A 287586-nucleotide genomic window follows, 5' to 3' on the forward strand; every position below is an offset into this window, starting at 1 on the left:
CCAGCCCCCACAGGCACCCGGCTGGGCTCAGAGAGGTCCTTCCAGGGAACCTTGGACCCTAGGAGGACGTAACACTCTTGAGGCTACCTTCATTCACTGTTGTCACTAATACTTCAACATATTGAAATAAATAACAAGAAGTTCTCAGCTCCATCAGGAAACAAGTTTAATAAAGAGTATGATGCACCATTATGCCTCTCTTTGTTCTGAATGTCAGACCTAACCTTGAATATGTACATCAGTATGACAAGAGCAAAACATGTAAAAATCTGAAGGCACAGCGATGACCATCTGTCCCCAAATTGTACATGTGTTTTACAGAAAATTTCTCCTGGTCTAACTCTTTCTGACAGCAAAAATCAAATGATACTCTACTTTTCAACAGCTGCTCAATCTCAAGGCTGGGCAGCCATTTTTTAAACTGTCAACAGCCACACTGTCACCTTTATAGCATGGGAACTCTGAGCACTCAAGACCAAGGCGAGGTTGATGCAAATGTACGGTGCACTCCGCAGGCCCATTATATCTGTGAAACTTTGGTGCCCGCATTCAACCAAAGCTCCTCCCAATGGAACCCAACATTCCCCACTCTGCAAGACCTACCTGTCTTAAACGTCATAGCTTCTTCATTCTTTGCCTTCCTTTCTCACAATACAAAAATGATACCTACCATGTGCATATCACCTTATAGATTCCAGTGTACATTTACATCCATACTCTAACTTTACCCCCACATCAACACTGTGGAGTGTATATTATTATTATTATTATTATTTTTTTTTTGGTGATGAAGCTTGTCCCTTAGCTAACATCTGTGCCAGTCTTCCTCCATTTTGTACATGGGATGCCACCACAGCATGGCTAGAGAAGCGGTTTGTAGGTCCATGCCCAGGGTCCAAAATATGCGGATCCCAGGCGGCCAAAGCAGAGTGCACAAACAATCACTACGCCACCAGGCTGGCCCCAAGAATGAGTGTTATTGTCCACATGTTTTGAAAGTGGTAACCAAAATTCTGAAAATATAAGGGACTTGTGCAAGGCTCCCAGCTGGGCCATGGTGAGTCCACAGCCGGGACTCAGCCTTCCCCTCCCTGCTGCCTGACTCCATCACTTGGCTCTCACTGCTCTTCAGCTCCCCAGTCAATACATCTGCAGGTAAACTCTTGATGCTGCCAACGTGCTTTTCCTCATCCTAACTACATATTAATACTGTCCCGTTTGTGAACATGCAATGCCTTTATTTCAGATTCAGACACAAAACATAATTCTGCACTCCTTCTTCCTTCCTCCTTTGTGCCCTCGATTCACACCTTGACTATGGTTCTTATTACATTGTTTTGCAGTTACTCGCTTGTGCATCACTCTCCTCCTAAGGGCTCCTCCAGGACAGGGGCTGTGTCTTACTCAACTCCTTTACCCCAGATTTTAGTACAGTGCTTAATATGGAAGTTTTCAATACATGTGTCCTTTTTGAGATGTCGAATGAATGACAATCATGCCCAAAGACAAGAGGGAGAATCCCTAGGAGTCCAGATCCACATCCTCACCCCCTGGCCCATTTGCACTGTCACAGCCACACAGACCTCTCCAGAGCTCACCAGACGGAGGTGCACTGCACAGTTACAACTCACTTCAGAATCTAACATCCCAGAGACCCCTTAGAACTGTTACTCCAAGAGTCTTTGGGGAAACTGAACTCAGAGAAGTGAAGAGTAGATATGGATAGAAACACAGAAATGGAGGAACGAGGAGCTGTCAAGAGGGCAGAGGAGGATGGTGGGATGTCAGGAGGAGCATCAACTACATCTCAAGTCCTTACCTTGATGTGGCACGTCCTGAGAAGTCTCTGTGCTGGGTGATCAGACTCTGAGGCCCCTGTAAGGAGAGCAACAGCTGAGTCAAGAAAAGGCTTATGTTTCCATCTGGAATTGTCTTCTATATAAGAAAAATCCCAAGCTCCCTGAAAAGTGGCCCAGCTCTGTAGTTGGTTTTATCTGCATAAAGCCTTGTTCCAAATCCCTCTTCCTGTTGGAGCCTCTTTCCTAGACACACACACACACACACACACACACACACACCATCTCCTGGGACCAATGACATAACCTGAAGCTTTCTCAGCTGTCTGTACAAATCAGTTAAATTCAACTAATATGTTAAGGCCTCCTATGTGTCCAGAAATGTTTGGGGCATACAAACCTGAATAAACATGATTCCTGCCTGTATGACCTCTCGGTCAAGGAGATCAGATGAACCCATAGAGAAGTTAGGGAAGCTGTAACGAGTAATATAGATGCTGTGAGATTAAGGGAAGATCAGAACCCCTAGTGGAATGGTGTGAGTTAAGCTGCTCCTGGGAGGATGGCATTAGGGCCACTTTGGGGGTGACTACTTAGGTCCCTGTGCAGAACCCCGTCACATCATGATTTCCACTCCAGGGAAGAACTCAGAAAGAACTAGTATGCTCTCCCAAGGGCAGTAAAAGTCAACTGGAAGCCAAAAAGAAAAGACTGTAGGTTTAGTTTCCTTCCCATTTTGGAACTGGGGAAGGTGCTGGTCCACTAAGCATGCCATGGAATGATGCTAACTCACTTGGTAACTGTGAGGACTCAAGATATTAAGTGAAAGCATGAATATAAAATGATCAGAACAGCACCTAGATGAAATTACCCTGTGGCACCTTTTTTCTTCTTACCAGCGCCATCTTACACTCTTTAATATTTACTTTCAAACTTGATCCCCAGTGCCACCCCCTCCTCCCAGTCTTGGTATCAAATCTAAATACAGGAAAATCATGGAAGGGGCTAGCACTTTTGAGAATAGGGGCACTCAGGACAAGTCAGGGAGTGGAGAAGACTTCCACACTGCTTAACAGGGGGCAAATAAGTGAGGATATGGGAAGCAGTGTTGCCAAAGTATTTGGAGATCAGAGCATGTGGGGCCGTGAATGCCAAGCTAAGGAATTTCGATTGGATGGTGCCTGCAGGTGGACCAGAAAAAGCTTCTGAGGAGTGAATTGATCTAATCAGGTCTCTGCTGGCTTTCCTGAGACCTGTGTCCTCACCTCGGGAAGTCACTACCCTACAGAGAAAATGGTATTAATTCTATTCCTAAAAGATGGAGAAAGTCTTTGCCATCTCTGGTCTACACTCCATCTGGGTTCCCAGAACTCAGTCTTTGTGCAGATATCTCTTGAGGACTTCAATGCCATATACTCATCTAGACATCAAACACTGATAGGTGAGCACGGATGTGACTGTCTCAGCCCTTGGTGTGGGGATTAACAGGCCTGTCTGCACAGAGCCTTCAGCCTAACAGCATTCAGATCCCCAGATGGCTCAGGCCAAGCAAATATTGTACATCGGCTCGCATTTATGACACATAATTCTCCATCTTCCTTGAAAGCCCCCCAAAGAGAATGTGTTGCATCTGCAGTAACATGCAGTCATTTTCATAACAAATTTATAGTATTGACCAAACCATGGGGATGGGTTACCAGTGAGCCATTGCATATTCCTTTGTAGCCCAAATGGTAACATGTATTAGCTAGTTGGGGGCCATGAGTAACCCAACTTGTCAGGTAAGAGCATTGCAGCAAAAGCAAGGAAATCCTAATCATTAGAGGCAAGAAGGAATAATGGTGTGGCCAGTCTTGCTCTTGAAAGAGAAAGGAAGTACAGTTGATATTACCTAGCAAATTATGTTCACATTCTCCTCCAGCCTGAAATCTCTGGATTGGAAGGTTCAGGTGGAACTGGGGCAGAAACTGTTCAGTCAGTAGAAGTAAGGCTTTGTTCTTCTGGTGTTTGGGTTATCAGAGACTACAGAGTGTTTCCATGGCAAAATAAATAATCTGATCGTTACAGGGAACATATTTTTTTAAGCCATAAAAATTGGACATATGGTTTGACAAGTATGAGTGTACTTTGGAAAATATAAGAAAAAAAGGCATTTAAAATTGCTGCTGTTCCTGAAAAATCTTTGGCATGCGGTCACCTTCACACAGTGCCCTTACTGAAGAGGGACACAGTACGTAAAAGGCAGGATAAACCAATTAACACAAATGACTAATTGCAGCTCCAGCTACTCTATGGTCCATGTATAGGAAGAATTCATCAGCACCGCTCAGCTGAGCCTCTTTTTGACTCTCAGCAGCTAAGCTGGTCACTCAGAGGTCTTGGCATCCTGCAAGTAAGGGAGCCTTCATCTCTGCATGTCAGGAAGTAACGAGACTCTGGTCAGTGCAGCCCTTGGGAGCAGACTCAGAGGCTAATCAAGTTGAAGGGAGAATTACACACTGTCCTCCCAAAGCGCCTACCCTGAGGGATTTAGCCATCTCTGTTTGAACAACTCAGACCAGGATAAAGAAACAGCTTCTCTTACTGCCTAAGAATTGCTTTAGTCTCATCTGCAAAATGCATAGTTGGTCTTGCTCGCAACAATACACATATATACGCACCTCCATCATAATCACTCTCTCTCTCTCACACACACACACCAACAAACACACACACACATACACACAGGGGATGTAAGAGGAGGCTCCATTTGGTTGTAGCTCCTGGGAGGGATGCAAAATGGAGCCAAATTTGCATAGTATGCCAGACAAGCCCTCCAGCCCCTGAAACTTCACACCTGTCCCCTGCCAGTACCCAAAGTGCCATCTGCTTCTCCGGGAAAGCCAGACACAAGGCCCCCTCTTTATGCCTTTGGTAGATGATGATAAAACCTGGCACGAGGAACCTTAATTGCTCAAAAATAACTCTGTGCTACGTAACATACAGTTACATGAAGACCCAAAGAAAAAACCCTGGCAGTCTTTTTAGAAAAGCTCAAGATAATGGTTGGGGCATGCAAAAGGGAAACTATTTAAGGACCCAACCTAGTCCCAAATTATTTGCATTGCCAAGAACTCTGCAAATGAGGAGTGCTGTGTGGGGTCGAAATTCCCACGAAAAGGGGATATGAGGCATCCAGGGGGGATCATATTTTTTCATCTATTCCACTCTGAATTTGAGATGCTCTCCTAAAGATTTTTCTACCATCTCACATAAATAATTTTACTCATTAATGCCACTTTTAAAATAGAGGACTATCTCCAGTCATGAGAGCAGAGCAGAGGGACCGTCCCTCTCCCTGGCCTGTACAGCTGTGCCTGAGCAAAGAGCAGCCACCTAAAATTAGGGAGACTGAAGAGAAGGCGGATGGATGGTTTTCAGCATGGTTTAGGCACAGGACTGTCTTGAGGCAAGAGGGCACAAGTTTGTCAACCGTGGCACTGTTGACATTTTGGGCTGGATAATTCTTTGTTGTGGGGGCTCTTCTGTGCATTGTAGGGTGTTTGGTAGCATCGTTGGCCTCAACCCACTAGATGACAATAGTACCCCCTCCCCCAGTGAGACAACCTAAAACGTCTCCAGACGTTATCAAATGACCCCTGGGGAGCAAAATCAGCCCTTTTGAGAACGACTGGACTAAAGGGTCTCTTGGGGCCTCATCAAAGCTACCTATTGGGGCATGTGGTGGTAGAGAGGGTTCTGAGAACATAGCAGTTATGACAGAGAGTGTTTGTGAGTCTGCCATTAGATTGTAGTTTTGTAAAGACAGGAACCATTTCCATCTGAGCACTGCTCTCTCCAGCCCATGGCCTGGTACCTGGCACAAGTGTTAAAGGAATGACTCACTGACCGAATGAATGACAGGGTGCATCCCAGTCTCCTTTCCCCATCCGTGTTCCCTGTGCCAAGAGCTGTGTCTTTGTGTTGGCGATGGGGGCAAGGGGAGATATCTTCAGAAAACTAATAAAATAAATGACTAAATAAATGGAACCTCTTGTCTAAAGAACATAGAGATAAGATAAATCATTTTGAGTCCTGGGAAAATTATCTCCACCATCCCTGCCCCGGTTTCTCCATTCAGCCAGAAAACACTTTAATTTATCTTGTGAAATTTTTCATCCGCTAGACGAACATTAAGTATTTCTTTCCTCTTCTTTTTTTTTTTTTTTTTTTTAATATTCTTCTCTCTACAAAGGTGGGTTGGCTCTCAACTCATTGGAATAAAAGCTCCATTAGCCTCAGTGCACATAAGGCTTGTGAGGTTGGCCTGGATTCAGAGCCGACAGGAGGATAAAGAAACCTGACACTCATTCTTCACGTAATTAGAGTTGGTAAAATAAACTGTGTGCATTTCATTAAGGGGATGGATCCATCAGGCCCAGGACAGGGCGGGAATCCCATGCTCACAGTACCAGCCTTTTGTCTCAAATTAACCCCCAGCTGATAAAAAAGCTTCCTGCGGAGTCCCTGGGGAACATTCCTGTACCCCACCTCCTGTCCCTTCACGTCTTTTAGTCGCTGAGCCCATGCAGTTTCTCAGCTAGCTCAAACCCAGCAAACACTACATGCGGTTGTCCTCTTACACAAGGCACATGTTCTCTGACTCCCCCTAAAGTTCCTGCATAGCATGCTTCCTTCCCTCAGTAACATGATGTTGTTTGCACGCATGATTCCAGGAACCACCCTTGGTTAGAGGGCATTGCTTTTCCATGCTTGTCGGTAGCCAAGATGGAGCTGCACTGAGAAATCCACACTTTTGACCTGCCTGGTGAATCAGATCGTTGTTTCGGAATGAACAGAATAATCTGTGACAATGAAATAAATTCTTTTTGAAAAGTAAACAGCCCCTTCCCAAATTCAAATTCTTAGCTGTGTTAGTACCCTCATCTAAAAATCTGAGCCAACCAAACTCAACCCAGCTTTGGAAAAACCAAGGTCTTTGGGGGCCAGCCCGGGGGCATAGTGGTTAGGTTCATGCACTCCGCCATCAGCGGGCTGGGGTTCGCAGGACTGGATCCTGGGCACGGACCTAGCGTTGTTCATCAAGCCACACTGTGGCAGCAGCCCACATAAAATAGAGGAAGATTGGCAGAGATATTAGCTCAGGGACAATCTTCCTCAAGCAAAAAGGGGGAGGTCAGCAACAGATGTTAGCTCAGGGCCAATCTTCCTCACACACACACAAAATAAACCACAGTCTTTGAAACTTCATTCTGCATTCTTGGATTACCAACTGGAAGCTGCACTCATAGCTCTGTGTTGTCTCCTGCTCTGTCATCACTCTCTGTCCTGCCCTTTCTTTAGCTAACTTAAAATCAGTACCAATTTCCTCTAATGGTCCTCTCACCTCTCCTTTCCTAGGAGATGCTCCTATTTTTTTGCTCATTTGATCTATAAGACGGAGAGGAAGGCAGGTGGGGAAATAAGGGAGGCTTAGATAACAGGCACACCAGCTCTCCACAGACCATGGAAGAATATCTGAAGCAAGAGGCAAGAAAGGAAGCAGAAGAATAGTACAGGAAGAAAAGACAGTCTTCGAAACAGGCTGAGGAAGAGGTTACAGAAGCAGGAGTTGCTTTGTCTGGAGACCCCAGAGAACAGCCTGGCAATTTCCGTTTATTGAGTACATGCAAGGCTCTGATGCTGGTAATGCACCGTTGGGCCCAATCATGGCAGAGCCAAGGGAAACAGCCAAGGCTACAATATGAGCTAGTGAGCCCTGAAGACAAGAGCTGTGAAACATGGCTGTCACCATTTATGGTAGTCTTCAAGTTTAGGAGAGGCATTTGCTTATCCAGGAAAAACAATGCTGAGCTAGCCTGCATGGGTTCTTAGAAGCGTTTCTAACTCTAGAAAACTATGAAAGTCTGGGGGCTATACCCAGGGAAAAATAGAGCCCCAGAACCAACTTAGGATGGGGGCAGGTGGTGCCGGCAAGAGTCTGGATCTGTCCAGTGGCTCAGCTCTTCCACTCAGCCTGGGTCTCCTCTGGCTTAAACATGTTCTGAGTGGCTGGTATTTCCCCATAATACTGCTGGAAATATTATGTGATGTTTTCTCTTTCATTGTCTCATTGACAGTAGCGTGTGTGTATTTCTGTGCACACATGTGTTTCCTTGGCATTTGCCCCATGGGAGGGTTCCCAGAGATATTTCCATGAGTATAGAAGCTTCAGCAGAGGCAAGGAGGACACAGAAATGGGTTTGGGGGTTGAGAGGGGGTCTGTTCATGCCTGTGCAGCCGCCTTCTCCATGAACTCAGCTATCTGGCATCCATGACATCTCTCCCTTTAAGCTCACTGGAGAGTTTAGGGCAGCTCCTCTTCCCCACTGTTCTTTGCACATCGCCCCCTCTCCTCGCCCCCTTCTATTCCCTGCTCCCCTTCTCCCCTCTGGTTTCTTCAGTTTCAATGAGTTTATTGGCATGACGAATGTTGCCAAAGCCAATAGCACTGAGTCTCAGTGTCTGGGGATGGATTTCACAGTGGGAAGGGGATGACCGGGGCCTCGGACCACATTCCCCCTGTGGGTTTCTGCCTCAGTCTGAGGTGGTGGCAGGCTGCCAGGAACCTTGTTCACTTGGGTATCCAGTCTCGGCTGAACGCACCAGCCTTGTCTCCAGACAGAGAGAAAGTTCTTATTATGGCAGAGGTCATGTCTGGAGCCTCAGGTCTGGGGGCTGGGGGGGCGGGCTTCAAGCTTATGTTTTCAAGGAGCACTTTAATAAACAAATCGCACACTGTCCTGTACAAACTGCACTGTTAAAACTCCAGCCTCCCGCTGACACTGCAAGTTCGTAGACTGGGACCAGGATGACAAAGACAGACAGCTCTCAGCCCAGGCCTTCACAGGAGATTAGAAAGGGTCCTTGACAGTCTTCCAAACAAGCGAGAATCTTACCTTTCTCTGCACCCACCCTGCAACCCACACACAAGAAGGACAATTTGGAAAATCTGAGATAGGCAAGAGAAAATGGATATTGTTACAGCTAGACCCTCAAACATTCATCTCAAATGAATTCTAGCTAAGGAAGTCTCCTTCCTAATGAACAAGGCTTATGAGGCTTATCAAGCTCCTGTTTTCTCTCCTTCTCTCTCTCTCTCTTTCTCTCTCTTTCTCATTTTCGCAAACACACACACACACATACACACCTTGTCAGCACAGCAGACTTTCCCCTCCAGGGTGCCTCAGCTGATGGAAATTTCTATTTGCAATGAAAATCAACTTTGGAAAACGTCACAGCAAGGGACTTTTTTCCTGGCTGCCCCAAGATTGATCTGGTCCATAGGATGCCCCAGATCATTGCATTCGGTAATTTCATTCTGCTTATGATCTATTTCTTATACGATCAATATGATAAATGCGACGGAGAGCAAAGTGGGTTATGGCCTGACGCTGGTGAAGTGAGGAGGAGAGGGGAGCGCTGGGTTGCCGCGCTGTGTGTCTCATGAAGCAGAAAAGCAATTCACTCAGACTAAAGGCTACAGACAAGGCGGTATATTCTCTGTGATAAATGCAAATGATGTGACTACATTTCCCCAAGCACAAGTTGGGGGGTGAGGGTGGGGGAATGTCCCGCTGTCTGGGATCAGAGCATTCCCTCAGGAACCCACAGGAAATCTGCACAAGGCAAGCATATTGGGGGATGGGGGTGGGAGTAGGGGTGCTGGGAGGGAAGAATTAGAGTTTGCTTGACTAGTCAGTGCTGATGGCAAGACGCCTCTTTCTGACCTGGCCATGCCTCTGAGCATTGCCGTTTTTAAAGCATAAACAACAGAATCAGGCATCCAGTGAGCAGAGACCACAGGGAAATATCGGACAGTGCACTGATCCATGGGAACCCCATCATCTTCTCTGAGCATGAGAGTTCCCTTGGCCACAGGTCTTGTTAGGTAACAATCAGTTTCACTGCCTGCATTGTTATTTTGTGCCAGGGTCTTCTGTTTTCCCACATGAGCTGACGTAGCTAGGTGTCTCTGGGCAAGCCATTGAATTCTCTGCATCCGAGTTTTATCATCCGTTAAAGGGACCAATTATATTCTGCTGCTGCGGAAGAGTATCTTTATGAGGATGGAATGAAATAATGTAAATAAATTCTAATATATATCATGTGCTCGAAGTGTGAGGTATCAGCTATAGCAGGCACAAAAAGGAGAAGGAAAGGTCACTGCCCTCAGAAAGCTTAGAGATTCATAGGGAAGATGGGTCAACTGCATGAAAAGGAGAAGCAAGACAAGTTCATACAGAAGAAAGAGCCTTGGGCCAGGAGGTGCAAACCCTGAGCTGTAAGCAGGGCTCTACCACTCCCTCATTGAGTGATTGTACAAGTTCCTTCTCCACTAGGGGGCCTCAGTTTCCCCAAAGGAACATGAGACAGTTGAGTAATCTGCAAGACCACTCCAGGTTCTGACTTATTATGATGCTATAACAAATTGAGGCTTAATGAGGATACAGATGCTAAAGAATGATCTGAGCTCCAGAAGGAAATGAAATAGAGCCAGACTGTAGAATGGGGGAAGGGCAAGCTTTGGCAAAATGGAATGGCAGAGACATTCCAAATGTGAAAAGCAACCTCACTAAGTTCCCTAAGAGGGAGTGAGCAAGTCCCAATCAAGCATGTTCAAAGACTTCAGGTGGCTAGGACGTAGAGAAGAAGAGTAAGGAGAAAGGTGAAGAGCCATGGAAGATGCTTTTGTCTTCTCAGCCCTGCCTGGGATGAGGGAGATGGGGAGGAAGGAATGGACAGTGCTGTCAGGGTGGATGAGTTCTTTACACTGCAGTCCAGAGGAGCCTGACCTGCTAGCCTCTCACTCTCCCATCTGTATCAAAAGGACCATAGCCTTAGGGATCTTTCTCCAGAGGAGTACTCTGTCATCACAACACTGCTGTTTTTGTGTCCTTTCTGAAAAATTACATTTAAAGTTGCTCAGCCCTGCTAGTGTTTGATTCCTCACAGACAATTTGCCCCTCCTGCTACAGAAGGCCTGAGGCTGGCTGGGGGAGGTAGGTGAGGGCGGGAGTGTTATGGGTGGGACTGTCATGGTAAGACGGATTCCAGCAGCTCTTTGCATTGGTGATCCACTGCCCTCTCACACCTTCTTCTGCATGGAAGTCTTGTCTCTGGAGAGGGGCAGATGGAAGGCCCCGTCTGTTTTCTCATCTAGATGGCAGAGGTTGTGATGAGATCTTCATTGGGAATGTTGATTAAGTGGCCTCTGCTCCAAGAGCAGAGCTGTGTCACAGCCCTTGACGGTCAAGTCAATTCACCTGGACATTTTCCATTTGCAAGGGGAATTGTGTTCTAGCATGTACTGTGTGTAACAAAGGTTTATCTTAGATTTCATCCAAGATGACCGTTCATTTGTTCCTTTGGTATACTTTTACCCCTGGGAAAAGGAGCTCTAGAGCACTAAAGCATTGCATCCCTTCTCAGTGACTGAGGTGGCCAAGGCCTGCCCAGGGTCAGACAGATGGTAATTAGAAGACCTACAGGTCTACACCGGGGTAGGAGATCCGTGACTTTTTGGAGTGGGGGGAGCCTGCATCAGAAGAGGGCCATGTTCAGCTGTTGAGTTACGTGCAGCCGTTTGCAAATTAGGAGAAGACATAAAACTTCAAAAAATGGGAACTACTTATTTTAGTCAAAGCTTTCTCATTTCATCTCTATCCAAACATCTCAGCAAGTGTGAAGTTCAGCAGGGGGTGCAGAGTGGTGTCAAGGGTCAAAGGGCAAGGCCTACCCTCTTTCACCTTCATGAATTGAGTTGTCTAGACAGCATCAGCTTCCTTATCAGTGACTGAGGATCATTAGCAAAGCAAAAAAATTTTATGGGCTTGCACTCCGAAAAGGGAGAATATTGTTTTCCCTATCCTCCTCCCTTCTGAGTTCATTTTCTATTGACTTTACTTAAGCTTCATTGGGTTCTTGGCCTTGAAGAGATTTCTGACTTACTCTTTGCCAGCAGCCCGGGCTGCTCCTCTTTTGTTGGTAATGAGTTCAATTCACATGAAAAGCCAGGGCTTGCTTCTGAGGCATTTAGCAAGTCCCAGGCAACACTTCTGCCACTGCCACTTGCCTGAAAATTCCTCTCAAGCCCCCGGACAACTTAGACTCCACTCTTTCCACAATGCTCCAGAATGAGTCAAATACCAAAAGTCAATGGGAATTTTCCAGTGGGAAGACTTCCAAAATCACCAAAGACTTGAATTACCTTTCCATAATTGGGAGAGTCCACCAATAGCAGAGAAATGATCTTTCTTTTTCCCCTGGCTTGCCAATCGAAACACTGTCTGCTCCCAATCCAAGGCATGTCGTGAGGCCTATTCCCAGAGAGCTCAACCCTAGTAATTAGAAGCAGCCCTGCCTTGCCTTTGGTCTGGGTATTTTCATCATTGGATGGTTTGAGCCAAGACATACGTTTTGCCAAGGAAAACTTTCCTTTGAAACTTCCATCTTATCCAAATAAAGAGCTGGAATTGATTCTTGGCAGCTCCAAAGATACTTATGAGTTATGAAAAATGGTACATATGTGTCAGCCAGTCTATGAAATTGTCCTCAATTTGAAAAAAAGCAGGTTTGCACATGAACCCATCTTTCCTTCCTGTACATTGATAAAGCCAATGCACCTGTAACAACTTCGGAGTCCTCCTATGTTGCCCTTTGAAGCCAGTTCCTGTCCAGTTCCCCTGATTGTGAGCCCCAAACCCTTCTACTGGAAGAGGTGTGTGAGGCAAAAGAGAAAGGGACTTTACAATGAAAGGGAAGACCTGGGATATAGAGAAATTTAGTTGCATTCTTCAAGGGGAGACATTCGAATTCCAGCTCTTGGCAAGATTACACTTTGGGGAAGGTTTGGTCCACAGTGAAGGAATTGCAGTGTTGGAAAAGAGAGCAATTCCAGGCACTGTCTATCTCCTTGGAGAGTGGAGTGGGTCTTCATGAAAGGAACCATGTTTATGCCCAGCAGCTGATGAAATGTTTTGCAAATACTCAAACCAACGATCTGACCTGGAGAGGGTATGCCATCCCCAGACAGCCTTCCACAGAGCAGGGGCCTGGTAAGGGAGAGAAAGGCCCTGTATGAGGAATTCCAGGCTCTCTGAATTCCATGCCTCATCCTAGATTACTCATTTCTCTCCTAGTTGCCTTCGTAGCTCCTGGAGGTGAAGTATTGCCACATCTCACTCTCAGGACATTCACTTCAGTGGGGAAGAATACTACTTAGAATCACAGAATCTCGTAATTACGCATGACCTGAAAGTCCACGTGGCCAGACCGCCCATCTCAAGCTAGAATGCCTGCACAACAGAGTACACCCCCAATGACAAGAGCGTCCCTGCCCATAGCACAGCATGAGATGTGGGACCACACAGCACCACATCATCCCAAGTGGTAACCAGATGCTAAGGCAGATGAACCGACTTTGCCAGTTTAGGGTATGACTGGTGGTTAAGATCATGGGTTTAGACTGCCTGGAGCATGCTCCCTGAGTTCAAACCCTGGCTCTACCATTTACTCCAAGGTGACCTTCGGCAACCTTCCTGACCTGTGTCTATGCCTCAGTTCCTCATCTATAGAACAGGAATAATGATAAAAACCTACCTCATTTGGTATTTGTGAGATTAAAATGAGCTCATGTGAGTTAAGCACCTAGAATATTGCTATCCCACCAAATCAACCAACAGAGATCATTTTTTAAAACTTTTCATTATAAAAATTTTATATATGTATAAAAGCAGAAATATCAGTAAAGGAGCCCGCATATATCAAAATAGCATAATGAATGCTTCACTAGCTTCAACAATGATCAGTACATGGTCATTCTTCCTTTATCTTCATTCCATCCACTTAACTCCCACCCCTGATTATTCTGAAGCCAATGATATTTAATCTTTAAATATTTTAGTATTTAGTATCCCAAAAATATAAAAATAATTCTATAATACCAAATATCAACCACTGTCTTATACCTGCTTCTCTCTTTCTCTCTGACATTTTCTCCCTCTCTGTTGGAAATGATATGAATAAAGGTCCACACATTGCAATTGGCTGATATGTTTCTTAAGTATCTTTTAATTTGTAGGTTCTCTCTTCAACTCTTCTTTTTCACTACTTTTCCCCTTGCAACTTTTTAGTCATGACATTAGAGAGTTTGTCGTGTAATGTTTCTGACAGTCTGGATTATGCTGATAGCATATCATTTAATATGTTCCTCTGTCCCTCTGCATTTCCTGTAAATTGATCTAACTGCAGGCTTGATTGATTCAAGTTCAATAATCCAACAAGACTACTTCATGTGTCGTGGTATCTATTTCTATCAGGAGGTTCACAATGTCTGCTTGGTTCTTTTGTTGTGATGATAGCAGCATCAATGATTGCTATCTAGATTTATTAACTCATGGTCAGGTTGCCAAATAAAATACAGGATGTCCAGTTACAATTGAATTTCAGATAAACAACAAATGATTGTTTAGTGTAAGGATATCCCAAATATGTTTATACTAAGCAATTATTCTTCTATCTGAAATTTATATTTAACTGGGGGTTCTATGTTTTTAGTTACTAAATCTGGCAACCCTAGTTAGGGGCTGCAAAATGGTGAAATCCTAGTTCTATAATTCTTTCTTCATTTGTTAGCTATAATACTTTTATGAAGAGAAACTTCTCCTCATCTATTTGATAGCCCTGAAATACAGATTATACATGAGAAGCAGGATCAACACTTGCTTTTTCCTTCTATTTGTCAATTTAAAAATAATGAGAGCTCCTTCAATGATCAGTATAGGTATCATTATGAACTCATGGATGTGAATATATTTGTTGTGAATTTCAATCCTGTGCAGTTATTATCCTTTCTGGTGCTTAAACCATCCCATCTCTAGTCAACGAGACTCTATTCTAGTAGGCTCCTGAGTCCTTTTGACATGACACTAGAAATGTTTGATAATTACTTTGCTTTCTGGTATGACAAGATTTTCCAGGCTTGTCTTCTATATCTCCTGCCTTGGATCTGGAATCAGACATTTCTTCAAGAAATCCTGTTGCCTTTTAAGAGAAAATGGTATTTAGAAAACATAATCGGGGAGTTAGAGGTGTTCTGTGCTACTGAATTCATTATTTTTAGGTCTTTTTGATAGAGCCAGTAAACATGTACTTTTTAAAGATAATGTACATCTTGAATTAATAATGATACTTTCAATACAAATGCAGAACCACAGGTTTTTCTTCACCTCATCTATCTCACATTTCTTTTCTCCCATAATAAAAATCCCTGTTCTCAATGATGTTCATTGAATTACTTGTATACAACACACACACATAAAACAGTATATGTATAACATGCAACTTCACATATATTACAAATTCGGGATAACAACATCAACACTACCACTAACGATACAATTGCTAAAAATACCTTGATGTTTTGTTTCATTTTGTAGTTTGGTTTGTTCTTAGGGCATATCCCACTAGGGATATAAAAAATAGATACTTTTTTTTTTTGAGGAAGATTAGCCCTGAGCTAACTACTGCCAATCGTCCTCTTTTCGCTGAGGAAGACTGGCCCTGAGCTAACATCCATGCCCATCTTCCTTTATATGTGAGACGCCTACCACAGCATGGCTTTTGCCAAGTGGTGCCAGCCCCTAAACTTATTTTTTTAAGTCACTTGAAATATTTTCTTGATCTGGTTATGCTTCAACTGGATATACATTTGAGTTGTCTTTTTTCTTCTTTCATTTTATTTTCTAAAGTTTTAGGAACTGTTTTTTTGTATTTTGTTTTAAAATTATGTAAAAATATTTACATAGTTCCAAAGACAAATCTATAAAACATGGTATAGGGCTGGCCCGGTGGCACAGCAGTTAAGTTCGAATGTTCTGCTTCGGCAGCCCAGATTTCGCTGGTTGAGATCCCAGGTGCGGACATGGCACCACTTGGCGAGCCATGCTGTGGTAGGCGTCCCACATATAAAGTAGAGGAAGATGGGCACGGATGTTAACTCAGGGCCAGTCTTCCTCAGCAAAAAGTGGAAGATTGGCAGTGGATGTTAGCTCAGGGCTAATCTTCCTCAAAAAAAAAAAAAACAAAAAAAAAAACCATTGTATATTCAAAGAAGTCTAGTGCCTATCCTGGTCTCCTCCACTCTATTCCCTCTCTCCTTCTGAAGGTAAAGATGTTATTTTTATGATTTATCCTTCATTAGTTTATCCTTCTATAATTACTTTAATCTAAGCAAGTTCAAAGATACATCTATGCCCTCCTCATCCTTCAAGGCTCAGCTCTAATATTACTCTTCTGAGGCCTCACCAAGAGGAATGGAGTACTCATCAAAGGATTACAGCCAGAAGTATATCTTGCCTGACAATATACTGGTTTAGTCATGCTAATTGTTCACAAGTTGCCTCCATTCTGATTTTTCACTTCTCTATTCTAATTGGTTTTACCTAATTACAGTCCATTGCATTCACATCTGCCTCCCTTGGTAGCAAAAGTTGCTGGAATTTTCTAGAAAACCAAGGCCAGACCAACCCTTACCTATTTTTTATATTCCATACAGTCACAGCATCAACGAAAATTTGTTGACCTGAATGTATAAAGCAGTGCCTCTTATCCCTGGATAAGCATTCAAATTACCCATACAGCTTTATCAGCTTTTTTCAAAGTACAGGTTGCCAAGTTCTGCCCAAGAGCCACTGAATCAGAATCTCCAAACACAATCAACAAGAATCTGAACTAACCAAAAAACCATGATTCTAGTATACAAACAGTTGGAGAGCCATTGACCAATAGCCACTCGGGGAAAATGCCTCTATGGAGCACACGCAAGCCCTTGTGGTAGATGCTTCTTAATAGATTCTCCCTCCGCTGTCTGAGATGGTGCAAGTCTGTGTCAGCAAAGCCAAAAGGAAAACTTAGCTAGTTATTTCATTTACACTAATGATTTTCTTCAGAGAAAACTTGAAGAACTGTGGAGGGTGGGTTTATGCCCTCTAAAGAGAATTTGTTGCATATAAAGGTTAATTATTTTTTAAGGTCACACAGTTTGTCAACACCTAGGATGAAGCTGGCTTTGTGATCTTCTGGCCTAGAGCTCTGTCATCATTAGCTAAACAGTCTCTTCCCTTTACCAATCCTAGGATTGCCCGAGGGCAGAGATGATACAAATCTTCTCATCCCTCCAGGGGCCCTTCCATCCCCAGGCAGGATTTGAGAGCCAGAAGGGCTTGTAGGCATTTAATCCAATCGCTAAAGTGAGAAAACTGAGGCCTGGGTCAGGAGGGCAGTTCAAGGCAGGCTTGGACTAGAATCCAAGTCTTCTGCTTCCTGGTTGATGAGGCATTTTACTTCCCTCGCTGCATCAACAGTCTCACCCATTCTTGTACCACCACAGCTCATAGCCGATACATCGATGACTTGTGGTGTGATTGAAGCTAAATTAGAGTTGTTGACATCTAATCTCAGCCAAAGGGCCTAATATCACATTTCTGCAACTGTGTGGAAGACAAGAATCAGACTCTACTCCACTTGTCTAAGCTTTAGTTTTGTGACAAAAGCCCTGGCCAGACCTGTGTCCAGAAAGTTACACCCAATGTGAGCTAAGAGGAAGAGGGGGAAGTGGACTGAGAAAGGATTATCTCCTCCTCTTACAATAACACTAAAAGAGCTCTCTCATTTGATTTTTCTTGATCATCTAGCAGTGAAAAGAGGCAGTGGGTGAGTGGGATGTCCAGGGGCAGGGGGCCTCCAGAAGTAGCGGCACAGTTGGCTTCCTCCAAGTCTGCCTTTTCACTTCTGTCCCTGGGGCTCTTAGGCCAGAGATAGTCTAATTGGTGTCCTGGTAGAAAGAGATGGCAGCTGAGCTCTATAGAAACAAGGCTTAGGTTTTCCTTCCATTGTGCCCGTCCACATAATCCTCACCATTCCCAGTCCCCCGCCTGCAGTTTAAACCAAAGGCAAAAACTGGAGGTGGTCCACTTGGTACATCTGGCTATTTTGGAAAGTTCCAGGGAGGGAGTCAACATGGTAATCAAATGCATCAATTAAACCCAACAGACCCTTTTCAATCACAGGCAGCATGTGCACACACATGCACACACACGCCACACACACACACACAAAATACAATCAGCAGTTTCAATGTACTCTCCAGGGCTCACTCTGGCCTCTGCAGCTCCCACAGTGTGAGGCAAGGCAAAGAATCTATTCAGGCCACAAGGTTGAGGTGATGGGGGATGAAGGAAACCAGAGGGGGTGGGCAAGCATGCTGGTGAACTTGAATGTGTGCCAGACAAGGGGGCTAAAGGGCTTTGAAAGCAAGAGTCCTTTAGGGATGCTAATCATGAGTATTTTATTGTGATGATTCTGGGTCTCTTTCTCTCACTGGGATGCACACAAACTGTGATGTGGGATGGGAGCCTCCCAGCTGCTCCCTCTATTGCCATTGGAAAAGAGGTAGTAGAGAAAAGCCTTCTGCCCAAGGCTTTTGGAGAAATCATTGCTTCGGCTGGATTAGGTTCAAAAGGGAAATTTAGGCTAGAATTTAAGAATTTTCCAAGCTAAAAGTACTGTAAGTCTATAACAGGTACCAAGAGTATTAATAATATATTCTAGACCTCTTAAAAATTATAAGCGGGTAAATCTCTCATCATTGGATGGATACAAAGAGATGTAGAATGACCACTTACTGAGATGATGTAGGAGACATTTTTATGGAGGGTGTAGCGGGGTTGAATTGTGTCCCCCTCAAAAATATGGCCAAGTCCTAACCACTAGTACCTCTGAAGGTGACCTTATTTGGAAATAGGGTCTTTGTAGATGTAATGAAATTAAAATGAGGTCATACTGGTTGAGGGTGGGTCCAATCCAATGACTAGTGTCCTTCCAAGGAGGCCATGTGAACACACACACATACACACCCCGAGGGAAGATGGCTCTGTGAAGACAGAAGCAGAAATTGGAGGGATGCAGCTATAAACCAAGGGATGCCAAGGATTGTGGACAACAACCAGAAGCTGGACGAGGCAAGGAAGGATTCTTCCCCGGAACCTTCAGAGGGAGCTGGGCCCTGCTGAAGCCTTGATTTCCGACTTCTAACCTCTACCACTGTGAGACAATAAGCTGTCATTTTAACTCACCCAGTCAGTGGTCCTTTGTTATGGCAGCCTTAGAAAACTAATACAGGATAAGACTCAATGCCTGGAGGGTCTCTTCCAACTGCATGAGGCTACAGCCCTACATTTGTGGGAGTTTCTTTGTTGGGAGTTTATACAGAAACATCTCACTGGCCTAATTTTCACACAGTCCTATCATGAGAGAAGGAAGCAGAAGAGGCTGTAAATAAGTGGGTAAACATGAAAGCCATCATAGGCCCTGTAGAGAGAGCCTCAACTGGATTCTCTTTCCCTCAAGACAGGGTCTGATTTTGTCATCCTAGGAGATGCTCTCACACATGCGCTCCGTTCTTCCTTCTCCTCGTGAAAAACCACTGCATACTTTGTGCTCGCTCTAGGGGACAGGAACCAGACCCCAGTCCCTAGGGCTGTTGAGTGGGATTCCTGACTCAGGAGTGCCATTCAATCCCAAACAATTAAGATAATCCAATCAACATCGCAGACAGCACACACTAATGCCATTAGAGGCAAAATCTCTCAGGGTAGTGGCGGGCAGAGGGGAGGGGAAACAAAGCAGAGTGGGCTCAGGCTCACGGTCACTGTGTTCTCCTAGACCGAGTTAGCTGAGACAGATGGTTCTGAAGCAACGCCAGGGTTCTTAGAGGCAAACGACACCAGTGTCCTCCTCTAGGGAAACCATGGCCAAAAATAAAGAGGGCACATGCTCAAAGGATAAGGAACCATCCAGAGACTTTAGGAGAGCCCATGCATCTCCATGAACAGCCCACGGAGCTAGACTCTGTAGACGTTGTTTTGGTCTCAGCTTCTCCGTTTATCAGCTGCGTCCCCTTGGGCAAAGCACTCAGTCCCTCAAACCTCAGTCTCCACATTTGAAAACAGGGACAATTGACTGACTTCCTATATTTCTCTGTTGTTCCACAGACCAAAATGTATCAGGATTCAATGCTTCTCACTTTACAGAGGAGGAAAATGATGCTCCCTGACTTCCCCAAGGCCACACCACCAGTGAATGACAAACAGAGGCTGGCACAGAGTAACTGCCCCTGTAAGTAGCAGTTTTTCTGCTTCTAATGTACCTGAAAACTTTGCCAATGGTAACTCGCTACACATATCATTACATTAATTATTAATATCGACTGTTAAATATTATTACACTAAGAGAAGTGAGCATTAGTTTGACCTTGGAGCTCATCAACAGCACAGAGGTGATTCACAGGTCTCGGGATGAGGTGGACGTAGAGATTGCAAAGCAATTTGGCACCTTCTTCTGTCAAAGGGTCTTTTCCGAGCTCATCGGTCAACAGGGAAGAGAGGAAAGTACTTTGTTTAAACAAAGCTGGAGGTGTTGGTGGCTGTCCCTGCTGGTGGAACGGGCAACAATGAAACAGAAAGCATTTCTAATGTCACAAAAGAGGACACATTTTGCCTCCTGACATTCCCCGTGTCATCATGCTACTGTATGACAAAGACCCAGATCGGGGAAGCAGAGCTGGACGGCTTCTGGTGTCAGCCTTAGAGAGGAACATAGATCAGGGGTATCTACATCCACAGGAGACCCCAGTATCAGAACCAAGACCTTCCAAAGTCTGGCCCTATGATGTTTAGCCACTTTGACATCCCGAGACCAGGAGAAAAGTCGGGGTGAAATGGTTACCAGAGATTGATAAACAACTTTCAGCTCCAATGTAAGGGACAAGAAAAACACAAGGCAGGGTCCCTGCCGGTAAGGAATTGGCAATCTGAGGAGAAAAATGAAGTGCAGAAGTCAGGCACACTGATGAGTAGTGGGAGAGGCCTGAGGGGTGCAGTAGGAATGCAGCGTAGCAGAACGGAAGGGACCCTGGATTTGTAATTAAGACACCTGAGTTCCAGTATCTTCTCTGCCACTTACTAGACTTGTGATCTACACATCGCTTAACCTCTCTGAACATCCTTACCTTTACCATCTCTGAAATGGGTAAAAAATGGCAGGTAGCATTAGTGAAAGTTATTCAGTAAACATTTATTAAGTGACTTCTCTATGCCAAGCTTACAATGGGTAGGAAGAAGTTTACAAATTCTTAAACACTGTCTGAGCATAAACTGCCCTTCACAAAAGTTGGAAAAGACATTGTAAAAGAGATGAGTCTTGAGAAGGTCCTAAAGATGGTTCAGGCGTTGGATGCCTGTGGGAAGTGAGGAAGGAGATGATACATTCCAGACGGCAGGAATAACATGAGCAGAAGTTCAGGGGATCAAATGAGCTTGGCGATTTCAAGGGACTGAGAGGGAACTAGTGTGGCTTGGGTGGTGGGTGGGTAGGGGTTGTTAGAAGTAAGATTGAACCCCGAGGATGGGACAAGATGATGAGAAACCTTGGAAGATGGCCTTTCAGCCCTCTGATATTATGGTTATGGGGTGTTATTTTTATTCAAGGGAGGAAAAAAGAAAAGAAATGCATGCTGCTCACCCAAATATCAGGACATTCTGTTCCTCTGTGATTGTGCTTCGTGAAAATGCTCTCCAGCAAAAAAGAAAAAGAATGATTAAGGGAAAGAAATAACTAGAGCCACATTCATTTCAGCTCCAGTGAAAGCACAGCGGGAGGAAGTAGCTGTGTTTGCCAAACTCCAGAAAGAGACACAATTGATAGGGGGTGGGGAGGGGGAGACGAGGCGGGGAGGGGGAGATGAGGAGGAGGGCTCCAGGGTTTTATTCTCCCAAGAAGATATTGTAAATAATGGCAAGGTATAGTGCACGGAAGGAGAAATTACTCTGACAGGGCCCTTTTAGGGACGAAAATGGAACTAAATACACGTTCCATTATTCCTGATCTTTCGTTCAACTCCCCATTTACATGGGGGCTCCCTGGAGCTGATGTTTCCCCTTTGCTGTCATAAGTAGTCATTGACTGGAGCCGATCATTTCAAAATAATGGGCTGCAATTCTTCCATTGTCATGATTAACACAGGGTAATAATTATTAGCCACTCCAAAAACTGCAGAGGAGAGGTAACCGCTGCCAGGCTGCCCAGCTTTTCCGAAGCCAGGAAAGTTCCTCTTCGTTCCACCAGGGGGGGTGATGTCCCCAAGAGACCACAGAAGGCTTTCCATTCTCCAGCTTCTCCAGGAAGCCAGGAGCTGGGGCTCCCATATCCTGGGCAGTAGCCAGAGTTGGGATTTGCTGTCATCCCAGGACCTTGCGGAACAATGCAAAATAGGGATTCCACAGGAGAGGAGGCTGAAGAGCCAGGTGGGTGGGGAAAGAAGAGAGAAGGTAAATCTACCATACTCCATCATCCCATACTCTTGGCCTTTGAAACATCAGGAAATATCATCAGCTGAATGGATCGAAGGGGCTGGAACCACCCATGACGCAGAAAGTTTCATCACAGCAGAGCCGTGAACAAGAGTGTATCAAAGGCAGGCAGAGAGAGAAATCATCCAACTCGAGACAATTCAAAGGCAAAATTCCATTTCTCGGCTCTGCCCTGTATTGCACTCCCTTGTCGATTTTTTAGGCACTGAGCTTTCTTAGCCATGACGAGAAGGCTTTTTTGTAGCCAATGTCCTTCCTCCGTTCTCCAAGGAGAGAGTTAGAGTGATGACGGCATGGCAGGGCTAGGAGAGAGGGGAGCATAGAGCCTAATTCTTGCTTTTTACAGATAGGGAACCAGAATCAAAGAGGGAAGGGGACTTGTGCCAGGCCAGGGAAGAGCAGAGGCAGGATTAGAACACAAGCCTCCTGACACCCGAGTGGGAGTTTTCCTACCTGCTTTTTTTTTTAAAGATTTGCCCTGAGCTAATATCTGTTGCCAATCTTCCTCTGTTTTTTCCTTTTTTGTTCCTCCCCAAAGCCCCAGTGCATGGTTGTATATCCTAGTCGTAAGTTGTTCTAGTTCCTCCATGTGAGCCACCACCACAGCCTGGCAACTGACAGGCAAGTGGTGTGGATCCCAGGAATGGGACCCCAGCTGCCCAGGCGGTAAGTGCTCAACTCTAACCACTAGGCAACCAGGGCTGGCTCTCGAACCTCTGTTTTCTGATGGAAATAGTAGTCTTTTCATTCGAATGTTGGTTCTGAGTCAATAGAAGCCATTCCAGAAAAATGGTGCTGTGAGAAAGAGAGAGAAAGAGGAGGATAAAAAGGGACAATTACTCTTGTTGATCTTTCCTTCCCACCTCACCACAACCCAGAGCATCCAACAAGTGAGTATTTTGCAAAAGGAACAATTATGAACTAAATATTAAACTGATGACAAGGGGAAATCTAGACCATCTTTCTAGGAATTCAAAACTCAGAATACAGAAAACAATGTTAAAGTGTTTTTTTTCCATTAGCTATTAATTGTTTCATGATGTGGGTGATGATGCGGCCGATTCCTGCCTGCCAAGAGCTTGTGCCATTTCTGGATTTTTCTTCTTAGACTTTAGTAGTTCACACCTTGCTCTAAATTTGCAACACTGAAGCAGGCACTGGGGTTTGCACCTGGATGTCAGGGTATTTGACTTACTGAAGCGATGTGTTTATTTATTTTCGCATGGGGCCATGGACTTTATCCTCTGCCAGCCTCCTCTCAGGGCAAGGCTCCACCCTCCTCCCCTCCCCCGAGCCCCCTGCAGGGGCCTGGACCAGCCCCCACTTGTCTGGCTTGAGGCCTCACAGACTGCCCCAGCCGCTGCTCTGCACTGCCTCACAGCAGACCGGAGACAGGCCACCAGGGCCGGGTCTAGCTTTTCCAACCAGCCCCTGTTCATCACTCTCATCACACACAGGCACCGGTCCCAGGGAGGGCCTGGCACTGTGTTAGGTACGCCAGATATCAGTCAGGAAAGAGAAGTCGGAGGCCGGGGGCAGACAGAGGGAGAGCTTAATGTTCTGTCCCTGAAGAGCTTGCCGTCAGAGGCAGGAAGAAATTCTTCTGCTATCATTCTTGTCTTCCTCTCTCCCCTAATTAAGAGGAGATGTAAGTTCAATTCTGTTGGGGTTTGCAGGGCACAGATGCAATCACGGAGAAGGCAGACAGTGGTGTGTTGCTCACTCTGCTCCCTGTGGGTTCCCACAGAGACCGACTGGCATGCTTTCAGTAAGGGGTGGGGGCGGCACACGCTGTGCCCAATTATCCCATTATTTTGATAGGCAGGCGTGGCCACATATGTGGCGTTGTGGGGGGCAGAGGTGACATAAGCTAGTGGACATTTGCATGTATTGGCAACTTCTTTCCTCTGGGCCAACTCTCATTGTTAAACATGCACACCCTGCAAAATAGGGGAGAATTGAGCTCATTAGTATAATTGTTTATAATAATCATGATAACAATTGCAACATGCGCTCCTTTGTAAGAGAAAATGACACTCCTGACCCTCAGTAGAACTGAAGCCCAGAGATGCTTTGCTGGACTTGCGCTGAGTCCGTGGGAGCCCTCCTGCTGCAGGGGCTCTGGGTCGCTGGCTGGTGGCTAAGAAGAGGGATGAAATGCAAGGCCTCCCATTTCCTGGCATTTGAAGTATGGACTCTCACACATTCATCACTTTCTCCTCATCAGAAAATGACAAAACGAGAGAAAATGGATGTCAGATAAACCTGAGTGAAAATTTTAGCCACACCACCTATTACCTGCATAACCTTGGGATCAATCACTTGACTTTCTGATGATCATCAGTTTCTGCATCTGTGAAATGGGGTGATAACACTTTACCTGGTAAGATTAGACACATGGGGATGAGGCGTCATATAGGTAAACAGCCAAGCACTGCAACTAAAACAGGATGGACACCCAATACATTTTATCACTTACCATTAGATAATGATAATTATAAGCAACTGAAGGGAAGTTATCATTTTGTCTAATGAAGAAACCTGGACAAAATGATCACTTCCAATTGGTTCTGAGAGTTTCTGATTTAAGGGATAAATTGTACTGGCTCTGTCCAGTCTTACTCACTCCCACCCCAGAAGGCCCTGGGTGTGCCTGCCTGGGAGACACGGAATCCTCAGAAAGCCCAGCTCCAACTGATGCTCTGAGAGCAAATGTCATCCCAACCAGGCTGGGCCATCAAAGCCAAGCAGGTTGGTACAGGGCTTCCTGGCAGGTGAGGGCTGCTGAGCAGAGAAGGACCCCCGACAAAGTGCATCTTCATAGTACCTCTCAGGCAATGAGGGCCAGTGCCATTCTAATTGCTGTAGAGTTGGGGGCGGGGCGTCTGAGGCACCTCAGCTACTCCCCCTCTTCTCTGCCTGCTTGGGAGGGTGTGGGTGCCTACGTGGACTGCCTAGCCATGAGGGCCAACTCCAGCATGGGTGTGCTTTTTGATTCCATATGAGAAAGTAACTAGACAGAATCTCTTTGGTCTGTAGCATTTTCCAACGGAGCCATGGGAGAAAAGGAGGGACCTCGAAGTGATGGAGAGATGACGCAGGCACTCCATAAGCAACGGGGTATTTCCCGAGCCCAGCTGTTTGCCCTTGAAAACTGAACAAGAGAACGAACCGCAGAACTGTAGTTACCACATTGAGAAGTAGGTTTGACTCTGGAAGGAACTTCTAGAGTTTAAGACAACATCCCCGTGTACTTGTACAACACTTTCTGATTCACAGTCAGTATCCTGTTTGATTCTTGTGAAGCCGAGTATGCAGGGCCATGGATATTATTTCACTTCACAGATGAGGAAACTGAGGCACTGAGAGGCTTAGCTGGAGATTTCATGACCAAATATGTAGTGTCTCCATTTTTGGAGTCTCTTAAAAAAATAAGGGAGGAAGGCCCTTTCTCAGACCTTCAGTGCCAGACACAGAGCAGCAGCAGAAGCCAGGAGCCTGAGCTGACCCCTGCCCACCCCGTCCATGCCTGAAGCCCAGTGGTCCACGCTCGCTCCCTGTCCTCTGTAGCCTTCTTACCTTGCACATGCAGGATTCTTGCAAATTGTTCCAAGGACCTGTTTCAGGAGGTTTAAGGCTGCAGTTTGCTGGGCCTCACAGAGAATATTCTTCTCCCAGAGCAACATTCTAGATGGAAGGACAGAGGCAGGGTTAGGGTTAGGGAAAGAGGGCAAGGTACACAGAGACTTCAGCTCCACTTGTAGGAGGGTTAGCAAGAAAGGATTGAAATCCGCCCTTGTTTGATGTGGCTCCTCAACAGGCCTGCTACTGTTTGAAACACATAGGAGAATGGGATTTGGGAAGGGATGGGAGGGGAGGACAGCAGAGGGTGATGTCTTCATGAATGGTGCTGGGAATCCTGGAGCAGGTGCCCTGGTGCTGTGTCCTGGTCCCCTGTCCCCACTGCCCAGCCAGAGGCTGGCCACTCTGGCATCTCAGCAGCCTCCCCTTTCATTCATGGGACTTGGCCTGCACACTCCAGCCTGGCCATCAGACCAATCTCTTTGCTCTCAATGAGGTGGGGGGTAGAGAAGGTTGCCTGACAGACACTGCTGGGTGAAGGTGAGGCACAGCATGGGAGACAGAAGGCCCCACCCACAAGGGGAACATGTCCCTGCCTTGCGATGTGGAAGTCAGGGTCAGGGCAAGAGAAAGATGACACGCATCTTAGAGCAGAGATAGATCGAGCTGGTGGTGGCATCAGTGGTCTCAGTTTTGGGAACCACAGGCGAGGCTGGTAACAGACTTATACCACCCAAGGATCCCTCACTGCTGACACTGACATGCAGGAGCCCACTCGCCTCCCGACCACAGGTCCAGGCACACAGCCTCCCAAACCCAGCCCCCATCCCACTCAAGGCTCCCTAAATATATGCGTGCGCACACTTGCAGGCAGCATTCCCATGCTAACCACTGACGGCTTGCCAGCCTCCACCTCTGAAAGGAGCAGACCATGCTGAAAGGCTGCCAAAGTGTGGCTGGCTTCCAGCACCAAAAATACCTCCTGTGATCCGAGGGGCTACCGTACTGGCATCTATTTGTGGGGCTGGAACTGCTGCCGTGACAGAGAGAAGACTTCCCCTGGGGATCGGCCGGTTGCCCATTTGGGCCTATTCTCGCAAAGTCTAAGGCTCGCTTTCAAGGGCCTGAGGAGGCCAGCTCAGCTAGACTTGCCCCCACCAGAGAAATACTCATTTCTCCCAGGCAAAATTCAGTTCATTCTAGAATGCTGCTGTCCTGTTCTTTCCCACTTCTCTTATCCTCTTCTCTAAGTCATTCATCCAGTGACAAGCAAAAAAGAGGCCTGGGGCCCAGGAGAGCAATGCAGCAGCCACAGGCAACTTTGTAAGGATGAGGTTCCAGGAGTAGCATGATCGGTGGAGGTGGGTAGGTTGGGGTAGAGAGGAACTCTGTTGAGCTTGCTAGGATTTTCCAAAAATGAGGATTTGGCATAAGAAAAACACATCCCCATCCATCCATCCATCCATCCATTCATTTGATAAGTATTTATTAAATGCCCACTACTTGCCCAGAACTGTGCTGGGCTGCAGCCATCCCTCCTGATGGAAATGAGGATGGAATGCAAGGCACTGGCTAAGGCTTGATGAGTCCCCAGGGGCCGCGGGTTTGACATCAGCTGGACAGGATGAGAAAGAAGACATCAAAGTTCAGATAGATACCAGAAAACTCGAGTCCCTGAAAGACAGACAGGTCCGAGGGTATGGAACCTATTGAATTATTGGTATGATTTCTTAAAAAATATGTGTGGAAGAAATAATCATGTACTGTATACAATTCCATTAAAGAGAGAAATCTAATAAATTTGCTCCTAATAAATAATATTTGTGGAATGAATGAATACCCAGTGATCAAAGGGATATGGTTATTTGTGATTATTAAAGACCAAAGGCTCATGTATATTGCCATTGCCTCAGATGATGTTATATCTAAATACAAACCGTGAACCTGAGCTCTTTTTTTTATTCCCAAGAGACATTTTTATAACTGTGTACTTAACTGATAAGATCCATATTTGTTCTAGCCTCTTAGGACTGAAAATATGAACAAATCTCTCCATTTTAATGATACTATTAATTCTTTTACCATTTTTACAAGTATCTATTTTAATTCCCTCAACTGTCTGAAGATTGAAGGTAGAAATTTCAGTCTTACAGATGGACAAACTGAGGCCCAGTGGTATCAAGGGGACTTCATCCAGGGTACCTTCCAGCAGACCAGGTTAGCGTTCTGTCCATTCTTATGGTGAGTGTGGGTACTCCTAGAACCTCACAGGACTCAGATCTCAGACCACGCTCAGTGGCAACATGGAAATTGGGTAACATTGTGTCATGCTGTCTGTCTTCTCTCTCTCCTCCTCCCTGTCTCTTCCTCTCCCTTTATTTGGGAAAGGCAGGGGAGGCTGGGAGTGAAGGGTAGCTGAACGGAGAAGTCTGTTTCATTTTATCCTTCCTCATTCTTCATTCTAGGATTTATTTCTGGACCACAGGTGGGAGACTGGTATTAGAAAATTATTTAAATTGCATTATAATCTTCCCAAGACGTGATTAAATTGAGGCAGGGAGAAGAGATGTGACCTCTCCCAGGGTCACACAGCTCTTGATTTAGAACCAGAAGGTCCTAATTTTCAGCTTCCAGCTTTATCAGCTAGATATTTCCAACCCTAACGCTGGCTGTCTTAGGTGTAGCTGGCCAGACCCATGCTCCATGTATCAAACAAATGGGAGAAATTTGTTACAAAATCTTCAACATCTTCTTCAAATCATCTTCCTTAATAAATTGTGGTTTAGATTCTGTCTACCCAGAGATAAGAGGGAAGACTAGGCTGTCTGGATGGGGAGACAAGATCTATTTATGAAGAGAAATAAATAATAATATAGGGTAACGTATGATAATTCCCTGGAGGGGTGCCAACAATAAATGCTAAACAAGTTCAGAGAAAAGAACAGGTTCGGATCACGGAAGACAGCTTAGATAGATTCTTTGTGGCTTCACAGGACCCTAGGGATAACCAGGGAAAGTCACAGGCAGACAAATTTCAGCTAATTACCATGAAGAATGAACTCTTGAAGAATTAGCTAACTTCTGTAGGTAAAGCAAAGCCTAGATTTTTCCCTTTCTGGAGTGAATGGACGATTGTGCAAGACGACCCGTGAGTCTAATTTTTTTTTTTTAAAGGATCCAACCGCACTGAGAATTTCGTGCGACTCCCTGTAGGGTTTCGGGAGTTAATTTTTTTCTATTTATATCACTGAGGACTGTGGCCACCAGAGGGCAGTAGAGGGAGCTTATCGGAATACTTCGACGTGCTGAGTAAACTCGCGGGTGCTCGAATCGCGAGCTTGGACTACGCAGACCCCGCGAACTCGCTGGGGTCTAGTCTGCAGGCCCCTTTCGAAAAGCCGCGCCCAGATGCTGCGGAGATGCTGAAACTCTATATGGCACGGAATCAACGGTCGTAAAAGCACCCAGGCATTGCCGTCCGGAATCCAGAAACCTCTCACCTTAGGTTATTAAAATAAGTTATCTTACCGCCACCTCTCTGATTCCCCTGCCGGGCTGCCTCCCTGGATCCGGACATAGAAAGCTCCCGTCTGGTCCCCCTCGCTTGCCAGGTGCCCAGGATCCCTAATAGAGCTAGAAGCTTGAGATTCAGAGCAAAGCTTCGCTTTGTATTATAAAAATAACAACAACTTCAAACCTCATTTGACAGCTTGCTGGCTTTTTGACATTCACAAGCAGAGGAAATTTGCTCCCACAAATTTCGAGACCCCCTTCTCAACCTCATCAGGCAAGGGTGGTTCCTCCCCACTCACCCCTCACTCAAATGAAAGATGAAGAGGGCAGCGTGCAGGATGTGCGTGGTGACAGGTGATGCTAAGGGAGAGGAAGCCCACGTCCCCACTGCCCTCACCCACCCCTCCTGCGTCCTGAGCTCCCCGCACCGGGGCTCGCGAGGCCTCGACCCGAATCCCTAGGCCTTGGCAGGATTTTCGTTACCCCCTTGGCCACTTAAGGTGGCCGGTGGGTCCGGGCAGAGCTGAGTGCAGGGCGGGTAGCGGGGCGGCCTCCAGATGCCAAACCTGATTCTCCTTTGTTGACAGCTCGCGGAGGAGGAAGTCTGGGCGGGCGGGGGCGGGGGCGGGGGCCGGGGGCCTGCTGCGGCGGGCGGTGCCAGCGGCGGGCGCGGCCCCGGCCCGGGCGGGCGCGGCCGGCAGGGAGGGGGTTAACGCGCGCGGCCTCTATGATAATGAGCTGCATGGTAATATAGGGAGGCCGGCGCTGAGGGCTCCGCCGCCGCCGCCGCCGCCGCCACCGCGGGAGCCGGAGCTGCCGGGCGGAGCGGCGTCCGCGCCAGACTGGAGCGGGAGGGCGGCTGAGCGCAGTTGCTGGGAATTTTTCAGCCGGAAGGGCGAGCGATCCAGAGAGAGACCCCGCGAGCTGGGGAGCGGTGGGGAGCGCGAGCGGCGGAGCCAGCGAGGCAACCCTCGAATTAGATCTAGAAAGCCAGGTTCCCGGAGGAAATGGGACTGAACGAACCGGGGAGCAAGAAGGGAAGGAAGCGCCGGGATTGCTGATGTCAGAGGAGCCCGGAAAGTCGCGCTGGAAAAATCTGAAGACAGCCGGGGCTCTGCTGCTTCCCAAGGAGAGACACCGCCAGCCACCCCCACACGCCCCCTCGGCGCCTCCGGGTTCCCCCCGCGAGCGGGCGACAGCGCCTGGCGGGGCTGCTGCGGGGCGACGGAGGACGGAGGGGCGCGCGGACCGGAGACCGAGGGGCCACTTCAGGAATACAGATAAGTGGCTGGTGGCTTGACGTGGATTTTAATGAATTTGGACTCCATGTGGATTTGGTCGTCCCCGTGATTGCGAGCTGCGGGCAGTGAGAGGGACGGCGCGCCGCCCTCGGCAGCCAGGGGCCGAGGCGGACAGACTGGGCACGGAAGGACAGACAGACGTCGCCGAGCTGGGTAAGTCGGCGGCGCCCCCTGCCCACCCCCCAATCGCGCTCACACCCCACGGCGGCTCCTCCCGCGTCCGCCTCTTTGGGGTCCCGGCCCCATGCACCGGGGCTTGGCTGCGGCGGCCGAGTCCCCGCGCGGGTCCGGCCACTTTCGCGGGCCGGAACGCGGCGCGCGCGCGTGTGCGGGCGGACTCCCAGCCGCCGCCTCCCGCCCTGGGCTTCCCGGCCGGCACCGGCTTCCCAGCCACCAGCCTCCCGCCGGCGGCGGTGGCGGCGGTGGCGGCGGCGCTCCGCGGCGCGCCTCCACCGCGCACCTGCCGGCGCTCTGCGGCTTTGGGGAGCATAGGGGCGGCGGGCTGTCCCGACAGCTGGAGCCCAAAGCGGGCCTTGGTGTCACGAGCAAGAGAGCCCAAGGCCACTGCCGCCAGCGCTCGGTTTGGGGGCGTTCACTCGGGTGCTGGAGTCCCTGGCGGCCGCAGGCTGTTCCTTCGGATCAGGGGACTTGGGAATCGAAGGGGAAAGCATCATTTGCGCGGGTTCCATGAGGCTCAAGGAGGAATTCCAAGGCACAGAAAGGGGATAAGTGTACTCCATGCCCTCCTATGTGCTCCCTCGTGATGAAGCACCGATCAGTACCATCCCCTGGTTTGAGCTGCACGAGAGGGTTGTGGGCTGAAGTAGGAGCTTGCCCAGGGTCCCGGAGGCTCCATATGAACCATTTGAGAATATTTCCCTCCAATGTGCTCTTTCTTGCCACCCCCCCCCCCCAGCCACAAGTGATGTAGGGATCTTAGAAAATTCTGGTTCTTTTTATCCACGCCACAGGTAGTGAATGTAAATGTTAATCATGGTGTGGGGACAAGGAGAGAGTCACCAAAAACTGCCATTTCAGGTCTCTGACAAATGTCCACCTGTTTGGCATGACCCCTGCTCTCAGAGAAGCTACCTACTCAAACTCAGCTCTGAGTGAATGGAGATAATTAGGGAGAGGGGGAGCTGGGTAAAAGACTTGGGGTTCTGGGTCAGTTCAGAGTCTAGAAATGAGAGTCCCATTGGGTGGGCAATGGAAATCTGATCAGGTCTCCTGTTGGAATCTAAGATCCTAGGGTAACAGTGGCATTTCAGTAGTCGGTATGCAAGGGATATAACGACAGGATGAGTTTGAGGGAGCAGGGCTGCGAGTTATTAGCTCCAGGCAATGGCTTGGGGGTCCAGCAGCTTGGAGGAACCCACAGAAATTTTGGGACACTCTCATCCCCTTCCTTGTATTCACAAGCATAGTGGACAAGGTTTATGAGCGGCAGACTCAGATGAGTATCAGAGCTGGGCTGGACGTTTGGGGAGCAGGACTCAGGTTCAGCTCTCCCACTCCTACACAATAGCAGGCTCCTGTCTTGCTGGGCTTCTTTCCCAGACCTTGAAACTTCACTCTTCCCACTGGGCAGCCTTTAGATTCTGGGGCCTTCAACAGAGTGACAGAGCCTGGGCAAGAGATAGCTCTGGCGGGAAGAATTCAGCTATTCCTAATTGAAATGCACAACTTTTGTGCAATCACCCCAGAAAGCTCCTGGAGTTGCTAGCAGCCCTCTCGCCTCTGACCTCCTGGCAAGAAGAGAGAAGAATTCATTAACTTCCCCCTCACCTCACATAGCACCATTAGAATTAATTACCTGTGATCTCTCCTCCTTGGCCTGGGGGGTGGGGAGGTGGGGTGAGGAGAGAGGGTGGGGAACCAAGGAGACTGAGAGAGCAATCTGTCAAGATACCCTAGCGAGGTGGTTTTTCTTTTCCCTTCTTCCACCTGGCATCTCCGCCTTTCATCGCGACCCGTCCACATACCAGAACTTGCCCTCGCTGCCAGCATTACCCGAAAGAGCTGTTCCCCTCCGTCCCCCGGCCAACCCTCTTCAGGGACCAGCTGATAAAGGGAGGGCAATGCAGACTGCCCTCCCTGCTCCCTCACTGTCCTCAGCAAATTGCATTAGGATGGGGCAAATTGGCTCGCAAAGCAGTTAAATGGAAATGACATTTGGAGCGATGTGCAGTGGAGATGCCGCTGAGGAACAGCAGGATCCAAAGTGGTAAAGTGTCAGAGGGTCTCCTCTGCCCGGGGACCACGAGCCTGGCCAGGGGATCCCACCTGGCCCTTCTCTTTGACAGGACATAAGGATGAGGGTACCTCGCAGCCTAGAGCAGGGCAGGGGGCCCAGGTGGCCTTTCAGCTCAAGTCTAAATGAAGAATAAATGGTGGTGTCGCATGTCTATCCCCCAAAAGAAACCATGTCATTACAAGGTTGGTGACCCCCTTTCGGAGCTGGCCTGAATACCCACCCCCATCCCCAAAGTGCCAGGGAACATGCACCCTCCAGCCCCCTTGACCATCAAAAGCTGCAGGTGTGGATGCAAAAGTTCACCATCTGTTATTCTAGAGTCTGTGCTTAAAATGAGGTTAAAAAGAGGCGCTCAAAGAACAGCTACTTCTCTCCTAGGCCCCTTTCCCGGTGACAAATACTTCTGATGAGTTCGCTAATCTTTATTTCATGGGCATGTTACAAGAAAGCACACGGGTGGGAGGGAAAACCAGTGACACAGTTAAATATACAAGGCAGCAGCTGGCAGCAGCCTAAACTCGCCAGTTCAGGTACTATGAAATATTTATGGTGCTGGAGTCGTCACGGTTTGGGGGTGTTATAATCTCTATCTTGCCTCCTTTTCTATGGCAGCCTCCCCAAGATATGGGGTTTGGCGTGTGGGGAGGCGATTCCTGTCTCCAACAGCAACACTCCCCCCACCCCCCAGCTGTCTCCCTACATTGTCACACAGCTGTCTCCACACACACAGACTGGGGCCCAATATACTTCTGTCCATCAGGGCAAATGGAGAGGCAAGGAGATCCAAGCCAAGCCCCCCACCCCCACCCCCACCCCCATTCTGACCATAAAGAGACTGGAGCATTGTGTTACAGTCTGTTAACTGCAAATAATTCAGGACCGTCCACAGGGAAACTAGTAGAAGCAGGCTTTGCAGTGCTGTTGCTTTACAGCTCATGTGCACACCCCCTGGCCCCCATCACTACCACCCTCCCCCAGGGGCAGTCTGCTATCAATTCATTATATGTGAATATTCTGTTTTTCCCCTTCACATGTGCTCAGTTCAAACAATGATGGATGGAACTGATTCCCTTATGGGAAACAGTTTTTTCACTTAGTTACAAAGATTTCATGCCTGATTAGAGTAAATGAGGGGTGGGTGTGCGTCCGCTTCTTCTTTGGTCATTTCTAAAGGTGAGCCCCATGGAGACAGAGAGAGGCAGTTCCTCCTGGGGTCAAACAGCTGGTCCCAAGGGCCGGGGAAGGATGGATGGTAAGAACAGGACACCCCCTTTCTCCTCGGCTTAGTCCTCAGGCTCCCGGGGGCCCCATTCCCTGGCATTGGGGCATATGGAACCTCTTTATCTAGCTCCACACTCTTCCATCTGGAATTTGAGGACGGCAATAGAGGCAAGAAAGTTCTTTGTTGGGGAGTAGGGTCCCTACTGGGTAAGAGTGTACCGAGAGGAGGAAGGGAGGGTGAGAGCTGGAAGGAAGGGCTTAGGCCTGAGCAGTGAAAAGTTCCCCGCTCCGGCGGTTGGTTAACCATTAATGCCCTGCCCTGCCCTGGCCCTGTCTCCCTCCTGAGTGGAAGGATATCTCTCAGAAATCCGGAGAATCAGCAGGAGTTCTCCCCTGTCCCCCTCTCGCCCCAGCAGAGGATTTGCTCTGTCTCCTCTCCAGGCTCAGTCCTGGTCCCCACTCACCTTTTCTCTCCCCCTTCCCACCCCCTGCCAGCTGTTCCTTCACCCGGGCATTGCTGGTTGGTTGTTTGCATGGCGGGATGCATGGCAGAGGCGGGAAGGAGGCTGGATGGTGGGGAGCATTGACTGAGGGGAGTGAGCTGCTGTCACCCTGGACTCCAAAGCCAGAGCCCCAAGCACAGGTTATAGGCTGCTTCAGACATTGATGTTAACTCATGAGGCCCAAGTGTGCTTGGAGGACGGGGTTGGGGAGGGAGTTTTTGCCAAAGTTCCGTTCCTGGAGGAGCGCTTGGTTGTCCTCGCATCTCTCACTGGGGTCTGGCTTTGGGTCTCTGTTTTGGCCCGCTGAGATGAGGCCATTTGATCCAAGGCCTTGTCAAAACATTTCCAGCTCATCACACCTGGTGCCCTGCACTTCAGAAAAAATCAGCAGATGGACCAGAGATACAGTCCAAGATGCAGGAGCGAAGGCACACGTGGGCAGATCCGAGTCAAGATGTAGAAACAGTCACACATAAAGGGAGAGAGGCAGGCAGACGGAAAAGGAAGATAAAGACAGAGAGACTGACAGTGTGCACGGAGCAGAAGGAGCCCAGAGCCAAGATGGCAAAGAGGGGGAAAGAAGGTCCACGCAGAGGGGGTTCTCCTCATCCCTCCTAGGCAGGGGCAGGCTCCCCAGGACTGAACTGGGAAGCTGAAGTAGCAGGTTATCTCCACTAGAGGGGACTCTTGAAAACCAGGCTTGGCCCTCAACCGTGGCTTTTGTGCTCTTTTTTTTTAGAAGAAAAAAATAGATGAGATATATTAGAAACTCTCAGCTGTCACTACCCAGAGACCACAACTGGTTGGGTCCTTTTCCCAGTGGGACCTCTGGGCCCCTGTCTGGTTGCAGGGGGAGTGGGAAAGACGTCTGCAGCATTAAGCAGAGGTGCGCTGGGTTGTGAGCAGCTCAGCGAAGGCCTGTCCGGACAGGATGCGTCTGGGGGTGGGAGGAGGTGGGGGGACGCATTCTCCAGTTGGCAGGCAGTCCAGTAGGCTGGCTGGCCCTTTATCAGCAATACAAGTTTTTGGCCCATCCCTAAGGCGCCTTCACGCCCTCCCCTTCTTCCAGCTCCCTCAATGTGGATTTTCAAAACACTCTCAGGTGGAGACAAAACTGCTCCTGAGGAGACTTTTTTAAACAGACCTTTCAGGAACTGAATGCACGTCAGCGTTGTTATCACTGGTTCCATCTTTGTCTTCATTTTCTCTGTGGTAGCCTTTCTCTGAATGATAATTCCTCCTTTCATTTTAGCAGAGGACAATCTGGAGCGAGCGCAGAGTCCAGAGGCTTTTCTCATCTGAGGAGATAATAACTGTCTAAAAGGGATACAGAAGAAGATTGGAAGTTTTGGGAAGGGCAGGGGGCCAGAAAGTAGCATCTCTTCAGATCTGAGACCATCCTCTGATATTTAATCTGGGCTCCCCTTTGGCTCAGATGTACCTGGGCTCGAGCAAAGAGGGAAGGGAGGAGAGAGAAAAGAAAAAAGAAAAACAAGATGAATGTGTCATGTTATGGAAGTTTAATCCTGCTTTTCCTGGGCTAGAATTACTTTCAGAACGAGAGATAAAAGGCAGTGGAGCTGCCCTTGGAAAGTTCAACCCGTCTTTGAGAAGGAAGAGGGGGAGGGGTCCTGGGGCTCAGAGTGAATAGGCGGTGGATGAACCTCTCTCCTCTGTGCCCCCCAACACACATGTTCTCTATGAAGCTTGGAGAGGGAGGACAGCGGCTTCTGACAGAGGCCTCTCCGCTGCTTCTCTGCACTGTCTGGGGAATTCAACTCCCAAGCTTTTTCTTTTTTGTATTTAAACAGCCTCCCTTCCCACCCGAGTTTCTTGTTTGGGTATGAAAGGATAGACGAAAGAGGGGTGAGGAACAGCTGAACACGCCCTTCAACTGTGATCTTCACGTCTCAATTGTTACACCACACTTCTTGTCCTTGCACCGAACCAAATAGGAAGACCCTGAAAGCAGGAATTGGAATCCATTTAAGTTGAAACAAATAGAAATCGATCACTTATGTAGTGCTAAGAATGTTGTAGCTCCTAGTATAGAGATGAAAAAGCAGGAGATCCTCCCTTTGAGAAACTTACCGAATCCTGGGGGCCGGGAGAGTTACATCAGCCAAGTACACTCCAAGAACTTGAGTGTAAGCAGAATGGAGTTTACAGTGTACTGGGGGTTCAGAGGAAGTGAAGGCACAGGAGCTTCTGGAAGCTTTTGCTCTAGTCAGTGGAAAATGTAGATTTCCAGGAGAGAGACTCAGGTGACTGAGAAGGTCACAGTAGCCTGTCAAGTTTGACTAACACTGGCACATTCCTCAACCTCTCAGAACTACCCCCAACCGTTTTTTTCCTCATTCTCCTCTGGATTTTAAACTAACACTGGAGTGGTTTTCTATTTTCAACATCCTAGAGCAGGATCGCCACGTTGCACACTCCCGAGGGGCTCCTGCGTTGTATTCTATGTAAATTGCATCCCTTTCCGGTCCCCTAGAGCTGGCAGCGTGGAAGCCAGTGTGGCTCATCCGGAAAAGTTATTCCTCATCTGTATTCACGTCTAAGTATGCAGAACCCTGCTGTTAATGCACCCACTCTTATCTGAATGGATTCATTAAGTGGATCAGACTGGAAAGAAAAGAATTCGTATTTTACCCCTACACCTGTGCTGAGCAGGAGAGCCTGCTCCACCAGCCGTCTCTGCCATGTTGGCTACGTAGAGAAGGAACCACTCTCTTTTAAAGTTTCTGTCCAGAAGGAAGGCAGAGGAGGATTAAGGGAGGGAGGTTAGAAGGAGGCAGATTTCGCTTCAACTTAAAAACTGTCTCTAATCCTTTAATGAAAGGTACTGCTCTCCTTGTACTTTGAAGTGTTCAAATGGAGTCTGGTGGGGGGACCCCTGTACTGGGATTGAGAGAGCTAAGGGCATGCTTGAGCTTTAAGAGGACTTGGAAACTTTTTTTTTTTTGAGGAAGATTAGCCCTGAGCTAATGTCTGCCACCAATCCTCCTCTTTTTTGCTGAGGAAGACTGGCCCTGAGCTAACATCTGTGACCATCTTCCTCTACTTTATATGTGGGATGCCTGCCACAGCATGGCTTGCCGAGTGGTGTCATGTCCAAACCTGGCATCCGAACTGGCAAACCCCGGGCCACTGAAGCAGAACGTGGGAACTTAACTACTGCTCCACCGGGCCGGCCCCAGAAACGCTTGAAAGTCTATGCTTTCAAGAAATATGTGGGGAGATATATATATAGATATATTTCTGAAGAGAGTTTATGACCTTCCCCCCCTCCATGTAAAGAACCACTAGACTCTAGTCTCCAAGGCCTTTTCCTACCCTCAGTTTCTGCTTTCTGTTCTGGTTGCAGAATGGGGGCTTCTGATGAGGAACTGTAACCCCAGCGCCTCCCCCACATCCTGTGGTGGCAGACCACACTCTCAGAGTAAACAAGGGAAATCCAGGGACAAGACGGGCTCAGAATATCAGGGAACCCAGGTGTTGTCATTGCTCTGCACCTATAGACAAGTCGTTGAATCTCTCTGAGCAGGAGGCAGGCCACAGGGCTCCTCTCTTTAAGGGAGAGAGGGTGGAAGGTTCAGGAGGAGAGGAAGGGATGGGGACAAAAGCCCTGCCTGCCCTGTCAAGGCAGGAGGACCAGCGGGCAGACAGAAGCGGCACAAGGGATGTTGCCGCTTTGAAGTGGTTTCCTGCTTCGTGAAAGCGAAAGCCCTCGGCTGGGCTGGGTAAATATTACGTTGCCCTCTGACCTCCCACCTCCCCTGACTGCTCCCCAGCTTCCCATTTTTTTCTCCGGAGCAACAAAGGTACCTGAGGGAGAAGAGTCTATTTTCTGAACTTTAGGATCCTCTGGCCAAAGCCAGACAGGAAGACCAGGCTCCTTCCGTGTCCCCAGAGAGGAGAACCCTCTTCTGGGTCAGCAAGCTCTACCCGGTCCTCAGTCCCCGCTCCACATTGGTGAGTGGTGGTGTTTTCCAGGAGAGAGGCAGTCAGGATTTCACAGTCCCCTGACAAGACTGGCCCCCACCCTCACCCCAGCTACCTAGACCTTCCTGACGCCTCCCTTGAGTGTGGAATGAAACCCACACCCCCCGGGGTTTCTGCTAGGCAAACACCCGCCTGAGGTTTCTCCGGAAATTAACAAAATTCAAGTCTATTGCCCTACTCGGAGTGACCCCCAGGGTGTGAAGCCTTCTTGGCTTTCTGGGCCCGAGGACCCAGCTGTGAGAGACTTAGAGAAAATGATCTGAACTTCATGTGGAGCTGGGAAGCCACACCTGGCACCTTCGTGTGGGAGGTTCGGGTCCTACTGAGAGGGGTCAGAACAGATGGTCAGGAAGAGCCTGGTGTCAGAATAGGGTCCTAATACACAGGAACAATGAGCAGCTCTTCCCTCTCCCTAAAAGATTTCTCACCTGCTGGCCAGTGTCATCCTCCGTTTGCTCCCAGGTCACAGCAGGGAGACGAGAGGAGCCAGAAGACACTCTGGGAGAGCTGGCTCCTCCCCCTTACCTGGCACCTCAGTTTCTCCGTCTATACAGTGGGGTTGAATGCTTCTCATGACTCCCTAAGCGCCCTTATTTGTCTTTGTTTCTGGAGCCAGGCATGGGAAGACAGTGTGAGGGAATTCGGGAAAATGACAGTTGTTGCAAACGTGCAAAACTGTTCTAAAATTTAGAGCAGGAATAAAGGCGAGCTAGGGATGTTTTTCTTCTCTGTCTCTCTCTCTCTCTCTGAATTGTTTGGAATTTTCTGAGAAAAATAAGATTTTATTTAAAGAAAATCTGTGAGCTAAAGATTTTTATATATAAAAATAGATAAAAGCCTGAAGACTCAGTGGAGACTTGGAAGCTGAGAGGAAAGCCGTGGTGATCTGGAATCGGAGCTGCATGCATGGCTCATGGTTAGCATTTAACCAGTGGGGCTGGAATTTGAATTCTGAACTTGCTACCCTTGGGGTTTTGATGCCTAAAGAAGAGTAGAGATGAGCGGTACTGTCCTAGAACTGGTGAGGTGGCATTTTTCTGGGAGGTAAGCTCCGCATGGCAGGGGGAAGGGGCAGATGTCATGGGCTTCTGGGTGCATGCTTGCAATAAGCCTAGCCTCTCTCCTGTGGAGAGCTCCTCGGAGCATGGGTGTGAATGGGGCCAACAAAGCAGGAAGAGCATCAGCAGGAACTGGATCCCTGAACCCAAGCAGGACTGGAGCTCAGGGAGTGGACCTTTGGCCAGTGCTCATCATTAGTCAGAACGCTGATCATTAGTCAGAACATAGCAGGAAGTCTGGGGAGACACATCAGCTGTCTTCTGCGAGCCCCTGAAGCTCCCCGACAGCCCTCCCAGCTGAAGCACAAGGGGCCCTGTCCCTTGTTGGAAGTGCAGAGCGTGGGAAGGTATCTCTGAGAGGAGAGAGCCCTGTGCACTCAACAGGACTGTCCTAGAGCCAGCTGTGGAAATGGAGTGTGACAAGCTACCTCGATTTTCTTTTCTAAGTTATTAAGGAAGCCGTTTGAATTACAAAAGAAGTAGGCATTAGACGGAGAATAGTTGGGAAATGTTTCTGAGTGTTTGATAGCAGCTTTTACCCAGGTCCACACCGGGTCCAGACTGGACGAGTGGATTGCCCTGAGTCACACAGCCAGTGGCCATTCGAGGGTCTCCGTTTGAGAGGAGGTTTGTGTGTCCCAGCCTAGCCCAGCACACTCTCTTGATCTGCCCACTTAGCCACCTTCTCTTTCCAGTCTCTTGTTCTCCGACTGGACAGGTGGTGCCCAGCGACCTCCCCACCCTCCCACCCCCTCTCTCTTGGGTTTGAGCAGGCAGGCACCTCACAGTGAGGCGCAGTATTCCCCAAGAACTGACCTCTCCCCCTCTCTGCCACTCTGCTGGTCCTTAGGACACACCGACTGCCTCTCCATGGCGCTGGGCGGTGTGGTGTAGAAAGGCCCCCCTCTGTTAAATAGCTCCAACCAGCTTTCTTCCATCCACAGCAGGCCTTGCTATTTGCACAGTCAATGGTTCTGGCAAGGCCAAGCCGCCCCTCCCTCCCCAAGAGGCACAGTGGGCACTGTTTGTGTTTCCGTCTCTATAGACTCAGCATTCACAACTTGAAGAGGGTGAGACAATGACCCAAGCAGCTGCCTGCAGACTGTGCGCCTGGGAGGCTGCCGTGGAGCAAGAGACAGGGAGTGTCCGGCCAGACAGGGTTTGTGCACCATGCACCTGGGAGCTTTCTCAGACCGACATAGAGAGGACTAGAGGCAGAACTGGGATCTCGAGGATCTCGTCCAGACCACCTGATTGGCTTCTGCTGCATGCCCCCAAGCTTCCTTGGCCAAGCTTCCCGCTAGCTGTGTAGTCCCTGGGGGCCGGGAGGACAAAGTAGGGCCCTGGCTCCTGAGGAAGCAGCCATTTCTGGCCTGAGGACAGGAAGAAGCAGGACACTTGTCCAGGTAGAGAAAAGCAGGCAGTTTCACCAGCACCTGCCCAGGTAGAAGAAAGGTACATTACTTGCAAGGAGATTGAAATTGGCACAAATAGTTTAATTTGATTGATCAAACATTTATTGAATATCTACTGTGTGCCAAGTATTATGGGAGGGAGGCAAGTCTCTCTCCTGGCTCTTGAGGAGCTTATAGCATTCTAAGGGAAAAAGGGAACGCACACAGATAATGGTCATACAAGTTCAATAGAAGTATTGCAGGAGGACAGACGAGAGAGACATCCAACCCTAGAAGGAGCTATTTAGAGAGGGACTGAGCTCTATGTCATTTGGGGAATTCAGGCAGAGGTTGGAAGATGATGACCAGGTCTCAAGAAGGGATTCCTCTGTGAAGCAGAAAGGTGTAATAGGTGATGGCTGAGACCCCCACCCGTGTCCAGATCCGCTGACCTTGAGTCTTCCTGTTTGCTGCTCAGTAAATTCAATAGAGGAAAAGACCACGTTGAGAAGCGTGAGTGTCAGGTCCGTGAGAAGGACCCACAGCTGCTCGCCTTAATTCCTTAGTAAATAGAGCTGGTTCTCACACCTTCACCCCCACAATCCACCCCCCCCCCCAGAGTAGGGTGCCAGGAAGGCTAGGCTGGGATAAGCCCTGGTCTCCCCCGGAGCCAGAATTCTCCTAATCATGTTAAAATGAGCACTCCCTCTACAAGCCGGGGCAGACTCCTCTGAACTAGACTTGGTCAGCTCTCTGCCTGCACAGCTCTAACTTCTAATCATTGTCATAAACAGGACGGAAGCAGCTGCTCACTCCAGTCTATTATCAGCTTGGTTGGAGACAGAGAAATTTAAATGACAGTAAGATGCTTAGCAAAGAAACGAAAGTCGGTGTTAAAAATAAAGAAAACAAGACAGCTTGTTTCATCGAAATAGAAGGGTTATTAAACAGCCCTGAATTAATCAGTGATCTGCCAGGGTTGAGAAGTAAAGAGCAGCAGGGTCTGGTGGAGAGCTGGGTGGAGGTGGGTGGGGAGAGACATCAGGTGGCAGGTAGGAGCTGCCTGCGCCCTCCTCTCGGGCTGGCCTCAGGGGCTGTGAAAATGTCCTGGTCTTCAGATGGGGAGTCGGCAGCTAATTTTCTGCCCCACAGATAATGGCAGGTTGGGTGGGGAGGGGTGTTGGCACCCCACCGTCTCTCCCCATAAAGTCCTGCTTCTGGACTCTTTCCATCTGCCACCACCTGCGCCAGCCCCTGGGGCTGCCGCCAGTCCTCAGCCCCTCCTCAGCCCTGCTTCCCACCAGCCAGGGCTGGGCAGGAGCCAAATGGCATTTGGTGGAGGGCCAGAAGCTCCCAGCCAGGCCTCTCCCTCTTTCACAGGGGGTGCCCAAGAACCCAGCTCTGCGATGACCCTCATTCCGGAAGAGAACTAACAGTATGCCACGAGTATGGCAGAGTCTCCCCTGCCTGGAGGCAGAGGATGATCTCTGGAGGGAGTGATGTCTCGGAGATGTCACTTAGTGGCACCTACAACTCCAGGCAGCAGAGCAGCAGGGTGACATGTTTACCTCCGAGAACCCCAAGTTCAAGTCCTACCTCCACCTCTGGTACCTTTGCTGAACTATTTCACTTCAAATATGCCTAAGTCTTCTCACCTGTGAAATGCTGGTGCTGATGCTGCCCTGTCCCTCACAGGCCTGCATGAGGGGGTGCATTAATGGATAACGTACGTGAAATTCTCAGTGAACTGTAAAATCACTGCACAAATGCTAGTGTATGTTACAGTGGGATCCCTTGGGGCCTCAGAACCGACCATCAGAAGAAAGGCCATCCAGAGGGCATGGACTGGGTCTGGGACAAAAGTGGACTTGCTCCCACTGTGGCAGGGGTGTGGGAGGGAAGGCCATGGCTGAGCACATCTGTGTGCACATGTGCACCCATCCGGGTGTGCAACATGTTGGATCTTGAATCAATCACTCCAGGAGCATTTTCTTTGCTCTTTGACCTCAGCATTCTTTCTCCTCACCCCTCCCTCCCTCCTGCTTCCCTCCTGGCTGTTTACCCTTTTCCAGGCTCCTCTCTCACACCCCATTCATCATCAGGGGCCAGATTCTCACTCAGGGAGTTCTTTTCATCTCCTGCCCCAGGTCCCCCCACGCTGCACCCGCCTGCCATTCCCCCCTGCTTTCCCTCTAGCACATTCTTCTCCCTGTGTCAGCTTCTCTGATAATTTTCCCTTCACTTTCCCTCACAGTGGGGCTGGGGTCCTAGACTCCCGGAGCTGATAAGGCTGCGAGGGCCTCAAAAGTCTCTTCTCTCTTGCCCACTCATCGAGGGGCTGATGCCACTCCAGGTGTTTGGGGTCCCTCAGGCTGAGTACATGTGCATCTCGGCACAGACAAGCCCCTTCGTTGCACAGACTTCTGCCCAACCGCCCGCAGTCTCCCCAGGTCCCTTTTATCCAGCTCCACAGCACTTCCCCTGCTCAGTCTGTGTGAGTATGAACGTGCCTGTTAGTTAAGAGAGGCTGCCTGACAGCTCGGGATCTTTTCTGCAAGAGCTCAGAGTCTCAGACAAAGAGAGAAAAATAATAGAGACTGAAGGTGGGAAGGTACAGGGTGGGGACACAGCCTGCTTAAGAAGCTTCCTCATAAAAAGGAGTTACAGCTGTTTATTCGAAGGCTGGCTGTCGGTTCAGAAAAGCCCTGGACAGGAGGAGAGGCAGGGGAAAATAAGAAAGGGGAATTTCACCCGACATCTGGCCAGAGTCGGTATGGGAAGAGCCCCAAGAATGTGGAGCTCCAGCCGCAGGAACTGTCTTCAGCGTCGTCTCGTCCTCCTCCAATGGGCCAGCTTTCCTCTTTCCTCCCTCTCTCCTGCCAAGCGTGCCTGAATGAATCACCAAGAGCAGCAGAAGTGGCCCTTAAATTACCCTCAAGGCCATGAGAGGAGGTGGGCGATCATCTGGACAGCCTGGGGCCAAGGAGTGTGGGGAGAATGGCTAGCGGGGCCCAGCAGCACCCAGTTCCTTCCGAGAGGCCTGGGTCTTGGGATCTGGGAGCTGGATCACCACGTTCCACTGCAGGAGAATCACCCCTCACTTGGCTGAAACAGTGTTCTTACCGTCATACAGGGAAGCTGTCACTGCAAAGGAGATGATGCCCTTGTCCAGTGTGTCTCCAAAAACAGAAACAAGAGTAATTGGTGTTTATTCAAAGCTGTAGAGTTTACAAAACACTTTCACATCCATTAACTCATTGATTCTCACCACAGCCCTGTGAGGTATCCTTTTATGGCTGAGGGAACTGAGGCTCTGAAAGGTTAAATAACATGTTCAAGGTCACTGAACTAGGAAGTGGAAGAGCAGGACTGAGCCCGGGTCTGTCTCCAAAGCCCATAGTCTTTTCTCTGCACCTGCTGCCTGGCAACACACACCATAGCGAGTTTGACCTCCTTATGGAAGAGCCTGTTCTGAAACCTTCCTAAGGGAATCTCACCCCACCCCACTCTGCTCTTGATCACTTTATGTTGCCAATTGGCCGTTTATTATTAAATGCTTTTTATGTGATCTATGATATTATACGATTTGTGGCTTTGGAGTTCTCTTGCCAAGACTTTTCCTGCACAAGCTGTCTGCATTGTGCATTCTTCAAAGGCAGAGCTAGTATCTTCTCATTCTTCTCCATCCTTCTCCCCATCTCATCCACCAACCCAATAGCATTTGCTCTTTGCCCGGTGGGTTCAAGATGAACAACAGCCATGATTCTTCCCATTTTACTCCTTTCTTCAGTACCTCCAAAAGATCACTTATGACAAATCATTGAGCCAAGTGTGTTAGTTTCAACCATGTCTTAGGGCAGACTAGTAGATGAGAAAAGCAAATGAGCATCCCCACCTCCTCTCTGCCTTGCTCCCCATCATTCAGCCTGAGGCCAGTATCATCATGCTAGCCCTGCACAGGATGCTGCAGAGCACGAGGTATTGTTGCTGCCCTCAAAGCGTCTCTAATTCAATGGGAAGATAGGACATAGTCCACACAGAAAAAGAGAGCCACACTGCAATGCAGTGTGTGCTAAAAACAGCAGTTTTTAATAGACTTTGGAGAGACAGGGTTGGGGGTGGGGAGGTCCTAGAGGCTTCATAAGGCTTTGAAGGATGGACAGGGTTTGAACAGAAAGAAGACAGGGGAGAGAGGTGTTTCAGGGAGGGGGACCACAGAAGTGAAACTGCGCAAGGTGTTCTGGGGACTCAACAAATGAACCAGTTTGTTGGGAGTGGAGTCACTCTGGGAGAGGTGGGAAGGGAGGCTGGGGAGAGACAGAAGGGTCAGCTTGAGGAGGACTTGAACTTGTGTGCCTAGCAGTCCATCCTTGAGTGTATCTGGACAGTAGGAGGTGTTCTGTAGGTGGACGTCACATTCTGGCCATGTGCCTGGCAAAGTTAGACAAGGAGTCTGAAGCACAAGAAGTGAAGCAGTACAAGGCACCCCTGGCAGGATATCTGTGGCTGAATTTTAGCTGCCAGTGGCTTTCGCCGGCATCCGTCTCAGCGGATGGTTTCTGTGACTGTCTTACGTGCTCCCTTTTCAGGGAAGCAGCACCAGACTTGCTGGTCAAGAGGCCCATTCTTCTGAACTTTGGGGAACCCTGACTTCTGGAAATGCTCCTTGATCTGGCCTGAATGGTCGCTGTCCCAGATGCAACGATGAAGTCCTAGAACACTTAGTGGCAGGCCATGGGAGCCATTGAGGACAGAAAGGCGGAGGGGTCTGCAAGAGGAACAGGGCGTGCTCTCACCTGGGGACTCCTCGGGGCCATTAAAATTTTTCTTCAAGAGGCGAAAGATGGGAACAGTTTCCGGGGAAAGTAAGTGGGTTCTTAGGGCCAGTCCGCTGCTTGAGAGCTCAAATGAATGCCTAGTGTTTTGTTTGGATTTTTTTCTTCCCCTCGTTTTTTTCCTCCCTTTCTCTCCCACTGCTGTGAATTGGGAGCTGTGTCATTGTTCTTTGAAAACATTACGGTTAATGGTAGCATAATATGCCTTTATGTGGAGTAACTGTAATTTATTTAACTATTTAATTGGACCCTTTCTACCCTGTGGCCTGCTGTCCTGCCCCGTTTCTACCTCAAATTTGTCCCTGGCTCTTCTGTGTACAGTAAGGATAGGATGTGAAGGCAGGAGATACATCTCCGGGCTCCTTGCAAAGGTCATTTGGAATTTCTCTGAAAGGTAACTGCGAGTAGCACACCACTTGCCACAAACCCCCGTGGACTCCCCCTTGTAACAGATAACTACAGCCCACACCACCCCCACCCCCAGCCCTGCTCCATTATCAAAATGAGATGAGAGCCTCAAGTTTTGACCTTTAAAATAAAGTACTTCCCAGGTCTTACTTAACATGAGAGTGAGTCTTCCACAGACCAGTGATAAGAGACTTTGGTTGAAAAATAAATTTTCAATATCTAGGAATGTGGAATACTGGGGAAAGCATGGGCATCAGGAAGTTCTGCTTCCTAGCAGAATGATACCAGTCCAGTTCTTCAACCTTCCTGAGATTCCATTTTCTCATCTGTGAAATGGGGAGAATAATACCCATCTTGCAAGATAATCACAAAATTATCCATTGCATATGCCAAGAATTGAGCACAGTGTGCCGCGTAGCAGGTGGTTAATAAATAATAGTAATAGCTGCTCCTCTTTATTATTTGTGTTACAGGCAACAAATGGCAGTTGCTTTTGTTATGCTATTTATGGCCCTTAGGGTATGAGGTCTCCTAACATGACTCGGTTTAGCAAAGCCATATCCCCACTTTTATTCCCTTGCCTGCCTTTGGAAGGAGCCTGAGAATTCCTCTTCCTGTCCTTTAATCCCGTAATGCTTACCAGAACAGCAATGCCACTGCTAGGGTGGTGTGAGTAGGGTCCAGCTTAGAGTCAGGGGAGAAGTGAGGTGACCTTTATGAGCCTCCCATAGTGCAGAGGGCAGGCGCACTCCCAGGGCCTCCTGCTCCAGAAATTCTTTCTGTCCCAGGGGTGAGGTGGCCGTGGCAAGGCAGTGCCTCTCCCTAGCCGACCCCCAGAGGGGGTTGAAGAGGGCAGAGCCCACAGAAGAGAAGGGGAGGGGCGGCCGGGAAGGCAGCTGCTTGAAATTGATTGCTCTTGTAGTTTAGTTTATACCGTGGGCTCTCTCAGCGCTGCCCGGGTGGCGACCTTTAGATAATAAAGGGAATTCTGGGAGATTTCTGACAGGCCCATGACATATGGGGCAGGTCTGCAGGGTCAGGCGGTGTATCTCCCTGCTCCCGGCCTCAGGGTAATGAATCTTGTTTTGACTTTGCAAAGCCAGCCCAGCCAGTGCCCCAGAAAGGAGCTGCGCCCCCTCCCCTCCTCAACCCCTCAAATGAGTGCACGTCTTTGGATCCCTTCATAATTCAGGGAGACAACTCCAAACTTTTATAGCCTGTGAGAGGAGAGGACAAACACTGGATGTTTTGCTAAGGCCCTGGGAGAGCTGGTGTGGTTTCCAGGGCTCGATCAGAGCCCACTGGGAGACCTGGGAAGAAACCAACAGCAAAACCCTCCCTGGCGTGAAAAGGCAGTGGTCCTGGGACAGGCCGGAGGAGGAGCTAGGGTGGGGATGGAGGGAGACCATTCCCTGGGAGTCCCAAAATATCCCGTATGGTTCTTGGAGTCTGGCGAGTGACATACTGATTCTTCTGGGCAGGAGCAGAAGAGAGCAAGGGAGCCAAAAAGGAGGGGAACCACTCAGCAGGAAAACCCCAAGAGGTGAGAGATGGGCCAATCCCAATTCTAATGATCCCCCCGGGGATAAAGCTGGGAGAGGCAGAGCCAGTGAGTTCTCTGGGCCACTGTTTGCAGCTGAATGAAAGAGGAAACAAATTGTGCTGCCTTCATTCCTCACGGAGATGTTAAGAGAACTGCTCTCTAAGTGTCTTGGCCTTGCGATGGCTTGTTCACACATGGGTGCTTGTGTGTGCATACACACACCACCATTTTCTTGAAAAGAACAATTCCTAAACCAAGATGTTAGAGTACCTTACTCCTCCCTGCTCTGTTAGTGCGCTAGGGCTGCTGTCTCAAAGTCCCACAGACTGGGGCCTTAGACAACAGCTCTGGAGGCCAAAGTCAAGGTGTGCTCAGGGTTGGTTCCTCCTGAGGGCCATGAAGGAAGGATCTGCTCCAGGCCTCTCTCCTTGGCTTGTAGACAGCCCTGTCTCTTCACATCATCTTCCTTCTGTGCCTGTCTGTCTCTGTGTCCAGATGTCTCCTTTTTATAAGGACACCAGCCTTTTGGGTTAGGGCCCACCCTAAAGACCTCATTTTAATTTAATTACCTCTGTAAATGTCCTGTCTCCAAATACATTCACCTCCAAATTCAGAGATACCAGTGGTTAGGGTTTCAACATAGGAATTTTGGGGGTACATGCTTTCACCTCTAACACCTGCCGTCCTGCCTTTCTTGCCAGGACCCAGCCCCTGCACTTGGCCCTGTCGCCCTGCGCCTGTCCCCCCTGCCGTCTGAGAGGTAGAGAGTCCATCGCTGTCACTCACTCGTGTGGGATCCAAGGGCTTTGTTCCCTCCCTTTGCCAGGGCACAGCTCCCGTTGCGCAGCCCCTCATTGCCTCACCACCTGGAACATGGGTACTTCCCTTACTGCTCATCTGGAATGTTCAGGCCTCCCCGAATAAGTTTCCTTGTCTTACTCCTTGCTTATCGGAGAGGGACCTGGTTTTTCCATCTGTGAAAAGAACTGCATATCATGACAAGTCAGGGATCTCCTTTCCCGTGGTGAGAGAAGGTGACTGGATAGACATTGTCACCAAAAGTTGTGTTGACACACCCTAGGAGGGCCACAGCAATGTCTGTCTCACCTTCTCAGGGAAGATGCCAAGAAGGCGTGGTAGGCAGAGGCCCATTTTCCTCCTCTGTCTCCCCTCACTTTCCTTCTCGCTCACTCGGGCGACGGGTAGCCACTTAGCTTCCCATAACAGCACAGAGTCTGGGGAAAAAATGACATTCGATTAATGAAGCAAACGCAGCTGGTATAGCAGTGACATCTAAATTGTTCCTTTGGTCCCGTTATTTTCTGTAGGAAATTCCCCCTCTCCCCACGCGTGCCCCCCCTTCTCTTAAATCGCGTGCATAAAATACGCTAATAACAATCTTCGGTGTCTGTGCATGAGTGACAGCTGAAATAAGAAAAAGACTAATCGTACCTCCTGCAGCCCTGTCACATGGAGATTAAATGAGTCTCTCTCCCACCCCCTCCCTGCTCGCCACCCCCTCTCCCCCTCTCTCTCATGGGCTCTTCTCAATGAGAATCATGGGCATTTGAATAATAATATTATAGACGCCATCAGGGTGACAGTGGGGAAAAAATCAGCTCAAACCCATGATTATTCCTTCAATCTAATAATTATTTAAATACCAGATAACTCCTTTCACTCTAATTGAGGCCTTTCAGCTGCCGGCATTACCCGGGGCTTTTGCCTTTGCCCTCTCCCTCACCTTGGGCTCCCCGACGTGCCTGGACTACCTCTGAGGTTGGTTTTCGACAGAGTAACGCTTGGAATGTTTGCATGTACAACCGCGCAAATGGCGTTATGACGAGTCCTTCAGGATCATTTCGCCCACAGGGGACAAGCTGGGGCCCCAGAATCATGGATTTAGACATTTTATCCTCATAGACTTTAATGCATAGAAATCTCAAACCAAAAGGAGCCCTCTGAGGTCATTGGGACCAATCCCCTGCCCCTGGGTAAACTTATTCCTAGACAGTTGTTGGGAAAATTCAATGTCAGAAAATTCCATAGTCTTCTTGGCAGTAGGCCCCATAGGATCCTCTCTAGACAGGATGTCCCACTTCATATGTCACTTTAGTCCCTTCTGCTGCATTTCTAACTCTTTGGGAAGAAGCTTCCTGTGCTTGGGCTAAATCTGAACTGTCTGTGAGGTTGTCTGTAGCTCAGAGGGATGTGGCACAGGACACGATAGCCCCCAAGTCACAATGTAGGTGCCATTCTTGGGTGTGACAACTGTGTGGGCCTGCCTGGGCCTAGAGCAGATCAGAGGGGGTCATTGTCCACAACACAGAAGGGAGCCATTCTGGCAGTGTCTCTTTCACAACCCCTGCCCCTTAATCCTCCACTTCCCTGTCAAGGCCAAGTGCAGGCTCACTTCTGCCCATCATGGGGCCACCATGATCAAAAGGCATCTTCTTTCCCCAAAACAGGGCAGCCTCGAGGCAGAACATAACTGATTCCCAGGACCCTTTTGCCTATGGTGCAGGAAGCACTAGACTTTTTGTCACAGGGTCTAGATTCTGATTGCAGCCTGTCCCCGACTCATTTTGGGTGACCTTGAACAATTTGGCTCTTTCTATGAGCTTTGCTTTTTTTCATCTTAAAAAAAAAAAGTAGGGGGCCAGCCCCCTTGCCAAGTGGTTAAAGTTCTGCACGCTCTGCTTCAGCGGCCCAGGGTTCACAGGTTTGGATCCCCGGCACAGACCTGCCCCATTCATCAGCCATGCTGTGGCAGCATCCCGCATACGAAATAGAAGAAGATTGGCACAGATGTTAGCTCAGGGCTAGTCTTCCCCAAGCAAAAAAAAATAGAGGAAGATTGGCAATGGATGTTAGTTCAGGGTGACTCTTCCTTAGCAAAAAAAAAAAAAAAAAGGTAGCAGATTAATCTTATAATCACCTTCAGCATTGGCCCTGAATTCCTGCTTTAAAGGCATCTCTAATTAGAAAGGAGAGCTGAGGAAGAGGACAGGTTTCCCTCTGCCATGGGGGAGGTAGGAGGTTGGGGTGAATCCTGGGAGCAGCTGCTACCTCCTCTGACGTCATAGCCCGCATTGCCATGCTTACCTTTTCTCTGTCACCATCTGGCTTCTCAGGACCCTGGCTGTGTGAGCCACCTAGTAGGTGCAGTCATAATAATGAGCACCTTTTGCTATTATTGTTAGGAAAAATATAGCCAAGATGGTGCTGGTGCTGGTGATGAGGGTGCAGGTGGTGGTGATGGAGGTGGTAACAGTGGTGATAGAATGCAGATAGTGGTTGTGGAGCTACAGATGGATCCAAGGGTGTGAGATCTACTCTCATGAGCTTTGACTCCATTTGGCAAAATCATATCTCGACTCTGACTCCTCTTCCTACCAGCTCCTTTTGCAATAGGGGAGGCCAAGTGAAAGCACAGAGGCATATGCGCCCAGATCTCCTGAAAAAGGCAACAGAGGGAGGAGAGAATCCTGCACTGAGCTGAACTGGAAATGCCTGATTGTCATTTCCTCCCTGCTCTGCCACTGACGCCTGCAGCAGTTGATCAGGAAGGTATTAGATGCCTTCACTGGCTGTCACCAACACCTGCCTCCTGAATCCTGATCGGGGAGATGGTGTCATCAGACCTTCCAAATAAAGTATTTAGTGACACTTGCTTCTCACAGAGGCAAGTGTGGCCTTTCCTTAGCATGGGGAGTGCTCTGAGTAAGATGTCCTGGCTCCCCGCCTTGGGTGAGCGTCCCAGAGCAGCATGTTCTGGTTTGAGACTTGGGGTAGGGGAGAGGAAAGCTGGGAGGAGAACAGAGACAAAGCAAGTTTTGGCTCTTGAGGATGCATGTGGCAAAGTGCTTCACAAACTAGGTGGAGAGGAGATGTCACAGAAAGAAAAAGGCCTTGTGATTAAGAGAAAACTCCTGAGGTTGACATTAGCAGAAAATTGGGGTTAGGAGGAAATGCTAGGTGTACAAAGTCATAGGCCTATGTTTGCTGGCTTCTACCAAATTGAGGATGCAAAGTTCATTCTGAGACAGATCATGGAATAGATGGAGGCGAAGACCTGGAAATATTGACAAATAAATTACTACTAATAAAAGCTGATGTATCTCGAACACTTAAAATGGGCCAGGCACTATTCTAAGTGCTTTATATGTATTAACCGATTTCATCATAATAATCCTATGGGGTAGAGGCCATTTTATACAGCTAGTGCAACAGCGAACAGAATGCCTAAGTACCTTGACCAAGTTTACAGAGCTATCAGCTCTGTTTGAATCTAAGCATCTAAATTCAGAGCCCATGCATTTAACCATTACACCACGCTGCCTCTCATCAAAGGTACAAAGGTGGGTGCCCTTCTGCTTCCCTCTGAACTTGGATAGGAGGCTTGATCCCTGCCAGCTGGGCCCTACTTTGGAACAGCTACCTGGTAACATCAGCCTTGGCATGGAAAGACAGAGCTATCAACTTGCTATTGAAGTCAGTTGTCCTTGTGAAAACCACACTCCCAGGGTGGAGTGCGAGCTTTCCCTGCTACCCCTGCACTCCCGGAGATCAGGCCTCCTCTTGACTCCAATGCACCAGTGCCTGCTACTCCCAGATGGGCGACCTTTGAGCCCTGTGGGGTGAATTCACTTGGCTGGTCACCAGGAGCAGTCTGTTCCAGAGTAGACGTGGATTGAGGAGTGAGAGGAAACGGCCCAGCTGTCATGGTCTTGAGAACTCCTGGCCTAACCAGCCTTAGCAGGTAGACAGAAGGACCTCAGCTGCTGTCTCAGTCACAGACTCTAGAAGCTGAAGGAAGCCAGCCTCAAGGGATCATTTCATCTGAGAGGAGAAATCTTACAAATCAGTTAATTCAAACACCCTTTATTTCAAGATCAAGAAACAGGCTCGGGAAGATGCTAGAGCAATCTGAAGCTGTATAACTCATCGATGACATAGGCAGGATTTGAATCCAGGGCTCCTGAGTCCCCCACTCTTCCTCTTGTCCTGGGGACTTCATGTCTTCTACCCACTAGGCCAGTTTTACCGCTCATAGTTCAACTCTCAGGATCCTGCACCTCCAGCAGCCTCCCTGCAAGCTGCAGAGAGGCTATGCTGGGACTTGTGCAGTAGTGTAATAGAGATGATCACCTTGGATCTATCCCCTTTCCACTGATGCTTGCTTCTCAGAATGAGCCCCTTCACAGGGTCAAGGTGGGCTTGGGATCAAAGGTCTCCCCACAGTGTTCATTCCCATGGAAGGAAAGATATGAGCAAAAGAGAAGTCAGGAGCTCTGGCAGGATTCCTGAAGTGCAGTCTCCTGGGGCGGCTTCAGTGATAATAATAACTAGCATAAGCTGAGCATTCACTGCGTGCCATTCCGTGCTAAGAGGTTTCCCTGCATTATCTCATTTACTCTGATGACAACCTGAGAGGTAGATACAGCAATTATCCCCATTCTGCCAGAAAGAGAGATGAGACTTGACTTGCCCAAGGTCCCAAATTTGTTCCCCGATTCTACCTAATAACAAAAGCCACCCACTATTCAAACTGTGTCTCTGGAGCAGATCGGGCAGGGAGGTGAGATGGCTGATCTTAACCTCACCCCATGTCCTTTGGTGTTATCTTTGCTACTAAGACCTTCTTCCTCCCCCTACGGGCTAAACGTATGTGTGGCATGTATGTTATGGAGAAGGCAGGAGCATCCTGTCCACAAACTCACTCCCAGAGGGTCTCAGAGAGCTCTTTCTAAAAGACAGAACCCCAAGCGCAGCAGCGAGGTGACAATTATGATCCTCCTCATGGCTCCTCGGGGGGACACATTGCCCTGCACCTGGGGCCAAAGGAGCTTTTCTTCCCGGAGACAGGGCCATGCACAGAACGGCCTCTTGCAGTTCCCTATCCAGCTGGGGAATGTGAGGATTCTGTTATTTCCTTTCCGCAGCTCCTCTTGAGGAATTTACGTCCTGCTACCGGCCCCAGGACATAACTAAAAATAACCCCTGGTTTTCAAACCGAAAGCTCTGGCTGTGGAGAGGCTTTGCCGGTGTGCGCGTGGGGCCGGAAGGGCTGTGTCGGAGCCTCTGAGGTCAGCCTGGGCCTCATGCTGCCGTTGCCTTCCTCTTTCCAAGGAAGCCTGGGGCCTCCTGAATCACCCCAGAACACCCTGGTGGAGCCTGGTTGGAGGAGAGCAGTCATGTAGGGCCACTTCTGGCACCATGGTGCCTGTCAGGGATGCAGAGTTGAGGAGGAGGAAGGAGAATTTCAAAAGATACAGAGCAAAGACTGTGGGGCTTCCCAAAGGGGCATCAGTTCTAATTCTCACCCAGTCCAGCCAGCGTGGGGGGTGGAAGGAGACAGGACTCTCCTAAGCTGCCTTGGAGCAAATTCTTCCTCCTTTTGGCTTGGGTGTTTCCACTGCTGCTGTCTCCTGTGCCCAGAGTTCTGCCTGGACTTGTCTGAGAAGGCTGCCGGACGATCTGTCCATCTGGAGAAAAAGAGTTCTCTGCTAGACAGCTCATGGCTCCCTCCTTCTGCTTCTGCCCACTGCCACCGCTGTCCCTCCCCATACGAATCAGGAGTAGTGCTGTTAGAGGGATGGGTCAGGCTCCATTCCCCCAGCCCCTGCCCAGGAGTCTCCAGAAGCTCTCCCAGGAGGCCCACCTTGCCCCTCTGGGCAGCTTCCTAGGAATATGGAAAAGCTGTAGAGCCTGGGGGTCTGGAGGGAGGGGAAGGAGCAAAGGAGTCTGGGCAGGAGACTTGCTGGGCTTCAGGTAGGGCAGGCTGAGGCCCACGTTGACATCATGGATCCTGACAGTCCCGGGGCACCAGCAGTGGTTGGAATGAGACTGACCTTCGACTCCTCTCCCTTTGCTCCTCCCTACGTGTTCCCAAACCCAGAACTCTTGCCCAGGTAGCTGAAGCTGGACTCGGATAACTGTCTCCATTAGCAAGGAGGCGGCTCCCCCTGTGCCCACCTGCCGAAAAGCACAAGCTGAAGCAATCTCCCCAGGACCTGGCCGCCCGCTCACTGGGGAGGCAGTGGCTGGCATCCTGCTGTCCCAGGGGAGCATGGGGGGCTATCCATCCATCTCCCTGGAGCTTTTCAGGCTCCTGAATGGCACATGTGGGAATGCCAGTCCTGTTGGCCAGCACGCATTTCACTTTTCTAACAAGTTTAACAGCAAATGATCAGGGACTCTTCTTTCTGCAAAGAATGAGGCTGAGGGGCAGCAAGAGGCACTGCTATTCGGGGTGACCAGCCCTTCTTCCCTGCGGAGGACAGAGCACGAGAAAGTAAGGAAACGCAGCATTGTGAGGGGATGGAAGTCTGACATAAGGAGGAATTGTGTTTGCGTTATCAGACTCTGGGAGCAGTTGACAGGGAGAGCCTACGAGAGGGCCTGACTAACAAGCTTTTAAAGAACAGGAGAGATTTCCACTTGACTGGGAGAGGACAGATGTGACGACTGGGTAGGGAAGACTGGCTTTAGTCCGACACGGGGATCAACTGGCTAGGTGAACTTAAACAGCCTTTTAACCTCTCTGAGAGATAAAAAACGATGTCTTAAGAGGACAGAAATAGAGATGCTTTGTAAAGTGAAAAAAAGCATTTTACAGCGTAAAGGCTGGAGACCAAAATAGATAATAGGATTCCCTGAACAGCCCGAAGAGGGAGAAAGTATGTTAAAAATAGAAAAACTGAAATACAGAGGGAAAGGACTCACAGAGCTAGCCAGAACTGGGACCCTGGGTCAAGCAATCCTATTCACACCTCCCAGGACTTAGTTTTCCTCTGACCACTCTGCCTTGTGTTTTCCAGAACCATGTAAGGGCCAAGCCAGGAAGGTGGAGTAGATGAGAGCTCAGAGGATCTGTCTCCTCGTCCTCGCCCCACTCAGAATGGAACAGAGGAGGCCCTGGCCACGGGCCGCAGAGGTTGACAGCTGGTCTGTGGTCCTGCTCTCGGTGGTCTGGGTGATGCTGGCCCCCCAGGCCGCCAGCATGCCTCAGTTCAGCACTTTCCACTCTGAGAACCGTGACTGGACCTTCAACCACTTGACTGTCCACCGAGGGACAGGGGCGGTGTACGTGGGGGCCATCAACCGGGTGTACAAACTGACGGGCAACCTGACCATCCAGGTGGCTCACAAGACCGGGCCGGAAGAGGACAACAAGTCTTGTTACCCACCCCTCATCGTGCAGCCCTGCAGCGAGGTGCTGACCCTCACCAACAACGTCAACAAGCTGCTCATCATTGACTACTCTGAGAACCGCCTGCTGGCCTGCGGGAGCCTCTACCAGGGCGTCTGCAAGCTGCTGAGGCTGGACGACCTCTTCATCCTGGTGGAGCCATCCCACAAGAAGGAGCACTACCTGTCCAGCGTCAACAAGACGGGGACGATGTATGGGGTGATCGTGCACTCTGAGGGCGAGGATGGCAAGCTCTTCATTGGCACTGCCGTGGATGGAAAGCAAGATTACTTCCCAACTCTGTCCAGTCGGAAGCTGCCCCGTGACCCGGAGTCCTCTGCCATGCTTGACTACGAGCTACATAGTGATTTCGTCTCCTCCCTCATCAAGATCCCTTCGGACACCCTGGCCCTGGTCTCCCATTTTGACATCTTCTACATCTATGGCTTCGCCAGCGGGGGCTTCGTCTACTTCCTCACTGTCCAGCCCGAGACCCCGGAAGGCGTGGCCATCAACTCCGCTGGAGACCTCTTCTACACCTCCCGCATCGTGCGTCTCTGCAAGGATGACCCCAAGTTCCACTCCTACGTGTCCTTGCCCTTTGGCTGTACTCGGGCTGGGGTGGAATACCGCCTCCTGCAGGCTGCTTACCTCGCCAAGCCTGGGGACTCCCTGGCCCAGGCCTTCAACATCAGCAGCCAGGATGACGTGCTCTTTGCCATCTTCTCCAAAGGGCAGAAGCAATATCACCACCCGCCAGATGACTCTGCCCTCTGTGCCTTCCCCATCCGGGCCATCAACTTGCAGATCAAGGAGCGCCTGCAGTCCTGCTACCAGGGGGAGGGTAATCTGGAGCTCAACTGGCTGCTGGGGAAGGATGTCCAGTGCACCAAGGCGGTAAGGAGGGTCAACTCGCTCTACTCCTGGTCTGAGATTCGGGCTCTGACTTTCCTTCCAGAGCCCCATTGCACATGCTGCTCCAGACCACCACGGGCCTAAAATGAGAGAGGCTTCGAGGCTCACATTATGGGGAGTAACCAATAACACACATTCTGATGTGTACAGACACTTGGGTCATGTTTGTTGATCCACTGAGTCATTCCAAATATATATTTCGAGGGGCCCCCACCACACCAGGCACCGCTGGCTTCAGTGGGAACCATACAGTGAAGCTCCCTGCCCTCATGGAGCTTTGATTGGTGAGGCAAGGCAATAAATACATAAAACAGCTCTTCTGTCAAATGGTGATAATTGCCATAGAGAAAAATAAAGCAGGGAAGTGGGGAGAGGTAGTACCCAAGAGGATTGATTCATTGAGAAAGTGGCATTTGAACAAAGATTGAGGGAGGTGAGGAAATGAGCCATGAGGGTATCTGGGGAAAGCATTCCAGAGAGAGGGAGCAGCAAGTGCAGAGAATTCAGGGCATGCCTGGAGTGTGTGAGGAACGGCAGGGAGGATATCACAGTGGGCTCAGAGCATGTGGAAGAAAGGGTGGTAGGAGATGAGCCTGGTCAGAGATAACAAGGACCAGATCTTGTATATGTGGGGCCTTGTGGGCCACTGTGAGGCCAAGTCAGGGGATTGGGGTGGCAAGTGGATATGTAAGTCAGAGGAGAAGGAAGGCAGTCAAGCTTGACTAATAGATTGACAACTGGAGAAGAAGAATCAGGAGTCTGGGCAAAGGGAAAATAGGAGAGGAAGGGGAGCTCAGGATCCAGATCGGAGGACAGCAGAGATAGAAAATCAGTAGCAAGCACTGTCCTGTGAGGGGCAAGATGCTGCCATCTAAGTGGTCACCATGATCCACACATCCATCCATCCATCCATCCATCCATCCATTTATCTCCATCCATCCATCCATCCATCTACCCATCTCTCCATCCATTCATTCATTCCCTCCCTCTATCCATCCAGATTCCTCCATTCACTCATCCCTCCATCCATTTATAAGAAAATATAAGATATTCTGAGTGCCCAGCACCGTACTGGGCACTGGGAATACAAACACAAAAAGATGTCATCACTATTCTCACGTATCTCATAATCTAGTGGGAGAAAGAGAGAGATAAAAATAGCTGGCAATGTAACGTAGTAGCTAAGAGTTCAGGCTTCAGAGACAAAGTTCAAATTCCATCTATGCTGCTTCCTGGCTTCAGAAGTAACTTAACATCTCTACGTTATCATCTGTGAAATGGGAATCATAATACCTGCCTCATGGGATGATCAGATATAATATACAATATATATAAAATATAATATGTGGCAAGATTAGCACCATGCCTGACCTGTTAGGTTTACCATTATTAGTTAACTCTTATGCCATGTGGCAAGTGCTCAGATAGATTTCTGTGCAAAGTGCTGTGGACTCTGGATCTGCAGCCTGGGGAAAAATCTGAGACCAAGGGGCCCATATGGCTGTCTTCTGAGTACCCTACATTGAATGTGCCTGCTGTTGGGACCAAAAGCCACTTCTTAAAGCAAGAAAAGAGATCACGTCCTGGCTCCACTTCTGTTTCTACAGAGCTTGGTTCCACATTGGCTTGGTGTGATAGGATAGAAGTTAAGACAATAGGCTTTGAAATCCAACAGATTTGTGTTTAAAAATCAGTTCTACCACTTAAAACTGTATGACTTTGGGCAAGTTATGTCCCTGGTCTGAGCTGTAATTTTTTCATTTTTAAAATAGAGATAATAGTACCCTCTTTTTATGGTTATTATGAGGATTAAATAGAAAATGTATGTAAAATGCTTAGCACAATACCTGGCACATAATAAGCATTCAATAAATGGCAGCTATAATTAGTAATATTAATCATCATCATAAAGAACCAGTTATTTGCTGTTATTTCACTGTTATAAAATGAGGAGGTTGAACTAGATAATTTCCAGAGTTCTTTATAGCACTGAAATTCTGTAACCTATGGCCCCAGCCAATCAGGAGAAGTGGAGAGGAAATGCAAGGGTTAACTCCCTTATGGAGTCCTGCCGGTCCCCATTGCCCAGAGGGGGCCTTGTCAGGAGGAAACTGCTGATTCCTGCCTGCTTCTGAGCCAGAGGGAAGAGGAAGCCGCCACCCTTCTCTGGCTCCAGTGGTTTGCAGAGACAAGCCCGGGCTAGTGACCAAAGAAAGACCAGCACAGGCACTGGGAGAAAGGTGACAGCAGGTAGGACCAGGACTTCAGAAAGAACAGCCCCTCACTGCTGCCCCCACCACCCTTGAGCATTACACTCTTCTGGTGCAGCCTTGACAGAGGGGTGGAAGGGTTACAACAAGAGAGGCCTCTTAAAATCCTTGTAATTCAAGGAGTCCCAGACCTGGGGACCCAGAGATATTGTGGTTCCAGGGCTTAATTTTAACATGATCTCTGGACTAACATGGAACTCTCAGATAAAGGATTTGAGCTCAGCCCCCAGAAGAGGGATGAGGAAGGGAATATCACTCACTTAATAGTAGCTATGTCCTAAAGGCTATGCTGGGCCATGTAAGTGTTATCTCACTTGATCCTCAATAAGATCCTATAAAGCAAAGATTATCATCCCCATTTTACAGATGGAAAAACAAAGACCCACAAAGACTAAATAAACTGCTTACATCCATACAACTAGAAATGACAAAGCAGGGATGGTAATTCAGTTTAGCCCATATTTCTGAGTCCAAGTTCTTTCTGTTTAGCCCTGCTGCTTCTAAGGAAAGCCACACTCCACGCTCTTACCATTTGAGTGAAAGTAAAGAGGCATCAGGTGTTTGGGAATATCTGACAAGTTAGAGAAGAAAGAAAGAAATGCCAGCCAATCTGAAGATTCTAGATTCAGTATAGATGTAGAGAAATCCACAATCACCAGCAAGTTTTTTGCTTCTGTCATCATTTCTCAGAAGCTGGCTTAAGCTATGCATGTGCACAGACTCTGCAGCCTTGCCAGACCCTGGAGAAAGTGGGAAAGAAACTGAAGTCATGAAATCAAGGACTTTCAGAGCTGAAAGGAAGCTTGACGATTGTCTGGTCTAATCCTTTCACTTTACAGATGAGAAAATTCAGGCTCAGAGAGGGTACTTGACATAAGGTCACATGGCTGGATAGTGGCAGAGACAGGACTACAGTCCAGATTTCCTCAATCTTACCAGGGCACCTGCTGCCTACAGTGTAGAGATGAGAAAGAGAAGTAGAAAATGTACAAAGCAGTAGCTGATTCCTCTGACCTGCCTTTGTAGGGAGCCTGAAGTTTAAATGATTGGCTCCCATGATGTGCTGGTAAATATTAAACAAATGGCTATATGCAGGCAATGGTGGTGGGAGGTGGGGAGCCTTGATTAGAAGCATTTGTCAATTTCTATGGTGTAAATACTCCCACAATGGATGATTTTAAGCCACCAATGTGATGTCACTTTTAATGCAGAGTGCAGAGATGTACAGTCATCCCTCATGAGCTGGCTCCAGCATACTACTGCTTCATTTCCTTCCTGAGAAGCTTATCCCTTTTGCTGTGTGGGGCTCCATATTACCCAGAGTTCAAGGTTATCTTTAACCTAAAATAAGTTCCTTTTCCTGAAGTGTACACACACACACACACCCACACACGGGCCGCACCACCATTCCTAGCAGTAGCAGGAGCAGCAGCTCATTATAAAACACCAAGAAATCACAAGATATGAGTCCCTATTCCCGTTGGATCTGAGATGGGAATGGAAGGGAAGTCCCTGGTTTACAGAAGAATCACATGTCCTGGCTCATAAACCAGTTATTCCAAGGAAGTGAGGCTTTCAGGGAATGACTCGTCAGCCCGCTCTTCCCTGGTCGGTGTGAGGAGGGGGTTGAGGGGAACAGGTTACAGGTTTCTCCCCGATGTTTTCTATGCTTCCCACGACAGTCATTTCCTTCCACCTCTGGGATGCCTTTCCAGACCCAGAAGGACCAGCTGCCACAAGACTCAGGGCTCTTTCTTGCCCAGAGTCTACAGCTTTTGCCCACAGGATTCCATGGTGTGTAGTCACCTGGAGCATTTCAGAGGACCCATCATGGCCAGCCCCAGGATAGGCACTGTGCAGAGATACAAGCCCTCCACAGCACCTGTGCTCAGGAAGGATAGTCTTTTTTTTTTAATTTTAACTGAATGAAATCTTAGAAATAATCAATTTAGCATCCCCTTGAGCAGCCCTGAAAGAGGATGTTACTGGTCCAAGTTTACACAGCCGCTTAGTGGTACAGCAGAGGCTGAAATTGAGGTCTTCTCACTTTCTGTCCAGCTATGTTTTTATATGCTCAAGGTGATCATCTTTCAAAAGTGTCCCAGTCTCTCCTGAAAGATACTCTTTATACAGGCACACCACCACTGCCTTCAAAAGCCTGGTAATAGGAAGGTCATTGCCCCCAGAATTCTCTTTTATTTATAGCTACCTGAACATTTTTGAAGACCTGTAATACAATAGGGGAAATCATCGTGCAGCTTAACAAAACTCTTTTGATGCATTATTTTATTTGCTCCTCAATAATTCTCCCAGAAAGGTGGCCAGGTAGTATGACAAATGAAGAAACTGAGGTTTATGTAGATTATGTAGATTCCCAAGTATAAGGCCCTGCTCGATATTATGATGACCCTTTTTAATCTATCCCCAGTGTAGGATGCGGTGAATAATTCAATGGCTTAAAATGCCTTATGCCCAAAGGCAGACCTTGCAGCTCAAGAAACAAACAAGAAAGCCTCTCCGGGCTGGTAGAAATCCTATAGTGTTGCCTTTAGATTGAACCTCCATTGTCTAAATAGAAAGATCACCACAGAATGGCATGGTCCACAGGGACATTAAAATGACTAGAAAATGAGTTCTAGCAATCAGCCTTACAAATTACCCTGGATCTCTTGGCAGAAAAGTGAATGGGTGACTGCAGGTGAGTGAGATGCAGGCTGCTGGTTCCTCCGTCTGGTTTCAGGGGAGCCAGTGTAGGATTGGTGGGTCAGCTGGTGAGACATTTTTGTGTACATCGTGTGTTACACCCCTGAACCCCAGGTCTGTCCCTCTCGGAGGCCCGGTGTCCTAGGGCTGGCGGTCGGGCGTGGGTTAGTGTAGAATGACTCTGTCATGCCTTCGCTGCTATTCACTCCAATTTCCTCCCCTTCGCTCCAGCCTGTCCCCATCGATGACAACTTCTGTGGACTGGACATCAACCAGCCACTTGGAGGCTCGACTCCAGTGGAGGGCCTGACCCTGTACACCACCAGCCGGGACCGCATGACCTCAGTGGCCTCCTATGTTTACAACGGCTACAGCGTGGTTTTTGTGGGAACTAAGAGCGGCAAGCTGAAAAAGGTAAGAGTCTGGGAGCCCAGACGCGCCCATGCCGTTCAGCTCCTCAGCTGAGAGCCCCTTCTGGAAGGGAGCTGTTGCTCGAGACGTAAGTACAGGCAACTCTTAATTTTCTTGGGCGGGGGGAGATTAGAATAGGAGGGCTAATTTTGTGTCTTGTCTTCTAGCTGCTTCCCCCAGCCATTAGTCAGTGAGCATCTAGGGAATGCAAATTATTTCAGTATTGCCCAGACTCTAAGGAATTAAGAAGGTGCATCTGCCTAAAGGAGGAAAAGAAATCACTCTTTATCTCCAAATCACGTAGAACTGATTTTTTGACTCTCTGTATTATGAATCACCCACATCATAAATCCCTCTGCACGGCCTGCAGAGTTGAATGTCCTGGTCAGAAGTCTTTGTTGAGTTCAAAGCAGCTGGTTGAAGGAGATTATGAATCCCAATGCTGAGAAACCGGGCAAATGGCGCTGCTGCTCTCCAAGGGCATGTGGTGCCATTCTGCTTCTTCCCTCTTCCTGCAATCACAGGCACTTCCCCCCAGCAGCCCCACCCTCCAAGACCTGAGCTGCCAGGAGGAAGTAGACATCTTATCCCGTGCCTGCCCTGGGCACCTCTGCCAGCTGGAGGGCACGGGCTGTCTGAGGCTGGCAGCACCGGAGGCCTCTTGTACGGCAGGCCAAAGCCAACAGCTTGTACCTGCTTGTCTGGTGCTTAGGGTGCAGAGACGGAGCACAATCTGGTTCATTATGTGGGATTACAGCAGCCACATTCTTTCCGGTCCCAGCTAATCCCTTTTCCCAAGCTTACCCTCCTGCCACCGTGCCCCAGTCCCACCACCTGTGGATCAAGGCACATGCAAGGCCTCACTGAATCTCACCCTTTGATGTTGACATCACCCCTGTAGCTCTTTCCTCGTAATCCATTTAGAGCCTCTGGAGAAAGGTTGTTTGGGAATGTGGAAGGAGGGTGCCAGGGAGGGAGCCTGAGGAAGAATTTCCATGTTCTGCTTGTCCTGGGTTGCTGCCAGAGAAGGTGAGAAATACTGGTCTGGTTTTATGTGGAGGTGCTGAACCTTCCAGACCTCTTCTGCTTCTCATGATACCAAAGCCCTTTAACTCTTTCCTGGCTCTCTGGAGAGGTTCCTTCTTGTTCCTGTCCTGTGCCCTCTGTCTGGGTCCACAGTCTTGTGCTTTTCGGCACAGGGAAGAGAGGATGAGCGTGGTCCCTGCATTTGCTTTCCCAATGTGGGGGAGGGAAGGAGTTGCCTTATGAGATTCCACTAAGATTTAAGAGTGGCATATTCTACCAGGACAGGGTTCAACTTGGGCCCCTGTGGCTGGCTACTGCCCTGCTCTCGGCCAGAGTTACCTACACAGTTGGGTAGATTGTGCCTTGCACAGGGACATTGGGCCAAGGGATCTATAGGAGTTGAAATCCAGTCTCAGCAATCCTTGTCAAGCCATGGACCCTAGGGTATAAACATCCACCCAGAGGGGCTTCTCCTACTGCTTCATCTGCCCCTAGAGACCACCATTTTCTGAATTGCACAAAGGCTTTCTAGGGGCCAACAGTAGCCACAGCTAGCACGTTCCCCCATCCTTCCTACATCTTCAATTGCTGTTCTGGATCATTCTGTAACTCTGTTTATCTTCTTTATTCTCTTGAAAGTTCTATTAAAGGCTGAATTTTATTTATTTTCTTCCTTTGTGGGGGCTTATTCATTTTTTTTATGAATTTTTCATGTTTATTTCCTTCTCCCTGCCTAATCCTTTCACCAAGTGTTCACACATGCGATAGGCCCCAAAACTGTTTTGAAAGATAGAACCATTCTTTAAGGAAACTTAGAGATTATCTGGCCCAATACCCTAATTATTCAGCAGGGAAACTGAGGCCCAGAGAAGAAGAATGACTTGTTCAAGCATACAGACTAGGACAAGTTGCTTCTTGCCCTGACATCCAATTTGGCACCCATTTTGCTTAAACAGCCAGGGAGCCTGAGGATGGAGGCTGAGAAGCGTCTTCTGGTCCAGGCTTGCTACAGAGTGCAGCCAGGGGCTAGTGCCTCCACTCTCTTGGGTCCTAGATCTGAGTGAAGGAATTAATGTTTGCCGAATGCATGGATGAGGGCAGAATAAAGGAAGAGAGACCCAGCCAAACTCTGAGTAACCCTTGTGCTCACCTTCCCCGTCCCGTCTCTCTGCATCTTGTGCAGCACAACCAGGGACTGCCAGGATGGAGGGGGAGCTTTCTAAGCCACACACCTGAGTTAGCCAAGTTCCCTTGGCCCTGTCGGACCCCTGGTGGACAAGTCACTGTGGAGACAAGTCATCGGGTTCAAGGACAAGGCTGGGGCATAGCTGCCCACAGCTTGTTCCAACCTGCAAGTTGGCTGCTCCTTCTCGCTCTTCACTTGGCCTTTCTCTGGCTGTTTCTATGAGCTCATAATACCCTTCCTTCTCTTCTATGCAATTCACCCTTCCTTTCCACCCACACTTCTTTGAGGCACCTGATACTCACACCCAGGCTCCGCTGGCCTCCCCTTTACCCACCCACGTGCCCCCGCCCCTCTCCAGAGAAACGGCCCATGAAGAATTTATGGAATGTCCCCAGGAAACCCTACCATGGTCCAGGCCCCATAGCTCTTTCAACACAGGAAGGAAAATAAAGAAAAAAACTAGCTAAGAGTTTGGAGAGAGGAGGGAGGCAGGGTGCGTCAGCACTACTCACTTCTTCCCTGCCTGCCTAGGCGTCTGTCAGGCTGTCCAGCCCTCATCCACTGCAGCCCGTAGGAATAGGGTGTCCCTGAGCGGGGAAGTTTAGAGGAAGCAGAGACTCACTAGAAGTGGCATGACCACAAGGTGCTGTTATGTGCTGTGTCACATACTTGCTCATACACTATTCTCTGCTAGACACATGGAGAACATCACAAAGGAGGCCACTGCTTTCTGAGCCACAAAAACACAGGAGGAACAGGCAGAATAAGGATAAGAGCTGAAAATAAAGATGTGTAACACCTGCCTAGGCTAAGGGCCAGTGCATTACAGGTGGTAAGAAGATGGGCAAGGATTCACCACAAGGGTGGAATAATTTCAGAGAAACCAGCTGCCATCATGTGATTCACTTGGAAGGGCTTATCAGGGAGGAAGATTACCAGGATTTGCGTAAGGACTGAATGAGACAGATAAACTGATGAGTTGGGGGTGAGAGAGAAGGGCATTCTAGACCTTGGGTACCACGTTGAGAAGATGCAAGGCACGGGCAGGGAGGGTCTAGAGTGCACAGAGGGGCTTGGAGGACTTGGCAAGGTGGAAGGTGGAGGTAGACAGAGCACTGTGAGGATCCAGGCTCTAAGACGACCAAGTGAGAAGGGTATTTGGATTTTTGCTGACCACAAGGTCGACATGAACCAACTGTGTGATGCAGCTTTACCAAAGTTAATTAGTCTTCACCACACAAATAGAACAATTGCCAGGTCGTGAGAAGTGGTAGCTCCACTTTAAATTGGAGATAGCATTGTAAGACAGTGTTAATCCAACTAAAGTGCGAGATAAACGGGGGCTGGAAGGATGTGGGAGTCATGCTGTGTGAAGAATATTTTTAAAAGGATGTTAACCCAAGGAAAGAAGAGTAAAGCTGGAGACAAAACAACCTTCTTTAGATAATATAATTTATGGAGCACTTATTATGGGTCAGATGTTATTCTAAGAGCTTTATATCTATTAACTCATTTCATCTTTATGTAACTCTATGAGGTAGGTGCTGTTACACCTCCATTTTATAGATGAGGAAATGGAGGCCAACAAAGGTAAAGAAATGTGTCCAAAGCTACACAGCAAGTAAGAGGCAGAGCCAGGATTTGAACCTCAGTCATCTGGTTTCACAGTCTGCATGCTGAGCCGTGGGAGATGAATTAGACTTATTTGGTGTGTCCCCAGAGGGTAGAATAGGGTCATTGGGTAGGAGTCGTGGTAAAGTAGCTTTCCACTTCGTATAAGGAAGAAGTGTCTTGCGGCCAAACTGTCCCATAATGGAAAGAGTTGACTCAAGAGGGAATGAGCTCCCAGTCAGTGGAAATATTCAAGCAGAGACTGGATGGTCACTAATGAGGGAAGCAGAGTGGGGGCTCCTACACCAGCTGCAAGACCTTTACAATGATGCCACCGCTATTTCTCTCTGACTCCTTCAGTAGGAGTGGGTGATAAGGGAGGGCAGGCTGTGGCAAAGAGGAGGAGCAGAGAGGGAGGCCAGGCACCCTGGGCGTGGGCTTTGAAGTCATGGCTGGGTTCGCACTTGCCCTCAGAGCTTAGCAGAAAGCCCCTCAGGGTCGAGGAGGAGGTGCTTGTCACAGACAAGGCAAGGCATGGCCAAGATGATGAGGGCAGGCAGGCTTGGGGCAAGATGTAGGGGACGACAGTGATGACATTCCTCCTGGCTGAGAACAGGCTGTGGGAGTTCAGATAAGAGATGCTGGGAGCTAATACCAACTCGTGGATGGAGGGAGAGGAGTGGCAACAGGAACTGCAAACTCATCTACTAGGACTTCCCAGGTTGAAGGGAGGAGTTCAGGAGGCAATCCAGGCACAAGTCATGGGGCACAGGAGGGAAAGGGCCGAGCTGAGAAGGCAGAGGACACCAGGACATGGGAGGGCAGACTCTCAGGGTTCGGGGAAAAGTCCCTCTCGTTCTATCTCTCCATTTGCAGCTGCTCCAACTGCCACCTCAGTCCTGGCTTTACCACCCTACAGGCCTCCTCTAGCTCCTCGGCCCAGGGTCTTGCACAGCAGCAGGAATTGTGGTCTCTGTTCTCTGTCCTCACTGGAAGCCTCACCTGCTGCCCAAGGGATGCTGACATCCCCTCTACCCTATCCCGTGAAGCGCTGAGAGTAGCACCCTCCTCAGACCCCCTTCGGCATGTCATTTTGCTTCAACAGCATCTGACATGGAAGCAGCTGCTAACGTGTCCAATTCTCTTGAGAGTCACAGATCCCAAAGGACATGGACCCTCTTTTTCATATTTATGTCACTCATCCAACATCTCTCACACAATTAGATGCTCATTAAATTTACCTCAAATTTATCGGGTACTGACTCCATGACGCACACCTATTTGCACTGACTAGAATAGAACCAGACACCAAGAGTGACTCCTGTTGACGTGGCTAGTTCACAAAGGAAGGAAGTTAGGATGTGTTGGATAGGCCGGTGGAGGAAGGGGAGGGTTGGCGTGGCGGTGGGATGAGGAGTCAAGAAAACAAGAGAACTGCTGGTGGGTAACAGGAAAAGAGGCTGTTTTCTGGTTAACAGTCTTTGGAAGACGGTGGAGTGGTGCTCTCAGAAATGTTGACTGGGGTGGAAGAAGGGGAGAGCATTTACGCTGTTGCCTGGAGATCCCCAGAACAGCGTGGACAGCCGTCGGCCTCATGTGGATCAGATGTAGGCTTGCCTGCAGCAAGGAGGCATGTATGAAGGCCCAGGTCACCACTGCCCCCCACACCGCCAGCCCTCTGTTTATAGGACTCCTGGACATGTTTGCAAATCCTCAGAGACTTAGCCCCTTTCCAGTTCTGGCCCTGGCCTCTTTTGGCACCACCTTATTTCTCATTAGCTAACCACGGCCACTGAAATGCCTGTGAAATTCTTCAGGAAAATTCTTTCTGCCTTTCCCTAAGGGACATACCAACCCAGGCTCTCCAGCCTGCAGCCCACAGGAAGCCCTGACCTCCCAATCCTATTCTTCTCTTTCTAATCTCACAAATGGTTTACTATGCAAAGCCAGGAAAACTGAGCTGAGGCGCTGGGAAGAATCCATCGGGAGCACCAAAGTATTGACTCTCTCAAGCCCCGGGGTTATTGCTCTGTGATTTGATAACACTGATTATTTCCCAGATATCTTTCCATGGTCCTTTCCATCTTCCTCAAATCCTTCAACTACGATGGTGATTACCCCCTGCCTCTCTAGCCCGTGTCACAGAGTAGAAAACTGAGCCACAGAGATGTTGAGTATCTTGCCCAAGGTGATATGGCCCCTCCATTGGCAATATTGACATTGGCATTTATGCTTCCTCCCAAAACACACAGAAGTTCCTAACCTGTTACTTGGCTCCCTCATGGGTGGGGTTGTCTGGGCAGAGAGAAGGCCAAGTTGGATGAAAAGCTGAGAAACATGCCTTTCTCTCTGTGCCAACCCCACCAAACAATAGCCACTCGTTCCTCTGAGTGGAAATGATTCACTCGTCTCTCAGTGTGAACCCTGGATCAAGTAAACAACCAGGGCTGCAGGTCCAGTTCTAGGAGGCCTAGCAGGCTCTCCTGGGTCTGTGACCACTGACCGGATGCCCTTGCTGCCCCCAGGCATCTCAGCAGAGCTGGGGGCTGGGATAGTGGGGAGCAGGCGCCCTCTTCCCTTCCCCAGAGCCTGCATGGAAGAGGTGGGGTGGTGGCTCGGAGCTCACCACCACATCCCTAGTAATGAGTTTGGCTCCCTGCCCAGGCTCCCGCCGCCAAACTCGCTGTTTGTTTTGTTGTTTTATAGGCCTCTTGGGTCCGAAGAACTGGTCTTCTGAAAGCTGGGAAAGGCAGCATTTGGTTGGCACAGGGAAGGAGGCATATTTACAGAATCCCCCCACACCCCCGCCCCTCGCCACCACATCCCCCTGCTTGACCATGACAGGTGTAGAGAGCGGGAGTGAGTCTCTACCCAGAGCCCCAGCTGACCCCCGAGGAGGAGGCCCTGATCTCCCAGAGCCATTCTGAAAGGGAAGAGACTAAAGATTCATTTATTTTTCGCACCTTTTGTGCAGCGCTTTATATGCTTCAACCTCGGGCGACCCCTATCTGAGGCACGAGGCTGTGTATTCAGCAGGCTGCTTCGCAAATTTAAGAGTGAGCCCCTGGAGTGCAAGGCTTTATCATGAGACAAGTGAAGCACAGGGAACTGTGTTTCGGGGTGGGGGCCAGGGGAGGGGGGTTCTGAGTCAAGCTCACGGAATCCACATGACCCACATAGGCTATGCAAAATTTTCAAGAGGCCGAGGTTCTGATGTTTACAGAGCTCTCATCTTTAGGAAAATACAGACCACATAGATACACATCCTTGAGCTTTGCCTGCCTGTTGTTACAGAGCGTGGACTTATATCTCAGGGTTGGAGGGGACCTGTAAAGACTGCCTGGTTCCTTCCTCTGCCTTTGGATAGGGACCAATTTGCATAACAAAGAATATCTGAGCTTAGGGGATGCAGTCCTGACTCCAACCCACAAGCTGTGTGTGGCCTCTGAGCTTCAGTTTCCTCATCTGTAAAATTAGGGCAATTATAGTACCTGCCTCATGAGATTGTAATGTGGATTAAGTGAAATAATTCATTATTGAACGAAAATTTATTGACTATCTACTGTGTGCCGTTTGCTGGGTATACAGTAGTCAACAAACTGTCAAAATGCCTTTCCTAATGAAAATTATATCTTAATGTGGGAAGACAGACCAAAAAACATAGGTGAGCACAATATATAGTATGTTAGGAGATAAGCGCTAATGGAAAAAATACAGCATAAGGAAATAATTCATGTACAGTTTGGTGCCGAGCTGGAGCATATATGCACTTAACTATCACTACTATTGTTTCTTAACTTGTGAGCCTCAATTTATTTTATTCCATGGAGCAGGGTAGGAATAAACACTTTGCATAGCTAAGGGCTAAATGAAATCATGTATGAAAAGTACTTACTATAGTGCTTGGCATGAAAGTGCTTTCCATTATTATTACTAACATCTTTGAGGCTTTCCCCAAAGCCCGCTTCGACTCTGGCTCCCTGGGGGAGTGGTGCCGTCAGATCAGCCTCCTTTTTAGTGACATGTTTGCAAGGTCAGTTGGAGGAAGAGAATCCTGTCCCCTGCACCCCAGCTCTGAGTCATGGGAAAAAATACTTAGAAGACTAGACCAGCTGAGCCGAACTAATCTAATCCCGCTGGACATTGGCATCCAGCTGCATTAGTCACCAGTGAGAGGTTTCCGAGTCCCATATCACCAAACAATATGTACTGACCCCTCCCCAGGGCAGGGCTGGAGGAAGTGGCGGTTCCACTCTTGCAGCTTTGCAGAATTAACTAAAACGGGGCCATTTGCATGTTCCCAAGCCAACCATAATATCCTCGTGCTGCACAGCTCTGCCTCAGATTAACTGTGTGATTTCGGGGGGACCTCAGTTTCCTCAACTGGTCCATTAGTGCTGTGTTGCAAGATTGCTATGTCCACCAAACATGAGGGATGTAAAGTACATAACACAGAGCCTGATACATCATAGGTGCTTAATAAATGGCAGCCACTGCTGCTGTTACCACTATTACTATGGGTATTATACAGCCACTCCCATACTATTACCATCCTTTTCTTCCAAGGGCCCAGATTCCCTTGATATCTTACCTCTTTAATCCCATAACATTTTCTGACGAACAGGAAGGGTTGGGATATTTCTCTGCTCTGTTGCAGATGGTGATACTGAAATTCAGAGAGATTATGGACTTGCTCGGGGTTACGAGGTCAATCAAGGGAAGTGTGGGAATTGGAACCAGTGCTACAAATATTTCAGGTGCAGATGGGCCCAGCACACATCTAGGTCACTTGTATAGTCGAGGATGATGGAGCTAAAGGTTGCAGCTAGCTGAACTTCTCTTTCCTTCTTGTTATCAAATGTTCTTCTGTCCAGGGAAGCAGGAAACATATGGAGATGCAAGGTGGTGAAGGTCAACCTGAGATTCTGTCCTTCTAAGTCTCTCTCTGGGATTCTATCCCTCTCCTGGCGTCAGCCTTCAGGAAGGTTTCTAGGCTCCAAGGGAGGCAGAAGTTTACCTGGTGCCACTGGGGTTGTCCCAGTCAGCCATCACTTTCCTAAACTGCATGCTGATTTTCTACTTTAAGGCGACTCCACTAGCTGGGTGTCCCCACCTAACCTGAAAAGGGCAATGGCCTCCATAGGCTTTAGTGACAAATCAGGAATTCTCATGTTTTCACGTTTGGGGGCTGGTGAGAGCGCAACCGAAGAAGGGGGAGAGGCCGTAGAGTTGAGACTCTACAGAAGGGTCAGACCCTTGAGGAGAAGACGGACTCCATGATGCAAGGTCAGGAATCTTCCCCTGACTTTATAGCTAGAAAGGACCTCAGAAAACTGGTCCAGCCTACAGACTTGGGGCAGGTGAGATGTTTATTGTTCTATTTTATGGATAAGATAGCTGAGGCCTGGAAAGGTTAAGTGCCCTGCTCAGAATCACCCAGGGTCTTAGCCTCAGGGGCAAGACTAAAATCCAGGTTTTAGATTCCAATTTTTGAGCCCTTCTCTCTGTATCATATGGAAGAACATTCCTGCTGCACAAAACGTCAGACTAACTCCACCTCTCATGCGAACATTCCCTAATCAGAACCTTAAAAGTGGTCTGGGGATCCTTCTCCGCAAGGCAAGAGTCCAGCTGAGCTTCCTATCCAAGGCCTGACCATACAGCCTTGCTCTGGGGTGACCAGTATCCCTAAGCCCTCCCTCCACGTGTCTTGGGGATCTTACTAGAGCCTGGCCACCAAGGAGCTTACTTAATTAAAAAAATGCTTGCCTTAGGGCTAAGAAGTTCTGAAATCAGAACATTGATTTGGGAATCTCAAGTCTTAAATGTTAGTCCTCTCTTGAGGAATGCTGCTTTTTTTGGGTGTGGGGGAGAATTGTTATAAATTAAGTACTTACTATATTCTAAGCCCTGAGCTAAGTGGGTTTTTTTCAGTTAAGTCTCATAATACCCTAGTCAGATAAGGATTAATGTTATGTCCATTTTCCATGTGAGCAAACTGAGATTCAACAAAGTTAAGTAACTTGCCAGGGTCACATTGCTACTAAGTGAAGAGCTGGAAGTTGAATCCAGATCTCTGACTCCAGACTTGTACTTTTAACCACTGGCTTTTTGCACTCTATTGGACTTTTCTAAGATTCTGGTTGTTCTGTCACCCAATACCTACCCCACAGAGAGCTGCAAGAAGATGCATGAATTAGTGCTTTCATGTTCTTTGGATGAATACCCAGAAGTGGCATAGCTGGATCATATGGTATTTCTACTTTTAATTTTTTTGAGAAATCTCCATGCTGTTTTCCATAGTGGCTGCACCAATTTACATTCCCACCAGCGGTGTATGAGGGTTCCCTTTTCTCCACATCCTCTCCAACACTTGTTATTTCTTATCTTTTTAATTGTAGCCATTCTTATAGGCATGAGGTGATGCAATCTATACAGAAGTCAAAATATAATGATGTACACACGAAATTTATATAATGTTTTAAACCAATGTGACCTCAATAATAAAAAAAAAAAAATGCGCGAGAGAAGAGTGGCAGGACTAACACTTTGCACTCTTTGGAGCGAAGATGCCCTGGAAACCCGGGACGCGGCAGCTGTCACCTCGGCACACGCTGCCCGTGTCACTCTCCCTGGCCTCCTCCTCCCCCTCCTTACCCATCTCAGTCCAGGCCACAATGGATGGGGTGGCAGCCTTTTGTGCCACACACAGTCCCCAGCTGACTCCCCTTTCTCCAGGCGTCATTGTTTGCTGTGAGCTTTCTGAAGGGGAGACAAAGGAGTGTTGCTGACAGGGCCAAGAGCTGCTGTGTAAAGCGTGGGGCCTGGGCCCATCACCCGTGCATCCCTCTGAGCCCCAGGCTCTTCTTCAAAGATGCTGTCTGCGATCTTTGTCTGCCAGTCATACCCATTCAGAGCTGGCCGGGCAAAGGTTTTGGGGAGAGGAGGACACTGAGAAATGGAGTCATTTTGATCTGGCAAAATTGGAAGAGACATTAATGAAATAGTTAACAGCAAACCACTGCTGGGGGGATGGGCCCAAATGCTTGTTCTCTGTTTATGGGGCTTATGCAATTCCATCAATATTGATGCCTGATGCCTTTGATTCTGACACTAATCATTGCTATGAATTAAATTTGCAGCCATATAATTAGGATTGCTATTAATAGGGCCCTGAGCTAAGCACTACCATGCAGCATGTCTTTTTCTTGATAGAAAATGGCATCTTTGGAACTCTGCTAATGGGGCGCACCTGGGATTTGCCGAGAATGATGTGAAAATTATACATTCTATATTTGTATTGGGCCTTTACTGAAATACCTGCAAGTAAAGGTGAGGCTGGAGGGAAGACTCTATCTGTCCAATGCTGTGGGCAGCAATTAGGTATCTCTCCTATTCTCTGAAGTAAGTCTTCAGGAAAGGATATTCCAGAGCCAACGTTGGTTGCTCATGATCAAACCTCAAATAGCTCACCGTCAGGAAGGTCTTCCTTAGACTAACGTCATACTAGTCAGCTTAGGCTAAGAGGCTAGAAACGGTGATTTCTTTCTCAGACTTTAAGGTGGCTATGAACCAACCGAGGGAAGAGGAACATTTCTTTATTTCCCATGCTTGGTGGAAAGGGGCTGAGCCTATCTCTTGATAGGCCCAGTTGGGCCTCATTTCCAGGTGGATGATTAGGCAAAACCACCACTCGCAGCTGATCCCAAGGCTCCCTCCCCTCCACCGCCAGAGAGCTCCCTGAGTCACAGAGCACTGGTTAACCTCACATATAAAAGAACCCTCTATGGAACATGGTGGGAAAGGATGAGCTCTCTTTTATGTTGAGATGCATTTCCAGGTAAATTTGTAGCATATTTAGTCATTGGGAGCCCAGCCCTTTATTAGGATCAGTCCCCCAGTTCAACACTGGAGACTCGAGATGCCTCCTTCACTCTCAGTCTGAGTAGTCACGTGTCACCATTCACACAAGGGCTCACCAACCCTTTTCCAACAACAGCACATGTGGTGAGCCCCTCCCTTGTCACTTGGAATCATAATATGCACCAGTTGGAATAAGGGATGCATTAGTGCCTGCTCTTTTGACCTTTAGACTGAAAATAATTTTTCCTCCAAACCATCACTTACTGACTTTTTCCCTTCATATTTTTAAGTCATTGTGAAAAGACAATGGTTTGAGTTCAAGTCGTAACTCTGCTGTTTATTAAGTATGCAGCCCTGGCTAAGTTACTTAACCTCTTGGAAATTTGGAATTGAGAGTTCTCGTCTTTAAAAAAAGGATAATAATATCTACTTAATAAGGATCATAATAAGGTTGAAGAAGTATCTAAATTGCTTATCACAGGTCTTCTACACCTGGTAAGATTCCCTACCCCCCCTTCTCTTTCTCCACTCACATATACCCAGATACGGAGGACGAAAGCCATAGCTTTTGGTACTTATGGCATTCAGAAGAATGCCACTTTATTTTCCACCCATTCTTAGGGTCAGCACACAGAAAATTAACTCCACTCAAACAAGTGGTGAACGGGAGCATGAACCAATTACCTTCAGTCTTTTCCTCACCGCACACTAAAAGGCTGAATGGGCCTTCTCATCCCCCTATAGGCACTGGAATTTCTTCTGCTTCTCTTTATTCTCAAGTAATCCAGAGTCTTGGGTGAATTGAATCCATCCTTGAGTTCAGGGCCTAGAGCTCCACTACAACCCATAGGCACTGAGTGCTTCAAGAGTATCGAGAATGGGCAAAAGCTTCTTAGCATAACCCAAATTGCAGGCTCTTTTTATACAGGCTTTTTATTCACTTCTGCCTCCTGCCCCACACATGCACTGTACATTGACCCATTTCATCTAAGTGCACACTTAAAGGCAAATGTGTGGATAGATAGCAGTTGGCCATGGCCAACATTAGCCAGAGACTGTAAGTACTTTTCCTTATAAAACCCTAGAAAACATGTGTGGTTGAGTCCTCAAGTACCTGAATTATTCATTAATTAACAAACACGTATTTTGCTCTTTCTACCTGAAGTTGAGAGGGGATGGAGATCCTTGTTGAGTTATTGTTGGGGTTGCTTTTGGCTTGGTTCCCACTAAGTGGAGAACATTAAATCAGTCCCTTTAATATTGAAAATTAGCCTGATGTTGGGCAAGAACGTAGTTACTCATATATGCATTCGAGCACACATTCAACGTAATTATCCTCACACCATTCTGTTCTCTTATCACTTGCAAGATCTTGGATGATACAAACAAAACCCCAAAACTGACTGAGCCTATGAGGCAATAGGATGCACCCACAAATCCTCCTGCACCTCCAGTCTTTCCAAGAGTTTGACTACTCTGGAAGCCATAAAACATTGAGTAGCTTCAGTCACAGACAGATTGGTGGTATCCCCAGAAGAATGGCCACAGTCAGAGAAATAGAGAAAAAATTATGCCCAACCTCTCCCCACCATCAAATCAAGGAAATAAAAATTCTGTCTCCTTGGTGCCTCCCTAATATTTATGTCTGAGCTCAGCAGACACCCCTGGGCTGCAGCCAGTCTGTGTATTAGCATTAGTCCATTACTCTTTTTATGATGCATGTTACCCACCCTCCACTCCCCTCCCCATGCAACATTTTATGACTGTCCTTTTCATTTCTGGAAAGAGCTTCACAGAATGGCAGATGCCTGCATTTCCCCACTCTTTGGGGAGCTATTTGTAGGCAGCCTGTCTCAGGCCATAAACAACGGGAGATAAACCATAGCCACTGGCAGTAAATGCATCCAAGGCCAAGGAGGTGCAAAATGTAGGGGGCTGGGGTAAGCTTGGTGCGGTCTGTGCAAGCCCAGTGGCTGGTGGGTCTGGGGTAGATGCTGCCCACAGCAGAAGAGTCAAGGGGCTGGTGCAGAAGTGGATGCCACCCTCCCAGATTTCCACAAAAGCTAGAGGGAAACCCTACCGCTCTCCCACATGCCTGTCTCCCCCATTGTAGCCACTTGTCCCTTAACTGTGTTCAGAACCAGTAAACTTTCCAATAAGGAGAGGATAGTTCCCTTTGGCCTCATTTTCTCCTGCCAGTTCATGTTGCTACATAGATTACTGTGCCACTCATCTCCCATTGATGCTTCTGGATCCTGGAGCAGCTTCCTGCAAGTTTCTCTGCCTTCTCCCACCCTCAGTCCCTGTGACACCTACCCCAACCACCGCTTCCTCCTTTTTTCTCCAATACTCTTCCCCTCCCTCATGCCCAAGACCAAGGCTTACCAATCAATCACTACTTCTTCTGGCTCATTAAAACTTCAGTCAAGATTCTGGTGGCCGCAGTGGTGATATTTATTTATTTCAGCTTTTGAGCTGCACCCACAAGCAAGTCACTTGTGCGCTGCACGAGACAGCACCTGGGGCCAGCTTTGCTCCATAAAAGGCACCCCTGGGAGAAGAAAACCAAATTCTGAATGAATAATTCGTCTAGTGGAGATTTCAGATTCTTCCTACACACACAAACAGCAACCAAAAACAAGGAATAGAGCAAAGATAGAGGGGGGTGGGAAGTGGAGAAGGACAGCCAGCAAAGCCCTGAGTAATTAGTGCATTGAGGAGTTTTGTTTCTCATCAAGCCCATCTTAGTGGCAGGACATACACAGAGGGTGGAGGTGATGGTTTTTTCCTCCTTATTTGCTTTTGGATTCTGCATCAAATGGAAACGTGTAGATGAAAGTGATGTGCATTTAAAATGTATGTACACATCAGACTGCTGGAGATAGTAGCTATTATACTGCATGTATGTTTTTTTGCAGTAAGCTGCTAAATTATTTATTGGGCACTGGGCTTTAATCTCATAAACCTGCCTGCGGGCCCCAGGCACCGGCAGCCTGCGCGCTGCATAAAACACATGCATGGGGCAGGCTGTACCAGCACTCCGGCGACTCCGGGTGGTGATTGTTCATTTGCACTCAGTCTCTTCCCCCAGATCAGCTCATTAACAGCAGGCGGACCCAATGAAGAACCTCCTCGTTTTCCCATCACTGCCAACTTAGAAGTTAATTTGCATCTCATAGCAGACATGAGCCCCAACCTGAGTACGCAGGAGCAGGGGCTGTGGCAACAAGCTATTCCCAGGGTCACTTTCCTTGGCCGAGGGACGGGAGCCTCAGACAAGGGAGCAGATGACTCCAGGGCCACTGGATGTTGCTGGGATTGTCCAGAGCTAAGTGCCCTCAGCTGTGAGCTCCCTCCGCCACTCCCAGGACTCATCAGTGGATGACCCTGGACAACTCATTTGATATCTTGAGCCTCAATGTGCCCCTTTTAAGTAAAAGTGATCTCCATTATCCTCTCTGGTTTCCAGTCCAGAAGGCAACTCTCCTGGTATAAATCTCCCAGTCAGTGTCTCTGAATGCCAAGAATACAACACCCTTAAACTTGTTTAGTGGTTTGAGGTGTATGAAGAGGTTTCATGTATATATCGCCTATTTCGAGCTCATCTTAGTAATCCTGATCACCTCATGGGCTGTGATCTTATGGATGAGGAAACTTGCCCAGAGGGGTCAACTCATTTGCCCAGCATCACCCAGCAATGACACAGATAAGAACCTGGATGCCCATCCTTTGTCTCATTCTAATCGTAGCCTAGATATGTGAGCATTAAGCTAGTGGGGAAACTGAAGCATAAATCATCTCTGATACCCACACCCCTTAGAGCTGGCTGTGTGGGAGCAACATTAACACCAGTGCCCCTGTCATAGAAATCTGAGCACAAGATGGTTGTGCTTTCCAAACTCCAGGCGTCTGCTCTCTTTGAGCAAACGAAGCAAGATCAGGACTCTCTGGGTTTCATCATTCACTGTGCTGTGGCCACCAATGTCTTATAACTTTCCCTTGCAAAGTCAGAGCGGCAGGGAGACCCAATAGGAGGATATGGCAGAAGCTGAATGCACAGGATTTTTAACATCTCTTCTAGGATTCAGGATGTCTATGTTCTATGAAAAAAATGTTATGTAAACATTTGTAGATCTATAATTTTTGTGTAGAGAGCCCATTGCTTTCATCAAATTCTCAAAGCTTCTCTGACCCTAAAATTTTGACTGTTTGTCTAATGGTTTTTAGACAGTGTGCCTCCAGACTCTAGGGTGACCACTCCAGTCTCCCACTTACATCCTCCTTCAATCCAAGCATCTTGCTCTCATCTATTTTATATGTATCAGGGTTACGAATATGATTTTTTTGTTGTTTAAAAAGTAATAGGTTCATATGACAGATGATGAAATGTTGGGCCTGCCTGACCATCACATGGTGGGTACCCCTTGTAGCAAGCTCACATACACCACACTCACCACCTGCCATACACTCACACACTCAACACACACACATACATATGTAACACACATACACACACACAAACTCCCACCGTCGAACCTGGGGTCTGTGGCAGCAGAACAAGGCAAGGCTGAAAGAACCCAGATTAGGGCCAAGAGGTGAGCCAGAGGGTGAGACAGGGAGAATAGATCAGACACTTGGAGGGAGCGGAACATTGAGGGCTATGCTTGCGGGAGACAGAACCTAGGTCCCAGTCTTGGTCGTAAAGTCAAATCAGACAGCACAGACTGGGAGAGGAGGCCAAATAGGTAGCTCCGAGTGAGTGTAGCTAGAGAGCCAGACCAGGCCAGAGGGTATAAGTCCTGTCAGCTGGGTGGACCCTAACCCAGCCATGGGGCCAGGGGAGAGGAGTCCACACGGGAAGGGTAAGAATTGCCCCGTGGAACCTTGATATGTCTCCACACTTCTTCTCACCTCCAGTAGGACTTTGGGTATGTTGTTCTCTCAGACTAGGAACACTTCCCCCTTCCGCTCACCCAGCTAACACCTTCTCATCTTCAAGATGCTGTGGCATCACCTCCTCCAGGAAGCCCCGCTTTGTGTTCTTCCTAGCAGTGCATCACATGGCTGTCAGAGCAGAAGAGCACGGTGGGTAAGAAGAGTCCAGGCCCAAGAGCCAAGGTGTCCTGGCTTCCACTCCTGATTCTGCCCCTTAATATCCGGGTGACAGTAAGAGTCACTTCACCTCGCTGTGCCTGTTTTCTCATCTGCAAACTGGAAATGATAATGGTTTCTGCCTCATAGGCTTGTCATGAGGGACATGTAAATGAGCTCGTAAGTGTAAAGCGCATGGGTCAGTGTCCAAAATAGAGTAAGTGCTCAGTAAATGTTACCTATTATTATTATAGATATTGTAATTGCCCTTTCTCCTTTTCTCTGCCCCTCCATACACACAGCAACTTTAGGATAGGAGGTGCATTTGTCGTCTCTGTGCCTAGAGTACCAACCACTATTTAAAAAGGAAGGAAGGAGAGGGGTATGTGGGGAGGGGGAAGGAAGGAAGAAATCCTCGGGCAGGAGCCATCTCGCTGCCCCTGTTGTAAGGCATCTTCTTGATGTGAGTCAAAAGGGGCTTGCAGATGTGTGCTATGCTTCAAGTAAGGTAGGACTTCATGGGTTCCCATCAATGTCTGTGGCTGGCCATGGGCAAAGGATGAGATTCTTTCAGGGGAGCCCATGATTCCAGCCATCACATTTCATACACAGAAATTCAAGCCATCATTGCTGCCGGCAAATCCCTTTGGGAGTGCCCTCTCCCCGAGGGGAAAATTCCTTCAGCCTCATTTAGCTCACAGCCTCACTCACCTGTCAATGCTCCATCTACAAATCCCCACAGCTGCCAGGTCTGTCCCAAACGTATCTGGCAGCAGACACCAAGGCAGGCCGGGTGGTGCCCTTCCTAGACCCCTCTGTGATTCCATCAACCATCTGGAGTCCAAAATTTAGTAGACTGTACTCCTCCTGCCACCAAAGGTTTGAAGATGCAGAACTACACCCATTATTACTGTGTTCATTCATACATTCACTCACTCATTAAAAAAAATGAATGTTACTATCACTGCCTACTGTGTGCTTGCAAATATATTACTGGTTGCAAATATCACTATTAATTCCATTAAGCCAGTATTTTCAACTGGGGCAATTCTCTGGACATCTGGCAATGTCTCGAGACATCTTTGATTGTTACGTCTGGGGCAGGAGGTGCTACTGGCATCTAGTGGATAGAGGCCAGGGATGGTACTAAACATCCTACAATGTACAGAACAGCCCCAACAGCAAAGAATTATCCTGCCCAAATGTCACAGTACTGAGGGTGAGAAACTGATCAGAGCAACAAACATTTACTGAACATCAACTATGTGCCAACCGAGGTGCTAAGCACTTTACTTCATTTAATCCTCCTGCAACGCAGGTACTATGACTATTTATCTTTCCGGATGAGAAAACTAAGGCTCAGGGAGGTTAAATTATTTCCCATTCGCTCATGTAATATGGATTTATTGGACAACTCAGGAGGTGGTGAGTTTGGAGAGCAAACCCAGGTCTGCTGGCCTTCAAGTCTGTGCTCATCCATTAGACCGTGCTAGCTCTCTACAGAAGATCAGGAAAGAGTGTTGAAATAAGTAAGTGAAGGAGAAGCATAAGTTTCGGGAGGAGAGTGTAGTTGATAAATGTCACTGGGTATGAAAAAAGATATTCCTTTTCCTTTCCTGCCGACTTCTTTCCCTCTCCCCCACACATACTCACACAGTCACATACACACACATGAGCAATTGAACAAAATCCTTGAGGCCCCAGTTTGCCTTCAGGTTTATTTTGGTGTGGGTGGTGATTTTAGCTTGAGATTGCATCCTTTTTCCTCTCCCCGCAAAATGTTTCTCATCTTGCAAACACAGCCAACCTTTGGCTGGGAGAAGGGCTGAACTATTTCTCCTGCTCCTGAAGTGTCTTGATAAAGATCTGCTCTCTGCCTGCCTCCAGCTTTTCCCAGTGCTGATTTAGTGCGGACTGTAGGAGGTGTGGTATTTTATTTGTGGCTCCTGCCTGGTGGGCTGTTTGGACAGGGGCAGCATGTGTAATGGGAAGAATATGGACTGTGGAATCAGACCATCTGGGTTCAAGTCCTATCTTTGCCATCTATGAGGTAGACAAAATTGGGAAAATTAGTTAACCTTATGGAGATCTGGTTTCTTTGTCTGTGAGATGAGAATGATGATACCTACCTTGAAGGGTGCTTTGGAAATTAAATGAGGTCAGATACGTGCATCTTTTAGCATGGTGCTGGTGCGTGGCAGAGAGTGGGTGCTTGAAAAATGCTAGCGGGTATGCGCATCCTTCCAGGTGGGTTTTTTCCAGGGGCTCAAACAAATGGGGAGGTGCTTTAACTGCTGCCCCAAAGCCTATGCCCTCCTCCCCATGAATTACATATGTTACATATGTGATGGGAGGCGAAAATACCACCACTCCTCCAATTAAAAAAAAGAAAACATAGAATGATCAAGTGCCTAGAGAGAGACCTGACATCTGCAGGCTATATTCCAGGAGTACATGGCCTGGTAATGCCCTGCAGGTGGAGGAAAAAAATGCCAGGAACTTTCACGAGATCTTGGTCATTGTCCCAACAGGAAGGGGAGTAACAGTTCGGGGAGGGGGGGGCGGGTGGCAGAGTACCCTGAGGACAACTTCCCACAGCTCTGGCTGTCCTGGTCTCTCTAAGGAAGATTTTTGACATGAGAGGTCTTCAGGTTTGCTTCACGAGGTCAGTGGTAGGGGACTAAGCTGTGAGCACAGAGCAGAGAAGAATTTCAGATTCCGGACGTTCCTGAGGCATGCATTTGCTGTGAAGGCTCTATCACTACTGCTCCACTCCCTTCCAAATCCAGCCTCCCACAGTGTCTCTCACACACCGTGGAACTGAGATCAGCTAGGTAACAAAAGCATCTTCCTCTTGCTGGTCTGTGACATGCCCCTGCCAGTCTGGAAGCCATTACCTTTTCCAGATGTGGAATAATTGCAGAGCTCATCACCCCTGGGGTCTGCTGGGATCCCTCTCCAAGAGACTTCAGGTCCTTTTATTTAATCCTCTTGACAGTGACTAACAATAAGAAGAAAGGGGAGATGCAGAATAGAGGAGCTAAGATATTTGCCCAAAGACACAGTGAGCTGCTCATAATTCCAGCTCAAAATTCTTAGGTCTACAAAACACTGAAATATGTCTCTTGCCCCTCCCCCTTACTTCCTACAGGAAGAATTTTGTACAAAATAACATTGCAATTCCCAGGGCAGCACTCCAGTCCTTAGCTACATCTCTGCAGAGGTGGGGCCACCCACTCCTCCCTCACCCCATTTTCTCCATCACCGCCCCCTGCCTCCGAGCCTACCTTCCTGAAAGACGTTCTTGACACTGTCATTAAACAGCTGCCAGCAACACCTGCTGGCATTCTCTGTTGCAAAGATAACAACCCAACTTTTAAAGAAAGAAGACTGAAGAAGAAAGGCTATAGGAGGTAGACTTGTGGGCTTGGGACTTTTTGTTTTTCGCCTTTTGCTTTTTTGCCAAATTACATTTTCTGCTTTTCTCTGTTGAATCTCATAGTCCTTTGCATTTTCCACTCTCTACTTATGAATCTCCTCTTCGAACCCCCACTTTGAAAATCAAGAATAGAAAACCTGTTTGAGGATTAAATGTGATGTCAACATGTGGCTAGGATCTTAATACCACAAAGAAAAGTCACAGGGCCTGTCTCCGCCCACCCAAGCCTTTAATGGTGGAGGGAAAAAAATGATGGAAGAGCCAGCCTTTCCCTCCTCCCTTCCTGGGCCTCCTTCCAACAAATGCTGATGCAGGGTGATGAAGATACGGTTCTTAGAACCTGTGCCTAATGATAACTCCCTCAGAAAGTCATTACCTGGCTGGCTTTTCCAGCTCTCTGCCTGCACCCTGCAGTTTCTCCTGTTTATCCAAGGAGCCATCACAAGGAGACCTGCCACATCCTTGCTCACCGCCCCAGTGGTCGCTAAGCCTTCATAGGTGGCTCCTCAGTGGGCCCCACCATCTGCCCACAGAGGCCTAGCCCACTCGGAAACCATTACCACCCATCCTTACCCACACTGTCCTTGAGTGCCATGGGATCCCTTTGCCCAGCTAATTTCCTCCTGTTGCCAGCTGGAGCTCAGACACAAAGCCTACTATTTTTTTAAGATGATAGGTCAAAAGCAATGGATTTTTTGCTTTCAGACAGAGGCCCACGAGAAATAAAGCGGCAGCTTCAGGAAACCGAGTTGTATTTTGTGGTTGCCACGGGGTTGGGGCTGGTGAGGGTAGAAGCGGTTGAGTTACTGGAAGCAAAGTTCAAGGGAGCTTTGCAAAGGTCAATCCAAAGCGGTATTTGTGGGAACCATCGAACTGATGACTCCGCCGCTTTTCTATTGTGTCATGGAAAAGGCTTCTAGGGAATTCTTGCCAAGTCTTTAGAAGAAAAGATATATATAGCTAAAGATGTGTGTATTTATAGGGAGATATATGGATATATTTATGCCAGTCTTCCCAATTAGCTCTGCAGGGAGGAGGAGGTGCCTCTGGGAGGAGAGTGGAGCACCAGGATCTCCCCGCAGCTCTTTCGGGCCCTTGGGAGAAGGAAATGGCATCATGGAAGGTACAAGGATCCTTGGCCTTAATCTCCAGGGGCCCTGCCTCCTGGGCTGAGAGGCTCCCTAATGGAGGCCATGCCTCTCAGCCCAGAGTTTTCCTTTGAACTATTCAGGCAGGTCCCCACGGTCTAGAGGACATCTTGGAATGAAATATTTCTAAGGGTCTGTGATCCCTGAGTAACCTAATCTTCAGAGCAGAGTGTGAGAGGCGAGGAGTCCATGTGGGAAAGTGCAGGGGTGCTGAGGGGGAGGTGGGAGGTCTGAGGGCTTAATGCCCGAAGAAGGGAAGGAATGGCTCTGAATTCATTTGCTTTCCACCTGTGGGAACAAAGCTTAATTGGACTGTTGGCCTCGGAGGGGCCCAGACCCTGATTTTAGAGGCTTTGGGTAGCTTGCCTGCTTAGCTGGGACCAGCTGCTGGCCTCCTTGGAGCCAGGAGGAATAGCTGAGGCTTACTGGGAAATTGGTCTAAAGATTCTTTCCAGAAATCTCCCTGGAACTACATGGTGTATGTGTGGTATATATGTGTGTATGTACATGTTTTTGTGTGGTGTGTGTGCATACGTGCATGTGTGGTATGTGTGCATGCACACTCAAGCATGTGGTGGGGGGTGTGGTATGTATGGTGTATAAGTATGTATGCGTTTATGTATGTGGTGTGTGTGTACATGTGGGGTAAGATTGTGGTATGTGTGTGTGTGGTGTTTGTGTCTGTGTGCATGCATGCATGTGTGGTATGTGTATGGTGTGTGTGTGTATGTGTGGATGCATGCATGTATGCTGTGTTTGTGTGCATGTGTGTGGGAGTGTATATGGTATGTGTGTGGTATGTGTGTGTGTGTGTGTGTGTGTGTGCATGCCTGCATGGCATGCATGTGGTGTGTGTGTGTGTGGTGTATATGTATGTCTGTGCTTGTGTGTGTGTTGTGTGTGCATGCCTGCATGGTGTGTGTGTGTGTGTGCATATGCATGCATGTGCTCTTCCCGACTTCTTTCCATCAAGGGACCTCCTGGACTGAGGAGGGCAGCCAGGCCTGTGAGTGAGTTGGGTGGCAGGCTCAGCTGGGCGTGCCCAGTATCTGACTCTGCATCTCTCATTCCATCTCCATCATGTCAACAACTTTCAAAATTGACTGAAGCATAACCGCTTGCCTCATCCTAGCCTGTGTCCCCCGTCCCCATCCCTGCCTACGCCTGCCCAGTGGAGGCCCCGGGGTGCAATGAGTAAGTCGGGCTAATGACACTACACCCACCTTATCTAGGATTGCCCTTGCTGTACCTTCCCTGGTGTTTCTGAAGCAGGGGTGGGGACGGGAGGCAGGATATTATTGCAAAACCCATTTGGCTGTAGCTGCCACCTGAATTCCTCCTCTGCTATCGACAGCTGCCCCCTCCTCCCCGGGCAAATGGAATAGCTTAGTCCTAGCGAAGAGACTCAAGGTCTAAAGAAGCACACAGGTTGGCAAAATAAACATAATAGACTTTCCTACACCTCCCTGCCCTCCGCCCGCTCTCACCCCACCCCACGCCCATCCTCAGGGCCAGTCATTCCCGCCTTCCTAAGGAGCAGGCCAGCATGTGAGCATCTGGAGAAACTGCGAATGAAAATTAGGCTGAAGTAAGACCTTTCTAGAACAGCACTGTCCAAAATAACTTTCTATGGTGATGGAAACTTTTTATATCTGTGTTGTCCAGTACGGTAGCCACTAGCCACAAGTGCTATTGAGAGATTGAAATGTGTTACTGCCCCTGAGGAAATGAATTTCTGATTTTACTTAGTTTTAATTAATTTAAATTTAAATAGCTACACTTGGGTGGTGGCTACTGTACTGATGGTTCAGTTCTGGAAGAGGAAGTAGAAACAACTTGGAAGTCTAGGATGACTTTAAAGCCTTAAGGAGAATCATCTGTCTGTCAGTCTCGGTGGAAAAGGAGACAGTTTTATAAGATGACACAGTGCAGTGTATTTTCCATCTGCCCCAGAGTGAGCCATATTCACAGCCTAAACTCCAGACAGACCCTTTCTATGATCTGTTCTCCAGGCGAAAGAAGCTGAGAGGTGGAGTGAGCAGGAGTGGGGCCCAGCCCTCCCGCTGAGAACCGCCCTCCGCGGCACCTGGCCCCGGCCCCCCATCCGCAGCAGGGACCCCAGGAGGCAGCGGGGGTGGGGCACAGTGCAGAGAGATCCTGCAGCCGCAGACATCTGCTCTCCCTCCATCTCGGCCCCTTCATTTCTTTTCTGTCAGCAGCAGCTCTTGGCGGCTGATGGTCAGCAGAGTCGGAGAGGCCCTGCAGACCCCTTTTCCAGCTCCCTCTGGTTCCCCTTCGCTGCTGAGGAAGGTTAAGGGGGAAAGAGGCAAAAAGAGACAGGAAGGCAGAGTGAGGGTGAAAGGAAATGTGAGTGACATTCAAGAAAGTGACTTCATAGGGCTCCCACTGCCCTCCCTCTGGATTCAGGATGACCCTTGTCTGGTCTGTAAGCCTTCGGTGGCTTCTCCCCTGTCTGAGTCATCAAACCCCAGTGCCCCCACTCCCACCTCCCTCCCATGCACACAAGAACACATGTGCCTCTCCCATACCACGGCAGGTCCATCTGTGACCTTTATTCTTCTGACCTCACCCCTGGAGGGGCAGGGAGCCCCAGAAGAGCTTTCATTCCCTATCCCAGACTGAATAAATTGCACCTTCCTCCCTGACTTCAGCTTTCCCAGTTCCTCCTGGTACGCAGGAGGAAGAGAGGAAAAGCTCTCTTTCTGGGCTGGGAGGTTGGCAGCCCCGGCTGGATTCCATATGTGGAGAAAGCTCGGTGGGGAGGAAAGTGTTCCTTTTCTGATCCAGGCCCCTTGGCCTCTGCTGGTTCCCCCAGCCACGGAGGGGACCACCCTGTGAAGTTGTGTTAATTCACCAGGCCGCTCAGAGACAGGCTGAGTTGCCCCTCCCAAGGTGGGCAAGAACCCAGGAGAACTGGGTGCAGATCCCTTCCATAGCTTGGCTCAGCTGTCAGACAGCTCGTCAGGCCTCTATCCTTTTTCTCCTAACTGCACAGGAGCCCTTATTTTGCTACCAGCCAGCAGAATGATGGCGGATATGCCTCAGTTTCCCTAACTGCAAAATGAGGAGATTGCAGTGGAAGGCCCTTCTAGAGCTAACATTCCATAAATGTAATGTCCAGACAACGCCACTCGTGTGGGCTGGGGAAGGTGCTTTTCGCAGCCGTGGAGTTGCAGTGAAATCCTCTCGTGGTCCAGCTCCTCGGCTCCCTGAACTAGTGTGAGTCGCTCACTGCCTCATGTTCTGCACTTTGGAGCTGAGCTGAGCTGAGCTAGACTGAACAGGTCGTGGTGAAGAGAGAGGAGGGATATTAAGTAAGTTAGCCTTTGTTCGTGTAGCAGCCAGAGCAGTGGGGAGTTGAGGTGAGACAATAAAAAGAACTTCTTGAATCGGCTGAGTTCTCAGGGGAATGTAGCATGGACCACTCCTAGCAAAATTTCCAAATAAGAAAGCGAGAGGGGCACATTTGCATCTTCAAAGTTACTTTTCAGGGCACAGTTTAAAAATACACGTTCTCCTCCTGTCTATCTGCATGCCACCACTTCCCATCCCCAGGCCCTGTCTCTACCTTCCCAGGCCCATAGGGGCCTGGTCTACAGATGGTGGGAGGAGGTGGGCTCTGGAGGAGGGGGTCCTGCCAGAGAGCAGGGGTGAAATTCCCCTCCCAGCCCCTCACTGACTTCTGACCTCTGCACCTTTCTTGCCAGTGATCCCTAAATTACTGAGCTGTCTGACCCTCTCTAGGGAGGAGGGGAGCAAACAGGGTTGGTGGGAGGTGGAGCAGAGAAAGTATGAGGTGGAGGTCAGGGGTTCTTTCACAGTGTGTTTTGGCAAAGGAGGCCTGTGGAGCAGCCAGTGGGATGGGACTTTCATCCTTCCAGAACTCCTCTAACACAGAAAGCACAAGCTGTCACTTGAGCAGTGATTTGGAGCAAGTGCTCTGGGGACCCGGGACAAACCCTCAGGGTCCAGCTACCTGGGGGAGAGTTAAATAACAGACACACGGTCTTACCCTGCGCCCCACCCCCACCCCTGCCACCTCTCTTCTCTGCCTGGGGAGGTGACGAAAGTGCCTGGGCAGGCAGCAGCCTCTCTTTGAAGGGGCTGCTCAGCATGAGGAAGGCTCAGTGGATGGGCTGGATGCGAGGGTCCTCAGAGGCCCAGCCAGGATGGAGCTTCTGTGATGCTCCTCTTCACCCTCCGCATCGCCATGTTGCTCCAGAGAGAATCACCCATGCAAATCTGTCTCCTGTTCAGGCAAATGAAGGCCTGAAAGGAAGGAAGAGGCAGGCTCAGGGCCTGGAGGCTAGTTTTGCTGCTGAGTGATTCCTGGGGTGCTTGGAAGACCGGGAGTTTGGGGTTCCAGAAGAGCCAGCCCCCATCATCCCTTCTCAAACCTCAGCAGAGGGGAGACACCAAAAGCTTGAGCTGACCAGGGACATAGCAGCTGTGATTCTTGCTCCTGAGGCCCCCCAACTCGCTTTCCCACACCCTTAGCTTAAGTGCCCTCTGCCCCAGCTCCCCTTGGCTGCTTTGGGTTTTCCTGAGGGACAGGAACTCCATACAATGAGCTGTTGGTCTTAACTGGAGCAAGTCTCCAAAAAGACTCAGGCCATGGTGTCCTGTGTCTGCCACTTGCTCACTGTGTGACTGACTTCTGGCAAGGCACTTAACCACTGTGACCCTCAGTTTCCTCATCTGTAAAATGGGGATAATAATAGTATCTCCCCACATGCGTGTGGATTCACTGTAAAAGTGGATGCAGAGCATATAGCACAATGTGTGATACGTAGGAAGTGCTTGTCAGTGTTAGCTCTTTTTTGTTCTGTTTTGTTTCTCAGCTCTCTTCTCTGTTGGTGGCTCTATAACACATACCTGGTGATAGTCCACTCCCAGGCAGCCACAGCCACTGCCACGGCCAAGACACAGACAGAGTGGTAAACCCTTTTCTCTGCCCTCATCCTGCTCCTGGCCATGCAGGCTCAGAGGAGCTGCTCAGGCCCCCGAACCAAGCCCCCTCCCACTCCCTGATGCAGAGGCGTTTCCTCTGTTGACAGCCTGAAGACAGGTCATTTTTCTTCTCTTCCCATATAATGGCCTTTACTCCTCTACCCACTACCCCCTTTTCAAACCTTAATGACTTTAACATACACACAGTTCTTTAAAAAAAAAGAAAAATACAAGCCCCCAGTGAGCTGCCCCAAAGCTCTTGGAGTGGAGGAGAAACAACCTAAGCACATGTTCGCAAGTCAGTGCTTGCGATGACAGGGGGCCTTGGGCTAATTTCCTCTGGTGTTTGAAGCCCAGCGTGGGGGCGGGGCGGCAGGCAGCAAGAGGGGAGAGATGGAGGGCTTGGGTATGTGGTTGTTCCCTTTGATCCTCCTCGAAACGCTGTAGCGTTTAGGGAAATATTTCCTCCTGGGCAATCTTGAAGAATAAGCAAGATGGGTTGGGTGGGTGGTGAGGTCCATTGTGGAAGGAGAGTGCTATGAGATGACCTTTTCTCTCCTTGAGATTCTGAATCTCCGCTCTGTTTCTCTGGGCAAAGGGAGAGAGGAGAGATCTCTAAGGAGAGACTCTAGCTCAAACTATTTCTGGATATGCTGCAGCATCCTACCCAACATGCATGGTTTCTGCCTCCGGCTTCTCTTTGTAGCTTGCCTGAGAGACATGGAGGCCAGCAGAGGCCCTGGGCTCTCATCATCTTAATGCCGGCAGCATCCAGGGTGGACCTCTCCTGCTGCCTTCCTCAGGGCTGTCTTCTGACCTGGAGGGCTGGCATCTAGTCTGCGAATGAATACCCACAGCATGGTCCAGTGGGGATGGAAGGCGGGTCCCACCTGCCTCTTGGCTGTCACCCAGCCCCTCGCCTGCCCAGACACAGGGCAGACCCCAGTGCCCAGAGGGAGGAATTGACTGACCGGAGGGAGCATCCAGCAGAAGGGAGGGAGGACACAGGGCTAGGAGCCCCAGCTGCACCCCCTGGCATGGAAGTGGAGCTGGCTTGGTTCCAGGGTTTTCTCTAAAGCAGAAGCAAATACACCCAAGCTGCAACCTTACCCCTTGACCGGAGACGGGAAAGTGCCTGTCTGACCTCACGTTATTGGTGCTATTATCATCATTATTGGTAATATCACCATCATCATCCTGTAATTTACCAGTTTCAATGGCAGGGAGGCTGAGGCCTCCTCTGGGCTTTCATGTTAAGAGAAAAAAGAGAAAATGAGTTGTGGCAACCTCCTCCCCCTTTACCACCCACAGGGCCTCTCCTCCTGTCCTGTCACTAGAGACTCTTTCTGGCTCAAGCCCAGAACGCTTCATTCTTGTGGGGGCGCTGAGTGGCAGGGTTAGATGCCAGGGCAACAGGGAGGCCCCTTTGCTGTGGGATAGCACATGTCCCTCTCCTTCCAAACAGGGAAGACTTCAACTCATGCCCTAAACCAGTGGTTCTCAAACTTGGGCAGGTGTCAGAATCACCTGCAGAATTGTTAGAGCACAGATTGCTGGGCCCCACCCCTAGAATTTGGATTTAATGGATGTGGGATGGAGCCTGAAAATGTGCATTTCCCCGATGCTGATTTTACAAGTTTCCGGAGGATGCTGATGCTCTTGGGTCTAGAGACCATGCTTTGCAAACCACTGCCCTAAATCATCCTAAATTGGGTATATTTAAGGAGTGAGTCATTTGAACTCCCCTTCTCCTCCCATCCTCATGGATACAGGTGTTTGCACTGAGCCTCATTCAAGACCCTGAAAATTGGGTTCCCAGCCGGGGGGGCCGAAGGCCCAGGTGCAGTGTGAGGTAAGGGAGTGCGGCTAGCTCTCACACATAAGGAGAGAAGGCAGAGGCAGGCAGCACCCCCATCCCCACCCCCTGAAGATTTAATCCTTCATTTGGCATTGCAGGCCTTTCTCGGGGGGAGGCTGGGGCTAGCCTGACTCACCATGTAAACCTTTGTCAGGAACACTGGACCCCAGCCAAGCTCTCCTCCCTCATTCTCCCCGACCTGTTCCTCAAGCTGAGCTTCAGGCTCAGCAGAGAGTGACAGTGTCCCTGTGCACACTGTCCCCACGCCCATGAGAGAATGGGCACCCAGGGTGCACATTGTGTGCACTAATTCTCAAAGCAAGGCTCTCACAATTCTTGTGCTCTAGCTCTCCCCTCCTGTCTACTACAAAAAACTCAGGAATTCTCCAAAAGCAGTGCCCTGGGAATGTGGCTTTTTCTCTTTCATCCCTCTGGTACCACTTCTTTACAGGAAAAGGAGGAAAGAGGATAGCAGTTGACACTTGGTGAGCTCCTACTGCATGGTAGAGACCATGCACATTGTCTACTATCAACAGGGGTGTTTTCTCCCTGATATTTTCTCCGGTCCTCAGGGTAAGGCCCCAGACTTCTTCTGCAATAGCAGGTTTGAAATCTCAGGGCACACACTATACCCAGATAATAAGAGATGGGCAAAGTCTAGCCGAGTGGTCCTCAAACTTAAGCGTGCATCAGTATCACCTGAGAGTTTGTTCAAACACACACTGCTGGGCCCTACTCCCCTGGTTTTTGATTCAGTAGCTGGGTTGGGGTGGGGCCTGAAATTTGCATTTCTAACAAGTTTCAGGTGGGGCTGATGCCTCCGGTCCCAGAGACCACACTTTGAGAACCACTGGTCTGGTTCTATAGCCCATTGCTTAGGCTTTCCTGCCTGTAATCCCATGTTTCACGTCATCAGAACTTTATTTCTACCCCTACACTCCTTATGAGTTCTTCTGAGGTCACTGAAGAAAAAATGTGACCAGCTTGCTAATTCCATGTTGTTTCTTTATTCATTCAAAAGACAATAATCATTACAGTAAACACTCATGTAGTGACTTCTAAGTGCCACTGTCCTAGAGCTTTGCATAATTAGCTCTTTTAATCCTCATAATGATCCCATGAGGTATCTGTAATTATTATCCCCATTTTGTAAATGAGGCAACTGAGGCACAGAGAGGTTAAGGTTATACCGTTAATCAGAGGCAGAGCAGGGGTTCAAACCAGGCAGCCTGGTTCTAGAATCTGGACTCCGCCAATCTTCAACTCACTGAGTGTGTTATAAGTTAGGCACTATGCTCGACTCTGAATGGGTTAGGTAGGAAGAATACAAAGGTGAATGTCACATTTTGTCTTGTATTAACAAATGGAATGCCATGGGATATGTACCAAGTACCAAGACAGAAATACATACCAAGTGCTGGGGGCCTAAATTAAGCAGAGGGAATGAATGACTTGGCCTGGGAAAGTTGGAGAAGGCATCAAAGAATAGGAGGCATATGAGCTTGGTTATAAATATAAGAAGGAGTTCTGAGCTAGACAAGAGGCTAAAGGCCACTCCCCAGCAGCAGCCAAAACAGTCTGTGCAAAGGCACTGTATACCCGAGCACAGCAAGCCCAGGGGACTGTCATGGCTTGGTGCTCAAGGGGCCCAGGGCTCAGGGAGAAGGGAGTAGACAGAGAGGGCAAGTGGCTGCAGAAGCAGGCATGGGCCAGGTGGTAAGCCATCATGAATGGCATGCTCTTAGGTGGGAGTTAGGTCAGCAAAGGGGAGCCATTTAAGGTCTTTGAGCAAGTCAGGGACATAATCAGATGTGTAATTGTGAAAGATAACTCCAGGTTTTAGCCTTTGATCCAGCATGCGCTACATGCCAAACATACCAAGATCTAACCTCCCCATGAATCCTCAGTCACTTACATTCCCCTGAGTAAAATCACTCTTTCTCTGGCATTTTCTGCCTACCTGGACAACATCCTTGATTGTCTGTTTCCCACCTTGGGGCTTTCTCTAGTTGATCTTTCCCATTCTTCTCAAGGTTTTTCCAACCTATGTCAACCTAATTCTGACCTTGTCACTCATCATCTTTGGGTTTTATCCTCCATGACCCCAAGATATTTGGGTCTTATTCTCCATGACCCCAGGTCATATTGCTGTATAGCCTCAAAGCCCACACTTGTGTTGACCAAGTGTCCTGCTCTGGCAATAAGGGTACACATGGATACATGCAGAATCGAGAACTATAGAGGTCACAGCCCTCCCTCCTGCCCACATCCATGGAAATGGATGGGCCCCAGAGTTCATTACAGGCCATTTGCCCCCCCCTCCCTTGCGGTGCCCACCACTGCATTTAAAAGGCTTTGCAAGATTTAGCTAACTGGGCTCTTACCATCTGATTGGAAATGCTGATGGGAACTAATGCTGGAAGCAACAGCCTTTGACCTCCATTTCCTCGCCTGTGAAATGGCAATAAGCCCCCACGCGTTTATTCAACAGACTTTTTGTGAGCTTAAATCAAACCTGACTTTGAAAGCATTTTGTAAACTGTAAAGCACCAAGTTGGAGGTAGAAAGAGGGTACATAAGCTTGGTTGCTTCAGACAGGAACAGAATTGAGCCATCCATCAGTTCACTTCAAACAAAACCCCAAGATACCACTCAGTGGGAGACCGACCCGTGTCCAACCCTTTACCCATCCCAATGAGTCCCTAGGCACTTTTTAACTATCTTTTAAGGGTCTTCTGTCTCGGGCTGTCAGGTTTTCTCAGGCGCTCTCTTAGGAAAATCGCCTTTCTTATACCCTTTCTCCAGCCTGACCTCTGTCCCCAGGGCCTCAGGTTGTAGCTCTCATCCCCTGCTGGGACTGTGGATAACCTTTCCAGAGTTCCAGCCCATTCCCCAGGAGAGCAGTGACTACTGGTGTGGAGCCAGCTGACCCCAGATCTCCCAGCAGAGAATATCAACCTCACTAGGCTGCCTGTAATTTTAAGGGATACAAGCAAATTTAGGCCTTGTTCAGCCTAATAGGATCTTTCAGGGATCATTTTAGCTCTCTCTTCCTTCAGGCTGGGTAGCCTCTATCCTTTTCTACTTGGATTCTGGAGGCTTTTTGTCTCCCATTTAGAGGACTCCAGGATGGCAGCCACGCCAGCCCTGGGGGGATCCAGTCGGGGAGAAAGGAGGCACCTTTTTCCCCAGAAGGAGTAGCTCCATTTGCTCAGCAATGAGCTGTTGTCCATACTTGGGGTCACATTTCACTGTTGGATGCTGAGTTGGCATAAGTGGACCTGGGTGGAAGACCCACACTTTGTTCTTGACCTGGCACATCCTCATCCTCCCCCCACACTCACCCTTAGGCTTCCTTCCCACTCTCCTTCAGTCTAAGTCTAGTTTTGGATTCCTCTTCAGGTAAAGGGTCTCCAGGCATTCCACTCCACTTATCACATGCCTCCTCCTGAACATTTCTGCAGGATCAGCCAGTCTGCTCACAGCTGGAGGGCCAGTGGCCATGCTGTTGAGTTCTGTTTTCTAAGGGGTCTGGGAGCTCCCACAGAGTTGCCAGTGTGCAGAGTTCCAACCACAGCTGGCTCCCAGCTGACCTAGCTCCCCCAAAGACAGCAATTGGCCGGGCCTGGCCAGAGAGTTTTTAGCACCAGGGAGGTGTCAGATCAGCTGGGTCTGAATCCGATTTTCCTTGCATCCCAGATATGTTCAGGGAGACCAGAAACACCAACTTATTTCCTTGAAGGGATTTGTCCTGTGTCCACTACTGCAGTCTTGGGAATGTTGTCACTTTGCAGCAATGAACTTGAGGGTGGAAATGAGAAGAGGAGGCATAAGGGCTAGCACAGGGCAGGGGGCGTACCGTGGAGCTCAAGTCATGGTGGAAATGTAAAGAGGAGGAGCTGAGCAGAGCCTTCAGCAGGAGTGCCTGGCAATCTCTGCCGTCCTGGCATACCAACCAGTTTAACAGGAGGCCTGGCAACGCCTCCCACTTCTCCCTCTGATGGCATTGCTCGGCCGGCCAATCTAGGTGAACTGCCTTCTTTACCTGCCTCTGATGCCCTCCCCAGTCACCCTCCTCTCATTTTGTCCTCTTCTCCTCCCCACCCCCACCTCCAGCCTGTCTCCTCCATCTGGTCTCCACATCTGGCTGATGACCATCCAGAGAGTTTGACAGTGCCTTCTTCCCTCCCTCAGCAGCCCTTACATCCTCCCACCCCCACCCGCTGAGTCTCCTTCTGACTCTACCTTCTGTGTTCCTCCCTGCCTCCCCCAGGTGCCACTGCAAGAATAGAACAAGAACACAGACTCTCAGAAGAGTTATCTCTTCACTCCCCAGCCCTCAGCCCCACACATAACTGCAGGCCACCAGGCCTTATCGAGTCACCACTCTCTTTCTTTCTACATTCAGAAGCCCCTCTCACTGACAGGAGCTGAGGCCAGTCAGTGGTCCGGGCCACTCCATTACCAGGCAAGCGCTGGACACATTTGCCGAGACCAATCTCATCATGACTGCAAGACTCTGGCCTCTGACCCTGATATCCTCAGAGGGGGCTTGGCATAGGGAGAAGACCCACATATGCCACTAATTTCTCTTCTTCCCAAGGATCTGCATCCTTGAGCCCCTAATTCTGTCCGTGTTGTGAGTGTGTGCCTGCGTGTGTGTGTGTGTGTGTGTGTACATACACACATTGCATCTTGGCATCCCGGTGCCTGTGCAGCATTCCCAGGCGGGACAGAGGAAATGAAAGGCGAGCAGACTGTAGCGGCAGATGTTAATGAGACTTCTTCCTGGCTCAGTGCTGCCCATCCCTCTGCAGGTCAGGCCAGTAATGAGAGGATTAATTTTAGTTTCCCTTCAATCTCAGCCCCAATATGGCTGGCTAATGCTGGTTCAGCTGGTAACATTTTCATTGGCAAATCCCCCACCTACCCTTGAGGCCGGCTCAGCATACACACTAAGGCCCAGAACTGGATCTGCCTGGAACCAGAGCTTTGGCCCAAAATCTTGGCCAGACGTGACAGCTTGATACCAAAGGACCAATCCTTTGTCCCATTACAGACAGATTAGAGTGGAAAGAGGACTGGGTGGGACTGTGTGCGAATCCTGGATCTACCATGTGCTAGCTATGTGACCCTGAGAACTTCACTTAAATTCTCTGAGCTTTGATTTTCTCGTTTCTTAATAAGCATAATAACCTGGGACTCATAGGACTTGTTTCGAGGATTAAATACAATAATATATTCACATGTAGTAAGCGCTCAGCAAATGCTAGTTAAGTCTGAATCTAAACGGTGCTCACAGTGCAGGGAAATAGAACCACAGACTTTTCAGAGCCCTTAGAAAGGCTCACTAATCCACACCCTTTGTGCAGTGGTGGTGGCAGCAGTAATGCTAGTAACACGCCTAATGTTTCCTGTGCCGGGTTGTGTTCTAAGAGCTGTATGTGTATTAATTCATAATCCTGCACCAATGCTTTTTACAAATGAAGACATTCAGTTCATGGAGGTTAAATACCTTGCCCCAAGTCATGCAGCTTCTTAGTGGTACAGCCGGGAGCCAAACCTAGAAAGGGCTCCAGGCTTCGCTCTCCACCACTGCTCTCTGCGGCCTTCAGAGGTGCCGGTGAGGCAGCTCCAGCCCAGAGAGGGCAGAGACTTGCTCTGGGTCACCCAGCTGTTAATCTTCTCCCTCCTAGGCCTGAGCTCTTTCCATGGCATCAGGCTGATTGGCCACATTCTTTAGGAGGTGCTGGAGGAACCCATCTTCTGCAGCCAGCCAGCCCCAGAGCAACTCAGTTACCCCTTTCTCCACTGCTGCTCGAGAACGTGTACCCTGATCACACATAGCAGCTGTGTGCAGGCTCCTAAGGGGACTCTCAGGTAAGGCTGGAGCCCGCCCAGCCCTCCCTTCTGCACAACTAGACAGTGGACCCAGCACTCTCTGAGGACGCGATGAGATCAGCTCCCTCTGCCCTCCAGGATCTTTTAGGAAGAGAACACAGCTTCCTGGGGACAGTTGCCACCCAAGGACTCAGAAGCACAGCTCCCCAGCGGTGAGATAAGTGTCAGGGCATGCGCCCTGCTCAGCCTGCCCAGGCGGAGATCAGACCCTCGTGAGCCCCGGGTGTCGCCTGCAGACATGGGCAGTGCTGTGGGCATATCTAGCAGGCAGAGGCATCAGAAATGGAAGAAGAGGGGGCAGCAGTAAGTTGTAGGTCCTTATGAGTTGCTTGTAAGGCAGTGGCAAAGTAGAGAGCTAGAAATAGAGGGAAGAATAGAACATTCCTTTTCACAAGGCAAGATCCAAGCATCCCAGGCCTTTCATGATATGATCCGACCTCTTTTCCCAATTATACTTCCTCTAGCCAGAAAACTGTGACTCCCTGAGTTAACAGAGACCCAAAACAGCGGCTTCCACATAGGTCTGCCACTATGATGTGCATCTCTCCCTCAGAGCCGTGATGCTGATGCGCATGCAAATATTTATGAAGCACCTGCCACTTACCAGACTCTGTGCTAAGTGCATCGCATGCATTTTCTCATTTAATCTTCAAGACATAATCCTAGCAGGGAAAAGCTACTATTGTCATCCTGTAACGGTTAAAGAGGGGGCTGGCCCCGTGGCCGAGTGGTTAAGTTCGCACACTCCGCTTTGCCGGCCCAGGGTTTCGCTGGTTCAGATCCTGGGCTCGGACCTGGCATCGTTCATCAGGCCATGCTGAGGCGGCATCCCACATGCCACAACCAGAGGCACTCACAACTAGAATATACAACTATGTACTGGGGGTCCTTGGGGAAAAGAAGAAGAAGAAAAAAAGAAGATTGGTAACAGATGTTAGCTCAGTTGCCAATCTTTAAAAAAAAAAAACAGTTAAAGAAATCTAAGTTTAGAGAGTAGGTGAGGTAATTTAGGCAAGTTTCTTGAACTCTCAGTGCCTCCTCAGGTTTCTCACCTCTAAAATGGAGAACTACCTCATAATTTTACTTTGAACATGAAATGAGATGGTGCATATAAAACCTTTAGAATAGTGTTTGGCTGGAGTAAGCATTCAATAAAAGTTAGTGATGATGATTATGATTATAATTACCACTAAGTCTGGCAGAAAGCACCCCACCCCATTCCCAGAGTACGTAAATCTTGTTGTCCCTTAGGCTCAAGCGGTGGCAATGCCTGACATGGCAGCCTCCCCACTTGTACTGCCACTACCACTCTTCTTTGAGATGGACAATTTGCCTTTTTCTAAGTTTGTCAAACCTACTCACCTTTAATCTGTGTCCCTGGTTCCATCTTGCAGTCAGATTGCAGTCCCTTAATGAAATGGTTCCATCCATTACAGCACCACTGGGAAAGACACCTCCTCCAGGAAGCCTTCCTGCCTCAGCCCCAACTGATCCCTGAATTCCGGGCATGACCATCCTCTGCATTAAGCATTTGCTCACTAGCATTGCTCCCTGTTATTTTTCTTTCTCTGTCTCGTCCTCTTCATCAGATCCTGGGATTCTTGAGAGCAAGAACTGTATTTTATTTATCGTTATATCGTTATATTATCGTTACAACTGCTAAGATATTTATCCCTCGGGGGGAGCTTAAAGAACTTGTTGGTTGGTGGATCACCCAATCCCGGTCAACTGTTCATGAAAAACAATACAGGTTATTAGAGTAAAAGGCAATTTTCATCAGCATTGAGGCCTATTCTGAAGACTAAAGTAATTTTGGGGTCACAGAATCATATCATGAAGCCTGTTCGAATTTGACCACCCCAGACTTGTTCTGTCTTCTTGTGCTTGGCTGAATTAGCTTCTTTATGAGCACCCCCACAGATAGCTCTTGCCTACTGGCCAGACCCATACCCCCCATCTGGCAGGCATCCAACCCCACAGGGCCTCCTGCTCCCCCGCCTCTGTGGGTGGCTGTGCCTCTCCTCCTGGCTGCAGTTCAGATCCCACCCGCCCCCGCTTCCCTTCAGCCTGTCAATCACCAGTCTCTGGAGATGGTCCCCAAGGCCCATCCCCTTTCTCCCCAGCCTCTAGTCACAAATGACTGCTCCAGGGCAGGCTGGTCTTTGTTTAGCATTCCTTTCATTTGACTTTGGGCTAAAGTGGAAGATAAATGACATTCTGTCTCTTTAAGGTAAAAAAGAGGCCTGAAAAAAAAAAGACCTCTATTTTTTTGCCTTTTAAGAGAAAAAAATCCTCCAAGTTATTAGGGGAAAGAAAATCATTTGACTTGAGCAGCCTCTGGCAGTCTGCTGATGCTGAGACAATATACCTGTCAGCATCTATCAGGTTTGGAAAACAAAGCCATCTGCATATGGGGATATGGGGGGCGGGGAGTGGGGAGCGAGAAGAGGTGGTGAATATCTAATGAGGGATTCACGGGGCACCCCACACCTGGCTGGAAAAGTCCTTGGAGGTCCTGTTTTCCATGGTTGGCGGTGACCAGAAAAGTCCAGACATTTGAGGAGGGAGTGATAAATTTGGAATTTCAGAATTTTTAAAAATAGTAAAGACTTTAGAGTTCATCCAACCCAAGCCCTTCATTTTTGGGGGTTAAAGAAACTCAAGACCGTAAAAGGGAAATGACTTGCTCAAAGCCACACTTGATTTGTGCCAAAACCAGGGTAGAATCCAGTTTTCTTGGCATTGTGGGTTTTAGTCTCTCCTCCGCTGACTGAAGTCCCCTGGCTCATCTGTTGAGAATGTTCCTTCTGTTCTTCTTCCTCTACCATCCCCCAAGCCCTGCCTCAGATCTGTCTTCCATTCCCCTGGGCTTCTCTGGATTCTGCCCCTGTGAACCCCAGTGTAATCTTCAAGTTCAACTCTGAGTCTCTTGACTCCTTGGTGCTCCAAGCCCCTTGCCCACTTGCTCACAAGGCTGGGGTCACGCTATTGCATATTTTCCAGGAGATGGGCTCCGTCTTATTTCTAGACAGGGCCAGATGCACCCCAAATATACTTTTGGATAGAGCACCAATCCGCCCTGGGTCTGGGTCTCTGCAACATCCAATCCACTGTGGGAGACAGAGATATGTTCATGATGAGTTAAAGTTCTGCCAGCACACAAGGTTGAGGGGCCAAGACTTTGCTGATCATGTGTAACCCATCTGAACTCTCCCTGTGTCTTGTCGTCACTCCATTAATCTGCACTTGTTTATCAGTTTTTTAGTATGTGTCATGTCTGGGTCTGGAGCGTGTAGCCCATTGCTCCCGTCTGCCCGTGACTGTCAAAGGTCAGCCTCTTCTTTCCTCTGTCTCTCTCTGCAGCAGACAAGGGAGCACAGTGCAGGGAGGGGCCGGCCTTTACCCCGGCCCAGCTGTTCCACGTCCAATAACTTGGTCTGGGAGCATCCACAGGCCTGAGTGAGGACAATCAGGACACTCTCTAGGGAATTCACGCTAAAGAGTACAAGATGGGCTGATTATCAGCTCAGCCTAATAGGAACCACTGAAGGGGCACAGTATTTTTTTTTTAAACGAACTTGGGGGTGGAGTCTAGAGTCCGTGATCCTGGAGGAGTCCAGCCTTCTGCTTCGCAGAGGTCCCGCCTCTTGTGCTTGCTGAGAAGTCCTCTTTCCGTGGTCTCATGTCCTGGTTGAACCTGGGACTTACTGGGATACTGTAACCTGGCCACACATGGCCAATTAAGAATGGTGTTGGGGCCCATTACTCTCTCAAGAGCAGTGCCTGTCATTCTTCGAAACCGCATACACTTTATCTTCTTTCTGTCTTTATTTTCCCTTTTTCAAAAATTAGAGACTCTTCAACCATTTAGAGCCCGCAGAAGGCACCAGAAAGAGCACTTGAGTCAGAATCTGAGTTTTTATCCCAGGCTAGCTGTTGTGCCTTGGGCAAGGCACTCAACCTCTCTGAGCCTATTTATTCTTATGCAAAATGTGGCTATATACTCCACCACGTGGGGTGGTTATGAGGCTTCAATAAGAGAAAGTGTGTCATTCATTTATTCAGAAAGTATTTCCTGAGCAGCTGCTATCTATTGGTCACAATGCTAGGGGTCCGGGATACATCAGTGAACAAAACAGATAAGAGTCTTGCATTCCTGTGACCTGTTTTGAATTCAGATGAGTGTGCTATAAACTGAAATCTGAGTGTGAGGTACGGTTCACCCCCGTAGTCCATTCTCTCCTCTGCACAGATGGCTCCGCTCCTCATCCGGGCACGGCTGTGTGTGAAGAGAGGAGGGGAGGGCAGGGGAGCACTGATGTTCCTCAGAAGTGACACCTTCTAATCCTTACCCGTGACGTGGGTGTCCCTGTGCCCACTTTCCATATAAGAAAACCTAAGCTCCAAAGGTTTAGGCCACTTGCCCAGGGTTTCATAGCCAGTAAGCAGCAACACCAGGATTTCAATGCAGGCCTCCTGACTCTAAGGCCCTGCCCTTTGGGGCCCACCAAGCCGCATCCATACAGCAGTTCACTTTGTCACCCATCTCAGTATCAATAACACTGGGCCCCCAGAGCCAGAGGGTGTTTCTGTGATGGATCGAGGGGGTCGGTGGGGGCGGGGGCAGCACGCAGGTGCTGTGTCGGTGTCTGCCACGTCTGTGTATGTGTGTGGGGTTTCAACGACGGGGATCTCAGTAGGGAATTGGTATTTGGGCTGCTAAATCACCACAATTTGTATTAAGCAAAAACATAGTCATTATGCACCACGTGCGGGCTGCTGCGGCTGACTCTGACTTGCATTAGGGAAGCGGGAAGCTGATGGCACATTGGCCTGTGGTCGGGTGAAAAGCTTCCACCAGGTGTCCTGAGATGCCCTATCTGGGGGCAGGATGTAGGCAGTAGGTGGTGGGGAAGCAAGAAGAGAGGGGGACTGGGCGTATGCACCTCAACCGCAGGCGATGTGTGCCTCACCCCCTCCTACCTCTATGGGCCTCTCATCAGTAAGGCCATTCCAGTTCTCATTAAGACGAGTAAACACGCATCCCAGCGCTGGGCAGGGGACACATGTGTTGATATTTAATTATATAGTGTGCACTGAGTATATTACAGCTCCTCCAGGGAATGGCAGCTGCAGACAATGAGGTGCAATGGAGTACATTCAAAACTATTTAGTTAATTAATGCATTAGTGGCTCACTTTGCTGTGAGAGGGGTGTCAGAGAGAGGACACCAGATATTTTCCCGGTGTCCTCCTTTCCCTTCCTGTTCCTCTCTTCCTCTGAGTTGTTTCCTCCAGAAGCTCCATGAAATTCTCAACAGTAGGTCAGTCCCCATTAGGAGCTCTGGTCAAAGAGTTCGGGAGCCATGGGGGTTAAAACTTGGCACTGACATAAGTGAATCTTGGAAATCACGTGTGGATTTCTATTGTCTGGTTGATGCCAGTCCCCAGCGACCTAGAGACTCAAGGAATCAGCAAGCTGACATTCCACGCAGCCCCGAGCTCTACTCTCTATTTTAGGAACTCCCTGTCCCGTTTCTAGCCCCAGGTGCAGACTCAGGTGCTAAGATGCACACATTCCCATTATGCTGGGAACTGAGTGGTTTGGGGCGAGGAGGAAGGAGTGCTGTGAGTGAGCCAGGTAAGGTGCCTGCGAGGAACTGAAGCCAGAGGTTAGGAATCTACTCACTGAGAATCTGAAAGGAGAAAGACCCATTCTCTTAAGTTCCTGCCAACATGCGTCCCCTCCTCCAACTCCGTGCCTCCTTCCTCCTGCCTTTGGTTAACCATCATGTCAATGCATGACGCCCTCATTTTGTGTTCTTTGCAAATCTCATTACTGTACTACTTGGCACATTTGTTGATTTTTCTTTCTTCACCCCCTACCCTGTGGACTTTATCTCTCATTCTTTTGAACTTTGGAACATTTTCCAAATCACTCCATGTGCATTTGTCACTCAGCCTTGAAGTTACCTGTATCACTCCTTCCCCATACAAGCTGCTTGGGGCAAGGCCCGGATCACAGCTTTTTGGGCCCAGCACCATACTTTGCACAGTAGGCATTCCAGCACTATTTGAAGAGATACATTCTGTCTTCGTGAGACCTTCAGGAAGTCCCTGCAGGTCGGCAACCAGCTCATCTTCATCTTTCGGAATCCCTGCTCCCACCTCAGTGGGCAGAGCCTGCTGAGGGCCCAGCAGTGCTGACCATGGGCTGCTTTACCTCCAACCAGCCTGATCTCAGCTCTTAGGGCGGCTGCCTAAGCCAGACACCTCAGCCAGGGAAGGTGCGACTGGGCGTGGCACTCAGGTGACCAACTGCTCGTGTTTCTGTGGGAGTTCCCAGTCAGTTGATATTTCTTTTCTCTCTCCTCCAAAATCTCCCTATTTTGAGTTGAGTTCTTGCCAGGCCATGTGTTCAATATGAGAAATGTAATCTGGGGTGGTGGGGATGGGGTCCCTTTTCAGAGTCCTCTCTCCTTAGACCATTGGAGATGAGTCCTGCCCTCTCGTGGGAAGTAACCCTCAGTTTGTCTGCACAGAATAAATAGCCCTCAGCTGTAGCAGGAGGTTAAACCTTAGAGGGAACTTTGTGAGCAGGATGGAGGAGTGCAGTAAGCATTGAATCAGTTTGCCAATAGAAGCTGTAGAACATTTGTTCTTTTTGGTCAAAACATGAAACCCAGGGGCCAGCCCTGTGGCCTAGTGGTTAAGTTCAGTGTGTTCCACTTCGGCAGCCCCAGTTCGGTTCCCAGGCACAGACTACACCACTCATCGGCAGCCACACTGTGGCAGCAACCCACATACAAAATAGAAGAAGATTGGCACAAATGTTAGCTCAGGGTGAGTCTTCCTCAAGCAAAAAGCGGAAGATTGGCAATGGATGTTAGCTCTGGGCAAATCTTCCTCATCAAAAAAATAAAAGGAATGAAAGAAAGAAACTCAGATCCCCTGGCCCACAAGGAGGATGAAGTCTCACCTGGACCCAGGGGCTCCCCTCAATCCTGGGATGCTGCGGTTCTGAGCTGAGGAATGGACACCCCAGCTGCAAACTTCCCCCCGGCTCCCGAGGGCATGAAGACAAATGCACCCCAAGATCAGCTTTGTGCTAGACCAGCCCTGGATCTAGTAGAGGCAGCTGGGCCTGTGGACAGTTTTTAAGACAAATGAAATTGAGTGAGGGCCGTTGAGGAGGGCCCCATGGGTTTTTCCCTGGTAGGAGGATTCAGAGGAACAAAAACTTTGAGAGAATAGAGGATGCAAGATGAGCTCTGGACGGGAAATCAGAAAACCCTCATTCAAGTCCACACTCTGCCACTTCCCAGATACGTGACCTTGGGCGAGTCTCATAAACTCCCAGAGCCTTGTCCCCCGTATATAAAATTGGGATAATAATTCTCACCTCACGGGCATGTGGTGAGGCTGCAGTGAGGTATTGTATGTGGAAACACTTCAGAAGCAATAAAAACATTCTATAAATGTAGGGTATTATTATTCCCTCCCATCCGGGACTTGGTTCCTTTTCCTGGGAGAGAGAATGTGCGCTATAGAATGAATCAGAGTTTGGGCCCCTACCACCCCAAGGAGAGAGGGCCAGGCTACTACAAGAAGTCCCACCCAACACGTGGCTGTCCAGACCTCATAAAAGAGGCAAAAGGAGTCCCTCCATCTCCACCTTCCTTCGCAAATTCAAATTCAAAATCGTAGCAAATTCAAATTGGAGGCAAAATCGAGGCTGAGGGTCCAGCACGTTGGGTTCCCCTCCTGACTTCCTGTCCAGAGGCTTCTCATCGCTGTAATTCCCAGGGCACAGCCCCACCTAAGCCTCTTCGCTAACGAAGTCTTTTTACCCTGCCACCTCGTCCTGCCTTGCTGATCTGCAGACAAGGGTCCCTGCATGATAACAGAATCCATTAGTGCCGCTAGCATCAGGCAGTGCCTGCTAAGTATGTCCTGATGAGCTCCCTCCCCACAACACCCCCAGCGGAGCCACCACTGATGGAGGGAGGGACCCTCTGAGGCTGACTCTGCGACCCAGACCCTGAAAGGAGTTGGTATTCCCCCTTTTAGGAGTTTTCAAAGATGGTCCCTGCCCTTGCTTGGTGAGGAGCCAAATTATTCCACTTCTGAAAATGAGGATCAGATGCTCTTGTCTTCCCTTTTCCCTTAAAATCTCACGGGGGTTTGGGAGAAAGTATTTCTCAGAAAGTGTCTGGAACTGGCCCTCAAAGGAAGACAACAACCAGAGGTAGCTGGCGGTGCTCTTGTAGGGGGAAAAGAAGACCCCCCCTGCAGCCTCTTACATCTTGGGATGGGAGTAGAGGAGCGGGAACTCCAGAGTCCTGAAACGCGTTCTGGGGAGCGACGCCAGAGCTCTTGGCTCCTCCCTCTGACCCGCCTCAGGTCCATGTTGGTGGTGATGGAGCAGAAGAGTCTGGGAGAGCACAGAAGGGGCAGAGGTGGATCGGCTGGGAGGGACAGGCCAAAGATCTCTTCAGCTGGAGCTTGCAGGGCTGAAGGTGTCCCCTAGCCAAACGCTGTCTATCGCACACGCACACACCAGCCCCATCCTGCTCAGGCCAATTTCCATGCTAAACTGTTCATTATTGCCACCCGGCAACACTGTACAGAAGTGTCAGAACCCATCAGTGTGGGGAGAGTGGACAGGTGAACACACGAATACATTTCCCGCCCTGCGCTCCGCCGGGAGGCGCAGACCCTGGGGAAATGGCGAGGAGAAGCCGCGATGCTGACGTCCAAGGATGGGAGAAGGGCATTCAGCCCAGAGGCAGGGCTCAGTTCACTGAGCGAGTAGCTACTGAGCATCCACGTGCCTGTGCTGTGTTGGGCACTGGGACACGGGACTGAACTAAGCTCGGGGCTGATGGGGAAAAGGACACCAGTTACAGTGCTTGTTACAGTGGTGACCAGTGTTGAAGAGACGTCCCATACGCAGGTGAGAACCTGTAATAGGGATGCAGAGCTATTGGGAGTGGGGGTCAGAAAAGCCTTCCCTGGGGAGGTGATATGCAAGCTGAATTGTAAATGCTTCACCAACCTCTCTGTTTCACTCCTAGTGTGCACAGTTTAGAGCCCCGGCCCCACACCCCTCAGGGGCACCATCCAGGTTCCTCACCAGCCTTCTGGTGGAGGTGTGCCCCCTTCACTCCTCCCTCCTCCCTTACCCTCATCCCACAGTCAGTTAGTTCTTGGTCTTCTCTAGTTGCCCCACCTGCCCTCCTTTCCTCCAGCCCTGGACAGTCTGTTTCCGAACTTGTGCTGGCTCCTGCACCCCCTCCCCCAAGTTAGCGTCCACAGTCTTTAACCCTTTACGGGCTCCCCACAGTTTTTCCAATAGAGCTCGGACTGCTGAGCAAGCCCCGGCATCGGGCCGCCAGTGTCGCTTCTTCTCTCCCTACACCCTTCCCTGCACCACCTCTGCCACGCTCATCGTTGGTTCCAGCTCTGTCGGTCTCCTCGCTCTTCCCTAAGTGCCCCTTCTCAGCCCACAGCTGTGCCTCCGCTCAAGCTGTTCCTGCCACGCCTCCACCTCCCTACCCTTCTCTTGAGGCTCCACACAATGCCACCTCCTCAGTGAAGCCTTCCTGGATTTGCCCTTTCAGACCTTTTCAAAATTCATGGTCTTGATCATTGACTACAGCACTCAGAGCACCAGCCTTGAATGTGAGTTATATATATTCCTTTCCCTGAGGCAGTGTGCATAGTGGTGAGTGTCACTGAGTTCAGAGTGGGACTACCTGGGTTCAAAACCTGATCTGTCCATTTGCTAGCAGTGTGACTTTGGACAAGTTACCTAACCTCTCTGTGCCTTACTTTTGTCATCAGCAGTATGGAGCTAACCATAGTGCCTATTTCAAGGGCTGTCTTGGGTAGTTAATTTTCTTAAAGCACCCAGAACGGTGCCTGCTTGCTGTTATTTTTATTTCATATGTTGTTGTTATCTGCTCTCCTCACCTGATCATGAACTCCTGGAGGTCAAGAAGCACATGGACATCATCTTTGTATTCCCCCAAAGAGGTTCTGCTTCTCCCCGTGACCTCCTCTTGTAACTTTTCCCAGAAAGAAGCACAAAAGGCTCAAGGTAGAAAGGACCTCAGAGGTCATCTTGAGTAAATGCTGATTTTACAGATTGGTAAACTGAGGCCCAGGTGAGCTGAAGGACTTACTCAGATCTCACAGCCATCTGCAACAGTGCTAGAAACCTAGCAGTCAGGAGTGTCATACGTGGGTCTAATTCCCATCTTCCCTGTTCCAGGACAAATGCTATTTCTGTCTCCTCTTTAGAGAAGAACAGATGGCCGGTGTCCTCTCCAGCCTTCTCTTGGCATGTCATTGAGCCCCACTTTCAGACCGCCCCTCAGCCCTCTACCCTCCCTGCTAGTGGATCTCAGTTGTCCTCAGCCCTTCCTAATGAGCCAGGGTTTCCTACCTTCTGGTCAGGTGCTGTGTGCTCTTTAAATAGGGAGCCGCGAGCTGGACTGGAGCCTGGCCTTACAGAGAGTCCAGGGCGAAGAGAGACCAAGTCAAGGCAGACACAGCCTGGCCCCGATCCCCACCCACAACCAGCACCCACCCTGCCAGGAACCCAGGCCGCAGTCGGACTCCTCCCTCCGCTGTGGATTTGATACAATCTGGAAAATGCATTAAACATTACACAGAGTGGTTGACGCATAATTAATAAAGTACGGATTTTGGCTGGAAGCCTCAACTTAAAATAGCACCATGACTGTGGGGAGAGGAAAGGCAGGGGAGAGAGCCTCAGAAGATGGCATGTGACGAGCACCAAGACCTTATCTCTGAGAATAACAGGGCCACTTCTCTCTGAAATTAGGGAGGGAGGAGAAAGACAATTTTATTTATTTTTTATTAATAAGGGTGAGACTGGAGCTTAGAGAAGCTAAGTGTCTCATGCGAGGGCACTCACGCGTCACGGGACACAGCCAGGGACCTGAGCCTGGGCCAGCCCCTTTGACACTTGTCCGAGCTCTCTGGTAGTGGAAGACCCCCATTGTCCATCACGGAACCACTCTCTGGGGAAGTTGCACATTCCAGGACTGTTTTTAATTTGACGGATGTTTTAATGGCATCTTGAGACAGCCTGTTCCCTCGCCGATTCTCCAGAGAAGCTGGAGGGAGCTTCGCATCTTCTTTGAAGAAGCAAAAAAAAAAAGGCCTTTTCTTCTGCAAGTGTGTTCAGAGAGCCCTTTGCTGCAGTTAACCAGCCTTCTGGTGTGAGGGGAGAAGTGAGGAAGGGGCTTGAGGAAGTGGAAGGAAGGGGGAGAAAAGGCTACTGTGGTTAATTCAAATGCCTGGCCTCAGGGGCATTCTCTCTTGAAGCCGGAGCCCTGCTGCTTTCTGCCAGATCCCAAACTGGTTTTCTGAAACGGAATGCAAATTTCAGCCCAACTAATCAACCCTGACAGGGCAGCATCACCTCCAGCCTGCCAGTCATTAACAAACGACCCCAGGCAGACCTGAGAGATGAGGAGTGCCAGCCCCGGGGTGGAGGAGGCTGAGATGGAAGGTTCTAGAAACTTCCAATTGAAATCACCATAGAACAGAACCTTGACACTGAAAGGGAAACTGAGGCACATTTCACCAGACAGGAAATCCTAGTGTAATCCCCTCATGCCACTGGCAATACTTCCTTCTTCTCTCTCCAAGGCAGAAATGAACTTGATCTTGTTGAAACAGCAGTGAATGGGTGAGAGCATGTGAAGGTCTGTTATACTGTGAGACCCCGTGGGCCCTCTGGGAGAATAATTAATCTATTAATTATGTGACTTAAGGAAAACAGCAGTGGCTTCTGTGACATGATCTGTGTGGCATCTGTTTCTATATGCCCAAAGCATAAGCACTATGCTTGGCACATAGTAGGTCTTCAGAAGTGTTTGTGGCCAGATTCAGGAGACCAAAACCAAATCTTTGCTGTAACCCTCCCAGGGTCTATGAGATGCTTTGTTAGTCTAGAAGGCACGCAGTGGTGCAATGCTGTGGTGATGTCAGATATCTGGCTGCCTCATTCTGCCTAGTTCTTGGTTCTCCCTTCTTCCCTCATGCCTGAGTCAGAGCCAGCTAGACAGATCTGGCAATCAGAGGGACACAAGGAGTTTCTGCCCTCTACCCCCAGGCTCCCCATGCAGGCACCTTGTTCTCAAATATCTAGAACTCGAAGCCAGAACCTTATACAGCTACTTCTTCCCAGGGGAAAATAGGTCAGAGATCCAGGGCTGGGTCCCAGCCATCAATCAAATCCCCAGCCTAAGCCTTTCTCCTTGTCGGGGGTGGGGTTGTACTAATCGTGAAGGAGAGAAGGGCAGAGAAGAAATACACTGTCTCTGGTGCAGAGAGTGAGGGGGAGGCTGCTGGGAGAGGCGGGTTGGGTTTCACTGGCGTTCTATACGCGGGCTTTTTTGCAGCCAAATCAGAGCTGAGGGAGCTGCCGAGACCAGAGGAGCCTCAGAGTCGACTGTGGGCGAACCTGATAGTCCATCTGGAATCCATCCACGGCCTGCCTCCCTCCCCCATGCCCAGAGCTCATTGGAGGAGCCACAGTGGGGAAGCAGGGCCGGCACCTCAACCAGCAGGCTGGGCAAATCCCCAGGTGCCAGCGCAAAGGTCCCTGCTGCTCCCTCCACAGGTCCCGCAGCCCTGGCTGCACCAGCCCCTGGCTGCAGTTCCTGCCCCTTCCTCTCAGAACAAGAGTGAGCTAAGCTTATGTCTCTGAGGAGTGCTGAAGAAAAGGGAAGCAGCGTCAGAGTTCTGGCCATCTCCAGGTTATTCAGGGGGCCTGAGAATGCCGGCTCCATCCATGTCAGGAGGAAGTCCGGATGGGCATTGGGTAGCACTGGGCTCTCAGACTTCATGGAGGAGTTGACCAGCCCTTGGCTGTCAGAGTCCTAAATGTCCTTGGCTATCTGGTGTCCCAAGCCCCCCATCCCTCCAATATCCTAAATGCCCAAACTCTCGCAACAGAAGGATCTCAGAGCTGGAAGACATGGGATTGTGCAAACAACAGCACAACCAGCTGCCTGGGGCCTTGTCCTTTATCCTTGGCTCTGCCTCAGTGGTTTGCTTTGTGACCTTGAAGGAGTCATTTGCTTTCTCAGGGACTCAGTTTCCTCTTCTATAATAGAATACCTGCCCCCGCAGGATGATCCCGAGGATCACGGAAGGAAAATTTTGATGACAGAAACAAAAAACGAAATACTACTGCTCTCTCTGCAGAGCAGATGATAATGCAGTGCCAGTTACATCGACAAGTGCCAGCCTCAGCTGGGGGAATCTGACCGCCAGGGCCCCCACCCTCTGCTACTCTGCAGAGTCCTCCCCAAAGTCTGTAGGAGAAGGATTTATTTCCCCATTTTCCTGGGGGAAATACTCTCTGAGTCAGGAGGAGTCATGGTGGTCTTGTTGTCACCCACCATGTTTTATTAACATTTAACACCCCTCCATCCTGGGGGTAGACGCCTATGGGGCTCTCCTCCCTCTCGCATTCCCTCCCTGGGAATACCTAGGCCTGGTGTGCTGGATGGAGCCCGCTATAGGGACGATGCTGAAAGCTAGAAAAAGTGACCCATTTGTGAAAGAACCTGAGAGGGTCAGAGGCGGCTCCCACCACCTGGAGGGAATCAGGCCCTTTGCCCACTGCAAATCTTTTTTAACAACAAACTTTGAGGACAGCCTGTTTACCCAGTGCAGCTTCCTGCACAGTGTTTGCCTAATCCGTCTGTCCAGAATCCCTCTCCAAACACGAGGTTTCCTGCCCAGCACTAGCAATCAGAGAGCTAATTATCTGGGATTAGAGGTGGAATGAGGGGGTTCCCTTTTAATTACAGGAAAAAATTAGCCTGACTGATGTCGGCAAGGCCACTGGGATTAGAACTGAAGTCTGAGTTTGGATACAGGTCAGCTAGGGAGGTGGTAGTGCCCTGTGCTCTGGGGTGATGGCTTCTGCTCTCGACTGTCTCTGGAATCTGTGAGATGAGGGTAGGAGGGCTCCAAGAGCTTCTCTCATGGGGATCCAAGAGGGGCGTGTGTCTGTGTGTGTGTGTGTGTGTGTGTGTTAGAGAGAGAGACAGGGAGAGAGTCAGAGGGACAGCATAGAGAAAGACAGATAATCGACACGCAGATAAACTGGAATTGACATGAGAAACACAAGGAAGAGAAGGAGAAAGAGACGGGCAAGCGGGAGTTCAAAGGAGATTGCTAGTGAAAACAGACGGACAGACACCTGCTTAGAGACCCCCATCTCTCTCCCCATAGTTCCTGTGGGCCAGCATTTCTGCCACTTCCCCTTTCAAAGGAGGAAGAACAAAAAGGAAGCACAAGCAGGGCCCCCTCCTGCCTTCCTCCTTTCCCTGTTTCCACTCTCCTTCTTCTAGCGTCCATCACACTCACCCAATTTTGCCGCACGAAGTGCAGGTGACGAGTGCTTTCAGCCTGGAAGGGAGACAAGGATGGGGTGCGGAGCTTGGACTCCCCTGGGCTCCCAGTGATCTTGAGTCTCCTCTGTGCCTGAGATGGGGCTTCCTGCCATTGTTCCTTGCCTTCTCTCCTATGAGAAGAATCTTTTGGCTCAGACAAGCATTCATTCATTAATTTATTCATTCATTCTTCCATTTTCCAAAAGTTAGGGAGCATTATTATAGGCCAGACCCATAACTGATCTATGGATTTTTATTAGCCCAGCAGAATGCAGATTGAACTCTGGCTGTAAGTTTTGAGTGGTATCTCCCCACGTCTTCCCTCTCTTCCAACACCTCACATACACTTAATCCATCCTGGGAGTACTCCAGGTCTTCTCGTAGAAACGCTCGTGGGCCCATTCCTACCCACAGAGACAAAGGAGATGAGCACACAGTGCAAAGACCTGAGAGTATGTCAAGGCAACATGCAACGGAGTGCAAATTCATACAGTGCAAACAGAATATATGAGCGCATGAGTAGAGTTATTTCTAAGTATTCATATTCCCCTTCTTTCCAAAGAAGGAATTAGGTGGCTTATAAAAAAGTTGGCAAACATATGTAATAAAAACTTGCATGGAACTAGAAAACTGAAGCCACAAAAGGGGAGTGGAAATAAATATGCTAACAATAAAGCCAATATAAGCACCGGGACCCAGCATCAGATTTGGCCTGAGTATCCGGGCAGCCAAATCAAAAAGAGAAATGAGAAGAACTAGAAATCCTCACTCTTTGATATAAGAAAGTATACTTATTTTTCAGGAGAGACAACCCCCAGACATTACACTCTATAAGTGGTTTATCACATGAGACTTTATATAGAAACCAGACAAAAGTTTGATGTCAACATCCTGTTTTATGTAGCAATTTCTTATATTAACTCCAGCTAAAGTGTCAAGGCTATGACATCCATGCAACAATCAACATTCAAAGAATTACTCCCATGGAATAACCAACAATAAAAAGCAAGTAGATAAGGCCATTAAGGAAAATGAAGCTTACTGGTTAAGCTTTTGTGGTCCAAGTTTGTGGCTTTCTGGAGCTCCAACTTGATTCAAGGATAGAATGAAATTTTTTTAAATTTTTTTATTGTGGTCATAATAGCTTATAACGTAGTGATATTTCAGTTGTACATTATTGTTTATCATACACCATACAAGTATGCCCCTTCACCCCTTGTGTCCACCCTCCACCCCCCTTGCCCCAGTAACCACTAATTTATTCTCTTTGTCCGTAAGTTTGTTTATACTCCACATATGAGTGAAATCATATGGTGTTTGACTTTCTCTGTCTGGCTTATTTTGCTTAACATCATGCCCTCAAGGTTCATCCATATGGTTGCAAATAGGACCATTTCGTCTTTTTTATGGCTGGGTAGTATTCCATTGTGTATATAAACCACATCTTTATCCATTCATCCATTGATGGGCTCTTGGGTTGCTGCGCATCTTGGCTATTGTGTTAATGATGCAGTGAACATAGAGGTGCATGAGTCTATTTGAATTGCTGATTCCAAGTTCTTTGAGTAAATACCCAGTAGTGAGATAGCTGGGTTATATGGTATTTCTATTTTTAATTTTTTGAGATATCCCCATAGTGTTTTCCACAGTGGCTGCACCAGTTTCCATTCCCACCAGCAGTGGGTGAGGGTTCCCTTTTCCCCACAACCTCTCCAACATTTATTGTTTTTTGTCTTGGTGATTATAGCCAGATAGAATGCAATTTTTTAAGCACCCTGCCCCATTGTGCTTGGCCCTCTGCTAAAAGTTGAATAAAATGAGCTATATAGATTCAGCGTCTACATTTAGGAATTTATCATTTTTGTTGGCACTTCTATGGGGCTCAGACAGCAGAATAAGAGCATTAAAATGATAGTAGGATGTTAACATCATACACAAGACAAAAGTGAGTACATTTTTTGGGAGGAATATGGCTTAATAGAAGATTGTGTAATCAAACTGACCTAGGTTCCACACTCTCTCTACCACTTACTGGCTGTGTGACCTAAGGCAAATTTACCTAGCCTCTCTGAGCCCCAATTTCTTCATCAGTGAAATGGGTTTTGGAAATTACAGTAGATATTTTGTGTAAGGCACCTGGTGCACCATCCAGGACGTAATATGTGCTCAATAAGTGGTAACTCTCCTCCGTTCTAGGATTACTAAATAAGGCTAGATTCCTAGTGTGGGGGGAGGAGCCATGAGCAAGGCAAGGAGACTCAGGCATTCTCTGGTCCTCTCCAGGGTGGCTGGGGACCCATTTCCCCTTCTGAGAAATCCCTCAAAGCCATCACTTCCTAGTGTTGGAAGCCATATGGCAGATGTTCCAACATAGTTTCTCTCTCAGGAGGCCCCAGAATTCTCTTTCTCTCTCTCTGCTCTGTTCCTATCGCAGCTTGACTGGGAAGTCCATGACCCTTCTTTCTCTCACCTGTTTTGTTTCCTCTCGGAAATGCCCAGGACTCTGACTGTGCCGCCCTGTATGGTCGTTCTTTAGGTCCGTCCTTCCTTGCCCAGCCTCACCATCTACCCACACCTCATCCCTCAGCTGCCCCTCCTCTGCTGTCACGGGGAGCTTCAGGCCTCAGGTAAAAGGAGGGCCATTAACTCCTGCTTGTCCTTGAGGCATCCCTTGTCCAGATGGGATGTCAGCCAGCCTCCAGGTGACAGCAAAAAGGGGTGAGGACAGGAAGCCACATGATGCTCCCCTCCCACCCCACCCCACCCCACCTCCCTGACAGCTGGGGACCCAGAACACCCTTGAGACACAGAGCTGGGCAGGAAGAGAGGGACAGATCCAGAGCATCCAGGTGTTGGGCCAGGGGCCAGGCACACACCAGGCGGGTCCTTCAGACGCACCCCTTTGCCCACCCTCTCCCCCTCTGCTGTTTTGCAGTATCTCTGGTACTTCCCAGCTCACTGCCAAATTGTCAAAAGCGATGCGAGGCAAAGTGCTGTTCAGTTAATGATTCCAGTCCCTGGAGAGGGGGAGTGCTCTTGTAAGAGAAGAAAATAGAGAGGAGTGGGGGTGTGGGAGGGGCAGAAGAGGGGGCTGCTTTAGTACTTTACACAAAAGCTAAGCTGCAGCTCCTTCTCGCTCTTTCTAAGAAGCAGATGAGAAGTGGGGAGGTTTGCCCTGAGAGGCCTTTTCTCTATGGGGAAAAGCCTGGAGCCTCCCCCTCACTTTTCTCTTTTTTACAAAGTAAAAAGGGTCTGAATTAGAACGCTGCCATCCTTTCGGCCCCAATGGCTTCAGCCCTGTGTCCCCAGCACAGGTCCTGTGGAGATCCTATCAAAACCATCCCTTCTCACTCGGAGAGGCTGCCTTCAAAAGCAGGCACAAACTCCCACAAAGCAAAGGGCTCCTGCTCGGCACTCCTGCAGCTCCCTCCTCTTCCCTGTCCTCCCCCTCCTCCTCCCCATTCCCCTCCTCTTCCTCCTCCCCATCTCCTCCTCCACTTTCCTCCCCAGCCTGCTCCCTTGGAGAGGACAGAGAGTAGGGGTGACCAACTGCCCCAGGGGGCCCCTGAAGAAGTCCCTTCCTGCCCAATTCCCTCCTCAGCTTGGTCCCACCCAAGTCTCTGGATCAAAAGTAAGTCAACCGAAAGTTCTTCGCCTCCATGCAGCCCTGTCCAGTATCCCAGATGCCTTCACGTTCCTTATTGAATTTGTTCCCACCACAGCCTTGTCATGTAGGCAGCGTTATTTTTCCTGGTTTTGGAGATGAGGAAAGTGAGAATTAAGTCGCTTGGCTGAGTGCCCGTGTGTGGCCTCCACCCGAGCAAGTGAAGACGTCAGCCCTGAGTGGACAGTCAACACCTATCAGAAGATCGAAGTGTGGGCCTTGAAAGATCTGGAAAGGAAACTGAAAAAGCTTGGAAGAGGCTGCCTAAGGCGAGACCTGTGTGCTCCTTAATTTCCGTCATCTCCTAGTGTGATCTGGCTTCACGGGGGATTTTTTAGGTTATTCTGCTCCACATTGTCTCGAAGGTAGTTCCCTGCCATCTTGGTCCCTGTCATCTGCTTGCATCCTCACACAGATGATCCCATCGGCTGCAGAAATGCAGCCACTCCTTGGGTGCGGTGATGTGCGGCTGCCCAGGTCCAGGAGCACATAGTATCCTGGGTAGTGGAAGCTTCTCCAAGGTCAGAGGTTGGGAGGAGGCTGGAGAAAAAGAACAGGGGCTGCACACCGCTGACCGTTGAGCCCACTGGATATTCTGCTAACACTTAGAGAAAAAGCGTTAAGAGTTTGCTCCTCACCAGGCCAAGCCCTGCTTCCCTGCTTCACACTCCCCGGTGTGATCCCGGCACCTGCTGTCCTGTTGTACCCAACCACCAGCAGTGTCTGTGTGCTGGCACTGTGCCCAGCAGCTGTGGGGCATCAGCGCAAGGAGGGGGTGGGCATTGAGGAGAAGCAGGTGTCCAGCCTAAGACAACAAGGTGACCGGGAAGGGTCACAGAGCAGTGATGCCAGGAGTGGAGCTAGAAATGGCAGATTAGATCATATCAGACAGTCCTCGCTCACCACCCCCCACCTCACCCTACCTTGATTAGAATGATCTGGCCCCAGAAGAATAGCAATGAATTAATTAGGGGTCTGTTGTCATGAAGCAGCTCATTATTAAAGTCCCTCTTCTGGGAGGGGAGATGGGGAAAGGTGTGAAGACAACAGCTATTCAAATAGAATCTTTTAGAAGAACTACAACCTGCCCCAGCTGTCTGTTCTGCCCTTGGGCTCTGCCAGGAAGTCAGACATACCAGAGCAAGGGGCACCCCTGCTCCCGGGCCACTGCTGAAGATTTCAGGTGATGGAGACGTCCTGGCCTCACCTCCCATCTCTTCTCCTCTGATACTGTTTCTCAGACCCCGACGCTAACGGCACGTTCACCACTTTCATGGTTGCTTCCCATCTCCTTGGAGCCAGCAGAGCTGCAGCTTAGTGGCCCTGGAGTTCTCTTCACAGTAGCACCTTGAGTGTCTAGAGCACTTTCCTCCCAAGAGCTCTTAGCAGTTCAATGGGGAGCCAAAAAGATCATTTCAACAGAAGCAAATGCGTGGAGTGTGTTTATGTGATGGGTTCCAGAAGATTTGCTGGGGGCTGGGGAGATGTGTGCAGCAAGAGTCCCTCTTTCTCTACCCATTCTATTCTAGCGATGGGAAAACAGACGCCTGGAAAAGGGAAGGCCTAACAGAGTTGAGATTCCAGCTCTTCTACCTACGAGCTCTGTGGCCTTAAGGAAGTTACCTCACCCCTCCGTGCCTCAGTTTCCTCATCTATAACATGGGAATAATAGAGTCGTCGTGAGGATTGAATGAGAAAATGTGTATAAAGTCCTTAGAACGTTGTCTAACAATAACAGGGGTTAAGTAAATGTGAACTGTGATTAACGTTCCGCTCCTGCCCAGGTCAGCAACAGGGATTCATTCATTCATTCCATCAGCATGTGTTCCTGTGTACATCGTGTGGTACCAAATACAGTAAGGCATATGAAACTGTACAAAACACAGTGTCTGCTTTCTATAAACTTACAGTCCTAGGAAAGATGACTGCATGTGCTCACAAGTAACCGTGCCAAGAGAAATGTTAGGTGCTATGGGAGTTCAAAGGAGGGATCAGAAGAGGCTTCATGGAGGAGGTGGCATTTAGGTTGGGCCTTGGAGGATGGTTAGGATCTAGGACGTAGGATAAATTGTCAGGCCAAGGCATGAAGACAAAAACCTAGAGACATAATTGGAAAATAGTGAGAAGGCCATGTTAGTTTGTCCTGTGAATGCCAAATTGAGGAACATGAACTTTTCTAAATTATCACTGGGAGCAATTAAAGGTGTTTTGTGTATGTGTGTGTGTGTGTATTTGTGTGTGTGTGTGTGCATGGATGCATGCTATGATTTACTTTTTTTTCCAGAAGAGGTATATGTTCATGACAAAGAAAAAAAAAATTAGAAGACCAAGATAAGCAAGAGAAAGAAAATTACAAACACCTGAAATTTAAGGATTTTGCATACAGAAAAGGCAGGATCAAATAAGTGTTTTAAGAAGATTAATCTGGCAGTGTTTGGTAGAATAGATTAGAGCTGGAATATGCTGGAGGCAGGGAGATTTCTCAGGTTATTGCAGTGGCACAGATCAGAGGCAATAAAGACTCAGACCTAGCCTGTTAGCAGCGAGAAGAGAAATACAGTGACCTGGAGGTGGTCTCTGTTTCTCTCCATTACCACACATTTTCTGCACTGTGGTGTACCCATGACACATGCAGTTTTCAATGGCTTTTCCTTTTAAAATCTGAGTCTCCTGCATTCAGGCAGAAGCCCAGTGTCAGGGAGCTGTGCTCACAAATCTAGACCTCCCTTCCCATCCGTACAGCCCAAAATGCCATCCTGGGTGTTAATGAAAGCAAGAGATTACTGTTCCAGATTATAAAACGCAGGGCAATTTTTGGTCATTGAAAAGAATGAGTTAATTGAAGAGGGTAATAACCCTCCTCGACACCCCACCCTTGGCTCCTTTTCCAGACTGCAGGTGGCCTTCTCTGTCACCCTGGAGGAGACAGCCATATGATCTATTCTGTCCCCAGGACTTATCTCCGGGGGCACCCAGCACTTCTGAGATGTAATTTTTAGTCCTAATGCAGGCATTGTCCTCTTGTTTGACTGGGGGGGAGGAAACCGAGGCCCCAGAGGCAGGCAGAAGGAAGAAGACGGAGCCCAGCCTTGGGGTCAGGCAGACCCAGCTTGGAGCTTTGCTCTGCCACTTACAAGCTGTGCCATCCTGCTCTAGATCCTCAGCATTTCTTATTCTGTGAAATGGGGAGGACTACCTCATAGAGTTTTCAAGATTGTTCACATTTATATCTCCGACCTTTTGCACACTGGTTAACATGCTCAAAAGATGTTCATTAAGTATGTTGAACTAAATTGATAAGGGAAATAAGTGACTCAAAAGCCCTACATGTATCCAGTCCCAGGAGGTGCTTGTTTCCTTTCCTCCCTCCCTGGGAGTGGGATGGGGCATTTCCAAGGTGGGTAACCTGTGTGTCAACAGGCCTAATTCTCACCACACCCTGATCCAGAGCTTGGTGAGGAAGCTTGCGCGCCCTCCCCATGGACCCTGAAGGGTGGTTCTAAATCATGCTCAGTTCAAAAAGCCTGAGAGGCTAGATTCTATCCTGAACCAGCCAGGGCATCGCAGGCAAGTGACCTGTGTGCAGTGCCTGGCATGGAGAGTCCGCGAGCCCCACATTGCCAGAGCTTAGAGGGAACAGAGATTCTGATTAGGCGGAGGTTGCTTATTAGTCTTTGTTAATTCCTCCTCCCACCCGTCTTTGCTCGCCGCAACTCCGTGTGCTCCCTATGAATTATTGCTTTGCTGCTGCGTGATTTGATTTCATCTGAGGCTGCTTAATACTTCTGTTGTCCCTCGCTGTGTTTATCTTATTGTTTCCCAGAACAATCGAGTGCTTCCTCTGCCCCTGGCAGCTTCATCTTGTTCCAGGAGCCTCCAGACCTGCTCAAGTCTTGAACTGGAGCAGCGTTGAAAGGTGGGGCTGGTCTAAGACCAGAGTTCTGTGCTCCGGAACTGCCCAGTGTCATTCACTTCTGTAAGCTCTTGTGCCTTCCCGGGCCTGAGAGCACAAAGCCCTCTCTGACAGAGGCAGAACCAAGAGATTGGATTCTTTTGCTTCTAGGTCTTTTTTTTTCTTCTGCTTTTTCTCCCCAAATCCCCCCAGTATATAGTTGTAGATATTTTTTAGTTGTAGGTCCTTCTAGTTGTGGGATGTGGGACGCCACCTCAACATGGCCTGATGAGCAGTGCCATGTCTATGCCCAGGATCCGAACCGGCAAAACCCTGGGCCACTGAAGCGGAGCGTATGAACTTAACCCCTCAGCCACAGGGCCAGCCCCCTTCTAGGTTTTGATGTCACTCTCCCCTGAGTCATAAAGGGAGAGGCCCCTGGGACGGGAGAGTTGATGCCTTTGCAAAGTGCAGTTTGTCGTTAACCACAGGAAGGCGTGAAGCAGAGGCTGCTCCTCTTGATTCCATGGGCAGCACGGATCCATCATTGCTTGGCCATCTACCCCTGGCTGATGAGGAGCAGAGAAGCCACAATTTAGAAAAAGAGATGCGCACTTCAGCCAACCTTCCCAGCCTAACGGCTGAACACTTATCTTACTCATAGTAAGCGCTCAATAAATATTCACTACTTCCCTATCCTTACGAGCCAGGCTCTTAATTCTCAGACTTTTCCAAGATGCAGAAGTCCAGAGAATAGGTGGTTCCTTTTGGGACCCCCTGCCTGCATTCCAGGAGAAAGCCCTCCATGGCCTGCCCTGGCCTTCTGAAATTCAGGAGCCTCTGGCCCCATGCTCCCCTCTGCTAGCCATCCACCCCCAGTTTAATATCTAGGGCAGATTCCTAACTTGTACAGAAATAGAAATAATTGTACATGGAAATGTCAGTCTCCAGTGTCAAAGCCCTGTTGATTGACCGACAACTCACTGGGGACCAGTGCTGGAAGCATCTGCATGCATGTGGGAGGATGTGTGTGTGTGCGTGCACGCTGTGTGTGTGTGTGTGTGTGTGTGTGTGTGGGCGCACGCGCGTACAAGGGTGGGAGCAGCCCAAATTTTCAGTTTAGCACATCTCAGTGACCTCCTTCCTTTTCACGGACCTTGTCTCCCCACTTCCTCTCCTCTCTTGGCTCAGGGCAACCCACTGGCCGAGTTTTCCAGGCTCCTGTGTCCCTCCCCGATTAGCCAAGCATTTAGGGCCAGGCTCCCAGCTGTCCTCCAGGGGGTCTCCCTCTGCTGGGTTGTGTCTCTGCACAGTTAGTTAATGTTTGCACAGCTCCAGGGGGTGGAGGGGTTGGGGGACAAGCCAGAGGCCACCTGGAAGTTGCTGCTGCTTCTTTCTGTGTGTGTGTGTGTGTGTGTGTGTGTGTGTGTGCGCGCGCGCGCGCGCGCATGCGTGTAGGATAGAGGAAGGAAGAATCTCAGAGACTGAATTTACCAAAGACTTGAATCTATAAATAATTCGGGTCATGAAGCTCTACAAAAATAAACTTCAGTGTGAATCCTCTCTCGCGCAGCCCTAAACACACAGCTGCACAGACGCTCGCTCATTAGCTCACTCCCGGGTTCAGTGTGAGCAGCACCAGGCCTTCCCCACCTTTCCCCTCTCTAAAGGTCTAAACATGTGCGCACACACAAACACACAGACACATGTGCACGTACACACACACATTCATTTACCACGCAAGCCCAGAGTCCTGAGGCAGAGAGAAAATTAAGTAATAAAGCCTCTTCCTAAGTGAATTTCGGGCAGAAGGTGACCAGAGCTGCTGAAATCGTTGCTGAGCCCTCAGTAGCTGCATGTCAAAGGCCTCACCCTCTCGGAATGCTCAGGTCTGAGAGACCACGTTTCCAAGAAATCTGGGCTCAGACATCACAATGACACTTTCCTATTTACATCACACTTTAACTTTGCCAAAGCACTCACATTTCCACTCCTGCTTTTTAGTTCAGGTCTCCCGTCCTCCAGGAAGCCCCCACTTGGGACCTCCCTCAGTCCAGGGGAGGGGCGGCGCTGCCCTCCGGGTTGGCCTCCCTGGGCTCCCCAGGCAAACCTCCTCTTAGAAGGGGCGGCCGTGTGTTCGTGAAGATAGGTTGGATTGTCTGTTTCCCCGTTCCTCAGGCTTTCTAAGGGCATCCTTCCTCCCGGTGTCCCCAGCTCTTAGCACAGGCCTGGCTTGCAGTAGGCATGTACTCCGTGAATATTGGACAATACTGAAATTCATGACTAATAACTCATTTCATTCTCACAGCATCCTTTCCGAGCTAGGAAGGACAGGCGTTAGTTACCACCCTTATTTGACAGCTACGGAAACTATTATACAAACAAGTGAAGTCACTTGCCTGAAGTCAGATAGCCAATTAATGAGAAGGTCGGGATTAGATCTCAGCCCTCTAGACACGAACCAGCACCCCCCTCTGCGTCGTGATGGCTTGCAGATTAATCTGTTTCCTACTGAGAGGCCCAGGAAGAAGATTCCCAATTCGATTGCTCTGCAGCAGCTCTTGCAAAAAAAAAAAACCTGAAAAACTAATAATAATAATAAAGTGATATTAAAGTGCCAAATCCCAATCAAGCGCTCCATAATTTAGGGCTAACTAGAGAAGAAATTCATCCACAAGAAAAAGAGTTTGGAGAGACATGCAGGTAAGCTGGTTGATTGGTTATGCTGATTTGAATTGGGTGTTCAAGTAATCAGGCTGACATTAATTTCAGTACAGACCTAGCTGTGATTTAAAGGAGAGCTGCTAATAGGATTACTGGTTCATTCTCATTGCAAAGAGGCCCCTCCCGCTGGAGGACCAGACAGTACATCTGCCCAGGATCTCACCTCACAGACTCCTGCCCCAAAGCCAGCCCCGGTAAACTGACTCTTAGCCACCCAACAAGGTCCCCTTGAATTAGATTCTGAGTTTATTGTTGCCTCCAGGAAATAGGTAATTGTCCCACTTTGGGTGCGGGATCTAAAGGAGGAGGAGTGGATGAAGAGAGAATTTGGACTTTCGGTCTACCCATTTGCTCTGTTCTCAGTTGTAGTGAACAGCTGGGCTTGCCCATCCTTATCCTCTCTTAAGGGAGTCACAGAGTAGCTGAGAAATCAGGCTTCAGGTGGGAATCCCAGTGCTAGCATCCTTTGGCTGTGTGATCTTGGGAAAATCACCTAAGTCTCCATGTCTCAAATTTCCTATCTGTAAAATGGAAATAATAATAGTGTTTACCTCAAAGGTTCTTGTAAGGATTAAATGAGTTAATTTTGGTTGAGTACTTTCCACAGCGCCTAGCACATTATCGAGGCATAGAAGTGGTAGCTATTATTAAATTTTTTAGGTGAACAGGGCCATTTGTAAGTTCACTAAATCCATCCTCCCGCCTTCAGGTGGGGCCACATTTAACCATGAAGCAGAAGGATTCTCCTCTGTTCCAAACACTCCTGAGAAGGAGGGCGTAGCCTCCTGTGGTCACCTGTTCTGCAGTCAGAGCTCCCCATAACAGGAATTCTTACTACAGCGAGCCAAAATCTCCTTGTGCAACAGTTTGGGCACATTTTGTCATTTGCTGGTCTCAGTAAAGACTGTCACCCTCCACTGTGGCACACTGTCCTTCTTATCCTACCTTCTGAGCTTTGTCCAAGCAAAATGGTGCCAGGAGCTTCTGCATGTCCACTGAGGTCCAGCCCTCCCAGGAGCAGAAGAGCCCAACTAGCAAGACACGTTCAAGTGTGACTCGCTTCCACCCATCAGCATCACCTTCCTCCTCTGCCCTGTCCCCTGCCTGGTTGGATGTCAGGGCCTGTGCAGCTCCGTCTGATAGTGCCATTCTCTTGGGCTGGCTTATGACCTATTTCAGTTTATTGTTGTCCTTGTAATCACTGCAACCTGGCCCTGGGAACACAAGCTGAAGAGAACTGTCACTTTGTGGGACACCACAGAATAGACTCAATCAGTTGGATTTTAAAACCCCACCAGTGTTTGGGACTCCCTGACAGCCCCCTCACCACAGTCGTCCTGTGTCTGGCGAGGATGCAGGACGACTTGAAACTCACACCTTTCTATCCAAGACAGAAAAGTCTGGAGAATTGTGCACTTGAACCCTTCTCCCTAGTAGGACTGTTCTTCCTAGTTCCCCGTCTCCATCAGCCATGCACTTTCCTCTGGACCACACTGGCTGGGGAGCCTGTTTGAGTCCCAGTTCCAACACTACTAGCTGTGTGCCTTGAATGGAGGGGCTCAGAGGAGATGGGCTCCAAAGCCCTTGCAGGTCCAGCAGTTTTTACAAGTCTGTGATTCGCCTGTGATAGGCACTGAGCAGATTGCTTCTTCCTGTTCTTCAGACAGGAAAACTGTGGCTCAGAGAGATGAAGTGATTGACCTGAAAGTATACCATTAGGGAGAAATCAAGCGCAGGCGAGAACAGAGTCAGACCAGAAACCCAGGAAGCCTGAGTTCCAGACCTATACTCGGCCCACTTGGGAGTGTTGCCCGGAGGGAGCAAAGGGCGTTAGGGAGGGGAGAGGTCTCTACTGCCCAGTGGCCTCCCTCTCTTCTGCCTGCCAGCCCTGCCCTCACCTCATTCCCCTTGACCCGCTGGCCTCCTGGCCCCATTCTCCATCTTCTCTGCCCTCCTATAGGTATCCTGGAGGGCTACACTAGCCCAAGGCAGATAGCATGGGCTAAGGGAATAAGTGGGCAGGCACAGACTTCCTGGGCAATACTGCTCCACTTTCCAGGGATTTAGACTGAATGAAATAGGATAGCTTAGTTCAGGTTCAGTACCAAGAACATTTTCTGTTCGGGTTTGGTTTTAACTCTAACGTTTAAGAGTTATGTAGGTTTGGTTCTGACTTCAACTGGTTTATTAAAAGATTGAGGTTGCAGGTGGAAGAAAAAATCCTTCTTAGGTCTCTGATTCAGGAAAAAGTGAATGGCTGGGATTGGTCTTAACTGGGATGCAGCGGAGTGTGTGATGATAAGTTGTCTTTGGTTCCATTCCAGCTGCAACCTGGCCATGGGTACCATCTAGTCCCAGAGACCACAGAGGGAGGGCCAGACTTGTGGCTTTCCTCCTTCTGACTTTGTGTCTAGGCCTTGTTGGCAATCCAGGCAAATGCCCGGGCTCGTGGGGAGGGAGGCTGCCCTGCCTGGCAGAGGATTAACCACCCTCCCCAAGTGGGAAGATCCTGGGCCGGGCCTGAGGGAGTGGGCTGGTTCTGCAGCTCCTGGAGCTGAGTCAGCACCTTGAGGAGACTTAATCTTCCTGGAAAAGAGCAGCTGTCATAAGGAGGGTGGTAAGAGGCATGGTATATTTCCCCATCAGAGGAAGAAGCAGAGCCTCAACTCCCCATTTTATGGAGACAGAAAACTGAGGTCAAGCCAACCAGAAGTCATGACTATCCCATGTTCCTTCTACCTCTTGCAATAGCCTGAGAACTTCTGTGATCAAAAGCTACCATGTTTCTGGAAGGATCTCATGGAAATTTGGGATCTGTCCATCTAAGAGAGAATACTGCTTTGAAAATTAAAGGGAACCATTTTAGGGTCTCTATTTGGGAAAATGTGGGGTATTTTCCCAAATAAAGACCCTTGTTCTTCCCTCTCCTTGAATCCATAATCAGATATGTGCTGGGGTGGAGGGCAGTAGCCTCAGCCCCATAATGTCATCTCTGACCCCAGAGTCTTCCTCCACCCTATGAGAATGAGTTAAATAGCCCCCTGATCCCTCCCCTGGAAGGAGGGGCTTTAGTAACAGTTGCCAAGGCAGCAGCTTTGAACAGCAGGAAGCCACTAGCTAGGCAGAATAAGAGCACAAGAGGAACTTAGGGGGAAGAGGAGAGTCCAACCCACAAGGGGAGTTACTGGGGTAGGAATGGCTGAGAGCAGAGTTTCTTCGGTTCCACTGAGGTCACCTCCTCATCCTCAAGCCCAGAGCCCCCAACTCACCCACCAAAGCAGGTGAGGACACAGTATCCCTGACTCTAGCCTGTTCCCACCCCTGGGGTCTAGACACAGGGCTTCAGGTAGGAGTCAGCTATTTCTGCCTCTAGGAACTCCAGGACCACAGTTCCCCAATCCACAATGGGCTCGTGGTTTGCTTCCCACCGACTCCAGTCTAGCCCAAGCCAACAGATGCAGACCATGCCCAGGGTCAGGCCCCTCAAGTATGCAAATTCTCAGGAGGGTAGAGGAATATGAATGGAAGCACTGGTCCTACTTTCCCAACTCTGCAATAAGTAGTGCTCTTGACCCTCCCTCCTCAGCCAATGGGAACTGAAAATGCATCCATTCGTCCATCCTTACATGTTTATTGTGGTGTAAGGCACCAAGCTTGGCCTTTGGGATGAATAAGTCATGGTCCTTGCCCTCAGGAGCTCTCGGTGGGATGGGAGAAATGGGCAGAGGGAAGGAGATGGTTAGAAGTATAAGAGAGAAATCAAGGGGAATAGAAAGGGGAAGCCTTAATCTTAAAATCTTTCAGAGGAACTGTCTCTTGACCTCACTTTGATTTAGCACTAAACAGTCCACGATACTTTATCAGCTGGTTCATAGTTCATGTCCTTTCAACAGGCATTTCTCAAGCATTCCCTTTTATCCATCACCAGCTATGTTCCCAGCTTCATTCTAGTCCTCAGAGGGTTATACGAGAAATAGAAAACACATCCCTGCCGTCAAAATGTTGATGAACTTCTACACATGTGAAACAATTGGAAAACAACTTACGTAGGTAGTCAATACATGTTAGCTAGTACATATACAATGAGCAAATCAATTGATTATAATCCTAGGAGAAAATGTCCAGTAGGAAAAAAGACATCAGGGTGAGGAGCAATTAATGTGGTGGAAAGATTGGGGAAGGCTTCATGGAGAAGTGGGGCTTGAGCTAGAGGGGGTTCAGAGATGGGTAGAAGACAAAGAAAAGGAACCATGGCGGGGAATATTGGTCAATAGGCAGCTGCTGTGTTGGAACAAGAAGCCTAGGGGTGGGAGCACATTCAAATCAAGGGCTCCTGACCACCAAATTTTTGTATGACCTTAGGAACTTCTCTCTACAGAGTCTCAGTATTGTATATAGAGCTTAGATTAGATTAGCATTTCTCAAACCCCCAGACTAGCAGCATCCGCATCACCTGGGAATTTGTTAGAAATGAAAATTCTGAGGCCTCATTCCCGCTGAACCGGAAACTCTGAGGGTGTGCTCAGCCATGTCGTTTACCAGGCCCCCCAAGTGATCTCAGGGCACACTGGTTTGAGAACCACTGGACCACATCAGTTCTTCTAGAGCCTGGTCACTCATTAGATTCCCCTGGGGAGGTTCAGTACCCAAAGAAGATGCCTAGGCCCCACCCACAGCGATGCTGATGAATGGAGCAAGCCCTGGCATCCATTTTTTTTTTAACTTCTCAGATGATTCTGATGTGCAGCCAGGGCTGGGAAGCACTGGACTAGATGACATCAAGTCCTTTCTGACTTAATATCCTGGGATGGGCTCTGAGAGACTAAGCCGGGATTCCTGGCTCACTAAAATCACCAGGTGGATTTGAACACATTCAGGGGAAAACGTTTGGGGGCAGAAAGACCTTCCTGAGATCCTAAAATCTTGACTCTTTTGCTGACCAGCTTTTTGCTTGTTTATGTGATTGTCCCACCATTCTCCCTTACCTGCCTGAGGCAGAAACACTGTGTGTAAATGTTGACTCTCCTACCCCAAAGATAAATAAGTATGCACAAGCACACACTCACTTGCACATACACTCATCACACAGTGCTATAAATATATATACACACACACAAGAATAACCAGGTAGGGATATTCAAAATCACACCTAAGGGCATACATATATGTACACTCAGATAAACCTACTATCAGAAATCTAAAACTCGGCACACGCAGACCGCTTGGGAAAGGATTCCTCATGTTGGAAACTGGGCTGTCTGAATTTAGGAGCACCTCTATCTTCCTTGCAACCTAGCCTGCTTCAGGGTAGCAATGGGGGTAGGGTGGAGGGATTATGTTCTGTAAATTATCTGCTCTAGGCTGAGGCAGCTAACCTGCAGTGGACTGCTGAGTACAGATGCTGAGGACACTCTTGTTTCTTTCGCAGATTCGAGCCGATGGTCCCCCCCATGGCGGGGTTCAGTATGAGATGGTCTCCGTGCTCAAGGACGGGAGCCCAATCCTCCGGGACATGGCCTTCTCCATTGATCAGCGCTACCTGTACATCATGTCTGAGAGACAGGTAAGTGCTGACACCTATCCCTCCTTTGCAAAGCCCAGGAGGAACTGATAACCTGTGACCTTTCTTCAGAATCTGTTCCATCTAACAAGAGGGACCTCTGGGCTTGCTGCTCAGGCATCTTGGGACGGGCAGAATCCCTGGAGGCTTTTGGGGGAGCCAGAGAGAAGTAACTGGGGCCAGCCACTTCCCGGAGGCCTCTCTCTGGGCCACAGCCCCTGTCTCGATGCGTGATGAACAGCCCCGCAAGAATGGGCCAGACTGCACGGAGCGGCTTGGTGTGATTAGAAGTTAGATTTACTGCTCCTGGGCCCACAGAGTCTGCTGCTCAAGGGAGCCAAAGAGGTGTAAATAATCCAGGCCTCCAGGCTGGGCCCGATCCTGGGAGAGACAGGCCCAAGATAAGGCCCCGGAAGGAGATAAAAATCTTGGCCTGAGTCTTAGACTGATGCAGGGTAGAAGCTGGCCAGCTCTGGGAACCTGCAGCTCTGCCTGCAGACGTGAGGAGCCCCGAGAAATAGACTTCTACCCTCTGCTGGATAGCAACTGAGCAGGTCCCCCACCCTCTCAGATGGAGAGTTATTCTGCCGGATTGTATTTGCTTTGAATATGTGTGAGCAGAGAGAAGGCAAATGCAGGGAGATCCATGGTAAAGGAGAAGAGAAAGAAGCAGGGAAGACAGCATTCACCAAATCAATGGAGATGCAGAAAGCAAAGCAAAGACCTTAGGAAAGGCTAGTTCCTTCCATTCAGTCAGGGGGTCACCAGTTGTTCAGCAGGAGCGGTGGTCTTGGCATTGACCTCAACATGGTAAGTAAGATAAAGAGCAAAGAAGGAGAAAAATGATTGTGAATCTGTCTTGGTGCTGAGGACACGGACTTAGGCTAGACAAGGATGCTGGGCTGGAGGACTAGCGAGCTTTCACAAGGTGCCTCCCACCTCGTGTGTCATTCTCCAAATACTCTGTGAAGATTCCAGGTGTCCTTGATCAGCATCACCCTGCCCAGAGGTCTCTTTCCCTCCTTTCTTTCTGAATGAAGGATTCTGAATCCAGGGATGAGGGATGAGTGGAGGGAGGAAGGAAAAGGTGAGTGGGCACATGACAGCATAAGGGAAGCAGTGATGCAGCTCTAACATGAAAATTACTTCTCGAGAAGAGATGACACAAATCATATGCTAATTGCATGCAAATTGCATCCAAATCCTCTTGAACCCACCTTTCTTTTTACCTTCTCCCCTGTGGCCCCTGCGGTTGAGGCATAAACAGGTCCAGATGGGAATTTGGTAGAGCTGGAGGAGGCTTTGCCTAACCTAGAGTGGGCAAGACAGTCTTGGAAATAAACACTGACCTATCATTCTGATGAAACAGTCGCTGGGTCCTAAAAACACACATTTCTGGGCACATACTTATTGGGAACAACGTACTGGGAAAACATCAAATGAATGGGACTTGGTCACTACCCTTAGGTTGCTTACAATCCAGTGCATACCTGGGTATCTGTATCGTCACATTGAAGTCTATAAGTGCTCTGGTTTTTCTTCCTATTTTCCTTTGTTTATAGACAAAGGTTATTTTTTAAACAAAAATGGTAGATGCTGAGCATACAGATTCAAAGACTACATACAGAAAAGAAAATGGAAACAAGTCTACAAACCCCACTACCTAAAATGTAACACCATGTGAACATTTGGTGAGCATCATTCCAGACACTTCTGCAGGAATATATACAGGTAGGATAGATGGATAGATGGCAACCTCGATAGGTGGATAGACGAATGGTCAGAGGGATCAGATAGACACACATTACACATGATATTTTCAAAAGAGATGATGTGTGGCTGAGGACCAAGCAGGGAGCTGGGTAAGAGCTCTTTCCTGGCTTCTCTGCACCCAGTGAAGTGGAAAAGCAGAAACAGCAAATAGAACTGACCAGTGAGACCTCAGTGGAACTGAGAAGATGCTCAGGCACATATTTTGGCTGCGTGTTTTTTCCCCAAATGGGATGCTTTCTGAAATTGCATTCAAAATGCAGCCAAGGGAAAGGTGGGTCAGGACTGGAGGCTGATGAGTGGCCTTCAGAGAATATAATGACCTCTTGAAACCGTATCTGATGCCGCCTCTGAGAGCATCAGCTCTGACTAACCAAGTGTGCACATAGCTTATATCTCAATATCCTCTCCTTCGTCCTTATCTTCTACGTCGGCTGCCCAGTTCTTGAACATCTGCGCCAAACAGAAGGGTTCAGGAGTAGCCAGTCATGCTGAGCAGATATAGGAAGAATTTGGGTTTAATGACACAGGGCTGTCTCGAGATAGTAATCAAGGTAAGATCTTAGTTAAGGGAGCTCTCTGTGCCAAGTGGATCTGTGATCAGCCGGCAAAGTCTAAGGGGGATTTGTGGGGGAGCTCTGAGGCCTGTCACCTGGAGAGCCATAAATCCTGTAGAAATAGGTAGCCAGGTGATTTCACCAGGGGCTGGGTCCAGAGATGAAGGCCAAGGACAGCTCAGGAGGGCCATCTGTCTGAGGCCAAGCAGCTATGAGTACAGAGTCTTCACAGACAACTCAGACCTCCTTAAGGAAACAGTTGAATGTGTAGCAAGAGAACAATCAATGAAAATGACGTCAGATGACCTGGGTTCTAGTCCAGCTTTTGCTATAACCGGAAGTATGGCCCTCTCACAGCTTCCATTTCCTCTCTTATAAAATAGAGATGTTGCATGAGGTAAGAGGGTTGTCTTTGCAGTCCGAAGTCCTGACTCAGATCCCATCTCAACATCTTACAGCCAGATGGCCTCAGACAAGTCGCTTCACCTCCGTGTGTCTCATAAGGGTCAACGTGAGGCTTGGCTGAGGCAATCATTGAGTAATTTCTTTTATGCTGCCTTATACTCTGCACAGATACTCATTGTTCAGATTCTCTGTGGCCCCTTCCAGCTCTTAACGATTCCATCACTCGGGAGAGTGGCAGCTATGAGTTGTAATTAGAAGGAAGATAAGCGGCCGTGTGGCACAGCCTGGGGGCCTCAGGCTGAGCCAGGGGGCCTATGTTCTAGTCCTGGCCCCCCAGTAACTAGCTGGGGGACCTAGACCCTTAGCTTCTCAGAGACTCAGTTTCCTCCCCTTTAAAGATGGAGGTAATAAATCTAAGTCTAGATTCTCTTTTGGCTCTTAAAGAGACTTGTCTAAGGTCTTGGGATCAAGACTTTTCTCCATCTCCAGGAGCACAGTACACAGGCTTGAGGTTAGACTAAAAGAGGAACTTTCTGAATGAGAGTTTTATGAAGCTGTGTGTGCTCATACAAACTTCTTCCCTGAAGGTGAACACTGCAGAGAAGGTAGACATGCTGGCTGGTTATGGATACATGTATTCTTGTTTGGAGGCAGTGATTTCAGACTTTGGAGTCCTCTGAAAGAGCTAAGACCATATAAGACCTCATGGCAATGGGGCTTCCCATCACTTGACAATAAATCTCTAGGCCTCCTACTCTCATCCCTGCCTTCACCTCATCCCCCACTCTCGTCTCTCTGTCCCCCTCACCCTCTCCCAAATCATGGCACCTGCTGTGTCCTTGATGCCACGTGACAGCAGAGCAGAGGCAAGGCTCTGGTCTCAAGTTCTGCCTAGAGAGGTTTTCATCTCCCCACAGAGCTAGACCAATCCAGTGTAACTCATGTGTGCTCTCTCGCTCTCTCTCTCTCTCTCAGTTAATTAAATGTAATTAAGAAATAGGACTAGTAAGAAGTGTCGGGTCGTTAGTGCCACTGCCTAACAAGTCGATGTTAATATACTGTTAATAGATCTCAGGCCAGCCAGTCCCAGGGGAAAATTTGGGAACTGGTTCCCCAATCCTGCTAATTGCCCAGGTGCACCACTGATAAGATGCCTGGCTCTTCCCTAGAAAGCCTGCCCCAGCTTCCTCAACAGCGAGTCGACCGACAGATGTTATGGGCGTTAATACAAGTCGCTCCCATATCCTCGGTGTCTAATGGAAGTCAGACAGCGAGTCCGGGAAAGTCAGGCTATGAGCCAAGTGAAAAGCCAAGCAACAAGATGAAAAGAAACTTGATAGCCCCAGTTTCCACCCAACTTGTCAGGCTGGCCACTCCCAGAAAGGGAATATAACGCTGTACTCAGGGTAGATGGGAAAAGAGTAAGGGGATGGAAGCAATTAGTCTATTTTATACTTTAATTAGTTTGAATTAGCAGAGGGAATAGAGGCATAAAATGATCCAGCGAAGGGTGAAATGGAAAAAGGGAGTCACAGTGGAGAATGGCTCCGTGCAGGCTGGAAAGGGCCTTGGGAACAGCAAAAAGGCTGGTGGGGCGGGTGGGGCGCAGTGGGGAGCATGGGATGCTGCTGTCTATTTCCAGGCCTGGAGAGGCAATATAGCCTAGTGGATAAGAGCTGGAGCATGGGAGTCAGACTGACCTCCACTCAATCCATAGCCACTTACTAGGCATATGGCTTTGAGAAAGTTAATTCTCTTCTCTAAACCTCAGTTTCTTCATCTGTATAATGGGATTAATAATGCTAACTATTGTGAGGATTGAGAGAGCATACATACATTACCTAGTGCTGTGTCTGACACATAGTGCTTTCAATAAGTGGTAGTGATTATTATCATTATCATAGTGTTATTAGTATTACAACTTCTGACCAGAGAGAACTAGAAGCATCTCCATTATAAATTATGGCTGAGACAGAGATCCCGGTCTCAGGGAAACACCTCCAACCTGCAATTCCTGCTGTTCCCTCCCACGGGACACCTCAGAAGCCTCTGGCCTGGCTGAATGACAGCATCAGGCTGAGTTGCTCATAATCTGCTATTTATTTTTAAAATCGAGGAATGTGCCCAGCAGACTAAACAGTCTTGCTCCCCTGGATACATGTGGAGGCAGCCCTGGGCCTGTGCGTGAGGCCCAGGAGGCTGGTATTGCAGGCATCTGTGGAGAGAAGGGAGGGGGACCCTGAACCCTGGTCATCCTCCAGGCGTCAAGGACCCTATCTGGCTGCGTGGGTGGACGCTTGGCCAGAAGGGGTCTATCCATGGGGCTTTTCATTTCTGGCCTCTCCAGGTGAGTAAACCAAGCCTCAAGCTCATTGCAAAAGACGGGGCTCCCATCCTCCCAGTGCGGGCTGGAAAGGGCCTTGTAGTGGACACTCAGACCCCAGTTCTGAATGCCCTTATATGTGACAGTAGTCAGCACGCTATTCCAGTCATTTATTGCTATGTAACAAAGCACTTCAAAATTGAGGGGCATAAAACAACCATTTTATTATGCTCACCAACTTTGTAAGTCAGGAATTCAGACAGGGTGCACCAAAGAGGGCTTCTCTCTTCTCTACAACATCTGGAGCCTCTGCTGGGATAACATGAATGGCTTGAGGTGACTAGAGTGACTAGGGGCTACAATCATCTGGACACTTCTCCTCTCACATGTCTAGCACCTGGGAACTAGAAGGCTGGGATCGGCTGGGACTGTTGACCAGAGTGCCTTAGACAAGGCCTTTCCGTGTGTCTTGGGCTTCCTCACAACATGGTAGCCTCAAGAAAGTCAGACTTGGAGCTGGCCCGGTGGCGCAGCGGTTAAGTTCGCACATTCCGCTTCTCAGCGGCCTGGGGTTTGCTGGTTCGGATCCCAGGTGCAGACATGGCACCGCTTGGCACACCATGCTGTGGAAGGCATCCCACATATAAAGTAAAGGAAGATGGGCATGGATGTTAGCTCAGGGCCAGTCTTCCTCAGCAAAAAGAGGAGGATTGGCAGCAGTTAGCTCAGAGCTAATCTTCCTCAAAAAAAAAAAAAAAAAGCTCAGACTTCTTGAACATGGCAGCTCATGGCAGACATGACAGCTCAGGGGTCCAAGAGGTGAGTATTCCCACAAATAAGGTAAAAATGTTATTGCCTTTTTTATGACTTAGCCTTAGAAGTCGCATGGTTCTCTCTTTTACCTGCCTCTTCACTTCTCTACTGCCAGTCACCCCAGGCAATTCTGATGCGTGTGGCCCATGAGAACACTTTGAGAAACAAGGCTCAGGGAAGATAAATACATGGTTTCCTATCTCCCAGGGTCATGAACCAAAGAGCATCAGAGCTGGTAAGGACCTCAGAGATCATCCATGCTGACCCCAGATGGGAAATATGAGGCTCACAGAGCATCAGGCAGGTTGGCTGCCCTTTCAGCATTGTGCAACACCCAACGCCCAAGTCCAGAGTCATCAGAAGTGGTGTGGTTTTCCAAAACTCACAGGAAATGCCAGTAGCTTTAAAGCTTGCTGCGGATTTGCTAAAGGCACGTTGAGTCCTAAATGAGGCCCACATCAAATGTCTGTGAGCTCTGAAAATGCTTCTAAGAAGCCTTTAAGGGAATCCATCAGGACCAGGATCACACAGCCCAGGAAGTGCCCAGACAGTGGCTTGTGGCTTTAAAGCATTCTCTTGGGCAGTCTCTCTGTGGCAATATTGCATCAGGCCGCTCACAAGGGGGTCCTGCTCGTGGTCCACCTTCAGGATGCAGGACAATGGGACTTCACCCCGATGGATTATAGGAAACTGACTTTTTAACCACCCCTGCCTGAAGTAATTTAAGAGAGTTGGGGCAAGAAGAACTTGGGCCTGGAGTTATTAGAAACAAAAATTATTTGGAAAGATTGTGTAGCTACCCTTCTCTGAAGGTCTCACGTGCAGGAGAGACACCTCCACTCCCCAGCTCCTTGCGTTGGTTTAAGACCCTGTGCAGGTGGGTAGGAAGGATGGAAGGACAGACCAGACCCCTCTAGCATGCCATCCCAGCCGTGTCCCGCCGGCTTTACCAGAGAACTAATGTTAATTTCTTTGGTTTGGGGGAAGGCCCGTCAATGGCAAACCTGAATCTAGAAGCAAAAATAAGAAGCATTTTCAAAGGGCCAATTGTGATGCGAGAATATTAAGCCTCCTGCCTGTGGCCAAAGCCACTGAAGTGCCAAGCCCCTAAGGCATCTAAAGACTTGGAGAAGGGAAGAAAAAAACGTGGGGAACCACACTTCCAGATGTCCTCTGCTCATTTATTTTGACATCTCAGACTATTATTTTGATTGTGCACATTTGTTTAGTCCAGGCGATAAGGCTTCCCAGGGCGCAGGCAGAGCGTGCCAAGGTGTATTTTTACAAGGCGGTGGAAGTCGCAGTAACAGGAGCCCTCCCTTCTGCCTGGGCTGGGAGGCCTGGGCTGAGCCACGGTGGGGGAGGAGGGAATGTGAGAGGCAGGGGCTGGAGCAGAGCCTGAGGGACTTTTGGGAAGAATTACAGAGTTTGCAGATTAGGAAAGTGAGGATAAGCGAATTTCTGCTGTACTTTTGTTTTCAAACGTGTCACTTTCAATCCAAGCCTTTGATGCACATGTGTTTCTGGTTAAGGACGGGAGACCCCAGTGTGGCCCAGGAGCTGAGGGCTCAACTCAGTGCCTTTCCCCAGGGAGGGGCGGAATCCTGCCTCCTGGGGGAGGAGGCACTGGAACTGTGACCAGCCCAAGCCTGAGTTTTGATTTTTTCCTTCTTTTTCTTCCCCCCCATTTCAAATGTCAGGGAACAAAGAGGCTGACACAGAACTGATTCCCTGGCTATTAACATTCTCATTGGAGCATTTTTTATAAATATTTTCACATGACGGAAAGGAAATGCAAACCCACCATATTAATCAGACGCTTGGCTTGTTGTATTTAAGAGAGAAAACTCCAGCCTCTTATTTTAAAATCCTTTGGTTTGGAAAGAGATGATTGAACATAATGCCCAGGCTGGGAGAACTGGTGCCAAAAAAACTGATTTCTCCAAATGGGCAGAGGGCTAGAGACTTGTTCTCTAATCCTTGGCCAGGGATTTGATTTCTCCGTCTAGGAGGTATTACTGAATGCTGACTCTGACTGCCCAGAATGAAGATCCTGTGACTGAGAGATGGGAATCACAGTGCCCCAGTCCCAGAAGGAGACTCTCCCCTTATTTTAAAGATCAGGAAACTGACGCCCAGAGAGGGGAGTCACGTGCCCTGGTCGTCCTCTGAACTACCAGAAGAACCAGAATTAATCCTAATGAACCTGATCCAGCCCGGCATTCTTTTCCCAACTTGACAACAGCTTCAAGCAGCACAGGCAAGAAAGAAAACTAGTTGTGTGTAAAGACTTTCAATTAAAAAAAGTTAAAAACAACCTGGGCCCAAGAGAGTCCCTGAAGATGTTCCCAAGGGTCAAATTAAAACAGGGAAAGATTTGCATATCATTTGCATACATCCACTCATTCATTCAACAGACCGTTAAGTGTCTACCATGTATAATGCATCGAGCTGTCCACTGACAAGTCATTTGCATATGCAGATGTAGATAGGGCAGTCTATCTAACTAATATTCCAGCAAACATCTTAGAAATAGGGCTGCCCTGATGGTAGCTACCTTTTGATTTCCTTCTGCTCCTTTCAATGCAACAACAGCACTGCTAAATGTGCTTTTATGCAGAGATAAAGAAAATAGAACCCCTGCCCTCAGGGAGGTCACATTCGGGAGGGAAAGAATAATGTGTAGATAAATTACAATATAAATTGAGCGGTGTTGTAGCAGAGATACACAATGTGCTTGATGATTGAAGTAACTCGTACCAACCAGGGAGAGACCTGTCCTTGTCGCTCCATACTTGGGCTCACTCAGAGGACTCACCCTGTCCCTGACATAGCAACCCAGAGCTGGTTGAACCTTAGAGATAATCTGGTGAAGAGTAGACCTTTATTTTATAGATGACAGGAGACCTGAGGCAGAAGGGAGGATCTTCCAAGCCAGAGTGTGAAGAAGCAGATAATGATTGACGGTGATAGACAGTTTTCTGCCCCATGAAGAACATGAGCTCTAGACTCTGCCTGCCTAGGTTCAAGCCCTGACAACACCATTTATTGCTGCGTGACCTTGGGCAAGTTGCTTTACCTCTCTGTGCTTCAGTTTCCTTATCTGTAAAATGGGCATAATTATGACATCTGCTTGAGGATTAAATTAAATGAATTAATACATAAAAAGCATGCTGAAAAGTCTCTGGCACATATTATTACCTGCTTAGTAAATGTTAGTCATAGTAATTATATTTTCACGGCTGTGCCTCCATTCATAATCACCAGGCCACGCCCTGCAGATTGTGCTCTGCATAGAGCCACACCTAAAAAAGAAATTTAACTCCCCTGCCTTCCTCTCCGATTTACTTTAAGTGTTGAAATCTAACACTTAGTTTGTGTTTTTCTTCTTTTAGTTTACAAACATGACCTCAGCTAATCCCACAAACCGTGAGATAAGTAGTATTGTCCCTGCCCTTTTTACAGATAAGAAAACTGAATTCAGTCCAGCTAAGTAATTTGCCCAGGGCCACCAGGCTGGCAAACCGCAGGGCTGGGACTTGACCCCACACTTCTGAAGTGGAATCCACCCCTCAGGCTTCTTGACACGGCGCCCCCTGGCGGCCGCGTGGTGCAGAGGGTACCTCCCCCGCTGCTCCCTCTCCTCTGGGCTCCAGATTCAGGACAGGGTTCAGAGGCGGCTTTCAAGGCTCCAGGGGACCAGCACAGACTCATGGCTCTTCAGTTAACACTCCCAAAGAGACTGGAGCAGTGCGCAGTTTGTTTAGAATACCAATAAAGGGTGGTGAGCACCGCCCTGGGCCTACGTGAGCAGCCCCAGGAAATGTCTGGGGTGGTCAGAGTGGAAGGAGAGGGAGCACAGAGCCCCGGGAAGTTACTACAGCTATTCATCCTGTGCAGCAGGCCGGGGCCTCCCGAGCCTTATCTTGACTCCCTAGCACAACCCATTTGACATGTGAGGAAGGCTCAGCAAGCTTAGGAGACCCAAGGCAGGCCGTTCATAGGACTCCTGGGAGACAGGGCTGGGATTGAGGCGCAGGTCCGTGTGGTGGCAAAGCTCCTGCCCCGCCCGCCTTCCCTCCACCACCGAGGAGGCCTGTTCCGGGACCCCAGTGGGTGATGTCATGACTCCTCGGCACATCTCCACCCCCATCCACAACGCGGCCTGTCTGGTGAAGGAAAACCTTTGCAAGGAGGGCAAGCGCGGAGCACGTGAGAGGTGTGCGGTTCAGCCTTCCTGGTGCAACTCCAAGTGTGAACCAGGCAAACCGGTGCTGGCTCAATCGCTGGCCCTTAACCAGGGGTTCTTAGGCTCTAGAACGCTTTCTGGACTTGCCATCTTGAGTCTTATCCAGCCAAATGCAGGGGCCCCGTGTTGGCGCCCCAGAACTCTGCAGCCTGCTTTGTAACGCCTTTCCGGAGCTCTCCCTCAAGCTCCCTGCGTTGAGTGTCTGTAATTGAATGTGTTTTATTTAGACCATAATGGTTAGTGCCACTTTGGATTTCCAATTAGGCTTCAATCAGAAGCCGAGAGACTGATTCGTTTTGTTGTTTTGATCAACACAAAAGATGGCAACATCAGAGGAGCCGTCATGAAAAGTTATCTCCATCCACTGATGACTGGGACAGTTGCTCTGATGTGAAGATACAGCTTCAGAGGTGCCGAGAGATGCACCAGGCGGCAGGGAAGGGGGAGGGAGAACGGGGCAGTCAGTGGACCCTAAGAAAGAAGCACGGTTAGAAGTCCTGAGGGGCTGTGCTACCTCGTTTCCCCCAGAGAGGGTGGGAGGTGGGCACTGGGCATTAGGCAACTTGAGGAGGCTCCTTCCTGTGTGGGTCGGGGTCCTGGGTGCCCATGCAGGACGGGAAAGGAGCTGGTCTCCACTTCAGCTGGTTTCTCACACGAACGGCTCAGGCCTTTTATCCAGGAGAAGCTCCGGGAACGCAGGGTTCCCATGAGGTGGGAAGCTCACCACCGACCGCCTTCTCCAGAGAAAGTCCTCTGAGCTCCTCAGCCAGGAGCGACCAGCTGTGCTGGTTTGCAGAAATACTGGGGGGCTTTTCCTCCGTGCCTGTGAATTCTGGCCAGCTGCTCCCACCTGCTGCCCTCGGACAAAGTTTCTCTCTGGGGACTGGTCCAAGGGATGAAACTGAGAATCCAACTTTGAGCTGCCAGGGAGCTGGGGAGGGGAGGGAAGCGGAGGGATGACGGGGTGGGGGGGTGGTAAGAGAGTGGTGGGGGAGTGCTAAGTTAGGATTCTGCCATTGGTTAGTCATCAGATAGGCTCCTCAGTGCATTTGAGTGAAGGCCAACAGGAGCCTCAGTTTCCCCATCGATAAAATGTATTTGAGTGCCCCCTGTGGCCGTGACATTTGGTGCCTTCCTTCTGGCCATGAATATGTTTCGAGCAGTGGCTGTGTGCACAGAACCTGGAGGCTGACCTGGGTCTGGGTGTGCGTGCGCCTGTGAGAACAGGGTTGTAGGGGGGCGAGTGAGAGGAGAGCAAGCGTTCCTGTGTGTTCTGGGGGTGTAGAAGGACGTCTACTGTAACACAGCTCTTTCATGCCACAGGGCAGGGCTGTGCTCACTGGGGGAAAAGCAGGGCCCGGCTCCTTCTCCTCACAGCTTGCTCTGTTTTCAGAGTCCCGCTTGGCTGCATTTTTCCAGCTGGCCCTTTGATCTTTCTGTGGCCTGCCCGGCTCAGGGACCCAGCAGGTCAGCCAGTCTCCACTTCATAGTTTGCATGCCACATGCCGCACAGTTAAATTCCCCGAGCCTTTGCCACTCTGCGTGGAGTAACCTTCCTCACTCCCGCTCCGGGTCATCCCCACTCCCCACCTCTGCAAACAGGTTGGGGTTTGAAATTTGCACCGGGTGGAGGGAGAACTGGCTGTGTCATCAGCTGCTGGTGGCTTAGCAAACAGTCTGGGTTCAGCCTCTGTCCCTCAAGTAATGTTTAATGATGAGGAAAGGGAGATGGGCAGAGATGAGAGTCAGGCGGAAGGAAGATTGGAAAGAGAAAAATGGACAGAGCCAAGAAAATGTCTTATGGAACCACTCAGCCACTGAGTAATCCATCAAACGACCTTTGAGGACCTATTGTGTGCACAGAGCTCATCCTCACAAAATCACACATACACCAGGAAAACGGTATTACAATACAGTATGCAGAGTGCTGGGGATGCATGAGAGGATGCTACCCAAAAGAGACGGTGAGTCAAGGAAGGCTTCCTGGAGGAGGCGATGCTCTAGGTGAATTCATGAAAGGGGAAGGGTTCACCAAGTGGAATAAAAAGCAAAGGAGTATTTCTCAAGTGAAGGAAGGCATGGAGGCATGAAGAGTTCAGCATATTTAGGGAATCTTCCCTAATTTATCAACAAATTTGATGTTGGAGCTGAAAGCAAGAGTTCGGAAGGATCAATCTTTGGAGAATATCCATAGCACACAGGGGAGCAGCCTTCACGGGGGCTCAACCCACCTGCCCTTACAAGGATGGGAGGAGCCTTGGCCCAGAAAGAAGGGGCTTCAGGCTCCCCGGGCTCCTGCGGCTGCAGCATAGAACCTGGGAGAAAGCAAACCTGCCCCCAGCTCCTGATGCTTCCCCTTCTCTGGCACAAGCCCCCCAGCAGGTCCCTTGGACAGGCCATGGATCTAAGCAGCACAGTCAAGAAAAAGGATGCCAGGGCCAGGCAGAGCCCACCTCCGAGGCCCCTTGTGATCAGGCCAGTTGCCTTCAGGACGGCCACTTCTCTGTACAGCAAGGAAAACCTCCACCCAGCTCAGGTTTATAGGAAGAGGAAAAGAAAGAGGGTGAACCCGTTTTGTTCATTCATTTGGTCATTTCAACATTTATTGGTAGCAGAGACCATGGCTATCTGGGCTGCCTCTGTCTCCCCAAGAGATCGTACAGTGTTTGGCCCTTACTAGGAGCTCAGGGAAGGGAAGGAGGGTGACGAGAAAGGAGAACGGTTGGAAAGGAGGCATCGTGGGATAGCATGAGGAGCTCATCGTTGGAGGCAGTTAAGCCCGTATTCAAATCTTGGCTCTGCCACTCTTCAGTAGTGCCTGGCTTGTCCTCTCTAAAGCCTCAGTTTTCTGTTCTGTAAAGTGGGGATAACAGTAATCCTGCCTTATAGGGTTGCTGAGATGACTAAATGACTAATCCCTGCAAAGTGCCTGGGACAGAGCGAGAGCCAGACCCCAGACATGGCTCCCGCTAAGCCCTGTTCCTCCTCTCTGTTCTCTCAGGAGCTCCCTGTTGCACTGCCACTGAGCCCCCAACCACGAACGTGTTGCTCATTTTTCATCCTTAAGTCATCTGCCAGTTGCATCTATTTCTAGTCTCTGTCTTATGAGACAAGAATAAGGAAGGGAAACAGATAACTGCAGAGGCTCATTTGCCAATTGTCAGCTCCTGCTGTCAGCAGAGCTCTCTGTCTGCTTCTCCCTGGGTGCCTGGAAAAATCATTGTGACCTTTTATTTACTGGTTGATCTAGTCAGCTCTTTGCTCCGGGTCTCTCTGCCTCCCTCCTCTCCAGCCCACCCACATCATCCCCACCCCTCCACCAGCCCAGCACTGGCTCCCTGCCTCCCACGCCCCATCACACTACACGATGGGCCCTCTGAGCCTCCTTATCTTCATGATCAGACTCTTAAAAACCTGTGGGCACAGAGAGGAGAGAGAGCCAGCATTATTGATCTTTCTTGCTCGATGCTCCTGCCAGGGAGGGTTTTTGCTGCTCATCCTCTTCTGTGGGCCTCTTCTTCTGCGCCCATTTCACTGAGGAGCTAAAGTGAGATTTCAGCCAGCAACTGACCTGCCCCAGAGTCACTCACTGAGTCAGCAGCATTGCCCAGAAGAGCATGTGTTTCTACCAGCCCCTTGTTCCAGAGTTTGCCCCTGGGAGTTTCTTCCATTTCCCCTCAACCTCTGCCACTCGCTGCACCAGCTCCTGGCCTGGCCAGCCTGCCATGGCCAGCAGCTATTTCTGCTTTTCTTCTCTTTCCTCCCTGAGCCCAGCCATGCCTTCACCGACAGCTTCTCTGAGCCAATTGGGCTGAGGTGTGCAGCCCCGGGGGGCGTGGGGGTAGCAGTTGGGGGCAGTGACAACCATAGTGGTGACAAGGAGACAGAGATGGCTAACAAGTAGGCGCTGACAAGAAGACATACCACAGAGGTCCCAAGAGGCCAGGAATGAGCCAGGCAGGCCCATACTACCTGTGTCTTGATTGGGTGCAGGAGTTAATTGTATATGCAGCATGTCTGTGTGTGTGTGTGTGTGTGAGTGTGTGCTCATGCACACATACGTGTATCATACACAAATCAGCTTCCAAAAAACATTATCCAAGGTAGAGTATGGCTTCTTACTCCATCGCCTTCAGGCCATCTGCCTTGGACCTCCCAAAGCCTTCGTGGCCCATCTCTGAATCGGCCAGCCTCCCAGCTCCCTTGAATTTGGGGAATGGAATTTTAAAAGCCTCTTGGACAAGTCAGCTCCTTTCTTTCCAAGCTCTCTTCTTGGCCCTCGCTGTCAGCATCAATTTTCTGCAGGGAGTGATTTAACCTTCATTTATTCATTAATTCTTTTTTCCCCTTAACTTCATTAGGTAAGATTTATAAAGGTGCTGAATTGGAAAGGTCACCTGTCCCCGGGCCCAGGACACAGTGTGCCTTCATCTCTTCTCATGAGCTTCCTTCCAGGAGTGCTGTGGAGGTGGGGAGTGGAGGGGAGGAGCAGAGGAGAGAGGGAAAGCAGAGCCTCCCCCAGCACCGCACACAGGGGACGCCACAGCCTCTGACCGGCTCATGAGACGTGCTTGCTGGTGGGAGGCCCGCCAGCATGGGGCAAGGGCGGGCTCTATTAAGTGCCACTGGGATCCTGGCTCCACCGTCTACTAAATTGACCTTCGCCAAATTATCTAACCTCATTAAGCCCTCAGTTTCCTCTTAGAAAAATTGTTGATAATAATCGACTCTACTTCATCATCAGGTTGTTGCAGGGTTTAAACGAAGTAATGTCTGGAGAGCACCGAGCACGGTGCCCAGCACACAGCAAACACTCGATAAACAGTAGCTTTTTAGAAAGATCTTTAATTGTCCTGGACGAGCCCTGGCGGTCGTTAACTCACTAACCGCTAGAGAGAGGTACACAGGGAGTCTGTTTGATTTCTCCAAGCATAGGAAGCCCACGTATTCCATGATTGATCCCGTCTCCAGGACCACAGGAAAAGCATCAGCTCATGGACGAGCCAGAAAGAACCTAGCCACCGCCTGGTGTCAAGATGGCTTCCCAGGGCCCAGTAGATTTGTGCAGGCTAAGCTGGCATCCTGCTCTCTGCCGTGACCTGGCCACGCTCACCGTCCCAGGCCCACCTGGCAGTTAATTCTGGGACTTTCCCAAGTTTCCAAGGCCTGCTGGGCTCAGCCTTCAGCCCTCTCATCTCAAGGAGCTGTCTCTCTCATTAACAACCTTCCTAGAAGGAGAGGAAACAGATTACAGGTTAAAGAACCATACAGGTAGTTTGAACTTGTAGAAAGACAAGAGCATCTGCTTGCTGCCGCCTGCATGTGTCCTTGCTCCGCATGCCCCCAACAGGACTTAAAATCATCCCAATCAGAACGAGGTAAGCTCTCTGAGCTTCTTTAACTTTATGGTAAAAACCACATTTATGGTGAATGTCTGTCTATTTGGTGCCTCCCCCATTAGGCTCTAAGCTACTAGGGGACCGGATGTGGGTCAGAGGTACCCCGTCCCCTCCCAGTGCCGATTGTACAGCCAGAACTCAATCAGTGTCTGAGAAAATAATTTTAATAGGAAAGCACAGAAAAAAGCAGGCAGGCAAACGTATTCTGTGTGCCAAACTGAGAATATTGGGTTTGAATGATCACAGAGGATTACAAGAATTAATTTTATTTTATCTAATATTCTTAGAGTTGGAGCCTCTGGAATTCAGCATGCAAATTTATGCTCATAGTGCAAATTGGAGCATGCCCAGATTAATGGAGAAAATGCTCGTCACCTCACTTCTTCCAGAATCCTATTTCCCTCACCTGGGATCACCTATTAGTTTGCCAAGGATGCACGAAGGGGTAAATTCCAACAGAGGAAGGAACTGTAGCACTGGGTCAATCTGACCAGCGTGTCCTTTATGCTAGAGACAGTGAACAGTAACCCTCCAAGGAGCATGGGGACTTCTCAGAGTAGGCACAGGAGACCCAAAATGTTAGTCTGCTCCCAGGGTAGACCTCACTGGTATGCAGAGCATTTCACATGTGTGAGATTTGTTTGCACCGTCCTCCTGCGCCAGGACTTAATGAGATTCTTTGGTCATTGTTCATAAACAATGCTTGACCTTTTTCGAGTGGCAACATTGTATCGTTTTGTTTCATGGACTAGGGCCCTACACGACAGGCCATTTGGTATAGTTATTGTTCCTTTTCAGATGAATTTAGTTCTAAAAATGAATTTGGTTCTGCGACTCTCACAGTATCTGTTAAGATCACTGGAGATGCTGGTCCCTGAATAGCCCAGAGAAGAAGTGACCGGGAATCGTACCCAGAACTTCACGGTCACTCCTCATTATCGGAGTCCTTCCCTGGTTCTTTAGCCGTGGCCACTGCCACAGCCACCATACCTGGCATCTAAGGACAATGTAGCTTGCGGCACTATCTTGGCCTGGCTGTGGACAGTTTCCTCTCCCTCTGATTCAAGCTAAATCAATATTGGAATTTATAGGAAAGAAAGACGGCCTCACATAGCCGTCTTTAGTTGAACTTGCCTGAAGCATCAATATCAGTCAGTGGTATGTCTGGTTCTATTTTGCATGAAGTGCAATTTCCTTACCTGTGGCCCTAGACTAACATCTAGTGGCCATGGGTAACGGCGGTCGGCATCAGTACAGACAGTGAAGCTGCACACACAGCGTAGTCTTTAAATATTTTCTCTCTCTGGGGTCAACTGGACAGAATAGATACCGTGTCACTCCTGAAGCTCTCGGGGCCTGCCCTAAGGGACACATCTCACTTTAGTCATAGAACTAAGGTGATTGACGGTTCCTGAGTCCAATGAAGAGCCTGGTCCTTTTCAGTCCAGATTGTAAACCCCTCCTACTTCAGGGACTGCCTTTGGCCCAGCGGTGTCGCTTTCCTGCATCCTAAGGCTACAGTCTTAACATATAAAATTACCTTAAACATAAACAATGACAGCTAACCATTAGAGCAGAGTCATCCTTTTACATTGTAAAAATAGAGTTGGGAATTGTCACTTTTAAGAGGTAAGAGAGAGACATATGGACAGAATACCAAGAGACTCTCATTTGTCTCTTACCATTAAATCTAAATTATAAAACCATAGACGGGAGACTTTTACATTGGGAACCTGTTTTGTTTTCCTTTGTTCATGAGAAGTGTGTGGAGGGTTCAAAAAGCACACACTTGAAAAACGCATCGTTTTACTGCATTTTGGTTTCCCCCAAAATGAAGATTTCATCTGCCTGATCTCTAGATCTATAACTTGGTGACTAACCTTGTTTCAGTGAGATTTCTGGGGGCAAACAATTGGCCAGTTTCCATTATGATGCTTGCTTATGTGTGAGTATGTTAAGTTCTGTTCCTTCACCTTCTTGGCTTTGAATTAAGACGTTTAGGAAGTTACTAATATGTGCTACAACATGGATGAACCTTGGAAACATAATGCTAAGTGAAAGAAGCCAACCGCAGAAGACCGACCACATATTGTATGCTTCCGTTTGTATGAAATGTCCAGAATAGGCAAATCCATAGAGACAGAGGGTCGATTGGTCATTGCCTAGGGCTGGAGCAGTTGGCAGGGCATAGTGGGTGGCCGGGGGGAATGGGAAGTGACTGATAATGGATGTGGGGTTTCTTTTTGGGGTGAAGAAAATGTTCTGAAATTAATTGTGGCAATGGTTGCACAAGTCTGTGAATATACTAAAAACTATTGAATTTTACACTTTAAGTGGGTGAATTTTATGATATGTGAAGTATATCTCAAAAAAGCTCTTATTTAAAAACAAATCTTAGGAAGGCTGGGCGATAATTGTGCGGCTACTCCATAACCTCTCCTTCCCCGGTGACCACCACCCAAGAAGGCACAGGCGTCCCACGAGGGAGGAGGCCAGTGTGTGGCATCTGAGGGGACCTGCTCTCCTTCTTTTCATTTTCTCTTCCTTTTCCTGTCTTCTCCCTGCTCTTCCCTTTTTTTTTTTTTTTTTTTGAGGAAAATTAGCCATGAGCTAACTGCTGCCAATCCTCCTCTTTTTGCTGAGGAAGACTGGCCCTGAGCTAACATCCATGCCCATCTTCCTCTACTTTATATGTGGGACGCCTGCCACAGTATGTCATGCCAAGCGGTGCCATGTCCGCACCCGGGATGCGGACCGGCAAATCCCAGGCTGCCGAAGCGGAACGTGCGCACTTAACCGCTGCGCCACCGGGCCGGCCCCTCTCCTGCTGTTTCCTATTGCTTCTATCTCCCTTCTATTTTTTCCTTCTCTCTCTACTGATCCCACTAGCCATTGGGCTTTCCTGGACCCCAGGAAGCTGAAAAGGGAGGGAACAAGAGCTAGTGAAAATCAATCATAACTGTAATAATAAATTATTAAAATTATTATAAATTGTTATTAGAGCTGTCCAGGGCTTAATTTAATCTCCACAACATCTCTATTAGGGGGATAATTATCCACATTTTAAAGATGAAGAAACTGAGACTCTTCTCATGAACCTGCCCCAGCTTGTCATGGGCAGAACCAGAATTCAAACCCAGGTCTGTCTGGCCTCAGAGCCTATTCTCCAAAGCATGATAAGACCTTAAATATGAGGCTGGGCTTGGTTATTTATTGATGAATTATAATAGAAGTAATTTGATGGGGTTCAAAACGGCAATATCTAAGATCTCATCTGTTGGCCTGATATTTATGGCCATTTATGGGTGATATCTGTGTGGCTCTTCCATTCATTATGGTTTTCATTAAGACTCTAATCCTGTTTGGAAGTCTGTTTGTCATTTTTAACTCCTCTGTTTAATCTTGGGCAGCCCTAATCCTTCTTCACTACAAGTCAGAGGGAGACAGCTCCTGATGGCTCTTTTCTTCTCACAATTATGTGCAGGCAGGGGGCTGGAGGAAGCGATGAGTGTGTTAGCAGCGTCTGCGTCTTATGAGTGTGTGTGACATGTATGGACTATCAGTGTGAGCGTGTGATTTGAGTACGTGTGAAGTGTGTGTGGTGTCAGCGTGTTGGTGTGGAATGTGAGTGTATGGTATGAGTGTGTGTTTGTGTTCATGGCTGTGTTTGGGTAGGAGCATGTGCTTGTGGAGTGATGGGGCATGTGTGTGTCAGGGGGCTATCACTCATAGTATTCTTTTTTCAGAAGAACGAGAATTCTTGAGTTGAGGCCTAGCCATTTGTTTCCAAAGTACGAGGGGTCTTCCCCACCCGCCCCCCTTCTATATGTATCGATCCCCCTGGGATGAGAGGTTCTAGAGAGTCCAGGAAGGCGTGAGGAGCCTGCCAGGTCTCTCTCCTGAGACGATCTGAAGTTAGAGGGGCTCCTGTCACTCATCGTGGACCCTGAGCCTCTGCTTGGAGTCCCCCTGTGATGGAAATCTCCCTCTCTCCCAGAGTTGTTGGTTTGTAGACAGATTCTTCCACTGGGCTATGCTTCCTTGAAGGAGGCCCAGAGTTGTTTCCTTTTTTGATTCTTATTTAAAATGCCTACTCTCAAGGAATCACTAGGAAAAGAAATCTGAGTGGGGACATCCCTTACTGTGTCTTTCGCTGTCCGCAGAGCACACCCCAAAGCTCATTCTCTCTGCTTTGGCTTACGTTTCCTTGCCCAGGGCACTTCACCCTGCCCCTCCTCAGGTCCCACCCTCTCCGTGGAGCCTCCCCTGCTCCTGAACCCACACTCAACTCCCACCTTCTCTGTACCCCCTAACCCCCTACAGGGCTTACAAGAGGCACAATGTTTAGCACTTAAAAATATTCTGTCTCTGGCTCAGCTAGGCTAGAACTCCAGTGGACCCACACTACACATTTAAACTCCCTATTTCCCTAGAAACTTTGGGCATCAGGGCCACCAGATATGGTGGTTCAGGTTGTGTACTGCACAAAGGCATCTGACTAAAGGCCAAGTGGAAGCTGAAACCGAGTCCTCCCTCATCTTACCAAGCCATGCGCCTGGAGGGGGCCCTTTTTCAAATTGCAACAAAGTGCTCTATTGGCTGGAGGTGGCCCAGAAAGGGAGCCTCAGAGAGCTTGATCCTGTTGTCTCGAGGCCTCTGGTAGCAGCCAGAAGAATGCTTAATGAGGGACACAAAGACTGTAGCCTCCCCTTCCCCACGCCTCAGCAGATGAAGTCTGGCCCCCAGTGTCTTCCTTCAGAGGCCTGTACCCTGTCTCTGATTAATCCCATCACCACTTAACTCCACGTGCCCTCGTCTGCCTCCAGCTCAATTTTCACTTCTCGGTATCTGCCTTTTAAGTGTCCTAAATCTTTTTTTCTCATCTTTGTCATGTCCTTCCAACTAGTTAGCAAACTCTAGCAGGGAGCGTCGTGTTTCCATCTCCTTTGCTTTGGGCCACCCCTGTGACATCTATCTGAGGATTCTGCCCCCAGTGGGGCCAAATCGGTGCTGTTGACACCCTGAGCCACCAGCTGAAGGAGCAGAGAAACCAGAGTTCTGTGCTCAGGGCCATGAGCCGGGACACTGACCGCTCTCCCCAAACACCAGCTCAGCTAGGCGTCTTGTGGGATCCAAACACAGCCACTCAGCCTCCCTTCAGCTCAGGACCTAGTGACCCACAAAAATGTCTCTGAGGATTAGAAAGTTCTGGAAAAACTCAGCCCATCTCATGGTCTCTCTCTAGGGTGACACAAAGTGCAGGACAAGAAAATTAAGAAGTGTCCCTTGCCCTTCACCAGACTAACCTTTAGTTGTTGCTTAGGGAACGATCCATTAGGTTTCTGATGTGCAGTGGCTTGGCAGGGACTAAAGCTGTCCCCCTCAGGACATATGTTTGGTTTGGATGGGGGGCCAGCCCATGTGAAGGCAGAGCATCCCAGGACACGGCCGTTAGCTGGGTCTGTGACATTCTGGCTTGGTTCTTGCCCTGCAGAACAATGCATAAGGCAGGTCTAGCCTGCAGCAGCCGGAAAAGTATGTTCTGCCTTTCCTTCCTGAAGACCTCCAACCCCACGCCCTTGGCTGACCCCCTTTACTTCCATCTCCACCATTCAGCATCGGTGCCCCCCTAACAAACTCTCACATTCCAAAATAAAGCATTCAGGCAGTCTCTAAATAGCGGTATTGATGCTCCATCCCCACATGCCCTGAAATGGTAATGTATCACCCGTGGTGCGGTTCCAGACGGAGCCAGATTACGCTCAGGTGCGTAGAAGTCCAGGTCTAATTAGAGTTCCAGGGAACCAAGCCATTGTATTATTAATGATTCTCCAGCAACGGTCTGATTAAAACAGTAATTTTAATAAGCACAGCTCGATGCTAAGTGTTCACTGAGCACCTAATTACATCAGTTATAAGTCCAAAATTATTTAAAATTCCCCTCTTTTCCAGCAGACCTGGCATGCACCAAATAAAATAGAGACTCAGACAGCTCGCTGATTATTTGCTCTAATTGATTTCCTAAACACCTGTTAAAAAAAAGGAAAAAAGGAAAAAAAAAAGGAAAAGAATCTTTTGTCTCTCTTCCGTCTCCCCACATTCCCCTCTACCCCGTCTATCCCCAGAGGCTCCGTGACACTGGGTACATTTGAGGCTGCCATTGAAGGAGGCCGAGACTAGAAAGCAGGGAGGAAGGTAAAGATTTGAGGAGTCACTGCCACCACCCTCCAGGCGAGGGGAGGCTGCAGAGCTCCAGTCCTCTCTTGCTCAGGCAGGGCTGGGAGAGGCAGGACCCCCAGAGGACTTCCACCCAGGAGCCAGTTCCTTACAACTCCCTTGGCTTCGTTAGCCCAGCTCTGGATGTCATATTTAATGACTGCGCTTGCATCTCCTGGAAGACAGAGGCAAAAGGGTCAAGAGGCTTCCCAAGGTGGCACTCCCCAAGTTCTTTTGACCCATGAGCCAGGTGAGTTGAAAAAGAGACCTCACACCTGTTCACTCTGTAGAGGGACACCAGGATTTCAGAAAGAGTGGTCTGCTGAACCATCTGAGAGTTGACTTCCAGAGTTTCGTTTTTTCAAAAAATCAGCTGATCAGTAAGTTATCAATCTGTCCCCAGAAGTAACACCAATCATCCCTCCCCACCCCCTCCCCGCCCCAGGTTTGTGCAATAAACCTGGTCCTGAACTATGCAACGCTGTGGCTCTCACTTCATGGGACCCTCATGACAGCACGTGAGTTAGGAAGCCACTAGTGTGCTGGGAGGTAGAATCAATATGCAGCTTTATTTCATCTCCCGCTGTCCCTTGGCCCACGTCTCCAGCAGGCTGTGTAGCTCAACAGCTTACTCTTGCGTGATAAAAGTCTCAAGTCTCAAACGCAGTCTCAATTCAAAATTACAGTGTCCAGTTCTGGACCAGAAGTAAAACTCTGCGTCCAACTGAAGCTCAGACCTTTCCCCTCCCCGCCTGGGCCTGCTGCACGCTCCCCACCTACAGCGATGAGGGGAGGGAGGCCTGGTTCTTCTCTTTTCTCGCTTATCTTCCTCCACTCGAGCTGTAACAACTGACCCCTTCAGAGAAAGGGTCAGAGAGGTCCTTTCTCACTTGAACTGGAATCGTCACAAGATGGCCTCATGCTCTCTGAGCTAGTTGCCGTTTCTGACTCTTTCAGGGCTGGGCCCTCTGTGGGCCTCTGCAGGTCCCAGCTTCTCTCGCTGCAGGTCCCATCAGGCAGGCAGTGCTTCCTCTTGTCCTGTCACTCTCCCCTCGGCCCCGATATCCAGCACTTCCCTCCCATAGACACTCACAGTAGGGTCCCAATCTCACCTCCAGGGGGTCCTGTCAGAGAGGTCTTAAAATGCTGCCAGGCCAGCTATCCTTGCTGAGGTGTCCACATCTGGATCTGATGCAAGGAAGCACTCATACATCCTCGGCCTGCCACCATCACACGGAGGGGCTTAGTGACTTTCCAAGGCTCTGCCTTCACTCTGTCCCCTAAGAGCTGGCCAGCCTACCCTCTGGATTTCCTGCCTTCTGGATTTTCCTGTCTCTGTCCCCTACAGTCCAGGGCATGCATCTCAAGCTTTCCAAGTGGTCCTGTTGAAGGGGGGCTAGGTTACAGTGCTCCAAGGGCTTCCTACAAACATCTCACCAAATCCCCTCCTTTTCATTCCTTCACCCCTTTCATTGCATTGATCTGGGTCAGGGGACCCAGAGTAAAGGGCAGAAGAATCATGATCTTAATATCTGCTCTGGGGGTCAGCCTGGTGGTGCAGCAGTTAAGTTCGCACATTCTGCTTTGGCGGCCCAGGGTTCGCTGGTTTGGATCCCGGGTGCGGACCTACACACTGCTTGTCAAGCCATGCTGTGGCAGGTATCCCACATATAAAGTAGAGGAAGACAGGCACAAATGTTACCTCAGGGCCAGTCTTCCTCAGCAAAAACAGGATTGGAGGCAGATGTTAGCTCAGGGCTAATCTTCCTCAAAAAAAAAAAAAGAGAGAGAATCTGCTCTGAAAACTTGCATGATAGTCCACCACCTCGCTTTAGCATGCAGCATTCATTGTATCTTGGTGCCTCGTGGTTTCTTTAATTTTGACATCCAATAATGTTTACAAATGTGGAAACTGAGGCTCAGAGAGGTTAAGTGGTTTACCCAGCACAGTTGAGTGCTTGGTGAGGCTGAGCCAAGTTCACCTGACATGAACAGTTGTGTCCTTTCTGTGATACCATGCACTTCTGCCGAGTTATCAACATTGTTTTAAAAAAAAAAAAAAAGCAAAAATCCCTCACGTCACCTCATGGATCCCAGCAGAATGCCAGGGGCCTCAGCCACACCTCGAGAAACTTCTTCGCATCGTTCTTAGTACATTTACTTAAGGAGCTTAAAATAAAACCTGGATCACTGGGCAAGTGCGATTAGCTTCTCAGCAGGTATTTATAGACCTATTTTGTGTAAGAAACTGAAGTTGGAGCATACTGGGATATCTCATATGAAGAAATAAAAAGCAGAGCTGTGTGAGTAACCTAAGATAGAGACCTAAGAAGACTTTTAAAAGTGTGTTAGAGTCCTGGCGATTGGGCGGGGGGGTCGGATTCTAGATTTGGAGAGAGGGGTCACAGAGGTTGGTCAAGGAAGGGTTCACGGAGGAAGGAGAGCCCCAGGATTTGCACTCAGGCAGGATAGGTGAGGATGTTCTCATCAGCAGGAATGTGCCAGCAAAGCCAAGGAGGCAGGACTGTGCAGAGCATGGTGCGGGCCGGCCTGCCGTGAGCAGGGTACATGCAAACAGGAGGAGTCTAGAGTGGAAATGTCAGCCTGGATGGGGAAGCATCAGACTGGGGCGTTTAGATTATAGACTTCATCCAGAGGCAGTTTTTTTCTTCTTGTTTTTCAGTGGGGGTGGGGGGTGGTGTTACTTTGGCTTTTTGGCTGAGGCCATCATTGCTAAACACTGCCTCTTGGAAGCCTTCCCTGATCTGCCCTTCCCCTTTGCTCTTATAGCTGTACCACGTCTCAACCATAGCACTAATATTTCATTAGAATCTGGGAAGTTTGTCTGTCTTCCTGACAACACTATGAGTACTTTGGGATCAGGGCCATGTCTGTTCATGTCTGTTCACCCTTTGGACTTCATGCCTGTGCAGAATATGTAGCAGGTGCTTAACCATATTTATTAATAATAACTAACAGCTACATTCCAGGCACTAAGCTAAGCATTTTCTAACCCCGTGCCATCCCTCATGCCTAAAAGGCAATTTTGTGTAGAACTTAAGAGCCTGAGTTCTGAGTTCTGCAGCCAACCTGTCTAGGTCCGAATCCCAGCTCTATGACTTACTGGCTGTGTGACTTTCAACGATTCACTGAGACTTCTGTGCCTCTGTTTCTTCCTCATCTGCAGATAGGAAGTCTCATATAAGCATGTGCTATTATCGTCATCTGCAAATCAGCAAATGAGGCTTAGAACTGAGGAGCATGCCCAAGGTCACACATTTCATAAGCCAAGGGGCTGGGGTTTGACCCAGGAAGTCTGACTCTGGGCCCATGCCCTCGCCCTTACGCCTTCAACCTTCCTGCAGAAAAGGAAGAATGAGGGTGTGCAGAACACATCTAGTGTGGAAAGACTAGAAGGGAGCCCAGTGAGGCCATCAGCCACCATCCTGCTGTGAGGACATGCTTACAGCTGGGGCAGGCGGAGGGGGGCCGCAGGAGTACAATGATGGGGACAGACTTGGGGCGCATCATGAAAGAAGAGATGCAGAACTTCTCCTTTTCCTCCGTTCTGTTCTGTTTCCAGCACCCTGGCCTTCGGTGATGTACCCTCAAACCACTTTTCTTCTCAGAAAACCTGCCCTGGTCCATGCCCATTCTGGAATTCTCTCTGCTCCTGCTCACACTGTTCTGTGCTCCTGTCCTTCTCCCCTCACAGAATGTCCTTCCTCCGTGCCTCCTGATCAAAATGTCACCAAATTTTCAAGGCCTGCCACAACGATGACACTTTGCTGGTCCCCTCAGCTAGAAGTAATCGTCCCAGCTTGGAAACTGTTGTGTGACATTTTTCACTTGCTAGCTTACCCACGAGAGGGTATGCTTCTTGGGGGTGCTGTAGGACTGGGACTAACACCATTTGGGCCACCACAGGACAAGACTTCATACCTGGTCTGTTGAGTAAGTGAATAGATGAATGAATGAAGGATTCATACCTGGATGGACTGATGAATGAGTGAATGAATGAATAAACAAACAAATGAACAAATTATGTGTACAAAGTGTGTTTCAACCATATTCAGGTCTACTCAGTTATAAATCAAGTCTACATCAATGCAGATTCACAAAGCTGGGCCAATCAGCCCATACTGACTAGCCCCCCGGGTCCAGAGTACTGTGGCTGTGCAGTCATTCCTGCCTCAGCTAAACTACATTTAGTAAGTTGTCAGACCTCTTTGAGCTTCAGTTCCCTCCTCTGTAAAAAGGTGAAAACAATGATATCAACTTCACAAGGTTGTTTTGAGGCTTCAGTGGCATCTGTACACAAAGAACCTTGCACACAGTTGGTGCTTAATAGTGGTAGCTCTCATGCGCCGTCTCTTTATGCAGACCCCAAGGAAGGTGGCAACCTCTTTTTCCAATTGACCAGTCTACACAGGTTCCCAAAGCAGTGCAGAGGTACAGGACCGCCAAGCATGGGAGCCTTCCTGCCTTGCACATCACCACCTTGCCAAGGCTGCATGAATGAATGAATGACATGAATGAATAAATGAGCTCTATATAAAAAGGGAATTAAAAATTTTTAATGTAAGTGTAGGAGACTCTCTTTTTTCCCTTAGGCAGAGATTTAACACATAGTTTTATATACTCTCTCTCTCCCTCTCTTACAAACACACACACAGACACACACTCTCATCCACTCACCTACGAACTTGTCCTAGGAAGCTGTAGGTGACCAGAAACTGCTCAGTCCTTCACAAGGGTTACCCAGTTAGCATACTAAGAAAAATAAGAGAGAATATTTTCAGCTCCAATGTGTCAAGGACAAGATGGCCCTGTCTCAGATGGTTAGAAAGGAAAGTTGAGTGATGGTTGAGAAGATGCACTCCATGGGGTCCACTGGAAACCAAAATTCTGTTTCACAACATGAGGCTCCAGTGGCTTCTTGCCTACTCCAGATTATATGACAGCTTAGGCACAGAGGTGGAGGCCCATCTCAGATCTAGTGCCTATTTCAAAGCTGAGCCGGCTCAGTTCTTTCTTAGGCACACAGCTGTTTACTGGGGTGCACTGAAGAAGGACTTGGGCTGTTGGCCTTGACCAAATCCAGTTGCATCTTGTATCATTTGGTAGGATTGCTCTCCCTATAGCAAGATGACCTGAGGACGTCAACCCTTTATAACCCCAGAAGCAGATTCCAGGGAAGGTATCAAACATGGAAAATTCGCACACAAGGAGCCCCTGAGAACCTCCAAGCTTATATCAATAACTGTGAGTGCCAACATCAGAGTGTGAAGTGCAGTCTGGCACCAGGAAGCCGAAACCTGAGCTTAGTTGGGAGGCCATACCAGGAACTCTGCCCCTGTGGTTCCCTTCAGGAACAGTGGTGTCCTAAGGCCCCACTTTCCCTCTTATAGAAGGATGCCCTGAGTCCTCATCTCAAACAACACTAAAGTTAACCTCCAGCTTCTACCTAGACAGCAACAAAGGTGTTCTTACCCCAGATCTCTGACCAGCCTCTCCTTAGGCCCTGATGATTCCTACCCCAAACCTCACCTTCCTAAGCTTATGGGCCATGGATGCTTCAAAGAGAATTTGGGATTAACTGGACCTCCAAGCTCTCCTGGTGAGTGGAAGCTCAGGGGACCAGAAGTTGAAGGGGTAGGGCCCAGAGATCAAGATCTATTGGGCAGATACTCAGCTCTTGGATAAAACCAAGCTCCATGTGGTAAGGCTAGATTTGGGCTCTGTGCATCCAGGAGCCTCACTGGAAGATGGAAGTGTGGAATGAATGAATGGGAATGGTGGGTAAAGGGACTTCACTGCCTTGTTGCTCCATCCCCTGCATCATCACTTTCCCCCTCCTGGGCAGAAGACTGGATGTTGACTCTATAGGGAGCTTTGTGGGACCTGGCTAATCCCATGCATCTGGTTCCCAGGTGAGAGGTCTGTTTGAGTTATTTCTTAGGCCCTATTTCCCAAATCCTCTCATCCCCCATTTCCTATCCCACCTGCTTTCCCTAACTGAATAAATCCACGGTTGTCATGGAGACAACATAGTATCAGCATCTCTGCTTCTTTGTAGATCCTTCCAAAAAACAGAACTAGAAAGGGCCCTACTTCAACCTCTCTAGCATTTCTGGCACAGGAGTCCTGTCTGAGAAAATCTGGTATGGTATTTAGAATATCTGCGTTGCCTATTCGGTTTCCTATCCTCTTTATACTTTTTCCTTACTGAAGTTTTACCTTCATCCTTAGGAGACTAAGCTTAATTTGGTTTCTTTCAGCCAAGGACCCCGAGTTTCAGGGCACTTCGGCCTCCAGGAGGGATTATGTCATTACTAAGGACAATAGTTTGAGCAGCCGTGCTCCTCTTCATGAACAGGGCAGACATAATTCTCCCTGTATGATAGATCAGCAGTCTCAGCCCAAAGAGGCTAGGTGGCTTGCTCAAGGTCACCCAACACACAAGCGCAGAGCCTGGGCAAGGGCCCTCTGCAGCTTTCCCGTGCAAACACTGCCACCTTCAGTGGGGTCCGCATAAAGAGACAGAGCATGACAGCTACCACTATTAAGCACCAACTGTGTGCAAGGTTCTTTGTGTACAGATGTCACTGAAGCCTCAAAACAACCTTGTGAAGTTGATATCATTGTTGTCACCTTTTTACAGAGGAGGAAACTGAAGCTCAAAGAGGTCTGACAACTTACGAAAGGTAGCATAGCTGATAAGCATAGGGGCTGGATTTGAAACTGAGGACTGTCTCCTTCCAAGTCCACGTTCTTAACCAGTCCAAAATGTGGCCTCTACCTGAAAAAAGAATTCAGGAGGAGCCATTGTCATAGCATTCATCAGCAGGATGAATTCCACTGTTTGGGGCCAGAAGTTTCTTTTCCCGTTGTCCTCTCTCCTCTGACTCCTGCTTGACCCTCTGCTGGGTTTTCTGAATGAGGAGGAAAAAATGTCATTGAAAAGTTCCACCAACTTTGGATTCCACTCTTTGAGTGATAGATAGCTTTAATTACTCCGAATTACTCCGCCACTCCACTGTTCTCCCCCAAGTCATTAAAAATAGATTTTCTCTTTGAACTCCAGTCTGCCCTCAGGTCCCCAGTTAGTCAGGACTTCTTTAGGAGACAGCCCCAGGGTCAACTTCTGGTCAGGAGGTGGCATGTTGCTTTAGTTGCAGTCACAGGCTCCAGAACCTCCAGCTGGTTTTCTGGGGGGTTGTGCCTCCCTTTTCTTAATGATATCGATCATGTGACTTTCACTGCTCAGAAGATGGGCAGGGGGCTGGGTTGGTGTTTACTTTATGAGCATTTAAGCGGATCTCACACACCCCTATTGATTTTTAAAGAACTGGATCTAACACTGGGAACAAACAATAATGAGTTCTTCACATTAATTACTGGGAAGTTGATTCTTAGGGAAGACCGAAGATGAAAATGTGAGCTCGGAGGTGCTCTGCTCCCTAATTAGCAGGTGAGATGAGTGAGACAGGTATTGTTGTCTCTATTTTAAAGATTAAAAAAATGGAGGCTTGAAGGGGTTAACCGGCTTGCCCAAGGCTGCACAGCTCACAACTGGCAAGACCAGGACACAAAGCCAGTGCCCCTCCACTATCCCAGCTGTGCTCACTGAGGGCTCCATGACATCCTGGAGGCTCAGGATGGAAACTGTGGAACCTGCTCGGAGCCGCTTCCACTGTGTTCTGTTCCTGGCTGGCTTAAAAAAAGTCTGGCAGGGGGTCTTCCACCCTGACCAACCTTCTCCCTCTTGCCCCTCTGCTGTCAGCCCTTTTGTTGTCTGGCTCCGGATTCACCAGCTGAATCGCCATGAGTAAACAAGAGAGTAAATTAGGTGAGAGGTAGGCAGTGGTCAGGCAGCTGAACATAGTTTCAGGGTCCAACAGCTGCCCAGGCACTGCGGCTGGCACCTGGTGTCTAGCAGAAAGAACGGTGACCCTGACCCCCCCAGGAGCGGGGGCCTTCCTTCTTCAGTGCTCCCTCTGTCTCCACCTCACCACCTCAACCTGGGAGTCCGACAAACCTGGACTTCCGTTCTGTTTCTGCCACCTGTAAGGCATGTGACCTTGGGCAGGTTATTTAACCTGAGATTCAGCTTTCTAATAAGTAAAGTGGGCCTAAAAATACCTCCCCTGCAAGGTTGGCCTAGGGATTAAATGAGGGAATATACACAAAGTATATTGTAATATACACAAGTATATACAAAGCACCAGAAGGTGCTAGATAGATGGCCGCTATTATTATTAGTGTTCCTTCTGCTCCATTCCGTTCAACAAACTCAGTCAACTGCCCAGCTCAGAGTGAGGTAGTGCCAGCCTGGAACATACCAGCCATCAGCAGGAGACCTCGTCCCCATCACTCGCCCTCCCCTTCAATCCCTGGGGAGCAGATCCAAGAAGGAGATCTCATCACTGCCTCAACCCCTACCCATTCATAGCAAGAGAGATTTAGATTAACGTGCTGCTTCAGGTGTCCAGTAGTCCATCAGCTCTTTCCCTGTAAAGGACAGAAGAGAGAATGTGGGTATTTTTCCATGGAGATTTGCTGAGCCAAAGGGGATATAGTACAAGGCATGTCAGGAGCCAGGGGAGCCTGGCACGTCCCTGGAGGGTCCACTTTGGCTTCAGTGCCTGAGAGATTCAGACCAGGGCTGGGGCTGGACTTGGCCTCCGTGTCCATCTGCCCGTGTTCCTCTTCCTGTGAGGACTCTGAACCCCGGCTCCATCGAGTGTAAAGGGAAGGACAGAGCCCTAATCTCTCAGACTTCTCAAAACTGACTGCACCTGTTCACCACAGGGCTGATAAGATTTGGGGTAAGCCTGTGAAGAGAGACTCCACCCATCCATCCGTTGCCTCCAGTAACTGCTGGGTACCAGCAAGCTCCTAAGAGCTGTGGAGTCAGAGAAACAAAAACCTCACCTGCCCTCAGGTTGCTTCCTGCCTCCTGAACCCTGCTCTGGTCTGGCCTCAGCCTCTGTCTCCTGGACTACCCCCTGAACCTCCTCTCTCTCCTCACCCTCAGAAAGATCCCTGAAAAGTATGTCCCCATCACGGGCAATGGAGGACTCTCCTTCAGCTGGCCATTTCACTGCTCACTGGGAGACCAAGCCCAGGGTTAAGTCAGCCCTTTGGGGGCCATTATTTCTGGTGGATCAAATGGAACTCATAATAAATAACAATATCTATCCTCTCCTTCTCCCTGAGGAGTTGTGCAGGCCAAATGTGATAACGTGTGTGAAAGCACTTGGAAAATGCTAAAGCCCTCTCAGTATTGTGATTGTGCCACGGATCTCAGTCCACACACCAGCCCCAGCAGGGCCTCCCTTCAGTCTGTCCTTAGCTATGTTTGTAAATGAGTGTCAGAGCTTTCCTTGAGAAGAGGTTTGGACTGGAGGAAAGAGGAGAAAGTGGGTCTGAGACCCTACAGACTCCAAGGTGGGCTGGTAGAGAGAGACCACCAAGAGAAGGTGTAAAGGAGAGGAAAGAGGTTTGGGGAGCCAGCTGTGTTTCAGCTGCTGTGTGCTTTGCCCCAGGCCCTGGGAACCAGAAGGCTGTTGATCAGGCCAACTGCATGCTCCAACCGGGCTGTGTGTGTCACCTCCCACCCCCCGCCACCTGGCTCTCAGCCACTGAGAAGGCCTCTGTATCTTTCCTTGTGTCAGGAGGCAAGGGACACGTGTGGGGACAGGTGTACCATCTGGCAGGGGGGGAGTAGATTCCAGGGAAGCAGGGGATTAAATGCTCAGTCCCTGAGGGACCCCGCCAGTCTGGGGAACAGCTTTCCCTTATTCCTTCCCTCTCTCTGTGTCTGTCTCTTGCACAATTGCAAAGGAATCCTACAGACCCCTTGAAGCCCCCTGAGGCGAACCTGTGCTCTCTGTCCTTTCAGCCACGACTGTCTCTTGATTATACCTCTACTGTGGCATCCATCCCACTGTATTGACATAACCTCTTTCCTTGGTTTTGTCCTCAACCAAATCATGGGCTCCAAGAGGGCAGAGAATGTACCCCAATGCCTAACAGAGAGCTTAACACAACGTAAATGCTCAGTAAATGTTTAAGGACTGCATGGGACCCAGACACAATCCATTGTCAGAATCCTATGTTTGTTCTGCTTGCAACTCAAGTGTTTCTCTGGTAGACCCCTCCAGGTTCTCAGAACCATATTGCTCCTGCCAGGTGTCCACACAGGGTAGCAGAGATGTATCATTGATTCTCTGCCCCCAAGTTCACTTGCCAAAGGACTCCTGTTCCTCACTCCACCATTGGGGAACTCTTCTGTCTGGAGAGTGATGGGTTTGCATCTGATGATAGTAACTGTCCAGGGCCACTGTCCAGGATAATAGTAACTACCAGGGCCACAGAGCCTTTCCTGGCCTCACTCTGGATGGCCAAAACCCTACAGGACTGCCGTGTTCTTCAAGATCTTCAGGAATGTGGTCTTGTACCCACAACCAAGAATAACTTGATATCCTGTCCCTCACTGTGCTGGGACTCATGCCCTGTGGGCTACCCTATGTGCTGAAAGAAGAGAGAGTGGGTGGAGGGGAGAACCTCCTCAAACTCTGCACACCCCTGCTGAGCCCTTCCCACGTAAATCTCCAACTCCACTGAATCAGGCCAAGGAAGGCACTAGAGACGCGGGGCCCCGGGGACAGAGGAGCCAAGAAGGCAGTATGAGTCACCTTTAATTAAGAGTATTCCTTAGTAAATGACTTAATAGGACAGTTATATTCATTAGATGCATAATTACAAGACATAAGACCAAGCAGAAAAGAATGCAGAGCATGAGGGTGGAATCTAGTCAGTAGCAGCTCCATGGTCCTAGGGAGAAGGCGGTGGAGGGAGGCAGGAGCAGGGCATCCGCGACTGTTGACTTCTCATCACCACACTCGTTTGCCAACCCAGCCACCCTCAGATCCCAGCACTCAGAGTGGAGGGGGTGGGAGAGCCTCAGGCATAATTAAAATGCAATCGTAATAAACAACTCTAATTAAAGCGCCATGGAGTGTCCCATTAAACTCTGAGTCAGCCCTGACAGAGTGCTGCCTGACGCGGTGGACACTCTCCAGGAGAAAGCTCTTTTTCCTTCTCCAGCTTCCCGAGACAGCTCTCATCCCCACCCCATCCCACTCCACCCCACCAGGTCCTAGAGCAAGGGCCCGCCTGTCACCTGGGGTGCAGAGTCATATGGCCCCTGACTCTGGAGACTTGAATGTGGTCCTTTCATGCCTTCATAGACTCAGAATTATTAGAACCAATTTCTCCTGGGCATAAAGCAGTCCCCAAAGTATGTCCCCCTACTCTCCTCCCCCAAAGTCAGTCTAGTTCCTTCCATAGCCCCAAGGCAGAAATTTTATTCCATTTCTTCCTGGTCCTAGGACCTGACTTTTAAAAAGACTTCCCAAGGAGGTCGTCTGTATCACTGGTTCTCAAATGCGCCTCAGAATCAGCTGGAGAGCTTGGTAGAACCATTTCCAGGGCCCCATCCCAGAGTTTCTGACTCAGTGGACTCTGGATTTTCATGTCTCATAAGCTCACTGGTACTGCCAAGGGTGCTGGTTTGAGGACCATGCTTTGAGAGCCATTGCTCCTTGAGAACCACAGGGCCACTGTTTATGGAGGACATTCTTTTGGCCAAAGAGTGACAGCCTGGAGAGCTTAGAGATTTCACATATTCCAGCTCTATGGTCTTGATCCTTCACAAGTTAAGCCAAACCTGCCTTTCTAGATTTATAGCCATCACTCCCTTGCCTTCATGCAAAGTTTTCTAAAGAAACTCTGCTTTCTTCTGTTTGCTCATGTGGTTCTTTCCACCCGGAATGCTCTTCATCTGTGTAAATATTATTCACCCTTGAAGACCGAGACACATGCCATATCTCTCACAAAGCCTTCTTCTTGCTCCCATCTAGAGCAGGGCTCTCTCATAGAAAGAAAACGTGAGCCGCAAATGCGGGCTACATGAGTAATTCTACCTTTTCTAGCAGCCATATTGTAAAAAGTAAGAAGAAAACATTGAAATTAATAAGAGATTTTACTTAACCTAATATTTGCTAGATTTTTATCTTTTCAACGTATCAATAAAGAATTATTACTGTGATATTTTACATTCTTTTTCTCCATCCTAAATCTTCAAAATCCAGTGTGTACTGTGTCCTTACAGCACATCTCAGTTGGGACTAGCCACATTGCAAATGCTCATGGCCACAAGGGCTGGTGGCGATCACCCTGAACAGTGCAGACGTAAAAGTATTTTCTGGTTGCTCTGAATTCCCTCGGCCCTCTTTCAATACCTCTCTTAGAGCACACGTCACTTTCTTGTTTTTATTGTCGGTCTGTTTCCAACTTGAAGGTGATGGCTGTTCTAATGCCACTGTTGTTTTTATTCTCCTGAAGTGCCTAACGCTGGCCTGTGTGTGGGATGTGATCAATGAATATTGGTTGATGAATGAATATAGGAAAGACAGAGGGCCCATGGAAGCAGCTGACCTTGAAGGTCTGCTCCCAGTCCCTGTGACATTTCTTTCCTCTGGTTTGTATATGGCTATTCGATTTTTGAAGAGAGAATAATTCAAGTTTTAGACCACCCCCCCCCCCATAAGTTTCCTGTTTCACTTTGCTCTTCAACTCTGTGCGTTAAAAAAAAAAAAAAAAAATTCCCACCAGGAGGGCCCAGGAAACAGGAAAAATAGTTGTGCTATTGGTTTCATGTTTGGAGAAGAACAGGGTTCTCACTATCTCCGTGGCACTTGGCGTGAAAGTGGGCTTTGTTGCTGGAGACACTGCTCCCATTCAGGGCCCCCTTTCCCAGCTGCTGAGAGCCGGGCTGTGTTTTGACAGACGGGCCGAATGCAATGCAGACAGTTGTTTTAATTTCCAGCCAGATGCAGACATCACTCACAGGGAGCCCGAAACCCAAGAAAGGGAGGCCGGGCACTGGGCCGCTGCTCTCCGGCCTCGGAGGGTGGGTTGGAGGGGGCCAGCGGAAGCCAACCCGTTGGCCGGGGTCACAGATATCCTGAAGGGCTGAGAGGCCCAGGCCCAGGAGAGGCACACTAGGTGAGTGTCTGGCAGGCACCTGTCAGAAAGGTGCCCACAGGCCATGAGTCAGGGGTCAGGAGTTGTTCCTAAGGCGATGTGATAGCAATGGCTGGTGGTGATGGCTGGATGTTATCTTTCAACTGTACTAGTTGTTCAGGACAGCAATCATACACAGGCTCAGGGAGGAGTTAGGTAAACTGTGGGAAATAGAATCCTGAAGGTCAGAACTAGAAGGACAAATGCAGGCTTCTTCTGAGGGCAGAAATACCTGCCAGAGCCTCCCAGACACATGTCACTCTGACTCTGCTTATGCATCCCGCTGATGGGGGTTCCGTCCGGAAGCGAGGTCTGTTGCATTATTGGACAACCTTGACTTATTTCTGTTGAGCTTCCCTGAAACTTTCCACCCGTGAGTCTTATTGCAGCCACGCTGCTGACCTTCGAACATTGGAAAACAACCTCCGTGGCTACCTCCAGATTCGTCTTCTTTGAGCTACATAAACATCCCAAGTCCATCAGCTGTACCTCAGATGCCACATCTTGGTCCCACCCCATTGTGACCACCCTTCTGGAGAGAATCTCTGGTTGAACACCCCTCTCGGGGCAGGTTGCAGAGACCTGAGCTGGGAACTCCCCAGTGTGGGTAGCCTCTCTCCATCCTGACGTTATGTCTATTTGTGCAGCCCTTTAGCTATTACCTCACTCTGTCAGGTCACATCAGACATAGAGTCCACTCAAACCCTTGGCTCTATTACACATTGCAAGATTTTACACTTATCCTTCCTGCATTTCATATTTTTATGATTAAAGGGAAGTTAGGGATGCTTCAAGCTCATCATGTCACTTACCTACAGAAAAGCCTTCTACTAGGGAATGTTAAGAGTTATGAGGTGCTAAGAATGGGGAAGGGGCACCCAATAGAGAAAAGGAAGGCTCCTGGCTGGTACGCAGACCTTTCATCATCTGGCCCTTGCTTATATCCCACCTCACCTCACCCAGTGTACACCCTACACTTGAGTCATACTGAACTTATCCGTACTTACTTTTTTTTTTTTTAAAGATTTTTTTTTTTTTCCTTTTTCTCCCCAAAGCCCCCCAGTACATAGTTGTATATTCTTCGTTGTGGGTCCTTCTAGTTGTGGCATGTGGGACGCTGCCTCAGCGTGGTTTGATGAGCAGTGCCATGTCCGCGCCCAGGATTCGAACCAACGAAACACTGGGCCGCCTGCAGCGGAGCGCGCGAACTTAACCACTCGGCCACGGGGCCAGCCCCATTATCCGTACTTACTTTTGCTCATGGTAATCTCTCAGCTTGGAATGCCCTTCCGGGTCTCTGCATCAGGTCCACTCTTACCCTGACCCACCCTTACTCTGCTCACCCCTTCCTCCAGGCTGGTTGTATTGGGCATCCTTCCTCTAAGCTCCCAAGGCCCCCCAGGCACATACCCATCCCATCAGCACAGTGTGGAGCATTGTGCACAACGTGAAGCAGCTCTCGGTTTGTAATTACCAACTCCCACTGGACTGTGTGCTCTGCAGGGGCAGGATCTGTGTCTTGTTTGCTGCTGTTTCTCTATCATGTAGCACCCGAGCCTCCGCCTAGTGACATCTGATAAGCATTTGCTGGATGAGCAGTGTTAGACTCCATCCCGAGCCTCTCAGGAGGATGCCGTGAAGGCGTCTCCATCAGGTCCTTTGTCCCCCTGCCAAAGGCAGAACACTGTGCTGCTGGGCCACAGGTTGTGTTTTCACTTGAGTTCACACATACAGTAGGTGGGGGACCTCTACGCCCTAGCAAATGAGAACCCAATCCCAGCCCAGCAAATGTTTTTGCAGCCCAGCAGCCTCCTGCCCCAGCCAGCCACAGATACCTAGGACATATCAAATGGAAGACTTCAATCTTTCGACCCCCTTGCCTGGCCTTAATATCACACATGCTGGGCAGAAAGAGGTGCGTAATGTCCAGACAGGCCAGGCTCAAGTCCCCACAGGGCCCCACCAGGAAGCCAGGAGGAATTTGCAGGGACTGTATTCCCTGGGGGGGCAGGGGCTTGATCTGCAAATTCCCTCTTTCCCCAGCAAGACGTAATCAGACAGACAGCTCATCCCTGTGGATGTTCCCATTTAGCCGGACTTTTCAAAGGATGGGAGATTTACTAGAGAAACTGAATGCAGCCATCAGAGAATGGGGTAATTGGATCCAGGTGGTATGTTTGGTTGGCCGTAAAGAGACTGTGGCATACGATGAATATTACTTGATAGGAAAAGTTTCTCCTTCTCTCCCTTTTTAAATGTTTTCTGTGCAGGCAGCCTGTCTCAGCCCAAGCCCAGCTGAAAGCTCTTCAGAGATGAGTCGGTGGCACTCCATAGCCTTTCAACGGTGTTAATGATTTTTCAGCCCTTGTCCTGAGCATGCCCAGCACTCGGGGACTTTGGTGCAGGCAGAGAGACTGGAGGATTTGCTTCCGCCTCTGCTGAAGGCAGGAAGCCTTGGGCCTGGCACCTCAGAAACACATTCTGCTTAGTTGTCCCTGCCATGTGCCAAGCAAACAGAGGAGAGTATTGAGGCCACCGCTTTACCCCCAGTGTCACCTCTTTAGGGGCAGTAACAGTGCAAGTGTAGGTGGATGTAGATGAGTCCAAAGACACATCTGCAAGGCACCCCTACCTGGTCTAACCTTGCTCTCTTTCTTCCCTCCACCAGATCACCAGGGTCCCCGTGGAATCGTGTGAACAGTATACGACTTGCGGGGAGTGCCTGAGCTCGGGGGACCCTCACTGTGGCTGGTGTGCCCTGCACAACATGTAAGTTTGGGACGTTCTGGAAAAGGGCCTGGACTGCAGAAGACAAGGTACTTTCCTGGCAGTGTTGATGAGGGACATGACATCGATTTGCAGGGAGAGAGGAATTTCCCTCTTCTGAGCGGTAATTCTAATCAAGGTGGGAGTGCTGAGGGCAGGAAGGGGAAGAGGCATGGCTGGGCCTGCTTTCCAAGTGCGGGGCCTTTGCTCCTGTCTCATTTCACTTCCAAATTCTGCCCTCCCAGCTGCTCTGAAGGCTGTACCTTGTCAGTCCTGGGAAGGGTAGCGGTGTTAGAAGAACTCACCAGAAAGCTGTAGTCTCTAGGTTCCCCGGGAACCTCCTCAGTGCACCCTGCCACGAGCATGCAGATGGCAGTGCACTAGAGTTGGGAGGATGGGGCTCCAGTTAGCTGCTGTGTGACCCTGGGTGGTCCACTAACGACTCTGGGCCTCCATTTCCCTATTGCCAAATAGAGATCATGCCTCCCTCGCAGGTGAACTGTGAAGATTAAATGAAATAATAAATGCTTTGGCAATAAGGAAGCCCAGAATAGGCTACACAAATCAAAATAATTATTATGGACTCTGAACCCTTGGGAGGACCCTTCTGGCCTCATTAATTCATGATTCCAAGAAGTCCGCATCTCACTCCAACTGGCCTCACATCCTTTTTCAGATACATCCCAGCCATTGAATACCAGCTCAATAGAAATGCAAAATTACACTTAAATTTCCTAATTCGAAGAGTCCCAGAGGGAGAGAAAAGGGTGAAAACTCGAAAGGCGGGTGCTGGCTAGGAGTTCTGTTCCCCAATGGAGTTGGAAACTCCATGGCTCCGTGCCAGCCAGCAAAGCATCTCCATGAAATGTGCCGGGTTTGGGGTGGAGGCGGAGGCGGAGGGCCAGAGTTCAGGGTCCCCGCACAATAGCTCTTGGCTTCCAGCCTCTGCAGCAGGTGTTGGGAGGGCGATGGAGGGAGGGAGGGAAGCAGGCCCCTCACAGATGCAAAATCCGGACTGGATTTGAGCCACAAATGCTGGGTTCTCTGCTTGGGTGTAGAGGTAAGAGACTCCTCAAAAAGTTTTGCAAAATAATGCTCTAACCGGAAACCCCGTCCATGAGTCACCATTCAGGTCTGACAAGTAGTAAAGATGCTGATGCCACCCCTGTGGTGCCCCAGGAATGGCAAAGGTGCCTAAAAATGGGTTCCCTTCAGTGAGGCTGACGTGCCAGCCAGCAGGCTCTCTCCTCAAGAGGATTTCTTCCTCCAAAGAACCTGACAGCCACCCCCAGCTCCGTGCACAGTGTCCTGGGCTACCTGCCTCTCACTGTGCAGAGGGCATGTCCACCCACCCCCTCCCCTGCGCCTTCCTACCCTGGCCTCCCAGCTTCTGTGCCAGGGGCACTTCTCACATGTAGAACACACCAAAATTATAGATGAGGATTATCATTTATTCAACAGCAAGGACATCGCATTCCCCAATTTGTACCAGTGAGTGCCTACAAATCTACCCACAATGCCCCGGGTCTCCTGGTGGCCCTAGACCACTCCTGTCGTCCTCCTGGTCTGGGTCAGCTGTGGCTCCTAGAATGACAGAGCCACACCAGGATAGTCTCAGATGTCCTGTGTCCTCTGAACTCCTCCCCTATCGTAAGAGAATCCCTCCTACCTACCAGGGCACACCTCTCCTTCTAGCTACTCTGCCTGCCAAGAATGCCTGAGGAACAAGCTTTCTCCTATCTCTACCCGGAGGTTTCTCCTCTTCTGGCCATTCTCTTCTTCACCAGCCCCTCCCACAATGCCTGCCCACCTGCCACCACCAGCTCCCCTTGGTAAGGGGACTGAATTGATGGGCTCACCTCCGGCTCCTGGGCCCACATGCTGGACTTTAATGGAAGCAGAGGGCTGAGGGAGATTGCTAAAGAGCCTGTGGGTCTGGGGGGATTTGAAACCTTCCTGTCTCTTCTGTATGCCTTGCTCTTGCAAGTGTGTTATTGTCTCCAAGGCTATTTATCTCTGTTAGGGCTGTTGCCATAAATAGTATGATAAAAAAGAGCCATTTCAGTGAGTCAATGAGATAAAGGCTCCAGTCAAGAGCTCACTTTAGAGCTATCTTAAGGATTCACTTAAACCTCAATAATTCTTTCCTTTGACAGCATTCATATTTAGATCCATTATGTGCCTGGAAAGGAAGAGGGGGCGGGGCCTGAGGGGAGTCCCGATGGGAATCACTGCCTGACTGTGCAATCTTGTTGTGTCGGGTGGCTATTTGGTTTGGAGAAGCACCGGCCCTGGAGCGTGTTCCTGTGTGACATAGGTGGCAACCAGACGCTCCCGCATGCAGGTGTCACCATGCCCAGCTGCCACCATGGGCAGAGGAGCCTAGAGCCAGAGATGAAGCTGTCAGGAGAAACGGCCACACAAGCTTTCTGACAGAGGCAACCCTGGCTGCGACTCCTTGTCTGTCTCTGTCTCCAGGCATTATTTCACACCACAAACATTTATTTAAAATATACCATGTGACAGGTAGAATATCTCAATGAATAAAACATGGTCCCTGCCTTCAAAGAGCCATTAATCCAGCCACAGAATCACAGGCACGCTGTTCCACCCAGCTAAGACGCTGTTCAGATTTTTGAATCTCTCTGGAGGAGAATAATAATGTTAATAATCGTCATCATTAATATTGTTATTTTAAAGGCTAACAGGCCATTTTCTAAGCACTAACTCATTTAATCCTTACACCAACCCTATGTGGTAGAGTATTATCATTATGCTCACCATTTTACAGTCGGGGAAACTGAGGCATGGCGAGATTAAGCAACTTGCGCAAGAGGCCACAGCTAGCAGGCAATAGATCTATGGTTAGAACCCCGGCAGCCTGGCCCCAAAGTTCATGTTCTTAGCCTCTTGTATGTTATTTTGGGTTCCCCAAACTTGCCTCCCTCCATCGTTGGGCATCCCATAAAGACTCTATCTATCAAGAGGTATTCTTTATGTCTAAACCACATCTCTCCCATCTCATATTGGGGGTTAATCCCACTTCCTCTTAGTCTGTCTTTAACTGCAGTAGAGACCATCTAAGAGTCACCCAGGCCCTCTGGGATAAGTGAAAGTCGTAATGAGAAAACAAGCCACAGGCCTCAAAGCAGCAAACCCCTCTTACTTACCCCAAGGGGACAATGGAGCCAAACAGATGGGTCTCAGAGGCCTGACCTCTTGCGAATCTGTGTTTATGGCAGGTGCTCCCGCAGGGACAAGTGCCAACGGGCCTGGGAACCTAATCGATTTGCTGCCAGCATCAGCCAGTGCATGAGCCTCGAGGTGCATCCCAGCAGCATCTCAGTGTCTGAGCACAGCCGGCTGGTAAGTAACTCCTCAGAGGCATGGTGGGGGGCTGGGGGTGGTACATGTGTGAGTGTGTTCCTTTAACACTTGCACAGGTTATCTGTAGATAGATCCTACTTTAAATGCTCCAAGGAAACTTTATATTTGTAGAAAACCTATGGTAACTCCTACTGTAAATGGCACAGTCATTCTCCATACTCCTTGCAAATTCATTCACTATTGACCTGTTTTGTAAATCTAGGTTTTGCATTTAGTCACAAACATCTGCAACATAATGCAATCCCATGCCAAATAACACGTCTTTTGGTATATGCTATATTTATAATCCTCCATTTGATACATGCTCTCACAGAAACCTGAGAGTTGCCTTTGTGTGTGTGTGTGAGAGAGGGAGGCAGACAGACGGAGAGACAGAGAGAAAGACAGAGAGACTGAGACAATTCACAGTTGATGTGTGCTTAAAGAGAATATTAAAGAGAATAAAATAGCCTTTAACCACCTGTCGAGGTGTAGCCCAAAATATTTCATGTCCTCAGGCCCTGCATGATTATTTTATTCTGAAGGTTTTATGAGCATTCACGAATGTTAATTAGTTAATGAACCTTCCAAGATTTCCATTCATTCATCCCCACCGGGAGGTTTTGGCTCCCACGGAGCTGAGGGAACAAACAGCGGAGTTTGTACCTAAGTCTCTCAGCCCCATGGAAACGAAACTGGGGCAGAGATTCAGCTGCAAACAAATGTATGGCGAGGCTAGGTGATGCCCATTGTGACTGAGAAAGCCAGTGCAATAAATACCACTGGGTGTTGGTAGGAAGACAAAGGGAGACCCACCTACAGCATGGCTCCCAATGTGGAGGCCACAGGGGTGTTGTCACCATCAACCTTTCTGGGCGCACCCTACTGCCAGAGGGAGCCAGTCACATCTCCTACCTCTAGTTTTTAATACCGCTTAGGTGCTGTATTGTAGTAATTGAGTACAAATTCATTTCCACTGAATTCAGAGCAGCATTTTGCCATTAAATAGTTTCTCAATCAACATATTCTTCTGACAATCTGTGATATTTTTCCCATTCAAAGGAGGGTGTTCAAACTTGAAAAGGCTGGAAACTACTGGCCTAGATTGCTGGGACTCATAGGTAACAGCAGACATCATCCAAGCCATGGGTGTCCACTTAGGCGCCCTGTGAAGCGAATGCCCTACTCCAGGGGAGCTGTCAAGGAGCAGAGGGCCAGGGAGGGACGGAGAGGCAGAAACTCTAGGAAACCCATCACCTTGATGAGCAGCCCCTAAACAACAGCCAGGGTGAAGAGCTAGCTGTATTCCACCAACCTGGCGAACTGGTAAACCTGCAGCCGTGATACTTGTTCTGCCATGGGCCAAGGCTAAGGCTTATTTGTGAAGGGCTCAGCTCACAACTTGCTTTCAAGTTTGCATGGTTTCATGTCAAAATGAGCAGGATCTGAGATGGATTTTGGTACATTTCCCCTAGCACCCCTCCTCTTTCCCCCAGAGCTTTCTGATGCTGAACAAGACTGAAAAATAAGTTCATAATAATATTAATAAAGACCATTGACCCTGCGCACCCCTGGCAACACTACTGTAATGGTTCAGTGTCAAAGCCAGAAGATCACCTACATCAACGTCCTTCCTTATAGATGAGGTCAGGGAAGATGTATGAGCAAGCAGGTAAGGGCAGGGCCAGGCTTGAGACACAGGTCTCCTGAGCCTCGAGGGCTCTTCCTTTAGCATCAAACCTTTGATCCTCCCACAGCTCAGCCTGCTTGTGAGTGATGCTCCCGATCTGTCTGCGGGCATCGCCTGTGCCTTTGGGAACCTGACAGAGGTGGAGGGCCAGGTGTCCGGGAGCCAGGTCATCTGCATATCACCTGGGCCCAAGGATGTCCCTATCATCCCTCTGGATCAAGGTAAGAAGTGTCTGCCATGAGAGGCAAATGCTAGGGGCTGCCCTACCAGGATGGCTAAGACTAGAGGACACAGGAGATGGGGGTGGCAAGTCCCAGCACAGAAGTTACCAGACCAAGTCACCTTATGCCAGACACTAATATGGGTTTATATAACTTAAAGCAAACCATCTCGCCCCAAAGCAAAATTCAGGAGGAAGGAAATCCCTTGCTACCATTTGGGTTAAGGCTGCAAAGAGTTTTTCCAGACTTCTCTTCCCTTCTAGGAATGGCAGTGGCTTCAGCCAATGGTTTTCAGTGGGGTCCTCTCCACAGAACTGGGGGCTTGAGGGGTCTGGCCTAGTATTTCTGAAAGTCTTTCAATCACTGAACATGCCTGACAAGGGGAAGGGGCTGTGTGGGATCTGATTCATTACTTCTTCCCTAGGGGCTATGGGGGTGTCTGGGTCTCGGTGCTGGGCTGGCAATCAGCAGAACAAAAGGGACTCTCTGGGGAGGAGAGGATTCAGGGTGTTTCCATCTGTCGTCTGTGCCCCAAGAGAGCACTGGAGTGGAGAACCGTCAGGCTTTCCCCTGGGTGTCCGGGTCGTCACACCCTCTCCTTTTTTTTCTTCTTGTTTCCAGACTGGTTTGGGCTAGAGCTGCAGCTGAGATCCAAGGAGACGGGGAAGATATTTGTCAGCACCGAGTTCAAGTTCTACAACTGTAGCGCCCACCAACTGTAAGCACTTATCCGCAAGTCCTGCCCTGGGTCTGGATGCGGGTGTGGGGTTTCTCTAAGCTCTTTTAGGACAGGAATCATGTTGTTTTCACTTTAGTCTCCCTGTGGGGCCTGGCACATGGTCTGGAACAGAGGAAGCTCTTCATGAATGTCACTTTTCGGTTCTGTTCCATATACTCAGTTTTATTAAACTGAATGGCATTCATTCTCCACAGCCTCAGATCCCATTCAGTCTGACTTGCTCACCCGTTCCCAACACACCTACCCTCAACTCTTAGGCTAAGACAGTAAAAAGAGGGTTTGAAGTAACGACAAAGGGCATGACCTAGGAACCATAAGCAAAGTGCTCCATTTTAGACTAGTTGGTGGTGGCTTTGAACATAGAGATTGACAGCGAGTGGAGTTTAGACACCTCATCCATGACCAAATGAGGAGGGACTCAGAGATGAGAGAGTCAGCTCTGGACACAGCTCCCCCACAGAGGAGGGCAGGGATGGGGGTAGGAGCGTCACCCAGCATGCAATGAAAGGACCAGGCTAGGATGGGACCATCAGGCCCTAACTCTGCCATGTTCCAAACCCAGCCTTCAACTTTTTGAGGAGGAAGGGGAAACCAGACCAAACCACCAGCCTCCAGAGGGGCTTAAGTCCAACCCAGCTGGCCTCACCAGCCATCTCCAGCAGCAGAATGTTTACCAATGGGTGCCCACAAGCTGTAAGATCCTACAGCTGTGCAGGAAGCTGGGAGCATTTCACAAGTAACAAGCAGAGCCAAGAGGAGGGGTGAGAGAGACTCATACTAAGTTTCTGCTGATCCTCTCTGGAAGAGAAACCTAGACTCCTTCCATCCCATCTGGAAACTCATGCACTGTTTGACTGGGAAAGAGGGAAGCGCAAGTCTCTATAATAGGGCCACATGAGGGCCACAGGACCTATGACCCCAGGCATTCACAAGGAGGGAGATCAAGCAATAGCTCCATCGCCGAGGGAGCAGTAACCAGGAATATTCTATGGACCCATCCTTCGCATTGTCCAGAATAGGAACAATCTAAGGTTTATGTAATAGGCAAAACTCCAACGGCATCAAGTCTGTAGGGTCCAGGCTTTGGGCACAATGGGCTCAGTAATCCATGTGGGGAGAGGGTCTGTTTGCAGCTGTAAAGGAATCTTTAGCCATTAAAATAGACAGATGAGTCAGTATTCCTTAGTCTCCCCGTCTCTGATCCTGATTTTCATGATTAGCATCATCTGCTGGAGTTCTGGGTCTCCACCGTAGTTAAGGAAGGAGACAAAGCTGAGCCCCACTGGGACAAATCATTAGATGTGCTGAGAAATACAGAACGAATGGTGAAAATGGCCTGAGGGAGCTAGGACATAGCAATATGTGGCTGAAGCTGAAATGGAGAAAACTGCCCACTAATCGCTGCATTCTAATCTCAGCGAACCCTGTTTTGGGAAATGCAAGCATCTTGGAGAGAGAACCTCCCAACCTCCTTCTCAAACTCCAACAGTAGTGATGGGATCCATTGTTGTAATGTCACCACTTTCAACCATGGATTGTTATGGCAACAGAGATGCTGTCATAGGCAGCAGATTTTAGCAGAAAAAAATTCCGTTTTATTGCCAAACACTATCTATCTTACCCTCTGTACTTCTGGCATTCATAGTTAAAAGTCACAGAATCGAGTTGAATCCGCTCTTTTTAATATGGTAAACTGAGGCCCACAGAGGATAAGTGCTACAACAGTCACAAAGTTAACCAGTGGAAGAGCCAGTTCTCGAACCCCATCTTATCATCCTCAATCTATTTTTATTACTTACTTGCTGAATCATAAGTTAGCAAGAACCAATCAATTTGGCCAAAGCTCAGAAATGAAATAACTTTGGAGATACCCAGAAGGGAACAAAAATGATCAGCGTGGGAAAGATGAAGTGTCAATGGGCTGATGCACCCAATACACTGTGGCATAATTAGCCGGTGATCCTTGGATCCAGCCCCATCCGCCCAAAGGTAATCAGAGTCTCCACTAGGTGGCGCCAAATTGCAGACCTGGCCCTGACCCTTTCAGGTCGATCTAGTTGTGAGAGGCTAAACCAGGGGAGCTGGCAAGCAGCAAGAAGACCAACCCCACCTACAAAACCCATTTCCATTATAATGATCTGATCACACACAGAGAGCCGAAATAATACACACCTGGTTTTCCAGGTGAAACCAGAGGGAAAGAAACGCTCGTCCTGGCAAGAAAAGCATGAGCCACACACATAGCCTATTGCTACATATGCCTGGCTACTTGGATGGTGAGACAAAGTTGCCATTTAATGCTGTTTCCTCCCCCAAAGCCCAGTAAGACAGGTGATATGAACCAATTATTAACACTCAAGTATAATTTAAGAGCTTGAAATAACAGGTAATTGAAGCACTTGAAAATAATACTCACATTTAGCATTGTGCTTTTCAAAACCATTTCCTATACATTATCTCGTTTGATGCTAAAGTGGAGTAGAGAGGAAAGTTTTATTTCAGACAGATGAAGACATTCTGGTTTAGAAGGTAAAATGACGTACTCAGGGTGATCCCTGTAGCAGTGGCAGAGGCAAGACTGGAATGAGATCTGTCCAATTTGTATCCCTGTGCTCTCTTGGCTATTTTGTCATTTAAATGGTGGTATGTTGATTTAACTACAAGCAATTGGAAAATACCTAGTATGTAGCATTTGCCAGTTTCGATGGTGTAAATTTTCCCTCCATGGCCAATTTCAAGCTACCAACATGATGTCAACCCACTTGCAAAATTCCTGAAAATATGATCAGCTCTCCCAAGTTGGCATAGGCCAGCTCTAGCATACCACTGCTGTATAAGTTACATCATTCCCACTCTGGACTCTGTTGTTTTTTCAATTTTTTGGTCCCATGGACGTCTTGGATGGAGAATCTACAATTCTCAGTGCTGTGGGATGCCCCACCAATCTGCCCTCGAGGGAGTGAGACTAGGATAACAGACTTCCATCATGACGCCTGGGTGGTTACCTGGCACCCTGACCTTCCTTCTCTGCTCCCTCTTCTTTGTCTCTTACTGTCTCTGTCCTTGCAGGTGCCTGTCTTGTGTCAACAGCGCCTTCCGCTGCCATTGGTGCAAGTACCGCAACCTCTGCACTCACGACCCCACCACCTGCTCCTTCCAGGAAGGCCGGATCAATATCTCAGAGGTAAGCAGGGCTCACCTTGGCATGGCAATGTTCCCGGTAAATCTGAGTGGCCCTCCCCTTTCAGATGGTCAGCTTGGCCATCTCCCTGCCCTGTGCTGTCTAGATCCTCTTCCCAAAGGTTCTACATGTTGTAAACCCTGTTATTATAAAGCTGTAAATAGTGGCAGCAAATACGCCAGAGGCAGAGAATTGTTCTCTATCTACTAGACTCCTAAGATGCTATGTATTCAAAAGCTTGAGGGGAACTGGGAATTGAAACTGAAAGCTTAAAGGAAACATATCCAACCAAACAGACTCCATGGTCTAGAGGAGGGTAGTGAATGGCATTTATTCTTTGAGTCTAAGCCCTTTGCTTGGCTGCAGACATAGTCTAGTTCAATAGAACATTCACTCTCAACCACTTTTTCATGCCAACCTCTCTTCCAAGTATAAAATTCAATGATTCTTTGACTCTGGTGTTTGGCTGGGTGGGTGGCCTTATAGAAAGAGAGAGAAATTCAGCTGGTGGAAAGAACCAGGCCTTGCTAAAAGTCTCATTTTATTGTATAGTCAATGCTCCGTCCCTAAGGCCTGACTCTCCTTTGTTATCAACACAGTAGAATATCAAACTGCTTATCTTTCTGTTGAATATTCCACCCAATGATCTTTCATAGAGGTTGCCTTTCTTACATATTCAGAGCATGCCTTAAGACAATGAAGCCTGCTTGTCACTTTCTCTTTCTTGTGTCTAATGTTTTTTACGCCCAGGGTAGCCAATTGGTTGGGTTTCAATGACTGTAGAGACCTTGTGTATGCATACAAATGCACATATGCATATACACACATTCCCCTATTGTTCAATCTTCTAGAAAATCCACAAATGTAAATAAGCAACAGTGTAATATTTGCATATACTACTATAGCCTTTCTTTGCACTTCTCCCTCTTGCAGTAGACTACAATCTCCTTCAAGACAAGTGCTACATCTTATCTTTAAATCCTCTGTGCCTTATTCAGTGAATGTTTGTTGAATGCGTGCATGAAAGAATGGGTGAACCAATGACCACTTTACCCAAAGGCCCATTAATAGGAGGGGTTCCTTAAATCTTGTTACTTGTCTAAGATTTCAAGAAATAGAGTCTCTTGTGTCTTCTAATCTTGATACAAGTGCTGATTGCTTCCATGGATAACACAAGAAAGTAGGCCTTGATGTACATATATCAAATCATCACAACGTGCGCTTTGAATATCTTACTATTTTGTCAATTATACCTAAATAAAGCTAAAGATAAAAAACATTAAAAATTTAAATAAAATAAGAAAGTAGGCTTTGAAAGGCTTCCCAAACACATACCCATGGCCTTGAACTCTTCTTAGTTTCTGAAACAATATGTATTATATTCAGCCAGAAAAATGGAATGTACCTGTCTTACAAAAGAAACATAGATGGTGCCCACAGGTAGCGTTTAAGACAGACCATCCACAGGTGCCTCAGCATGGTGGAACCAGTTATCTAGTGCCCTGAAAACCTTTCAGAAAAGGATTTTCCTTGAGCCAGTGGGTATGCTTTGATGTAGCTGACCTGGAAGCACTGGTCCTAGCGGATACTGGAAATTAATCCCAGCCCTGGGATTCTGGAAGAGGATGAAACTGTTTTCAAGCCAACCTTCTCACTCAGAGAAGAGGGCCAAAGAGCTGAGGATCTGGAACAGGGGATGGTTAGCCCAGCTCAGGAGTCAACAGAAGGATGGTGAAGGGCGGCGAGGTGGGCCAGGAAGAGCAGAAGCCACGGGCAGGGCTGCTCAGAGTGAAAGGCTGGGCAGCAGTGAAAGATCACGATTAACAGTCTCAGAAGCTGACCTTCATGTTGGTCACTTCTAAACTTCTAAGTTCCTTACTAAAATAAATCGAGGCGGGCGACAGAACACAGAGAGAGCGGGTGACATGCAGATCTAGACAAGAAAGAGCAGCTGCTTCATTTTCTCTTAGGGGCTCCCCCTCGCGCAAAGAGAAACCCGAAGCCAAGCCTGGAGGCCACCCAATCCGCAGCTGGAGTGAGGGCAGGAGGAGTGTGTACAGAGCAAGACAAATAAACTCAGCCCGGTGTTGAGGCCGGCAGGGCTGAGCCCCAGAAGGCTAATTGGAAACATGCCCACCTCCCTCACCCCCTTGAGAAGTCTCTGGAACACAGTTCCCTCTCGGCCTCGGGTGAGAGATTCAAGCGTTCCAGAGAGCTGGGCCTGAGAGGAGCTGTTGCCGCCCCACAACTCAGGATTAAATTAACACTGAAAGAGCCCCGGGGTTGACCCAGAGGCTTCCCATCTCCTTTAAGTTTCATTTCCGCTCCTTCAGGTCTGTTCCTTGGGGTGAGAGAGGTGCCTTTGTCTCCCTGACCTCCCGATCTCCCCTGAGTAGGAATGGGCCCACTGCTGCTCTCCTGCTAGTATGCACTGGCCCCTGGCACAGCTCCAGGGATGGGCTCTTCCTCCTGAGGGCAGTGAGGGAAGCCCAGACTCCATCGCCTCCTGACTTTGCTCAGGAAAGGAAATAGGATGCCGGTTCCCAGCGAGGCTGCTAGGGCCACTTCCCCAGCTTCCGGGAATGTTACTTTAGCTCTCAGCCATGGCCACTCACACATCCCTTCTCAGCAAACAGCTCCCAGGCCCTGCTCTCTTCTGTGTAAAGCTCTGCTTTCGGGGAGCCCCATTCCTGCAAATTTGGGGAATAGCAAATGGGCTTGTGTCCACCTTGAGTGAGGGTCCCCTTAGTCTCTTAGGAGTCCTACCTGATGCCATCTGGTTCTTCTGGGGACTGGAAATCCCTTAGGGGCCTCTTTGGGGTTCCTAGAATATCTCTCTTACACTTCCAGTTAAGAGCCCCCTAACTTTGAATCAAAATTTTATGTCTATCTACTTTCTAGAAACAACATATAGCTGATTAGCTCCATTGATATATATAGCAACATTAATGCATCATCCATTTGCAATTCTCTCACATGTGACAGGAGTTCTCTAAGTGTAGGGGGCAGGGGGGACCAGCAGTATCTGCATCACCTGGGAACTTGTTAGAAATGCAAATTCTTGGGCCCCAGCCCAGATTAGGCTAAAGATTGAGAACCACTGACATATGGCATCTCAATTGATTCTCACAACAGACCTGCAGTTTCACATAATTCATATTTGACATATGTAGTAACCAGGATGCTGGAAATTTAGGTTTTTTGCCCAAGGCTACGGAGAACTCAGGCATCCAAAAAAGCTGAGTGCAGGATGTTTTCTACAGAAAATCAGGGCCGGGTAGCTTTTGTGTCTCATGGCCAGAGTCACACATGCTGGCCTGACCTCAGTCGGGCCCTGTGCTGTTGGTCCTGAGGGTTCAGGGTGTGGAAGGACCAGCACAAATCCATCTCTACAGATGGAGAAACTGCCCATGGAAGATGAGTCAGTGGTGCTACTTCCAGATACAAAGATTGCCGGCACATGAGGTAAACCTGCCTACTTCTTTCCAGAAGGCTGATGGACCAATTCCATGTTTAGGCCCGACAACAAAGAACCACTGTGCTTGAGTGAATGCAATTCCAAAATAAAAATATTAGTAGTGAGCATTATTGAATACTTATATATGTAACATTTTATAGATATATTATCTCATTTAATCTTAACTACTCTACAAAGTGGATTCTATTACAGATGAATAAACTGCGGTTTAGTAAGTTAAACAATTTTCCTGTAATCATCAAATAAATACAGAAGTCATGATTTAATGTTCCCAAGCTGGCTCTGAATAAGTTGAACTCCTCCAATCCTGGGTTCACATACACATGCACACATGACAAATATGCAGTAATAATATTAACGTTGTTAATCCAGTTTATTACCACGTACAACATACTTTCATATCCCTCTTTCATGCAATCTAAGGTCGTGTCAGGTATTATTGGTCCCATTTTATAGATGAGGAAACTGAATTTCAATTGAATCATCTCTTGAGCTCTTGTAAGATAATGAGCCAGACCTTTCCCCTACTCAGAGCACAGCAGACTTCTAATAGGGCCCCACAATCTCTGCCTCCCTGGGCCGGATCAAGCTGTGACATGGTGTTAGCAAGCGGGTGTGCGCGGGAATATGTATGGCTTTCAGCTTTAAAAGCTCATCTCCCTCCATGGCTAAACCAGGCCTAGTGAGATGTAGATACATAAATATCTTCTTTACGCCCTGTCCCAAGGGTAAGATAGAACCAAATAAATCCGATTAGCTTCCCAGGATGCTGGCTGCTCCCTCTCTTTGAAGTCCAGTGGGTGAAGATAATGCCATTTCCACAAGGGAGAAGTCATTTCAGAGGGCGGAAGGGTCCCCAGCGCTGAAAGCTGGCGAAGCAGAGCCAAACAGAGTGGGCGATGTGGCTGAAAACTAACAGGGCTCCTGTGCCAGGGTCCTACCCTCTCTGCAGCCACATCCCCTCCTCCCCAGCCTCCGCTTTCCCCTGGGAGAGTCCCAAATAGGACATCTGTTCATCTTGATTGAATCTCACATTGCTGCTGAGGAGGGGATCTTGCTGCCAGTTGGCCTGGAGACAGAGGGAGGAGTAAGATGACCTGATCAGAAGAGCTGATCAGAAGACAGGAGGGTCAGCAGGAGCAATGGGTATTTTAACAACGTTCACAACAGTCTTCATATTCTGCAGAAGCAGCATGGCATGATTCTTTGCTCTCTTATTCTCAGGACAGGAACTGTATGTGTGTGTACGCACGTGTGTATGCCTCTGTGTGTGTGTGTGTGTGTGTGTGTACTCACAGAAGCAAACACGTTGGAAGTGGCCTTATAGTATCTGATGAAACCCATCACCTTCCTCAAGCCCCAGAGGTATTGAAGTTCCAACAACTTGGCAATTTTCTGGGCTGCCAGCTCTCCTGCACCTGCCCTCAGCCCTCACCACTGCCATTTCCACTCAAGACTCGCTGCTCCCTCGTTAACATATTCATCAGAACCATCTCTCAACTCAAAGGGTCTGTATCTTCCCTTATTTCCCAAGAAGGAAAGAGAGTGTACTTGGGCACTGACCACTTCTTTCCTTTGCCCTACAGAATAGAAAGAAAAGAGTTCTGCCCTGTCTGGTCTGAGAGAAAGAGCCAGAAAAACATCAACCCTCAGACATCCTTTTCTACTGAGTCCATCTTGGAGCCTATTTAGGCATTTGGGAAGCCCAAAATCATGTCTTTAAATTTAGTCCCAAACAGCAGATCATGGGAAATTTTTCTAAAATTTTAGAATCCTTTCAAAAAAAAAAAAAAAAAAAACTCAGGGCTGGCCCCGTGGCTGAGTGGTTAAGTTCACGCGCTCTGCTGCAGGCGGCCCAGTGTTTCGTTGGTTCAAATCCTTGGGGCAGACATGGCACCCCTCATCAAACCACACTGAGGCAGCATCCCACATGCCACAACTAGAAGGACCCACAACGAAGAATATACAACTATGTCCAGGGGGTCTTTGGGGAGAAAAAGGGAAAAAATAAGATCTTTAAAAAAAAAAAACTCGTAAGAGTGTTTATAAAGTCTACTTATTATTCTCCAACCTCCAGGCTGACCAGACTTAGCCCAGCCAAAAAGATATGAGTGTGATGTTCATGTGTGTTTGTGTGTATACACACACATACATGTATTTTTTTTTGCCAAAGTTACAGAGATTCTATACTCTTGTTTACTAACCTAAAACATCATACTTCCAAAAGCACATCTTTAGACTCTGCTACTGAAATCTGAATTTGTTCTCTGAGCTCATTAGAGATGTAAAGCCACTGGTCGTCATTTATAATATATCAACCATTTCTGAGTCTGAAAATCTGTTCTCTCTCTTACAGGTACACATGCACACACACGCACACCCCTCATTATACCTCAGCCTTGTTTCTATTCTAAATTAAGATTCCAATTTATTAGACTCAATGGGGATTTTTTAGCCACTAACAGAAAGTAGCATCTCTTTTTCCATGACATGCCTGGGTTTCCCTAAAGTGGTGTTCATTTTTTTCTTGGCTATAAATATATGAAAGACTCTGTCAAGAGTACCCGCAGGGAATGAAAGTGAAAGTGCAGTAAAGAGCAAGTTATGAGTTGGCAGCTTGAGTGACTGGCTTCTAAACAGGGACCCATCTGTTTGGGGGTTGCCTCTTGATCCTGTCTCTTGTGGAAACCTTGCCTGCTTGGTGCCCTCATATGCGGTCGGCCTACAGGCCAGGGACGGCACCAGTTACCCAGGAGGTTCATCCAGGCCCTCCTAGATACTGGTTTCTGTGGGAAATTTCCCCTGGACCCACCTCTTCCTAAATCCTCAGGATTCCTTGATAGATACGGACATACCAATTTAGTTATCCTGTGACTCCAGAAACAATGACCATTTCCAAAGTCAGCTTTGGGAATCAAACTCCTTCTCAAGTCTCTTGATGCCCAAAAGGCAGAACTTTACCCTCATCTCTAAAGAATTTAGAAAGTTGGAGCTAGAGGGAAAATTTGAGATCTTTTCATCTGTTGCTTTGTTTTCTTACTTTCCATTTCCACTCCCACAAGCAATGACCAAGTGTCCACTACATGTCGGGAACTGGGATAAAGACTGGGGATACAGAGGTGAACGGGATGAAGCCTAGTCCTCAAAGCTCACAGACCAATGAAGAAGGCAGGTCAACAAGAAATCGCAATTCTGAGGGCCAAATGTCATCATGGGAGGATACCCATCACCCCTTGTGAAGGCCAGTGTGGGGAAAGGCTCAGGGACAGCTTTCCAAAGAAGGAGATGCTGAGCTGAGTTCGAAGGCTGATTTAGAGGCAATCAGCCAAAGAAGCACTGAGACAGGGCCAGGGAAGAAGATGGAGTGGGAGGGAAGGGAGTATCAGTGAGTGTTTCTGGCTGGACAATGATGCACAAGAACCACAGGGCAAGAGGTAGGTGGGGCCAGATCCTGAAGGACTTGCACAAGGCCCAGAGAAAAGAAGCAACTGCCTAGGAGCACACTGTAAGAGGCCAAGCGCACTCCCACTTCCCCATCTAAGGCTGCCCATTGCTCGACAAGGCTTCTTACCAGGGACCACCTCCGGCTTTAGGAGAGGGACAATTTATTATTGGTGACTGTCCCACACCTTGCAGGAAGCTCAGCAATCCTGGCCCCCTGCACTAAATGCCAGCAGCACCCTCTGCAGGGTAGCAACGTCAACCCCCACACATTCCCAGATGCTCCCTCAGAACCAACGCGGAGGGGTAGTGGATGGGGAGAGAGGCGCCTCCTTTAAGAATTTCCCTACTTGATCCCTGGAGACAGGAAATGACTGCATGCGGAGGTGACTGCCCCGTCCTCACTGCCAAAGGCTCCTGGGCTCTGTCTTCCCTGGAGAGGGAGAAAGTGGACAGGGGATTGGAGCTGTGGGCAGGTGGTAATTTGACCTCCTGGGGAGAAGCAGCATCTAGGAATAGAACTGAGGAAAATCAGTCTCGTTCTCTGGCTTCGTCTCTCTCTCTGACAGCCCTTCCCACAGCCGCTCCCCACCAAGACTTTCTTTTTTCGGTTTTGTTTTCCAAAGCAACATGGCATTCACGCAGGGCCTGGTAATGAAATGAGATAAAAAGCCAGAGCAAGTGTTTAGAGCATTGCTGGGAGGGCTTGATCCACCTCCTGGAAAGGCGTGCTCAGTCGGAGCTGGGAAGCTGAGGCCTCCGATAACAGAACGCCTCGGGTGGGAACAATGCCAGGGAAGATGAGCTGGAGCTGGGGGACAGATGAAACCGACAGGTGGGGGTTCCAGGTTGGGGACAGGGATGTGTGGAGCCTCTTTTATCCTGTGTCTCAGGAGATAAATCCACTGCTTGCCACACCAGTGCTTGAAAATTAATTCCTAAATTGTAACATGCACGCCAGATATAGGACAACTTGTGGGATGGGGATGACAATATCAAAGCCCAGGGAGCTAAGAGATAGATTTCGTTTCCCCTGCTGACTCCACGTGCCCCTTAAATGAGGTACGTCCTTGCGTGGGTACAAAATGCCTGGATACAAGAGGGTGGCCCAGCATCGGGACCCTGTCCTCTGCCCTGGCTCTGCTGAGTAGGACAGTGTGAGCCAAGGACAGATGGAGCCTCTCTGCTTGCTCCCTCAGGACTGTCCCCAGCTGGTGCCCACTGAGGAGATCCTGATACCAGTTGGGGAAGTAAAGCCAATCACCCTTAAGGCTCGAAACCTGCCACAGCCTCAGTCCGGCCAGCGAGGCTATGAGTGCGTCCTCAACATCCAGGGGGCCATCCACCGGGTCCCTGCCCTGCGCTTCAACAGCTCCAGCGTCCAGTGCCAGAACAGCTCGGTAAGAGGACTTGGGCTCGGGCCCTGCCTGGAGCAGGGCGTTCTCTCACACCCATGCCAAGGCCTTCACCTAGCCTGCCCACACTTCCGGAACCTTCCAAGTCCGTGAGCTGACCTCACATCCCCCAAGGAACATGCAAGCACCCGGGGCCCTTCAGCCAGAGCAGAGCAGGTTAATGGTATCTGAGGAAGTGGAATGCTGTGAGGACCCTAATGGCATAAGTTGAGAGCTTTGCGCCCTGTCTGAGTTTAAGAGCAGCTCTTGGCCTTCGGTGGAACTTCAGCCAAATTGAATCAACTCCACTGCAAACCCTGCCCCATTCAGGGAGTAGATAAACTGGAGGGCGCTGCACAGGAGGAAAGCTGCACGAGAGACCAGCAGGAAGTGGAATGGGATGAAGGGAGGTGGAAAGGGAGGAGGGGGAAGCAGGGCTTTTCAAGAGCAGCAAGGGTTAAACCAATCCGGAATGCTAGACACAACGCACGCACGAGGTGTTTAATTATAATACTAGCCCAGAGAAGATCTTTTCATCTGCCGACTCCCTGTCTCTGACTGCGGGGGGTCAGCTGGAGATGGGGGCTGGGGGTGACGTGACAAAGGTGTTGAGGGAAGCTAATTCGCCTGGGAGAGATAAAGAGAATCTGGGCCTCTTATCAGGGAGCTGTCAGATTCCCGGGTCACAGGCGCTTGATAGAATTTGTAATCGGTGGAAGGCCGCCAAGTGCCAGGGGAAGGTGGGATGAGAAAGAAATGGAACACAACAAAGAGAGGAAGGCAGCAGGAAGGGCTGGGGGCAAGAGGGCTGACAGTGACATGCCCTGAGAGCTAAGTGGGCAGGGCTGGGGCAGTCCCCATGGAGGGGATTCCCAGAGATCTCCTTCACAGAGGCACAGGGGCTGGGCCACCGAGAGGGGCTGCTTCCGAAGTGTGTGAAGGGCTTAAAAGTCCTCATGGGATCCGCATGGGAGAGGGAGTCGACTCCTGGCCACAGCTTGAGGCCTTTTATGATAGCACTGATCAGATCTGTATCCAGAAAGCTGTGGGCACTTTATTTTCCCTGGTGGACTGTTGACCAAAGTAAAGCTCATGTTCGGAAAGAAAGGACCACCCCAGGGCCGGGCCAACCAACAGCTCCACCACTGTTTGTTATGCACATGCTCTGCTCAAGGCTCTGTGGGGTTTACAGAGCAGTGTATGGACTTTCTAGAGAGACTAGACTTGCACATGGGAAGATGCAGAGCAGCTCCCAGGAAGTGCAGGGCTCAAGACAGAAATTGGCAACACCAGGGGACAGAGAGGCTGAGGGAGGGCTGGCCCCAATGTCGGAGAAGACAACTGGGGAAGGTGAGTCTGAGCTGGACTGAAAGAATACAGATGCGTTGAAGGATGGGGGCTGTAGGGAAAGGAAGGCATCCCTTATGAAATGTGAACCGAGCAGAGGCACAGAGTGGGGCTCGGGCGGGTGTGTTTGGAGACAGGTGGATTCAAAGATTTGTGTAGCAGAGCAGTAGAAGAGAAGGTTGGAGATGTAAGTTTGGATTTGATTATGGAAGGCATTGAATGCCAAGCTAAGGGGTTTGGTCTGTGTCCTGTTGGCATTAGTGACTGGACGTTGCGGGGAGGGCACCAAAGGGATAATTTGAACAGCACATGGGATTCCTCTGATTCTCCCTCTACTCCGTTCTCAGTCCAGGGGGAACCAGGATCCCTGGTTTCTTTACTTTGTAGTCCTGGTCCTGACTACTTTGTAGTCCTGTCGTCCTGAGATGCCAGCAGCATCCCTGACCCCTGTGATATAGAACTTCATGGGCCATGTGCCTCTGCCCCTCTCCCCGCAGTACCAGTACGACGGGATGGACATCAGCAACCTGGCCGTGGACTTCGCTGTGGTGTGGAATGGCAATTTCATCATCGACAACCCTCAGGACCTGAAAGGTAAGTGGCTACATCTGGGTAGAGTTTTGATCTTTTTGTGACCCCAGGAAGGACTGGGCCTGGAGGGATCAGAGCCGGCCAGCCAGCCGCGATGCCATGAATAGTACACTGCTTCTATCAGTGGAGCTCTTCAGAGGATCCTAAAGCAACGTTTGGAGCCATCAAAGGAGTCCTGTTGGGAACCCTGTTTTATTACAACCAGAGCATCCGCCAGGCAGCTGCCGGCTCATCGCGGTTTTTCTTTGGCTCCCAGAGACTTTGAAGTGTCTGTGGAACCTGACCTAGGAGAGCAGCAGGCAGGAATGTCCTGCCAGTTTCCCTGGAAATGGAGATATTGTTTCTAATCAGGTTCTGGTTCCCTTGTCCTTGGCCCTGGTGACTGCACAAAGAAGGTTTTCAAAGCTGCTCCCCTGGTCCTAAGGTGGGTGGGAGGGACCAGCGTGTTGCAAGCACACAACCATTGCAAGAAAGTTCAGGAAGGAGCTGGGCTGATGTGGGAGGGGCGCTCCTGAGGGCCACCTTTATTCATCATTCTACAAACTCATGTGGAGCTCCCCCTATGGGCCAGGTAGGCACTTCCCTCAATAGAGCAAATACCAACATTCTATCCTGCTCTCAAGGATGACAAAAGTTACTCCCGTTAGCTGAGCACTCACTGTGGCTAGCACTCACTGAGTGATTTATTGGAGATTATTTTCCTTAGTCTTCACAACAATCCTTAGAGGTATGTACTAGTATTCTCATTTTATAGATGAGGAAACCAAGGCCCAAAGAGGTTAAGAAATGGACCAAGAATGCTTGCCTTGGCAGCATGTACTAAAATTGGAACAATGCAGAGGTTAGCATGGGCCCTGTGCAAGGATGACACGCACATTCACAAAGCATTACATGTTTATAAGACAAATACTGCATGGTATCGCTAAAAGGTGAAATCTAAAAAGAAAAAGAGCCAGCCCTATGGCCTAGTGGTTAAAGTTTGGCGTGCTCCACTTCAGTGGCCCAGGTTCAGTTCTTAGGCGCAGAGCCATACCACTCATTGGTCAGTAGCCATGCTGTGGTGGCAGCTCACATAAAAGAACTAGAAGGACCTACAACTAGAATATACAACTTTGTAGTGGGGCTTTGGGGAAGAAAAAAAAAGAAGAGGAAGATTGGCAAGAGATGTTAGCTCAGGGTGAATCTTTCCAAGCAAAAAAAAAAAGTCAAACTCATAGAAACAGAGAATAGAAAAGTGATTGCCAGGGGGTAGGGCAAATAGAGGTTGGTAAAAGCATACAAACTTTCAGCTGTAAGATGAAAAAGGTCTGAGGACGTAAAACGTGGTGACTAGAGTTGGCAACATTGAATTGTATAACTGAAATTTGCTGAGCGAGTAGAACTTAAATGTTCTCACCAAATGTATGTATATAGAGAGACGGATGTGTTAACTAACTAGATGGAAGGAATTCTCTCATTATTATACATATATCAAATCATCATGATGTGCACTTTAAATATCTTACAATTTTATGTGTCAATTATACCTCAATAAAGCTAAAAAAGAAAGAAAGAAATAGATCAAGAGTCAGATAGTAAGAGCCAGGATTTGAACCAACATGCTCTAATTTCAGAGCTTATGTGCTTAACCACATCACTGTCCTCCCATTGGCTCAGACCACCATGGGATGTGAAGCCTCCTCCCCCTAGAACCCTATCCCCCCACCAGAAGCCACATATCTCATCTCATTTCAAGTAGCTCGGGTGGCTACCAGCCTCTCCCTCAGCCTGGGGGTCACCCCATGGGCACAGAGGGGGAGACCAAGGCCACAGTAGGGCCTCGTGTGCTTCAGCATCTATGGGGCTGCAGCTCCCTGTCCCAAGTGCTGCCATGAAAATCGATGCTACTTAGGCTGGGAGAAAGGAACTGAGCCAGGGAGATTTTTTTTTCTCTTTCTCCTCATACCCAGGCCAGATTTTCTCAGTGATGAGAGATAGACATTTCCCCTGCTGAGGATCTGGGCTTAGTTCCCAGAGGTTGCCTTTGCACCTGGAGCTTAGAGAAAAACGGCCACATCCAAGCTGTTACATCAGAACCCTCCCTTGTCGCTCCACAACTTTTAAGCAGCTCCTTGAGTACACGGGCAGTGGCGTCTTCACCTTTGTTTCCCTCCCAGAGTCCGACTGTTCCCGGAGCTACACACTGTGTTGGGTAGAGAGGGCCATAGTGTTCAAGGGCTTGGGTTCTAGAAACCAACAAACAGAGGCTCAAATCCTGGCTCTTTCACTTATAACTAGGTGAACTCAGACTAATTACTGCTCCTCTCCACATCCCCATTTGCTTATCTGTGAAATGGGGGAAAGGATGCCCTCCTCTCAGAGTCATCGTGAAGATCAAATGAGATATTAGATGTGGACCATCTGTGCATATTAATACACTCTCAAGGTGTAGTTGTTCCTTTTAAGATTCCTATGTCCTGCCCTGAAACTTAACAAGGCGTAAGCATGAGGATGTTTAAATATAGTCCTTGCAGCTGTGACTGAGGGATGTTTGACAGAGCAGAGGGACAGGATGAGGACCTACAGAATAAAATTACCCCTCCCCTGGGGCATGTACCTGACCTCCAGCAGAGGCATGCCGCCCAGTCCTGAAAGTTTGTGTCTACTTGGCCATGAGAGTTGAAAAGTGACTTTTGGAGTATTCTGCTTCTGGAGAATTCTACTTAGGACTCTGAGTTCAAAACACCAGTGTGCAATGACTAAGCCCCAGGCTCACAAAACACAATTCTGCTGATTGGCCTGTCTAGGGCTTCTAAGATGGGAAGAGACAAAGCAGAGGCAGAGTGTGCAGACTCTGAAAGTGACCTGTTAAGTAGCTGATTGGGCCTCTCTGGGGATGTCCTCTCCATCCACAGGGGCCGTGAATAGGACCATGTCAACCCTCTTTCCTTATCAGTTCTGCCTCCCCCACTGCCTCCCCCATTGCCTTCCTGGAATCTCAAGCTGACTGGTCTCCCAGACCCAGTCAGTTCCTCGTATGCCAGGCGAGATGCGTCTCTCTCTCTTCTCAGGACCTACAGTCTAGCAGCCCCGAGAGTTGGAGTTTCAGACCCCAGCTTGGGGCACTAACCTTAGAAAGCTCCAAGAGTTGTTCTATCTCTCTTTGAGTTTCATTTTTACCTAGAATGGGAAAATTAGTCCTTCTCTCTTGCAATAAGGGCCCTATGTCAGAGAGGCAGCAGCGTAAGAATGCAGTTTGAGTTCAAAGAAAAGATAATGAGCATGTGTAGAACATCAGATATGTTACAGGCACTGTGCTGAGCACTTAATCTACAACATGTCATTCAAACCTCACAAAAAACAATGATTATCTGCATGTTATAGATTAGGTAAACAAGGTTCAAGGGGGTTAAATTTTTTGTCACATTTCTAGGAAGTGGGGAAGCCGCAATTAAAGCCCTGATCTGATTCAATCCAGAGCCAGAACTCTTAAAGAATATTTTCTGTAGTGCCTATAAACGACTGCTAAGAGGCTCAGTTTATTATTACTTCCCCATCAATTAGTCTTGCAATGATAATGATGGTCATTGGTGCTATCCATGGTTGGGGATGGCTTCTGTCACGCCTACAAGAAGAGGGTAAACTTTGAGAAGTCCTCTCCAACCCCATCTGTGCCTGCTCCCCTCTCTTTGCAGTCCATCTCTACAAGTGTGCAGCCCAGCGGGAGAGCTGCGGCCTCTGCCTAAAGGCCGACCGGAAGTTTGAGTGTGGCTGGTGCAGCGGCGAGCGCAGGTGTACCCTCCACCAGCACTGTACCAGCCCCTCCAGCCCCTGGCTTGACTGGTCCAGCCACAATGTTAAGTGCTCCAACCCCCAAATCACTGAGGTGAGTCCCCCAAGTTCCCAGAGCAGGATGGGATAGCCAGGAGCCCACCCTAGGGCCATGGGTGAGGAGTGCAAGTTGAGCCTTTGTGGAAGAATTCTTGGCATAGAGTGCAATTTAGGGTGCAGCTGGATAAAGCCTCTTGTGGGTGTCTCGATGGCCTGTGTCCAGGTGTAAGTGACAAGTGTATGGAAGTGTGTCCTCATGCCTGTGCAAGAATGTGCGTGCATGTCTGTGTGCACAAGCATACAACAAGCGAGGCGGAGCCAGCCCAGCCTCCCTGCCAGGCCGGCTGAGCCAGGTGGAGATGAGAAATTGGCTGCATGGTGCGTGAACATTTCCGAAAGCAGGTTTAGCTTTTCTCAGCAGAAATGTGATTTCAGGAGCTGCAATTAGCTCAGAGTTGCAAAGTTGAAAACAACAGAAGAAGAAAGTAAAGGCAGGCGCTACATTAGCCACCGTGCCGTTTCTCAGGGTTTGCTCTCCGTCCCAATTTGTTTGTGCATTTTAATGGAAAGAAATAGGTAATTAATTATCCCGAAAAGAAAATGATGTTTCCTGAATAGCAAATTGCAAAGGAAGATGAATAGATGATGTGAATGAACACGCAGCTGCTGGGGTTTTGAATGGCCTGGGAGAGGAAGAGTTGTATTTAACTTTGGTTACATTATGTGCTCATCACTCTTCACTGTTCCCTATTCACTGGCTGTCACTTGTGCTTTGAAACTAATTGCACATTCCTTATGGTGACTAGGAATAAAGGGCTGGGCAGGTACCACTGTGGTCCACACATTTAAGGAAGCAGGAAGGGGCTGCTGCTTCTCTGCCTCTTCCCTGAGCAGATACACTGTCCCTTTTCCTGCCTCGTTTTCCCTACTGGCCAAAGAAAGCAACTCTGGCTCTCACCTATGCCACAGAGTATTGGGAAATTTCTGGAGCATTTTGGAAATTTCTACGATTATTTCAAAGCTCCAGATCAGTAAAATTCAATGAGTGTTGTTAACCTACAGATTTGAAGAAGGAGCAGATATTTATTTAGTGTGCTTGGCACTGTCTCATTTAATCCTCAGCACTACCATGGGAAGTAAATATTCTCACCTCCATTTTACAGATGAAGGAAATGAGGCTCAGAGGAGTGGAGTGAGTTGCCCAAGTTCACAGTTGATAAGTGGCAGAGCCAGTATTTAAGCTCAGGTTTATTTAATTATGAAACCATTTTTAAAGTCTCTACGATTTGCCCAAGTAAAGAAAAACGAGAAGTGGAGCTTGCCCTTCCCTTAAATCCAGCCTTCCTAGCTGATACAGACCAGAGAGATGCATCCACCCACGTGGCAGCATATCTCAGGGGAAGTGCAGTGCTGTGGGAGAGCATCGACATCCGGGTCCTCATTCATCCCAGTGTCATGAGAGTGTAGACACTGCCCCTCAAAGATTGGGCTTCTTTGTTGCCGTTTGACTCTTGGACGTGGCCAGTGATGGTGCCTACTGTCTTTCTCTTGTGTCTTTATCTTGCTGGGAAGGTGCTTGCAAGGGCTGCTGGTGGTGCCCCACCTCTGCCCTCAGACAGCTAGTTCCCTGAGCCTCTGCCCTCAAACGGCTAGCTTCCTGAGCCACCCAGGGCTCCATGCTTTCTTCCTTATTCTAGTGATTTCCAGCAACTGTTGGCCTGAGAACTTGCTCTGTTCTGCAGTTCTTGCTGTGGCAATTGTTGGTCTCCATGTCTCTGTGCCTGTGGTATAGGGGAGCTTAAGTCAGGCAGCGACACACTTCCATCAGCACCTCACCAACCCTGGCTCCTGCCCCAGCCCTGTCTCCTCCCCAACTAGGGGCAGGCAAAGCCTTCCCAGCCCGAAGGCAGGCTTCTCCCTGGGAAAGCTCTGCCTCTGACGCGCCTGCTCACTGACCGGGGACTGACAGGCTGCTCTGTTCACAGAGGACACCCAAGCTACACGAGGCTAATTAACCCCCTGAGGTAATTAGGCTGTAATTGATTTCCCCAGTGAACACAGGAGCAGGAGTCAGAGGCCCCAAGCAGTGGGGTCTCCTGTTGGTGTTTTTCAAGTAGAGGCTGTGGAGACACGAACCAGCATCTTTGGGGAGAGACAAATTTGTGCGGTGTCTCAGGCCACTCGGGGGACATCATTCTGGACAGGACATGTCGGAGAAAGATCCAGGCCTGGAATATTTTATTCACTATAGTCAGGAATACTTTCTTCCATTTTGCATCTCCTACCCCCAACCTATCCTTCTCTCCCTGTAAAAATCATTTTCAATTTTTTTAACTTTTCATTTTTGAAATAGTTTTAGACTTATAAAAAGATGCAAAAATAGTACAAAGAACTTTCATATACCCTTATCCCAGATCCTCTAAAATTAACATCTTACATAACCACAGTACAATTATCAAAATCAGCAAATTAACAATGGTACAATAATGCCATCTAACATGCATGCCTTATTCACATTTTGCCAATTGTCCCGTTGATGTCCTTTTTCTGGTCCAGAATCCAATCCAGGATCCCATGTGACATTCCATTGTCATATCTCCTAGTGCTCTTAACCCTCAATCTTCATTTGTTTTTCATGCTTTTGATACTGTTGAAGAGTACCAGCCAGTTATTTGGTAGAATGTCCCTCAGTCTGGATTTGTCTGATGTTTCCTCATGATTCAATTCAGGTTATATATTTTTGGCAAAGAGTACTAAAAAAAAACTGTAGCGTGCATGTCAAAATGGCACAGAACTTGATTTGACCCCAATGGCCAAATCTGGGACAATTTGAGCAAGAAAATACATAATGAAACTAATGGACTACAAGCCACAGAATCAAATAGGAATCTAGAGTCCTTCTTGATATAAATAAATAAACAAATAATTCACAGGGAGAGAGGAAGCTCTTCTTTACACTAGAATTCCAACTCATAATTGTAGAAGGACTTAGGGAAATAGAAAATCGCCATTTGGCAAAAATCACAGTAATAATTGTTTCAGGCAAGAATGGCCAATGAATGCTAAAATTAGTGAATGAAAGTATGATGAGAAATAGGATATTTACATAGTCTCAAGCTGTCTTCCCACAAGACACTTATTAATTGCAACCAGAAAAATACTAGCTTTACAGCAAAGAAATCTGGTAGACACTACCTTAACCACGTGATCAAAGTTAACATCACCAGGAATGGGAAGAATCAGTCTCATGGGCCTCTCTGTGGGATGCACTGAGAAGGGCACAACCTCATTTCCATGGCCTTTGTAACCACAAATGTATAATTTCTTACAAGTAACTTTTTAAGAAGATTCAACTCATTTCCTTTACTTCGGCTTTCTTGGCTAATTGCTTGACATTACCATAGATCTTTTTCTTAATAATCAGAATTCTATGAGATCGATGCCCTTTTATATGTACCTCCCCCAGCCCTTATGTTCAAAATGTGTACCCCCTTCAGGGCAAGCTCACGTGCCAACAAAAGCCATTTACTACAAAGATCCTTGTTGAGGGGTGAGAGAGAAGGATTCTGTGATGGCCTGGCTGCTGGAAGCAGCAGAATTTCCAATCCTGGAAACAAATGAGGACTGGAAGGGGCACCATCCTGCCAGGGGGCAGGAAAATCAATGAGATGACCTCAAAGAAGTTCTACTTTAGGAAAAGGAGTGGGCTCAAGCTTAGTTAGATGAACAGCTCTGTTCTTCCTTAACCCCTCCTTACCCCAGTGTCTCCATGGCAACCAAGCCCACCCCTGGAGACCCATCTCTTATGGCAACTTCATGTAGTACATGTCTTACAGCCTATCGAATTTCCCAGTTTGCATAAACTTCAGGTTAGGACCCCCTCAGGACTCACCGTCTGCTCCTTCTCAGCCAGCGCGTGGTGTGATAATGACTCTGTCCCCTGTGGGAGGCATCCCAGGCTGCTCCCATTCCAGCTGTCATCCCGGGCGTCCATGCACGTGTCACCTGTTCAACCCCAGGAACAGGAGACATGCAGAGGATTGGAAAGCCCATGAGATGCCTGGCCCACCACGTTTCTGTCCTTCCCATCATGTGCATCAGGATCTGCTGGGACCCCAAAGAGGAGGACGTTACAAGCCACCCCCTAGAAAGGAAGGCCCAGAGAAAACATTTCCTGAGAAGCTGTGAGTGGGCAGCATCCAGCATCCAGCAGAAAGGGAAAAGAAACTGCATATGTTCTTGGGAAGAGAAATTTGGGAAGGGTCAAGGGACTTTGGAGCTCATGTGATAGAGGTCTCCACTCGAAGTGAGTGTATTCATCTGCTAGGACTGCAGTTACAAAGCGCCACCAACTGGGCACCTTAAACAGCAGAAATTTACTGTCTCACGGTCCTGAAGGCTAGAAGCCCAAGATCAAGGTATCGGCAGGATTGGTTCCTTCTGGGGGCTGTGAGGAGAATCTGATCCATGACTCTCTCCTAGCATCTGACAGTTTGTGGCAATCTTTGGCGATCTTTGGCTTTTAAAAGCATCATCCCCATCTCTGCCTTCATGTCCACATAGTATTCTCCCTATGTGCATGGGAGATGAACAATTTTTTTTCTAATAAGGATCCCGGTCATATTGGATTAGGGCCCACACTAATGTCCTATTTTAACTTGATTTCCTCTGTAAAGACCTTATCTCCATATAAGGTCGCATTCTGAGGTAATGGGAATCAGGGCTTCAACCTAGGAATTTGGGGGGAATAAAATTCAACCCATAACAGGGCATTCTGAGCAAAAGGAGGAGATGCCACAGTTCTAAGGAAATTAATTCACTCATTAAATGAATATTTATGAATATTAAATAACTACTGTATGCCATGCACTGTGCTAGGCTTGGAAGTTATCACGTGGATAAATTATTCCTGGGTGGGAATGCCGCCTCTCCCTGCAGAGCTCCAGCCTGTCCTTGAACATGGGCCACCTGGAAGAGACTGGAAACTGCTTGCCCTGCAGGCCACTCTGCTGCCTCCAAAGGGCCAAGGACAGAAACTACTGATGTACACCCTTTGCCATTGTCTCCTGTTTAGAAAGAGGACTGCAGCAGGGACCTGGGTCTCCACACCTAATGAGGACACTAACCTCAGGCCAGGGACGTGAACAGACAAGCCACATCCTAGTTCTGGGAGTCTTAATAATAATAGCTTTCCTTTAACAAGACTCTACTGTGTGCCAGGATCTGTGTACTTTCATACCTACTCTTCCTAACAACCCTGAAAGATGGCTATAATTATCTTCATTGAAGAGGTGGAGAAATAGTGCTTAGGGAAGTAATTGCCCAAAGTCACACATCTGGTTATTGGCAGAACAAATTCAAAACCAGAGTCTTCTGACTCCAGAATACAGACTCTCCTGATTATGCCATACTTGGTCAGAGGCCTGGAGGAGTGGTCCCTGGCTATATGCTTCCCCGCCTTACCTCACCCTAACTGTACCAAAAACATCTGTGCCTAGGATCAGAATCCTCTTAGAAGGTCCCACGAGATGCCAGACAAACTGGGAACATTGGCTACCCTTTGTATTGAGCCTTAAAGTAAACTTCACCTGTCTTCCTAAACATAATCAGGTCCACACTTATTCCTATGCGTGGTTGGGAGGGACAGGAAGAGCATTTTGCAGTGCATTTAAGCTTAGGATGATCACTTCTTGCTTATCTGGGATAGATGTTACTTTAATTACGTGTTTCTTAAAGCTTCCAGACTCGCTGTGGTTGGTTTCTGGTTGTGTCTGTCAGTGGGGTGATGGTTATGGTGAAAGTTGGAAATTCCCTAGCCTGATGGCTCTGACTTCTCAAGCCTCGCAGCCTGATGGGAGAGCCCAGAGAATGGGGCCCAGGTGGTTCATGCCTGCAGGTGGAACAGAGATCAGGGTGAGGTAAGGGCAAAGCAGGCTTGAAATGCAAGGGATGAATTCCCAGTGTGGGGTCGTCAGAGAGTGTCCAGGAACCCTAACACTGTTTGAGTATCAGAGAATGTTCCTGTGTGTTTCTGAAGTCACCTGCCACATTGCCCGGTCAGGCCACACTGATGCTGGGCTGTAGGTGCACTGGTTTCACAGTTGTCTCTCCACTGACCGCTTTGTAGCTTTTACTTTATAAATTTTTCAGCTTCAGTAACTCCCCAACACCTCACTGGTTCATGCTTAGGGAATATAAATTCTCCTTAACGTTATCTTAGGTACATGTAACTGGGAGAGAAAACTAGTTGTAGAAAACCATGTACCTTGCTCTCCAAAATCAAGCTTAAATAATTGTTGATATGATAGTTTGAGATGATCCCTCCCTCACTCTTGCTTCCTCCTGCTCTCCCCTGGCCCAAATAATTTAAAGTAGATTTTTCCCCCTGGATTCTCTCCGATGCGAATGCATTTGTGAAACTGTCTGGAGCGCTGGACGTTTACAAGCATTTATCTGAAACGCTGCACCAAATCTCTGCAGGAAAGGCCAAAAGCGACCTGCCTAGGGCCAGCATGACTCGCTGCAAAGTTCCCAAGAAATAAATAAATAAGTCAGCCAGCTTTCCTGAGAAACAAGTCGGCACTCTGATCTCCCGTTCATTTATTTGCAGGCCTCATTAATATAACATCACTGCAACAAACAGCTAACGGGGGATGGTGTCAGGATGAATAATGGAGTTACTCTGCTGAGATAACAATTAGGTTTTGAATGTACTATCAGCTAAGACAGAGCCAGCAAGGATTCACGCCGGGTAGGAGAGCTGGCACCGCCAATGCCATAGATTCCTGCAGAGCCCGTCAGCTGGGCTCTAGCCTACCGTGAAGAGTGTGAACACCCGCGTGTGCACACATGCTCACGCACACACACACACCACAAGTTGGAAAAGAATGTGACAGTTTGCCGTCATGAGTTTAGCATCCAGGTATCTTTGGGAGCCAGGATGGGAACAAAATTTGCAGGCACAAAGTTGGCATCCCTGCCCTCTCAAGTCAGGAAAATTCTAAGCAACAGGAAAGGAGTAAGTGGATTAGTCAGGAGAGGATTAGCTGTCTACACACCCACAGCGTGTCCTCACTGCCTTGTCCTGATTAGGGGGCTGCTCAGGGCAGAACCATCCTGATCCCAGTCTCAGACACAGGAGCTTTCAGAACAAAGCGTGACCATCAGTTGGGGATGCTCCATCCTGGAGCGACTTCTCTGGGAGCCCCTTCCTTGACTGCTCTGGGGGGCTCTGACATCAGTCTCTCTCATCTCCTCTTAGAAACCCAGTCTGTGGGGGCCAGTCCAGTGGCACAGTGGTTAAGTTTGCACATTCTGCTTCAGTGGCCTGGGGTTCACTGGTTCAGATCCTGGGTGTGGACCTACACACCGCTTGTCAAGCCATGCTGTGGCAGGCATGGCACATATAAAGTAGAGGAAGATGGGCATGGATATTAGCTCAGGGCTAGTCTTCCTCAGCAAAAAAGTGGAGGATTGGCAGCAGATGTTAACTAAGGCCTAATTTTCCTAAAAAAAAACCCCAGTCTAGGGTGCTGACAGCCTGCTGGAGACATGGCAAGAGCTTCACGCCCATCAGAGAGGCAGACAACGCCATCCTGGGCAATCTCCACAGACCAGCCACTTTCCCTCCACAAGTCCGGCTGTCTGCCCCTGCCCTCAGTCCCCACCAAGAACTACCCCAAGAGGCTCCACCTGTGTAGGATGCTTATACAAATGGAGCCACATTTCCTCTGGACCTCAGCTAGCCTGGCTTCTGCCTAGATTTCTAAACCATAAAATATGAGAATGAGAAAAATAATAGCTAACATTGGCTGAATGCTTACCTGGCACCTAGCACCACACTGAGCACCCTATGTATGCTATCTCATTTAGACCTTACAACAACTTTTATGAGGTAGAAGCTATTATTACCATTAGCTTCATTTTACAGATGAGGAAACCAAGGTACTGTGAGGTGTGATAACTTTCTAGAAGCCAACCTACTAGTAAGTTTTAGAATTGGGAGTTAACCCTCAGCTACTTGACCCTAGAGCCCCCACGTTTGACCAGGATACCATCCTTCATCTCTTTTCTGGGCTCACTTAGGCAAATAGAACTCTCAATCCACAGCACTGGGGGAGGAAAAGGAGCTGGCACCAAGCTCTTCATCAAGCCTGCTGCAGAGATGGGAAGAAAGCAAGTAGTGCCCACTCCCAGAATCATTTGAGGAGACTGGACATGCACCGGGAGAGATGACTAAGGGGCGAGGCCCAGGGGGGAGTGTAGACATTCACAGGGGCAGGGGCAGAGACGGGGGAGGATGGAAGCTGAGAAGCTCAGAGAGATGGCAGTGATTGGCAAGGCCAACTCCAGAGCTTCTTGAAAGCAGCAAGTTATGGCCTCAGCCAAGGGAGAGAGGCTGGGGGACCTGAGCAGAGGGAACCCAGGAGCAGGCTGGGGCATGAGTTCTCACGGCTGATGCCCTAGGAGTCTCTCCCAGAGCAGGAGGATGGTCCATGCAGGTGGTGTTGTGTGGAAGCTGAAAGCACAGGTTAGATAGACCAGGCTGGGCTCTGCCACTCACTGTGTAACCTTGAGCAGGTGACAACCTCTCTGGGACACTATTCCCCATCTGTAAAATGGAAATAATAAGAGTGCCTCCCTCGTAGCTTAAGTCCTAAGTGGGATAAAATATGTAAAGCGCTTGGCACCATCCCTGGCTCATGTAAGTACCTAATAAATGAAAACTTAGTGGCCATCATTATCAGAATGTTTAATAACCTGGAGCCGAGGTCCCGTTTCTGTCTTCTCTCCCACCACGGCTATCAGGCAGGAGATATAACCAGAGGAAGACAGAGTCTCCAGGATGGGAACCAGGCTTTGTGAGGTTCCTACCAAGAAGGGGTCCTCTTCTGACCCCTTAACCCCTAACCTGTAGGAGGCCCCAACTCCACCCCTCCAAGGCTCTGCCAGAATCCTAGAAATGGCCATCCCGGCACTCCCCAGGGCCCCAAGCCCCTGGGCCTTCAGCGCCTCCCACTCTGCTCCCTGGGGCAGCCCTTCGGAGCTCCCCAGCTGTAATTAATCGGCTGCATCTGCTCTCGCCCTTGGGCGGCTTTGTGGCACAGTTCCCTCCGAATTGTTCAATTAGTGGCTGCAAGAATCAGGGCAAGTGCAGCACCACAGCAGCTGTTTTCCAGGTCATGGCACCCACAGCGGAAAACAACGATGACACAGTCTGGCAGGAATACAGATCTAGCTGGGGTGCTCCAGCATTCGACCGGGCTCAGTTGGGCTGTGCTGCTGGCAGGTAGGGTCTGAGTAGATGGCAAGTGGCTCCCCAAAGCAGCTACTCTAGGAGGCTTTGAGAGGACTCAGCAGGAGACAGGAGTCTCCTAGTTGGTCCCCTACCATCGGCACATGCCAGCCTCCTCCTACCTCCTACTGGCCTAAGATGAGCAGAGGAAGAAGTCCTTGGCCAGGACTTGGGCTAGCTCCCTTTACACCTGGGCTTGGTCAGTGACTATGGTTGGGGCTGGGTTTAGGGCCCCCCTCTGCCCTAACGTATTTCCCACATTTTCCTTCTGAATCCTGCAAATAGACAAACTTTTTATTCTACAACCAGTTAAAAAGCCAATACTCTTAAGGCAAGGTAACACAACTTAACATCCCATTGAGATGCAAATAAAGGTTTCTTTAGGGAGGAGAGAATAACAGGGTGAGAGGTGCCTAAAATGATAGAAGGAACCCCAGGGAGGAAAAAAAGAACATGGGAAGGATACTAAGGACTTACCCTCCCTCTCAGATTTGCCCAGGGCCAGCCTGGTTAATGGCGTGTGTGACAAGCAATGGGAAGTCATCAGCACAGACCCTCCTTACCGCACATCAGACAGGCCTTCACTCAAGCCACGAGCCTACTTTGGGTCATTAAACTCTCAGAGGATGCGGGGAAATCTGAGGGTCCAACGAAAAGCATCTGAAATGATCAAAGGGTTTAGAAAATAAGATCTTCTGACAAAAGGCTACCAGAATTGCAGAAGCGCAGGCCAGGGGTGACTTAATTGCTGTCTTCAGTGTCTGAAAGATGTTTGATGAGGAAGCAGCTGTTCAGTTCTCCATTTGATGAGGAATCACCAGAAATTGGCTCAAATTACAGTAAGAGAGACTACAAGAAGAACTTCTGGGTGATTCTGATGTTAAAATACGACATGACTCCCAAGCAACGTGTAGGCACCTCCATTCTTCTAGTCATTAAAGAACACAGTTTGTCCTAGAATCTAGCTGAGACCCGTCTCCCAGTAACCGGGATATTTAGTGACGGCTGCTCTGTTCCAGGCAGTGTGCTAAGTATGAGGTTGCTAAGCAAAAGCGAGATGGGCTGTGTCTCAAGATAGTTATTGTCTTATTGAGGAAAGAAGCAGTTACAGTCCAGTGTGGCTACTGGGGTGTTCACAAAGGGCAGTGGGAATGTAGGAGAAAGTGCCACTAAGTCTGCCTGAGCGGCTCAGAGGTAAGTCTCTGTTAGCAGAGCCCTGGAAGAGGGGTAAGCATTTGTCATTGGACATACCTGACAGGCGGAGGGAACGGCATGTCAAATGTACCTAGGCTTTAGACCCTATAGTCGTAGGGACCCTTAGCTTGCCACCCAGAAGCATGCATAGTACATAAGCGAGCTGAACCACAGCTCGGGGCGGGCAAGCAGGCAAGGGAGGGAGTGCACAGCGGGGGTCAGCACAGAATACAGGGGAGACCCTCAGTAACCCCCTTCACCCCACTCAGAAACAGCAGCTGCTTCTGGGCCCTTCTCTCACTCATCCCCTACTTCTGGCTCTCACTTCTGAGGTCCACAGAGGACAATTTAGATAGATTTCTGGTCCACAGGATAATATGAAAAGTGTGGGGCTGAAATTAGTCAATATCTAAAGATCTTCCCAGCTGATTTCACAGGTTTTCAGCTCCCTTCCCCCTCTCTCCACACCTCCCCTTGCACACACTCACACACTCACACACAGTTCCAAACTGTCAAACCATTTGTTTGCGTGGGTGTCTCATTCAGAATTACTTTCCTGAAAGAATTCATTGAGTTCGCTGTGAAATGCTGCTCCTACCCCACAATGGCTAATAGCCAGGGCAAACAGAAATGACAAGAAAGGAGGGAGGAGAGAACGAAGACCATTTTAGACAGGGCCAGTGTCCTCCCCTGTTCTTCTGGGTGAAAGGATGATGTCTGGCTCAGAATGTGCTTCTGTGCAGGGCCGAGAATCCACCACAGCCAAGGCCCTGGCCTGGGCAGCATGGCCACCCCTGCCTGGGCTCAGACTGCAGGACCCCCCTCAGACTTTCTCCCGTCGACCCATGAGCAGCACTCTCTACTCCAGGGCACCCCAGCCTCTGAGTTATGAGCTCCATGTTTCATGTGTCCTCCATCCAGATAAATAGGAAGATTCCCACCATCTCTAGGCTCCCTACCAACACCTCCATCCCATGTTTTTGTGATCTGGGAAAGCACAGGTGCAGGGGGAACATGAGGAAGGAAATTGCCAATTGTCAAGACCTGCTCTCTGAACCGCCATCATATTAGGGACTTTCCAAATGTTGTCTTACTTTACCTTCACAACATCCCTGGGAGGCAAGCATTGTTATCTGTTTTCTGATAATGACACTGAGATTGATCATAAGTGTCAGAGCTGGAATTCAAATTCAGGTGTGTTACACTGCAGAGGTCATTCTCTTCCTGCTGCAGACACTGCCCGAGCATCAGATGGTCTCTCTCCCTGACCCCAGCGTAGCCAGCAGCCCAAGGGCCATCTGAAACTGGAAGCCAAGACAGGTGGATGTGGCTACCATCTCGGCCATAACTTGGTCTCCCCTCTGTCAATGGGGGACTCTATATAACTCCACCCTGCCCTTTCACCTCACCTCTGCAGGAGGTTAGCTCTCCCATTCCCTGCAGCCCCACAATTTCTTCCAGATCTGGAAGGTCTTCCTTGGAGTTTTACAAGCAGTAGCTGGGGACTCCACCAACTTGCCTCTTTGTAGACCCACATAGAGAGGCCAGACTTGGTTCTCAAGGTAACGAAGCTTTGTGGATGCTATGCTGGGTGCCCTGCAATCTAATGCCTTGGGGCTCTCTTTTTAAGAGACAACCTTGGGGGTAGTCTCCAGGGTGGGCTTGGGACCCTGCAGCTGCCTGGTCTGAAGTGGTATCCTGCAGGATCCTGATCACTGCCTCTCTGGAGAATAAATTCTTTTCCATCAAACCTCCCCTCTGTAGCCTCTGCCCACTATTGGTCCTGGGGAGAAATGAGGAAAGCAGGGTGCCTGGGTTTTTATCACCCCAGGCTACCACACAGGCATCAAGGCCCTTATACTCATTCTCCAAGTCACCTGCAAGCCCTCAGGTGGAAGGGTATGCGTCCTATAGGATACCTCCCTCTGTTCCTTTGCACTCTGAGCCCAGTCCTCCACCTTGACTCTCTGATTTTTAAGCTGGGGGAGAGCAAATGGCATGTGCAAAGGCACAGAGATTTTTAAAGTGTATTGTGCATACAGGAACCACTGGTCTGTGGCTAGAACATGAGGACGTAATATGGGATGGCAGATGTGACTGAAGAAGTTACAAAGACCAAAAACTGAAGGACAAGTGCCAGGGCTGGAATTAGGGACTTTGCCTTGACAGTGGTTGGAGCCATTGAAGGTTTTTAGAGCAAGCGAGTAGTAACCTGGTCAAATACGTGTTCATGAAGGTCACGCAGGCAGTATGAGGAAGTTAGATCGAATGGAGGAACGTGGAGGCCCCTGTCGTTAGTGTGAGTGAGAGGTGGTGGAGCCCTGCTTATCACCTGCTCTGAAACACAGAGTGGGGCACAGATTCAAAAGACACCTAGGAATAAGAACTGATAGCGCCTGCTGACCGTATTTATTATACACAGTAGGTGAGGGAAAGAAACCGGTTCAAGATGCTTGCAAGATTCCTGGCTGGGTGCACAGTGATTCCATTAACCTTGAGAAAGAATCTGAGTGGATAATCAGATTGGGAGTGGAAGGACGAAAAATTAAGAGCTCATTTTTAGACGTGGTGAAATTCGAGGTGCCTGAGGGACGTCTCTGTGGAAGTGGAGATGTCCAGTAGCAATTGGATATATGGATATGGAGCTCAGGAGAGAGGTCTGAGCCAACGATATAGATGTGGAAGTCATCAGTAATGGAGGCCTTGGGAGTCCTCTTGCAAATCAAACGCTCACCACCTCATCTATGTTTTGGAAATCCAGACTTTTAACACATCACTTTTGTTTTAAGCAAGGAAGATTAAGCTATGTCCTCTGTAAGCCCCAGGGCACAGTGGCTGCTGAGTGCCTTCACCCCCAAACTCCTTCTCCACCTGCCCAGGTGCTGGTGGCACAGCACATAGTGTGTGCCATGTGAGAAAGAAGACCACATGGACCAGCATTCCCTGGGCACTTTCCAATGACGCATGAGGACTCTGATTCCCCAGGTTTGGATTCCAGCAGCTGTTAGCTGGGTTAGAAGGGATCAGCCTGGTGTCTCTACACCCCAAACTACCTATCTCTTTGACATGTGTCTTCATGCCAAGATTATAACACTTGCTAGTAATCAAAAAAAAAAAAAAAAAGGTCTTCCTTCTGTAAACAGTCTGAGCTGGCTTATGCTGCTGAGCAGCTGAGCAGCTCTGTGCTAACAAATGGACGCTACAACGGCACCCCAGTGCCCATGACCATGTCTCTGACCCTGACCCTTCAGTGTCAGAAGGGGACACTACAATGACGTACCAGCAGGAGGAAGCTGCCTCGTGGAAGCTGCCAACACCACTGAATCTCCACAATACAATCCCCACATGCTACCTGCAAGATGGTAGTATTTTTAGGCTTTCCAGAAAGATTTCATTTCACAGTTTTTCTGAAAGGTTGTAATTAACTGCAGCGAGCAAAAGAATGTATTTTTTAAAATAAATTGGGGAAGGAGAGCGAACCAATCACCACAGTTTTGTCAGTTCCTTTTGGTAGGTGGGTTCCTGCATCCAGGTGGCTGGGGGAGGGAGGGACGGAGGGCCAGGCTGGTGGAGCTCATTCCAAGTGGACCAAAGGAGAACCAAGTGGGCACTCAAGGCAAATTCTCTCCTACCCATAATCCCCTGCAGAGAGATGGAAGCCGCTCCTTCCCTTCTCCTTATTAATAAGGGTCCATCGCCCAGAGCCCAGGAGGCCTGGGTACCTGAGGAAACTGTGCCAGGGGAGAGTGGAACAGCCAAAATCTGGCATTGTTTAATTTTAGAGTCCCCAGGGAGAGAAGAGCTGTGGGGCTACTGGTTCCTCATGCCAGCTCCTTTCTCTCCAAATTGTCCTTCCTGCCCCTCCCCCACTCACTCCGCCACACAGAGGTGCTCTGAGCCCCTCTACTATCTCTCCCTTGATTCATTTCATGAATCCTGTTTATTTTTGTTCATAAGGTGGGATATTTTATTCCTGGGAAAAGGAGTCAGAGCCATAGATAAGGTGACTTGAGTGAAATGAGCCCCCAGATGAGAGAGTTCAGGGCCTGGGCTGGCAAGGAGGGAAGGAGGCCTCACCATAGAAGGCCTACAGTAAAGGAGGGGAAGGCGGGAGGTCTGAGTTCGAGTCTGTGCAGCCAACTTCCTGAGAGCCCAGGAGGCAGCTGGACGGTGAGGGAGGAGGTCTGTCCCCGGTTCTCAGCCTTACCGTCATCTCTTCTCTGCCCACTCTCACCTGGGGATTTATGGCCAAGCTGGTGACAGAATTCATGGTTGCTCACATCATAGGAAGGGAGCAGTGCTCCTTTGGGGGAGTTGGGAGGTGGAAAGGGTCTCCAGAGCCTTCCACAGAATTTTCACCTGTACTTACCTATCATCTGTGCCCTGGGGAATACTGACTCCGCTGCCCACTGGACACACCACCAGCAGGTATGGGGTTAAGGGAGGCTCCCCAGAGGGAGCCCAAGGACAGAAGACCCCAAGGCTGCAGCTCTGCCCAGAGGCCCCATCTGAGGGATTCTGGTGGACTCTTGGCCTGGACCAACCCACCTCTCCCTCTCTCCCTCCCTCTCCGTCTTGCCTTTCTTATAATATAGTGAAAAGAGCCCTGGACTTCTTTACCATTGTGTCTACAAGTTGTATGAGGATCTCAGGATAAGATACTCTAAGCCCCCTTCCAGTTCTGAAATTCTGTGTTCCTCTGCTGCTTAGGATTGAGTTCACGTCTAAGTTCCTCCCTTTTCAGACAACTACAGACCACAAAGTATGAACTTACTCACTGGGATCTGTTGGATCCCAAAGAGTGGCATTTTTCCAAGAACCTGATCTATTGCCAGTCAGAAGTTTACACGTTGGGAGAAGCTGATTCCACAGTTCCTTTTCTTGCTGGATCAAAGCAACATGAGATAGTCAACATTTGGAGACTGAATTAGAAATGAATAAATAAATGGTCCTTGCTAATGGGGAGCCAGCAAAATTTGGAAAAATCCTAAAGTCCTTTCTCCTTGGTCCTAGCATGTGTCACAGGATTGTTTTGCACAGTGTCAAGCACACTCTCTGTCTTGGGTCATCTCCCCTGTCGCAGTACCTAATCTCAGACTCCTCTGGGCTCCCATAGCTTTTCCTCAGAATCTACCTTATCACTGTGTACCCAGCATCAGCGTTCCTTATGGCCTCCTTTGTCTCCTCCTTCTTGACCGTAAGTTCCTTGAGGGCGAATTTCCTGTTGTATTCCTCATTGTAACCCCTGCAGAGTCTAGCACAGAGGAGTGGCAATAAGAGCACATCACCATTACTAAGCCCTTTCTGGTTTACAAAATGCTCCCAAATACCCTCTACTGGGGAGCTCCCAGGGCAAGGTTGGTAGTAAGGATTATCCCCGTTCACAAATGAGAAGAACTGATGTTCAGAGGTTGGCCTGGTGGTGTAATTGTTGGGTTTACATGCTCCACTTTGGTATCCCAGGATTCACTGGTTTGGATCCCAGGCATGGACCTACACGCTGCTCATCAAGCCATGCTGTGGCAGCGGCCCACATGCAGAGTAGAGAAGGATTGGCACAGATGTTAGCTCAGGGACATACTTCCTCACCAAAAAAAAAAAAAGAAAACTGAGGTTCAGGGAGATTATGTGACTTGATCACAATCAGGCACCAGTGAATTAGAGATGCGTCTCACACAATCATTTTCTGCCTCAATTCCAGTACTTTCTGATCATTTCTTTTTCATAAATGGATGAATGAATGAATGAATGATCTAAAGAACCAAGGAAGTCATGTAAAGCAAGGTGATGTCAGGATACTAGGTAAGCTAAAAAGTGGAGAAAACACACTCAGTTCACCCAGATTCCAAGTATCCATCAAGGTCAAAGTCTTTGGGAAACGGGAAAGGGGTATGGGGACTGCTGCCTCTACTCCTGTGGGACCGTGTTCCCTAATCCCATTTCCCTCCCGCAGATCTTGACGGTGTCTGGACCACCCGAAGGAGGGACTCGAGTGACCATCCATGGTGTGAACCTGGGTCTGGACTTCTCCGAGATTGCCCACCACGTGCAGGTGGCTGGGGTACCCTGCACACCCCTGCCAGGGGATTACATCATCGCTGAGCAGTGAGTCCAGTCCACTCCCATGGGAGATCAGGGTGGGGACTCTCCCTCTCCCTTCTCTGGGGCTCCTCCAGGATTCATCTCCCGTCTCCATCCTCCCAAGGTCCTTGCCCCCAGAAGCCTTCCCAGGGCCACCTCCTATCCCATCTGTACTCTCAGAGGGTCGTATTCTGTTCCAGTCTGGTTCCCTGCCTCCTCTGGCATCAGGGCTCCCCAAGTAACGCTGCCCGTCATTCAGCCTTCGCCTGCCCGCCGATGTGACGGAGCCACTTTCCCAGCCAGCCCGGGCCGCTCCCCCACCAGCCCCCATTGGAATGCATCCTGCACGGTGGGCTGCGGGCAACAATTTGTTTGGCTCATGGGGCTCTGACAGCAGCTTAATCCAAGCAGGGCCTCCGCCGGAGCAAATTCATTTATTTCACTAAGGGAAATGTCAGCTGGAAATTAGAAAATAGGCATGTAGTGGCAGACAGGCGAACGGGGCTCCAGGAGTGACATATGTTCCATTTTGGGGTGTTCGTTTGGCAGTGGCGGCCGCTGTGGAGTTGGTGGGCAGGAGTCGGGCACAAAGCTGGGGGTAGGAGGGTAGAAGGAGGGATGCTTCTCCTCCAAAGAAGAAAAAGAGGGGAGCTGCCAGATCATTCTGCATGATTTCTCATGTAAAGTCAGGTTAAGTCACCTTGATTGCACTGAGAACATAGCTTTGCAAGGGGGTCTAGGAGCCTGACCAAGCGCACAACTTAGAGGAGGAGCTTCTCCTCCTGAGCTCCACCCCCTGCAGCCTGGCCTTCCCTTTCACCTCCCCAGGGCCAGCATTTAGTCAGAACAATAGAAATGGCATCACTTTATCTGTTATCAGCACTTGCACTTTCTCATCATTATCTCCTTTTTAATTGGTGAGGACTCTGAGAGGTATTGTTATCACCATTTTACCAACCAGGAGAGAGCACAAAATTCAGAGAAATGAAATGACATCTCCAGTTCACTCAGTGCAGAAGTGGCCAAGACAGATTTAGAACTTAAGTCTCCTGACTCTTTGTCCAGGCCTCTTTCCAGCAATGGGGCAAGATTCCTGGGTAAGAGTGGCCTGAAAATTCCATGATTCATCAGCATGTGGTTTCAAGGATCAGGGGCCGTGATTCCATTGTGGCCCAAAGCAGAGTCAGACTCAGGAGGGTGAATTCCCAGACTTTGAGGGCTAGTGTGATAGCTGCTAGTCTCAGCAAGAGAGAAGAAGGAGCTGACCTGGTCCTTTGGACCTGATCCTTCACTGACAGCCTCATCCCTGCCAGGAGTGAATCTTGGAAGAAACACTGGCTGGGTCTACAGGAAAGAGATGAGGGGCGGGGCTGGGGAGAAAGGACATAAGTAGCACTTCTGAGCCAGAGGAGGAGGGAAATGCTGTTGGGACCAGAGCCAGGACAGCCTGCAGAGGTCCTCACAGTCAGATGGTCTGCACAGAGCCCAGCTCCCTGCCAGACTGGGCCAGACACTCAGTCTCACTGACCCCAAATCCACCTTGGCCTCAAGGACCTGCCTTGGGCCTCTAGACACAGGCCAAGTGTCCAACTTGGTAAGATACCACAGAACTCCAAAGAAAAGGGTTTGGGGGGACCAAGGGGTAAGACTTTGAGCTTAGAAGTGCAAACTCTTGGGCAGCTGCACATGGAAATCTCATAAGATTCGAAATTAAAAGGTGTTCTAAGTGCTGGCTCCTCTACTGACCAGCCCTGAAACCCTTGCAGACTGTTTGGGGTCTCAGACCCTCATCATCCTAATGGAAATCATGACTCCTACTGCACAGCTTTTGGGGGAGAATGCAGTAAGATGAGAAAATGGAGTCTGTAACATACCATATAAATGTAAGGAAATACAGTTCTTTCTTTGACATCAAAAGCACTACATTCACCCAGGGCCCCGGGGAAGAAAGTGCCGAGAGAGAAACCAGAAGTAAGGATGTGAAAGGAGCCTGAGGAGGTGAATGGTCACCAGGGGTCCCTGCCAAGACTGGTGTTCACCTCAGAAAACTGCCACTGTCGTCTCCTCGGGCAGGAAGTGGTTCACACACTCCGTAGCTCCGCTGGATGCAGCCCTGGTTTCCAGCCGCGCCTGCCTCATTACTGCTCTCGAGGTTTCAGAGTTTGTTAACATCATTAAAGCCTCCATCCCGGGCAGTGAGCAGCAGGCACAATCGTTACAGATGTCTGCGAGAGATGAATTTGGCTAAACAGGCCTAGTGCAGAGTCCCAGGCGCGGGCAGGATTAGCGGGCACAGTAATGACTCACCATATGCTTGTGCCGTGCCATCTATCACTCGGCAATTAGGTTAATGTTGGTTAAAGGACCCCGCTTAGTCCTGCAGTCAGCACCCCACAGGTCTGTGGAAGGCTGGATGATTCCATCACAGGACGTTTTCCGGACAATGGGACACAGGTTGAGGCTGCAGCTCAGCCCCTCCTGGGACAGGGGCTCTGTGTAAGATGGACTCAGTTTGGGTCTTCGGACCCCCTCCCTCTCATCTTCTGCACCTGTGAACTCAGCCATGGCTGGAGGGAATTTAGATGCATGTGCTCCCCACCCCAGGGGTGCGCACTCATGGGGAGAAAGGCACCATCTATGCCAGTCTACAGGAGGTGGTGCAGTGTGGGGGCGAAGGCACTGGGCTGGTGCCAGGAGCTCAGCTGTTGATGAGCGAGGTGACTTTGGGCAAGTCACTTTGCTCCCTGAACCTCAAATATTTCATCAAATACGTTCATGGAACATACAGCCTGGAAAATGGGTGTATAGAAATAGATGATCTCTACCATCATTTCTATGGTCCACAGAATGTCAAAAGCAGTAAATTGTATGCCCTATGGAATCTGCAACTCCCACCATTAGAAAGCTTATCGGTGACACCAATGTGTCTCCAGAAGCTTCCTGTCAACCAGGAGGAGTCAAACCTTCAAATGTTGAAGCTAAATAACTGTTGGACGGTTATTTAGTCCAACTCCTCATTTTACAAGGAGGAAATTTAGGCATGCCCAGCTATTGTCTCCTAATAATACCAGGAGGGCCGGCCCGGTGGCGCAGCAGTTAAGTGCACGTGTTCTGCTTTGGCAGCCCAGGGTTTGCCAGTTCGGGTCCTGGGTGCAGACATGGCACCACTTGTCAAGCCATGCTGTGGTAGGCATCCCACATGTAAAGTAGAGGAAGATGGGCACGGATGTTAGCTCAGGGAAAGAGGAGGATTGGCAGGAGTTAGTTCAGAGCTAACCTTCCTCAAAAAAAAAAATAATAGTAATAATACCAGGGAGCCTAGAGCCACCAGGGACACTGGGAGGTGGCAGGGAATGCAGGTGGTCCCCAGAAATCAAAGCACAGGAACTGTGCTGACTTGTAAGGCCTGAAGGAGGAAGTGATGCACACACTACTGCTTATGGGCATCTATAACCAGGAAGGTAGAGGGCACAGGTGGTTAGCTCTCAGAGCCTTAGGGACCCAGCCAGGTCTTTCCTACCCCCTTGTCCCCTCCAGGCCTACCAACAACCTCAACTCTACCCCAGCATTACTGCCATGTCCACCCTGTGCCTTCCCCAAAAAACATACAGAGCATTCTGTTAATTCTAGAAGTGGCAGAGTGGAGTGGTCAAAGGGATGAGCTTTGGAGTCAGGCTGACCCGGATTTGAATCATGGTTCTGCCACTTTACCGAACTGTGGCTGTAGATAAGCCAGTTTGCATCTCTGAGCCTGTTTCGTTATCTATAAAATGGAGATAATAGACCCACCCTGTAGGAGAGCCTGAGGATGACACGAGATCTCGTCTTGTACAGTGCTTGCCACCATCACAGCTCAGTAAATTGTCACTCTTATTGTTATTTATTATTAAGGTGCAGAATCTGCTTTGGCCTCACCCTCTTTCCTCTTTCCGCTCGCTGCAGCTGCCCTGGCTTCTTCCTTTAACTCCTCATCTCCCTGAGCTCAGAGAACAAATGCCTACAACACATACCCCCAAGGATGCCTTTCCGTCCTTCCCAGCAAGCACTGGGTCCCAGGAATGAAAAGGAAGACGAGTCAGAGGTCATTGGTGTTCTACACCACTCCTGATTCCTTAGGACTCTCACCCACTTCCTAGACCTGCCAACCCAGACGCTTTTCTACAATCCACTGCTGACCACAGCCCCTCTCCCCACATGCTCGATGAAGGAGAACCTCGTTCCACAGGTGGAGAGAGGGGTCAGTTGCATTCCGAGGAAGGGAACCCATGGTCCAGCTCTGGGCCCTCACTGCTGCCCAGCCCCTGGTCCCCAGCATCATGCCCTCCAGGCGGGACATTCAGAGCCAGCTGCAGGCACTCAGCCTTGGACACGTGGGCAGCATCCATCTCCCATCCATCCCTCTTCTCCCAGGTGCTTGATGTGTAAAACTTATCTTTTGGGACATGGACCCTGAGCAAGAAAACGTTCCAGAAAAAAGAACGTGTCAAGAGGCCACAGCCCATTGTTAACTCCCTCCCGGGACAGCTGAACAGACCATTCTAGGCCCTCCCCTCTCCTAGAGAGGCCCTGGGGCCCAGGGAGGAACAGACATGCCCATGACCTTAGCATGTTCTCGTATTTCCTCTTTGCATGGCTCAAGCCTGCCGTGATTTCTGCTTCCCTTTCTTCTCCAGGATCGCTCCAGCAGAGGGACCGAGGTGGGCAGGTGAGGGACAGGAAAGCCCCGACTAGAAGAGAGGGAAAGAGACTCCTCTGCTCCCTTCTCATCTTGTTCTTCTCTCCCACCACTGCTTCTCCTCTGAAGCTCCCTGAGATTGCAGGACATGGTTTGCAGGATGGCGGGGACCCCAAACAGGCAGGCGCTAGGGCCCAGGAAACAGGACGAGAGAGTTGTTACTCCAAGCCAGCAGCAGCAGGGAAATAACCACACACAGCACCTTAAATTAAGCTGCTCAAATACTCCGCTAATGAGGTTTAAGGAGACAGTTACGTGTAAAATACTAATTGATCCTCACTATCATCTTTACTCTGGGTTCATAATTTATTTATTTATTCATAGAGAAAGGGAAGGGAGAATATCCTTCTATGTGCATTCAGTACTTTCCTGTTGAATCTAATATGCTAAACGTAATAAGACAGTTATTGCATGTTAAGTAAATATTCACCGGGAGTGAAAGTACTTATTTGGGATTAACTGTTACGAAGGAGATGGAGCTCAGTGGCGTGCCGCGTTGTGTGAGCATGCGGTGTATTTGTTTAATGTAAGTTTTATTACATCGAAATGAAATCTCTGTTTAGTTACCTTCCTTCCTAGAGAAAATGTTGAGATAAGCATCGCTCGGTTAAACACAGATCTTTCCCACCGTGCCAGGATAATGCTGAGGATTAGTGTAGAGGGGTCTGTTTTTCTGACTCCCCACTATGCAAGCTTACCAGGGGCACCAGACCGCTCTGAACTCTTAAATGGTGTTGGGAGGAAAGGAAAATCCTTTGCTCTGTCCCTGGTTCCTTTTTGCTGAGCCTGGTGGGGCCCTTTCCCACCCACCCCCTGCCTTATAATTCCAGGCAAGAGGTACCCCGAAGAACCTGATTTCTTCAGTCCCTCCCATATCCTCTGGCTGCCCACCCTTTCTAGAAGGCTGCTGTGGCTAAGGCAGCCAGTCTCTACATGTGCTTGTTGTAACTTATCTCAGGCACCAGGGAAGTCATCACTGGGGCTATTGATCTGCACTTCGTGAGTGAGAATGCCGCAGCCCTCTCCCCTCCAGCTCTCCCGTTAATGTGAGACGTGACTTCCAACCCCAGGGCTGGTTCGCTGTCTCGCCCACTAGCTCAGTGCCCTCAGTCCTTGATTAAGTGGGAGTCCAGTGTCGACTGCTGTCCTAATGAACTCATCCACCTCCCACCCTGTCGCCTACTGCCTCAGGATGGACGCCGCTCCTCCGTTGTGCTGGCAGCTCCTGTTTTGGGCTCTTGCTATCTCGCCAGATTATCTATTCCCTTTTTAAGACTCACTGCAGGAAACAAACCACAATTGAATCGGTTTGGCAAATAGGCCTTCACTCCCTCTTTTAGGGAGAGTTTCCGTGTTGGCTTGCCACACAGGAAAGAACGCTAAATTACTTCCCTAGTCTCTGTTAGACAACAGGTTTATTCCACAAATACTGGGTAGCTACCCCATGCTAGGCGCTGCATGAGGCAGTGGGGACTACAGGCTTATTCAGAGAATTAGGCAGCGTAGTATTTCGGAGGCACCCAGCGCTTCAGAACTGATCTTGTCCAGCTTCTCACTGTACTGATGAGAGACTGAAGCCCAGAGAGGGAAATCACTTTACCCAAGGTCACACAGCTGGATGTGAGCAAGCTGGGTCACAGTCCAGCACTATTGCAAGACTAGGATGTGTCATTCACTGTGACCGGGTGAGCAAGCGGGGGCAGGGATGCCAGCTCTTGCCAAGCCTCTCACAGGAAGGTTTGCTCTCTCCTTAGGATCGTCTGTGAGATGGGCCATGCCCTCGTGGGAACCACCTCGGGGCCTGTGCGCCTGTGCATTGGCGAGTGTAAGCCCGAGTTCATGACAAAGTCCCATCAGCAGTACACCTTTGTGGTGAGTATGGGGTCCAGCCTCCGGCTACAGGCTCTCAGCAAGGGCACACTTCTCATGCAGCCTTCTCCCGGGATGCTCCCACACTCCCCCTCCCAAGCCAGGCACCTCCAGGCTTCTCGCAGACTCAGCCGAGTAGGAGACCAGAAACAGGAACTTCTGGCTTCCTTCTTTGCAAGCCCGTCTTTCTCGGGTGGAGTGGGTTTGTGACTGACAAAGCTGTGAGGACTTTGACATCGCAGAGAGCCACAGGTCAGAATTCTAAATAAGGCAAAATCAGGCCTTTCTTAGAAAGTGGGTCCTAGACGCAGGGTGGGGAGGGGCTGCCCTTTGTCCTGCCAGTGTGATATCTTAGTCTAATTCCAGCCTAATGAGGACAGATCGCCTGAGGGACCTAATTAAAAAGGTCTATATTTATCCACATGCTTTGTTTTCTGCAAAGAATATTGTAAGTGGAAGGCTAGAGGAATCACTTGAAATCCTGTAGGGACATGTGTCTATGCACAGGACCTCAGGAGTGGGGTGTACAGGGAGCTGCTCTGTGTGTTGTTGTGGTTACACCCACATGTGCATGTACTCACACTGAAAACATCTCTTCACACTCAGGCAACAGGTAGTGGAATCACGAAAGCTTTCTTTAAGGCTGGCACCGTCTTCCTGCTCAATCAATAACTTGCTTCTGGGGCCCTGGAGTCCGCTGGGGCTATATTTTTACTGAATCAATCACTTGCTTCTGGGGCCTTGGAGTCCCTTTTCTGACACTTGCCTATGCCGTCACCTTGAGTTCTTCGTTAAAAAGTGTTAACATCATGGATGGGGTCAAACCAGCCTTGCTAAGAGTTTTTGAAAAAATCATTAGGCTACAAAATTCTATTCTCTCTCAAGCATTTTGCTGCTTGTTTTAGGTTTTCCAGTCTCTGCCTTCTTAGCTCAGCATCTCCGCCTTTTTCTTGCACTAGTCTTCTCTCTCGGATTGGGGAGTACCGCAGTCTGCCTGCAGCCACCCACCCATCTCCTACACAGGACCGATGGAGTCTTGTGTGAGAAACAACTACAGAAGGACTAGATGGAGAGAGAACTGTAGAATGTCAGAGCTGGAAGGGGCCTTAGAGATAATTTAGCCCACCCTTCTCACTTGACAGAGGAGCAAACAAAAGCCTGGAGTGATCGAGAAACTAGTGAGTGGCTAACGGGGACCGGAATTCATGCCTATGTAGTTGCTCAGTTAAATGCACTTTCTACGCCACTCTGCTGCCCTCCAGGCAGAAACAGTTCCTTTCTGAGTGAGGTCAGCTGCCTGATGCATTTTAGGCCAGACATTTCTTTTAAGCTTAGGCTTAATTTTACAATTCAGTGAGCTCACTAGAAAGTCCCGGCCAACCATGGGCCATCCTCCTGATGAAGGTTGGGGAAGCTATGTCTAACATTTACAGACAGCTCTCTGCACCAGGCACCATGCCGTGCCCTTCACATGCTTAGGGAGGGACTGAAGGACATGCGATGGATCGTTAATGGAGGACTTAGCCTCTTGGTGGCCCAGTCCAGGCAGGGATGCTTAATTCAGCCCTATCGATTTTGTGCCAAAAAAATCAGTACAGGCTCTAGATAGAGAAGCATTTTCAAATTGTTCTCAATTTGTAAACTAATTGATAGATTAGTCAGTGTCACCTCTGCCTCCCCATCAGTGTTATGAGCATGAGACTCCCCGGGGAGTTAATTAATTCCAAAACGTGGCCCTTCTGCCTTCCCCAGAAATGCCCGGAGCCTCTTCTTAGAAAAAGTCTCAGCCACAGGGTAGGCAGAGGGAGTGCTTGGGATTAGAAAGAAGAGGAAAAGAACCTCCACTCCAAGCAAGGCCACCGTCCCTCCTTCTGTCCTTAAGTCTACCATAGATCTGTCCCTTTGGGCAAAACCTGAGCTGTGATCATTTCTCTACTTCCTCCCAAAGAACCCTTCTGTGCTGTCACTCAACCCCATCCGAGGCCCAGAGTCGGGAGGCACCATGGTGACCATCACAGGCCATTACCTGGGGGCTGGGAGCAGCGTGGCGGTATACCTGGGCAACCAGACCTGCGAGTTCTATGGGTAAGATGGGCTCGAAGGAGCACAAGCAGATTGTACCTGTGAGGCCTATGCACACATGTTCCTGTGCGTGTTCACACATAGACCTGCCCCGTCAGCTCCATGTTATGTGCCACATCCTGGGCCCAAACACTGTTCTGGTCACTGTGAGAAATATATACCACTAGTCAATTTTTATCTCCTGTATCATGGGGGCTAGATACTTCTAGAAATAATTAGAAATGAGGCCCATGAGAACTGCTGATGAGGAAGGCTCCCAGGAGCTCTCCACTCACCATCAGGATCAAGCTCTCATTAGGTGCCCACTATGGTGACTTGAGAAACATGGAGATTGCACAGACTCTTCCTCAGGACATCTCTTGTGCATAAAAAATTGACCACTGACTGTGTCAGATACTCGGATGAAGCCCTGGGGAGGTAGAGAATCCTGAGAGAAATCTGAAAGAATCCATGGATGAGAACCCAGCTTGCAGAGTATTGGCTGGTGATCTCCTCCTCGGACCATAAACTCCCTAAGGACAAGGATTGTGTGTTCACTTCTCTGCATAGTGGGTGCTCAATGATATTTATTAACTGACTAAATAGCCATCTTCTAAAAAATCCCAAAAGAGTTCCCATGGAGCACTGCCCTGCCCCACATTCTCTAATCCCCTTGTGCAATTTGCTCCGTAATCCAACCTGAGTTGGATCTCAAGTTAAAAGAGGCACTGATCAACCCTGATGAGGGACATGAGTGTAAAGGATGGAGGAACACTTCCTGGGTCACGCCCTCAGACAGAGGAAAACCCCTTTTCAAGCCAGAGGGCGCCCCCTATTGCCCGTGCCTTTCTTCACAACCCTCCTGCTGTCTCCCTGTCAGGCGGTCAATGAATGAGATTGTGTGCGTCTCGCCCCCGTCGTCCAACGGCCTGGGCCCAGTCCCCGTTTCTGTGAGCGTCGACCGGGCCCGTGTGGATAACAACCTGCAGTTCGAGTACATCGATGACCCCCGGGTGCAGCGCATCGAGCCAGAGTGGAGCATTGCCAGGTGAGGTGGAGGGTAGGAGGACTGCACCCGGCTGCCACGTGGCATAGTCCCTTAATCCCTCTGCGAGGACCGCAGGGCTTGAGGTGGTAGCATTTGAGAGGGTCTTTACCTAACCCAGCCTCTGCTTGTTCCCAGTGGCCACACACCCCTGACCATCACAGGCTTCAACCTGGATGTCATTCAGGAGCCAAGGATCCGAGTCAAGTTTAATGGCAAAGAATCTGTCAACGTGAGTAACCACTGGTCCATCTGGCCCTCAGTAAACACAGCTGTGTGTCTGTGTTTGGCAATGTCATGAGCTCCGTCTCAGGTGCTGGAGCCTCTGACTACCAGAGTAGAAAGTTGGCTCAAGACTCTGAGCCCGAATCGTGGCTCCAAACACCTGAACCTTACAATGGTTTTTATAATTACAGTATAATCATTTCTTGTCAGGAGGTGATATGATGAGTGTATGAAGGTACTGGCTTCTGAGCTTAAGATACAGAGGAAAAGGGCCCTGTTTTATGCCATGTTCACTTTGAGGTCTGACGTGTGGGAGGGTGAAGAAATTCTGGCTCCAAATTCAGACGTTTCTGATTAGAAGCAGGATACTGCCATCTATTAGCGGTACAACCATGATCAAGTCATTTAACCTCTCTGAGCCTCCATTCCGTGGCTATAAATGGTGATGATAAGATTCACCTCGCAGATCTGTACCATGCAGCAGTTGGCTGGCACTAAGAGTGGCACTTGATAAACGTTAGTCCCTGCGAGCAGATAATTCCATCCCGGTTGCTAAGATGATCAGGTTGAACATTTTACTGTACTCCTCTATGCAGAGCCAAGTAATTTTTTTTCATTATGGATTTTTGTGATTTTAAAGAAGTTCTCGATCCTAAGAGCACAATGTTTGATCTATTGTTATAAATCTTTTGGTTTGTTCTAGTGGCTCCATCTCACTTTTTCCAGCCAATATTTTCTGAAACATTTTTGTATTCGTAATTATAGTCCAGGAGATGCTCTTATGGTTATTATTTTTCATGCAAATTACTGTTATTAGTGCTTTGACCTTCAGGGGATTGACGAGGCTGAGAGGGAGATGGGAAGATGGCGTTGTATCTCCCCTCTTATCCCTCACGCCTTCCCAGCATGCTTGAGGCTTCCTTAGGAAACAGAAATAGACAAAATGACAGTGCCAGAAGGCTGGATCTGGAAAAGTCTCAGAGGTCATCTCGTCCAACCCCCTCATTGTATAGCTGGAGAAACTTAAGGCCAGAAAGGAGTGATGACTTGTCCTTAATCATAAAGGTGGCTGGTGGCAGGGGCAAGCTAGATCCCAAACATCTGGACCCTTCATAACCAGACCACATGACATGCCAGTGGGCTTGACATCCCATCAGGCCAGAGACATGGGGGCACTTGTATCACATCTTCGGTCCCCACCATGGTCACAGCTCTTTGGACTAGAAGACCACATGCCTCCTTATGCCAAGTGTAGAGCTTGACCCATGGGTGAAAGAGCCCCTGCCCCACTCCACCTCCAGTCAAACGGGAATGGTGAGCTCACACTCAGGAGGAATACAAAAACCCCAAATTGGGTCCATGTTTTAAAATTTAAGCTTTATTATTATTCAGGTATGGCAAAGCCAACAGACCAGGAGATGCCTGCCATTGGAAAGATAGTTTGTTACTCACACATCCAAGAGAGGGGGCACACCATGTCTTGGGGGGCCACACAGGGAAGCACCACGGTGGGTTAAGAAGCAAAGGGAGAAAGAGAAACTGTGGCAAGAGCCTTTACTATGGCTTCCACAGGAAGGAGCTAGCAAGGCAAGGCGAGCAGGTTTAGGACTGGCCAAGTTGAATCATTTTAGGTGCCAGGGGCTGTCCCTTGTTGTTGGGTACCTGGCCCTGGTGTGTTTAAGGAAGGTGTGATTAGGGATCACACCTCACCCAGAGTGTGAAAGGAGGTGATTGGGGGTAATGGCACTGGATTGGTTGGTTTGCATTAGAAAAGCATGCTCTAGCTGGCAGGCAAGTTTGCTATCTCTAGGGATGGCTAACCTGGGGAGGGGCAGTCCCTCTAGGGTCAGCAAGGCCCTGGTGTCAAAGGGTCACAATACAGAAAATAAAAGTCACAGTTAATAGAGTACAGAGGGCATTTTGGAGGATGAGTACATGACTGACAAGGTCAACTTCCAAAAGCTGCAACGTTAGTTCTCAGGAAGCCATTTAAAGAATAGACAGCACTGAGAAGGCCTTCCCCATACCAGAGATCAGTCTGAGAAGGCTCAGGTCCAGGATGCATTTGTAGCCCTGGGCAGGGGTCTCTCCAGCACCTCCCCAAGCCCCGCACTGCGACCTCAGTGCTTCAAGGAGTTAAGAAGTAGTTCCTCCCTCTCGAGTGGGGGGCCCTCAGCTTCTGTGGTGGCCTGCCTGGAGTTTGCAGGCTGGCAGGCCTGGAGGAGAGGCCTGGGTGGGCAGTTTTCCCTCCAGCTGGCTCCACAGCAAGAAGCTGGTAAATTCGGCCCCATGCCTCTTTCTTCAGGAGTGGTAGGAAAGAAGCGCTTTGCCCCCTGCAGCCCTGCTTGGGCCCCATGGCGTCCTCAGCCCACTGAGGCTACCCCTTGCCTTTGGGTTTTGAAGCAACCCCAGTGAGAAGTGAGAAGGGCCAAAGCGCAGGCCGCAAAACCCAAAGGAATGTTTGGCAGACAAAGTGCCGATGCAGCACGGGGCAGGAAGCACACAGAGGCTGCTTGTTCTGGAGTGATTTGCTTATTCACACAGGAGTCCAGACCAGGGGTGCTGGAATGAGCGGGGAGCAAGACGGGGGTGCCAGTGAAGAGGCGCAATCAGGCTAGGTGGCTGCCCTGCCGAGCCCAGGACTGGAGGTTCCCTGGCTCGACTCTACCCGTTTGACGGCACTCCCAGTGTTCCTCATGCCAGCGTGTCCCCAGCTGGAACATGAAAGGGACACTAGGTTCCTAAGGAGCTGCTGAAGTGGGAGCTGCAAAGGGTAGGAATGGGAAGTGACCTCCAGTGCAGCCTGAAGCCTCGGCAAGCTGTTTTGTATACTCTTAAACTCCCTCTGGAAAGGGAGGGTTAAGACGTGGCCTTGGAGCTCTGACATAATCTCTGTGCAAGTGTCAGCTTTTTTGCGATTTCACACACAGTCTTGTTTTCTCACCATGAAGCCCATGTGTGTATGTTGGCCAGACACACAACATGTGTGGACCTGCCAGGACAGCGTGTACTTGAGCAGGCCGAGTTCTCACAGATGCCCTTGGCTGTTGCTGGGACACCGTGGCTCTCAAAGCTGAAACGGAGCCGTGCCGAGCAGGAGCCAGGAGGAGAGGGCGTAGGGGTCCAGCTTTCCTTCCCAAGGACCCACAGGGCGTCCTGTATTGGTTTCTTCAGTCCAGCTGCTGCCTTGGGCAGCCAGAGGAGAGCACGGCACAACTCATGCTCAGCAGGGGCCAGCCCAGCTGGGATTTTAGTTGGGAGACCAGGGTCCACTAGAAAGAAAGGATGTTATGAACTCAGCGTCAATCCCAAGGTTACACCCCCGTGCGAGTGAGGGGCCCTTGGTTGGAGAAGAGAGAGATGCTGAATAGGATATTTAAAGAGTTAAAGGAGAATTCTCATTCGTCTTTGTATTCGGTAAACATTAACTGAACACCTACGATTGCTGGCAGAGTGCTCATCTCACACTACTTCCTGCTCCTCACCACACACACACACACACACACACTCACACACACACGCTCACACACGCTCACGCACATCCAACACTGTTTCTGTCCTACTTCTCCGCAAACATCCCATGTTTCCTCACCCCCGGGCCTTTGCTGCTGTCCCCTCTGCCTGGGACTTTTCCCCCACCTCTCCCTCTCCTTGTCTAGGTAAGTCCTACTCATTCTTCAGCTTAAATTTCATACATTTCTTCCCTGAGTCACGCTCACCCTGCTTCAGGGCATGCACATGCACGCGCACACGCTCATGCACACACGCTTGTGCACACACGCTGACACTCCCGCAGTACCTGTACTTCCCTGCCAGGGCGCTTTCTCGCATCCATTCCTACAGTTGACAGTGCTTGTGCCCCTTCTGTGCTCCAGGCCCTCTGCCCGGACTCTATTGTACTGCTTGTTGAATCGGGGTCCCCCCCCTAGACTGGGACTATTTCACTAGATAGCCCCAGCTCCTAGCACCTTGCCTCGCACAAAGCAGGCCCACAAATAGTGTTGGTGGATGAATGAATGAATGAATCAATGAATGAAGTTGAAATGAACCCCCCAAAAAACTTTGACAGCCCTTTGCCTCAAGGGATTCAGCATCTAATGAAGACAAACAAGTCACCCAAGGGTGACTGGTTAAGGCAAGTAGCGGGGAGGGGCGGCAGCGGACCCCCAACCGCCCTCGTTCAGTGTTTGAATGCTGCACTCTGGGCCTCTCAGGTGTGTAAAGTTGTGAACACCACCACCCTAACCTGCCTGGCCCCCTCTCTGACCACGGACTACCGGCCCGGCCTGGACACTGTGGAACGGCCAGACGAGTTTGGATTCGTCTTTAACAATGTCCAGTCCTTGCTCATTTACAACGACACCAAGTTCATCTACTACCCCAACCCGACCTTTGAACTGCTCAGCCCTACAGGCGTCTTGGATCAAAAGCCGGGATCCCCCATCATTTTGAAGGTAGGCGCGTGCGGAGTGCAGCACATGCCACACGCAGTGGTGGTGAGAGCCCCCCTCCCGGGGCCCATCTTGTTGTCCTTTCTACGCACGTGGACTCGCAAAGCTGTCAGCTCCCTGTAAAGGGAGATTGTTTATAGATATTGACCCATCGAGCGGCATATCTTGCCTTGGGATTCTCAAGAAACACTTTAGAATATTTCTGTTTGTTCTTGTGAGCTTCGGAAACCAAAATTTCTGTGGCGCATTGGAAGTAACCCTTTCCCTTTATTGACAACTTCTGTGGCCGCCGTAACCTGCACGCAATTTCAAGAGCTCACGGTTCCCTGTACAATCCGTCCAAGGGTTTTGCTACTCTGCCACTTTCATTTATATCCCACGTCTCCCTTGAATTTTCACTTGTTTGGGGTTCTGTCTCCCCTTCCTCTCTTTCCCACCCTCCTCCTCCCTTTCATCCTCTCCACCCTCCGTTTTGTCTTTGTCTCCCTGAATTATGGCTGTTAGAAGTCCTCTCCAAAAACTTACCGTGGAGTCATCTGTTGGTCTTTGCATGGCTGCCCGTCCCCCGTCTCCTTAATCTCTTTTAAATAGGCAATTAACTTCTGCACGCCTGTGTCAGTTACTCCTATTAAGATTGCTGTTATCTACAGGGGAAAAACCTCTGCCCTCCTGCCTCTGGAGGTGCCAAACTCAACTACACGGTGCTGGTTGGAGAGACCCCGTGCGCTGTCACTGTGTCCGAGACACAGCTCCTCTGTGAGCCTCCCAACCTCACGGGGCAGCACAAGGTCATGGTGAGTGAAGCTGCTTCTTATTACTTCCTTCCCTCCTTGCTGGGCATGCATGAGCTGTCATAAGGAAAGGCTCTCTCTTCCATCTTCTTCATGGCTCCTCATCTCCATGCCCTGCATTAAAATGGGTAGAAGTTGAGAGCGCAAGAAAAGAAAGGCAGATAATAAGCAGGAAGTTGTTCTGTATCCAAATCTGCACTGTGTGGTTGTGGTCTTGCATGTCCTTCCTGAAACGGTAAGCATTCGATAGCATGCCAGGGCTCTACAGCATCTGTGTGTGTGCAATGCACAGGTTCACGTGGGCGGGATGGTGTTCTCGCCTGGCTCGGTGAGTGTCATCTCAGACAGCTTGCTGACCCTGCCAGCCATCGTCAGCATCGCGGCAGGCGGCAGCCTCCTACTCATCATCGTCATCATCGTCCTCATTGCCTACAAGCGGAAGTCCCGGGAAAACGACCTCACTCTCAAGAGGCTCCAGATGCAGATGGACAACCTGGAGTCCCGTGTGGCCCTGGAGTGCAAGGAAGGTAAGAGGAGGCACTCCCTCACTTCCTGGACCCTCTTCCTTCACCAGCCATGTTACCTCACTCCCTACAGACAGCTCTCATCTTTACTTCCACCCCTCCTGCCCCAAGCCATTACACTCCGCTTTGATTTCTGTTTTCCTGTGAATTTCCTTTACTCTTAGGGCTAGAGAAGTCCTAATAAGGATGTCCACAGCGAGGCCCCAGACCTGATCATACTATTCTGTTCCCCCTGTGTCCTGACTCATCCCACAGACTGGCCGCCTTCTTCTCCCTCTCAGGGCCTCAGTCTCCCCACAGTCAGAGCCCTCTGGGCTCTGTTGTCTCAGACTCTAGATTCCCTAGATGGGACTGTCTGGCTCCTGGTTCTTGCATAGCCGCCCTCACCCTTGTAGCCTGTGGAAGCAGCAGCAGCAGCAGCAGGAATGGCGGGCGAGTACCTCACCCCTCTCCCACTCCATCCCCACCCCCAGGGCTTGTTTTCCATCAGTGCTGCAGGCTGAGCTCTCTGAAGGCCACCGCTTGCTGGCGTCCTTGGCCGTGGACGTGTGTGGGAGTGGAGACGTGTTTTCTTCCATCTCCCACGCAACCACAGCCGTGAGGTGACAGGTGTACCTGGCATCCCCTCGGGCTGGGGACCAGGCAGGCTGTCTGGGTAAACATCTCAATTAGGAATCAAAACATTTCTCTTTTTGCTGCAAATGTCAAGATCAGAAATAAGCCCTCTGCTGGATGAAAGGGAAGAGCTGGGCTGGGGAAAAGTGGGCAGTGGCTCCTCCCAGTGCCAGGGCTGGGGAGGCGTGGGAAGGGGGCACCAGGAGACAGGCCTGCCACCAAGGGGATGCTCCCCTGTCACCGAGGCCCTGATGGTCAGGGCACTCCAAGGCTGGGTTTGGTTTTGTTCTCACTTTTGTGTGTGTGTGCGCTAAAGTATACTAACGTAAAGTTTACCATTTTAACCCTCGCTGTCTCTACACCACAGGGCTCTCCCCTCCTCCAGCCCTGTGGCATTAAGGACATTCATGATATTGTGCAAACATCACCACACTCCATCTCCAGAAGTTTCTCATCTTCCCTAGCTGAAACTCTGTACCCATTAAACAATAACTCCTCATTCCCCCTTCTCTCAGCCCTTGGCAACCACCATGCTACTTTCTGTCTCTGTGAATTTGACTACTCTAAGTACCTCATATAAGAGGAATCATACATTATTTCTCCTTTTCTGTCTGGCGTATTTCACTTGGCTTAATGTCTTCAAGTGTCATTCATGTTGTAGCATGTGTCAGAATTTCATTCCTTTTTAAGGCTGAATAACATTCCATTGAATATATGTACATCATTCTGTTTATCCATCCGGCAGTGGACATTTGGGTTGTTTCCACCTTTTGGTATTGTGAGTAATGCTGCTGTGAACACGAGTGTACAAGTATCTATTCAGATCCCTGCTTTCCGTTCTTTTGGTTATATACCTAGGAGTGGAATTGTTGAGTTGCATGGTAATTCTATGTTTAATTTTTTAAGAAACCATGAAGTTGTTTTCCAGAGCGGCTGCACCAATTTACATTCCCACCAGCGATGTACGAGGGTTCCAATTTTTCCACATCCTCGCCAACACTTGTTTCCATTTTTTGGTCATAGCCATCCTAATGGGTATGAAGTGGCATCTCATGGTAGCTTTGATTTGCCTTGTCCCCTAAGGGTTTTGCCTCCTGATTTCTTCTCTTGCTTGGAAAAGGGGAGCAGAGCTGCCTGCTCTGGTCTTTGCTTGATCTCTGCGGCCACTGTCTCTCACCTACTTTCAGCACCTGCAACATCTTTACTGAATGACCCAAGTCATGATGTTCCTTTTTCTTTGTTTTAACTACACTTACAATATGTGGAAAATTCAAAATTATAGATAAGCATAGAGGAGGAGATATAGAAATCACCCATATTCCCACTACCTAAGAAAGGCAGCCTGGAGATATCTCACACCCTCTGGAGATGCACCCCTATAACCCTCCTCATCTCTATACCCCAAGCCCTCCCCTCCTCCTTCACAAACTTCTCCTCCCGCCTGTCTCCTCCCCTGCCCCAGTTCCCCTCTTGAGCCTCCCCGTCTCCACTGTACTTTCACAGCTTTTGCCGAGCTCCAGACAGACATCAATGAGCTGACCAGCGACCTGGACCGCTCAGGAATCCCCTACCTGGACTATCGTACCTATGCAATGCGAGTCCTTTTCCCTGGCATCGAGGACCATCCTGTCCTGCGGGAGCTGGAGGTAACACTGGCCTCCGGCACCAGCCGCCCAGCAGGGACGCAGGGCCTGGGTTTCCTAGGAAATGCCAGTGGGGCCCAGCAGCTCGGAGGAAGGCAGGAGTGAGGAGGAAAAATAGCTTGTAACAGCCTCAGCACAAGGGGGATATTCCTGATCTAGAAGATCAGGGCCAAGGGGGGCACCCAGGCTCTGTGGGATGATTCCAGGGGAAGGCTCATTGTTTGTCATTTTTTAATTAGTGACTGAATTAATTAACTAAGATTCTGCCTCATTCTCAAATGGATTTAAGGTGGCTTAAGGAAAGACGTATGATTCTGAGATTTGTTTGTTCGTTTGTTGGTTTGTTTTACTAAAGATAATAAATCAGGACGGAGGAGATTAAAGGGAGACTAGTAAATGGAGTGAGTCTGATGGGGCATCTCCTAGTGTGCCCTTGGGAAAATCAGATGGACAGCATCCCCTCCTAGGGCTCTGCCTGGAGCCCGACCCTCCCAACCCAGTGGAAGGTCAGAGCAGACTGTAGACTTCAGAGACCAACCATTCCTACATCATCATGGAGGAGTGGGGGATGGGGAGGGTGGTTGTAGCCATCGTGGAGAGGGTCTCAATGCCGGTATCATCACTGGCAAAGGCCCTCAGTGAGAGCCCGGGCTGGGAGGCTGGACACCCATCCTCTGAGGGTGCGCCCATCACACCCACCCAGGTGCAGGGCAATGGGCAGCAGCACGTGGAGAAGGCCCTGAAGCTCTTTGCCCAGCTCATCAACAACAAGGTGTTCCTGCTGACCTTCATCCGCACCCTGGAGCTCCAGCGCAGCTTCTCCATGCGCGACCGCGGCAACGTGGCCTCGCTCATCATGACCGGCCTGCAGGGCCGCCTGGAGTACGCCACTGACGTCCTCAAGCAGCTGCTCTCTGACCTCATTGATAAGAACCTGGAGAACAAGAACCACCCCAAGCTGCTTCTCCGGAGGTCTGACCCATGGCCAGGGGTGGGGCAGGAAGTGGGCATCTGAACAGGGACATGGGGCCTCATTAGAGGAGGTCCCTAAGCAGCATGAGAGGGTGCCCCTCCCCAGAAAGGCCCATGTCTGCATGTCCCATAGTATAGAGTCTGATCTTCTTTCAGCCCAGGAGGCTGTGCAAGGTCTGCAGCTTCTAAGCCTGATGGAGGAACACAGTCCTCGGCTTGAACCCCAGCTCTGCCATATGCTAGTTGTGTGATCTTGGACCAGTGATGTGACCTCTCTGCTGTTTAGTGTCTCCATGGGAAGAATGACACTAATAACACCTGTCTCGCAGTCTCCCTCCCTCCCCATGCTTCTAGAGCTGGGCCGTCCAACAGGGTAGCCACATGTGGCTACTAAGTAAAATAAAATAAAATGGCAAATTCAGTTCCTCCATCGCACTAGCCACATTCCAAGTGCTCAGGTGCCACATATTGGCCGCCATGTTGGACAGCACAGATAGGGAGCATCTCCATCATCACAGGAGGTCCTGTTGGACAGCGCCAGACTAGCGATTTGGTGCAGCCTGTCCCTTCAGCATCCAGCTTCCTGGATCTGAATCACCAGCATCCACCACATGCCCCCTCCCCTACTGCCATTTTCCTGGCAGGAGAGAGGGTTGGAGACCTTGGCATCCATCCCCTGAGCCCACCGTCTCTGGAGGCCCCGGGAAGCTGAGCACAGCTTTGGAGCTCCTCAGGCAGCAGAGCCTGGAATACGCCATCTCCGTTTCACTGCCTCCTCTTTAGCCTTCTCTGAGCAAGGTCTCAGGCTTCCAGGTCCCACGTGGGGTGAGGAAGGAGAAGGAACGGCTTTGTTTTCTGAGTGCTGAGCCCCCATCCTGCGATCTGAGCATTAGAAACTCTCATTAAGAACTGTTGTATTTAAATTGGAGCTAATCTCAGGCACAATGCAGGGAGAGGGTGCTGGGAGGGGCCCGGGGAGAAAGCTACAATTTCTTCTGCCATTGTCACTCTCTCCCAGGCCCAGATTGCTGAGCCACCCTGGCAAATGCCTGGGATTTACTGCAACCAGAGGGTATAATTTGCACCACGTGCAGGGAGTTAAAACACCCCTCTAGCATCCCCATCACTGAGGGTCTGTCACAGCCGCTTTGTTCCTTCCCAAATCCCCAGATCTGCAGCCCAGGTTGGGGGGTGGGGGAGGGGCGGTGCTTGCAGAAGCCGATCCCCTGTCAGCTAAACACTTCCCCACACTGCTCTCTACCTGAGGGGCTGGGATCCATGACCCCACATGACAGCAGTGATGACGGCTATTGGGTACCAGGCGCTATTCTTAGCACTGTACGTATATTAGTATATTAACTCATTCAACCCTGACAACAGCTCTGTGGGATAGATATTATTATTATTATTGTCCCCACTGAGAGATGGGGAAACTGAACTCACAGGAGGAGAAACGACTTGCCCAGGGTCACACCACCCGTACATGGCAGAGCCAGGATTGAACTCAGGCAGTCCGACTGTGGATGTTTGGAAGGGCAGGTACCAGGGACCTGCTGGACATGCAAAATAGAATATTCAGGCATGCAAGAAATCCCAGAAGGGCAGAGAAACTTGGTTTATCACCTTAAAGCCAGAAGGGAGTGGGGAGATGTGGTTCTTTACAGCTCTGTGGGATGGATGCTCAGCATCTGGTTTTTGTTTTTGTTTTTGTTTTTTTGTGCTGAGGAAAATTAGCCCTGAGCTAAGATAGACTGAGACCCAGAAAGAGGCCTCTGGCTGAGGGTCACACTTCCAGCTACTGGCAGAGTTGGGCTAGGACTCAGGCATCCTGGCTTCCAGCCCTGTGTTCTTTCATGCCTTGTCTCTTGGGTCATGACCCACACAACAAGCCAGGCCCCTCTCTTGGACCCCTCGGTAAAGGACTGCCCCTCGTCCCTTCTGCCTCCCCAGGACGGAGTCTGTGGCTGAGAAGATGCTGACCAATTGGTTTGCCTTCCTCCTGCACAAGTTCCTGAAGGTGAGAGTGGGAGTGAGATGAGTGCCAGGAGTTGAGGGCAAGATGGGAGGGCTGCATGGGGACCCCCCTCAGGAACAGGAAGCTACCTGGCCAGGGTGCTCCAAAGCAAAGCAGGCCCAGGAGCAAGGTCAGGAGAGGGAAGGAAGGAGCCTGGTGCCGCCACATGCCCCACGCCCTGCCTGTGCCCACAGGAGTGTGCGGGGGAGCCGCTCTTCATGCTGTACTGTGCCATCAAGCAGCAGATGGAGAAAGGCCCCATCGACGCCATCACGGGCGAGGCCCGCTACTCCCTGAGCGAGGACAAGCTCATCCGGCAGCAGATTGAGTACAAGACCCTGGTGAGGAGGCTGAAAGCTCGGGGGACAGTGCAGATCTCCTGCCTCTGATGCGTACTCTGCTCTCTGAGCACAAAGCCGGTCTGAGGGGTCCATAGAGAGGCTGGGAGAACAGTGTGGGGGCAGGTCCAAGGGGTGTGGTAAGTGTGCCAAGGGCAGGTAGACACACCTAAGTTCCCCCCCCCCCGACGCCATCTCATTTGAGGGGGCCCAAAGAGTTCTCTCTGCCTCAGTTTACCGTAGATAATATTGAGGGGAAAAGAAAGATCACCTACCATTAGGTATGAGAAAATTAGTATTATGGGGAAAAATGTGAGTCTGCTGATTCCTAATATAGAGCCTTAGAGGAAGTGGGAGGCCAGCCCTTGATACACATGGAACCATCCTGAAACCCCTACAGTGCCTCATTCTAGGATGAGACCCTCCCTAAGCCATTCATGAGCTCAAAAGTAGAGTCCTGGTTCTTTGAGAAAGAAGAGGTGGGCATAATAACTCACGATGTCATTTGGCAGATGGCAGGAAGGTGAGAGAAACTGAGGCATGGAGAGCCACCCCTAGATCCCCTGTAAGGAGGGTGAGCCTTGGAAAGAAAAGATTTGAGGCCCCACTCCCTCTCCTTCAAACTACTCCTTCAACTCCTGTTGTCACCTGTAGATCCTGAACTGTGTCAACCCCGACAACGAGAACAGTCCAGAGATCCCAGTGAAGGTGTTAAACTGTGACACCATCACGCAAGTCAAGGAGAAGATCCTCGATGCTGTCTACAAGAACGTGCCCTACTCCCAGCGGCCGAGGGCCGTTGACATGGACTTGGGTAGGAGGCCTGGCCTTGGAGTGTGGGGGCACCGGGTGGACGAGCAGCTTCCAGGGGGGCATTCTGGCTGTGGGATGGATGGGAAGATGGGAAGCCCTGCCCTGCATACGCCCCTCCGGGGGGCGTGACTGGGTCCTACCCAGGTGAGGAGCCACAGGAAATACTTCTCCCAGGGCACTGCCTCCTCAGATGTGGCCACCTCTGGTGAGGCCCACGCTTCTCCCCAGCTACCTTGACCCCGTGGAGCCCCAGATATCTTAAGCGCTATCATTGCACCAGCTGGAGGAAGCTGGGGTTACCAGGTCCCTAGAGGAGGCACGACAGGGTGATCCTGGCTCACAGCCCCCAGCCCTCACAATGCTACCTGTACCACTTCCTCCACCCAGAGTGGCGTCAAGGCCGGATCGCCCGGGTTGTGCTGCAAGACGAGGACATCACCACCAAGATCGAGGGCGACTGGAAGCGGCTCAACACTCTGATGCATTATCAGGTGAGGGTGGGGCCTCTCCATTTGGGCAGGGGCTTTGCGTTTGGGATCTTTGACCTCCCAGAATGACCCCTTCCCTCCCATGTTTGCTCTAAGGCCCTCAAATGCCTTAATGGGGTTTTCTTATCTCGCCTTTCCTCCTCTTCCCTGAGCCTAGAACAGTGATTCTTAGCCACAGCTGCCAATTAGAATTACCCAGTGTATTCATCAAAAACAGGAGTGGGGCCAGGTCAGTAGCACAGCGGTTAAGTTCACACGTTCCACTTCCGCGGCCCAGGGTTCACTGGTTCGGATCCCGGGTGCAGACATGGCACCGCTTGGCAAGCCATGCTGTGGTAGGCGTCCCACATATAAAGTAGAGGAAGATGGGCACAGATGTTAGCTCAGAGCCAGTCTTCCTCAGCAAAAAGAGGAAAATTGGCAGCAGATGTTAGCCCAGGGCTAATCTTGGTCAAAAAAAAAAAACAGGAATGCCCAGACTCACCCTGAGAAACTGACTTAACCAGTCTAGGGTAAGGCTAGGCCTTTCCCTCCTGTATGTCTCTATGTCTGCAGAAAAATTGCACACTGCCAAGTCCTCCACAAGGACAACTACCACAGGCGTCTGCCGCTTTCTCTCTTTGGCATCTTACTAATGCAGCTTACACTTCCCACCCCCAGGGTACTGGGGAATGGATAGATTCGTCTTCGGATCTTACATTCTGCCACTGAGTAGCTGCTGTCCTTGGAGAAATGACTTAAACTCTCTTTCTTCTCATCTATAAAATGGGGTGAATAGTGATCCCTGCCCCATAAAATTGTGTGAAAGAGATTAAATACAGTAGATAAAGTATTTAGCACAATGAACAGTCAAAAAAATCTCAGCCAAAGAATGGAAGACCCCGGGGCTGTCTGTTCCCCGCTCCCTTTCCCTCCCACCGTCACCACTCATGGCTGGAGGTCTCTGTAAGATTAAGCACAGGCAGGCTGCTTGGGATTCAGGAAAAATACTAAAATAGAAGCTAGAAGTGAGAGATGCTGAGGGAAATGACACCAACCTGGGGAAGCCCCTCAGGCTGCAAGACCCCATGGGGTTGCCTGATAGTAACTTCCTCCTGTGTCCCCTATGTCCGTGCCTCACTCAGGGAGGGCGCAGAGGGGCTGGCAGGCTTGGCTGTCCAGCACCGAGTTGCCATCAACCAGGCCACTGGGGGCCTTGAAGGCCAATAGGAGCTGGCTGGGAGGCTCCCAAGGCACAGAGGGAGCTGGTGGGGGGCACTGGGGAAACCTCGAAACGCTCCTCTCTGGGCTCCATCCCCCTTTCTGGCTTGCATTCTCTGTGCTGACACCCTGAGTGGACCCCTGCCGCAGAACGAGTGAGTGTGGTGTAGTGGGAAGAAAGGAGGCTCTGCGAGCTGTATTTAAACCCTGCTTCCCACTCCCTGGTGGCGTGACTGTAATCTCTCTGCACCTCGGGCTCCTCATCTGTAAAATGGAGATAACAACCCCAACTTGTGAAGGTGGTCGGAAGGATTAGAACCAACAGGTGGGGCACCTAGGGTGTATACTTACATCTGCTGTAGCTGTATTCACTCCCTGTGGATCCCACACCCACGCCCACTTCACCTGGTGTTAATGCATCCTGTAGAACAGTTGTAATGAACTGTTAGAGCTGAAGAAGAAAGCACAAGAGAGACAGCATTATGTCCCCATATGGTAAATTTCTCAAGGTCAGGAGTGGGGCCTTTCTTCTCTGTCTGTGATGCCCTACCACTTGTTACTGGGCTGTCCGTCCAGTGGGTCCCAATCAGAAGGATGGAATATTCTGTTCTTACAGGGCTCATCAGACAAAGCACTTGCAATTCCCCGATGTCATTTATCATTCATGTATTCATTCATTCCTCAAATATTTACTGAGCTTTACTGCGTGCGCGGTACTTCTCACACGCTCGCCCTGAGTGACAGGGGACAACAGGGATTGTTCTTCCCTTTGGGAGACGGTGATGATGATGATGCTCATAATAGCAACACTAATGCCAGTTCTTACTGAATGCTCACTGGGTGCCAGGTGGCTCTCAGCCTTTACGTGTCCTCGCTCATTTAATCCCCTCAACAAACCTAGACACGATGATTATCCCCGTTGACAAATGAGACAAGTGAGGCACCAGCGGTTAAGCAACTTTCCCAAAGCCATGGAGCTAATAAGTGGCAGAACCACGGGCAAACCCAGCCGGGCATCTTGACCACGGCTTTGCACCACCTGTTGGTGGAGAGAAAGAAATTCTGAGAACAGAGGATGAGAGAGATTTAGTGACGAGACCTGGAATTGAGTTGAACTGTGATCATTCGAGTCACCTTGTGAATCTTCCTTTGGGTGACAACAAACCATAAAGGATAACCTAATCTGTCCCTCTGGGAGGGTACACCCCCTGCTCCTGCCAGGCTTTCAAAGCATCATTTCTGGGCTGCCAGTCGCAAAAGAGTTCCTAAAAGACGGAGGTGGAGACTTCCCCCTCGGTTCCAGACCTGGTGCTGATGGGGCAAACTGCTGGCCATCCAGGGAAGTCATGGAGCAGCGTTGGCACCTGGATGTGGGCAGCACAGGGCCCTGCGGCTCTGTGCTATCAAGTCAGAGCATTGCCCTCTCTTACCTTCCCTGGAGTCAAAGGTCCTTGGAGCCCCTGCAGGAGAAAATCTGCATAATCTTAATTAACAACGAGATGTTAAAAAACTTCCCTGGCTCCCACAGATTTATGGGGAGGGTAAAATTAAATACCACTACTAAAACTGGCTATCAGGGAATCTCGTTAGCGCTAATGTTCATTTATAGTTTGACTTCCCCACATTTAATTCTTTTTTGGTGGGAGAGAGGGACTGACAATTTAAGACCCAGAAAGATGGTTTTACGACTGGTACAGCTATAAATCAAACTTATAAAGTTCATAAAAATTGTTAAAATAAAAAATGGTTTAATAGGAATGTTTTATGGCCCATAACATTATTATAGCTGTTTTATTCCCTCTGCGTTAGGGGTTTAATTGGATTGCCACAATTCTGGGGATTCTCCATTTTTATTGGATAGAGGGTAATCTTAAATCAAAATAGCCCCAAATGTCTTCAATATGGCTCCTCATTTCTCAGCTGTCTCCCTCCAGGCTGGGTGCTGGGCACCCTCACGGAGAACAGAGCAAGACACCAACTTTCTCTCTGACTCCCCAGGAGCAGCTGCTTTATTGGTGAAACTCCCAGGTGGCCTGGGCATTCTAGGACCCGAGCCAGAAAGAAATCAGAGCCAACAGGGAAAGTGGGCTTCAGACCAGTGTGACTTGAAGTAAAATCCAAAATTAGGATATAATGAGGTGAACATGTGCCCTCGAGCCTGACAGACCTGGCTTCAAATATTGGCTGCACCGCGCATTAATTGTGTGACCTTGCAGATGTTGCTTAGATTCTCAATGCTTCAATGTCCTCATCTGTAAAATGGGAATAATTATACTTAACTCAGAAGGTTGAGGGGAGTCTGGGTCTAGCCAGCGCTGTCCAATAGAAATATAATGCAAAAACCGCAGGTGTAGTTTTAAATTTTTGCTAGCCACATTTAAAAGTAAAAATAAACCGATGAAATTAGTGTTGAGAACATATTTTATTTAACCCAATTGACCTAAAATAACATTTCAACGTGTAATCAATATAAAAATTATTAATGAGATAGTTTGTATTAGTTTTACTCGTGCTAAGTCATTGAAACCCATTGTATATCGTACATTTATAGTACATCTCCGCTCAGACACTTACTGTGCGTCTCAATTCGGACTCACTGAATTTCAAGTGCTCAGTAGCCATAGGTAGTGAGTAGCTACCATGCTAGACAGCAGGAATTTCTATTCCTAGTATTCCTGAATAACTTGTGCTCTACCCCACACCTGTTCCATAACCTTCTAGAAGTACTTGACTATTCAATTTCCCAAGACACCTACATTCACCCACACTGTCCCTTTCACATCCTTCTCAGGTGTCAGACAGATCGGTGGTGGCTCTGGTCCCCAAACAGACCTCCTCTTACAACATCCCTGCCTCTGCCAGCATCTCCCGGACGTCCATCAGCAGATACGGTGAGGACCAGGAAGGTAATCTGGACCACTCAGAGAGGAGTCTTCTGTGACCTACTGTGGACACCTCACCGTCCCCTTCTCATAGCAGGAAGCCCTTGCAGCTGCTCCCAGCCTCCAGTCAAAAGCCTTTGCTCATTTGTTTTCCTTCCTCCCTCATCCAGTCCTTCCCAGAGCAGCCAGTCTCCTCAGAGCTGTGGGCACAGGTGGCACCATGTGCCCTTCCTTTGATAGCCTAGGCCTGCTGAAGGAGTTTGAGGGGCCCAGAAGCAGGGAGGCACTGAATGAGAGGTTCATATATCCTGCTCCCAGTTCATGCATATTGTCCGGGCTGCATTATGAATAGTGCCCCCCCTTTTACTCTCAAAAGTGTCCCAGTTTGAGCAATAAATTGGCCAGCCTAGCCTGTCCACCCCTGAGGAGTGCTAGCGCCCCCAGTGCCTTCTGGGCAATGGGGTGCAGTGCTTCACTCTCCCTTATTACATTTTCTCTGGTTTTGCGTGTGCACTAAGGCTTTGGGCTGTCCAGCTAAAGGACACCTCAGGACTGAGGCCAGCAGCTCCAAAAAGGCCTTGGCAATTCCATATTCTAGGCTCCAAGTAAGAAGGGACCAATTAACTCACAAGAGGAGCATTGCAACTCCACAGCTCCTTAGTATCCGGATTTTTATCAAAGCCCCTATGAAAATATCTGGTTGACAATGTACCTGTTCATTATTCTTTGCAGGAAGCATCAGAGGAGGAGAGACTCCCAAATTCCTGAGGGTCTCTCCAGCTCACAGAATTTCTAAATCCTCTTTTTATAAAAAGGTTTCAGACTGTCCTCATGCTAACCAAGGATCCCTAAAATAACCCACCAAATATGAGGTCCTAGGGTCCCCTTCCAATTGAAACTGGTTTATTCTGAGTGAATGCAGCAGGCGGGCAGGGATTCTAGCAGGATTTACAAGCAAGGATGATGAAATCAGTCGCTTACAAGCCTCCACTGCCCCCTTCTCCTCAGACTCCTCCTTCAGGTACACAGGCAGTCCTGACAGCCTACGGTCCCGGGCACCCATGATCACCCCAGACCTGGAGAGTGGGGTCAAGGTGTGGCATCTGGTGAAGAACCACGACCATGGGGACCAGAAGGAGGGTGACCGGGGCAGCAAGATGGTGTCCGAGATCTACCTGACCCGGCTCCTGGCCACCAAGGTAACTTCTGCTCTGCCCAGCCCAGGGAGGGTATGTCCCACCCCCTACAGCACAGGGAGGAGGTAATGGAATCTGTCCTTCAAGGGGACCCATTCGGACAAGTAGGTCCAGGTCCTGGGATGGGCTTTCCAGGGGATCAGGCCACCGCTGTTCTCTACCCTCTGGCAAAAGTCACAATGATATCATTGCTTCTGGCTCACTCCTCAAGACCACCATTACTCTTCAGAGGAGCGGCTCTCTCACCTCTGGGCCCCGGACCCTTTGGGAAGATATTGGGGTTTTCTTATTGATGTTAGCTAGAGAGATGCGCCATCCTCCACCATCACTGCCTTTTCTACCCACTTTCTGACAATGGGAGGGAAAGCGTGAAGGCCTGGTCCTGCTAATAATCCAAGAGAAGGCTCCCTCTTCCCCTTCCCATCCCATCTACCCCAACACTGATGGAAGTGAGGCAGCCGCAGTGCTGGAAGCTGCGATCTAAAGCTGGCTTCCAGCTTCCCTAGCAGATCACAAATATGCCTATAAGTATGACGACCACACAGCCCACATTTGCCAGGCCAGGCCAGATTTCAAATACTCTCCCCACTGACCCCACAAAAATGCCACTGAAATTCTAATACAGTGGCATCCAGATTCCAGCTCCCAGACCTTCTCCCAAAAGTGGCACAGAAATACACACATCAGACCACGTGTCTCACATTTTGCTTTGCCTAATATGCTAATAAGAGATTAACAAAGAGACACCAGAAAAGGTTAGACATATTCCTGACTTTCAGAGGTGTTCCTTGAACTTGTAAACTATGGGACCCAGGCCCAGCCTTGTCCCTGCCCTTGAGACCCTCTAAGGCCCTGTGGGTGAGAGCTGTGCCTGGGTGTTCTTGGATCTGGACCCCTCACCCACAGCACCCACTCCAGACATCACTTATCCCAGGCTACTAATATCGTAAGCCTTTTCACGCCTTCCTGTCACACCTCCGCAGTCCTGCTAGGCTCCCGCCAGGAGGCTCCCAGTCCCCCCACCTTGTTCTTCAGACACCCTCTTGTACCAGCCTGCCCCCTCCACTCGCGATGGGAAGCCTGGACTTGGAGCACTCGCCATCTTCCTATCAGACACCCTGCACCCACACCTGCCTGGGAGGGACAGAAGCATAAATGTGGCATGTGGCTGCAGTTCGGAGGAGAGATTCTTCCCAGGAATCTGCAGCCTATTCAGCTCCCCCCACACTCCCCCAACAACCCAACAGTCCCCTCCCCACCCCCACCCCCACCGCACCGTCTGTACAGCCTGGCATCGCAGAGAAATTTCCAAGGCAGGATCGGTCCAAGGCACCATCTGGTCTGCCCGTCTGCTGCCTGCCGCCCGCCCCCCCCCCCAGCCTCCCCCACCCTCCGCCTCATACTCTCGCACTACCCCCCCAGGGCACCCTGCAGAAGTTCGTGGACGACTTGTTTGAGACCTTGTTCAGCACTGTGCACCGGGGCAGCGCTCTCCCCCTGGCCATCAAGTACATGTTTGATTTCCTGGATGAGCAGGCAGACAGACACAGCATCCACGACACAGATGTGCGGCACACCTGGAAAAGCAACTGGTAACTCCCTGGGGAGCCCCGGGAGAGCTGCAGCCTGGAGAGGCCACAAGCTGTGGGGGTGGGGACCAGCAGGGACCAGGGAGATGGGGAGCCTGTTCTCTGCTGTGGCTGGGCAATCCGAGGCTCCTAGGACAAATAGTGCACATATGCTCTGCAGAGCCAACATGGTCCCCAGGCTGCCGGTGCCAAGTGGGGCCTGTCTGGCTTAGGGCCCAGCCCCAGGATGCACGCTTGAGCTCTGCCCTTTCAGGTTGAGACCCTTCCCCAGGAAGCATCTCCTCCCAAACTCTGAGACTCTGGTTCTCAGGAAAGGGATTTGGGGGAACCCACACAAAGAGCCACATTTGAAACCCAGCAGCAGAGCTTCAAAGCCAGGCAGTGCCGGCATTCTGAGCAGGACAGAATCAAAGATACTTCCTGAGAAGGGGAAGCCCTGAGTTAAAGTTAGACCCCTGGGGATGTTGGCCAGTGCTGGCGAGAGAGCTCACACCTGCTGTAGACTTGAGCCAACTGTCATTGCAAACTTGATCCCTTTAGGCCAAGTTATTACCCCGAGGGCCGTGGCTGTCAGTAAGCCAGGCAGGATGTCCCACAGGCATGACTCTTCCGTAAGGGAACCTCCAGAGCCAGACCCAGCAGTGGGAGAAGCAGCTCCCACAGGCCCCTGGCAAAACCCATCTCTCCTGGGTTTTGAACCTGGACCACAGACCAAGCTAAGGACTGGCTTCCAGGTCAAACAGGGCCTGACCAAGAACCAGAGTCAAAACCCTTCCTTCAGGAAAGAGCAAAGTGAGGGGAGAGAGGAGGTCCAGGCATTTGGGCTGGGCAGGCAGCCCACACAGCTGTCTGGAGTCAGCGATCTCCTCAGAAAACAGAGCCGACACAGATGGGCCCCGGCTGTTATTTGGGAATCAAAAGTCCTAGCAACCAGCAAAACACTTTGGAAAAACCCAACCCCAACCCCAAATATTCCTTCCTTCTCCGGGGTGTTGTGGTTGCTGGGGCCTCTGAGTCTGCAGCTTTGATCACAGTGGAGTGAAATGGAGAGATTCTGGTGGTCGTGGGGTGAGGAGCCCACAGTGCTCTTCACTGGGGCAAGCCTTTCATCTGCATTCCATGGGCAGGGCCATGGCTGTCTCCTTCACTTTGGAGGATTCCCCAGTCCAGCACTGGAAGTGGCCAATTTCAGGGAAATCAAGAGAAAGTTCTAGATGATCCCCTTCTCTGTGCCTTCTGTTACTGGCGAGGCCCAAGTCGTAGAAATGTCCTACACTGGAGCCGTGGTGGGGAGAGTCTCATTATCCAGACCTCAAATAGCTGATGTCCAAGGAGAGAATATTAGAAGCTTGCCAAAGCTGCCGAAGGAAGGGGAGGGTGGAAGAGATGAGTCACCTCTCAGCGAGGCAGCACCTCCCCTGTTACAGGAAAGCGAGGGATCCTGCTGTACTTTGAAAGATCAGCGGAAATCATAATGCAAGGGCTTAGAGTGGGTAAAGCTGATGTTTCCCAAGACTTGGCATGAATGAGGGCTTTGGGAAAGTTTGGGGTCCTTGAGAGTCAAGAGAAGATGAAGAAGGGGAGAGGAGGGGAAGGCTGGATTGCTGGAACACCATCCATCTCAGGCCAGAAGGACAAGTGAGGTGACAGAGCTCACTCCACAGAGGGGCCCGAAGAGTTAAGGCCCTGCAGGCAGCTGGAGGAGAAGGCAGAGTTGGAAAAAGCAGCAGAAACAGCAGCTGTTCTGATTTTGAAGGGGAGTAAATGGGCTTATCCTCTTTATGGCCTAAGGAGCAGAGAAAACGCATTCTCCGATTATAAATTCCTGAGTTGCAGAAGGAACTCTCCTAACGACTGATCAGTTCCTCTTGGGGTGGGAAAAACTCCGGGCCACAGTGAGTCATTCCCAGCTTGCCAACAATGACCTCCTCTTCTCCATCTGCCCCTGCCCAGATACAAGAAGGCCCTGGGGAGAGTCATGAAAGAACTGCCCCTAGGGGAGCCCATTCCTCAGCCCAGCCAGGCCAGGCCAGCCCTGGGAAGCAGCTCGGGCAGCCGGGCTGGGCGGAGAGCACAGGTGGTGCCCTTTGTGCCCACTCTGAGGCAGTGCCTGGGGCTGCCCGAGGCGTCCTTCCGGACAATGGCCATGGGCACGGTGCAGGAACTCTAGGAGCCTGGTGGCTTTGTTTGAAGCTTGAGAAATTGTGCAGTCCTCCATGTTTGGGCTTCCCTGGGGACATGGAGGCCTTTGGAAAAGACCGCTGGGCGGGAACAGAACCCACCACGCCCACCCCTCAGTTATTAGAGAACAGGGTCAGGCCCCCTCAGGGTACAATGGCCCCTCTCCTTTTCTCCCAGTGTCAGGAACAGCTTAGCCTAAATTAGCGTCCTGGCTGGACCAGTCTTCTGTGATTTCATCCCCTTGCCCTCTGGAGAGGGAATTTTGCATCTGGCAGGGAGGGGAGGAATATTAGGGGACAGCATCAGGGGCATGGCTGAGTGCAGCCCTCGGGGTCGGCTCTGCCTTTTCCTACAGCCTCCCTCTGCGCTTCTGGGTGAACGTGATCAAGAACCCCCAGTTCGTTTTTGACATCCACAAGGGCAGCATCACGGATGCCTGCCTCTCCGTGGTGGCCCAGACCTTCATGGACTCTTGCTCAACGTCAGAGCACCGGCTGGGCAAGGACTCCCCCTCCAACAAGCTGCTCTATGCCAAGGACATCCCCAGCTACAAGAGCTGGGTGGAGAGGTCAGTAGCATCCTCCGGACAGGCCCCATGCCCCTGTCTGCCTACTCCATTCCCTGCCTGTGGGTTTCGCTGACCGAGGACTCAATACCGTGTTTGTGGTACCTTCAGGACCTCATGCTGCCCTCCTTCTTCCTTGTCTAAACCTCCCTCCTGAGGGAGGAAGGGAAACTTTATACCCTTGGAAGTCAGATCATTATCATTCTAATTACTGTTTATTGAGGACCTGCTAAGCACCCAACACTGGGATAAAGATTTCATATGTATCATCTCATTAAAATATCCAACAAAATTGTGAAGTAGGTATTATTATCATCCCTGTTTTACTGATGAGGAAACTGCAGCACAGGGAGGCTATGTGACTTGCCCAAGGTCATGCAGCTAGCAGGTAACAGAGCTGGGATTTGAATACAAGGAGTCTTGTCAGAGTCTGGGCTTTTTAACCATCCTGGGGGGTCACTGCAGCTGGGAGCTCGAAGCTAGATTCAATCTCCTCAAGAAACTCTGGCTTTGGGGAATGCCAGTCTCCAGGCCCTAACCTCAGCTTGAGGCAGGAGGCCAGAGGAAGCCACATCAGAAGAGAAATGGGGAGGCAGGAGCACTTGGGGACACTCTGTGCTCTCGAGGGGCCTGAGGCCAGGGTAGGTATAGACAACTGTTTGCCGAGTCCCCATCAAGGAGCCTGTCCTCCTCTCTACGGCAGATACTACGCAGACATCGCCAAGCTCCCCGCCATCAGTGACCAGGACATGAACGCCTACCTCGCTGAGCAGTCCCGCCTGCACGCCGTGGAGTTCAACATGCTGAGTGCCCTCAATGAGATCTACTCCTACGTCAGCAAGTATAGCGAAGAGGTAAGACAGGGCCCTCGAAGAGACGGAAACCAACACGCGGCAGGCAAGGCAGTTAAACAGAAGGCCTGGCTCCGTCCTCAAATAGTAGCAATAGAGGGTGATTTGGCAAATACTCATGGAGTCAAAAACCCATGAGCTCAAAAGTCGTTACCATTCCTTGAGAAGGCAGCCTGCCCTCTCCTGATTCATTGAACGCTTTCTTATACATTTCATTGTCTTTCACTCATTGTTAACACAATAAATAACACTTTTAACAACATAATTGTTTTTCAGTTCAAAGTGTTGTATGATTAATTTCACTCTTTCCTAAACAATGAATCAGGCTATTCTTTGCACTTGGGCAGATCCTGTCAGTTACATTTCTGATAGACAAGACCTTCACCTGCATAGAGGTTGAATAGGACAGCTTCAGAGAAGTCACAAGTTGTGCATTAGCATTGGACCTGAAAGTAGTATTCCTGATAATAATAGTAATAGCTAACACTTACATAGCACTTCCTATATGCCAAATATTGTTTTAAATACTTTATATACATACATATATATACATACACACATACATATTACATGTACATACATATATATTCAATAATCATTTACATTATTTCAAGTTACGTTCATTAGGGTGGAATGGAAAGGTAGAAGGATGAAGGATTTGGAAAACGCCATCTTCCGTACTGAGTCCTGAAGTCTTCCCCTGCTTTGTGTTTGTCCCTCAGCTCATCGGGGCACTAGAGCAGGACGAGCAGGCCCGGCGACAGCGGCTGGCGTACAAGGTGGAACAGCTCATAAACGCCATGTCCATTGAGAGCTGAGAGATGGAGCCTCAAGTTCCTGGGAAGAGGGACCCATGAGAGCTGTCACACCGGGAGTCTCAGAAGGAAGGACAAGTGACGGGGATCAGCCCCCAGAGCTTGCTGTCCCCTGAGACCCCATGCCGGGGAGAGGGGAGGGCCCCTCTCCCCACGCCAGCCAAGTTTCGTCACAGCCGGTTCCTGCAGGGAGAGTCCATGCGCGTCATCCATCCACAGCGAGAATGAGAGAGAAGCAGGCGCGGAGAAGGTGGTTCTTCAAGCTGAGAGGCACGAGCGGGGCCAGTTCTGCCTCTGTGACTGCTGCTTTGCATGAAAACTCATTTGATGTATATTGGGGAAATAATGAGAACTTTATTTAATTTTTTTTAAGAAAAAGGAAAACCAGAAATAAAACAAAGCAAAAAGCTGCCCTGTTAATCCCGTCCAACTTTTGTTGAATTCTGATTTCTGCCCCCCTTCCTTCTTTCTTCCCCTTCGTCCGTCCTTCCTCCCGTAACTCCTGTTTCCAAATGTCAGGAAAAAGCCTACAAAGAGATGCTGAGAGAAACTGGAGCGAAAAGGCTTGTTTCCTTTCCCTTGAAATTAAAAACAAAAGGAAAGAAAATGAGGAGAAGAAGAATGAGCACAAGTTCACACCAAACACTTCGCAAAAATAGAGGCCAGTAAAACCTAGAATTATCCCAGCAGCCGGAAGAACATGGAAACTGAAGAACTTTGCACAAATTGCAAAGCCATCGAGTGGCTCAACCTGGCTGACTGGCACTTGAGCTTTACATACCACACACCTGTATATTCTCATCTCTTGAGAGGAGATAATGTGTCTATAGAATACCAATGCTTTTTGCTACTGTTTTTTTGTTTTGTTTTATTTAATCCCAAACCTCAACAAATGACAAACTGATCTTTGGTACTTTTCCTTTTGGTTTCCCTAAAGTTACTCCCAGAAGTGGGGAGAGGTGGGCCTCTCCCAGACCAGACACCTGGCCTTCCTGAGGACATTGGGCAGCTCTGCCTTATGTCAGTCACTGTCATAGACCAGGCACCCTGGGGAAAGGGCCTGGAATTGTGTGGCCCAGGCCTCTGGGAGGTTCCATTTGGGAGTTGATTTAGGGACATGGGTGTTTGGCTGTGGATTCCACTCCAATCCTCCAGTGGTTTCTTGCAATTAAAGAGAGAACAAAATCAAACCCTGTTTACAGCAAGCAATACTTGAAGAGGATAGGTTAAAGACACTGCAGTATTTATTGTTATGCTTTCTCTCTTGTTCTCTCATGCCGGGAGAGGGGAGACAACCCTTCGGTCAGATGTGGAAGCTCCTGATCGTCTGAGCACTTCCCTCAGTCGATATGACTGTAGCATCCCCACGTTACTGTCTTCTGCCTCTCTTTCTGCCTCTCATGTCCTTATGAGTTTGAAGGACAAATGGTGGCTTCTCACTGGGCTCCTTTCCTTCTCTCTCTCTCCTGCTGACACCTAAAACCATGGATGACCAACTCTCCTGAGGGTAGTTTCCAAACAAAGAGACCAAAGCTCCATGCCCTGGTCCTGAGACCCCGTGGAAGCCACTGGGAGTCATCCAGAGGAAGGCGACTGTTGGCAGAGGACCTTGGTGACCGGGACAGCCATCAGAGTTTTCAGGCCTCCCATGCTGGCAAGGATCCAAGCAGCCAGCTCCAACTTCTCTGCAAGCAGCATGGGAGTGAGGAGAAGGACAAGAGGAAGGCGAAGGGAGGAGGCAGGAGGGGACCAACTTCCCCTTCCCACCTTCTACTTTCAAAGGGGCTGCAATGCTGGGAAACCGGACCAGCCATTCCCGGAGAGACCAGACCAGGGTCATTTCCTCTATAATTAACTCTGGGCCCCAGCTTCTCTGTGCCCTGGTTTACCTCCAAGCAATTCCAATTTCCAAAGGCTCTGCTGACCACATTGCATTCCCAGGAAAGGACTGGGGGAGGGGGAGTGCTGAGGGCTGGCTTCCATCCCTGGCGTGTGGCTTTGGGTCGCTGTGCTAACCACACAGCAGACATCGCCTGGTCTCTTCAGTTCCAGTTTCTTGCCTGAATGCAGCTGACAAATGGGAAGAGAAAAGCATTCTGCAAAATACTCAGGAAACTCGCTGTTTTCATTAGAATTCACAACCAGCCATGCCAAGGCCACTTTCTTCTGATAATCCACTTCTGTTCAAGTTTCTCTGGGCCCTATTAATAGCCTGAAAGAAATACTAATGACTGGCCTTCTACACTAAGCCAAAGTGTCTGCTCTTCCTAGCACCCAAAGCTTATCAGCTCAGAGCCCACAGTTTATGGAGATGAAAGGAGAGGAGATACGGGCAAGAGGAATGTGAGCAGGGGACTTTGTGCCACCCACAAAAAATTCCAGCCCACCTCATTTTACTTCTGAGCATCTGAATGAAGATGCCTCACACTGGCATCCAGGGCCTTGCTCTACCAAGAAGTAAAAGGAAGTTAGACATCTCAACTGCATCTTAACCAACCCTTACCTCTATGCATCTATCCGGGCGTTTCTCAGCACCTACTTTTGGTGACCATTCAATGCCCCTGGGGATGCTTCCTGGAAGGTTTTGGGGGAGTGTGGAGAATGATGGGGGGATTGCCAACTGAAGTGGAGAGGAGAGGAGCCAGAGCTGGCATGAGTGGCTTGGCCACATTTCTCAAGATTCCATGAGAGAGTTGGGGAACATGGGCTGGCAAAGGAAGTGGCACAGGGGCATCCCTAAGGAAGGAATTAAGACAAAAGAAAACTCAACTGGACTTAAGCCAGGCCATGAGGGTGAAAGGTTATAGAGCCTTGTCCCCTTTCTGGCTTCCCACCTGTCCCTCCTCTACCACCGCTTGACTTTAGGTCACCAAGAGCCAATGGAGTCCATGCCCTGTGGAATGGGGAGGAGAGAGAGTCGGTCGGCCTCTCTCCTCACTATTATCCAATTTGAAGATATTTTGACCTTGTATAAGGAATAAGTATCAAAGTCAGCCCCTCCCCCACACAAAGCCATCTGTCTTGGAGGGAGGAAGGAAGGGAAGTCTCTCTCGAAAGTCAATCCAGCTTTGCTTTGTTTCGTTGATCTGCACAAGAGACAATTCTCTGGAAAAGGAAAAGGACCCCAGAATGTGCTTGGCAAGACAGAAAGTGCTAATGGACAAGATGGAAATAGACCAGATGTCCATCCTGGTGGAGCAAGTCCCTCCAGCTGGCACCTGCTGCTGCCTCCTGCCCTCAGCATGGGTTCAGGGATGTCTGTGCTCGCTCTCCTACTTCTCCCCACAGTGCATCTCTCAAAACCATTTCTGATCCACCACTGGCAGAGAGCTCCCCCTCCTTTGCAGAGTTCAGTCATTAAAAGAATGAACTAGCTGTTAACGTCACGGGAGGGAGAGAACTATTTCCTACGTTCATTCATTTGGGGAACCTTCTGGAGCAGCAACTGTTTGCTAGGGACAGCTCTAGGTGCTGAGAAACAGCAATGAACAAGACCAAGAAGGTCCTGCTTCTAGCAAGTTTAATTCTTCAGGTTGCTGGTTCCTGAAAGCAACTTCCCAGGCACAGTTTTCCTCCCTGACCCGCAGAGGGCACGAGTTTTGTAGGGGCCGGAAGAAGGAAGAAGGCCAGACACACAGTTGCCTTACCTTATTCTGGGGACATTCCTCCAGCAATGAGAGCTTCTCTCGTTTCCACTGCCCCCATCTCTTCTGAGGGCACTCCCCTGCTGCGTGAGCTCCTGACCTTCCTTCAATTCCGCCAAATGAGGACAAGAAATAGCAGTCAAGGCCTCTGGCCCTGCCGAGCTTGAAGCAGAAGTAATAGATGGATGTGCTGGACTAAAAATGGTCTGGGCAGAACAAATAGAAGACGTGTGAAAGGCTCTGGCTGATAAATCTCCAGGTGCACTCCATTGCCACACCTGCCCCCATCAACCTGCAATCGGTAAATACTGAACCGGCAGCCGCTCTCGGGGAGGCTTTTTCCCAGCCACATTGTGTCATAGGTGAGGTCCCTGGGGGCTGGCCATGGACAGGAAAGATCCGAGACTCGGGGGACTCTGTGGGTGAGAAAATGCAAAGCAACCTCGTAGACATGGGGCTGTGGGAGCGGATCCCATGGGGAGACTTGAGAGATGAAGTTCAGGCCCACTGATGCCTTGTCTCAGGAACAGGCTTTGAGAAAATGACGGCATCCTCTTCATAACTCCAAAGTCTGTCTTCCCTGTCGCTTTCCTTTCTCCTGGTTTCCCCAAAGAGTGAAGTTGTAGCATCTGGGGCTCAGCAATGCCCATGGATGAAAGATAAATTTTCACTCTTGGTATTAGGGAGGTCCTGGGAGATGATCAAGACCACTGCTTGTCAGACAGGGCCTCAGCCCAACTAGGAAACGGGAGATTCTCAGCCTTTCCTGGACACTCCTATCTTGTTCTCCTCACCTTAAAGGGGCTCTACCTTCAGACCGGGCTCCATCCTTCCTGCCACGCATCCTGTTTCTCCTGTCCTAGCCTCAAGGAAGATGGGAGGCATCTTCTGGATTTCAGTCATGGCCCTGACTTTGGCTTTATTTGCCCTCCTTATTGGGATTACAGGTGAAGAACGTAATGGAAAATAGTGCCCCCCAATCAGAGCAGATGTTCTTGAGTGTGTTGGGGAGAAAGGGAGAAGCTCTTTATACTAAGACTAGGGACCTTGAGCCCAGCTGCCTCTCCCCCCAACCTCTCCTACCCGAACCCACTCTTCTTGACACACTGGAATCTCTATTATACATATATATATTTTTAAGAAAATGCAATGATAGTTGTCTGGTTTTGTTGTTTTTACAGGTGTTGTGGAATAAAAATTGTAAGAAAATTAAGTATTTAAAAGGTTCCAATAGAACGGGGTTTTTTTGTTATTCTAATATATTATTGTGTACCTATTGTAAATATGAAACACTCCTATTTTGCAAGCCAAGGACACAATTTGTACTGTTGTTATATATAAATAAAGTTTACTGGATAAAAAAATCTTAAATCTTCAAATCAATCTGGTTGGTCAGCAGCACAGATGCAGAATAACATTTCAGGGGCATATTTAAGAAGCAGGGTACTCACAGGAAGATGAACTAAGTTGTTTGGAGGGACTTCCAGAATTCTCTCTGGAGCCGGAGCTTATTAATGTCCAGCCATTATCATCAACAGACACATGCACACACGCGCGCGCGCGCGCACACACACACACACACACGCACTCGCACGCCTACTCTGCCCTGGCTTGTACCAGTAGGTGAACACTGCCCCCTAGCCTCAAGACCCCAGAATATAGCTTTTCTCCAACAGGAGGCTGATAGTGCAAAGATGCTTGGGTTGAGGCCCTTTCCCAGGGTGAATGAGGTCTCAGAAGAATAAGGAGATCCACCCCCAGCCCTCCCTGAATGTTACATTCATTTGTACAAAACATTTATTAAGCATCTACCATAGTCTGGCATGTGGTCTGTCCTGGGATATAAAATAATAAATGAGAAAGGCGTGATTCTTGTTGTCATCAAAATCATAAGGGGAAAATCAGAAGGATTCTGAAAAAGGAATGTCTCAGCATGCCATGGGAAGGGGTTTTTGTTGTTTTTCTTTTATTTTCAGCTGAGGGATTAAGGGTGAATCAAGGGAAAGATGCCAGATAGTCTGTGCTTTTAGGGCGGCATGGGGGAGTGGGCGGGGGCTCTGGCCTAGGGGTACAGGCTGTTGGGCTGACTTGGAGTCCAGAGGCCATGAGACTTAGAGGGAGGGAATTGATTGATCTGAGAACATCATGCACCCCCCCACTTCTGTACTTCCATTTTTCTATATACTTTTTTTCTCGTATCCCAAAGTGTGTGGGTCACATTTCCACTCTCAGGTGGTAAAAGGAGTAGATGAGAACAAGTCAAGAACCTGTCCATCTGACGTCACTGAGTGTGCCAGGAAATTGCTGATCACTCCCTTCATGATAATGAGGTCAGACTCGTTTTCTGGGCCTTCAGCCTTGTACCCAGCAGTAAGAGAAGAGAAGAGTAGAGCCTTCTGAAGGATGAGCTGCAGCCCTTGCCCTCGGAAAGGCTCCAGTCGGATTGGGGAAAAAGTCCCTGCCTTCAGGGTGCCTCCAGGCCGACAGGGGAGACACAGACCCCGCTCTCAAGGACAGCTCAGTCTTATATGGACGGCCAGCACATGTAAGAATGGGGCCTCAAGTCAAAAAACAAATCATGTAAACAAGTGCATGTTGCTAAATATAGTGTGTGCTAGAGTTGTCGAATTATCATAGAGTCAAAGAGACCATTCCTGTGAAGGTTTTTCAGTCCCTACTTCGCAGCCTCTGAGTTTATGGTGTTTGTGCACACACACACACACACACACACACGTGCACACATACTGTTCCCTGAGAGGCTGGAAAGATGCAAATACTGGTCCTGAGGGTGGAAAAAGTGCAAACACAACACCCTGAAGAGCTGGGGAAGAGCACGTTGCTGTGGCCCGTATGAGCACCGTTTAATTAGTGCATCGTTCTCAATTGCATGGAAGGTCTTGTTTGTGAGCACACAAACCAGCCTCTGCTTCTCTTTTAAATGCAGACCTAGAACATTGGAGGCACTCTATTCTACTACAGTCAAAAAGGCATAATGTTTCTCAGTAAAAGCAATAACGTGGCCCTGGCGAGCTCCTGGCTTGTTAATAGCGTGGGACAGGAGTGGTTAGATCAGATCGGCCTCTGTCAGTGCCTGGTGGGGCCCCTTGAGTAGCCTGTGCTGAGACGCAGGACCACATGGCCTGGAGGAAGGAGGCCACTTCTCTGTATGCGGTCCTTGCACCCCAGAGCTTCTCGATCTTCTTGCCTCTCCCTGTCTCTCCTCTCAGCAACTCAGACTTGGGGCACTTCTATGATTAAATATCTACTGCAGGAACTACCATCCTCAAGGAAGGAGGAGATGAGGCAGGGGGGGAATCTACCAGGGGCCTGTCTGTCCTGTTCACTGTTATAGTCCCAGGGCAGAGCACATTCAGTGCCCGGCCAAGCGCAGATGACCAATAAGAATGATCTGAATAAATAAATGATCAAATAAATGAATTTTGTGAACCACTTACCATATTCCAGGCACTGGAACATGCTCTCTTTTAGGACTGTCAATCTCATATGATTGGCATGTTCCATTTTTATAGCCTGAGGCTCAGCGAGCTTAAGGTCACACAGCTTCTCCCAGAGCTCAGATTGCATGCTCTTTCCACTGCACTCCACTGCCTTTCATTAGCTCTAGAACCATTTAATGCTTGGAGGTCTTCCCCAGAAATGGATCCTTCCTCTTGTAACAAGCGGGTGCTATGGGAGCACTCACTAATGCTCCCATGTGTTCAGCACAATTGCTCTCTATTTGTCACTTGCAGTGAGCGCAACACTGGACTAGGCATGGTTAGACATACAAAGGAGGGAAGTTAAGTCTTAAAGTTGCAGCTTTCTAAGACTTTACAATCTAGTGTCAATACCAAATCATTAGTCTAAGGGAGAAATTCTCATCCGTTTTCTTAGCGGAATTAGATATTGTTTTTAGTGCAAGTTCAAAATAATTTTGCCAAACTGCAGTAATAGGGGTCTCAGAGAGCTGGACTCCTCAATTTGAGGAAATACCTGTATGATAAGCCACTCGAGAGAATTAAGGGACATGGGTGCTGCTGGTAACCTGTCCTTCACCACAGTGACACGACGAGCTGTCAAAGCTCTCTGCTCAGCAAGCAAGCTGAAGGACAGAGGGGGCTCCCACCTGGGTTTGCATTGGCCACTGGAAGGTTGGAACCAAATTTGTGGCCCACCAACAGGAGCAGGACTTTCTGCTGAGTGTTATTATAATATTCATCTTATTCCTGGCTTCGCTTTAGGTCTCTGCCTCATTTATCTTTATTCTTCACTCCCTCCTCCTTTCTAACTGCTGAGTGTCATGGAGACCTGGCTAAGAGCACAGGCCTTGGCTTCAGATTGCTTAAAGTTGAATTCCATTCCCAAGCTGTGTCTAGGGAAAGTTACACAACCTTTCTGTGTATCAATTTTCAAATCTATAAAATGGGGATGCCATATATTAAAGAGGGGTTTTGGAGGAGTTAAATTAAGATAACATATATAATGGACTCCATAAATATTACAATAAGTAAATAAGAGAGAGAGAACTAACCACACATCCTTCTTTTATAGGCAGTCCACCAGCACCTAGAGGCAGGAGGAGATGAGACTGTCTATCTGGCCGTGGGAAGAAGCTGAACTAATGCTCATGGGTTTCAGAAAAGAAAGTTGGTGTCTGAGAGTTAAGCCCTTAGGAGACTAGGCATCCATGCTGACCAAAGGAAATAGGAGAGGAATCAAGGCTTCACCCAAAGGCAGAAGCAGCTATGAACCAGGCAGTAAGTATGCTACAGGAAAATAGAAAGTAGCAGAGAGAAGTGGATCAGGCCTTATCTCCATGTGCTAAAGCCACAGACAGAGCCCAGTTGGCTAAGGCAGCAGGTGGCTTCTGGAAAGCCTAGTCAGGACCAGGAACCAAAAAGAGTTTGTGACCTACCAGGAAAGATAGCTGTTCACCCAGAGAGCCAGGGGCACATCAGGCCCACAGGCCCAGGGCAGGGACAACAAAAAAGGGCAAGTGGGCTGGAGGCAGAGGGCGCAGACCCCAGGAGGGCTGGTTCTCAGCAAGAAGCCAGGAAAGCAGAGTAGGAAAGGGAAAGGGAACGGAGAGCTCACTAGACCTGGGAGGGGGGACCTTACCTGTCCCTCTCAGGGAAAAGTCTGGGTACCTCCATCCCCAACTGGTTTCAGGTCAGTGTATTAGTCAGGGTTTCCAGAGAAACAGAACCAACAGACCAATAGGATGTGTGTGTCCATGTGTGTGCACGGGAGAGTAGATAGAGAAAGAGCGAGACTATGTGGAATTGGCTCACAGGATTGTGGAGGCTGGCAATTCTGACATCTGCAGGGCAAGCTGGCAGGCTGGAAACTCCGGCAAGAGCAGACGTTGCAGTCTTGAGTCCAGAGGTGGTCTGGAGGCAGAATATCTTCTTTGGAAAACCTCAGTTGCGCTCTCAAGGCCTTCAGCTGTTAGATGAGGCCCACCCGTATTTTGGAAGGTCATCTGCACTGCTCAAAGTCTACTGATTGTAAATGTTACTCACATCTAAAACATACCTTTGCAACAATCTCTAGACTGGTGTTTGACCAAACAACTGGGAGCCATCCCCTAGCCAAGTTGGCACATAAAATTAACCATCGCAGTGAGGAAAAGACAAGTCAAACACTGAAGGTAAATTTGGTGCATGTGATCTGCAAATCCATCCACTTTGACGCTTTTCTTTTATCGTGGTAAAATACATGTAACATACAATTCCATCTTAACTATCTATAGTTCAGTGCTTTTGAATCTATGCACATTCTTGTGCACCAGCACCACCAACAATCCCCAGAACCCTTTTCATCTGGTAAAACTGAAACTCTGTACCCATTATACAACAACTCCCCATTCTCCTCTCCCCTTAGCCCCTGGCACCCACCATTCTACACTTGGATGCTTTTTCATCTGGTTTCTTTCAACCTTAGTTTCCTAGCAGAAAATGCTTTTGAAAAATCCCAACCTTTGCCAGCTAACCAAAGAAGAAAATGGACAGACATCCATGACATATAGAAAGTTCTCGAGGCCAGGAACGAAGGATAGAGGAGCAGGGAGGGCTCCGGCTCCAGATCAGGAAGAGGCGCTGATGCTGTTTATCATGGAGAGTAATAGGGAGTGGAAATACTGGGCACCACCCCTCCTCTGGTTTTTCTCTCAAATTCATAAATGTCTATATTATCCTAGCCCATTTATAAGAGGCCCACCCAAGAAGCATACACCAGAAACTGGTAAAAAAAAATTATTTGTCTAATTCCCAAGAATCATGTGAATTTCCAACCTTCCTGATCCATCTCCCCAGTCTCACCTGTCCTTGGTTCTCCCATCTTCATTTGGCTTCATTTCTCAGTTCCTCAGTTCCTGATTGTCACCTCAAGTGCCCCTAACTTTGATAACCTGTTTTTGAAAAGCTCAAACTGGAATTCTGATGCAGCATTTCAAAGTGCCCCAGCCACACAACAGAAGAGCCCGAAGTGTCAGAAACGGAGGGTATACAGAGAGCTCTCCATGCTCGAGGTGCCTCACTCCACCTCCACTTGGGGCAGCCCTCCATGAGTTTAAAGGGCACAAAACCATTGTCAGCGCTAAGTCCCAGGTGATGGCAGTGAACCTGGAGCTTCAGAACCACAGGAACCCGTCTCCTCTCTCTCTGCCTTAGAGGCAGCTCTTAATGGAGGCAGCTCCATTCCCCGTTAGAAGAGTGAGGAGGCTGAGGGAGAACAGAAACACACATTGTTACTCCTCTTGGCCATTTCCCCCAAAATGATGAAGCCCTAAGTTCTTCTTCAACCTTAAGGAGTAAGGTAGAACGTGGGAAGGGTGTGAATGCATGGGAGAGCTGTGTGGGGATTCCTCTCCAGGACAAGCCTGTCCCCGTTCATTTGTCTATTTAATCAAATACTTGTTGAGATCCGTCTATATACTGTGCTCTGTGCTAAGTACCAAAAAAGGTCAAGGACTTGGATCTGGCACTGGACATCCTAATCTTGTGAGCTACCCAGGCTGTTATGTTCTTCTGGTAGCAAAGATTTTGTGCCTGTTGTATACTTCCTGTTGTTAGGGCTATTCACACATGATCTGATTGACTCCTGTAGAAGCCTGAGGAAGCAAATATTATTTACTCCCATTTTAGAGATGAGGAAGCTGAGGCTCAGAGAGATTATATAACAAATTCAAAATCATGCAGAGGTTAGCGACATCATTGGGATTTGAATGCAGATCTTCACAAGCTGTGGCATCGGTGGCCTCAGAGAAAGGCCCATTGCTCTTTGGGGCTCAGGGAAAGGACCTCACCTGTTTGGCACACAGTGCTCAAAGCAGCCTGCAACAGCAGCACTCAAGCTTCCCGGGCTTTGGGTGTCTCCCAGGCGGCACTAGGGCAAGATGCCGAGATCAACAAGACTCTTGGAGGGATAGGTTATGCTACTGGGTCAATGTCCTCAGAAATCTATCCCAGCCATTGGGCCTGTCTCCTCCTAAAGCCCTAATCTGCCACTAAACCAGTTCCGGTGGCCTTGACAAATCTTTTCTCCTTGTTCAATCTTAGCTTTCTCCTTTATAAATTGAAGGGGCTTAGAAAAGATCAGTAGTTTTCAGCTTTTTATCAAAGAAATGCTCGTACAGAATCCGCATCCTAGTGAGATTGCACTGGTGGAGACAGACACAAGAAGCCAAGCCCCAACCCGCTCTGCCTCCCCTTCCCGCCCCAGGTCTCCCCCACCATGACCACCCTGGGTTGCACCCTGAAGCGCCTCTGAGCACCCCTAGGGCTCCAAGGAATACCAGTGGTTCCCTAAGTTCCCACCTAGGGGCCGCCCTCCCTATCAGACACAGGTGCCTCCAACCCACAGCTGCAATGTAGACCAGGTAGAGAGAAGTGCCAATAGTCAAACTGGAATCCAAATCCAAAACCCAGCCTCAGATCCAAAGAACTATCAGGGGTGCAAGGGCCAAACATAGTGGCAATGTAGGGGTGGTGAGATCCGAAAGGGTAAAGTTGGAGTAACAAGGAGGCAACAGTACAAGTGGCCTGGAAAGATTCCTGCACTGAGTGGAGTTTGCAGGCACTTTCTACAGTGTCCAGCCTGCAGGAGGGGTTATTCTGCCTTCCTTTAAGGAGCTTCCCTGGGCATCCATTTGCCCAGAGCCAGCCTTAGCTCTTTTCTCTCAAGCCTCCATTAGTGTCCCCGTATCCGGAGATGATCTATAGAGCATGGGGTCAGAGTTTTTCAAGCGTTCCTGAAGAACACAACAAAAGTAACCTGAGTCTTGAGGAACTTGTTTTCCACCAACAGAGGACCACCAACAGAGGACCAACAAGATTTCTGCTAGATTAGGAGACAAGGAAGAGGCCCGGAGGTGGTGCTGGATGTGGAGGGAGCCCCACCCCAGGATAAAAGAGTGACAAAGTGAATGGGAGGGATGCCGAGGGGGAAGCAGGAGAAAAGCGGAATACGAGATTGTGGACCTAATCCATTTACACCTGAATGAACACCAGGATTACCCAATACGGTTTGAGATTTACTTAGCCTTTACCTGCCCCAGGGTTTGTTATATTGTAAACCCTGTCCGTTTCATGTGGCGAAGAGTTGAGAGGATCTTAAAAACGACAAGGGAGGGGCTGGCCCCGTGGCCGAGTGGTTAAGTTCGCCTGCTCCGCTGCAGGCGGCCCAGTGTTTCGTTGGTTCGAATCCTGGGCGCGGACATGGCACTGCTCATTAAACCACGCTGAGGCAGCGTCCCACATGCCACAACTAGAAGGACCCACAACAAAGAATATACAACTATGTACTGGGGGGCTTTGGGGAGAAAAAGGAAAAAATAAAATCTTAAAAAAAAAAAAAACATTCTTAAAAAAAAAAACAAAAAAAAACCGACAAGGGATTGTGCTGGCTCAAGAACCAGGCTCCTATTTCAGAGCTGACCTGGAGACAGGACAGCTGAGAAGAGGGACGAGTAGGCCAACTCCCTACTCTAAAGGGAAGAAAGAAAGGAAAGAGAAAAAGACGCACAGGACCTATTATGATGCCAAGTGGACATAGGGATTAAACTCGGCACCTTTGCTATTCTTTTTACCCCTTCCACCTCTCAGTCCACCCAGGCCACAGAAGAACTTCCAGAGACAATGACTCCTCCTCACCATCTCAGGAAGACTTGGCAGAAAGGACTCAGCACACAGCCCTGGACTCCAGATGTTAGGGAGGCCAGGGGCCAGCCCTTCCCACCAGCTCAGCCTGCCCATCCTCCTCTGCTCCCTAGCTATTCCTACACTCCCATTACCATTTTCCTTCTCCATCTGTGTGCCTTTGCACTGCATTAAAATTGTATTTTATTAGAGACACAAGAAACAGCCATGGAGACATGGGACAAAATGTCCAGCTCAGAGAGTCCTGTTTTAAAACATCACCTTTGAGGAACCTTCCTCTGATGTTCTCTGATCTTAGTCTTTAGAAAATTCTGAACTTGGAAAACTGTGATGTGATTCTCTCTTCCCTCTGCGCTCCATCCCCACTCTCCCCAGGCTGCCCACTTCTTTCAGAGACCCCTTCCTCTGGTCCCTGTATGGGAGGGAAAGGACACAGACCCACAGATGGCCATGCTTCCCTCCTCCTCATTCCTGAGCTGGTCTCATCCCTTCTGGATCTCCTCCATCTCTGCATCAGTAACATTGCTGATGGGGTATTGTTCACTGGTAACATTACATGGACAAAACCAGCTCCCGGGGTCTCATTGGGGTCCCTACTACACAGCAAAACAGTGTCCCCAGGGGAGGCTCCACTGGAACCTGAGACGTCCTAGCTGTGAATTCTCTGATCAGACCAGATTTCGGGGGACTCAAAGCCCCACCCAGCCCCTGTTATCCTGGTCCCCTGAGCCTGTGTCTTTGTTCACTTTGAGCTTTCTGTGAACTGAGACAGAGATATAGCAAGATGGTGAGAGAATTATGACAAGCCAAACAGTTCACAGGCTGCCAGCACAGAAGAGCAAAGCCGTGACTGCTTTGGCCCATTCCAAGAGCAGCTTGAAGGATGGCTCCTACAGATGGAAAAGACAAGAGACGTGAGGCAGGGGTCCCAGAAGGAAACAGGACAGCCTCAGGGCTCAGGTGGGAGCCTTGTGGCTCTTTCCTCCTTCTTCCTATAAAGCCTGGTCGTCAGCCCTGCTGGGCATCCAGGATGAGAGGCAGAAGTCCGGGAGGCACATGTTAACAACTCAGATGGGAAAACACTCTGAAGGTTCAAAGCTGGATTGGCGTGAAGAATAACCAAGGGTCTCACCACGCCTTTCTTCAAGGGAATGCCAAATCCTCCATCTCTGACATGATTCCCAGAACATGAGGCTGGTGGAGGTGGCATCTGCAAAGGCAGCAGCTGACTTTGCAACCTTGGGCAAGTCACTTGACCTCCAGGGCTCATTTTTTTCTCATCTGTCAAATAAGAGGGCTAGATGAAGTTATCTCTCATGGCCCTCCATCTCTGTGGTTTCATGATTTCTGTGACTATCAGAACACAGCGAGGAAAATCTGAGAACCAGAGAAGAAAGTACCTTACAAAGTAAACAAAAGAAAAAGCCAAGCTCAGAACCCAGGTGCCCAGGTTCATAGCCCAGGGCTCTACCTGCATCAAAGGAAGGGCTTCAGAATAATAGCTGGCACTCTTACATTTCCCGTGCCCCCCCCGCAAAAGCAAAATCCCCCACAAACCCAAATGTGCCTTATCTTCCCATGACCAGATCCTTCGCTATCCTTCTGTTCATGGTATGACCCTTCCAGACAGCATTCAAAATACAGTTTTTTAAATTACAGATTATCCACATGATGGAATGCTATAGGCCATGAAAACTCAATGTGGGAACTATGTTAAACAGGGATATGTGAATATGGAGGCCCCCCGAGGACAAGGACAAGTGGATTGCACAGGTAGAAAAATGACCATTTGCTCAATGATTACTGACGAAGATTAGAGGCAAAGTTAGATTGTATTCTTTTATTAGTAGAAATTCAATAAATGAATGCTAGTTATTTTAAAATTCTGGCTGTTTTAGCCATCTCAGCCGTTGTTTCAGACAGAATGAGACCAGGTCTGTAGAATCCTTTTTTTAAGTCATGGGCTTACCCCTCCCTCCTTCTTTCCCAATGCTCTGCCTTCCGTCCTCGCTGGGTACCAGGCTGTCTCCTGTCCACACACTTAACCTGGAAAGTCAGCATGTAAAAACGCCAACTTGCCTGCCTGGCTGGGAGGAGGGGACAGTGGCAGGCCAGGGAGAGGGAGCCAAGGGGAAGGCAGGAGTTGCAGGCAGAGCTTCAGATACGGCTGAGGATGTCTGGACCCTAGGGTGACCCCACTAGCCTGTGTAGAAAGGTGACCACTGAGCCATGGCTCAGGCTACCAGCTTCCGATACCTAGACCTCATTTCATCAGATTCTCTTACCGTGAGAGCTGGAGTTAAGACCCCTCAAAGCCCATGGAGCCTAAAACATTTTCTCCGGATGACAAATTTCCTAGTGAGAGGAAGGGAGGGGCTGCAATTTTAGTTCTGGCCGAGTCAGCCACAGTTCAGAATAATCACAGGGTTTGCAATTAGACACAAGTGGGGTGAAAAATAGGCTCTGTCTCTTAGTAGTTGGGTGATATTAGGGTTTCTTACTTCCTCTGAGCCGTCTTCTAACGTGTAAAATGTGGTATTTGCTCAGGTGGTTCTGGTGAAAACTGGACTGGTGTATGTAATGTCCTCAGCGTGGGCCTGGCACGTGGCAGGTTCTTGAGAAATCACGAGGTTTCTAGTCCAGCATTATCATCCTGCACCACCTCCCTGAAATGTTCTGGTCCCTCTCTCTCCTTCACTCTTCCCTGGGGCAGTCTGGAGACGGGAACTCTCCCACAACCAGCATCTGGCTGTGCTGAACGGAGAGAAGGGCGGGGGTAGGGATCAGTTCTCAATCTCCACCAGCCTTGGTGTTTTCTCAACTAAAAACCAAAACCTGGCATCAGACTGCTCCATCCGAGTCCCTGGGGGCACTGAAAAGTTTCCGCCCAGAGGCTCTGATCAAGGGGGCTGACTGTGTATTCAGGAAATGAATCCCGGTTTGGGAGAAAGAGGACAGTGACTCCTAGAGCCATGTGGAAGGGGTGGCATTTCAACTAGTGCTGGAAAAGACCAGACAACAATCAAAAGAGTGTGGCATCAGCACAAAAAAAGACAAATCAGTGGGATTAGAGAGCCTAGAAACAGACACTAATAGATACATAAGGACTTAAATGATAACAGAGCATCGTAAATCATTGAAGAAGGTGTGAGTTATGCAAACACTGGGATTTGGGACAAATGGCTGTTTGATAAAGAATCAGTTTTGATCCTTATCTGGTAGTATACACTAAAATGTCACTTAGATCAAAGAGTTAAACCTGCAAAAACAAAGGAAAGGGAAAAAAAACCCAGAACATGTCATTTTTGCTAATGGAAGACTGAAGGGTCTCAAGATGCAAATGGTTCATGAATTAAGATATATGTTGAATCCAATTCTTTTCAAAGTACCAAATAGGATTTTTTTTTTTTCTGGAACTAGACAGCATGATTCTAAAATTCATCTGGAGAATGAACAAGAATAGCCAATTTTTTTAAAAAAAAAACAGTAATTGCGAGAGATTTATTCTACCAGATAATAAAATGCTACATTTCATATACAAATATGTCATATTTTAAAATACGTGAATGTATAAAGATACAATAATTAAAACAGTGTGATTATAATGAAAGAACTAACTGAACAGAATAAGACAGCTCAGAACAGTCTACTGTATATTAAAAAAAAATTTAGCATGTGATAAAAGTGGGACCCAAGCCAATGGGGAAAGAAAATATTCTTTAACACGTTGCTGGGATAAACAGTTAACTATTTAAGGGGAAAATCCATTTAAATCCTTATCACACAACATAGAACACAAGACATTTCAGATGAATTAAAGATGCATTTCAGAGGTAAAAAAATGAAAGCATAAAATACTTAGAATAAAATATAGATTACTATTTCTGTCTCAGTGTGGAGATGGAATTTCTAAGCATAAAAGCAATTGGAAAAATCACAAAGAAAAAGTAGATATATTTGGCTGCATAAAAATTCAAACCACCTCTATAAAAAATATCATAGGAAGTAAAAATAAACAGCAAAATCAACCTGAGAAAAATGTCTGCAACAAAAACATCAAAAAATTAATGTTCTTAAAATATAAAATAGCATTTATACATAACAAAACCACTAAACCCAAAAGAAAAATGTGCAAAGAACGAGGACAGGCCGTTTGCAGAAGAAATACAGATAATGGTTTAAACATACAAAGAAAAGTTGAACCTCACTAGCAATCAATATATGTGAAGAAAACACAATAATGAAATACATTTTTTGCCCTATCAAGTTAACAAATACTTGTAAAAGTCAGTGCAGAGTATTGATGACAGTATGGTACAATGATGGGCCACTCACACACTGCTAGCATGATAGAAATTGGTACAATATTTCTGGAATGCAATATGGCAATAAGCCTCAAGAGTCTCTAAAATATTCATTCTCCTTGTTGCAATAATTCCACTTAGATTTTGAGCAAGTAAAAACAAGGACAAACATATACAGCCACGTGTCGCTCAACGACGGGGAAACATTCTGCGAAATGCATCATAAGGAGATTTCGTCATTGTGCAAACATCACAGAGTGCACTCACACAAACCTAGGTGGTACAGCCTACTACACACCTAGGTTATATGATACTCATCTTATGGGACCTCCACCCCAAATTTCTACAAGTGTAATGATGCTTGTAATATTTTTTTTTTTTGACAAACACTTGTACTTCTGAACGCCTCATCTTCCACAGTCACTCTTGCAATGTAGCAAAAGTATTCTCCCATGACCTCATCTCAGTAGATCCTTTTCTTTTAGACCAAGCCATACTGGTTAGTGATCTCTTTTCCTCCTCTGAGGTTTCCCAGTTAGGAGGGTAGATGGACCCTGACATTGTATGCTTTGTTGTGTACCACCCCATGCACAGAACCTGGCACTGATGTATGCCAACTGTCAGGGCCACTGCAGATGCTTAGTAAATGCTGGTGCTCACACCACACCTGCTGACCACAGACGGGACTGAAGCTTCCCACTCTCCTAAGGTCAGACAGCTTTGCTGAAGATATAAATAGGTTAGCCTTGTCTCTTTGAGTTTTCCCAGACGGTCTGAAACACGTGGCTTTTTCCTTCTTCTTCTTCTTTTCCTTTTGGTTTCCTCAGAATCGATTCCGCCACTGGTGAAGGGCAGTAAATTAATAACTGGATTTCCCCCCATGACAACAAGCCCAGCAACTAATTGGCTCGATATCTCCCTGTTGCTGTATCACTTTGGGATTTTCTGGGTGAGATATAAATAAGCCAATTCTATTAATAAGCCATTTGGCCAAGGGAAGAAAATACACTTCTGAGATCCCAAGGGGCCTGGGGAAGCCGCTCAGTGGCCCATGGAGCGGAAGACTTGATTACAGGAATGAAGCATTCCGCCTCCGTGTCCCCCCTACCCCTCGAATCTGTACTCCCGGCAGATCCCGCTCAGTCCTGGGGGGCGGTGAGAGGGAAGCTTTGTTAAGTTTAAAAATTATAATTTAGATAAGTCTGTGCATTCATTGGCCTGAGCATGTCTCTGGAAAATAATAGTTAGCGGGGTAGAACCTGCCGCATTTCATGGGCTTTATTGTCTCCTTATAATTAAGTCCTGCACAGAAATCCAATTACAAATGTTCTCAATCGCCCTCCAGCTAAGTGCTAACAGAAGAGGGGAGGAAGGCTCCCGGACTTAAATAACTCTGGATAAAAATTAATATCGTGGCCATGTTGGCTAATTAAAAGTGCCGCCTCTATTAGCGGGCCTTTATATTAATAAATTAGACTATTATTATCATATCCGACAACCAGGGCCCTTATCAAGTCGGCTCTGTCAGCCTTGCTCTTGAAAGCGCAAGTTCATTGCCCTGGGTACAGGCTTCCGCAGGAACAGAGGGGACAACTCCATCCTAGCCAGCCATTTACTGAGATGGGCACCTTAGCAAATGCTGCCTCATGTGCTCCTGGCTCCAACCCTGTCTGGTATGTGTTATGGCTCCTGCTTTGCAGTTGAGCGAGCTGAGGCTTAGATGTTTAGTAACTTCCCCTAATGAGAGGCAGAGGTGGGATTCGAACCTGCAGCCTCAGGACCCTGAGTCTAGTGCTCATCGCATTATACCACTACTTTTCCTTGCTGGATGGGTTGGGTGGGCAGAAGGTTTTTACTATGTGCTAATACCTAGAAGGTGGAAAAGTTTCCCTCAGTAGATTTCTTTGAGTTATTTACTAATCCCCTCCTGTGGCTCAGGCAACTGTCCAGGGCACTGGACACAATGGCTGTCCCTGTTCTCAAGGGGGCAAATAGGTATTTATAATGACAGAGCCACATAAGGTGCCATAGGGGCACACCAGGAAATAGCCAAGACAGACTTGAGGACTAGGGAAGATTTCTCAGGGGAGGTGGCATCTCAGCTGTGTTTGGAAGGACAAGGAGAAGAAACTCAGGCCAAGTGGTGAGCCGAGGGAGAGGAGACTCCTAGGCAAAGAAATCCTGTGTTTGACAGCATGAGCGAGTAGACATAAGGTATTCACTGTGCCTGAAACATGAAATCCAAGGTGTGTTGTGAAAAACTGATAAGGTTCCAGGAAGAAGCAGGGCCAGATCAGATCAGGTGGGGCCTTGACCTCTATGCTCACAGCTTGGGCAATTTACCCAAGGACAATAAAAGGTCTTTGAATTGTTATAACCAGGGATGATGTGAACAGAACTGCATTTTGTGCTCATCTTTCTGGTCAGAATGTGGAGATGAACTGGCCACAGGCCACCGTGGAAGCAAAGCGCCAGTTAGGAGTAATGCAGGAAAAACAGGAAGTTGACAATGGAGATGGAGAGAAATGTCCCCATCCAAGAGATATGCCAGAGATAGAACCAATTTAATTCAGTGACTGACCACAAGTACAGTGTGAGCAAGAAGGAAGAGCCACATGTGACCCCAGTGTTCTGGCTTGAGCAAAGTGGAGGGATTCCAGAAGAGGGAAAGAGAGGCTGAGGAGCAGCTTTGGGTGAAAGATAATAAGTTCAACCTTGGACATGAAGAGCTTTAGCTCCTAAGACATATTCTAGGGTGATTGTCTACTGAGCTGCCAGATACATGGGTCTGGAGTTCAGGAGAGAAAATGGCCTGGAGATAATACTTTGGGTGTTTTCACCAAAAGGTCAGGTCATAGATAATGATTGCAGTATGGTCACAGATGAAATCATCCAGGGAGAGTGGGCGAAGCGGCCAGACAGGTCCTCAGTGGGCCTTAACAATCTTTGTTTGTCATTCCAGCAAACATTTACCATGCACCCTCTATAGACACGGCACTCATCTCTTGTTACCAAGCATTTCCATCTATTAGGATATTATTTGTTTGGTAATGAGAGATGAGGGATGTCATGTCCAATTTTCAACCTAGGCTAGATGCCCCCCAACCTACACAGAAACATTGAATCTAATTTGGGTCATCAGTGTCTATTGGCAATCCAGTGAAAATGAATTGAATTCCAGCTCTATGCCCAACCTTGAGTTGGCCTCTGATTTACTCTGAGACCAGCATTTATTGACTCTGATTTATCATGAGACCAGGGTGACTGAGAAAACCTACCCAAATACTATCTCAGTCTCAGAGAATATTTACCCTAAGTCACCAGAGCCCCATAATGGAACCCAGACCCAATTATTTTAATGTCTAAATTCCAAAAATAATGATAATAATGAATGAAATACTGACTATACTTAAAGAATGAAAGCTCTTAAGTGTATGGGGGGTGGGAGGGAAAGGGAGGAAAGAAAAATATCTGAAAACGACATCTTGTTTTCACAAAGTAATGGGCCAGCCATTGGCCATCCATCAGCTAACAAATGCAGGAAAGTCTGGATTGATAGGAACTCTAAGAGAATGGGGTGAAGGCTACAATGCAGTGGATTTTCTCGTGATAAGGACGGTGTTTCAGCCTTCGTTGAAAATCTCCCCAGAGTGTCTGGTTAAGCTTTCCTGCTCTAGCAAGTCAGATGGTCTTCTGATCCTGCTTCTGGGTCAGACCTGGGGCAGGTGAGAGGCAAACCTGGCCAGGGTGGAGCTCAGGAGGTTGTTTCTTACATAAGAGTATCAAGCGTGAAGTCAGAAAGCAGATCCACAACGTTGTGTCTGGAGAAGTACCAAGATTAAATCCACAAGATAGGATCCCAGACCTGACCATCCACCCAAGGAGCTAGAGAAGGAGCTGAAGAAATGGAGTCAAAAAAAAGAGGTCAGGGGGTGAGGGAGAGAGTCAGGAAGCTGAAGAACGAGAAGTAGGGACAATGGTGAGAGGAAGGAGTCTGAGGGAATTCCAGAACTCAAGAACTGGTCATATCTCGCTGTATTAGTTATCCATTGCTGTGCAACAATCCACCCCAGAATGCAGTGGCCTAAAGCAACAAACATTTTCCATCTCACAGTTTCTGTGGATCAGGAATTTGAGCACATCTTAGCTGGATGCCTCAGTTCAAAGCCAGCGTGGGGAAGGCTCCCCCAGAGCCCCTGGAGCCCCCATGAAAGCTCTGCGATGTATTCCAGGGCATACGTCTCCTGTACCTTGGAGCTCCAGGGACAGGCCTTGTGAATGCACTTCCAGATGAAACCGATGAGCTCCACCGTGAGAAGATGCTCCCCCCAGCCCCATCCCTGTCAGCAGTTGACACAGAGCCCCTCTCAGCAGTTCCAGTGCCCCTCACTTCTCTGACTCTTGCCTACCCTTCTCCCACCCAGTGCTCCAGCATGCATGTTGAGCCACTTTTTCAATTTTCTGGTTGTCTTGGCAAATTGCAGGTGATCTCTCCTCAGAGCTCTGGGCCTACGTACAGCTTCCATTTGCATGTGGCTGCCATGCTCCCTTCTCTCTGCTTTCCCTTGCTCAGGGAGCACCAAGCCCCAACCTCTACATCAAATGAACCTCCGTGCCACTCAGAGGCTGTGCCACCACTTCTCCTCTGCCCTCCTAAGCCAGGGCTCCCTTCCTCCCTAACCCCCACCCCCAGACTCAGCAACTGGGCAGCACCACAAGCCAAAAGGGGTGGGAGAGGGAGCAGGATGGAGAGGCTGGGAACTCAAAGCCCTGGCCCCCTCCACATCCGCTGCTGCAATCACGGCCCCCCCAGCTGACAAAAGCCATTGATAGAGCCAATGGCTCTGGTGCCAGCCCAGCCCTTTGGAGCAACGACAGCCATGAGCTGCATTTGCCCAATTCTGCAGCTGGGCTAATTACTGTGGTTCCTGAGCTTGGGGTCCAGCCCCAAACCAAACAAATTAGGACAAAAACCACAGGCTTCTTCATTCCTCTCACTCTCAGCCAGCAGTTGCTGAAGGACCCCTATAATTGATAACAATGCAGTAAAAACCTACCACCTGTCCTTAATCCTAAGGACTTGGGAGCCCAGCCAACAGCTCAGCCCATCCCTCCATGGCCACAGTGTCATGGAGTTTAGCAATGCTGCATCTCCAACTGCCAGCATCACCCCAGGAACAACCTGAACCTGTCATATCCCGGGACACAGTCCAGCCTGGAAGAAGGACGGCAGCTGGGTGGGCAGGCTAATGGTGGGAGGAATGGGGCCAGCACTGCCCACTGGGGTGGGCCAGCCCCGTAAGGACTGGTGCTGGCACTAGTGCGGACACAGCAGTACGTGGAGGGAATGGCAGTAGTTGGCAGCCCAGGCCCTCAGGATGCACTGAGAAGGGAAGTCAGACGTGGACAACTCAGTGCCTGGGAATCATCTCCCAGCAGGCCACATTCACTAAATTATGGAAGCAGGAGCAGGGGATCACTAAGGCTGGTTGTCAGGAGGAGGGCCCTGGCTTGAGTCTCCAGGGTCAGGAGTGGAAATTAAAACAAGGATCCAGTGATGGATGAGACCTGGGTACTAGGGAAAGGGATCAAAGCACAGTCAAGGCAAGGCTTCACCAGTGGTGGGAACAGCACCGAGATCAGATGTGCGCTCGGGTGCCCTGTCCAGAAACAGAAGTGGTGAAAGAAGCCTGGTCAGGGACAGAGTCATTCGGTTACTCGTCCCTATTCTCCACCTCCAGCGTGAGCCTGAATTGACAGGCAGCAGGTACTTCTGAAGAGCTCCAACCGGGAGCAGGAGGCACCCAGCCCCCAATGCCAGACAATGGGGGACCCAGCGAGAGCCCAAGGCAACACCTCCTAAGGAAGCAGGGATCAGTGAAGTGAAGAAGACAGAGAACACTCTGGAACTGGGTCCAAAGGGAAGGCCCAAAGCCAGAAGGGCAGCTTTCCAGGAAGGCTCCCAGAGAGTCCACTGAAAACAGTGGTTCCAGGACCAGCAGCAACAGCAGCCCCTGGGAAGGTGTTAGAAATGCAGACCTCAGACCCCCATATCAGAAACTCTGCACGTGTGTTTGTTTTTATAAACTCTCCAGGTGATTTGGATGCTGAAGTTTGAAAATCGCAGAGCTCCCTTCTCAGGGGCAGCATGCTTTTACCCCCAGTAGTTGTTCTCAAATTCTCCCTCGCATCAGAATGCCCCAGAGGGTTTGTTAAAACACAGATTGCTGGAGTCCCTCATTCACGAAGTCCGGGTTCTGGCCTGAGAATTTGCATTTCTTGTCTAGTTTCCTGGTGATGCTGATGTTGCTGGTCCAAAGACCACACTTTGAGAACTACTGATTTAAATATCTGGGGACAAGATATAAACCTCAGGCTGCAAGTAAGCTTTCCTTAGATGGCATCTCTGGGGGCAATCCTAGCGGCCAAAAGGAAACACCAATTCCAATTAGGCAATGTTATGTTTGTGTCCCCAACCCCCAAATTCATATGTTGAGGCCCTAATCCCCAGTGTGACTATATTTGGAGATATGGCCTGTGAGGAGGTGATAAAGATTAAATGAAGTCATGGAGGGGGACCCTAATCCGATGGGGCTGGCGCCTTTAGAAGAAGAGGAAGAGACACCAGCTTATTCGCTCTCTCCCTCTTCTCCTTCTCTCTCTGTCTCCCTCCCTCTCCCTCTCTCTCTGCCTGGTGAGGACACACCAAGAAGGCCGTCTGGAAGCCAAGAAGAGAGCGCTCAGCAGAAATCAAATCAACCAGTACCTTGATCTTAGACTTCCAACCTCCAGAACTGTAAGAAATAAATTTCTGTTGTTTCAGCCCCCCAGCCTGTGCTGTTTTGTTAGGGCAGCCCGAGGAGCCGAAGATAGAGAGACTCAGGCATGAAGCAACCTGAGTAAAGACTGAAATTAGCTAAAAAGATAGAGAAAGTTCTCCACGTCTACCCCCTGAGCTGGCAGCACAGATAAACCCCATTGTGGTTTTCTGTTCCTTTAAACCCATCCTCCCCTTCTAACGGATCCTTCTGCTTCGCCTTCAGGCCCAAAGGATCTCAAAGAGTGAGCGAGCTCCCTTTAAAATCTCTTCTTGATCCCCCCTCCTCTCTCCGTTTCTCCACCACGGCCCCTGCCCAGCCCCATCGCAGGCCTTTTCTCTGGTTCAGGGTCAAGCTCCGAGCCTTCGAGCTGCCCTCTCTCCCTCTCCTCAGCCTCCTCTCACCTCCGCCCTGGGCTCTGGCCCCGACTAATCATCCTAAACCACAGCGAAGAGAAGACGGGGGCAGTTGGGCAGATGAGGACCGGGCCAGCCTGGGAGTCCCCGTGGAGATGGCAGCCACGGGTCAGGGAGGCTCCAGGAAGATTTATTGGCCACTAAACACGGCCAGAGCGGGCGGGGCAGGAAGGCAGAGCATAATCAAAGTGATACTTTATGTTGCTCCATCTCAGGAAAATAATTGCTCCACTGGAACATCATTACACTATCATTTTTCTACTCCTGGGCCACTTACAGCGACATAGAAACTCACTTTCTTCGTCATAATAAGCTGCAATTTCAATAACTCAAAAGGCTTTTTCTGAGGTGGAGCCATTCTCCCATCCCCACCCCATCCTCCAAGGATGTGGGTAAAGCCAGGCACTTCCTCCCCACCCCCAGACTGGGGGAAAGGCCCAACTTACCCCTGAGGACAGCTGTCCCTTCTTCTTCTTGCCTGTCACTCGGGTGACCAGCTGTCCCAATTTGCTGGAATCTAGGGTTTCCTGGGATGCTGGACTTTCAGTGCTAAGACCAGGCCGGTACTGGGCAAACCAGAACAGTCACCGTACCTGCCACCAGCTGGGGACACGGGAGCAGCATGTGCATTTAACAATTCAACAAGTATTTGTTAAGGACCTGCCACGTGCCAGGCGCTTGTCCAGATTGCTGGGAAACAGGAGGAACACAAAGCAGACGAAAACCTGCCCTCAGGGAGCTTACATTGCAGGGGTGCGGAGAGACAGACAACTACCAGAATAAATAAGTACATTATACAATGAACTAGAAAAGGATACGCACCATGGAGGAAAATAAAACGGAAGGAAGAATGATAATGGGGGGATGGAGGGATGTAATTTTAAATAGGATGGTCAGGGAAGGCCTCTGGAAGAAAGTGGCATTTGAGCAGAAGTTTGAAGGAGGTGAGGGAGTACGTTATAATATATCTGGGGGAAGGGCACTGCAGACAGGGTTCAGCCCCTACAAATGTTCAGAGGCAGAGCTTGACTTGCATACCCGGGGAATTCCACGGAGGCCCGTGGGGCTGGAGCAGAGGGAGCCAAGAGTCAGAAAAGGAGAGAGAAGCGGCAGATGTGGTCAGAGAGGCCAGATTTTGTGGGGTTCTATAGCTCATTGTGAGGCGAGCCGGCTTTTACCCGGAGCGAGATGAAGGCAAGGACACCATCTGATTTATGTTCTAATAGACTCGCTCTGACGGCTATGTTTAGAAGAGACTGTGCGGGGAGAGAGGAGAAGCAGGAAGACCAGTTGGGAGGCTGCTGCAGTCACACAAAGAGGCGATGCCCGGGCCTTAGACCAAGGTGGTGATCATGGAGGTGGTCAAAAGAAGCTGGATTCTGGATATATTTTGAAGGTGCTGACAGATTTTCCTGACGGGGATTGGGCATGAGGTGTGAGAGAAAAAGAAGAGTCAGCATGACGTCCAGTATTTGAATACACAGGGGCCACGACCGGATCTTAGAATGAATCACGTAAATTTCAAAGACCCATCCTACCCCAAGGACACACGCTTGCTATATTGCTGGATTTAAGTTAGCAGCTAAGATGCACTTCCGAATAGAATCATTACGACTCTGGAGTATGGTCTTTAAATGTAGAATAGATTTGCATTCATCTCTGGGCCTGGGGTTGGATAAGGGGCCACCCGAGGTCAGCTCTCTAGCCTGCTGACTCAGTATAGTCCAGTGTTTAAGAGGTTGGATCTGCGCTTAAACTCTCTTAGGCTTAGTTTCCTCGTCCCAATGAATGTTGTGAGAAGTGAATAAGATCGTGTTCACAAAACACGTAGCACAGGGCATAGACCCTGGAAGGCGCATCTTCACTGGTGGAGACTTTTAACATACTCTTCAAACGCGTGGTGTTGAAATTCTGACAGTGACCAGCAGAGGGCCCCACCAGCAGAAGGCAGTGGAGCCGCGCTGCTGGGGAGACTGGCTTACCTGCCTCAGATCTGCAAACCTGGCTAAAAAATAAGCGAAACCAACTAGCTGCACACAAATAAGAGATCGGGGTTTACTGTCTCTTCTTTCTTCCCTGTTTCACTATTTGCCAAATTTCACATTTCTCCTGGATTTCCTCCACACCATTGCAGAGACGCACTGCTGTGCAAAAAGGATCTTCCATTTGGGGGTTTCTCTTGCTCAAAACAGCCCCAAAGTCCTGGCATTGGAGGGGAGTAATGTAACAGTCTCCACCATTAGTCAGTCTTTAACTCCTTCCCAGAGACGGGCAGGGTACCCCGAGACCAAATGACTCTTCCAGTGCCCCGGGAATGGGGAGGACAAGGACCAGCAAAGATAAGTTTTGTCCAATTTGTTCTGGTCCCTGGAAATTCTGCTTCTTATCTCCTCTCCCATTGCTTCATCACATTGCCAAAATTACCTCGATAATATATTTTTTAATTTAAGAATTCATTTTCACTTCAATAAAGAGGAACACTGCAGCCAGATAAGAAACTCCATCTGTCTTCAAGAGAAAGGGTTGTGGATTCGGGTGTCACGAATCCTGTAAGGTCTTAAATTAAGGTGCCACTTCTGAATGCTTTCTTCGTATTTATGAAGCGATTATTCTAGAGAGGTGCATTTAATATTGTTAAAATAATGATTGTGCATGTTTAATACATCAATTTAAGTTATTATTTCCCATGCTATAAAATGCAAGATAATTTCATAAATAATTATAAAGCATTTACAAATGGCGCCTTCATGCAAAGCATTCTTGCTAATCCTTTATCTTTCACAAACACAGGAATAACTATTAGATTCCTGGAGTGAAAAAGGGAGGTTATGTTCTAGAATGTGTCACCTTCCTACTGAATGCAAATAAGGAGGCAGGGAAAAAAATTAAAGACCTGGGTAGAACCAGAGAGTTTTTCCCCTTCTTGACAGATGGGAGAGATCCGTCCGCAGGATCATTATTCTAGGTACCAGGCCCTTTCTCCGCAGGGGCTGGGGAGGGAGACAGTGTTGCCTCAGAGAAGGGGAGATTCTTCGAGCCCCTTTGAGGGAGAGTAATTCTGCCTCCTGCTAATTTCTTTTGGGAAATGGAGAAGCTGCAGTAAGAGGCCTGCGAGAAGATTAGGATAAGAGGCATTTCCCCGACCCACCCCCATTCCCACACACACATACGGGACCGGACAGGACAGCCCTAGATTCCGGAGGTCTGACCCAGATCTTCAACCATTCCAGAGGACAAATTGAGCTACAAGTCACTAGGGACCATATAAGATAAGAACCCTTCCATTTTCATCCTTCAGTCCACTTGTCAATAGCACAGACTTGGGGAGGCAGGAGAGATCCTGAAGGACCTTCTGCTCTAGATGAGGAGTCTGGACGCTCACATTCGAAACCACTCAGTAACACTTACAGACTGCATGCCACTGAGGTCAGATTAGCCAAATCAAAATGGGGTTGATGTAAAGTTTAATCCAGGAAGGCTTTTTGGAAGAGGTGAGATGGAGCCAAGTCACAGATCGATGGAATCAGGTAAATAAAGACAGGCTGAGGATGCTGAGAGAGACAAAGCACAGTTTATTTAGCACATGTACACACACATACACACACGGTGAGAACTGACTGTGTGTCTTCAGCAACAGGTGCTCAAACCCGGACATTTGGAGCCAGGCTTGGTCAATCCCAGGAGATATTTTGGGATAACTCACTTTGGATCCCACCAAGTCAGTCTGTCTCTCACAGACTGGGCAGTGGCAGAGATGACTCTGAGTAAAGGAGAAAGGAGGTCCTCACCAGCCTGTGGGACACCTTGCTTCTGATCCAAACCCCGCTCTGCATAAAAAACAGCTCCCAAATTTGGGCAACTGTCTCTAGAACTGAGATGGGGAGGAAAAAACAGAAGGGGCAAAACCTCAAAAGTCCCAGTGCTGGGACCTCAGCTCCTGTAATGGTGCATTGCTGCTCGCGGTATCCCAGCAGAGCTAAAGTGAGTCCCAGGTATAGACTGACTCCCCGAATCTGGGGGGGGGAGTTGGGGTAGGGGAGGTTGATCAACAGCAGACCACAATCAGCGGACCAGCAAGCTGGGCTGTGTCAGGCTGTTGCCCTAAAGAGGAGGCTGTCACCAGTTCCTGAGCTGGTTGGGAAGCAGGCTCCCCACACAGCTCAGAAGACCCTCAGAAGCTGGGGGACATCATCTCCGCTCATGTCCATCCCAGGGCCAAGCAGGGAAGGCCATGGGACAGACCGAATCCTTACAGCTCACTGAGCTCCTGAGGCCTCCCCTGCAAAAGATGGCCCAAAATTCATGACAAGGGACCCATGCTAATTGCACCTTTGTCCTCCCACACTGCACCCCCACCACTTCCACTTCCACCATCACCGTGACCACGTCTGTTGTTGGGTGACTGACCACAGGCAAAAGAATGAACTTCTCTAGCTCTCACACACAAATCTCCAGTCCCAGGGACCCCCCCAGAGCTCTCGTCCCGTATGTCTGTCTCCCACCTAAATGTGTCCTCTGTCCTGTAATTACAGCAAAATCAACTTCCCAAGAATGAACTCCCAAATATGAGCATCTCCTCCCAAATATGTATTATTATGTGGTGATTTTAGCATATCTCCGTAAATTCTTTGCTATTCTTTCCTCCAGAAGGTGGAACTTAATTTCCATCCCCTTGAGTGTGGGCTGGACTTAGTGACTCACTTCTAATAAACAGAGTACAGGAAGGGAAAAATAGTGATGTTTCAGTAGAGAATCCTGATGCGCAATTGCCCAGAGTGGATAAAGTGCGCAGCTTCTCCGGAGCAGGAAGCCTGCTCTAGTTCATCTGGATAATAAGGTACACATAGGCAGGAAGGCTAGATTATTCCGGAAAATTAGGCGGAACCTACCCAAGAAGAGAGCCTTGAAGGACTGACTTCCCCAGTAACAAGTCATGTTGAGATCTTGTGCCTCCCGATAGAATCCCATGGGAAGGGCACATCACCTCTGCGGTGACGTCTCCCTAAAAACCCATAACCTCACTCAAATCATGAGAACATAGGAGAAAAACCCAAATTGGGGAACAGTCTACAAAATGCCTGACTGGTACTCCTCAGAACTGTCGAGATCATGAAAAATAAGGGTAAGTCAAGAAACTGTCACAGACTGGAGGAGATGAAGGATGACTAAATGTAACATGGTATCTTGAATGGGACCCTGGAACAGAAAAATAGCATTCATGAGAAACTGGTGAAGTTAGAATAAGGTCTATAGTTTACTTACTGGTATTGGGCAAATGTTAATTTCTCAGTTTTGAGAAATGCACCGTGATTATGTAAGATCTTAACATCAGAGGAAGCTCGGTGAAGGGTACATGGAACTCTGCACTCTCTTTGCAACTTTTCTGTAAATCTGAAATTATTTCAAAATCAAAAGACTTTGGGGCCAGCCCAGTGGCGCAGCGGTTAAGTGCACATGTTCTGCTTCGGCGGCCTGGGGTTCGCCGGTTGAGATCCCAGGTGCGGACATGGCACCACTTGGCAAAGCCATGCAGTGGTAGGCGTTCCACATATAAAGTAGAGGAAGATGGGCATGGATGTTGGCTCAGGGCAGTCTTCCTCAGCAAAAAAGAGGAGGATTGGCAGCAGATGTTAGCTCAGGGCTAATCTTCCTCAAAAAAAAAAAAAAAGTTAAAAAAAAAGATTTTGTCTTTTTAAAAAAGACCTCGTCTCACTTTCCTCTCCACCTGCAAAAAACTCTCCATCCTAACGTCCCCATTTATGTGGCTTTGTTTCACAAAGTCAATGCCTTGGCATTATTTCCCTTCCTTCCTACCCCAGGCTCCCTCTTGCCTTGCAGTGGCCCTTTTAGCCACGAAGGCTGTCGCCTGCCTTCTTGCCATTCCCAAAGTGCCAGCCTTGAACGGCCAGTCCCAGGCTCACCTTCTCTGGGATTCTCCCAGGGTCCACACGCCCTCCTTTAGATCTCAGAGCATCTGTTGTCCGCATCACTTGTTTGGATCTTTGTAACCAGAGAGTCCCTTTGCAGGATTGATACCCAACGTGGAATGCCCACCACATTCCCTCCCTCCAGGTTTCCCCCACCAAATTCCTCAAATGCTGCCCGCTGCCGGAGTTCCCTCCGCCAGAGCAGGACAACAGTGCCTCCTGGTGACTATATGGGGAACTGCCTACTTGGCATCTCTTCGTATTCCCCACATGCCCCACAGAGCTGAGCATCCACTGCCCCATCCTGCTGCTTCTCTTTCATGCCTGCTCACAGCTCAGTGCATCTCACCACAGGCACTTCATTCCCACATAGACATACAGCCTGTATCAGTTCTATGCTTGTTGTCTCTCTCTCTCTTTCTCTCTCTCACCCAAGCACCCCAGGATTCCTTTACTCCCTCTTTTTGTTACATTTGTGAACAAATTAATGACCTTAATTGAGACCAATAAGAGCTGGCCTCATTACACAGCAGTCAGGGAAGGGGAGGAACAACTCTGAGTTTCGCCCAGAAATTAGATCAAATAAAGACTCTGTCCTACTGACTTCCAAATTCCCTGAAAATATTCAGAAATTCCATTCAGATTTTCCATAAGTCTCTCTCTACTTGCTCATCCTGTTCTAACCATTCTTCCTCCAACTCCAATATCCATAATGAAAGATGTTCCCTATTTTTATTCAATACTATCATATTTCTCTTTTAATTACTAGCCTTGCAGGAGTATTGTTTTCTACTATTTTTCATGGCAAATGCACAGTACTTAATCTATCCTATGGGTTAAATAGGTTTTTGGCAGCAGGCCCGGGAGCCTTGCCAGCAGTGATATCCTTGTTGTTATGGGAAAAAGCTTCAGACAACAAACTCAAATGAATTTTTGGAACTCAACCCATTTATAAATCAGGAACTGCCTGTGCTGCCGTGGATGGTTATTTGATTGGTTTGGGGGATGTGGGTCTTTCTTGTTTCCCAAATGAACTCATTCAATATGCAACAAATACATATTAAGGCCTATTACAGGTAGGCCCTGTGCTAGGCCCGGGGATTCTATGGGACCCAATTTAGTTTCTGTCCTCACAGACAGTGGAGAAGATGGCTAAGGAAGCAGGCAAGTTCAAGACTAGGTTGCAGGTAAGGGCTGCATTGGAGTATGTGTTAGTCAGGGTTCACCAGAGAAACAGAGCCAACAGGAGAAATCTACATATATACATAGATATCTATATACGTAATCAAGAGAGAGAGAATTATTTTAAGGAACCAGCTCGTGTGATTGTAGGGGCTGGCAAGTCTGAAATCTTCGGGCCAGGCCCACAGGCTGGAAATTCAGACAAAAGTCAATGCAGTCTTGAGTCTGAAATGTGTAGGGCAGCTCCTAGGTGAGAAACTCAGGGGAGATTTCCATGTTGTAGTCTTGAGGCAGAATTTCTTGTTCTTTAGGAAATCTCAGTCTTTGCTCTTAAGGCCTTCAACGGATTGGATGAGGTCCACCCATGTTATGGAAGGTAATTGGCTTCACTTAAACTCTACTGGTTGTATATATTAACCACGTCTAAAAAGTGTCTTTGCAACAACATCTAGACTGGTGTTTGAACAAACAACTGGGCACCATAGGCTGGCCGAGTTGACACATAAAATTAACCATCACATGGTAACAGGTCAGTGAGCCGTAGATCCCAAAGGTGGGGCTCCTATTCAGGTCTAGGGGAATAAGGTACAAGCTGAGACTTGAAACAGGCCTCAGCCAGGTAAACCTTGGCAGAGAGAACTAGCACAGCCTTCCGCCGTGTCATACTCACCCCCACTCTCCAACATGAACATGCACCTGACTTACTCAAGACCCTAGGAAGGGCGGCAAGCCGTCTGTCTGTTCTGATTGCTAACAGCGAGTTCAGCCTTGACTCACCAGGCATTTGCTTAAGGCCAACCACCCAGACTGGAGAGCACAGAGAGTGTCTCCCCTCCACCTCTTTCAGCCGGCTCTCAGCTCCTGCAGAAACATGCTCTCCTCCCTGGCATCCGTTTCACGTTCATATTCAAGAATCTGACTCCCTCCATTTGAGCCTCATGAACCTGGCCCAGACAGGCCCCGAGCCCACGTCTGTCTGGTCGCCCCCTGCCCGCCTCCTGGCCCTGCAGACCCCTCCCCACCTCTCCCGGAGGAGCGTGTGTGAGCATCTGGCACTGCCGCCTGAGCAGTCCATCAGCCTTCACACTGCTGTCACTACGAGACTGGTGGAACGAAAACAAAAGACGTGACAAATTTGTCCTTTTCTCTTTCATAATTAACCAAAATATCTCAGCATGTAGCAAAGCACGGCTCCTAATTAACAGACAGGAGAGAGGCGATTAAGAAAAAAGCCCCAGCCCCCTCTCAACACCCCTCCCACACACACTCCCCCTCCCTACCTTGCAGCCCACCCCCCACTTTACCCACCACAAACCCTGGTAATTATATTTGCAGGAGAGAATGATATTCTGGTCAGACATGACAGACAGAAAGAACCCAGTCCCCAGTGAGGCAATTAATATTTCACACCTGCCAAAGCAAAGTGGCCAGGGGAGGGGGAGGCGCTGGGAAGGCAACTGCGTTGTCACACGTCCAGGGTGAGCAAAAGCCAAGTGGGGACAGTCCTTCTGTTGGGCTGCGGGAATGGGCAGACCAGGCTGGCACAGAAAACAACTCTTTCGGGTGCGTATGGAGCGGGGGTAGGGGAACCATCGGACAGAACAAAGAATCTGAAATTGCACACACCCCTTGGTGGTCCTCCTCTTCTTGTCCCCAACTCCCAGCTCCCTCATGCACTTCACACACATTCCCAACCTTGCTGAGGGAGCAGCATGCAGAACCACGAGGGGCTGGGGGCAAGTGGGCACCAAACACCCACCTGGGCCTCCCGAGTCCCACGATTCATACACTGCCAGCTGGGGCAATATTTATATGCCCACCACCAACACACATCCTCACACCTTCTCTTGTGCTCCCCAGTGAGCCCATGTGCACAAGCACACACACACACACAAAAATATACTCACACTCACACTCACGTTTTTATGCACTCACACTCACAACCACTTCCAAGTCAGACCATCAGCAAAAAAATTCGTGACTATTATGTTCAAGTTCTTGCCCCCTGAGATTCTATCATGAGTTACGGAGATAGAGTTGTTTTGTAGATTTTTTTTTAAAACAGGAACTAACACCACAAAGCAACGACTGGGAAGTGACACGTGTGGTACAAGTAGCTTCTGAGCATGCGCTGAGCACTTACCACTTGTCAGGTATGCTTACCGACAATGTCACATCCCTTATCTTATTGTTTGCCCATAAAAATCCTAAAAGACACATGATACCACTGCATTGTACATCTAAGAAATCTGAGGCTCCTGGAGGTCAGGCATCTTACCCTAGTTAGAAAGCTAACAGAATTGAGATTTAATCTCTTCGATCTGATGCAAAACTCATGTTGCTTATTCACAATAGCAAAAGGTGGAAGCAACTCAAGTGTCCACCCACGGATGAATGGATGAACAAAATGAAGTATATACATATGATGGAATACTGTATTATTCAGTCGTAAAAAGGAAGGAAGTTATGACACATGGCACAATATAGATGAACCTTGAGGATATTATGCTAAGTGAAATAAGCCAATCACAAAAGGACAAATCCTGTACGGTTCTTACATGCGGTACCTAGAGTAGTCAAATTCACAAAGACAAAAAATGGAACGTGGCCACCAGGGGCTGGGAGGATAGGGAGTTAGTGTTTTATGGGTACCAGGTTTCAGTTTGGGAAGAGGAAAAAGGTCTGGAGATGGATGGTGGTGATGACGGTGCGACACCATGAATGTACTTAATGCTGCTGAACTGCACACTTAAAAGATGGTCAACTTTGTGTCATGTGTGTTTTACCACAATTACAAAAACAGAAACCAAAAACCACTCGCGTTGTTGACTACCATGCCAAGGAAGCAGGGAAGGAAGAAAGGTCACTGGGGGCTTAGTGGCCAAGCCAGCTGCAGGAGGAGTGGGACGTGAATGCGGCCTTGAAGGGAGGGGAAGACTTGAATGGCAGGAGTTGGGTGCAGGCGTTGACAAAACACTAAACAAAATGCACAAGAGAAACTGGGGCCTCCTTGGAGGAGGGGACTTGTGGAGACCATTTCAATCCAGAGGAAACCATATTGTTAGCGATGATTCTAGAAAGAATATCTGAATTGAAAGGTTGAATTTGATGCCATTCAGGTCTCTTCCAGAGGGAAGATTTCAAGACTTCCAAGGACAACAAAGCCTCTTTGAAGATGGAAGTGAGTCGATGAGCCTGGCTGAAGTGTAGGGGCTTGAGGAGGAAAGAGGTCACTAAGGCCAGAGAGGAGACTAGGACAGTGGAGCTGAGGCCGTGCTGAGTTCAAATATCCACAGGCAACGGGGAGCCCTTGTTTGGCTGAGCAAGGAGTGGCAGCAGAATCTTCTGGCTTGAAGCGATTGCTGCGACAGAGATAGAGGCGAAGATGGTCGGCAACAGAGTAAGAACTAGAGAATGAGAAGGAAAGAGAGGCCTCGCACAGGCTGCACAGAAGCAGCAGCTGCTCTTGGAGAACACACTGGATGAGAGAGCAAAAAGAAGACAAAAGGTGATGTCAAGGCTTTATTGATGGAAAAAGAGGAGTGTGGACACATCAGGGACACTAATGCCTTGAAACAGAGGTGACAGCCCGTGTGGGAAGGAAAGCGAATGATGGAAGGGGTGTTTCATCCTGGCCTGCAGCTCAGTGCTCTGTCCCCTAACCAGGATGAAAATAACCATCCTTTATGTTGGTGAGCCTTGTTGATGCTGCCTCCAATACACATCTAGAGCCCACGCGCTTCTCTCCAGCTCCATTGCCAAGTCCAAGCTATAGCCCTCTGCTTTCCCATGGCTTCACTGAGTGATAGATAAGGACATTATTATCCCCAATATGCTGATCAGGAGACTAGGTTCCGTGAGAGGAATTACTTGTTAAAAGGCTTGCAGAGCTAATACTGATGGACCTGAGCCTCCTAACTGGTAAGCAGAGCAATGCTCGGGTACAGAGACTTACGAGAACCTTTGCCATCATTCCTTCCCCCAGGGAGTTTACAATCAATTTAGGCTGAACAAAAACACACATAGGTAAAATGGACAGTGCATATCTCGTGCTGGTGTGAAATGAGTTCCTACCAAGGCCGGTGGGAGAGTAGAGAGAGCACAAGCTTTAGTGACCCACATACGTGGCTGGAATCTCACTGTGGCCCCTTCCCATGGTGAGATCATGAGATCGTGGGCACATTGTTTAATAAGCCTCAATATCTTCATCTGTAAAATGGCTATCATTTCTTCATTTCTCCACTCCTCCCATTCATTCATTTATTCAAAAGTAAATATTGAACAGATAGTATGTAAGGCACCGTGCTGGGCACTGGCAATAGACTGCTGAACACAACATGCAAGGTCTGCCCTCAAAGAACTTATATTCTAGTGGGATGGGGTCTTGGAAGAAGACTAGAAGGAGACTATGCTGTAGTGCAGGCACGAGACAACAATGTCTTGGATTAGGGCGGTGGAGTGGAGATGGAGAGAAGAGAATGGATGCAAGGTATGTCCCAGAGGTAAAATCAACAGGACCTGCTGATGGAATTGATGGTAGAACCAGAAAGAAGATTCAGAGACAAAAGAGTGATTCCTCTTTTAAGAGTTAAAAACAACCTACACAAGATACTCAGCATGGTACCTAGCACATACTGGTGCTCAAAGAAGGTAGCTTTGCGTATGATGAGCACTGAGGGAATCAGAAACAAATCAGAATGAAGTTTCTACAGAGGAGGGCAGGAGTAATGGAGAAAGATTTCTGGAGGAGGCGAATTTTGAGCCAAGCTTAAAGCAGAGGAGGGAAGTGGATTGACATGGGGGTGGAGGAGGAGAGTGTCAGGAATTTCTGGTAGGAGGCAGAAAAGAATGGACCAAACATAATTTTGGAGGGGGGAACTGTGAGTCATCAGACTAGGAATCAATTAGGGTTGCATGTTTGAGGATTCTGCTTCATACACAATAAGATGTATGTAGGATCTTAAATTAAAATAGAACCAAATCCAGATACTCAAAACTAATTCCTGACTCCTCCTCAGATCTGTGAGCCTAGATTGGGAGATTTTCCCCTCAATTGCAGACTCTCCCCTTCTACGCGCACCTAAAGGAGGAAGAAATTTGAGCCTAAAAGGCTCCAAGAGGCTGTGGCATAAGGGACCAGGCACGCAGGCAGAGACCAGTGCCATCTCAGCACACCTAGAGCCAGGTGTCTCCTTGGAGTGTCTTCTAAAAAGACGGCCCACCCCTTGGCCCTCCTGGGTCTCCCTCTTTTAGCAGCTGCTCCCACACAATTTCTGCCTGGTTTTCAGTCCCCACTCTCTGGAGGCTGCACTGTCTAACCTGGAAAAGATACTTAAGCTTCAGATTGCAGTGGCCCAGACCCTGGCATATACGCCACCCCACCTCAGACACCCCCCAGCCCCCTGGAGGCTGCAGTCTGTGTGGGCAGCAAACGCCCAGCCATGGGAAGGGAGTGGGGAAATGGCTGGAAACAGCTTCTCCAACAGGTGGGGCCACGCCTTCTCAGTCCTCATTACGACCTCTTCCTGATTCTCTAGCTCAGCACTTCTCCAAGTGTGGTCCACAGACCCTTGGGGTCCCCTAGACACTTTCAGGGGTCCACAGGGGCAAAATATTTTTATAATAATATTAAGACATTATTTATCTTTTTCCTGTGTTGACATTTGCACAATGACGTGAAGGCAATGGTAGGTAAAACTGCTGACAGCCACGTGAACCAAGATAATAGCACCAAATTGAACTAATTGTCACTTTATTTTTTCCTCACCACACACTCACGGTTAAAAACAAAAAGCCAATTTTGCTTATGAATGTTCTTCATGCAGCAGTAGAAATCACTAATTTTATTAACCCTCAACCCTTGAGTACATATCTTTTTAACATTCTGTGTGACTAACTGAGAAGTACACAGAAAGCATTCCTGCTGCATTCTGAAACCCAACCCTCATCTCAAGCAAAAAGCACCTGTGCGATTGAGTCGTGAACTAAACTGTTACTCCTTTCATGGAAGACGATTTTTATTTGAAAGAACAACCGACAAGCTATGGCTATTCAGACCTGTGGTAGAAAGTTTCTCAAAAATGAACAAAGTGAGCCAGTCACTCAAAACAATTGACAGATTTGTGACCAATGATTAAATTTGACTTTCATGTGAAAACGAGGATTTTGCAAAATTTGTAATCACCCCTATGAACTTGATCGCTTCTCAATATTTAAAATCCTCCCTGATAAGGTCAGTGGCAACGTAACAAATCTGGTGTTTTTTTAAAATTTTGCGTAATGAAATGTGTCAGCATTCGGAGGATCTACACAACTCAAGGAAATAATATTTTTCCAAACGTCCTATGGATCATTCTACAAGATCATACACGGACAAAAGAGCCACTGGAAGTAGAAAAATCACCAAGGTATTTTCATACAATAGAGTATAATAGATTCATTGGTATGGTTTCAAATTCTACCTTGCAAATAACCTTTAAGAAACTATCATTTATTGAGTTCTAGTGTAGTATCAAAGATGAATAGCCACAGTTATCCGAAGAAATTATCGAAAACTCCTGCCTTTTCCAACCACATATTTGGATGAGGCTTCACATTTTCAACCAAAACAACATATCCCAACAGACTGATTGTAGAAGCAGAAGGGATCCAGTCAGACATTAAAGAGATCTGCAAAAATGTAAAACAAAGCCACTCTTTTCACAAATATTTTTGGTTTTGGAAAATATTTTTCATAAAAATATGTTATTTATATTAACATGTAATAGCTCCATTACTCTTATTTTTAAATAAATTGAAAATAAGTATTTTTGAATTTCCATTTTAACTTCTAATACAGGAAATATTGTATTAGAAATACAATCCACATAAACAGATGCTCTTCAGAGTCCCCAATAATTTTTAAGAGTGTAAAGGACTCCTGAGACCAAAAAGTTTGAGAATTCCTCTCTAGCTCGCTGTTCCCCATCACCACTATCACCTCTCCTTGGCCCTGGGGCCCTGGTGTTCTTCCTGCATCCACGCCCCAGGGTGCAGTTCCTAATTCATAGTGTCAGCCCCACATCCATAATGCCTCCCTTGGCCCCATCCGGGGATTCCATTTCAGGGCGGGCTATGAGGGCTCCAACCTGCTGTGTGTCCCCTGTCCTCACCACCCACCCATGCCAACACACACACACACACACAGGACAATTATTCCTATAGACAGTAAAGACCTGAGTCTTTCTTGGAATAGCTTTTTGATGCTGGAAAAGTCAACCTCTCGGGCCTTATTCTCTTAAACACTAATACACAGATGTTAATAGTTAAAAACATCCTCATCGGGCTGTTGTGAGACTTGAATGAGACAATGGGTGTATACTAGATATTCTCCATCTGCAGACCACTCTCTATCTTTCCACAGCTTCTTTTGTGCCTCTGGAGGCTTCTGGTTGGGTTTGGCCAATGGAAAGCACTGTTGGGAACTGCCAGAGGGCAGGAGGAGAAACAGTTGGAAAGCTTGTCACCCGCCTACATGTACACGCATGTACACATGTGTACACATACAGGTACACACCCAGAGTTTGGCAGTGCCCCTGGAGGAGGCAGAGCTCTTGTTGGACAGCCCCTTCACACAGGGCATCTCCTCCTCCCTTTGTCCATAAGGCCTAGGAATGGGCCTTTGTTGGCCCCGCGGTACCTGACCACCCCTTGTTGGTTTCCTTTAACAGTCCACACCTTTGTGAATAGCTCCTGCTTTAAATTCTCCTGTCACATTGTCTGGGTGTGCCATTTGGTTCCTACAATGACCCTGACTGGTCGATACCGGGTGTGAAATATTGTAATCTCGGATGTGTCTATATCAAAGAAAGATCCTCTTCTTTCTGAACTACGGTCTTCTGTGACCACTGGGCATCCCCAACTTCCAGCTCACCTTCCTACCAAAGTAGAAGGAGACAAGAATTTTATCCCACTCAGTGCACTTTAGTCTCAAGCACCACTTATTCCAAGGTGCTGCACGAGGGGTTTGCAAAGCAGCTCAGGAAAAATAACAAACACACTGTACTTTCCCATCTTTATGCCTTTGCTTCTGACTTCCCCTGCACCTCGAGTGTTATTCTCTTGCCATTAGTCAAAACCCTCAGACATCACCTGCTTAAGAACCTTTTCCATATCTCCCAACCATGAAAAATGTCTTTCTCCCCCAAACACCTCTTTTAAAGCACTTTTAACTCGTATTATTCAATTTGATTCAACACACATTTATCCAGTGCTTATTTTATGCCAAGCCCTAAGCCAGACACTGAGCAGTGCAAGGAAAAATATTAGATACTACCAGCCCTAGGGGAGCCCACGCTCTTGCTGGGAAGACAGAAACATAAATACTTATGATGCAAAGGGAAAGAGGTCATAACAGAAGTTTAAACAAAACTCTATAGGTTCTGGTTAAGAGAAGAACTATGGAAACATCTAGATAGATGTGGGGAGATGAAGAATATTAGTTCCATCTCCAGGGAGTAGGTTTAGGGAGGCTGGAAGTCTCACGGGGCTGGGCCCGGGGACAAGTGGTTAAGTTCGAGCGCTCCACTTTGGCAGCCCAGGGTTTCGCCGGTTCAGAGTCTGGGCGGGGACTTAGCACCACTCATCAAATCGTGCTGAGGTGGCATCCCACATGGCACAACTAGAAAGACCCACAACTAAAATATACAACTATATACTTGGGGTCTTTGGGGAGAAGAAGGAAAAATAAAAAATAAAAAAATAAAAATAAAATAAAATCTAAAGAGAAGCCCAGCACAGAAGTAGCCAACAAGGCACAGAGCATGAGAGCAGCCATTGTGAAGGGTGCTTGCTACATCAATGAGCCTGACGCCATGCCCATGGGTCCATGCTCTGTCTGCTTACGGCCTGCAGGGATGACATACTGGACGATAGACGCTAACGGTGGATGCCAGCATGATGCCGCAAACAGCAACGGGACCTCAGGGGTCAGCCGGCCAGGCACCAGCCCAGATCAGCCATTCTGCAGGAGAGAGCAGGCAATTTGAAATGATGCTGTGTGAATCCAAGACATCCTTCTCCCCACAGCAGCACAAGGTCTTGTAAACCCTCTGCCACTAGAGAGAGGAGGAAGACATCTCCAAGACTGAGCATTTACCCAAAAACAGTGAATCACCAGTTCCTGAAAAAATGGCAAACCCGCATAAGCTGCCAGCTCCCTCCCCCAAAATTAATCTTGGAGAAAGTACAGTAAAGAAAATAAGTCATGGATCTGAGGATCTAAACATAAAACTGTGAGAAATCCCTGGGAGACAGAAGGCTCCCGAAAACGGAGAACAGTTGTATATGTGAATGGGATGGGTGGCTGGGTGGATGGGAATATAGGGGGAGAAGCCTCAGTGGGAGGTTAGGTTGGCGCTAAAGCTCTGGTGTTGCACTGCCCCTCCACCCACACACACTTGTACACGCACAGCGCCACCTTGAGATAACCACTGTCTACCTAGAACAAGCAGCATCCACAACCCAGGCCTCCAGGATTCCAAGAATATTTGAGAAATCCTAAAACTCCCTGGGATAAGAGCTAATGGGACCAGAAGTGTGTTTCCAGTTGCCCTTGGGCATTCATTCATCCATCCAACACTACCTCCCCCCCACCCCCAACCATCAAGGCTGGTATATCTACCAAGGATATGGCTACCTCTCAAGTCGGCTTCTTTCAAAGGAGAATGCCAGACAGAGGAGTTACACAGAGAGGGAATAGCATCTAAAAGGGACCCTAAATTGGGAAGGGGGCAGCAGGTTGCTGGGACAAATCAAGATATCTGCAGAACCAGCATTCTCTGCCTTGGAGCTCATCCCCTCCTCTCTCCTTTACATTCACCAAGAGATAACAAACTAGGATTTCAGGCCCTCCCCGACAACACATTACAGACAGGATAGCTGTATCCCCAAGGGAACATAAGTTTACAGGTCAAAATAATTTGACCTCAAGGAATAAAACCACCTTAAAAGAAAGACAACACTGAACATTACGTGCCCCATGAAGAAGAATAATCAGGAGAGATGGACCAAGATTTTATAATAAGCATAATAAATATCCTCAACAAAAGAGACAGTATCGAAGTATGAAGTAGGTAGAATAAGTTATAAAAAGTAAACAAATAGAAATATTGCAAATGATTAATAATTGAAATAAATAGAAGAGATAAATAGCTGGACGGATAAATAGCTGAAGACAGAACATGTAAGCTGGAAGATCGTATTGAGGAATTCTCCTGGAAGGCAGCAGCAGAAGATTAAAAAATTAGAAAATATTAAAGAAATCTAAGACATTCTAAGTAAACAGAGGTGCTAATATCCAAGTAATGGAATTCCAAGAAAGCGAGAAAAAAACAGAGGAAAGGAAATATTTGAAGAAATAAGATGAAAAATCTCAGATTGAAAGTATTTATACCGTGCCAAGTAGGATAATAAAGAAAAACCACATCTAGACATATTTTAGTGAAATTAAGAAGGTAAAAATACAAAAAAAAAATTCTAAAAGTTTCCAGGAAGAAAAACGAGTCATCTAAAAAGATAAAGACTCAGATTTTATCTGATTTCTTAACAGTGTATTTCATTTAGAAAAACATACAGAAATATTTTCAAAGTATTGAAGGAAAAGAACATTGAGGCTGGAATTTTATGTACAGCCAAATTGTCATTTATATGCAAGAGTGCCATTAAGATATTTTCAGGTATATGAGTTTTACCACACAAAATCCCATTTTGATAACTCTCTTGGAAGAACACTCAAATAAAAAGAGAAATAAATCCAGGAAAGTGCTGCAAGAGAAATTTGATGGGAGAATGATCAAATTCCTTAAGAAAGCTTGCTGTTGTCTAAAAAAGCAAACTAAAGATTAGAAAAGAAAATGCATATTTAAAGCCTCCAAACAAAGAGTTTAGACATTATCAAGCAAATAAACATAAGCATAGGTCTGAAATTAAAGGCAACCACCATAATAATAAAAATAGAAGATATAACTTTTAAATAAGCATAACAAAATTTATCTATGCAATAGAAATAATAAGAGGAGAAAAAAATAGAAAACAAAAGGAATGTAGAGTAAATGGAAAATATGAAATAATACAGCAAAAATAACCCATTTAGTAATATTACAATACACACAGGCGGATTTGGCTTACCAGTTAAAACACAGAGGTTCTCTCTAAAATTAAAACAGTATGGTACTTCTACACTAGTAGGCAGACAAATAATTTAGAAGGTACAGAAACAGGCCCAAGTGCATAAGAAAATTTATTATGTGATAAAGGTGGCATCCCAAATCATTGAAGAAAAATGGAATTTTAAATAAATGGTGTTGAGTCAATTGGATAACCATTTGGAAAAGGATAAAATTGGAATCATACCTCACATCCTACCCAAGAGTAAAGTGCAAATGGATCAGAGACGCATCAATGGAACCATACAAGTGTCAGAGGAAAACAGGGGATCTACCTTATAATTTGGGATTGGGAAGAGGCTTTCTTATTATGACTCACAATCTAAAATCAATAAAAGGTAATTCAACTATGTAAAAAAATCTTTTGCATAGCTAAAATCACCATAAACGAAGTTAAAAGACACGTTGTATACTTGGAAAATATTTGCAGTGCATATCACAGATAAAGGGCTAGTATCCCTAGTACGCAAGCGACTCATAACAATCAGGGGGGAAAAGTCCAAACAGAAACTAAACAAAATAAGCAATGACAAACAAACACATAGAAACAGAGATTGTATTGGTGCCTACCAGAGGGGAGGTGGGAGGGAGGAGGACGAAAGGGGTGATTAGGCACATGTGTGTGGTGATGGATTGTAATTCGTCTTTGGGTGGTGAACCTGATGTAATCTACACAGAAATCAAAATATGACAATGTACACCTGAAATTTATATAATGTTATAAACTAATGTTACCGCCATAAAAGAATCCTGAAAGATCTACGTAAAAAAAAAAAAAGGAAACTAAAGAAAAAAGAAGAGAGCAAGAGAAGATAGACAACAGGTCTTTAAATATGTAAAAAGATAATTGGAATAAGAGAAATGCTGATTAAAACTATGCTGATACTATTTGCAATCGCAAGATAAGCAAAATTTCAAAAGCCCCATAAAGCATTCTGTTGACAAGAACATGAGGAAATAGGCACTCAAAGTCAATGCCAGTAGGAATGCAAAATGCTACAACCACACAGAAGGGATCTGGCAATATCTAACACAACTACATACACATTTAAACTTTCACCTAATAATCCTACTTATATTAATTAACTTTGAAGATTCATCTCCAAAAATATGAAACAAATATGCATAAGGTTATTCATTGTAGTATTACTTATGATAACAAAATATTGCGAACAATCTATATGCATATATGCAAAGCAGAATAGTCATTGGTAGAATAAGTGATTGGCATAATATGTACCTACAAAAATGAGAAAAACCTCTATAAATTGAAGCAAAGTGATTTACAGGATATGTTTAAGTAAAAGACATAATAGTACGTTGTATTTTTTTAAGAAGGAAGGTGAAATGAGAATATATACTTATTTTTGCAAAAGAAACATGGTAAGGATAAATCAGAAGCTAGTGAAACTGGCTACCTGCAGGGAGTGAGTTGAAACAAGGAAGAAATATTAAGAGACAGAAACTTCTCTAAATGCACTGTTTATATAGTTTTGAGTTTTGACCCATGTAAATATTTTACCATACAAAAAACAAAATTAAATCCTCAAACATGGGGAAAAGACCCTAAAATTGAATATAAATAGAAAGAAATGAAGCTATCTGTATATCAAATTGATAAGATAACTATACAGAAGGAGAAAAATCAATGCAACTAACTTTTTGGGTATAGTATTTGGACTTTACATTCTCATTGAGACATATTCTAAAAATAAGAACTGCAAAGAAATTTTGACCTTTAACAGTATTGTTTTGGTAGTGGTATGGGTATAGCAATTTCAAAATTATTTTGTCTTTATTATGCCAATGAGAAAATGGGTAAATATATTGATGTTGTTGAAACCAGGGAGGTGGAGAAGCTGCTGGAGAGAATCTTTGTGGAAGAATGAGATACAATTAAGGAATGGGAAAAGGAGAAGAAGAATCCTGTATATTGGATAGGAATTACAGGTGTTAGTTCGTGATTTTTTTAAGGATTCCTTTTTCTCCAACCTTATTGAAATATAACTGAATTACACTAAGCTGCACATATTTAAAGTGTGCAATTTGTTTATTTTTGAAAAATGCACATACAAATAAAACCATCACCACAGTAAAGATAACAAACATTTCCATCACTCCCAAAAGCTTCTTTGTTCTCTTCAACATCCATGCATCCATCCCTCCCTCCACCTCCATGAAAACATTGATCTTTTTTCTGTCATTATAGATTAGTGTGCATTTTCTGAAATTTTATATATATATAATATATATATTTATATATATAATTATAAAATATATATATATAGGACTATATAGTATGTACTTTTTTTTCCTGGCTTCTTTCATTTGGTATAGTGACTTGAGATTCATCCATGCTGTGTATCAAAGTTCATTCCTCTTTATTGTTTTTATTCCTAAGATTGGAGTGGCTGTGTTATTAGGTTCATATAAGTTTATAATTGTTTTGTTTTCCTAATGAACTGTCCTTTTTATCGTATGAAATGTCCTTTAACTGTAGTGATACTCTTTATCTGGAAACTTATTTTATCTGATTTTAAAATAGCCATTATTGCCTTCTTATGCTTATTATTTGCATGATATCTATTTACCTTCGATCTATCTGTGTCTTTTTATTTAAAGTGTGTCCCTTGAAGGTAGTGTTTAACAGGGACTTGAGGGCCAGCCTGGTGGTGCAGCCGTTCAGTGCACACATTCCGCTTTGACGGCCCGGGGTTCGCCGGTTCAGATCCCGGGTGCAGACATGGCACCACTTGGCAAGCCACGCTGTGGTAGGTGTCCCACATATAAAGTAGAGGAAGTTGGGCATGGATGTTAGCTCAGGGCCAGTCTTCCTCACCAAAAAGAGGATTGGCAGCAGTTAGCTCAGGGCTAATCTCCTTAAAAAAAAAAAGAAAAGAACAGGGACTTGCTTTTTAATCCACTCTAGCAATCTTTCCCTTTTAATTGAAAGGTTTAGACCACTAGCATTGAATGTAATTATTGATATTGTTGTATTTAGTTCTACTATTTTATTATGTTTTCTTTTTTCCCCTCTATTTCTATACTGCTATCTTCCATTTCCAGCCTTCATTCAGATTATTAAAATAAGTTTTAGTATTCTATTTTAATTTATCATTGGCATTTTTGCATTACTTTGTAGTATTTGCTCTAGAGATTATAATACATATACTTTAATATTCAAGTAAAATTTAGAAGCTTTGCAATTATATAAACCCCTTTCCTATTCCTCTGAAATGACCTTTATGTTATCATTGTCATTTGTATTATATCCTCATACATTAAAAATTTCACCAGATAATTTTACAATCTTTGCTTTCAATAGTCATATGTGTTTTAAAGAACTTAAAGGGGAAAAGATATTGGTCTCATATTTACCCAGATATTTACCACTTCTGCTTCTCTTCCTTCATTCCCCAAGACTCAGCTTTATTTTGTTGTCATTTTCCTCCAGTCTGATGAGCTTCCTTCAACAATTCTTACAGAACAAATATTCTAGTGACAAATTCTCTTATTTTTCCTTCATCTGAGAAACGCTTAATTTTGACTTCATACCTAAAGGATATTTTTGAGGGATATAGAATTCTGAGTTGACAGTTCTTTTCTTTCAGCACTTTAAAGATGATGTTCCATCGTGTTCTGACTCTCAGGATTTCTAATGAGGAATCTCCAGTCATTCTATTACAAAAAAAAGTGTACTTTTTCCACTGGCTGCTTTCAGAAGTTTTTCTTTGCTTTAATTTTCACCATTTTGATTATGATGAGTCTAGATATGGTTTTCTTTGAATTCATCTTGTTTGGGGTTCATTAAGCTTCTTGACTCTTGAATCTGCCACCACGGAATAAAGTGAAAATTCAGTAAGATGTTAACAGAAATACAGAGCAGATACACTGAGGGCTCAGAAGATGAGTAGTCAATTCTACCAAGTTGGTGAATGGAAGGAGATGCCAGACTTAAGCAAGTATGCAGAATGTGGGAGAGGCAGTCTAGGCACAGGGGACAGTGTGAGCAAAGCCATGAGAGGTGACACATAAGAACCTAGCTCTTCATTCTCCAGTGTTGTTTCACTTCACCTTTTTTTTTAATTACTGTCGTCATAATAGTTGATAACATTGTGAAATTTCAGTTGTACATTATTATTTGTCAGACATATAAATGTGCCCCTTCACCCCTTGGGCCCACCTCCCATCCCTCTTCCCCCTGGTAACCACTAAATTGCTCTCTTTGTCCGTAAGTTTATCTTCCACAAAAGAGTGAAAGCATATGGTGTTTGTCTTTCTCTGTCTGGCTTATTTTGCTTCACAAAATATCCTCAAGGTCCATCCATGTGGTTGTGAACGGGACAATTTTGTCTTTTTTATGGCTCAGTAGTACTCCATGTATATATATATACCACATCTTCTTAACCAATCGTCAGTCGATGGGCCCTTGGGTTACTTCCACGTCTTGGCTATTATGAATAATACTGCAATGAACATAGGAGTGCATAAGTCTCTTTGTATTGTTGACTTCAAGTACTTTGGATAAACACTCAGTAGTGGGATAGCTGGGTCATATGGTATTGCTATTTTTAATTTTTTAAGAAATCTCCATACTGTTTTCCTTAGTGGCTACATCCACTTTTTACATTCCCTCAAGCAGTGAATGAGGGTACCTTTTTTTTTAAAACCACCTGGCTTTGTTTTCTGAAGTTCTTAATGACATCTTCAGGAGGGACATGTTTTCCCACTCCATCTTGTCTTTTTAAGGGTAGGAATAGCATTTCTTGCTTTTCCTGTATTTTCTGAGGATGTCTAACACAGGGCTTTGCAAAAAGAAGAAAAAAAAACAAGAACAGGCTGCTTTTTGGTCAGCATGTGAGGGACTGATTCTGGTTTGTCACTTTATGAAAATACAGTGGCAAAACGAAGAAACTCAGTTTTCCCTATTAAAAAGGTACAAAAGTTGCCTCTGGAGACAGTAATAAGTTAATTGGTTGAAGCAGTTTGAGACTCTTAGAAACAGACTAAGTAAAAAATTTCATTTTATCGCTCAACTTATACCTATTAAAACTAACACCCAAACCTTAGATGTTCATCCAGCATTAATTACTACATTTAAGGGGCTAAAATTAAGTGCTTTGTTGGTTTCTCTAGATAATTTACATATCATTACTTTACAATTCATGTTGCAATGATTTTTATTAACATTAGTAAATGAAAACGGAATAATATTACTTCCAGGCTTTCATGACCCTAGGGTCAGAGTCACTAATTTTTTTTCTCCTTTAAAATTATAATTGTCAATTTTGAAAATATATGTGTAGAACCTAATCATTTATTTTAAAAAGGAAAGAATGAAACCAAAATGAATTAGTATTTACACTTTCACTGGGGTTGTATCAAACCCACAATCAGTGCTTTATAACATAGAGGGCAAGAAGAAAAAACAGAAAGAAGTAGAGAAAAATCAGCCAGAGTAGAGAAGAGAAGAAAAGCAAAAAATACCAAAAGTAAAATAGAGGAAATGACATTGTTTAACTTTGTTAGCCCAGCATCTCCCAAATGTGTTTAACTGTGGAACCCAGAGAACAGCTCAAGTACCGTTGGTGCTCAAAGGGACACCCTCTGGGAAACCATGGTTATAGCCATCTGCAAACTCCAGCCAGGAGTAGTAGGTGTCATCTGTGCTAAGAGCTTCGAGTCCAAAGGCAAAGACTGGAACACTTGTTAGCAGCACCAACACCCAGCAGAGAACAGTGGTCCTGGGGGACCACACTTCAGTCCATGGCACTTTCTTCCACAGCCCAGCTCTTTGGAGAAGTCTGCAGTGGAGGGGCTGGGTGTGAAGTGTTTTTTGAAGTACAATACACCTATGAGAGGTTTCTGCCCTTCTTTCAAACTCTTGGCACCCAGTGCACCTCCACACAAAGTTGGGGGGATGCACTGGGAATGTGACTACTTGTCTGGAGGCCAGCACCCTCGCTGTGCTCTGGGGGAAGCAGTGCAGTAGAGGCTAAGGGAACAGAGATTCCCAGATCGTAAGAGAGGCCCACCCATCCTTAAGGCAGGAATTATGAGCTCTTGCCATAGACTTCTCTACTTCTCCATTCTTCTGTCTCCCATCTTGCCTTTCTCCTGGTCCCTCAGTGTTTTCTGGCTGTCTCCTCTGCCTGTCTCCCTCCCCATCCCCATTTTTATCTCCTCCCTCTCTCATTTGAGGTCCAACTGGCCAAGAGGGTCGTTCTGGTCAAATGGGAATCTGCCAAAACTTCCCCTGGATCCTCTCTCCCACTCTAGATAAATCCATCCCACATACCATGCTCCCTCCATCCCTACCTCAAGCCATCCCAGGCGCAAGGTCAGAGGATCCGGCCCTAAATTCTTCCAATGGGGTTGGGGGCTGGATGAGGGGGTGGGTGTTTGTTGTCCCTGTCGCCGTCTGTCTCCTACTTGGGAGGGGGACAATTGTTTCTGGAGCAGTCTGCTCAGAAACCCTCTCTCCACCCCCATCCCTCTGCAGAGAGAGGATTTGGCCAGTGTGACATTTCCTGACAGCTCTGACAGGCCTCAAGGAGACAATTAATGCCTCACAGCTGCCTCCACCAGGGAAGGTGCTAGAAGAGGAGGAAAGGGAGGGGAGGGAAGTATGTAAATTTGCAAAAAGTTTTAAAGCAACAGTAGAGAGTAGGGAGCAAATTAAATGGCAATCTCATCGAACAAATTCTTCTTGGAATCCCCTCAAAGGCCAGTCAGCGGACAGCTGAGGCAAATTTATGGAACCACCACAGAGCAAGGCTGATGGACTTCTCAATTGTTGGAGCTTTCAGAAAGAAGAAAGTGGTGGTGGAGCCTCTGCCCCAGGCCTGGATCCTGAAATGTTGGACTTTGAGCCCTGCCTGCCTCATGAACA

The 287586-nt window shown here is 48.6% G+C and overlaps 1 protein-coding gene, 3 long non-coding RNA genes and 1 pseudogene across 5 annotated transcripts; 2 read left to right on the top strand and 3 right to left on the bottom strand.

Moving 5' to 3' along the window:
• Positions 1 to 20948: 20948 nt before the first annotated feature.
• LOC139078912 (uncharacterized) lies at positions 20949 to 22626 on the bottom strand. The gene is made up of 2 exons (XR_011532100.1): positions 21417 to 22626; positions 20949 to 21132 (listed from the first exon to the last, which is right to left on the bottom strand). It is a non-coding gene; the product is annotated as an uncharacterized lncRNA (long non-coding RNA).
• Positions 22627 to 23258: 632 nt separating this feature from the next.
• Positions 23259 to 29507, bottom strand: LOC139078910 (uncharacterized). Its single transcript, XR_011532098.1, has 5 exons — positions 29375 to 29507; positions 27354 to 27461; positions 25844 to 25951; positions 24309 to 24480; positions 23259 to 24204 (listed from the first exon to the last, which is right to left on the bottom strand). It is a non-coding gene; the product is annotated as an uncharacterized lncRNA (long non-coding RNA).
• Positions 29508 to 30015: 508 nt separating this feature from the next.
• PLXNA2 (plexin A2) lies at positions 30016 to 243049 on the top strand. 2 transcript variants are annotated; one of them, XM_070591168.1, is made up of 33 exons: positions 30121 to 30813; positions 47823 to 47884; positions 55708 to 56975; positions 62198 to 62380; positions 126626 to 126760; positions 164253 to 164353; positions 167593 to 167716; positions 169474 to 169627; positions 170249 to 170345; positions 173436 to 173550; positions 181666 to 181866; positions 183705 to 183801; positions 187473 to 187663; positions 204051 to 204202; positions 210668 to 210785; positions 212731 to 212867; positions 213724 to 213891; positions 214027 to 214120; positions 218328 to 218567; positions 219215 to 219358; positions 219648 to 219882; positions 221998 to 222140; positions 222841 to 223109; positions 225060 to 225126; positions 225318 to 225464; positions 226116 to 226275; positions 226662 to 226765; positions 230754 to 230853; positions 231853 to 232043; positions 233463 to 233632; positions 236166 to 236378; positions 237079 to 237229; positions 237949 to 243049. In XM_070591168.1, exons 3-33 carry the CDS (start codon positions 55743 to 55745, stop codon positions 238042 to 238044), a joined length of 5730 nt encoding a protein of 1909 aa, XP_070447269.1. In that variant the 5' UTR covers positions 30121 to 30813; positions 47823 to 47884; positions 55708 to 55742; the 3' UTR covers positions 238045 to 243049. The 2 variants fall into 2 exon arrangements, with proteins under 2 accessions (XP_070447268.1, XP_070447269.1); XM_070591167.1 differs by lacking the exon at positions 47823 to 47884 and having other exon boundaries at positions 30016 to 30813.
• On the bottom strand, positions 76490 to 107046 carry LOC139078911 (uncharacterized). Its single transcript, XR_011532099.1, has 3 exons — positions 106921 to 107046; positions 82052 to 82155; positions 76490 to 76614 (listed from the first exon to the last, which is right to left on the bottom strand). It is a non-coding gene; the product is annotated as an uncharacterized lncRNA (long non-coding RNA).
• Positions 184598 to 184697, top strand: LOC139079016 (U6 spliceosomal RNA; annotated as a pseudogene).
• Positions 243050 to 287586: the final 44537 nt, after the last annotated feature.

This window comes from Equus przewalskii, chromosome 23, assembly GCF_037783145.1.
Source record: "Equus przewalskii isolate Varuska chromosome 23, EquPr2, whole genome shotgun sequence".
NCBI classification, from domain to species: domain Eukaryota; kingdom Metazoa; phylum Chordata; class Mammalia; order Perissodactyla; family Equidae; genus Equus; species Equus przewalskii.

What these genes read in the sequence shown, in the direction of transcription:
- PLXNA2 (XM_070591167.1), top strand. Translation starts at nt 55,743, where the DNA reads ATGAGAGCTCAGAGGATCTGTCTCCTCGTCCTCGCCCCACTCAGAATG. An exon ending in TATCATCCCTCTGGATCAAG is followed by an intron (nt 169,628 to 170,248) that starts GTAAGAAGTGTC and finishes TCTTGTTTCCAG; the next exon opens with ACTGGTTTGGGCTAGAGCTG. An exon ending in CCCGGCTCCTGGCCACCAAG is followed by an intron (nt 232,044 to 233,462) that starts GTAACTTCTGCT and finishes CTACCCCCCCAG; the next exon opens with GGCACCCTGCAGAAGTTCGT.